We start from the raw sequence: 288,358 nt of genomic DNA, 5'->3' as shown, positions 1-288,358 counted from the left end.
ATCATGGGACTTCCAGAAGGAATCTGACCTGCGGGTTGAGAAACATTGCTCTAGGAGTCTATAATAATATGGTGTGTGTGTGTATTGTGAAATGAGTAAGATTGTACGTGCTCCGCTGTTCTGACTGATCATCAGACTTTGGTCTTAACTCTTGATGAGTCAGTTTCCAAGGAAAAGCAGAAGACTTGCTACATGAGGGTTTTAGAGGGACGTAAATATAGCAGCGAGATCTACACTTTGACCCAGTGACATTATAAGTGACTGACCCAGTGTGCAAGCCCTGATGAGTTTATGTGATTTAGAGTCACATACTCCACCGAGCTAATGCATCTTTATCCTCTAATGATGTGTGGGCTGCAGACTCGAAGATTGCAGCAGCATGTCAAGGCCAGTAGGTTGAACACTCAGCTATATGCTCTTTAAAATAATATTGTTCTAAGGTCCACACAGAGGATGGAAACTTTCCTAGGCTGGAGGAATATGCTGTAAAGGACCACACACCTAGCTCCAGGAGGTTTTCATCTAGCGTAACAAACTATTTCTGGTTTGTGTGGCAGGGTGTCCCTCAAATTCCTGTAGTGAAATACCTTTTCTCCATTTACTGTCTCACACTGACTAATCAGCCCTTTGTATTTTATAACTGAAGGTGAGAGACTTTACTGGTGGTTACAGGGACACTTTGCATGCCTGAGAAAGGATTGTGCTCGTCTTGACGTCACGCGAGGATCAGAGTGCTCAAGTGACACGAGAGGGTTTCCCTCGGTTGCCAGGCACCGGGCTTCCGTGTGTGGATAAACACGGGTTTCCTCGTGGCACACCTGTGTTTGAAGTTGACACTGCCACGCTGTCAGACCTCTACCTGTTGCTTCATCACTCTTGAGTAACCATAGTTATTTTCCATTGCATGTAACAGTAGGGTATTTGCCATAAAATCAGTGTCAATAGTGTGACGCTGGCATGGCAACCAAAAAACACTTGAGGGGAAAGGTGAAGTTTTATTTCAATCACATGTTGTTCTAATTATGCTATTATAGCAAGGCTTCATTTATGTGGTTTAGTCCCAGAGTTTTAAAAATGCCCTTATTTAAATAACAGGTGAACATTTATTCACCTGTTCAAGTAAAATCTCATTATCCAAAGTATCAAAGTCAGATATGATGAAAGAAGTTAAAGATCATGCAGAGTTTTGCTGGGTTTAGTTTGTCTGTTTGTTAGCAGGATTTGCATGACACATTTACACCAGCTGATTAAAGTCCCAACTTTGAAGTGATTAACTTCTGGAGACGATCCCGGAATTTTTTTTTTTTTATGATGCAACATTAAGGCTGGATGATTTGTCATGTCCTATCTTCACATATACATACATGTACTCAAGAAAACATCACAAACAAATCTGGATCCAGAGATCTTGTCCAGAGGACACTGTAAACCTTGTTGGAAACATGCAGTCTTGGACTGCTCTTGTTTTAATAAATGTTTTGAAATGGTTTAGATCTACCAAATAAAGTACCAGAAATAAACATCTGCCATCACTTATGATCGCTTACATGTGCTCACTAATGTGTTTGTGATGAAGCCTTCATGAGCGCAGTGTAAATCATCCTTAAGATCGATGGAAACCAGCTTAATCTGTAAATATAAACACTTTTTACATAAACTTTATTTTTAAAATTTATTTTTCTTTCTTTATCTTTTTTCTCTCAGCGGGTTTATAAATACTCACCTGAAAAACTCAGATCAGTCTATCTGACACCGACAACCATGATTCACTTAAATCACCTTAAATCTTCCCCATTCTGATACCGCTGCGTGATTGGCAGCAATTCAGTAATTCAGTGTTTGTGATATTTGCATTAATTAGCATTTGTATATAGAAGTTGTGATTAGATTCTCCTACGAACCGGCTCACTCAGTTTAGTTCTTGTGCTACATACTGCCCAATTTGACCTCAGCGAGTCAGACTAAAACTGCTGCAAAATAAAATAATACAATTCTAAACAAAATCTACATAATAATAAAAAGAAACACCTTCAAATTTTTCACCTTTCAGTGTCAAAAAATGAAGCCGGTGTCAAGACTTTAACACATTTAATTCCTAGGATCTTTCAAAATAAAAGCATGCCTCAGTGTTTCTACATAGTGAAAAATACTAAATCTGAGTAGAAATCTGTCAGCAAAACTTAAATTGTAAAAAATAAATGTGGAAAATTGTGGAAAAAGTTCTGGTAGCTCATTTCCCAGACTATAAAGCAGAAAGTTTTTGTTAACTTTAAAAGAAAATGTCCTTTTTAAACAACACAAAAAACTGACTATCAATTGCAAAAAACTAAACAAAACAAAAAATAATAATAATAATTAAAAAAAAACAACCCTGAATTGCGTTTGTTGGTAGCGAAAAAACAGGAACTTTTCTGAAAGTAAAACTCCAAAAAGTATGCCCTCAACATTTTCTTTTTTCTGTGTAATGGACCAGATTGAAGTCTCTGCAGGGCCATTTCTGGCCCCCGGGCCTTACGTTTGACATGTACATGTATTACAGTTTGCAGATTACAATTAATCCACAATACCGCAACACACCCTGACAGATGACTTTTGTACTAAATAAACTAGCAGTTTAATTGTCATTCACTTGCCTGCCATCACCACACCGGTGACAGCGATGCATTGTATTAAACAATTAAAAGTATTTATGAGTTTGCAAGCTGCACAATCAGTTATAATCTACCACTTGGCAGCTTGTTTGACACCCCTGAGTTTTCTTCTGTCTTTTTTTTATTTGTGAATGTATTTATTTTTAACATTTTACATGCATGTACTGAGTCTCAATATTTCACTTTCTACAAATTTGCTTTTTCAGAATTCCATGAAGTGACACATTTTTGAACATAAATGAGGAAGCTTTGAGTTTGAGGAACATATTTTTATAACTCTGCGGTCAAACTTAGAGAAGAGTGCATGTTTGCATTAAATGTTTGTGAACATGTGAGGGTATGCTTATTTTTTTTTATTTTTTGCAGCAACCAAACCTTCTGCAAGTAATCTTGCAACATGAGGTTATGTCAGGACTCCCTTCTCGTCTCAGGCTGAATTTGCCTAATGAATGTGCCCTTCTCATCATGTGCCAAACGCTACTTTCACATGCACTGCCAAGTATCGCAGAAACTGTTCCCCAGTGAGTGAGAGTCAACCGTGAGTGTACTTTACCAACGGCTGTGCTGCAGAGATGTCATGACCTGGACTAAGAGGTGCTTAAATTATTAAGAAAGTAAGTGCTGAAATAATTCCGGAACGAATAAACAGACCATCATGGAAAAATCTGTAGAACGCAGTTGTGAAACAACTCTAGACAGAGGTGGAGATAGCGAAGATAAAATGTATCTGATCTGAGAAGGTGTAATTACCAGTAACATACCTGCCATTCAGGTCAGTGCTGCTGTATTCAAATGCAGCTACATGCTTTCTGCAAAAATATCAAGTGAGCTGACAAAGAAAACACCTAAATAAAGATGTATATCAGACAAATATAAGGGTGTTACATACAGAAAACAAAGCTCAAAGTCGAGATGCATTTTAACATATAAGATGTTATCTTGTGTTCTTGCAACTAAACGTCTGGAGGATGGAAAAAAAACAGAGCGCTGGAGATAAGCTTGTATTTATAGTTTCACACGGGTGAACATTAAACTTCATCTTGATAATTTCTCTAAAAAATGAAAGTAAAAAAACATTTCTGTCGGTGGATAATGATTCAGGTTTGTTCCCAGACTGTGAACACCTGCTGCGTAGGTGTTTCTCAAAAACAGGTGCCTCGAAAGAAAAATAAAAACTGGAATCTAAATGATAAAATCAAGTCTGGCCATGTTGCAGGTAATGTGGTCACTGCAACCCTCAGCACCTGCTCAGAGTGACTCACATGAATTAGGAGTATCACAGTCCCCTTACAAGACAAACTTAAGCAGTGACCTCATGCCGCACCACTGCAGCTTGGCTTGGCGTGAACAATAAGTAGTCTGTGCCGGTCCATTCTACATTTCTCTTGAGCATGTCTGCGATCGCTGACCACAGTTTGAGTCACATCCTTTCCAGCTCTCCTGCTTGTTTACGGAGTGCTTGCACTGAGTTGCCTATGATATCATGGCAGCAGGGGTATTAAGAGGCGCACTGTTTGAAAAGATCTACAGGACCAGGGTGGAAAGAACCATCCAGAGTTAGCTACAACCACAGGTCTGATACAGGAAACCCCCTCGCCAAAGTTTTCCCTCAATTCAGCAATCCTCACTACTCTGCACGACAGGTGTTTGCATGTGACACTACGACAGCTCGCTGTGATGATCGCAGCGATGTTATATACAAAATGACGCAAGCACACCATGGAACATTTTTCTCTAAATAGACATTTAATGGTTTAAAAGCGTGTAGGTACAGACAGAGGAAAGAAAAACAGCTGCTGGGGTGGGACGTAGAGATTTCTAATTGTTTACCATGCAACCGAACCTTACCGCATTTAATTTTTTTTGGGGGGGAGGGAGTCAAACTGACCAACTAACAGCACAACAGCAAATCAGGAAATCAACACTCTGGCACATATCAATGGCATCACATGGAGAAGATGATACAAAACATGTTTGTTTTCAATTTACAGTTTGTTTCAACTAATAACACTGATCGTTAACATATAATGAAATATATACACATCGTCAACAAAAAGGAATTGTGGCAGAACAAAGCAGCTTCATACAAAAAACTTTCCAGGCTGACTGAGTGGGATGTTGACCTGTGTGTAGCTGATTACAGTAACGTTAAATTGGAAATGTAACACTTGGTTGTTGTTTTTTTTAACAAATCTGACCCACTGTGATAGATTGTGCACGACTCTTCGCTGCATCGGGTGATGTAAACACTCCTCCTGCTATACTTGACCTTCGTATCGGGAACCACACTGCAGTGAAACAATCAATTTCGAACCTTGCCTATCTGAAGGCTCCGTCTAAGATTTGCATTGACCATAAACAAATGTAACATCAACAAATACAAAACTAAACTAAAACGAGATACTGGCAATCCTCCGCTGTTACGACTGCCACCTGCCATTGATAGCACATTAGCGGCTCGACTCCACCCCGTCTGACTTCCACCTGCCCACTGCCGGCTGAGGCGCTGCCTACTGAGTCCGGAGCTGGTAATCTGGGAAGGAAATGAACAGGACTTAATCAAATGGGGGGGGAAAAAAAGAAGAGGGAATCTGAGCGAAATCAAGTGGAGGCAGCTGATGCTTTCCACCCAGAATGAATGGAATATGGAGGAAATGAGATGAGGATGTTTAGCAATTACTGGCAACATTAGCAAAAAGACCAACATGTGCAACCTTGGTAATCTCAGTGTGAAGATCGGGGAAGCTCGACAAAGAAAGTTCACTTTCTCACATTTTGCAGGACGTTGCCACATTGCCTCGTGTACTACAGCGTATCCCCTTTTCATAGAACTGCATCAGTGCAAGGTCAGTTCCCACCGCATTGCACTGCATTGCCTAACTGTTGCCTAATACCTGCACATATGGGCACTCAGTGTCTCATAACAGCACCAGTGTGAAGTGACCTACCTCCGTTTTGGGTGATGTAGCGCACCCACGGCAGGGCCTGATATCCACTCTTCTCAATGATCTTGAGGTAACGCACCTATGAGGAAGAAAAAAGAAAAAGCAGCTGATATAAACATGGTTGAAATTTTAAAAAAAATAATAATAAATAAATAAATAAATATGTGTATATGGCGGGGTCAATAAGTCATCTCTAACACAATCTCAGATACGGTGTTAAAGTTCTAGAGTAATGTGCTATTCTAGAGTATATTCAATGAATCATTTCCTGATAAAATTATTTGAGATATTAAAAAATACTTTTACGTTTATCATCTAACCTGCACTCGGGCATCTAACCACTGATGGCTATCATCCCAGTATGAACCTGGTAAGGACAAGCTACATATTTCATGCAGACAAAACAAAAATCACACCTACAGGAAACTGACAGCTGACACTTCACCTAAGATACAAGCCTGTGAACTCTACAAAGAACGATAGCACCCAGAGGAAGTGAGTGCATTGAAAAGAAAGAAAAAAAAAAACGACAAAACAACGTAAACTGCCTGCTTGATTTCTAACCGAGGTGCACCCTGGACAGGTTGCCGGTCGCAGGAGACCGACCCTGAGAGAAAGACACTCATTCACACTCGAGTTCACACCCAGAGTCAGTTCAATTCTAAGTGCTAACCGCTGCACCACCACACCGCCCTATTCTAAAGATGTGGTTTTATTTCCACCCAACATGCACTTATTGTTCCATTTGCTGTTTTTATAAAACTGCAACGTATGTTTATTTCTCGAATCTTGAGAAATAAGCAGTTATTTCTCATAACAGCTGCACTACTTTGTTGCTCACTGGGCTTCTTGAAGAAGCATATTTAAGAGTTTAATGGCAAAGCTAAAGGTCTCAGAAACATACAAAACATATACATGTATAATTCTTTTATTGAATGCATTTTTTTTTTTTTTACCCACAATGATAATTGGCATTTTCTCCAACTGCTTTCTGCATAATAGCAAGTTACCAAGCACCCGTTGCCTCTCTAAGCAGCAGGTTGATAAGCGCTCAGCAGTCGAGAGATATGCTTTTAAGGCCGTGGTGAGCTGTGAGTTGTAGTAAAAGTTTTGTTGTTGATGAGGAAGCTGTAGTATGAGTCACACAGAGAAGAGGGAAGCGACTACAGAACAGCTTTCAAGGGAGACACAAAAATAATTGACATAACTGTATTTTTGTAAGTCCTGGGAGCAAAAAGAAAAGAAAAAAAAAGGGGAAAAAAATTCCACATCAGCACTATTGAGATACAACTTTCACAAGTCATTAACTGATATTTCACCAACCCAGTGTTACCACAGAGTTGATTTTCGAGAAGAGAGGCTAAAAATATCACTTCGTCTTCACTATATGTCCATCTTTGATTGCACACATGTTTTTTCCCTGGACAGGTGTGGGAAATGACACTGGCACAGTGTGTGTGTGAAAAGTTTTTAAATGCTGAAATAGTTCACTTCACTTATCTGAATAATATCACAACAACATACCACAATGCAAGCAGAATTTTATGGTAATTACATGGTAAATACTGTGTAATTGGCACATCTAACACACAAAAAACAATATGTGGTGTCATAATTTGCAGGGATGAGGCGCAAAGCCATCTTAAAGCTGACATGACCCCCGCTCTGGGAGACGTCACCATGTCATGTCTCTATCATGCCAGTTCCCAGCTAGGAGCCGGATATACGGCGCAGGAATTTGCGGGTCAAGTGGTGGCAGGGCTCTGGTGAGGCCTCGGTACCGGCCGCCTTGTTATTACCTTCCAGTACACAGTGAGGTCAGAGCGAGAGAGCGCCGTGGTCACCAGAGACATGACGACAAGCGCATAGACGTGGGATCACCGAGTCTGCCGGCACAGCACTTCTCCTCGAACGCTGCAGCCAAACATGCAGTCGGCCTGACCGTGGGTACGCAGTCAGCAAAACGGCACCAAAAGCCATCCTCCGCAAAATATCATTATGGCTTGTAAGATGAGAAGGGGAAAGGAGGATGTTTGTTGTATCTAGTTTGGTAAGTACAGACTGCATGTGTGGTCTGCACTTATCAGGCTTTTGGTAGAAGTTATGGCTCAGAAACCATCTGCCAGCATGTTTGGGTTCCTTCGACTTCACCTAAAGAAGCACAATTTGAAAATATTACAGCAGCTCTGCTCTCACTGCCACTCAGCCAAAGTGTGGGGTTGCTCCATTTTCTAGTTAAGTTTATAAGGTGGAGTTACGTGCATCACACACACTTCACATGTGCGCTTCCCTACATTTAGTGGTAGAGTTAAGAGGAACTTTCTCATGCTTTGATATTTACATGTGTCTAATTAAGATTCACAGCCTCTTCTCACACGTAGAGAGTGGCGTTACTGGCAGCATTTGGGTCTGAGACCCAGTCTGCTGTTGCCCTGTAATAAGGGAAAGGTTACAGGCTTGAAACAAGAGTTTGATGGGAATATGGTTCTTAATAGGCTCCCTCTAAAATAGTGGGTGCACCACGGTGTCAATGCAAACGTTCTCAAGCTTCTGGTCTCCCAATCAAAGCTCTGTACTTTGAAGACCTTTCAATCACTGATTCTAACACTTTGTTTATATGTTCTAAACATGTGCAGAGCAGTTCATTGCATTACTAAATTTAAAACGAGTCTTTATAACTTCTCAAATTCGACTACAACTTCCTTTTTCTCTCAATATTACAAATCAACCAAAGTGTAAAGTACAAAATGTTTTTTGAGTGATCATCTGAACCGTCTGATAAAACGCTGCAAGCAGCCCCACCTTGCAGGCAAACTTAATGAATCGGTTGACGCTCAATGTGCAACCTGCAGCACTCAGCTGAAGTACGTTAGGTGTAAAAATCCCTGGGGTGCTTTGTGGCTTTCAGATTCAAACCTTTTCAGGTGGCTTCCTTCCAGGAAGTTACAAATTAAGCCGAGAAAGAAAAAAACGATCTTGTTCACGGTGGAGTTTCATAGATAATCATGTTTTTTGAGTTGTGGTTTAGCGCTACATAGTTTTGCGAACACAATTATGTAAAACGAACACCTCAGATGCCTTTGCAGGTTTTGCAAAATCCAAAGAGAAAAACTGAATACTGCCCTGCAATTAAACGTTTACTGATCACCATCAGCACGATCTTTTTAATTCCAGGATTATACCTGCAATATTTCAAAACATCCACCCCATCGCTCCAATGTCTGCCATTTATCTGGATCCAGCTATCTAAGCAGAGCCAACTCTCCCCAGCCACCCAGAGAGACATAATCTCTCCAGCATGTCATGCGGTCTCCTAGCAGTTAGGGAAGCCCCTAATACTTCAACTCAGAGGCCTCCAGATGGCATACCAGGCAGATGACTGGACCACCTTAACTGGCTCCTTTCGATGTGGATGATCAGTGTTTGACTCACACTCTCTCCCAATTATCAGACTTTCTCGCTCCATCTCCAAGCATGAGCACAGACACTCTACAGAGGAACCTCATTTCTGCTGTTTGTGTTTGTGATCTCATTCTTTTGGTCATTACCCAAACGTGTGGCCATACGTGAAGTTAGAAACATAAACTGATCAGTTCAGCCACGTCATATCGCTTTACTCCCCACAGATCCTGGATTAATCTCCTGCTCCACTCTCTCCGCACTAGCGATCGAGACCACGACATGCTTCAGCTCCTCCATCTGACTTACATGCAATAAACAAATGTAAAGAAAATAAGAGGCGGTGGATATGGACCACTTTATTCTCATCACTAGGCACAATTTCACTTCTGCAGGGTGTGTACAGATTAAAGTGATGAGAAAACACTTTTTTTCTGAGTGTGTTTCAGTCACCAAAGGTCACCAGTGTTTGAAGAAAACCACAAAAAAGAGGATTCATCTCCTACACTGATGCGCTATTCCACCGAAACAAAGAATATACAAACTGCAACTACAAATATCGTACTAAACATCACAGTTTAAATGTTGTTTGTGTGTGTGTGTGTGTGTGTGTGTGTGTGTGTGTGTGTGTGTGTGTGTTTTAAATAATTAATTACCATTCTTACAGATGATGTCAGTTTTTAATGTAGGAAAAACACTTCATCCCATCACTGTGCAAAGCCGCCTGTGTTACTGCACTAATTCATACATTAGCTCTTATTCCAGCATCTGTTTGTTTATGACCAAACAGTAATTTAAAGGAAGGAACGAATGGGGGATTATTTCTTTCAGCTACCTAATTGCCACAGAAAAAAGCATTCTTATACTGCCAAAAAGCAACCCAATTACAACTATCATGCATTTCAATTAAGTTGAGCTTCTCGTTTCCGAGTGGGCTGCATAATATCCGTAGAATTTAATAAAGTTTTATCGAGAACCATAGGAAATGTGGAGATGCTGGAAAATATGACCTTTTAGCTCTTTTAATGGGAGCCACAGAGAAAACAGTAATAAAAGTTCAGACGTAATTGAAATTGTGTTAGCAGCAGAGAGAGGAGTCTCCAGCAGTCTCAAAGAGTCAACTATAAGTTGATGACACAGCTTATTAGTAAGACTACACTTGTGGTTTTAAAGTATTTTCTGAAGAAGGACGTTTACATACGCGTCAGTGCTTTGAGTTATAACTGACGCTACAGATTTTGTGACAGCATTTCCTTGACCTACGTGTAACAAAAGACACACGCAGGGCTAATTATGTAACCGTCGTAGGTATATTACTTCCTTAATATACCTACGAGAGATTCGCCATGCCCTTCCCCACACAAGACTGTAAAAGCGATGAAACAGACACGTTCAGATGATTTCAGGTTCACGTGAAGGAGTGCATGTGTGAAGTGTCCAGACATGTACTGATGTCTGTGAAGGAATCAAGCCAGAGCGAGTAAGTGTGTTTGTGTTTGGCTGCCAGAGCTGGTTCTGGTGCAGCAGTGGCAGCAGACGAGTTCAGGTATGGATGTTCACACGCTTCACACGTGCTTTCCTTCCATCATTGTCCCACACTTCAGATTTGTAATACATTAAGTTTCGAAAACCGTAAAAATATATATACATTTCCGCCTTCAGTTCTCAGATCCTACATGGACACACCCCACCCTCACTGGGTGAGTTCAATATTCTTGTTAAAACTGAATATTAGTGAACAGGTGTTATTAGCTGCCTTCAGCTCATTTAAAAGTCACCTCAAGTGACGGCTAAGAGGAACCAGACCTGTGATTGTTAATTTTTTTGTGCATTATATTTGATTCTGTACGCTTTTATATTTATGTCCTGTGGGGGCTTGTTTTAATCTACTGTGGATTTACATGTTGTAATTTCATGTTTAATGGTACATTGTCTGATGTTGTGTTATTGTTTTTATCTGACCTGCTGTTAAATAAACACATTCAAAACAGATTTTTAACCCGGTGACAGTTTAGATCTTTATGCTCTCTTCGTGATACAGTGGTCCCTCGTTTATCGCGGGAGTTCAAACCTTCGTAGAAAAATAAGTCCAGTACTATAGAATGAAACCAAAGATCAAACCCTGTTTTCAGGTCCAGAACATGGGAACAGAGCAGCTGCGAGAGAATTCAACATTAATGAATCAATGGTACGGAAGTAGAGGAAGCAAGAAGAATGAGTTGAGTCAAGTTTGACTTATCTGACTGTTTTGTTTCGCTTAATGCGCCTTATAATCCGGTGCGCCTTATGGTCGGAAATATACGGTAACTTCTACCTTCCGCAGTTACCCCAGGCGTCTTTGATGGTGCAAAATGTTTCATCGACATTGTTGTGTTTGATGTAAATTTGACAAGCTGAACGCATTCTGTACTGTATAGGAGACACGGCACGAGATTGATTGACAATAGTCTACAGCCAATCAGGACGCAGAAAACAATGTGCTGTAAAAAGGCAAAAATGCGTTATAGTGAGGGACCACTGTATATGCCAATGACTAATGTACAGAATGACAGTCATAATGAAATGTTCAGGAAAGAGAAACGGACAGCCTGACAAACAACCTGAAAACAGCATAAAATAAGCAAAATGTGTGTGTGTTTTCTTTTCCTAAGACAGTTAGGCAGTGGCATTGATGTCTGGCCCAACATTGTTTAAAAAACAGCTTTTACAATGTCAAGTTTAAACATCTGACCCCTAAGAGTATCTCTAAGGATATTTCAGGAGCTCTTGCTTTAGATAAAAAGTACAACGCTAAATTACCTGTGGCTGGTGTAAAACTGAGGTATAATTGTGCAAATGTACCTGTGGAAACACTGTTATTTTCATTGGAGGCCATAATATGATATTTTCAAATGAAGTTTGTCAAGTCGCCATTGTTTCCTCACATCAAGACATGGGAAAACGCTACACATATAATCACAGGACAACTGTGATTATACAGTATGAGCAGAGTGCATGTGTGTAAGTCTGCGGCGAGCAAGAGATTTCATTTAAACATGGAGCAGAAATGAAGCCTAAACATTAGCTTCTGTCTCAAGTTTCAGGTCAAAGGCAATCAAAATCCAATGAATCTACTCACCTGCTAACACTGACATTTTATATCATTGTGATTAACAGAAAAGCAGAGGGCCAAGTTCAACTTGATGAGCAGTTGGCTCAATGCTAGAAATTTCTTAACCACACAGGGAAGCTGACTGTTTAGCAGTGCTCCCTTACTGCCCCCTCTGGCTAAAAACAGGGCCGACGTGGATTGTTTGAATTCCAGCTGTGGAAACGGGGACAGCTGTGTGATGTTGCTACATACCAAGAATTCTAAACCCAAAATAATAATCAAAACCGCAGGTGTAAATAAGCAGCATTTGGTTCAGCATGCTTACAGACAGTATGATACAAAGGGATGATGAATACATTTTTACTGTATGAACAGACAGTGTTTGTTTTTTGTTTAACAGCTTGTTGTTTGCTTAGGGTTGACAAGTTATTTGAGAAACCGCCGCTTGACGGAGATCATACCTGGATGCCTGAGGTAGTGAAGTATGGGATCTCAAACTTGACACTGATTGGTGGTTTCCCCTCCTTATCTTCAGCCTCTACGCTCGGGAGGCCGAAGTGGGCTCTCATCAAATACTCCTTTCCACCCTGTGAGAAGTTGCAACACAAGCTCTTTAATAAAAGACGAAAACAAACTATAAATCTACTGTGTTTCAGCTTGTAAAAGGAAAACCAGATTGTATAAAGGCCCACAGCTGCTCCGGGTTGTTTCGAAGAAGTATAATTACAATCTGCATGTTTTTATTAACAATAAAAACCAGAATTGTGTAGCTTTATAACATAAGCAAACTTCCATCCAAAATCCTAGGGTAATATTACACAATTTCTGCAACCGTATGTATGAAGCTCGTGAGTCAGTTTCTGCTCACAGGGAAAGACTTGATTGACCAGACGATCTCACTGTTCTCAGGCACCCACTTCACACTGCCCACTGTGGTCTTGAATTTGGGTGAGTCAGCGTCCGTTGGCACGGGAATGTGAATCTCCACGTTGTTGGCTGTGGAACGCCTCTTGAACTGACTCTTTGCCTAAGAACCAAAACAAGCAGGTCAAGTCTAACACGCTTCTCTGCCTAAACAGGGTATTAAAACAGGGCTTAATTTAATGCGCATTTAAAACCTTAATAGTCAGGGTTACCACGCATGACAACATGATACAGAACATAAACAGCCTGATCATAATTGCTGTACGCTTTGCCTGACTGCACATATAGAAGCTTAAGCCAGGCTGAGCTCCAATCATTTGTAACTCCACTTTAATTTTTCTTTAAAGGAATGACAGCAATAATAGTTCAGCTACACATGACGCGGGCAACTACGGTAAATGTACCCACTGAAAAAGCTTCCAACCTTAATCATGTACTCAATCCGACTGTGAGAGTGCTTCTCGATAACAGACTCAATCCAGATCAGGGGCTTCACCTGAAACAGAAAAACCACATCGATTTTAAGTGCACAAATGTCAAACGCACCACTTTAAATAACACATGACTTAGTCGCCACCCAGTGGGCAGCAGGTGTTACTACAGCAACCGAATATAAGTCATTTTGAGACTAGCTCGTACATTTATTTTATTTCTACAGCAACCAGCAAAAGATACTCATATACTCATGCTGCAGTGGTGTCGGCTGTATTGTGTGAAATCTTGTAAAGGAAAATTAGGGAGAAACAGAGATTGCTCAAAACTTTGGAGTGACTTTGCAATCTGCGTTATTATGTAACTGCTTCTTGGTATATCCTTTTAAAATAGACGGTTACATCATCAAGTTACAAGAGACTGAACTTTAATCATGTTTGATCAACTTTAATGTTTCCTTTGTATTTTTGTAGGGTCTTTACTTTACGACATAAAGCGCTTCGAGGCAACTGTTGTTGCGATTTGGCTCTATATAAATAATCTTTATTTATGAACGACGCCCAGCAAGCACAGATCTGGATTTAAAATGAACAGATTTGTAGTTTTTGTCCACACGCAGACAGCCTTCGTGCTTAATCTGAGGCACATGCTATGGTATAGAAGCAGGTATAATATGGAAAAACCAAAGTATAAAAGAAACCATCCTTCAAACAGTTTTTACACGTACACGGTAAAGGGCTTAAACGGCATAAAATAAAATACAGACAATTTAAAAAAGTATTCAAGTGCTTAGCTGAGTAATATAACCAAGAAAAAATGCTTCTTGGATTAACAATTTCAGTTCTGTGCGCTGCAGCTCCTTGTTAACTAAAACTGAAAGACTTCTGCTCAACTATACCACTTCCTTTCCGGCACGCTTACTGGCAAAACTGTTGTGAAACACTTATAGAAACCATGATCCCAGTTCAAACTGGCAGAACATTGTGAGTGTGCCTATAGATTACCATTTGACTCAACAAATGTAATTTATCAGTTCCTTTCATCAAGAAGGTTTTTTAAACGTTTTTTGAGAGTAGAGGATGATGTTTGAGATCTTATCTGCTCTCTTTTTGTTTTTTGAGTGTTTTTTTCCCCTTCAGAAAAAAAGCACAGTTAAACACTATTCATAACACACGCCTATGTGTGACAACCACAGACCAAGTACTAAACCGTGTGGTTGTGTTTCACCTGTTTTCTTCTGTGGTTATCAAAAACATTGATGAACAGATGAGGTACTAGTCTAAGCTGCTGGCTCATGAATACAGGCGTATTTCTGTATACAAATAATTCTGCCACAAACCCCCCACCGTCGCTACCGCCCCGAAACAGCCTTCTCCCAAAGGAGTTCTATTCAAAATATTTTAACCTGTTTTTTTATATTAGTTCTGGTTCAAATTCACTTTACTTAAAATTTTTATCAAACCAGAAATAACAGAAAAACGCAAAGGCTCGCATAAGTGTAAGATAAGAAGCATATGGGAAAATAAAGCAACACTTACTTAACTATAAGCAGACCAATTGCGTAGTTGCCCCCTACAGGCCCATTTTGGAAAGGAAAAGCCCAACATAAAACATTTTGAAATGGGGTTTTTTGTCCCTCAAAAAGAAGCAAGCAAACACTTTATCCTCTTAGGAATTAAAAACTCTCACTAAGGTGACATTAGGAGGCTTTATAGCAGAGGTTCTCATACATTTTCTGGAAAGCTTCCACTTCAGATGCAGAAAATGCTCCTTAATTTCTATCAAGCTGAATTTCAGTGCAATAATTGTCACAAAGCAGCATCAGCTGTAACAGTTTTTAGTTTACATAGAATCAAAAATCTGTTCATTCAAATTTAGTTTCACTACTTGGTCACCCACGCGCCACCTGCAGTGGCTCTACTGTCCACCTGTGGGGCCTGCCCCACGGTTTATGAACCACTGCTTTAAAGGGTAAATGTAATTTGATTGTTTCCACAAGTGGCTTCAGCTTAAATGATGAGATCAGATTTCAGTAGTGAATTCTATGCACGACCTCATTTGATTTGAAGCAGTAAGCAGATTCGCATGTTCACGTGTACACAGTCTTCATTCCAATCAGATTATCTGTCTGGATTCCTTTAATATACGCCCAGTTCTTTCACTGTTACAGCAGTATGTATGTATGTTCACTGCATGTCTGTTTGCAGGTGTGTCAGACCCTTTCAGAGCCTTCCTCTGGTTTGGACTCTAACTACTCGACTTGTTCAGCCACATATTACTCACGTGAGTGTTGAGGCGGTAGGACATGAGCTCAAACTCTCCGTCGGGAGGAATGAAGGAGATGGTGCGGTCGTTCTCAAAGCGAGACAGACGGACACACTGGTGAAACTTAACATCTTCCAGCTCTACTGATTTACTCTTCCCTCCTGCAAATACAAGCATCAGAGGCGATTTAACGCGATTAACCAAATTAGCACGAATCAGGCACAGACTAAATAGTTGTTCTAATTAAAATGCGATTTTCCACATGGTACGGCAGGCTGTCAACCAATCAGAATCTCAGTGGCTTGGCCCAGTTCCTTCTGTCAATATGTCAAAGTATCCTTGTGCAAGATACGGAACCCCGAGTTCCCTCCGATGCATCCATCAAAATGTGAGCGTGTGTGAACGTTAGATAAAAGCGCTTAGGTAAAGATACAAGAACTATGTGTGCTTAAATGACAGAAAAGCACTGTCATATGGTTATTATTACATCTATTATTACATCAACTATTCATTTATTGCTCGAAAGCTTCAGTGCTTTTTTTTTCTTAGCAGCAAAGAAACAACTCACGTCCAGTGTTTTCAAACAGAACTTTGTCGTTCAGACCGAGCCGTAGCTCGGGCATTCCAGAAAGGAAGACGCGCATCTTTATGGAACCAACAATCTCGCTACGGAGAACATTGCCGTTGGCACTAACCTGAAAGACAGTCAATGAGTAAAGACGGACAGATGAAAGCACATATTAGCGATCAAAGACTGTACACACAAAACAACAAGCTGGACAGTCGGAGTGCGCTGTGACGCACCGGGAGAGGAAGTTTACAAACACTCTGACCGGCATTCCTTATGCAACTCGGGCCTTCTAAAACAAGTTCCTACCAGGAGATTCACTGACTCAATGACGTCCAGGAAGACCTCATTTTTCCTGTACTTGATACCCTCTGACCTCCAGGAGACAGCGTTGGTGACTGTGGCGGGGGGTCGCGGGGCCCCAGTGTCTAGCTTGTGGCCCTCCTGAGTTATGTATCTGAGAGACAAAAAATGTAAACAGGAGGAAAACCTGAGAAAAGGGGAAATTAACTGTCTGAGATGGCGAGTTCCCAGAAAACATCAAAGAAGAACAGAGATTGTCGATTTTATGAGGGAGGATTGTCTGACTTATTACTGTACTCATGTGGGGGAAATCCAGAGTTGGTTTGCTGCACGTCTACATCACTCACTTTTGAAAGACTAAACGGTCATTTACAGTCGTTTATGGTGATGACAGTAAGCTCTTTTTGACTTGTAGGTATACTGAAATGACGGGACAATACCACAACAAGGGAAAACGCAAACTGTAAAAATCTGACATAAATAAATAAAACAATCAAATATGCTTTTCAGCACAGTGATTTGCACTGATTGAAAACCTGAGAAAATGTCATCGGGAAATTAGCAGTTAAAGCAGTAATGATTATAAATGACAGGAATTTGGCTGCATTCAGCCGCAGGTAAAACGATCTCTGTTTAAGATCTACTGTTTTTTTCTACTGAGGTTAGATGAACTTTATTGTTTGAGTGATTACAGTGTTTTTTATTCAGTAAACTTCGGGGTTGTTGGTTTTTTGTACTACAAAGGTCAATCACTTCTTAACAGGTTACATAGCCAGGCTAACTTGTGCTGCGAACCAAACCTGCCCCAAAACAGGTTATGTCTGAGATTAAAGACCAACACTTAAGAAATCCCCACCTACTGACCAAGCCGGCCTCTGGAAATTAGCGTCAGCATTCCTTAAAGACCCCTTAGATTTCTGTCCACGTATAGTAGGAGCATCAAAAGTCTTTTTTTTCCCTTACATGCCACTTTATTCCTTGATTTTTTTTTCACCCCCTATGATCCTAAAACTTGATACCCATTTGAAGGCATACATAGGTCTAAGGCTATGTTTGAATTTCATTTTGGATTTTATTCACTGCTCGTTCTCAGCCAGCAGCTGAAAGGATAAAACTGTCTGTTAAACATTAATTTAATGAAATACTCAATTATAATCCACCAGAGTCTCCTGCGTCATAATGACAAACATCCAGCTTTTAAATGGGATCAACTTTATTTATAAAGCAAATCTTGACCAAAGCGCTTAAAGGGCTCTAACGTTCGCACGGTGCTTTTGATACTAATCTACTGTACAGTGGTTTTCCTCTCTCACACACACACACACCCGCGGCTCTCGCTCAGTTAGCTTTGTAATAGCCTGCCGACGTGTCTGCAGCAGCTGTGTTACTTTCAGTTTGTATCATGTGCTTAACGTCTTTGCATTTTTCCCATAGTTACCTTTTATCTACCGTTATAGATTCCTCAGCCTCTCGTCACATGCTTCCAATAACGCCTGATTCATGTCAACACAAAGGGGAAAGTCTGGCTAACTGAGCAAGTTGATAACTGGCTTCACATGACTGCTTATCACGATTGCTAATGTTACGGTAAGTGAATCCAGATAAGGAAGAGATAGCCTGGCTTTGTTGAACTCATTGTGTTCGAGGCCCAGTTGTTTATCAGCTACAGCTGTCTTAGTATGGTTAGCTCAAAAAGCACCCTAAAGTTCATTTCCAATAATCTTGTCGTTTATTCAGGCAGCGCAGTGATTCAGCGATTAGCGCTGGTTCAGGCTAAACTGTGTGCATTCTGTGTATGTTTTCTCTGAGTGCTCCAGACGGTGCGGTATGATCTGGACAGGTCACCAGTCCATCACAGAGACATCCAACCATTCAAACTTACATTGACACCTTAAAGCCAATTCAGAATCACCAGTTAACCTAACAAGTTAACAACCTAACCTATGTCTTTTGGACTGTGGGAGGAAGGCTCCACACACGAGCCAGTCAGCAGGTGAACTGAAACCCAGAGCCTTCTTGTTAAACTGAAATAAACTGGTCTCAAAAGCATTTTATTTTTGATTAACTTTGCAGCTGTACAGATGTCAGACCTACACTGTAAAGTGCAGCATTATTTCATGGAGATTATTTTGTCTTTTATTACAAGCCCAATTCTAAAAGTTGGGATGCTGTGTAAAATACAAAAAAACCCAGAATGCAGCGATCTGCAAATCTCATAAACCCACATTTTATTCACAACACAATGTAGAAAACACAACCAAAGGTTTAGCTCTGAGTGAATTTGATGGCAGCAATAAGTCGAAAAATAAAGTTGGGATGAAGCAACAAAAGTGTGGAAATTAAGTGGCACTAAAAAGAAACGTCTGAAGGAAAATTTTGCAACTAATGAGGTTAACCGGCTACATGATCAGGTATTAAAAGAACATCATAAAAACACAGAGCTCGTCTGACATCATCAAACTCAAAATTTTAATTTCAACCTTTTTTTTCTTAAGATTTTCACAGATTAAAGATTTGGTAAGAACCCAGATTTTCCTGTGAATAAAATCTGGGTTCATGAGATTTGAAAAAAATCACTTCTTACTATCTTATTTCCATTTAACACAACATTTCAACTTTTGGTTAGCTCTCCCAGTTGTAGGATTCAGGGGTATTTACTGGTATCAATGAAAGACTATTAATAAGTTTTCAGTCTTGCATGAGTACCTCAACCTGCTCTGTATACCTCATTGAAAACAGACTAGGTTCACGTTTAGAGAGTCTGCCATGTTGTATGGTTTCTAAAGAACTTTTTCGTAGCCACCACAACCTCTCCTACACACATTTAAAGGGTGAGGCCAAGGGTATTCATATGGTTGCGATCTGCAGTTTCACCACTAGATGGGAGTAATTTGCTTCTTATAACTGTTACAGTATGCTAGTAGCCCCATGACTTTGCTTTCAGAATAACTAAAATGTTATTTTACACATTTGAGTTTCTTTGGTGTAAGAACAAAAATGGACCCATGACCCTGAAAATCCAGCACTTATGAACCCTCATGTTACCCGCAGTGAGACAGCAGCTAAGAGGATACTCACTCTTGGAGAATTTTGCTGTCAGTGGTCTGAGGATAGCCAAAGTCCATCAGCTCATCCATGAGCTCATATATGATAACAAAGTTGTCTCTAATGCTCTCCTCCTCCAATTCTTTGAAATACTCTGAAAAAACCTAAAACAACACAAATAAACATGTTGCACTTGTAGCAAAAGTATATGCATGTGTTATTGTTATTAACTAAAAGCTGGTGAATAATTCGATCATACCTGAACAATTTTGTACAAGAAAGAGAAAACCAGGGAGACGCTGGCATTTTTTTTGGATGTTGCAACCACTGATGTGACGTGTGTTAAGAAGAACTACAACAGGAGAGGGAGTAAGTACAACACGTGGACACCGTAAATGTTGATGTGTTTCAGGGATTAATAAGGATACAGTAGAGATTATTGTGTTTGATCCACATGAAACGGACGCCGCCATGAGCCAGAATTGGTGATAGTGTGCCCTCTTCCTCTTTGTCCATCAGAAGGGTCATGAAGTGCTCAATCTCTGACATGTCCACATCTCCCCGATAATTTCGGCACACCAAGACCTGAAAGAGAAAAACAGCACATGTGCAACTTTCATTAATATCAGTGAGTCACTGTAGGTTCACGTTAAAGCTCAGCTCTCATTTAAGCTAAAAAAAAATGTGTTACTTCCCAACAAAGAAAAGGAAAAAAAATTGCATGAGTATATTCAGTGTATCTTAGAATGTATGTAACGCCACTGTGGGCAGTATATAGCAACAATATCATCCTCTATTATAAACAGAACATTCCTCACACAACAGATATTTACATCTCCATAGGTGTAGGCAATCTCTTTTACACGAAACACTAAAAGTTTTTATTTAAAAGGGATTCATATGTTATTATTACACCTGCAAGGCTACAGCAGAGACGTGGGTGGAAACTAAATACAGGTAAATCTGATGCCTTGGGAATTTTTCATGCCCTTTATGTCTTTTTCACTTTTCCATTGATTCAGTCGGATTAAAAACCGACTGTTCGTGTAAATCACAAAGCATCATCACAAGACCTCGGGCTGTAAATTCAGTGTTCAACTCCCTGCTGCTAACAGCTGGTCCCCTAGCTGTTAGTCATCGGGTTACATTTTTTTCTCAACGCTTTCGCCTGACATCACTCCAGGTGACATCTGTCATATAAATTGAAAATTGCTGACTTTCGTTACAAGGTAAACCCTTTAAACGGCAGTATGAACCGCTGAAGATACGCTAGTTGGTCGCTGCAGACTGAGCCGCATTATAATCTGTCAAGCAAGAATGTGCTAGCTAGGCTAACCTTAGCTTAGCATCGCCCCTCCACTGTTACTTTACCTTTCCCTTCAAATCCAAGACGTACACGGCGCTCGCAGACATCTTGAACTTATTTACACGAGCCCAGCTAAGCTCGTTATCAGTTGATAATGTTGGCAAAAACTAGTTCAGTGCTAAAAATCAAAGAACAGACTTCCATTCATAATACTGAAAAGAAGAACACAACCCTTCCCCTTTTCTTAACACTCTACATTCGCAAGGAGCGCCCCCTGTGGAATAGGAGGGAGCACTACAAGTCTCTGGCATCCTTTTTTTTTTAAACAAAAAACATTTTATGGTTAAGTCAGTAAGACAGGAACTTAATTTAAATCATTATTAAATAATCTATATGGTAACAACAACAATAATAAAAAAAAATAATTTAGGTTCACTTTAAACCACACCAACTGTAAATTGTAAACTGTAAATTCCAATTGTAACTCTCAAGCGTATATTTATTTATTTTCTTCTCATTTGTATATCTATGTATTAGCTTGCTTTGCACTGATGTAACTGATGTAACTAAAATTTACTTTGACTTTGACTTGACTCATACCTTACTGTAGGGTGTAATCAGTGTTTACTATTTCTATGTGGATATTTGTCCATCTGACCATCTTCTGGAGCTTCTCAAAAGCTTATCTGTCTTGGTTGGCTGATCTAATTAAACTACTGTATTGGTAAATACTCGGGTAACTGAAGTTGAGCTTTTCATTCAAGTGATTTATTTCTGTGCAAATCTTCACAGACAGAAACTGATTTGAGCTGATCTTAACTCTAGTCCCCTTAATGCAAATGATAATCCCACTAAATACTGGTGTGCAAAATATAAATGGCATCCAAGCAACAAACTCTGACTTCCTCAGAGTCAAAACACAAGGAGAAGTCCTGCTGTTTAATATACAAAAAATATAATGCTTATTAGTGTGTCAGTGTGTCATAATTACACAAAGCTACTGCAGTGATATTGGAGGCATTACAGGCTGTTATCCTTACAGGTGTTAGGATAACAGAAGCCTGAGAGCTTGTTCAAGTGTGCTAACCCAAACAAACACACTTGGCTGAATTTGCATTCCCAGCTAATAGAGGTAGCTGAAGAGAGGACAATACAAAAATGCATTGTGGGTGAAAATAAAGCTGTACACAGTCCCACTTTCTACTGGTTTTGCACCTCTGCCTTTGGTATGAAAAGAATCTCAGCTGTGGGTTTGAGCAGCTGTTGACGACTGTCATCCTAATGCAAATGATCATCGTACTAATTACAACAGCTGATGTGAAAGGATGAAATGGCAGCCCAGCAACAAATACTGACATCATCAGAGGTTAAAACGCCCATGAAACCCAAATAGAAGTCCTGCTGTTTTGTATCATCTAAAAATATAATGCTTATTACTGTGTCGGTTTATAATGCACAAACCTACTGCAGTGATTAGGGAGTACTACAAGTTTATTATTAAATTAAACTAAATCCAGGATCCTGCTTTAGTGCATGACTCCAAACAGCTCGTGTTTGTTCTTCTTTTTTAATTGATTTTTAGCACCCAGTCTCAGAGTCTTGGAGTGACTCTTTCAGCTGTGGGCTTGCGTACGAACACTGCACCCTGTCACAGTGACAAATCTCTCATCCCTTGGCTGGAGCGATGGAGTCTACACATTGTCAGAAGTCACAGATACAATTGGACTGGACTGAGTTACACAGCCAAATATAACAGACTGCTGCTTCCCTCAACCACTTCCATACTTTCTACGTGCTGTTTGTGTCTCATTTATAGACATGTTTGTACAGAACCCTCATAGATCAAGAGAGCTGATATGTTTACTCTGGCTGACAAATCGGTTTGTCTCACTGAGTCAATGCATCACCCAGGTGTTACATTTGATTGTACAGGTATTCCCACCGTAAATCCTTTGAGTAGCATATGTTCTTTATTGTGTCATCAAACAGAGTACATAAAGTACAACTGCTTTTGTAAGTAAAATGAGTCCACCATTATGACAAATCCATGACATCAGCCATTTAAGACTACTAAAAGAGTGCTAGTTTGTGTCCTTTGTGGTACTGCTCATCTAAACACTAATCTGTTCCACCATTCCCATAGCTTTGTGATTTATACTTAGCAGGACTTTGACTCTACTCCCAAGGCGATACTGTGGCGTTTGGGGGAGTTTTTACCATACAAGGAGAAGAGGAGTTTAGCTGGGTTTCCTGTGGGAGGGTTCTGATTTCTCTCACTCCACTTCTGATTCTCTCTCTCTCTTTCTCTCTCTCTGATATCTCCTGTCCTATCTCTTTCTGTTCCCCTGCACAGGTTCTGCTCTAAACCTGCTTTCTCGTTACAAGAAAGCATGAACAGCGTCCTGAATATCATTTAGTGAAAGATCTTCCAAATTCCCAGATTGCAAACATGAATGCAATTGTGTAACCGTAACACTTTGTGCAACTGGCATTCTGACACACCAAATAAGGTGCACAGTCACTACCAACACTGAATGTAATGATGTAACCTTGTGTTAACTCCAGGAGTCCTCCTGGACTCCTTGAAGCTATCAAACTGCCACCACGTTTGTAAACCTCTGCCTAAAAAGGCTCCTGCGTGCTCATATCCTGCTGGTCTCTTACTCAGAACGCAAAGAAAAGATTGATATTCCTACAACCGTATTCCATCAACTTTCCTCAGCGTTATCCTGGAAAAGCCCAAAAGGCCAACTCAAAACTAAAAAAACAAACACAGCAGACAGTTTTTTGTTTGACAGATTTCTTTATCCAGTCTTAACCAGCTCTAACTTCAGCTTTGTGATCACACCTTTTTTTGGTTCATGTGGGCTCAAAATTACTGAACACACAAAGGAGCTCTGTTCCTTCAGCATACCTGCAATAATGTACATTCTGGTAACACACGGCTTTCCCCAGACAGCAATTCTCCTCAAACTCAGATGGCCTGAAACTCAGACTCTCATGTTTATACAGTGCTGTCTTTACCAGAGCTTGGCCAAAATAGTGTCTGTATAAAGACTAATAACAACCAAGATGATGCATGCTGCAGCTGCGTCAGTGCAACGTGAACAACAAGAGATGCATTAGCCCAAGTTTATCTTGAGATGTCACTTAAATGGCCACGGCAAGACGCACCGTTCTTCGAGTTTGTGTGTAATCTTTATTTTTAGCCAGGGCAGCTGGCACAGAAGGGCTGAAAGAAAGCAGACAGGCTTACATGCGCCTCCCAGTTACTAAAGCCATATACATGTTTTCTTTTTTTTTTCTTTGCCTTTCCTGGGGAGTTTTTAATTTTTCACTTAATAATCTACAAATAACGTGCAATTTAGTAAAAACAAAAACAAAACATGTCTTTAAAAGATCTCATAAGTGCATAAGTGCACCGAATTCCTGGAATCCGTCTTGAGTTATAGCTCCCAGTCAACTTTTTTATTTAGTGCGCCTTACAAATTGGAGAAAACAGATCTAAGTACAGATCTGTCAAACCAATAGTAATTAAGAGGATCTTAATTGCACTGGACCTGTGGTTTATGTCTGTGTATCCTGACTGCAATGCTGTGGCTGCCTGGCGTGGATCACATGCAGACAGCTCTTTCCCCCAAATTTTCTTTGGCTGGATCATTTTCCATACAGCCCTTTTTCATTCAGCGCTAGAATGAAAACTATGTCCCTTTCTAACCAACTCTGGTATTAACATCAATTTGAACATTCCTAAGTAAGAACACAGGCATATAGATAGGCCAAAGAGAGGCGAGAAGCCACATAAATTATCAATGTGAACAATTTCCCTTTTGAAGTTTGTGAGTTCTTGGTCATTCTCCTGCTTTTTATCTGCGTAAAAATCCAAACAAGGACATAGGCTGGTCAATGCTGAAACGGCTACACCATGCTGTCCCTCCAAAGAGCATTTGAGAGGTGAAGTTTAGATTAGGGATGGGGTGGGGGCAACAGTAAGTTCTAGAGGAGCCAAAGTGGGGAGTGGCGAAGGGGGTAACCGGTGGGAAAGGGCTGTCACTGGGGACTAGGGCTGTCTCCAAACCTCCTGTCAAGTTTAAATCACATACAGCTCCACCGACTCTCAGTCTGCATCCTCCTCTCCTGTGCTCGCTCGCTCCGAGCTCCCTCCTCTCTGCATCTGCCAGTTGCGCTCCCTGTCAACCTTGTGAGGGCTCCTGTGAGGCGTCTTCCTCTGAACATCTGCAGCAGCTTTTCCCCGTAGCGAACTACAAAACTTCATTTTCTAAAGATCTCAAGAGGCTCACACCCAACAGTCACCATGGAGGCCATCAAGAAGAAGATGCAGATGCTGAAGCTGGACAAGGAGAACGCCATCGACAGGGCGGAACAGGCCGAGACCGACAAGAAGGAGGCGGAAGATAAAAGCAAGCAGGTGACGCGTGGCTCATGAGTTTAATGTTTAATACAGGAATATTAAAATGTCACAGCATATTTACAACAAATGAAGTAAATGCATCACACATGCATAAATTAATTTTAATAATTACTTTTTTCCAAAATATGAGGAATCTTCTTTGTCGAAAAATGTGGACATTTTCAATATCAGGATTATATATCTAAATGTATCTGTGAAGTTACTCATACCAGTTGTATTACAACATCATTACGTTATTGCGTTGTTGTTTTTTCACTTTTTCTATAATAGTTTTTTTTTTAATAGTTTTTGATTTATTTTTGTTGCAAAAGTTCAATCATAATCTAAAATACTAAATAAGAACACCAAAGCACAATTTACAGATTGCTGATATATTTCTCAGCAGCACTAAATGCTGAATCACAGGGATCAGTTGATACTGAGCTCCTTGTTCTGCAGTAGGAGACGGTGGAGGATATCCACAGAGATGGCTGTGACAAGAGCTAGGCTTATTATCCGAACTGAATCAAAGGAAAAGCTGCCAGGTTAAAACAAACCTATAGAATATCACGGTCTGACTCTGGCAGCATCCTTATCAGAAGTGAAGTTTGTATAATATAAAACCTCATAAATTTCTGTGCCCCCATATTTGGCGCCGCAGCGTTCAAGCCACAGACAGGATGATGTGTCCCAGCCAAACTTAATGACAGTGTACTTTAATTTCATACAAACAAAATAGAATCTGGAGATGCAATAGGATATCTGAGGTTTCTAAATAGAGGCAATTATCACACAGTGGGAGATGGTGTCCTCATTAACGTGGTATTAAAGGAATGTTAGAGAGCAGCAAGTTAGAGAGACTCGGACAAAGCCAGGATGAAGGATCGAGCAAGTGGAAAGTGTAAATATCCATTCTCTGGTAGCTAATGCCATAACAACTCCCTCAGAGAGCACAGGGAGCATCAGTTGTCACTGGCACGGCACATATGGACCCTCAGCATGTCTTCAGGAGCAAAGAACAGTCAGGATGAAATTCTAGAAGATTACGCAGAGCTCTTTAGTTTGTTGGGATGGCTGCAGCTCAAATAGTGCTAAGAGATGCTTTCTTTGCTATTCTTGGCATGATGAGTAGACTTTCAGAGTGCAGTTAGGCTGACGAAAGGCACTGAAAATACGCAAAACTGCATGCAAAATTAATATCTATTGCACACAACATCAGGCACAGACTCCAGCAGCAATTAAAGGATTGGGCCACCCAGACTCTGCAGCTATGTGTCTTTTCAGAAGGAATGTCCTAGTTACCTCACATAATCTACAGGCTTCATGGTGAATGTCTGACTGTGGAGCTTTTTAAGTGGAAAGAATAACCCTGATTAAAAAAACAGCACACATGTATTTGTTGAGAGGATCTAGCTGTAGTCCAGAATCATGCACCCACTACGTATTTTCACCTCCTTATCTTCAAGTGAAATTCATCTTTCTGAAATACATCAGGATTATCCCAAAATAACATTTAAGTGATCTGTAAAAGATCTATCGCCCACTACTGCTTTCTGTCATATACCAGAATTTCATCATACTCACTTTAACTGAACAAAAATCTATATTTGATTCCTGACTTTCTCTCACATCTGCCTTTTCTCAGCTGGAGGATGAGCTGCTCGCTCTGCAGAAGAAACTGAAGGGAACAGAAGATGAACTGGACAAGTACTCCGAGGCCCTGAAGGATGCTCAGGAGAAACTGGAACTGTCGGAGAAGAAGGCCACAGACGTGAGTTCACCACCAAGACGCCATCGGAAAGGCATTATTACAGTGGAACCCCACAGCTTCTAAAATATCAGTATCAAATACTTCATATGGACTGAAATAGATATCACTCTATGAGCGGGAAAAAGGGGACCAGTAACATAGACACACATTCCTCTCTGTCAAAGCTGGTTTAAACAAAATCATTGGCTAAAGTGCTTGACTCAGATGAAGAGTTGCCTCTGCTGCTTACATAACCCAAAAAAGGAAATGTCTGGACTCGCCCAATAGTTTAGTGCAGCTCGGTTGTTTCCAAAGTGCAAAATATGAACATGAAGTGATTAAATCACTGACGGTCATACATAAAATAATACATATTGAAATAGGATAGAAATAAAAGAAGACATGAAAGGTTGTTACTTTAAAGAACTGCCTTCAGATTAAATGAAAAAAAAAATCCACCCCAATGTAAACTAATAACCCAGAAATCCTGAATTCATTATCTTGCATCTTCTAACCCAGACCGTGGAGATAATCACAGAGTTATTGGTGGTTCACTGAGCTATTTCTCAAGCACAGACACAACTTGGCCAGCCTGTTGCCGACCAAAGAATTTCAGGAATGCAGCCTAAGCAAACAGAAAACCCCGTACTGCAGTTTCTAATGAAATCAATGCTTTGGCCTTTTTTGGGGCTGAGACGTTATTCTCTCCTCAGTCTGGCCTTTACAGTAACATACCTAGGCAGTGTGCAATGCTGAATGACTGCCGACCTTTGGAGACCATCTACATTTATGTCATGTATTTATTGCTTAAACATATCCTTTCCAGGAAAATGATGGGAATCTAACTGGGGATTATGCCTTATCACAAACAAAATAAATCCAGACACAGACTTGGCTTAGTTTGCTTTTGGGAGTGAATCGTGACCAATATAACAATATTGATCTGACACTGGGAATGAAGAGAGTGGTTTTGAAAGTGGCTCGTGGAGATTCTATTCCCATCAAGTCTGTGAAGTTTTCAGGAGGATTTGGAAAGTGTTTCAGCTTCACAAAGCAGGTAAAAATCTGAGCTGAAGTAGGTGAGACGACCTCAAAGGTTTGAGGCGATAACAGATGATTTTATTCCTCTGATAGGTTATCAGGTGGCCACAAATACTTTTTAGCTTCTTTCACCTTCTAATGTATTTAGAGTAGGAGGCAAATGGGGGCGATGAAGAAATGTGTCGCCACCCGATGGCTGCAGGTCATGTCTGCAACCAAATCAATTTACATTCCACGCAGCTAGGTCAACAACCCCTAGTGAAAAGGATTATTACGGCCCCACCCCACCCTTGACCCTCCTCCTCCTCCACTAGAAGTAAATCTTTGGACTTTTGATTCCGCTCCTTTGATACAGTTTACAACCTGCTTCTCTCTCCTTCACCATCCCCCACTGACATTTACTTTCCTTCCTTTTCTCTCTCAGACAACCAAATCGAATCACACGATGATCCCTTAGACATGATTCACGCTTTATCTAACAGCAGACAAATAACTCTGACAGTGCACTTCCTCTGCCTTCAGTCCGAGCAGTTGCAACACCTTCACTTTGCCATATAAGTCCACAATAGAAAACCCTGGCCCCACAAAAAAGTGACTTTACACACCTCCTTTGTGGAGAAAAAAAGTCCCACATTCCCCTCCTAAATCCTGTGATGTCATCTGAGACAGGCTTCTTCACATGATTGGAGGATCTCGTCATAAATTTCCTGAAAACTCCCAGCCCTTTTTTTCCGCCGTCCCAGCACCGCACCTCCCTGATTTCCTGCCCGAGAAAAGATTTCCACAGAGCCTGCAACTTTGAGGCGAATTCATAACTTAAGTGTCTCGATTGCCGGTTCAGACGAATCCCCGTTTAAAGAAACCAAACAGTCGGAATTATGGAAGCCGTGAAGAAGAAAATCCAAGCCCTCCAGCAGCAAGTTGATGAGGCAGAAGATCGCGCACTGGCAGTACAAAAGGAGCTGGAAACTGAACGGGAACTGCGCGAAAAAGTGAGATCAGTTTGTATTTAGTCCAACTTGAAGTGAACTTCTTTTACTTTTTGTCTTGATCTGTAATCCCAGCAAACCGGTTGAGCATCTTCACTGTAATCTGGGACTGAAGCGTTTACGCACTCCTGAGAGCTGGACTTGCAAAGTAGCGGTAATAATAACGCACCTAACGCGCGAAATAAAAACCGAAACCTCTGTATACAGATTACAGTAAAAAAAAAAAAAAAAAATCTGTAGTTATTTTTTATACAGTCGTTACAGAGACAAGTTGAAACATCGCTGTGTCGACATTCCTCTGCAGACTTTTGTTCGGCTGTGTTATCTAACTCCAGCCCGCCCCACATATCTACCAAAACACCAAGAAATGCTGCAAGAGTCCCCGATGTTTCATTAACTGTCAATGTGGTTGTTTGACTGTAAAGAAAATGTTAAATTGACGGTTTTAAAGGGTACAATCTTACAGTTACGCTTCTTGTCAATCATTCAAAACGTATTCTTTTTTTCTCCCTCCCTTCGCCCTTTGAGCTTTTTGATTGAATAACAGCTGACACACCGTCCATCTGAAAAGGTGCCCGGAATCCTCCTTCCTGTTCCTCTTGAGCCTCTGCACAGGAAGGAGAGAGCAGGCATGGATATCTGCGCTATCAGTGCTGTGGGAAACAGGCTGAGGAGAAGAAAGCTGTTGTCCCCCCAAACATGCTTTGGTTTACACTACAAAAGTGAAGACAGCTGTAAAATATCAGATGCCAGCATGTTTATTTTAAAAAAAGCTGTCACTGCGTTATCCTGTGTCAGCATATTAGTAAAGCAGATAGCCAGGCTGCAAAGTCCACAACTCATCAAAGTCACTAAGGCTGAAAAAGAAAATGAAATGGAGACATGCAAGGACCTGATCTTGACATCTTCTTAATGCCGTGAATGAAAGGGGGGAATAATAGTGTAGCTTCAAAATGAATGAATGGATAAACAGTTTTCAGCATTGAGCATAAGTGGTAACCTTCCTGTTTTGGCTGCATTCGTGTTTCCTTCCTGGCCTCTGACCTGCGACCTCCCTATCTCTCTCAATCTGTGGCTACAGGCTGAGAGCGAAGTAGCATCGCTGAACCGGAGGATCCAGCTGGTGGAGGAGGAGTTGGACCGCGCTCAGGAGAGACTGGGCACAGCCCTGCAGAAGCTGGAGGAGGCCGAGAAGGCCGCAGATGAGAGCGAAAGGTGAAAATCAGCATAGATCTGTAGTTTCAGATGTATTTGTTACTGCTGTGAGTCACTGTGTGTTTTAATGTTAAGTGAAAGTTCTACACAGCCCACCGTCTTGAAGTTAACTATCACGGGCGTTTGGAATGTGTTGTTCATTCCCTCAGAGTGGAAATAAAGTTTGCTTGACTTTTTTTAAAAAAATAAAATAAATGAAAGCAATACTTTGTAAAACTTTGTAAAGTTTGAAGTTTTATTTTTCAAGGAAAAATCAAAAACAGCAATAGCACAAAAACTAGAGGCTTAAACAGAACAGTAAGGTAAATGGCCCATTGGAACTGAAGCAGGAAGGCTTGGTAACAGAACTGTATACAGAGCCATACAAGTCACAGTGTGATACAAAGATAGAGAATCCCATTAGTGCAGTGAATAGATGCCATTGCCTGTCAGTGAAATTTGACAGGTAAAAAATAACTGTTGGAAATGCAAAGTTGGTGGTTACTGAGTTAAGTCAGCTTTTAGAGAGACTCCCAGATTACCGCTGCAATGTCGAGTTTCTTTGTGGTTGTTGGATTAAATGTTTTGCATCGTTTCCATCTTTAGAGGCATGAAGGTGATTGAGAACAGAGCCATGAAAGACGAGGAGAAGATGGAGATCCAGGAGATGCAGCTCAAAGAAGCCAAACACATTGCCGAGGAAGCCGACCGCAAATACGAGGAGGTATGAACGGACGGATTGTGTTTATTTTTTTTGTGAGATGTCGCTTCAGCTGATGTTCAACTGTAATTTTGTTCCAGGTCGCCCGTAAACTGGTCATCCTCGAGGGTGAGCTGGAGAGGGCAGAAGAGAGGGCAGAAATTGCAGAACTGTAAGGAGAAATTCAGTGCAGTTATTCCTACCACAATATGTGAATTTTAAATATATTCTAAGCAAGTTATTGGGGAAAAAAAATCATCTTTTCTTTCTTTCAGTAAGTGCAGTGACCTGGAAGAAGAGCTTAAGAATGTTACCAACAACCTCAAGTCTCTAGAGGCTCAGTCTGAGAAGGTAAGCTCGCTATCATAAAACACCATCACACATCCACACTCACCACTGTCACCCAATACAGCCACTCAGCAGGATCGGCAGCACATTAAGTGCCTTTTTTTTCGTGCTCACATTCACAAACAAAGTTGTTGCTTTTCTTTGTCTGCATAGTACTCTGATAAAGAAGACAAATACGAGGAGGAGATTAAAGTCCTGAATGACAGACTTAAAGAGGTAAATTCATTCACTCTGCTTAAGCTGAACCTGTGTTTTCTGAGGTAAGCTTTGCATATATATTTCACTGTGTTTACTGTTTGAAAAAGGCGGAAACCCGTGCAGAATTCGCAGAAAGGACAGTGGCTAAGCTGGAAAAGACCATAGATGACTTAGAAGGTACGCTTTCTTTCAGCCCTCATATTCTACCCTACACTCCTTCTTGTAATAAATCTTTAACTTTCTGCTCTGTGATTTCTCTCTTTTTCTGATTTCCCCTTCATGGCCTGCACACTTTTTCCTCTCAACCTCCCGTGTCCCGCTTACTCTCCGCCTTTTGACCTGCAGATGAACTGTACACTCAGAAGCTGAAATTCAAGGCTATCAGCGAGGAGCTGGATCATGCCCTCAATGATATGAACACCTTGTAAACCCTGCACTCTGCCGACTTTGCATCTTTAGAAGCACTTTGTCTCTTTTATTCCTTTGCATTCAGAGTTCCCTTCTCCTTCTTTTTGCATTAAACTGAAGCTTAATAAAGACCTTTTTCTCTTTTACACTGCCTTCTGTCATTCACTGCAATCTGCTCTTCATCACTTTGCAGCTGTTTCTGCATTTTTCTCACTATGAGGCTAACAATTTTACCTCTTACCTGACAAACAGTTATATTATATATTTCCTGCTGCTTTTCATTACAGAGAACCTATCACACGCAAAAGAAGAAAACATAGGAATGCACCAAGTCCTGGACCAAACACTGCAGGAACTCAATAGCTTGTAAAATGCCAAGAAGAACATCAAATAAGTAAAAAAATAAATAAAAACAAACAACAACTTTGTAAAAGATATTTTCTACATGCCATCCATTTTTTTTTGCAATTTCACTCTTAATTTGTAAAACACATGTAGCCCTTTTATGTATTTATAGTCCTTTTTGTTCCTTTTCCTTTTTAAAAAAAATGGTTTTGGGTCCACATGATTTCAGTATTGGTGCTAGGAATTGTGTTGTAGACCAAACTCTGTGCACAAATAAAACCGATGATGACGACGGTGTTAATGCTGCTGCTGATCTTTTGTGTCATGTCTGCGAGTCGGTTTCAACACACATCTATAAACCATTCCAGGGAAAAGAGCTCACCCTTCAGTTTACATGTGCTGACATGCACACTGTCCTCTCTGTGCTAAGACAGCAGCTTTTTTTTTTTTTTGCAGATACTGAATCTCTTCTTTCACAACAGTAGTGCCACTGAGTGCTATGATCAAGAAATGGCACAACCGCATGAGGTTAATATTAAAGATGTTATCAGAGTATAAGTGCGTCCTCAAACTTCTTATCAAGCTTCTTATGACTGTGAGCTTTAAAATAAACAGTTCCAGTTGCTTTATGCTGTACAGTAAAGATCATTACTGAGCAATAAAAGAAAAGTTAAAGACTACGTCCTCAACAATAAACCAATTGCATATTGTGCAACAATTACTCACTATTAGAAACACGATCCAACTCTGCATCAACACTTATTGGCTTCAGCACAAAGTGTTGCAAAATCGTGTGGGTCTTGTTAACAGACCATGACAGAGGCCAGGCAGTAAAGAAGGCTGTGTGATCTGATGGAAAGTTTTGGAAACGACGGTTTTCGAGACGCTTCAAAATGCATTAACACAAAAAAGAAAAGTCCTACAATTCAGTTAGATTAAAAAAAGCAAAAAAAACCCCAAAAACGAGATTAGTGTTCACTATCAATCAATCAAATCCTTATTTCAAACACATCAAGTGTTAAGACACATAAAAACAAATGAAAATGAACTCAAATAAAACCATTATATTCATTCAAAAGAGTGGTCAATTCAAAAAATTGACCACTTCCCATTCAAAAAAGGAGTAGGAGGAAGCAAATGATTATTAATTCCTACCACTATAGCTCATCATTTATATCTGTTTTAATCATACAGTCTAATGTATACATATATGTTATAAATAAATATACCTATCTAATACACAGTCCCTTGTTACATGTATATATATCTTTTTAAATGGATCTATAATTATTTTTACTACACCTATCAAAAAAATTATAATATGTCATTGAATACAATTAGACCTTCTTAATGTACAATATAATATTTAACACCACTGTGCATCAACGTTATTAATATAAAAATAAGGCTCCTTAAGACATGGATGGACAAAAACACTTTTTCTCTCTCCTGGTTACTAAACTAAACCACAATTCCTGACTTATGCTATACGCCTATACCGTCTAAATAAACATGTTCACACAGAAACAGATGAATACGTAAAATGACTGTTCACTCTTTTTCACTTTTACTCTACTTTCCAACCTCATTAGAAGTCCTAATTGACCCTTTTTAGGCTGTGGTAATTTGTATTTAATTTTTTTTTCTTTAGTCGAATTGTAATTCAAATGGAAGTTACTTTTTTAATTAATGAACACAAATTTCCCTTGATTTCCAAGTATACCGAAATGTAAGAAACAATGTAATCCTGTAGTAGTAGTATTAATGTCAGTGAATGCTTTGAGTTGAAGCTGACAGCAACTCAAATAACCACTCATTGCAACCAAGGTATGCAGAGTAGCACCAGACATCAAGTCTTGAAGCAGATGGGCTACAGCAGCATAGGACCACAACAGGTGCTTCTCCTGTCAGCTAAGGATGGGAAACTGAGGATACAGTTTACACAGGCTCACCAAAACTGGACAACAGACAACTGGGAAAGTATTGCCTGCCATTGTTTGAATGCCAACCCTGCCTGTCTAGGTTGCTGGTGTTGCTGTCCGTGTCCATCCATTAATGCCGTGTCAGTCCCTTAATTTGTGTACCCAGCTGGATAATACATCATGTCACAAAGCTCAGATCATCTCAAACTGTTTTTTTGGATATGACAATAAGTTCACTGTATTCAAATGGCCTCCACAGTCCTCAGCTCTCAATCTGGGTAGAGCAATTTAGGTTGTAGTGGAACCCAAAGATGGAGATTCACGTCATGAATCTGTAGCTGACAAATCTGCAGCAACTTTGTGAATTTGAACCAAAATCTCTGGGGAATGTTTGGAGCACATTGCTAAATCTATGCCGCAAAAAAGAGACCCAAACTGGTCCTAGCAAGGTGTACATAATAAAATGGCAAGAACAAAACTTTATATTGAATTAAGGCTATAGTTATACAGTACAGTAACAAGTGCAGTAGATTTAAAAAAAAAAAAAAAAAAAAAGGGAAAAAAAAGGAAAAAAAAGCATAAAGTAGGACAAGTTGACTAAGTCACAATTATAACCTGGTCTACCTTACGTAAGCCAACAACCTAAAAGCCTCACGGTCACAGTCTGAAACGGTGTTGAATTCCGGGCCAGCAGGAGGCGTCATTCCAGCTCATTTACATTGCTTCTTTGCCGGGCGGGATTTCCGCAATAATATCAAGTATGGCGAAAACATACGACTATTTGTTTAAATTACTGTTAATCGGAGACTCTGGTGTCGGGAAGACCTGCGTCCTGTTCAGGTTTTCGGAAGACGCCTTCAATTCAACGTTTATCTCAACTATAGGTGAGTATCTGGGTGGGAAACAAAAACCGAGTCATTCTCTGTTTACAATACGTCAATGGGCTTCCTCGGTGAGGCCGTCTACTTGCTGGATTTCAGCAGAAGGAACTAGTTTCTCTTTTACATTCATATAGGCAGAATGTGTATTTGCTAAAGTAGCAGCAGTACGATTGACTAGTTAATTCAGTGTAGTGAAGTGAAGCACTGATAACCTTTGTTTGTGCGTGTGGCGCATGTTTAAGCAGAAATGTTTTGTTGTATAATAACCTGATGCCGGGTTGCTAACCAAGACTGTTAGCCGAGTAGCACATTAGCCGTTTGGCTCCGTCTACATTCTTGGAAGACATACAAAACCCGGATATTTGACGGTGTAATGGTTGTTTATTATCATATTCCTGTAGCTTATTGGCAGCCCGTAGGTGTTATTTTTCTTGCTGAAAAAGTAGACTTAGCCAATGTTGACAGCTAGAGCCGAGCTACTAAGCTATCGTTATGATTTGACATTCATAGTCAAAGGAGCCTTTGACATAGCCTTTGACTACGATGACCTGGATGACTGAGAACCTTCACAGACATTTGACATTCATGTTGGGTTTTTATTTTAATCGCAGGCATTGATTTCAAGATTAGGACAATAGAGCTTGACGGCAAGAAGATAAAGTTACAAATATGGTAAGTTTAATGCTGGACATGTGACATAATTTTGCCGACAATGTTTTGTATTTGTCATTGTTTTAATTTAGTTTAAATACACATTTAGTGTTGGTTGATTTTTTTTTTTTCCAAATAATTATTTTCAGTATTTTACACTATGTATATACACAAGCTCTAGTTTAATACTTGAGTTCACTGCTTATGTGCTTTTTATACATTATCAGTGATAAGAATCACAGATGTAATCATTTTTAAAATTAATGTGTTTTAACCACTACCACTTTTTCCATGAGTGGACATTACATTGCATGGTTTGCAATGGATAATATGCTTCCACCTCACCCTATCTCTAGCATCCTCATTTTCTGCTACACCAAACCCCTTTTATGACCTTCACTAGATCCATTAATCTTCTCTGAGGTCTTCCTCTTTTCCTCCTGACTAACAGCTCTATATTTAACATTCTTTACCCAATTTCAACTATTCCTCCAGTGCACATGGCCAAACCGTTTCCTTTTTGTCTTTGTAATAGTGTGTTCTAGTTAAAGTTGGCAGATGGAATTTACATCTGAACTGTTCCCTCAAGTCAGATTTTGAGCTCGGAAAGTTGGAGGAGCCTCAGAAAAACCAGGCTTAACAATTCAAGATGGCAACCATGAACAGTAGTAAAATTGTAATACTCATAGTCTGCACCGCCACTGTTGTGTATTTGTGACTCGCTAAATTAGAACACTGACCAGGTTGTATCCATGAACCTGCTAGAGCAGCAGCTCTACTTTGATAAGTAGCTAAACAAATCCTGTTGTTGCTCCAACTTGACTACTGGAGCATGCTCGGCTCAGGATTTACATCTCTCTTGATGCAAATGAAGTGCAGCATAACTTTGTCTCTAAACCGCTCAAATCTGAGCTGTCTCTCTGATGTAGTCATTTATAAACCTGTTCCTCAATATCACTTTCAGCTCTGCCACCTCCAGCTTTGCCTCCTGTGTTTTTGCTAGTGACATCATCCTCGAACCATTGTTCTTGTATAAACTTTCCCTTTCACTAATGCCACTATGCTTCTGTTACAAATCACCCCAACACTCATCTCCACCCACTCCACCTCGCCTAAACGCTCGTCTTCATCTCTCTCATCAACTGTCCAGTGTTTTGGATGGTTCACCCCAGGTGTTTCAACTTATCCAGCTTTACTACCTCTGCTCTTCACTGTTATGTTATGTCTTCCTCTCATTCACACATGTTTTCTATCTTGCTTCAGTGACTTGCAATCCTTTTCTCTTCACTGCATACCTTCACCTTTCCAAGTTCTCTTTGGCTTCCTCCCAACTCTCACTACAGATCACAGTGTTGTCTGTGAACATTATAGTCTACAGAGACTTCAGATAGGAGTGTATGTAGAATAAAAGAAATACATTTTAATGTCATTTACACAAAAAATAAAGCCACATAACTTCCAGACTTTAATAAACAGGGCTAAAGTCAGTTATTAGCAGACCACCTGTTAGGCTTTTTACTTCAATGTAGTGCCATATTTGGCTTCTACCGTTAATGTTACCTGGCTAGCTAGGAGTACCCAATTGTAATCCTAGCTAGCATAATTAAAATTTTACAGTTATTGTAAGGTTGCAAATATTAGTATTATAGCTTGTTTATGTTGAAGAAAGTTTTGTGTGCCGAGATGTTTTCCTTGAATTTATTATTTGTTACATTAATGCACTGTTGCAGACTTAATACGGTTACCCACAAGCACTACACAGTAGTAATATACTATATGCTGGTGTTTTACTCCTGTACCAATGAAGAGGTATTTAAAAAGCCCGTTACATGTATGTTGGATGTGTTTATACACTGCCAGCTCTATATCAGCCTGTTCAACTAGCGAGTTTAAGATAACTGTTTCATCAGTTTTAATATACATTTAGTGTATTAGCTGTCATGCTTGATATTAGTTAGAAATTTGTGTTAACTTTTCTAATAATTTCCACAAACATTCAATTTGATATTTTGTCCTTAAGCTTTCTGATAACTAATGATGTTTTTTCTTTAGGGATACAGCTGGTCAGGAACGCTTCCGAACAATCACAACAGCCTACTACAGAGGTGCAATGGTGGGTATCTTCACATGCTGACAGACAGATGTGATTTACATCCTCTTTCCTGTTGAAGGTGCAGCTTCACCTGCATTTATTTATGATTGTACTGCTCTTTACAGGGCATCATGCTCGTCTACGACATCACAAACGAAAAATCCTTTGAAAATATCAAGAACTGGATAAGGAATATAGAAGAGGTACATTCTGGTCCAAATATAAACTCATCCACTTATGTTCTACCCATCAAAAGTCTGTATGGTATCATGTACCGTTTTAAAATTCAAACTCTTCTAATCCAGCATGCGTCAGCGGACGTTGAGAAGATGGTCCTTGGCAACAAATGTGACATCAATGACAAACGGCAGGTGTCCAAAGAGATGGGGGAAAAGGTGAGAAGCTTGACAGATGCATGGTCTCACATAATCTTCTCCAAAGAGTTATTTTCATGTAGTCACACTGTGAGATCGCCCTGTGGGGAGGAATGGTTGGCTGTTCTTGCAGTTTCAGGTTCACCAGCACAAACACACAGTGAAACTGAGAGGAGAGAAGAGAAACTAGTGTTTCTGCCACTGTAAAGTTACATTAAGATCTAACCCTTCTTCCTTGTTTTTATTATTGCCTGGTTGGATTTAATGCACTTTTACTACCTGTAGGTGGCAGTAAAACATCTGCTAGGACAGGGTGCACTACTAAGTACCATGTGCCAGACTGAGGTTATATGTCGCTGTAATATGCAAAGCCAATCATTATTACAGCCATCAAAGGGTCTTTTATGGAACAAATTTATATAACAAATGGAAACAAGGTAAAGCTAGCATGGTGAAAAGTCTGACACAGCTGTTTATAGTCATTTAAAAGCAGTTTCCAACTTTTGAAAAATAGGCGACTTGTTCCTAGTGAATGTTAAATAGCGTGTTTGCTTGAAATGCCCATCCTTAATACACATGCATCTGAGTTAGTGTTGGTTACATGCAGGGGTTACTGTAAGTACATTTTATATAAATTTACTTCATTAATGGAAACCAACAAGTAGCTGGTGATACTCTGTGTCATTTCCACCTAGATCATCAGTCGAGGGGGAATCTTAGTCATTATTGCAATGTTAAAGTAATATGCTTTGAATAAAAGTGTCAGCAGAATTTTTTTTAAAGCTTTATTTATTTGTTTGTTTATTTCAGCTTGCACTAGAGTATGGAATAAAGTTCATGGAGACCAGCGCAAAGTCCAACATCAACGTGGAAAATGTAAGCACTTTGTCAGCTAGAACACATGGCACAGTTAATTTGATACGTCATGTAAACATTCAGTTCAGTTTTATTTATATGGCGCTAAATCACAACAGTATTTGCCTCCAGAAAAACCCCAAAACATGTCACCTGCTTGTGTCTAATATTGATGTCATCTTTCGTGGTTAGAAAGCGAAGCTCCCATATGCACAAAATTAAGAACCTTGTTGGTGATAACTGGACTTTTCGTCTCAAAGCCAGTTGCGCCAAATGGCTGCCCCTCGCTGACCTGTTTCTGCTGGAGGTTTCTTCCTGTTAGAAGGAAGTTTTCCTTCCCACTGTTACCAAGTGCTTGCTCAAAAGAGGTCGTTTGATTTTTTGGGGTTTCTCTCTATTATTTTGGGGTCTTTACCCTATAATATAAGCACCTTGAGGCGACTGTTGTTGTTACTGTTTGGCACTATATAAATAAAATTGAATCTAATTGAACCTTGTGACTATTAGGTCCAGCTGCCTTAAATTCTTGAGTTGAATTTACAGTAGATGAAGATTATAATTTTGAAAGCATGCTTTTCTGTTTCACAGGCGTTTTTGACGCTCGCCAGAGACATCAAATCAAAAATGGACACAAAATTGGTAAAAATGATCAGCAGCTCTTGTGGCTCTTTTTATGCAATGTTTTTGAGTTTTTCCAGCTTGTGGAAAACTGCAGCAGATGACAGTGTTTTGACTTGTCTTTTGTTTTTCTTTGTTGTTTTTGCTGCAGGAGGGCAACACACCGCAAGGAAGCAGTCAGGGCGTAAAGATCTCAGAGCCTCAGAAAAAGACCAGCTTCTTCCGCTGTAGCCTACTCTGAGGACTGAGGCCTTTCATACTGACTGGACATAAATAGACTGTTCTTGCTCTTAGCACTTCCTCCCCCTTTCTCTCCAGCTATGGTCAGTCCTAAAAGCCCACATAAGCCATTATATTGTCAGTAAATGGAGGACTTCCCCTCCTTGCTTCCTCTTCTGAAAGCTTCCAGAGTTTCATCTTTTCCATTTTAAGGATAAATGTTGACTTCATGAGTCACGGCGCTCTGCTGGTTGGAGGACTCAGCCAGGAGCATTATCCAGATGTTCCATTTAACACAAAGGAAGATGTTAGTCTCTTCATTATCCTCACTCACTCATTCACACAACCGGTAGCAGAACCAGGGATGAGAAGTCATTAATAGTTTGTGGACTGGATTACAAATGTGATATATTTAGATCTATTTTTAATAGCACTCTTTCCCTTTTTTTATGTGACAAATTTCAACCAGAGGCCGATGAGCTTGAAATGCTGTGAAACAGAGCTGTACAGGTTTCCTTTTCACTGTCAGTCAAGGATCAGACAGAATGAGCTGAGAGCACTGCTCTTGTTGTCCTTGACAATCATTTTTTTGTGACTGAAAATGATTACTCCACCATTGGTGCATTCTCCTCCTTTCAGTGAGTGATGAAGATGAATATATTATCTTAAACTACAGTTTAGGTTTTTGTCATTCTAATGATGAAAATGCAAATACTCTGTTTAGGAACATTTCTTGATGTAGCAAATGACCAGTCTTAAATTTGTAATAACAGGATTACTGTGACAATGAGTCCTTAATTTATAGTTTGAAATCACAGCCTGTTTGAAGCCACTAAAGATGTCCTAAAATAATCAGTTTATTGTCACATGAGGCAGAAAAGCAGCAATCTCATTTGTGAGACACTTTGTGTCTCAGTGTTTTAAGCTTTCAGATTGATGTCTGAATTTTTTCTGTCAGCTCTTAGTCACAGTTAAGCTGAATGACGTCTCTGGTTGTTTGATGAGCAGTTAAAATCACTTGAAGTTTCACACTGTAAGCCCCTTCTGCCCCTTCCCTGCTGTCATGCAGCTCTCCTTGCACTTTACCAGTAAATTGTGGTTTGTGTGTAGTCTGTGCCAAGTGATAGTTTTGCAATACAGTACAGCTATAAATTTCTTTGCTCCTTTTGAGTCTTGGTAATATAAAGGACATATATTACCAACATTTTACAACACCCAAAGGACTTGATCTCCTCTGGTAGTTCACAGCTAGCAGTCCACTGCCCTGTTATTAGTTCTCTTAAAAACGTTTCCTTACTCAGACTGTAAGTTATTTCAGCATATATCTGCGTTTAAAAGATAAAAGTCTTTCAACCTCTCTTTTTTATACTACTGTGCTTGCCAACCTATAGTTTAAAAGTAATATTTTATGAGTTTACATAGAGATGGCTTGAATTAAGCTAAAGATGGCCATGTTTGGGGTATTCTGCATTCTTTTACAGGTTTGTTTTTCCCCATTGTGGACATTAGATCTGACAGCTAGGTGGCGCCAGAAGCACACGGTGCATCTTAGGTAACTGCCAAACTTCAAATATGAATCAGTATTTTATTAGAGACAGCTAATCTGGGGAGTGTGATGCAATTATGTACACTCCACCTGTGTTGAGCTTAGATGTGGATTCTCAGTCTGTTTCTATGTTTATGTCAGTCTTAAAATCAAGTTCCTACATGCACAGTATTGAGGGACAATATGTTTCATGCACCTTTTGTAATATCAAATAATTTGGGACCTCATGAATACCATGGCCATTTGTCTTAACCACTAGTAATCTATTCTGTCATAGGTGAGCTATGCATTGTGAATCTCGGACCTGTGCGTGTGTGTAATGTACTTTTTTTTTCAGACATACCTACAGAGCTGTACGGTTGAATGTATGGGCTTTTTGATATTTTTGTTTTGTGTCATTCACTGAGCCAAAAAGAGAGGACACGCTCTGTTTATTTAAAGCTGCATTGGTGCATCAGTGCAGGTGAAATTTAGCACAGCGGGGTACTGTTGAGCGGGAAGAGAGCGGGTGTCGAACTGTGAAGACGGCACCGTTTTGTTCGAGCTTTAAGTCATAAACAGAAACATAGGGAGCAAACTTTTATGGGACTCGAGCTGTATAATTTTTTTTCTGAAATATGATACTTCCTCTTTGATTTTGTTTTTAAGTCATATCTTTTGTTTTCTTGAAATGTTTCCCTTTTTACAGCCATATTTTATTCCATCAGTGTGAAGTACACAGGGACAATAATACGAAAAATCAACAAAACATTGTAAATATCACTAAAAAGTAGGTCTGCTTAAATTGTACTGTACTTTCTAAACCCATATAAAATGTATCTACAATTTTGTAGATATGTGAACTTTTGATTTAATAAAATAAGGTTATAAAACTAACCTTGTGCGTTTCAATTCAGTGGCTTTATTGGCTGGATGTCACAGGAAACTATCAGTTTACCCACTGACTGCTTTCATGACAAATGGCTCTCCTATTATTGGCTCACTGGAATATTCTGGCGTGTTTATTGTTTATTGTCCAGTGTAACTGAACCCCTTTTGATACAAGACACAAATCCACTGTTGATAATCATAGCTAATGAGCCTTGTCTTGAGGGATTGGCCGATGCCTCCACCTGATGAAAGATCTGCAGTCACAGCATGACTGTTGGTGTTTCTGTAAGAGAAAAACTGGACGTGGACTCCTTAAAGAATGCCAGAACACTGATTTTGGTCATTTTATTTATTTTTACATAAAAAAAAAAAAAGATAAAGATGTGAAGATGACAGGATTTCATTCTGAAGTATTTCCAGTCCATCCTTTGGGGCTATTCCAGGTAGCAAATGTAGAGAATTGCTTCATTTGCTTATATCCTTATATGAAAAGTGCTGTGAACAGAAAACACTTCTCATTACGAAAGTCAGCAAAAGGACAATATTCTATATTAGAGTCAATAGTTATAACCAAATAACACATCTAGTCCTTGTTGATGGGTTTACATGTTATTGTAAATGTTTACTGCTGGTTTACCTGAGGAAGTCCGGAGCTCTAACGATCATGTGCTGAAAATCTTCGAGTGACAGACGGCCGTCATTGTCCAGGTCGGCCTCATCGATCACCTTCTCGCACACCATCCTCACCTCGTCTTCTGTCAGCTCGTTACGAGTCAGCTTGTTCAGCGTCTTCTCCAGGTCTGACTTGCAGATGAAGTCATCGTTGTTGAAATCTTACAGAAAAAAAATATATATATCAACAGGTCAAATTATTCAACTTAAGCCTTTTTGTGTCTTTGTTGGCTGTAAATTGAACATGTTTTAGACTAATCTGGTTGGACAAAAGATAGTTTTTAATATATTGTTTTGGACAAATGTGGAACTAAAGCTGACAACTTTTTTTTTCACCTTATATTTTGTTAATGTGGCTGAAATATTTAGTGTATGATTCATTTAATGAAGAAAAGCAGGCTGTGTTTTCTTATAATCCTTTTCATTATAGTGTAACTATGTCACCCTTGTTAGTCTGAATAAGGAATGAAAAGTTCTCGTGTGTAGTTTCACAAGTTGTCAGCTGTCTTGTTTTTTTAACCGAGGCTTTGACGAGCTGGCATATGATCCTAAACTTTCCATTCCCCATCTGCTGTGTTTACCGATCCATAACCCTTCAGGATGAATATATATTACTGTTGATGATTTCATCGTACATGTTTTGCACAATAATCAGTTCAGTTTTACTGACAAACCGCTTCTTTAAATGCTGCAAGTTTCAAGATGTGTTTAACGCCCACTCTGCTGTCTGGGATGTTGACAACCAAACATCCTCTTTCGCAACTCAAATCAGGTACAGAAAATCCAGCGGTATATCTGCATGGCTCTAACATTAAATTTGCCCTTATTCTAACTAATAATGAGCTTAAGTCAATGCTGTTTTCTGCAGTTTAACGTATAGCAATTTTGTTTCCATGATTGCCTTTTGCAAACAGATGTAAACGGTGCATTTAACTTGAAATATCTCCTTATTCGGTGTAAAATGTTAACATTTAAATGTATTTTTTCAGCTTGCAGTGGCAGTAGGAAGGGTTATTCACATACTTTGTTATGTACCGTGTGTAGTAAAGTATGCACAGTATGATTTGTGAAACTGCAAAAATGTAAAAATTGGTTGGAATTAACATTGGTTTTAAAGAAAAAAACAAAAACAATTACAAGAATCCTTGATTTATGAAGATTTTACCATAAATTTTGAAAGCATAGTAGGCCTTGAGGTCCCGTGGAGCCATCTCACTGAGGACAGAAAACATGTCCAAGAAGTCGTCCAGTGTCATGTTTCCCTCGCCATCCTCAGAGAAAACCTCAGCAATCCTCTGTCGAAATGGGTTGTCCTAAACAGACAGTCAAAGCATGAACACACAAATGTTCAACACAACTAACTTCTGCTTGTTCGATGTGATGGAGTTTAGTCCTGTTCTAACGAAACTGTGCTGTTTGTGATTTTACTTAAGTTTTGTTTTTCTATTTGAAATCTAATAAAGTCATAAAATTATCTTTAGAAATCACAACAGCTTGGAAAAAGTGGCAACCTCAGGCGTGACCCTGATCGTGACCAGCTCACTCTCCCTTTCTTGGGGCATGTCAGTGACCAGCTTGTTAACACACCTGTTTACCTTGCTGTCACTGAGTAAAGAGGCATATAATTGACCTATTTCCACCAAGTGTGTCCCCTGGGACCCACCAACATCCTTCAAGTTTAAAGGAGTCGGGTAACATATAACCGCTCAAAGACTTCTGTCGATTAATTGGTCATTAATTATGGATTGGGAACACAGGGAGAGAGCGCGGGTCCGCAGGGCGTGTGCGGACCAGTGCAGCGGGACTACCTTCAGCTCTGGCATGCTGCCAATCAGCTCATATGGTAACTTCACATCTGGGTGGTTGGTGTAGTCAAGAGGAACGAGCTGCGGTGCCAAATCCCGATAGCGGTAGAAGAGTCTAGGAAAGGTTTAAAAAATTTACTATCAATATTGAATTACAAGATATGTCCTATAATATGTAGAGTTGGACTTTAAAGGGACAAGGAAAAGTTAGAAAGGAAAAGTTAAGTTAAGAACTTGCTTTTCAGCTACGGACACTATTTTGAAAACAGAAAAACATTCAACTTATACACTTTCCAGCACAGTAGAAATAGCCTGTGATCTCAGTGGCAGTCTGCCCCACATCAAGACAGGTGTCCTGATAGTCTAGTTTAGAGTTACAGTATGGTATTGTGCAGAATAGAACAAAATTCAGCTCTGTCAAGCATGCTACATAAGCAATGACTCAGGAGATTAATGAGATCTAACACAATTTATCCTGAGTCCATGTTTAGTTCTCTAGGTTTGATCTTTTCTGCACTGGAGTGATGTCATAAAGCAGGAAGTATAAACAAAATAACTGAAGTAATGTAGGCTCACCTCAGAATTTCCTTTCTGGTGAAATATGTACAGTCCTGTAAATACAATTTAAATTCAATGTGAGCTGTTTGCATACAGTGATGTGTATAATCTTTACTCAGTAATAGCAATACATCAATAAAAAACACTTATTTTACACAATTTTATGCATTTTGTAATTATAACAGTTGAGCTGGTAGAGAAGTAAACATACAGTTTTTGGAAGCAAATTATGAATTGCTTACAAAACAGGCAAAATGATCTCTGTCTGTCTATTACGATTATTATTATCATGTATCAGCATGTTGTGGCGATGTTGTGGTGGATCAAAGCAGTGAAATTCAATACTTTTTTTTAAATGGCAATTATTTTTGTGTAAATATTAATGTTTCTCCAAAATTTCTCCAAAAAATCAAATGAAAAACTTTATTAATAAATAAATTACTTGCCATTTACCATTTATTTACCATATGACATCTCTAACTTTGCACCTCAAATTACTTCTGAGAGTTTTCTTTTCATTAAAATGATGCAAGTCAAAAGCAAATCCAGTCATCACACAATGTCAGGAAAACAGTGACTCTGAATGTCAGGAAGTGCTGCACCACATGGGACTGGATCCCTTTCTTTTTTGCTAATAAAAAGTATGAAGAGGTCTGATTAATCTTGTTCGTAGATGTTAAGCTAACACTGATAATGGTAGCTCCATTCATTCTGAGTGAGCCTTATCAATTAATTGATAAAGAAACATGAGTGATACCAACCTGATAGGCATCGAGCTGCTGTGCTGTAAAGATGGTTTGTTTATTTCCCATGTCTGAGTGCAGAAACACAGAGTCTCAGGTCCATCGCTGCTCCAGCATCAAGTCCTTTTTTAAAGTGGGTATGCTAGTTATGAAATACTCTGACAAAGAGAAGCCAGAGCCAAAGAGGAGATCAGGTGTCTGGCTGCACCGGGGCCCTTTGGTCCCCACTATAATGGAGGCATTTCATCGTTTTCTCCGTTGTGAATAGAAACCCCTTTGACAGTGAATAAGGGCTGTCGTCCAGCATCATGCCAAGTGGTATCAACCCCCTTTGGTGGCACACTATGGCCAACGCCTTGTTCGCCGCTCAGGTTACACTCTTTAGAGACAGGGTTTTGTAGTGGGCAAATAGAGTTTTTGATGTGAGACAAGTTTTGTTTCAGTTGAGAACTTAATTGTTGTGTGTGTATATCTATCTATCTATCTATCTATCTATCTATCTATCTATCTATCTATCTATCTATCTATCTATCTATCTATCTATCTATCTATCTATCTATCTATCTATTGTGGGATTATGATATTATTTTATGCCATGTTAGACCCTAACTAAAGATTGTGAATTATTATGTAGTTTTAGTTTGCATTATGCTCCTGAATTAGAAGAAGGTGATAACTATTACATTTGGTAAACTGATTTGCATTACATTAGACTGCTGATTTATTGTGAATGAATGATATTGTTTTATGATGCATTATACTGCTGAGTTATAAGAAAATACTGTTTGCAGAAAGTCATCGCCTTATTTGTCTGGTTAGAAGAGAACAGAGCATACTGCCCCATCTCAGCAGGAGCAGATAAACAGGGAGCCAAGGTTGTAGCTTAGGCGCTGTGTGAGAAAGAATGTGAATGTTTAGGCTTTTATGATGGGGTGGGGGCCACTAGAGGCTATAAGAGTTTGATCAAGGCTCCACCATTTTGAGATCTGATGCTGTCTGCTGTATGGTGTCCATCTCCCACGCGTGTGTTCATTAAATCATCGTTTGACTTGACCCGGCCGGACCAGTGTGGTTATTTTGGGTTTTTCCTCTTGTATCCATCCCCAATATTTGAATCCGTAACACTATCTATCTATCTATCTATCTATCTATCTATCTATCTATAGATATAGATATAGATATAGATATAGATATATAAGCATGTTTTGAAGTGTTTTAGGTTTTAGGTGTTCCAGAGCTCACTTAAAACTGAACTTGTGTTGACTTGTGTGCACACAAAGTGAGTGCAGAAACACCTTGAGGCACAGACATAAAACTTCCCTTTGATCCTGCAATTATGATTTATAATAGCAGGTGTACAGCATCAACTTTACCTCACTCTATTCCAGGTAGGATGAGTAATAAGGATGAAACTTACCAGAACAACCAGTGATTACAGTCATAAAAATAAAGGCTAAATAAAGGCTAAACCTTTTGGGTCATATATTTTATTTGGAAAAATCCACATCTATCTGCAACAACCTGAGATTCTTTTGTCCCGTTAAAGACCCCAAAGAACAATTTCAATGATGATTTCATTATAGAAAATATTGTGTTTTTTGCCTTCCATACCACATGATTCACCACATCATAATTTAGGTCAGACACCAATGCTTATGACGCACTGCATAAAACACCTATGAGCTGTTATAAGACATTAAATGAACAAAGACATTACATCAGTGTATTTCTTAGAAAGCTTCCTAACACTTTGACTTTAGCTTGTGTTGCATTTTATACGAGGTCACAGAGAGCTGTGCCATCTTACAGCTGAACACATACCTTACTGTACTGATGGGGCATCTTTAAAGGATTTTCTATTTATAGTCCAGCATATCCTGTCTTTTTTCTAATGCTCCTATTTCCTGAGCATCTTTTTCTCCAGCAGCAGAAGGCTCTGGTAGTTTTGTCTATCTGTCCAAAGGTATGCACGTTAGCTTAACTGGTGATACTAAATTAGCACTAGGTGTGGATGCAAGGTAGCTAAAGCAGAATAACGTCTGGTGTGAAAAAACTTGCTGTGGCTTTTAGTGGAAACTGTTTTGAGTGGTCAGTAAGCCTTAAAGAAAGCACCATATAATTGTCGATCCTTTCTGTTTGCCTTTGTTTCTCGCTCTAAGGATTCATATTCCTGGATTGATTCTTGCTGTATTCTATGGAGAGAGAGTTAACAAGATAAACCCGAGGGCTCAAAGCAATGAGAGGAACATCTAAGCTAGTGAAGAATAACTGGGTGGCAAGAGGAATTTATTTAAATCAACTGTCAATTTACTGACATTAACAACAAAAGTCAAGGACACTGCAACTCATGAGAATTATTGTTTTGCAGAGGAAAATGGTTTAACTGTAAATGTGTGAATACTTGATTTAAAATCATCATATAACAACATACAACATTGTGCTGTTACATCACATTTAATAAACTATTAATTTGTTTAGTCATATTATATTACCACTGCATTGTGTTCTATGTTTGCTGTTTAACTAAGATTTACTTTCACCCTTAAAAACTTAATCTTAACCATAACCAGTATAGTTATTAGAACCATTGTAAATATATAATTGATTCCAAAACAACAAACCAAACAACAGGGACTATCATAAACATTATAACCTTCCCAATAAGGGCTTTTATTACAAGGTTATGGAGAAGTGTGGTTAAATGTATGTTTTTCTTTTAGATTCACAAGGAAATTGAAACTACAAGTTACTCTTAAATACATACTCTTATTTTAGGAATGTCTTTTCTTAAGAGGATGGTTTGTAGGAGGATGGCCTTTTGCTACTACACTATAAACACTCATGATTGTGCTCACTGGACCCAAAGGGAAACCCCTTTGGACATCAGTGCCCTCTAGAGGTGAAAAGGAAGATGTCCAGTGGGCTAGTGGAAGCCTCTTGTTTATAAAGTTGGGATTCAAACAGCCTGAATATACTCAGTGCAGATGAATGACATAAGATAAGATGCCTTCACTGTCATTACATACAGTGATACAGTAATATTGCAAGTGGTGTAATAGTGACATAAAAAAATGTATTACATGCATCCATGTATACATCATAATGCAACCGTAGCATGAACTATTTAGAGATACTGAATTCTGATGAGCCTGATCTAGCACAACATTAGAGATTACTTAATGATTACACAGAAACACGTCTGAAAGGCAAAAGATGGGCTTTAATACAGATTTTTGAAAACATGGAAAACATGGGGGGCATTGTAATCATAGCAGGTCTACAAGTTAACTTTATACTTTACAAAAAGATTAAAAGCCTGTTTTGTTTTTCATATTTCGTTTGTTAGATTTTTTGTTTTTTGGTGGTTGGGTCTCAAAAGAATTGTGAAGCTTTGTAAAGCCTCACAAATGATGCAACAAACTGATGCAAGGCCCAATAAACAAGACTTTCATTTACAATATTTATTCAAATATATCCCAACACAAAACATAGAAAATACAGATTTACAAATTTATTTAACATTCCTTTGATTATTTAATATCATTTTAATTACTTTCATATATTATAATTTATCATTATTTACATATACTACAGTGTCACATGTAGGACTGGGCACATAATAGTTGCAGTCAAAGTTTCCAGGGTCAGCTGACCAAGCTCTATTTACAATGTTTACAATTTTTAATCTTCGCAGCCCGATACCAGTGACTAGTTAATGTTAGTGGCACCCACAGCTTCCAGCCACCATGTCATTATACTGTTTTAAAACCACATTCTCATCATCATCAAAGAAGAGCAAGTTGATGGAAAAGAGCTTGTCTGGCACACAGCACGGCATCTCAATGCCTTTCACCAGCTTCAAGGCATTGATGATGGACTGGACAGTGGCGTGGTTGGTTGGTTTCATGGTCTGACCCAGAGGAAAGGAGCAGGAGCCTTTGCAATAGTAAGCGTTGTAACCCTTTGGTGATACGATCCAGCCCGACCAGCCGATCTCCTCGAAGTCTACATTTAGGGGAAACCGCTGGCAGTGCGTGGCTGCACCATCTGCATCATGGCCCAGAGATCGAGCGCTACGGGAAGGTGGACCGGACATGGGAGTCTGGGGCAGGTTGGAAGTTTCTGCTGTATCATCTGAATCTGGAGAAAGAAATCCACCGTTTTAAAAATGCAATTTTTGAACTGTTACAAAGTACATTCCAAAAATAGAAGAGGAAGCAGTGACACACAAGCAGAAGTAGAAGTTTGAATGTAGAGTGCAGTGGGACACACAAAACACTGGGAGCTTCATTTTTCATCAAGTTGTTGAATTGTAAGCATACTCCCAGTCACAGGCCAGTCGTAGGTGAGTGTTTCCTTCATAAGCATGCTAAATAATGGTTGCACATGTGGATGGAAATATATTCAGCACTGACCTCAGTGGACATTTAGTTCAGTCTTCTATATATAACTACATATATATATATATATAACTATAAACTAAGGCTGTTGTGCTTATGAATATAGAGACTGGAGGCTGGTTTCCCTTTAACCACTGTAAATCTTATCCACACAGCTACTATCTTCACTTAATATTAATATCACTGGGAGTAACTGACATTAAAGTAGAAATCTCACCTTTGCTCTCAAGAGGATTAGAGTAGCGGCCATCATCAGTAAAGAGAACCAGCATGGGCTGTTTGCTGTGATGGTGGTGGCGCCCTGAGGCAAAGCGGATCAGTTTTTTATCCATTTGGCTCCCTCCCAGTGTCCGAACCACCACTTGAAGTCCCAGGTTGGTGCTCTCATCAACCATCCAGGAGCGCACCTTCAGGAAGAAGGTCATAAGTTTATTTCAGCACTCTACACTATCCAGTGTAGCTCAAAGCATATCTTTCTGGGCTTTAAAGAGGCGGTGATACTTACTGCGTGTGTGATTGTGAAGACTTCCCAACCAGAGGAGTGCACTGGGATAAGTCGAGAGGAAAGCAGCTTCTTCTGCGTAAAATTGGTTTTGCTGGAGTCAAACAGCTGATAAACACTGACCTGAAAGAGCCAAATTAATGTAGATAGAATTAGAAACAGCCATTCAGCCACTCGGGTTTAAATACTGGTCTAGAGCTGGTCTACATACCTGGCTGAAGTGATGTCTGTTGAACGTCAAGGGTGCCTGAGGTCTCAGCTTATAAAGATGGAGCTCTGCAGCGAGAATCTTCTCTGTTCTTGCGACCATTGACAAGTTGAAGCTGAACTCCACCTGATCACTGTACACTGCAAAAGAAATGAGAGGATTAGAGCTCAAATCAGAGTGTCTTCCAAAGCAGCCATCCTGGCACGCATGCGGGGACACATCAGATCTTACATTTATCAAAGAAGCTGCGCACGGTATTCCCCTCCAGAAGATGCGGATCCTTGGTCACACCATCCACGTCGGCTACCGCGTTGTACAAATCAAGCATGTACTGAGGGGGCTGTTTGTGTCCATGAATCACAGGGGGATCGTCCATCCCGAAAACCTCCAAAAGTCTCTTTATAGCAGCTGAGCGGGCTTCCTCGGACTCTGTCGCGGGAGTGAACGAGTTCTCCGGGTAGTGGAGCGACACGGCAGCCGCCGTGCACAGCAGTGCGGCGAAGCTGATGACAAACTTCAGCATATTTGTGGCCTGAGTAAATTCCCGGTGAGCCAAGTCTTCGATCTGCGAGCTGCGTGGAGTGACAGTGGGATCCGTGAAGGCCGACTTTTATATCAAATGCCCCCGTTTCCTCTCCAGTACCGCCAGGCCCTCAGTAAACAGCAGTAAAGATGCAAATGTAAATCAGCAATGAGCGAATGTAAACGCAGACTAATGGGGGCGTTAAAAGGTGTGAACTTTCCATTCAGCCTGCGTCTGGCAATAAAGGCTCGAATAAACTACCCTCAGCCTACGAAAAGTTTAAATTCTCACTGAAAATACAGTATATGTTTGAATATGTGGTATAATGCATATTTAATAACTAGCAGCCTGGATAATTTTATTAGAGGCAAAAATCTAAACTTGAAGGTGGAATACCTCGGAGGTGATGTCTTGAGGATATGCACTCACAGTGGGGGGTTAACTGCGCCTAAATGAATCAATTCATTTGGAATAGCGGGCGCATTGTGTTAGGTGAAAAAACCATTAGGTTGACAAAAAGGCAAGTATCACACTCACACTCTGTGAGATTTACATAAGCGCTGGTTCAGCTGGATGATCGCTACATTTGCGGTTATGTTTTGGAAAAAGCGCCACAGTATTTTTCTGGGCCAATCAGACCAATCGAAATCATTTTTACTGCACAAATGAGTTATTGTCTGCAACATGACTATGACTGTTATTTGTTCTTGAGCTCTCACTCCTCACTGCGAGGCAAGTGGAGCGGATTCTGCAGGTTTCTTCCGCATTAAGTCGAATAAATAAAATCAATTCAGTTCATTTTTCTGATTTTATATTCAGGAATAATCAACATCATCTTCTTCCACAAAGAAATATTACTTACATATTTCAACTGTAGATGGATTTAGGTCTAAATTATGCGTTAAACATATTATTTCAGAGTTTCTAGGAAACCATTTGCTCCCATTGATCTTTATGCACGATTAACCGCAAAACGCAAACTGAGGCCAAAAAGAGAAATTTGTTTCCCTCGCTGTAATAAACACGTAAAAGATCAAAGTTTTTCTGCATGACACCTTGCAGGCAGGTCATAAAACGTTTCTTTAGATGACAAAGTGGAGTGTTCACATGTTGGTATTAAAACAAAGCGCTACTTGCACGTGTTTTTTCAAAGGGACATTTGCAAAGTTGTTTTTCTTTTTTCTTTTTTTTTGCGCCTCTTTTCCAGACTTCACCAAAGCTTCTTATTGGAAAATAAAAAAAAAAAAAGTTTTATGATGCATCTGGAGAGGAACACAGACCCAAATATCTTTATATTACATCATGACATTATTAGAATTAGAATTTGTTCTTCATGATATTTCAGATTTAACTGACTCACAACTCATCTCAAAGACTATAGCACAATTATACACTTTTTTCTTAGCTTACATACTTTTTTATACAAATTCTACTAAATATACATGAATTAAAAAGAGGATCACACACTAATTTTTTCAGATTAGATCGTGGATCTTAGACTTAAATCTTTAACTTTTTCCAATCATGTTTCTTTTGCATTCTCAGTATTTGTACAATGCTTTAAGCACAAGTACTCGTTTATTGTTGTATTAAATTTATTTACAAATTTATCTTACATATATTACATATGATACAATAATAAAAATTCACTTTAATATTCACTATTCCGTGGGGTCATCAATGGGCTACAGTAAATATGGGGCCCAACTGTGGCAACCTCTTAAAGTCTTTCAAGTTTGTTTGTTTTTTCCAGCAGACGGGCCTGTGATTAGTTTCGACAATGGCAGGAAGTGATGGACAGGATTGTACGAATCTGCCCATACTGGTTCACAAAGCTGTGGCTCTCATATCCCTGAGGAACACAGGAACTGGACTGTCTCTCGGACCACAAGTGGCAGATTTCTGGATCGGATGGACTCCTGCAACAAAAACACAGAAAAAGACAAAAAGATTAAATCACTAATCACTTTATTGCTATAAGTAGGCAGCATTTCATTTATCTCTCAAAACATTTTTTTTTTTTATAGAAAAATGTACAGAAATAGAACTAAATATAATTTCTGTATCTAGTTTACCATTATTGCCAGTCTGACAATATGTAGAAGTATTTCGTCTCACACATGTTGTACCATTCTGTACAGTACAGTAAGAAAGTTACAATAGGATAATTGTGGATCTTGTTATGTCTATATATGCACAACGTCTTTTCCCTTCATGGAAGAAGAAAGAAGAAAAATATTTGACAAATTTGCCTAAAATTTGTTTCTAAGTAAAAATTAGATTGTTATTTTTTGGGCAAATAACAAACTGAAATCCAGTTTTTAAAATTTAAAATTTGAGCTGGCACACTTGAGTTTGTTAAGAAGAAATTGGTAAAGTAAAGTATTTAACACTGAAGCTGAATTGTCTGCTCAGGAAGGCAAGTTAATAACTGTAAGTCGGCACCTTAATCAAAAAATAATAATGTGCTAAATTTTCCTCCCTTTTTTTGTAAAACAGTAAACTAGAAAATTAATTGATAATATAAATTATTACATGTTATCAACAAAATATGATTTTTGATTAAATTAAATTAGTGAAAATTAGTGAAAATTAGTGAAAACATGAAAAATGCTGAAAAATTCTTAACTTAACCATAAACCTTGCATTGGGTGGTGGTTGAAAAAGTCTCTTAAATGCTGCACCTCTTTAGCATAATGAATTCTATCTATCGTTTACCTTACAAAGTGTAGGGTAAATTTAGATGGTGGATTTTGTATTATTTTGATTTGGTTAAGATAAAGCAGTAACACTGGTTGTCTGCAAACATCTCAAAATAAAGTAGAAGGTGTAAAAAGAACATTTGGTGTAGGAATTAACCCAACAGTCAACATGCTGAGAGCAGAAGGCGTCAGAGCTCACAAGTAATTGTTATGAGGTGTGCATGAGGCAGTGTGGAGCAGCTGTGTTCACACATACCTGAGAAGGCATCGGTTTCCTGTAGTGCAGCTTCCCAAACATCTGCCCACATCTATTTCCTGAAGAAAATTAGCAACAGAGAGAAAGAGGAATCAGCTCACAGCTGCTCGCAAATATTTACCCAGTTGAGTTGGGGTCCAGCTGCTGCTTAGCATGTTTAGCACTGCTTTGATTCACCACCTGCAGAGGCCATTTGTGTTGGTGCTCCACTCGCACCTTTGGTTCTTGGACATGGCAGACTACCCAAACCCAGTCCTCAACTTAAATCCTTACCGTCTATTATATAAATGTGATGTTAAAATCACAGATGCTGACTTACTTTGCAGTTGTACAGGTGGTGGAAAGCTTCTTTTTGTGAATTTGGTGTTTAATCTTTATTTGCTTCAGCATGGCATACAAATCTGTGTAATGGTGCTTTCAAATATTTTTTTTCTGATATCAGTAGGGCTGGGAATTAAATAAGTCGTTGTAAAGTGAAACGTTTTGTAAGTGCAAAGAAACAGTGAAGTGTTGTGGGAGTATTGACCTGGTTTCGCCTTCTTTATGCAGTTTAGAAGAAGTTAAAATTATGCCAGAGATTCCTGCTCTCCTACAACAATCAAAGCCTCAAGTCTGTGCTTGTGCATGAATACGCATGCAGGCCATGCTGATTTACTTCACACCCAGGATGCACGGAGCCAGCCAGTGTGTTGTTTTGATTAGGTGCTGTCTTCCACTTATCTGCGGTGAACAAAGATACTTAATTATTGTCTGGCACCTGGCTAGAGCCCCATTTCCTCTTGACCTCACTACAAAAGAGTGTGAAACTGCCACCAAGCGTGAATCCTTCTTGCAGTGTGAACTGTGGCAGGGGGGCTAATGAAAGAAGGAATTATGTTTATTGTGAAGGGCTGGGTTTGAAATTAAAATTGAAGGGTAGGGATTTTGTGGAAAATTACAGTTGTAGTAATAGCTTGTAGGTGACACTTACTTTGAGCTTCTCTTCTTTGACTCCCTCTGCATGGTGGACTGTTTCATAATAATACTCCACATATCGAACCCTGTAACAGCTTTCCTTCAGCTCACAGGCAGCCACAATCTGTATGAGATCCACTTCGTTAGGGGTTTCCACCAAGGCTGATTCAAACTTTGTGGGGACACAGGAGAATCCATCTGTGAATGATTGATAATAAAAGTAACAGGATTATGATCTGTGATGGGAAGCAGAAATATTAAATAGAAGGGATGATGTCGTCTGGTCCCTGAAGCAGAATTCTAATACTTTTTTTGATAAGGTGCATAAAGGGGAAACATCTCTTCATCAACCATGTGTGGGGCTTTTTTTTCAGACCTCTCTAACTCAAAATTACATAGGCAATGTCAATTAAACTGTAGCTATCAGGTTACCCATTAATATTATATGTGTGTTGAATCTATGTTCATTAATTTATTTCAGAATTATTACTGATTAACTTCCTGACTCTTAGTATGCACTAAATAGAAAAATACTTTTGCCCTACAAAGTGGGACAAAAGGTAAACTCACTGTTTCCAAATCAGTCATTTGGAATTTTACTGGCGGCTTCATGCTCGCTTAAACACGTCTTCCTCGTGTTTTTTTGTCTGTTGTTGTTTTAGGCATGTAATCCCCCACCACCACCACACACACACACCTGGGGATCCTTTCGACTGGGAACATCCTCCCACGTCAATGACTGTCTCATACGGTGTTTCAGAGAAGTATGTCCTCAGTCCGGGAACTCGGATGCACTGGGCCAGCTTGATCTCACAGTGACAGTCCTCGATGACCGCCACCTCTCGATGTCCCTCGAACAGAAGGAGCCGATCCACGCGCATCCCAGTCGGCTCACACACCTGAGTCACGCCGCATGAAGGCAGGTGGTTCAGCGGACCTGCGCTCTGTGAAGCAGCGGGTCCACGTGTCCTCGTCTTTATTGGGCCAAGGGAAATTATTGTTTGAATCAGACCGGTAGAAACATGTTCCCATGTACTCACCTGCGCGTTTATTGTAGTTTCAGACTTATGAGAGAATAAGGGAGTACTTTATAACAATGTGACACTATTAGGTATATTTAAGGGCTTAGTGAAAAATTAGCAAGCGCTTAATTCATCATTTATATAGCATTACTCCTCCTTAGTATCTCATTTAGAAATATAGATATATTATTATGATTGTGATGATGATTACGATTCTAACTAGCAGTGACGTAGTAACAGTGATAGCTGTACATGGTGTAACAGTAACAGATGTTATACTAAGTAGAAGTAATGATATATAAATGATGAATTAAGCACTTGCTAATACCTTGCTAATGCTAGTGTCGCATTATAAATAATATAAATGATAAGTTTGTGCAAAGTAACCCCACAGATGTTAGGCTAATGGTTTACAAAGCAGCACTTTTCCCCATATTGTTATTGCAGCTATTCTTATGATAATGCAGGTTTTCACTTACTTTTTTGCTCTTGAGGAAGTCCAGCATTGAAGAATATTTTGAGTATTGCTGCTTCCCTGCTTCATACGGTGGTGTTGTTGGGGCCCCACAATGTGATCTGCACATTCCTACATCTACACTGATGTGACTTCCTAAAATATCTGAAGAAAGAAAAACGAGGCCGATTTAAAGACAGACAGCAGACAATGTTCATCCTTTTAACTGCAGAAGTCTAAACTCATCATTTAGCTTCAAGGCCTGCTTTAACCTGTTTTAACACATCAGAGGAAACCTTGCTTTAGGTTTCTATAGAGGGTACAGTGGAAAGATGTGGGATTTTGAAACATGTGGAGGAATGTGTTTCCTTGCCTTGTCCAATGTACACAAAGTGGCTCTGCCTCTTGCAGCACACTCTTTGTGTAAACAGGTTCCTGTGGTCAACGTGTTTGCTCAGCACTCCCATCACTGGAAAACACAAGAAGCAGCACACAACATTTCCCCTGGTGATTCAACATGGAACTGCATTTCAGTTACAGATGAGCTGTACAGGATTCGGTTTTCTTCCAAGTCTTTTATTCATGAAAAAGATCATTCTATGGAGAAAACTTTAACAAAAAATATTACTTTTAATCTTTAAACCCATCCTTGATCTCAGCATCACACCTTCAGCTACTTACATTTAAAAGGCAATCATTTGTGTATCTGAGCGAATTTGTGTCAGTTGAGTCAGTGATTACCTTCTGCTCTACACATCACAGCTGCAGTGGAAAAGAAAATGCAAACAACACTTACAGGTCAAGTGGAGGACGCACAGAAAGAGTAAGAAAGGTTGCTGTATATCCATGGCTTTAGTCCAAATCTACTCCTCAGTTGCCAGATCCTGAGTGTCCTTCTGCCCTCCTCAGATATTTATAAGGGATTGAGCTTTAGCCCCAAATGTCACCTAAAATCCTCAAAGAGGGGCGGTGTCAAAAAAAGTGAGAGCTAATCAAATTTCCATGCTTCTCCAGGCAGAAGCCAACTTCAAAGGAAATCTCTACAGCTTTTCTGTTCCTGCTGTAAGGACACACTGGCTCGAGTGTGTCGACCGGGCCTCAGCTCAGGCTAATGAAGTGCTTAAGTATCCCTGAGTCATTAAAGTGTCGCTCATTCAAAGGCATTAATCATCTTTTATCTCAGGGGGAAGGTGTTTAGCACCTCTGACTTAAAACAAAATCTGTCCCAAACACATAAACACAATCAGCATGGGGGCTTGAGCCTCACCTTTAGAAAACTCCAGCACCTTTGTGTTTATTCAACATGACACCAAATGGCCAAACCCCTCAGAACTGCCCTCTGCTTTTAATCTTCACTGAAAGTAGAGAGATTAAGTACTTACAAGATAAACTTGTAGAGATACAAGTTTATGTCAATATTACTTCTGATAAAAGTGGATCTGGGTGCTTTGCCAGGTCAATAAGGCCTTCTCTCTCCTCTTCAGATATCTTGGCTTTAGCGTTCAGCTGTGTGGTAATCTTGACATTTTGCTCATTTTTAATTAGTATCTCAACGAGGTGTTAATCCTTCTTTGATGTGCTGATGTGATCCCCTCATTTTCACCAGGATCAGCGGATCAACGTGAAGACCATCAGCGCTCAGACACCTTTATTAAGGTGACAGCCCTACAGCAGTTTCAGCTGTTGATTCCTTTCTTTAATTTACTACACATCTCTTTGAAATTCTCTTATAATCTTGGTAATGTTACAATCCTAGTAGTTACTTGATTTGATTATATAGATCATTGGGTGTGTTGCTTTGCTTTTGGTTTTCAAAATAAGTTTCTGGCTTGTATTAATGCAATCTGGTCACATGGGTTATCAAGTTTGGGTCACACATAAAGAAGATTATGGGAGATTGTTTATAAAAGTCACATCCTGGTCAGCCACAACAAACCAGATGAGTTAAGCACATGCAGGGCTGAAGGATGTGGAGGATGCACCAGGGGTAACCAGGTGGATGCTATCTATCAAAATAATATTCATATTATTGCCAGGACCAAAGATTTTCCAGCAGATCTTTGCTTTCCAACAAGATACTCAGGGTTGTCCACTTTACCTGTCTGTGGTTTTAATGTTATGGCCGATCGGTGCAAAATATAGTGCAGCTTTTTGGCATGCTGTCTGATCACAATGTCCAGTATTAGGATCCCACCCTTTCCTCCACAGATGGAGGTTACCTGAGCTTGTTTCTTATGTTTAAACTTGTAAACAGCCAAATTAAAATCAGTTCAAAGGTGACTGTGACAGTAGAAAAACCTCCAGATGTTATTGGTGAGAATGACTTTCAGTTTGCGTCCATTTAAGAGTCTTTCAAAGCATTGTGCGTGCCTCTTTTTGACTCACATTGTGAAGTTCTTTTGAATATAAAATACACAGGTCATTGGAATACTTACAAACCTTTGGAGTAGTTGTTTTTAAATAGATCGTTTTATAATATTTGAAGAGGAAGCACAAACCATTTTTTTCTTTTCTTTCTTATAGTTTTTAAACTGCATTAGGTTCAAGTCTTGACATTGGCCCATTTGGATTACCATTAAAAAACCTTTCAATCACACAACTGTATTCAATTCATCTAATGTAACTTTAACCATATGCTGACAGATCACAAATTTCTTGTAACATCATCCTGATATTGTATCAGGAAATAGTCCCGTTGTAGTTAATTCACCTTCCCCGACAGATCTCTTCTTTATTAGAAGACTACAATACACGTGCTTGGATGATCACTGAGATTATGATTGGATTATAGAGACTCACTTGTGACACGAACAAGCAGCTTATGCACGGTGACTGTCAGACGGTCTCCGTGTCCAGCCTGGGTAGCAGAGGTTGACGGGACTGACTGATAACATACATCAGTGTGTCGGCTGTCTGGCCAAGTGTCTGTCTGGTGTCATGGTCAATGTCTGGGTCACTGCTTTGCTCTGTAGCCCAGTAACAAGGCAAAGAAGGCACGCTCTCACTGTTTTTAGTTTTTAGCTGACTGTAGGTGAGGGTAGGATTGCATTTTTTATTTGCAATTCTATTGGAAAATAATGAGTATTTTGAGTTATCAGTGCTGTTGTTCGGAATTTGACAAGTATGATAATTGTTTAGGTAAAATGTTTAATTGGTAATATCAAAATGTGATCCGTGCTTGTCTTCAATAAAGGCTACAATCTGAGGAATGCATGTCCAGCTGAGCCAGCTGAAGATGCAGTAATCACCCTGCCCCAGCTGGCTGACCCCTAAGAATGACATACAGAGGTTAGTTCATGTCTAGAGTTTAAAGAAGCCTCCAAATCCTGTCTATTGTCTGTCTGCGTGGGAGGAGTCCAACACGCTGGGATTACATGGCGTTATGTTGTATTTCCGGATTATATGCGAGGAGAGACACACTGCAGCGTAGGGCGAGAGCTGGTGCAGTAGCAGCATCTGGACAAGCGGTTCATCATCTAAGAAACTTCTTCTCTGAGCATTTTTCCTGATGCCTGCAGATGATTTTCATTTCCTATCATACTGCTCGTATTTGTTCAGACAATCTTTTTCCTCCGGTTGCTGTTTTGTGGAAATTTATTTTCTTGTTAATTTATCAACTTTTAATTTTCTAAAATATTCAACAAGACAGAAAACAAAGAAACTTGGAGGACTCTCTGGTGCCAGGCGAAAAGAATCATGTATTTAAACAACAAAAATAATGCAATAAACATAGAAAGGAGTAAAAAGAACATAAAAGGGAAAACATGTGAGTACAAAGATTTTTTTTTTTTGTTTGATTTGAACATTTTTAACTGCAAGATTGCATTTTATGTGTACATGTCAATTAGATCAAATCCAATACAGAAATAATCATTCAAAGTAACTCTTGTTGCATCTCACAGTATGATAACAGCTGGATTCCCTTCTTCTTCTCAGGGGCTCACTTGAAGACAATTCCTCGCCAGGAAGAGGTTTTTACCGTGATGTCTCCAAATTTGGGCAAAAAGGCGGGGACAAAAGAGAATGAGACAGGGGATGAGGCGGCGATGCAGCACACGGCATTTGGAAAGGCCTTGTATGATCTGACCCATTCAGAAAAGGTGATGAATGACCTGATATGTGGACGTCGAGTAGGGCTTTACGAGCTCAGAGGGGAGATTGGGTCTGGCAACTTCTCCCAGGTTAGATTGGGAATTCATGACCTGACCAAAGGTGAGATTTTTGATGCTTTGTCTTTTGTTACCTTCATTATCACATCTTGGGTCATCAGGTAGGAAATGACTATAAGTTGTAAATTTAAAATCATTGTTATTATATCACATATTTACATAAGAAATAATCCAGTTTACATCAAGCTTTACTTCCTGTTGTTATCATAAATAATATTATGTTATTTAAAGCAGAAAACAGTGTGTGATCCATATTCATTGAAGATAAAATATACAATTAAAGTGCAGGTGTAATGTTGAATTGCTCACAAAAAGCTACGTCTGCCATTTATCTCATACGTGAAGCAAACACGGGCAATAAACTGAGTTGTATTTGGCTATCAGCACTCAATACATAAATATGTGTTACACTGCATTCCCCAAAGAAAAGATGTACTACAAGTATGTGATAAAGATGTAAAATCAAACTTTTCAGGCATTTTATAAGGGACGTCTTTCTTAAGTATCTCTGTTATTTATATATGCTGCAAAGTATACAGAGGCTTTTGTGCCAAATGACCTCATTCACCTGTTAGATGTAAGCTATCAGTTGAATGCACAGACATCACTTCAGTCAGTCTGGGTCACTGCAGATGTCAGAAGACAGCTAATCTCAGCCAGCCACTAATCCATATTGTTTTGTGCTTAGCAGTCAGTGTACGTGGTGTAATATGACAATGATGCTGAAACTCGTTTTTATAGCAGATTATGCAGAGATAAAAAAGATTGAATACAGGAAAAAGGTAGAAAAGAAACTGGAAAACGTTGTTTTCTGGTTTCCTCACTGTTTTGTTTTTGTTTTGTTTTGTTTTTGCCTTTTTCTCTCATCTTACAGAAAGAGTAGCTGTAAAAGTCCTGGATAAGGCGCGTTTGGACAAACGCTCGCAGGGTCTTTTTGCCTCTGAAATCTCTTGCATGGAGAAGCTGGCCCACCCCAACATAGTACGCCTGTATGAGGTGGTGGAAACATTCAAGAGGCTCTACCTGGTGATGGAGTATGCCAGCGGAGGAGAGCTGTTCTCCCGCATCAGCACCAGGGGGCGCCTGTCAGACCTGGAGAGCAAGCTTGTCTTCTCACAGGTCCTGTCTGCAGTCAGATATATGGTAAGTTTAGAGAAACGTTCAGCTGATCATTGCTAAGGTTACGTTTTGCTAGAAAATAAAACAAGTGACACTTAAAAACTTTCATAAGTTTGTATTAAAGTTCTCATATCTTAAAAAAAGTACTACTGTCAGTTATTAAATTGTAAAATAACTTTAACAGTCTTTCTTTCTCTTTTTCCAGCATGATAATAATATCGTCCACAGGGACCTGAAGGCTGAGAATATCTTTTACACCAGCACATACTGCATTAAAGTGGGTGATTTTGGTTTTAGTACATCCTGCTGCCTCAGCAATGTCCTCTACACATCCTGTGGTTCTCCGCCTTATGCAGCCCCTGAGCTGTTTAAAGAGAAAGGCTACATTGGTCAGTACGTAGATATCTGGGCAATGGGTATTTTGCTTTACTTTATGGTGACTGCCACAATGCCATTTAAAGGCAGTAACACAGGCAGGCTTAAGTGCTGCATCCTGGAGGGCTCTTATACAATCCCCTCTTATGTACCCCAGTCATGCCAGGATATTATCAAGGGCCTCTTGAGGCAACTTCCACTGGATCGCCTAACTATGACACAGATCATGGAGAGTGACTGGATGAGAGGCATTGAATACCCTCAGGTCTATGCACCTTGTAGATCTACCCCCTTTCATCTGGCTGAACCCAACTACATCCTGACGTCAGATGATCTAAATTTAAAAGCAATGCTGGAGGATCTTGGCATCACCAAAGTTCATCTTCTCAACAACAACCTAAACTTGCAGAGCCCCATTACTGGTGCATATCGGATTTTGCTACATCGAATTCAGAAGAGGAGGTCTGTGGAAGCTGTGGGTTACATTCAAACATGCACCAGAGAGTCTCAGAACAGACTCAGATGGAGAGCAGGTTCAGATGGCTTGCTAAACAAGCGCTACTCTGTGGTCTGTGTCATCATGTAGTTTTTGTTTCTTAAAGAAATTAAAGAGTACAGCACCAGCTTTGGGAAACTTGGCTTAGTTTCCTGAAGAACAACCGTGAGATGAGAAGAGGGGTACAATTACTAGGAGCCTAGCTCAGCAATAAAGACCTGCAGACCAGTGAATGTGGCACCATAAATGTCTTTATTTTACATACTTTTTCATGTTATTTATCTTCTTTTATCTTTTTTGTTACTGCTCATTCTATCTATCCATTTATCTATCTATCCATCCATCCATCCATCCATCCATCCATCCATCCATCCATCCATCTATCTATCTATCTATCTATCTATCTATCTATCTATCTATCTATCTATCTATCTATCTATCTATCTATCTATCTATCTATCTGTTGTCATATGGAGCTGCTTAAGGGGTGAAATGGTTTCATTTTTGAGTTGTTTTTGGATAGGACGTTATTGTAAATGCCAGTGTACACACCGACACACTCTGTGACCATACTTGGCACTCTTTTGTAGCTTTAACGAAGTGAGCATTTAAGCCAAATGAGCCTGACAGAAATATTATGAGGGCTGACAATGACCCAGGTTCATCCATCGGTAATATAACAGGAATGTGGAAGTATCAAAACCCATAAATACATGTTCCTTTTTAAATGAGCAAAGTATTGATTGGTTTTAACAATACGTGCATGTTTCTGTGTTTTGTTTCACAAGATCATAATACTCCATATATCTGAATTTTAAATATGATTTTAATCTGTTTGTAGGGTTTTCATTCATCTTTTCCTGAAGCTTAGATTCTTTGTTTTATTAACTCTTGGACTTTGAAAAAAAATGAACTGGAAGTTAGTGCAACTGAAGAGGAGTTTGTGTGCTGAGTCACCTTTACCTGACTAATTGTACCTTACAAAACATAAGCAGTTGCAAAAGATTTTTGTAAAACATATGTCAGTTACTGACATCCTTTACCAGTATGACAGGAAATGACCTTCTTGACCCTCTTCTCTGTTTTGTCTTTTGTCCACTTTCCAGTTAGTGCTTTGACGCTTTGCTCATACCTAGGTTGCTAGATCTGTACTCTGGCCAGCTCTAGCTTTAGCCATTAGCTTTTTAAAAATGTTCATGTTTAGCTGTGTGAGGGTGATTTAAGCGTCGGATTAGGTTTGATGCTAAACCATATACTTGCACAGTTGTGTGCATGTTATGCTAGCATGAAATACACCGGCTCATATGCAGACTTACGGTAGGTCAGTCACCATTCTGGGCTGAGAATGCTGAGAAATTGATGGATTGCAGTTCCTGGGCAGCGCATTGGTGCAGCATGACTGAAAATTATTGACTTAGGCCAGCGGTGGGAAATTTTCCCAAGGGCCCATATGAAGCACCAATAAACTGAAGTCAGTTCAGATCAATATTAATTTTATTTTTTTATAAACCACTACTGGTAAGGGTAGATCTTACAATTTAGTAATGAAATTGTGAAATAGCATAGTAAAATACCAACATTTCTTCACTATTTAATCAACATTACCAAAACCAACTGTGAACAAATGGCCATGTTTTCTTTTGCAAAATTTCAAAAACTTTCTGTAGACTGTTACTGCACATAGTTTAGGTTTTTCATTTTTTCTTCTTCACTAAGAGACATCTGGTCTATTTTGGGCTTGAACAAATAGATTAAAGTCGCCTTGGATCACCCAGAGAGGTGATCATTACAGAGAGAGGCTTTGTATTTGGATTTGTTGAACTTTATCACTGAAATTGTTTGTTCGTATATAAAGGTAGATCAAAAGTTTATTTCAGTCACTTTATCATGGATCTGCTTCAAAAGTTTTCCCTGTCAGATTTGGACAGACAGTGGTTGTAACACATGTTGTAAAACAAGTTTGTCCCATTTCAGCCCGAGCCTATCAAAACTTACAAATCACTCCTTCTTGTAGTCCCTTTCACTGAGTGCATTGATGCCAGCTCATGCATGATCTTAAAGTCGGTCATTATCCAACATACAAAGATGTGCTGTGTCGTGAACATTGCAGCTCTGATCCAGAGCCAAGGAGAAAAAGTCAAATTATCTCCTTTGTTTATGAACTGAAGCTCCAGATTTCCCACAATATCCTCGATCTGTTTTATTTATTTATTTATGCATTTATTTTGGTTGCCTATGAAGCACTCTGGTTGTTTTAAATTCTTTTTTTCTTGGGCCATTTTAGTGCTGCAGAGTCCACCAAACTTTCTTTGATAAACACCTCAAGTTCTCCTTTTTCTCCACAAAATAAGCACAGCAAGTTTACTTTCAAGTTCAGTAAATAAATATGTAAAAGTCCATGTATTCTTAAAAACTCTGCATTTTGCCTCAGTCTTTCTTTTTTTAATGTGAACCAACATCTCTCAGAAATAGCATGCTCACACCTCTCATAAATAAAAGGTACAAAGTTGTGTTGTGATTTCCTTCCTTCAGGCCATTCTTTGATGGGAAATCTACCAAAGAGTGTTTGGTGGTTGAAACTGCACGTTTGTCCAGTCATTAAAGTTCTGTTACATATTTGTGTCACATATTAGACAAATATTTTTCATTCACTGCTTTCACTGGTCAGAGTGAAAGTAAGTAGCTGTGTTGACAAGCCTGGGAGTTTGATTAAAGTCTTAAATTATCACAGTAATAAATATAATGTCAATTTCAAATAACTTTTCCATGTGTAATCTTTTGCAACTTCTTTCATCTAGGTACTTGATTTGTTTCCCCTTTTTTTTTTTACATTTTCATAATAACCATGATTTATAGGCATCACTCATGTCTCTGGCACCAAATCTGTTTCACTTTGCAATTTTTGGAAACAAAATGAACCAAATGAGGAATGGGATTCACACATTTATGTTCCCGTTGTATTTTAATGACTTCACAAATAGATAAGTGCCGCTTACCAGCAGCAGTTAAAAAGTGAAGATGAACAGGGGGGGAAAAAGTCAAGTTTTTTTTAAACATAAATTCCTCTGCTTCTCTAATATGTGTTCAAACACCACTTTTCCTGTAATGCATCACTTTTGTTTCAGTGTAGGGTGATTTTCCACATGTTTTGATTTCATGTTTTTCCCCGTCCCCCCCTCTAAAACACAGATGCTAAAATTTCTGCTCAGGCTGCCAACTAGCCAGCTCTTTCTGCCTCAGCATGCACATTCATCAGCATTACTGTTGTATAAACACGAAGGAACAAAGCCTCAGCAACAAAAACCTTTTTAAGTTGCAACCCAATTCTCTGACCTCCGATGGTGGTACAACTACTAATCATACTCGATGCAATTTTGGATGTCCATCAATATTCTTTATGCCACTGATGTCTCAGTAATTATTTTGTATTTGTCAGACTATCCATCACTTTTGCCTTTCAGCTAAGTTGGCAACCTTTTCAAACAAATACTTCGACTGCATGCAAGGAAGATTCGTTTTTTAAAATCTCAATTGCCCTGTGCTAAAAAGTTTTTGTTCTTTTTCTTTTAGCAATACCAATTTTAGCAATACCAATCATTCTCACTTCTTTCTCACGTGCACATTAGCTGTCGGCAGTGTTCGTATTAATTCTTTAATCAACAAACACAAGAAAATTAGTACATGAGCCATACTTTACCAACTTGCTTCATCTTGTTGCATGCAAGAAAAAAAAGGTCTCTGCAGAGCAGCATTGTCTGAAAGCACCTACATTACTCACAGCGAGATTTTATCACTTGCAAGTCTCAGCAGTAGCACAGATCAATGAATGTGCCCAGCACTGTCAAATCAGATCATACTGCTGTTAATCATCATTCACAGATACTTCATTGAAGATTTGCCTGCGCCTGATTTCTTTCTCAAGAATTTCCTTTTTGTCTCTCTCCTTGTGTCAGAGGATTTAAATCTTGATATTACAGTCGCTTATTTTGATACTATTAAACTGAAGAATTTGTGCATTTTGTGCAAAGCAATTCAATTTGAAGCTCCACTAAAAGCTAAGGAAGGAAAAATAGAGAATGCAGCAATTTTATTTGTTGGAGGTGGACAAAGACTATCAGAGCATGCAAGGGCAAACCATGTGCATCCATCACTCTAACACAAACTTTAATAGTAATCTCTGTACTGCAGTCTTCTTTGTATTATTGAAGTAGTAGTTAAACGTCAAGGTCTTTTATGATTGGGGCTGTTTACTAAAACTGATGTTTAGGACTGCGCACCCAGGATTAGAAATGTTTTATTTGAATTAAGTAAGGGGGGAGCATTAAAACAGCCTCATGAAATCTCTTGAAGAGACCGCACATGTAGACATAAATACTGGCACGGATGGTACGCAGTATGAAAATAATATGATAATATTGCATTTACCAAAGGTTTTTAAGTCCAACTTGTTTATTTACTCAGACCTAAATTCATCCCATTCTGCATATACTGTGATTAACTGTGTGACAGCAAAAAAACATCAAAACCTCTGTGACCATGATACAAAAAGTTATGTTTATTTGAGTACATATACTGTAGTAAAACGTGCAAACTAAATACATGAAAATATATGAAAAGATTAACATTTAAAACATGGACAAAATTATGACTATTTTATTTTTGCTGATTTCAAAAAGTAATTAAAGACTTGTGTTTGAAAGACATCTGGACACATTACATAAGAGCCAGCTATTCTAAATAGTACAACATTTACACTCAATGACAATTTAGATTATTAAGCAGCTTGTTGAATATCTCATGTCTTAAAAGGCAAGAAACAGTAGCGAATATTTTCAGTGAATTCATTGAAATATTTCCAGCCATGCATTGATATTAATTCTTCTGTGGCCATTTAGCTCGAAGAGTCCAACCCAAAAAGAGCAAAGTGAAACTTTAAGCATTTGACCCTTATATTTGCACAGAGTGAAAGCAAAAGTAATGCTACAAGATTTCTTGGCAGGCTTCCACAACTGCCTCCCGTAAGACACCATAAAAACCACCATAAAACCACACGTTGCTCGTTTATAAGATAGCAGATGGCAGAAAGATGAACGGGGGCCAATGTTAGCTGGCAGCTGCCCTCAGCCTCTCCGTGAATGTCGTCGACGTCGCTGTTAAGAACAGAGACAACAGTGTGAACATCGGTTTTTCAAATGCGCAAGCAAATCCTCAGGCCGCAAAATGGTTTTAGTGATTACCATATCACTGAGCTTCTCTGGTCTCTCGTCAATTTTTTTCATCAGGTCATTTACCCACGTTTCTTTTGGGTCTGTGCAGAGGATACGGCCCCTCCTCATGGTGAAGCTGAAAGATAATTGGCACAGGTGAGGATTATTTTTAGCATGCAAATAAAACAGACATGGGTTAAAGAAAAAATCACTGCGAGTTCAGAGAGGCTGCTGTGTTAAAGTGCTAAAATGGAAGTTTTGTATGTACGTTCACTTTCCACTTAGATTTTTGCTAGTTTCACTGTAATTATCATTATTATTATATAACAATGAAGGGGGTATTCGTCAGAGGAACCCCTTAAAGACATCATGTCATAGGTGCTACAGTACAGACGCAACCAGAAAAGCATTTTTGTGACTGTTTATTTAACAATAATAACGTCACTATTTGTTGTACATCCACTTACATTACAGCTGGGATGTTGCAGCCTCCATCTGTCTTCTGATGTCTGTACTTTACTGCGTGTTTTTGAGCACCGGGGCTCATTGATCTCACATACTTTAGACAGCAGTTATCATAGGACACTGAAAACATAAAATCACCATTTAACAACATGATCAAATTTGCACAACAAAGATATGTTGTTTAAGACAAGTATGCAGTGAAGCAACATCTACCCACGCACACACTTCAGCAATAAAACAGCCACCTTTATCTCTGCTGTGTCTTCACGCCTCTTTATTGCATGCTGCATATATGACACTGTTTTCAGATTTCTTTCTTTAAAATTGCTGTACCTTGTGCCAATGCCAGACAGACGCAGGAAAGGATCAGCAGGAAGAACAGAGTGTTGAACCGCATGGCGAGGTCTGTTGTGGCAGCGCTGAAAAAAAAAAAAGGTTTATAAATATAAGAAATAGGTTTTAAGTTTTTCCCTGCAATCAACATTATAGGCCTTATCACTCTGTGGTTATGGTGCCTCAACCCCTCCCATGCGTTCATGATTTACATCTCAAACCTTGAACCTTGAACAAATATTGTACATTAAATGGACTTGTTACCGAAATGTATCATTAATCTTTTAAGCTCAGCAATTCTACCCGGTAAAGAAATGTTACCCTATTTGCAAAAGTAGGTCTACTTAGCTTTGGCCATTAGACTGAATTAATATGCATCCAATGCCCAGATGTGTTAAGGAAACAAGATTCAGAACAAATAAACATCAAATCAGTTTCTATTTGAATCTATTTTATTATCTATTTCAATGATCTTACAGCAAAATGTGTTATAAGATCATTACTTTCATTTAAGTACTCTTACAAATACTGCAAAACTTACTGAAACTAATCCGATGCAATAATAATATTACTATAGTAATAAAATTAAATGACAATAAATAAACCTATAATTAGTAAAGCATCCATGTGAAAACCGAGCGCAATGTCTGTTTGTAAAAACGAATATGATAACTCACCTCCCGTTCTCCAGGTGTAGACTGAAGCTCTAACGTTGTGTCTATCAACTTGTGCAGGCACAGCACTCTTATAAAGACACTCAGGGGCAGTATCATATTTCCATAACCTTTGTACCAAGACTTTTTTTTAACTCTTGTTTGATGAATGCCTTTAAGGCGTCAGCCTCAGGTTTCTTGATTGGCATTGCGATTTTATGTTTTGCTGATTTTATCAAAAAAAAAAGTAAAAACACTTGAATGAACTCGCACTGATAGAAACTTGACTTTTTGCATTTTCGTGCAAAGGCACGTGTCTGAGAGGGATCAAGCTGGTCAGGTGCAATGCACGCTGATTAAAAAGACAAGATTGGGCCAATATAACGATAAAAGGTGAAACAAAGAGTGACATGTCCCCTAATACTGATCAAACAAAGACAGCAGTTAGTTTCCAGTAACTAGGTGGATCCCAGTTTATTTCTCATGTTGTTGACATGCCCTACTTTGGTGCCTTTAAAAAAGTTCACGCATTAGATCGTATAATTTTTCAGTCAATCAGTCATTACCAGCAAAAAAAAATCCAAGTTAGAGCACGCTTAAATGAATGTTACCACAATAAATGCAGATGTTTGTGCTTATTCTCTTTTTAAAAAATCCTATTTGTTTCACTTAGTTTCATTTCATGTCTTTCACGTGGTTGTCAGTGCCACACCTGCCTCAGTTGCATTCAAACACACTGCCGGCGTGTGAAGGCGGAGGTTAAACAAATGTTTAGTGTCCATATTATGCTTTATTTATCTGAAATATACATCTCTAACTATAACATTTACTCCTATGTTGCTCGAGGCTTTGTAATTGGAGTGTGGCATACTGTACTCTAAAGGTTTTGTGACCTCGCACTGACAGTTACATATTGAGAAATACTGTTGAATGGCTGCTGAATGAAGGTGTTAAGTGAACTCTTACTTGCGTAACTTGTTCTCAATTCTTGTCCAAAACGTTCTGCTGGGGAAATCCTTGTACTTAACAGTATTTAATGGCATTAACAGAATAACAGACTTGAACATTGGAACTTTTTTGGTAAACTTTAGGTGAATATCTACAACAATAATCCCTGGGCTTGGGCTCCAATACTAATCTGTGGCTGTTGACAGTTACATGGGTAACATCTAAACTGTGAATCTTGACTGTTGCTGAGATATACGGGTGGTAAGGTTGAAATTTGGTCTTGACAACATGAAGACATGGACCCAACCTGCTAACTAAAAATTCATGATAGTAAAATTAGAAAAAGACTGAACTAGTAGGGCTTGTCTGGAAGGGTTGCCGTGAGAAAGTCTATTCTCTCTTAAAAGAACAACTTAGGTTGGTAAAGTTACACCTAAGCAAACCATAAAACATCTGGTGGAAGTGGAAATGTGTGGCTATAATGCACAGCATCACATTCGGAGAAAACCAGACACAGCGCAAACATCTCATTCCAACTGTCAAGCACGGTGGTAGAGGTTGGAGCTTGTCACAGGATCTCCAACATCTTGCAGTGACTGAGTTGACCATGAACTCATCTTTATATCAAAGTATTCTATAATCAATGTGAGGTCATCTGGCACGGTCAAAGGTTGGTCATGCGACAGGATGATCCTAAGCACAACTGCAAATCTACAACAGAATGGCTAAAAAAAGAAATAAATCAAGGTGTTGCAATGGCCCAGTCAAAGCCCCGACCTCAACCTGTTTGAAATGTAGCGGTGGTAGGAGAGAGAGAGCTGTGCATAAATGAATCCCTGCAAACCTCAATGAACTGAAGCAACACTGTAAGGAAGCGTGGGCCAAAATTCCCCTACAACCATAAGAGATTGATGAATCTTCCAGAAAACAGTTACTTCAATCTATTGCTGCCCAAATAATCAATCGTGGGTTTTACTTAGTTTTTCCTACACACTGCTTCTGATTTATTTTGATTTTGTTTCTGTTAAATAAATAATGGCACAGTGTAACATGTTGCGTTGTGTCATCTAAGGTTTTTTTTTTTAAATCATGAACTGATACATAAAACTTTAGAACTGAATGAAGGCATACTTTCTTTGGACCATCACTCTCAAATTTGGTAGATATTAAAATGATTATCAGTTATAACACTAAAAAATATGGTTATTATATATTATACAGCATGCAGACAGCACAGGCAGTTGATCTAAATTCACACACATTAGTATAAAAACACAATCATAGAAGCAAAACTGACATTTTTTAATATACGCACAGCACTGCTTATAGTATACCATATATATCATATTTTACATTTATTTTATTGATAAAATCCTATTTGTAGATATTTTTAAAAACCCACTATTGCCATCAAAAGAAAACAACAAAATCTACAAGTTGGCCACCACATGCAAGAGAAAATTAAATAGGTATAATTAAGTAATGAGGTTAAATAAACAAAGTATCCTACTCTCCACTGAGCAGGAGCAGACTATGACCACACAGCCATTACGGTGCAAAGGGCTTCTGCACTGGAGCATAAGTGCTCTTGCATAATTGCTGATTGTATCAAACTGCAAAATCAGAGCAGTGGCTGCCACAGCCATAACAGTCAAATATCCAACTAATAAGACATTTCTGTTTATGTCAAAATAAATAACCCTTTAAACAGCAAAATAAGGATTTAGTTGAATATTAAAATTCCAAAACAGAAAACCATTCCCATTTCTTGAGTCTTTTCTTTCTTTGGAAACTGGCAATTGTGTAACTTGATAAGATCTTTCTGACACGCTAAGAGCAGATTTACTACATACAAACATAAGATTTTCCTTTAGATCTCTTGATAAATTCATCTTAAAGCCTCATTTGACTGAATCACTCTCAAACACTGTAATCTTTTCATCTGATAACATAAATCTTCACACCCCCACCTATATTTTAAGAGCACACAGTAAATGTATGGTGTTTTTCTATAGAAAAAGAAACATTTTGATGTCTATCACAGAATAAAGACGAAAGGTTTGTTGTTGTTCACTTACTCTTAAATATGTGGAAATTCCCTGCAGGTGTTACGCAAAGTTTTATCGGACCATAAAGACTTTATACCAGCATAGTTCACAAGGCCTTCCGGAAATATGAGAACTCCATTTTGACCCTTGGAACTTACCAAAAAGGGGACATAAAAAAGAGACAACAAGTCTTTGTATTTTAAAGTCATAAGTGCAGGTTTATATAACATTAATGTTGCCCAACCTTACATGATAATAATAATTGCCTTTTAGGCTCAGATATATTGACTTCAGAACCAATATTAGTCTGATATGTGCGGTGTAGGGGATACATGTTAGCGCAACATTAAACGCTTGTTTACATTCTTCAGTATTCTCAGAAAACCTGACTTTAATGTGGGAAACTTGAGCTGTAAGAGTACATCAGGATGTACATGCATCTTCCCTACAGTCATATTAAGTTCTGACAAATGATAAACTTTGCATTAAAGATACTTGTCAGAATCCATCTATGCATATCCACCCGTGTTAATTCCTGACAAGAGGCTTTCAGCGGCACATTTAGAAGGATTCTTTTTGAACGCCCTGTGACAGGTACTAATGAGCCTCAAGCGGCTAAGTGGACATCTGATAGCACTCTTTGGTGTGAAGCGTGCCACTGACCTCTCCCTTTCTTTTTCTTTTGTGCCTGCAGGATACTTATGCTCACTTCAGTTATTTACTGCTCCCACATGCAACCTGCATGTGTCGTAAAGAAAGAATCTGCATTTGATGCCACCCAGGCTCTAAAGACGTTTACATACGTTCAGATTGCTCTGATTAAATTGTCTCTATTTTTTTTTTTTTTTTTGGAGGGGCAATTCTGGTCTTGCAGTGAATATTTCATGTTAGATGTGCGGGTTTGATCACAGTACAATTCAACTGAACATTCATTGGCAAACCAATGAGTAGCTTTCTAAGAAAAAAAAGGTTGTTGGCTGTGTCGAGCTCTGTTCCTGTATGTGACTGCATATTTGAAAAATCCTGATGGATTAATGGTATTGAGTATTTGTCAGAAGATGATGGTCTGCTGCCAAAGCTACTTGGACTCTGTCTGTGCAAAGATGCACAGTGTTGTCTTCAGCATTCCCGTCAGATAATGTGATATGTTGTTTTATCCCTTCATTATCGCTGTCATTTAACATCTCCAAGAATACATTTATCATTGTGTGAGAAACTTTACTTTGGCACGCAGTACAAAAAAAAAAAGAAGAAGCAGCAGTATAGATGAGGACAGGGCTTTTTACTCGCTGCAGACTGAATAATGATACTGATTTAACATTTACTTCTCTTGCAACGATCCATTTGTAAACTGCAGTGTACCAAAAAAAGGAAAAATGAAAGCAAACACATGGGAAAGCTATCCAAAACAAGTTAGCTTCTACTATTTCTTTTTCAGTTTTATTATTATTGCTTTATTTTGAAGCAAAGGTCAAGGAGTTGCAAATCCGTCCTTTCTTTCCTTCCTTCCGCTCTTCCTTTCTTTTGGAAGCATGCTTGTGAGGAAGCCTTCAAAATTCATTTGAGGTTTAAATTTTAACTGACTGCTTTCTGGAAGGAAAAATAACCGTGTCAACATGATCAAAAGGTTCTTTAATCTCAGGGGCATTGATTTGTGCCGCAAACGTCACTATGATTTGGCCTTTTTGCTTTTCATGTCATCATTAAATCAACCAGGAAATGAATACAACAAACAGGCGTAAGTTTACTATAATCTTACAGGCCTCTGCAATAACAAGTATTTTTTATTGTCTTTTGATGTTAGGTTAGGACATCAGACCTTCAGTAGCCAGTTGCAAGTGCAATAATGAGATTTTATATATTCATAAACATATATAAACATACACAAAGTCACCTCTAGAGATGCAACAATTTCCCAGAAGTTCCGGGAACCTTAATGGCCTACTTCACAGAACATTTATTGCAGTATCAAAATAAAACCTGATTGTGATGGCAGAACTGACACAGACCACAGTGGCAGACAAATCTATGTGTGCATGTTATGTAGTAATGTGAATAGTAAGATTAGGTGGATGCATATTCCTGTCCTGTCCCAGACCTGTAATTTATTCCATCCATATATCAGTGATATATTCGCTGAGTGTTGCGGGGGCTTGGATTCTGTTTGAGCTATGACTGTGAGACTGTGAGAGGCAAGACACGGGTCACCAGTCAATCACAAAGCTGACTCTAATGATAGATGAGTAATTTTACACCTGCAGGCACTTAGAGTTGTCTGTCAGAGTCTGGAAAAAATGTATTGCAGACTCAGGGAGAAAATAGGAACACTTGGAGAACACTTCAAACACATTTGGCACACTAGAAAACCCAAAACAAATTACCAAATATGCACATTTTTTGCGGGATTCGAGTTGAAATGAAAGACAACACTGCTAAACTTTATGGACCAAAGAGTATGGCACATTACAGCTGTAGACCATGGACCATGGAAAACCATAGGATGAAGCTCCCAGTGCACTGGATTTGTGCTGATGTTAACGCCAGAGGAGCTTTGAAATTTCTAAGCAATATATGCCTCATCACTCATCAAGCTCACTCTGTAACTTTACGGTGCTGTGGTTGCTAAACATTTCCACTTTGCAATAATATCACTGACAATCAATTGTCGAGTATCTTGGAGGGAATCATTACTATGGTTGAGCTGTTTAGAATGACTCATTCTTTTACAAATGTTAGTAAAGGCAGGCTGCATGGCTAGGATCTTTTATATGCATGTGCCAATGGGGCGGAAAACAGCTGAATTCAAAGACTAAGACATGTGGCCCAATACTTTTGTCCATATAATGTGGCTACGTTGAGCATTTTTGGAGTTTTTAATTTTCCCCTAGCAGTTTTATTTTATTCTAATGTATTATGCAATCAGTTCTGCCCTTCAAATGACAAGTTTCAGTAGATAAGATCCAACATTATACCACTGAACAAATAACATGGTTTTGGATTTTGTGGAAGAAAGTTACATAACCATAATTACCCCGTGTTTTTGTAGGGGACTCCCCTCAAGGGTTTCATCTTTAGGTATTAGTTACAAAACTCTGGAAAATGAGAAGCCTGTTATGTAAAAAGTATTGTGAATCTTGGACTACTTCAAAGTAGATGTTATCATTACACAGATATTACACATATCAGGAAGGCAGAAAGTCAAGTTTTGCACCACGCATGGATTCTGACTGAAAGACTACTTTTTACCCTCCTAATAATGCTACAGGATCTGCCATGATGGGTTTTGACTCATTATGATAGAAACACCATCGAGTGCATTAGAGTTTGGTAAGCGTTACAGAGCCAGTTTGCTATTCGTACGCGGGGGAGTGTGTTCCAACTTTTGAGTGAGGGGTGTTTGTTGCCCGTAGACGCAAACACAGTGATGCACAGTGGACATTCGCCACACCAGTGGATAAGTACAAAAGAGAAACTGATATGACCCAAAGCAGAAGCCAAGCTCGTCTGATGGATGACAGCCCTCAGCAGCAAAGAGTATAAACACATGCAGTGGCTTGTTTGAGGGGAGCCTGAGGGGAAATCTCAAGCACGATTATTTCGATTATTATTACCAACTTTTGGTCAACTCAGGCAAACTCTTATGAAATGTCCTCTTTTCAGTGTTCCTTAGCCACATTTGAGCAAAGAAGGCAAAGATCTGGTTTGTATTTATGTCTGTGTTGTATTTAATTATTATTAATTAAATAATTATTATTACTATTGTTTTATGCTGAACTTATATTTCTTAATCTAGTTCATAACTAAGCAGATGGCTGTGCCTGATATGCAGGGAAAGACCATTTATTGGAAGATGAAAAGCAGGGGTACTTACCATTATCACCAAATAATGAATCACATAATACCAATATTCCCACATTACAACATTTCTAATCGTAACAGGATGATTATCCTGTTATCTTCAGGAAGAATGTTGTATTACGATAAGAGATGGTCTGGAAAGTTTAACAAGTGCTATGGGAAATGCAATTTCAAGTTGGCTCAACTTACAAAAGGCTGATGAACATATAGCTGCTAACAAAGGCCTTTTAAGAGAAGGCTAAAATTATTAACATTTTATTATTAGAAAGAATTTCAAATCTTTTCAATTTAATTAAACATTCTCACCATAAAAACACATAGTGTCACAGCTTTGCCTTCACTGTCTGAGCATGCACTATCTGTATTTTATGATATTTTATGAACGTTTAAGCTCTAAGAGTGATTCTTGAGCCACTACAACCACATCAACACTTGTAGCCAAACTAAATGTGCACATGTACATTCTCAGCATTACACTTTTTTTAAAGAAAGTTTAACACAGTTGTCTGTTAAACATGCAAAGAAAAAAGAGAAAAGAAAACAACTCAGTGCTTTACATTTCACTTCAGGCACTTTCCAAACTGCCAAACTCAACACCACAAAGACTATGACCTGAAGGGTGTACTAGAAAGTGAGATTAATGGCCTACTAAGCTATGTTGGGTTTAAAGTTGTAGTTTCTGTGTCACAGAAGTGCTTGTGATAAATTACCGTGGTAACTTATGCCAAACACATCACCTGGTCAGGTGCAGGTTATGTTTCCCAGTCTTAATTTAAAATCTTATGGAAGCACCATAGTTTGAATGATTCTTTTATTTACAGCATGCAGTATAACGCAATATAGATTCTCTGCTGGAATATATTTTATATGTGCAAGAAAACCACACAATAAAGTGCAAACTGAAGGTTGCATACTTGAGTCTAATCTACAGCTACGTCTCTTTCACACTATTTGAATTGCAGCTAAAAGAACACAGAACACACACCAACAATACCGCTTCAGTCAGTGAAATTAATTTCCAATTGACTGGCCCACAAACCACAGCTCTTAACTGTCTAATGTGTAGCCACACCTTAATCACTTAACCACCATTTATCTTCATGATCCTCTGATAATGTCTCTGATTGGAATAGGGGTCACTCATAGGGATCATTTAGTGTAGAGGAGTCACGACCGCTGTGGTTTTATTGTTTTGAAACTCCTTCAGGAAACAAAGGAAATACCTTCCGCCCATATTTTTCATGATACTGTATCCAGAATAAACATATGTAGTTTACACATTTGGATATCTGCGTGAATGCTTGCTTACTATATGCACGCCAAAATTGCTTTGTACAAAGAATTTGCAAAAAGTACAAAATGCAAACAGCAAACCCCCACAAGTCAATAATTTTATTTATACTGTCACTGCAGAGTTGGTACTTCATGCACTTGTGCAGTTTATGGTTTGTGTTAACCTCATCCACTGGAGAAAATATATATTTTATATATTTATTTATTTATTGTTTTTTTACAAAAAAATATGAACTGCTTTTGTAGTTGGTGTTGTAAAGTTGCCTGGAGTTTCAAAGCTTGTCCCGAAGCCATCAGGAAAAAATGTAAACACTGCTTACCTGTAACAGATTTGCTCAGTTGCAGTAACAGTTCGCCCTCTAGTGGAAGCAAAGTGGAACTGCACTGACAGGACACTGGAAAAGGACATTGAACGTTATTACACATTTCTGTGCAAAACACATAGCTGTTAAAATCTCTTGACAGCTGAAAAAGTCCACACGTCTAGAAAACAAAAACAGAGAAAATGGGCAGAATTCAAATTCATCCTTAGGAAAGGATTTAATCATGACCTAATCACTCCTATAATAATGCACTTCATGTAAATAATGTGAGTCATGATCACACGGTGTTTTGGTTACAGGCCTGGTAAATTCCAAGTGCTACATCAGCACAGAGATTGCTTAAATGTTATTTATCTATTTGTTTGTCATCTTGGTATTGCTCATTTGAGTTATTCTTTACCACTCACGATTTTTTTTTTTATTTAGGCGTGACGTTTATGGCGTTATCTCTGTACTGCTCTAGCACTTGAAATTTCATTGCTGTAGGACTAATAACAGAGTCTGATCTTATACTTATGCTATCTTAAAGAATGCCGTTTTTGCGTGCACGTGTGTGTATGTGTGTGTGTGTCTATCAAAGCCACTGTAAATGTGGCCTTTACAAACAACACCAATGCGTAAACCCCAGGAGGGAAAAAAAAGGGCCAATAGGTTCAAACTAACAGGGCTTTTTACTATGAGGTGACCTTGCATAAACCATGTGTATAAATGTAAGCACAGTGATTACAGGACACACATCATTTGGAAACAGGAAATATGAACGACGCCTTGGTTGTTTACCTTTACTTTACCGGGAATCTGATTAAATCACCACTTAACACTGGCTGTGGTGATGCTTTTGTGATGTGCTCGGAGGCTGTATTTTTGTTTTTCCGCCAAACCACTGTTTTCTAGGTTAAGAAACCTGAGCCATTCATGTCATCATCTGGTGTTTGTGTGCAGCTTTATCGTAGTTAATAATACCTTTAAAGTCTGTGTTGGTACACAGGGGCCTGGGAAAGCTGTAATAGTGGGTTAAGCGACCCAGGCAACCTTCAAGCTCTTCCTTTGGGCCAGCTGAATTATAAATAACCACATAAACATATCGATAAGCATGGACATATACTAGAGTTTTGGTTTACTAAAAGAGTGGTGGCGAGGGCAGGGGTCGCTGGTTGCATTAGCAAACGGGAGTCTCTGAGCACATTGCTGCCTTGACTGGTGTTATCTGCGCGGTGGGTTGTGGGTGTGTGAGCGTCGAAGTAAAATGGCGGACTTGGCAAACGAAGGTGAGTAAGTGGCAGAATGAGAAAAACAATACAGCTACTGTGGCCATGTAAAGCGTGTCTCTTCGCGGTTTGCATATTTGATAGCTGAAATCAAGCAACTGTGGCACACGTAAATGGCGACTTCAGGTGGATTAATAACGTCGCGGCGTTTATAAGGTTACAACGTTAGCAAACAGGCTAACAATGCTAACGCTGGGCTTGGGGTAATACCTGGAATGTCTCGGAACGCCCTCCAGTTCTGCCTGTCAGTTAGCCGGTTTACCTCCTAACGCTAGCACCCGGCTATTTATAGTCGGTGTGTGTGTATTTGTTGCCATTTGTGGTGAGCTAAACGATCTAAGGTGATTATAAACACCAAACGTGGCTAAGCCATATTTGAAAAGCACAGCTTGTAACGAAGCTAATGTGTAAGAATAACAGTGATTGGAAACAGTGTCCGTGTTTATTTCATGTTGTTAGCTTTGCGTTTTAGGTTTGCTTGACGTTCATTTAGGCGCGTAGAGGAAAAATGTCAGCCAGTCAGACAATGCTTCGGTTTAGCCTCTGCTTGTTTGCGCGTTTTCTTATTCCATCAAAATCAGATTGTCATTATGTTGGGCTTCTAATATGGGAGAATGAAGTGAGGACCGTAGTGACATTGTTTGTCAGGCGACATGACTCATGCTGGTTGGAGCGCATTAGCAGGCTAACTAGCCATCGAGCTAAACCTCCCTCGGCTTTAAGGAACAACCATTGGCGCCGACTATTTACTGAAAAGGGTCAGATGGGTATATATGCTAACTGGTTAACATAAGCAAGGGACGCATTGGGGCTACTTGTATTTCAGATGTGAATAGAAGTGTTTCATGCCGGAAATCTTATATTCATTGGACAAGTTAGCTGATTGTGAGACAGACAGCAGATACAAAGGTGGGGGTAAAATGTAGGTCACACAACATTTTCTTTAGTTTCACACAAAAATGATCAGCTTAAACCATGCGGAGCGTGTGTCAAAGCGGTGATTGTCGCTTCAGGAAACAATCGTGGCTATGTGCTGCCGGCTTTTGGCTGATATCGCATGCATGCATGTTTTGCGCAGCTACAGCGATGCTACACCTGTTCAGTGTGCAGGCCTGACCCAGACAGAGGAAAACCTTTGTCTGCTAACGTTATAGGATTACACATCTTACACCAGGGTACAGTGTGAACATAGAGTCGTTAAGTGGCTTGAGCTGACATCATGTTATCGCCTAGCCTGGCTTTAGCTATTCTTGTTATGTTATGATCATAGATTATGGAGGCAAGAAAATACCGATGAAAAGCGTCATAATTTCTCATTTAGTTATTTATTTATTTAAAATTTCACAGTCTCTGTCTAGTTTGCCTATTCTGCAATACGTGTATTTGCATATCTTACGTTTGATCACGTTATTTAGTTTATTGTGGATTGTTCACTTTAGGTAAACTTAATGTGATTTAATTGTTCCAGGAACTTCTAATAGGATTGTATGGTTAAGTTTAGTGTACTCGGTTTGATGGCATGATTTCGCCTGGCTGGTTGACACAGATAGAAATCAGATTGTTGTTAAGCTGCATTTTTGCAGGTCATCTTTTTAAGTTTCTTACATTTAAATTAGTTGTGAACAGTTGTTTAACTCACTGGAATCTTTAGCACAGCAATTTTTTAAAAGTTAGACTTTTTATTTTTAATCAGCTGTACAGTCTATAAAATAGAAGATGTCCAAATACACTTACAATGTTCAGGTACACAGAAGAAGTAAGCCACAGCATAGGGTCTTTTGAGCATGAAGAATCAGACAGACAGTACTGCTGCACACCTTAAGTTAGTGTTTAGATGACTAGCCTACATCTTTTCTTAACAGACAAGCCTGCCATAGCGCCCCCTGTGTTTGTTTTCCATAAAGATAAACCACAGAAGGTAAGTTTCTGTTTTGTTTTCCTTTTCTTTATCTATAAGGGCTAACATTGCCTTTTTGAGTTTGTAGATGTTATTTATGCCAACATTTAGTCAAGCTCAGTTTCTGAAAAGCACACATCCTAGAAAAGTTCTTGGATTCAAGTTTGTCACTGTTAGCAGCATTTCCTGCAAAATCAGCACACATCTTTCTTGCTAGTTTGTTTCTAATTTAATTAAGTCAAATTTTCATGAATTTAAGAAAGCTACCTAGGATTTATATGAGTAATGGTGCTCCTTTGGTATAAATTAAAAAAAACCAAATGTTTTGCACTTCCTTGCAGAGATCTGCTGAGGGCTCAAGTGCAGAGGATGGAGAAGGTAAATGAAATATCCAAATTGGCCACTTTGTTTGTCCATGTTATCTTTCTGTTTAAACTGACATACAGTCATTATCATTTCACTTCATTCAGATTCAGATAAAGATGAGGGAAGCTATACTCCCCCTGTGAAAAGGGAAAGGACCTCATCATTCCCACCCCCACATTCTGGTAAGGGCACGTGATGACTAAGCAAAGCAGAGCGTTTACTTTATGTTGCTTCTTGCCTGTGGTGTACACATTGATTTGTATGCTGATTGCAGTGTCTGTCTGCTACTTTGCAGTTCCTAAGAACAATGTATTCATGCCCTCAAGTTTCTGCCAGTCTCCGACTGGGAACTCTGACTCCGAGCCAGGTGAGCAATCTAGACCACTATTAGTTTTCCTTTCACAGCTTAAAGGGCCCCTGTGGTAAGAATCTCAGTATTAAAAATCAAACACATCAACAATTTAAAGCAGTTGGCACAAGATGGTCACTAAAACTGGTAAATAGTAGCTTTTGCTGACTTAAAGATTTTAAGTCACAGATCATTTTGGTAATTCTAAAAGTGTCACAAACTCTTAACTCTCACCAAGTTGACTCTTAGTTCTAGTTGACTCTTATATAGCTATTTTACTCTGATTTTGTCCATTAAGTTTTGAGTGCTGTCCTTTCAGAGTCTTTACTGCATAAACATAAACTGAAAGCTAATTTTTATAAATGTAGTATTGGTATTTACTTTGCAACTTTTTAAATTCTTCAAAAGATTTCTGCATCTTGTTTTTGTTTGGTTTAAATGTAAGTCTTTGTATTTAGTCTGGTTTGAGATTTCACTTCTCCTTGCTCATTTCTCATTTGGCTCTCACTGCTCCAAAGATCTGTCAGTTTGTGTCATGTGTTGCACAAAGACCGTTCAGTATACCAAGCAGGGAGAAGTCTTTTTCTATATCTTGTAATTCGCCACCCTCTCAAAACCTTCAGTAATACAGAGAATTCGTTTTTCTTTTAAGTTATAAGAACAATATGGCCTTGAGTCGCTTGTGATCCTGCCTGCATATAATATAGCTCTGAACTGCCAGATTCAACTGGAAAACAAATGTATGATGCTTGAATTTGAAAAAGGCAGAGTTAAGGTTAACATTAGTAAATACATAGGGTTTGTTATTATGATTTCCTAGTGTCATGTGGTGATAGCTGACAGCAATTTTCGTAGTGCCACTGCTACAAAGGACTAGCTTATTGGGTATTAAAAGCTAGTTTATTTAGCGCCGTCTTAGGTGCAGGGCTCTAGACTAACTTTTTGACATGGGCGCACCGGTATGCCTAACTTTAAAAATTTAGGCGTACCGGCACAAAAGTTAGGCGCACTCAAATTTTTCAACCGCATTGCTTAACACCGCAGTTTTACATGTGCACTTTCTTTGGGTGGGAAGTCCATACAGACAATATTCATTTCTAAATTATTAACTAACAAACTTGTGCTTAAAGTGCTTTGTCAATATCGTAGAAAATGTTAAACTTAATCATCATCTTGGCCTCCTCTGACGACCTGTTTGCTGCTGTCTGTTGCTGAAAGGCAGTGGGGAGAGGGGACACTTGGGCAGTGCATTTATTGCAGCATGTAATATGTTTCCTGGATACACTGTGCTTTTTCAGCGTTCAAAGATTGATGGCACTGTGTCAGAGCACTGGCTATGAATTTCAGACAGATCAGGCCTTAACTTAACAAAAAAGTTATCAATCGTTCTTTTCATCTTTTCATATTACCCACAGCTACATCCACTTCTCTCAGGCCTAGGCTGCTCACTAGGGCTGGGTATCATCACTGATTTCTATGATCCATTCGATTCCGGTTCTCAAAGTCCTGATTTGGTACAATTTAGCCTCAGACAGTCAGAAATATTATAATTCTGATCATTTATCAGTACTGATACATGTGAGACTTTATCAAAATTGTGAACATCACAGCAGATGCCTTTGTGTGAAAAACATGAAGGAGATTTTCCTGGTCTGGTTTTTTATAGCAGATAACCTTAAAATATTCTGCAATATTCTGCAATTTCGCATAATTTTAAGAAGTTTAAATTTCTTCAGTATTGAACAGCAGAAATTAGGCTTTCTTGTCCGAGGTCATTTAAGTGAAAAAAGAAAAAGACAGCGCTGTAAACAACGGTAGACTGGTGGGTAATAAGCGAATGAATAATGCAGAAAACAGAGATTTGAGACGGGAAACTGTTCCTGAAGTACACACACACACACACACAGAGAGAGCTGTGCAGGAAGTATGATTTTTATCGTGGTGGAAGCAAAACAGCAGAAGTCAGAGGGAATTCATGACGACATTGATCAAATGTGAAGCGCAGTTTGCTGCTTCTTTTGCTGCTGGCTCGGCGAATTTTGGTTGGAGAGAGACAAAACCTGCAGCTCAGAATCAGCGCAAAAAAGACGTAAACACAGACCCGACGCATCAGAATTGCTAAGCTCCGACAGCGTGTCCGTGTTCGGGCCGTCGGGTGAGAAAGCCAGGAAAAACAAAGCTGATTCTGATGCGTCGGGTCCGCTCTGTGTTTACGTCTTTGTGTGGAATCCGTTAATGAATCGATATCGCTTTATTCAAGCTACTCACTTCTCTCTTCCACCTGCACTTTCAACTGCACCACGGCCAATCAGAGAGGTCCCGCCCCTGACTATCTCTGATTGGTTTAGTCCACGATAGGGGCATAATGTGTGTCTGCTATTGACCACACGGAGAGTTGCAGAGATTTTTTTTTTTTTTTTGTTACCCGAACAGTTGGTCGCACCTGTGCGACCAAATATTTATTTTTAGTCACACCACTGAAAAATTTGATCGCATTTGCGACCAACTGAAATGTCTTTCTATGAATACAGTATGACTTGGATATAATAGCTGTTCCCACACTAGATCCTTCTTTGTAACTGAAGTATTTCTTTCTTTGCAAATTTATAAAATATAACCTGAAATTCGAAATAAGCTGCAGCTGGTAGGTTAGGGTAAGTTGGGCTTTAAACTTTAAAGGTTTCCGCTTCATGACCTTGCTTGTGAAAGCTCCTTGCCAGGTTTAGAGGTGTGTTTGTGTCAAACTAAAATTTGTCATTTTTTTTATGTTGTTTATGCCCTTTTGTTAAGTTAAAAAGCCATGTAACCCCCCCCCAAAAAAAAAAAAACAATTTTCATTTGCAGTTTATGTATCTGTTGTTCATTTGCACAGGAAATCTACAGGGCCAAAAAAGTAGTTATATTAGTTGACATAAATTAGGCTAGTGGGAACAAAAACATATGCATATTTGTTAAATAAGAAATTAAACAGTAACTGTAAGGAGAGGAAGTTAGGGTGAAGCTGGATTAACAACATTGTTTATCAGTAGCATATCTCTAACACGAAGCTTGTAAATAATTATCTTGTGGTAACTTTGCTTTGAACTCAGCAGCACTCGTCTGTGTCTGGTTTTCCTGCCAAAGTATTATATTTATAGGACGTCTGACCAGTAAATTTGTTGTATCACTTTAGATGTTAAATGATTTTGTTAAATTTGTGAAGCTCAGCTTAATCAGTCATTTGCCGAGTAGCCGTTCATACTTTAATTTGTTGAATCACTTTCATCAAGGTCATATTACACTGGTAAGACGAGTCAAAATGGGGGAAAATATCATTATGAAAAATACTGACTAGTTAATAGGGATATGAAATTATTATTGCAGAAGCACTTTAAGGGAGAATAAGGAAGTGTGATTTTTATGGATTTTTTAAATCCCATCTCTTATCAAAGATAAAAGTGACCCAATCTTTTTCTTTTCTTTTCTTTTCTTTTTTTTGCTTTAATGGCTTGAGCTCAATTGAAAAGTGACGTAGAGGTTTGACTCACTAGTCAACAGATTTACGGAGAGGACTTCCACTTGAGCAAACAAACAGGCTGTAGTTAATAACTGCCTGAAGCATGTTACATAATGTGTGTATATGAAAGTAAAAATAATGATGAACAGACCCAAAAAATGTTGTTAATAGGGACGCAGAACTACACTATGTGCTGGAAGTTTGGTTATTTTAGTTGCATTTAAAATGTTTATAGTGCTTTTATTGCTTGTGTGGTTTTTTTCTTCATTGTTTGCATGCATGTCCTGAGAGTTGCTGGTTATTAAAAATGTTGAAAGATATTCACGTTCATTTATATTTAATTATCCAAATACTTCTTATAATTAGATTGAAAATGTTTTTCTTTAGCATATGTGCAATCTAAGCTTCACACATTTATGCACACTGGAAGGGTCTCCTAAACGCTGAGGACAAACAGGATGTGGCTTTTCGCATGTGCTTTTGGGTTTCTGTTCTAGTGCTAATTACTTGATGGTATCCCAATAAAGCCACTGAGATGAAGAGACGGAGGTAGAAATAGATCAAAGGCCCTAGAGCCCGCCATGTTACTGAGATTCCAACACAACTCTTAAGGCTGTACAAGGGTTGCTGTGGTAACTGGCTCTGTGGTTACAAAATTTGCAAAGACAGAAGAGCATGCTCACATTAGGTTGTTGTGCAATACCTGAATATGTTTTTTTGAACTTTTGCTTCTTTTTGTGGTTTGTTACACCAGAGGAGAAGCCCGTGGGGTTCCGTTTAAAACCACCGACTCTCATACATGGACAGGCACCAAGTTCAGGTAGATGTTTAAAATGTTTTTGTTATTTTTTTTCTATTTATACTATGGTTTTGTTAAATACCTGACCACAAAAATCTAGCAAGTAGCTTTTGCAGTTGGTTCAGTTTTTCTGTTTATTTGCAGTATAATACAAAAGCTATTGCTGGATTTGCATGAAATGTTTTTGCATTAGGTGTTACTTGGTCCACACATACAAAATATTTGGAAAAGGTTTCTACTGTTTTAGATGGAGCAAAATTGCATCATATCTTCACAACTACTTTAGATTTGTTACTGAAATAAGAAAAACTGGCAGATATCATCAGATATCGTCATGAGGCTCAAAAAAAACCCCATCTAGATATAAACTCATTGTTGATCCCGACACTCAGTTCATGCACAGGGTGGAGGGAACTTTCATCCTTGGCAGATGTTTACTCAGACCAATCCTGTTCATTATGCATTATCATTTATTATTCAGGCTTTATCTGATGAGGACATTTAATCTTAATTATCAGCACTGACATTGGTACAGTCCTCATGAACAATTGATATGATTATACAAGTTACAACTATGTTTGAAAGCTGTCACAAAAAGTCAAGCATTTGAATGCAGGTTATGGTCTGGAATAACATTAGATTGTGCAAATATGCCGCCCCCCCCCCCGCCCCCCCCCCCCCCCCCCCCCCCCCCCCCCCCCCCCCCCCCCCCCCCCCCCCTAAATGAAGGGATCCCAAATGACTACTAATGTCATATTGACCTACCCCTTACTTGTACTCTACTCCCAGGCAAAGCTTTGAATATTTGCAGATTATTTTTAGTGAATCCAAAAAATTATTTCTGAGCAGCCCACACATCGACATGTACATGTAAAAGATATAACTGTGTGTACAAAGCCTGAGAAAAACTGCCTCGGTTGCAGGTGTCCCTAGTCAGAAACCCAAGGAGCAGCAACGCAGTGTCCTCCGCCCTGCAGTTCTCCAGGCACCGCCCTCTAAATCACATTTAGAGTCCAGTGAGTAAAGCTCAGAGTCTTACACTCATTAGTTAATCACATGTAATTTAAGATATAATTGCAGTCGTTGTTCTCACTGTGCACTGTTTTGCTCATGAGGTGTGTCGCTTCAAATGCTATCAGGATAGGTGAAAAGTTGGAATAATTTCCCCTTTTTTCTGTCTGTAGATTCCAGTTGTGGAACCAATGGTGTGAAAAAGTCCTCAGATGGTGCACCTGTGACCCAGTCCCTCTTCCTGAACAACACAGAGCACTCAGCCACGCTGACTAAGACACCGGTGAGAAGTAGCGAAACCTAAACAATTTATAATTAGGAGACAAAAATCAAACATGACTGCATTTCCTGCAGTTTTTGTTTGTTGAGTTTTTTTTATTACAGTTTTTGCTTGTGTGTTTTATTTGTCCTGTTGACATATTTGTCTTTTTAGTGTGTTAATAGATACAAGTCAGAATGAAAAGCTACAGCATAGAAAATTCATGTTTTTTAAAAATGTTTTTTGTTTACATTTGATTAAATAATATAAACATATTTATTAAAACATACATGTGTAAACTGTTGTCACAAACATGTTACTACATTGCAACACTTGCTTTTCTGTCATTACCTCAGCTCTCCATCGTTACAGGGTTGTTGTTTTTTTGTTTGTTTGTTTTTTTAATGAATCCTTCAGCCACAGCTCAAAAAGGCAAACATAATTTGACTAACAAAGAGAAACCACACAGGTTGCGTGAGTTTGCTCCTCGTAGTGTTCAGAACAGCAGTCCAGCCAGTTTCAGTCATTTGTTTAGGCCAAATAAAAAATTTGTGCTGTGACTGTTTTTAATAATTCATTATGATTAGGCTTCAGTTTCAGCACCCAATAAAGTCCAAATGACTTCAAAGTGACTCATTCACATGCGTATCATTTGTACAAGTAAAGCAAACATTTTGGCTTCATTATTTCTTAAGTCACAAGTATGTTAGAAATTCTGATAATTGAAGAAATAATGAAGCACAGATGTTGCTTGGACACATTTCTTCAAACAGCATGAAAATGAACGAGACCGCCTTGGAGTCATTTGGCTGCACATAAATGTGCTTCAGCAGGGTTAGCATAGTTGTATTCAGTTTCCCACAATACTGGATATTACAACCGTTGATACTTTGTAAGGATGAATAAAGGAAATTGTAAGTTTTTATCCTGTGCATAGACCCCAAATCCACTGTCTTTGTCTGCAGCTGGCCCTTCACTAGCTCTTCAGAGTGTCATTACTAGCCACCATCTAAAGCTATGCAGCTGGATTTGCAGTGAGACCAGAAACTCGGGCAGCTTGCTGATTCTTATTCTTGATTATTTATGATGGGAACCTCCCACTACATTGCATGAATTAACTAGTAACTAAATGATGCTTTCTGCAATCAGTTTCATCCAGAAATATTAACTATATTGCTGTGCCACTAATAGGCTTGCTAAGTAAATGGATTTGCATTAGGAAAATTAGGCACGTCTTGCTGCTGTATGCCACTTTTCTAGTATTTTGGCTACATACTTGACAATGACCCAGACTGCTAAAAGTGCAATGTCCCTTTTTTCTAAGTGAGACTGGGTCCCGTTTGTTTTTATGCAACGTACAGTCAACTGCAAACACAGTTAAGGTGCAAGTTGCAGTCAGTGTGGTTTGTGGAAGATATTAATGAAACTTGTTGCATGCAGGGGAAGTTCGTGTTGGTAAAAGATCCTTCAAATCTGATAAAGGCTCAGTGAACACTAGTTATATTAGTTGACCCTGCTGCTCTGTTTCTTCCTGTTTCAGAAACATGAAAATGAGGAAGATGGCTCGAGTGGTAACAAGGACGGAGAAAGAAAAGAGAAGAAAGAGTCAAATGTAGCAATATCATTTGTGTTTGGTCAGAATATCAAAGACAGAGCAAAGGTGAGTTTTCCTTCTGCTGGCTGTGAGCAGGTGAATTCGAAGCAAAAATTTTTGTGTCAAGCAATAGTGTGTGTTTGGTGAAATTGGATTTAAAAAATAAAGTTTTCTAGAGCACGTGTAGCACCATCCTGTTTAGTACATAATGTGATGTCACTGGTTGATTGGTTGGTTGCTGCTAATAGCTAACATATGGTAATGTTAGTCTAACTGGTGACACAGTGCAAATGCAACTAAGTTTCTTACCAAAGTGCAATCAAGAAGCCTACCACCATCAGGATGTTCAGAGGGGAATAGATTAATGTGGGCGATGACCCAAAGGGGGTGGGGTGGGGGGGCACACAGGCGCTTCCAAGGAAGAGATGCCGTAGTTCTCGGAGCCCTTCTTTGTTTGTTTTAGTTTTGAAATTCTGTTGGGAAACTGCTGTGGAAAATTGTTTAGGTGAGCACATTATCTCACTGATTACTTTTACTCACTTCTAATATGAAGTAAATTAAAATAAGTGAAGGGGAGTGAGACGTGAAGAGTCCCACCTGCGAAGATGCTAATGGTTATCAAGATTCCTAATCTTGCTTTAATAAGAAACTTTGTTTGCAATGCATGTAGTAACCAGTTATCTTGTAGTTTCGCTGTGCTTGTGAAAGGAAAGATTTAACTTCGAAATAACTGGGGGTTAAACCTACTGATCCTATTTTCTGGGTATGCACTCTGTCGGCTGATTGGTCGCTCGGTCTGTACACCAACCTCATGAGATCAAATCAAATAGTGGGGAAGGTGCTTGACTCTAGCTAGTTGGTTCAGTGAACATCTGACTCAAACAGGCTCTCCCTCACACAGACCTATTTTACAAAGTCATATACAAACCTTAGCATTATGGCTAGTTTTGGTAAGTCCTGTTTCAGTGCAGCTAGCCAACAGTGAAGAACCACTTTCTGCCTATGAGACAGAGTGGACAAGATATTCTAGTTTTTGTGTTTAACATAAAACTCATTGCTGCAGTCAGGGGCACCATAAAAGTGAGCCTTTTAGCTGTCACAAGTTAGCTAGTATATGCTAATAACCAACCGACCTAATGACATCACATTCTTCACACAAGGTGGCACTTTTTTTTAAGAGTAAGGTTTCCTGGAGTAAATGAGCCTTAATACATGTAAGTGGACATATTTATTGTGAGATTTTAAAGTGGACATGAAACAAGTGCTTATTTATTGCTTGGACCAACATGATGCTTGAATTACATCATATTGGGTTGGTTAAGATTTGTCTGTAGAGATTTCTTAATCTACTTTCTGTCGTAAGATTTCCTTCCTGTGTATTTTCCATTTTTCTCTCTCTCTCTCTAGTTGGAGGAAAACAATAAAGAAGACAATTCAAAGGACGGCGTGCCGCTGGACTCTCAATCAGAGGGCACAAATTATTTCTTGCAGTACATCTCTACCACAAGGTAATTAAAATGTGTTCTACTTACATTTTTAAAATAGTATTTCTGCGTAATTCAGTATTAACTTTGATCAACGTGTTGATGCACACTTGCATTTCTGCCTTTTCAGTTCAAAAAATGCCACAAACAGTGCAGACAGTGGAGCAAAATTTGTTTTTGGGCAGAATATGTCTGAACGAGTTCTGGTGAGTTAATAGGGTGAATTCAATAGTCTGTTTACCTTCTGCAATACTGCAGAATTCCTAATGACTACAATTGAACGAGCTGCAATGATCAACTCTGTTGTGTTTTCAGAGTCCACCAAAGGGTGACTCTTCAAATGAGGAAAATAAAGACGTGTCAGCTGCCCCTGCTTCAGAGCCCTCATCGCAGGAAGCCACCCCAGAGAAAGGTAAAAAACCCATCCCTCCTATTATTTACAAAAATGGTTGGTATTTGGATTGATTACTAGTAGATGTAAGCACAAAACTTTACTCCACTCAAGACAAAAACAAGACCTGTGAGCTTATGACTGTATATTAGTTTTATATTGTCTTAAACTTGGATTGGTTTCATAATTGACTAATCATAGGCTTGTACTTTATAACCAGGGTTTGTGTCTTAACATACAAAAGGGGAATACTGAGTGAGAGAATATTTTACTTTGTTCGGTGACTTTGAAAAATAATTTATCATTTCATAGCTACTCAGTGCCCAGGCAATCATTAATGTGGGCGCAGAGCTCAAGTGCCTCTGCTCTGGAAATGATGCAGAGAACATTATCAAGCTTCTCTGTTCGGGGATGGAAGACAGGCCCCTTGATTACCCTGCAGTAGCACTGTTTCTGTGTTGCTAAAGGATCAGTTATGTTTGTGTTTTATGTCAGTGAACAACGTGTCAGAGTCTTTGGAGGAGTCTGCAGCAGCATACACCAAAGCCACAGCCAAGAAGTGCATCTTAGAGAAAGTCGATGTGAAAACTGGAGAGGAATCAGAAAGCAATGTTTTACAGGTAAAAGACAAGGCGGGGTATTTCGCTTGAAGACGTGCAGCGAATAACATGGTGAGAATGTTTTATAATCTTCTTTTTTCCCCCTCCTCTTTTACTTCAGATGCAGTGCAAGTTGTATGTTTTTGAGAAGACTGCTCAGTCGTGGATAGAGAGAGGTCGGGGTTTGCTGAGGCTCAATGACATGGCATCGACAGACGACGGCACGCTACAGTCCCGTCTAGGTAAAAGCACCTTCAAAAAGCCGCTGGAGAGAGGGGAAAAAAGGGGGGGAAAACCCTTCCTGTTATGAATGTGCACGGTTTGTTTTTACAATTCAGTCACCCAAATAGCTTTAGCGGACGAAAGCATCTGTGATTGTTTTTACTGTTATTCTACCGGGACAGGTAGGGGCGACTATTATCTCAGTAAACCAAAACATACCTTTTGTGACAAAACCTAACAGTGAACACAAGAGGGAGTCTGTTCCTACTATATGGCTCTGTTGACTGGCCACCGCAGTAGTATTGTGGTCATGTTTATATATGGTGGTTTCATTCAGACAAATCAAAATCTAAGTGGACAAGCACTCTGAAGTTTTGTTTTTAATGAATATTCAACTGTTTCAGAAGTTTTCTTTCACTGTATCCTGGTTAATATTTGACTAAACTGTAAAATCCTGGTACAAATCACTTTCTCAGTGACTGAACAGAGCAGTTTCTAGGACTATAGCTGTGTATTTACTGCAAATACTAGTTGTGCCTGTTTAGTGAAGAGATTTTACAGTCAGTGGACTGAAGAAATGGTAAACACCATGTGCATATTTGCATCTGTATGTCATTGCTGTCGTGTGTTGCAGTAATGAGGACCCAGGGCAGCCTCCGGTTGATCCTCAACACTAAACTTTGGCCCCAGATGCAAGTGGACAAGGCCAGCGAGAAGAGTGTACGAATCACTGCCATGGACACGGAGGACCAGGGTGTCAAGGTCTTCCTAATATCGGTATGTGTTACTAAACCTTTAACATTTGAACATTTCATTTTTCCAAACGGTGTTAGCTTTTAAGTGTTTTTCCCCTCCCTGTGTATACATCAAAAGTAAGAAAAACACAGAAAATTGTAAAAATAAAAAAATGTACAAGCATTGAACTGGTGAAACATATTCTGCCTTGGGTTCACGCTGTCCCATCCACTGTTAATGCGTCTTTATCATCTGTCTCATTCTGTTTTTGTGTGTTTTTCCTCTTTAGTAAAGGGTGAATACATTCCATGTTATTAATTTGATCAGCTCAGTATTGTCCTGTGATATTAAAACATTCAGTGCCTACAGTTGGTACAAGAATACTGCTTTCAAACATATTATTTTGAGGTAGTTAAAAACTGTTCTTAATAAAATGCATTACTTCCTCCCCCAGATGTTTAACATTCCAGCCGTTCTGTGGGTTTTGGAAAGCATTTAATCTGAAACATCTGCGTATCGAAGTGGCAATTTTATTATTCATATAACACATTTCATTAAATGTAAACTCAGTGTGCATAACCCAAAAATGAAAAACATAAAAACAAATGTAGGCTTACTTAAGTCAAAGCAATAAAAAACTAACTGTACAAGAAAGTTTAAAAAAAGAGGTTTTAAGCTTGTTTTGTAAAGTGTAAACAGTTGTAAATGACCTCAAGTCAGCAGACAGCTTGTTCCAAGGTTCAGTTTCCACAGTAACTGAAGCACCCTCAGCACACTTGGATCTAATTCTGAGAATAGTTAAAAGATCTAATTAGGTTATAGATACTGAGAAAGTCAGAGATGAACGGGGAGGGCAAACTACTGAGAGCTTTATAAGCTTGTAGAAGGACTTGTACAGGTAATTCTGTGTTGAACTGGTAGCCAGTGAAGTTACTTCAGTAGCTGGGTAATATGTTGAAATCTGTAAGGACTCTGGCTGCTGCATTCTCAACAAGATGAAGTCATCCTACTGATAATTTGGAAAATCCTGCAAATGGAGCGTTACAGTGTACCAATGCAATGTGCATGTGTCATGTCCATGTGGCTGAATTTTGTTTGCACTTTTGCATATTTAGGGTAGCTCTAAAGACATAGGTCAGCTGGCTGCAGCGTTACATCACCGTATCCTGGCCCTGAAGAGCAGGGTGGAACAGGAGTCTGAGACCCCGGCAACAACCATCCCCGATGCCGAGGTACCGCAGTCCAACGAGGATGACAGCGACGAGGAGGACAATGCCTCTGCCTCCGCTTCAGCCTCTACTCCTGCTACAAGTCAGTGATTTTTATTTCTTATTTTGATTTTTATAGTTTTTACTGCAGCAGCTCTTGTTTGTTTTTCAGTGATTCAACTAAGGCTACGTTCACACTGCAGGCGAAAGCGCATCAAATCCGATTTTTTTTTGACCCTATGAGACCCATATCCGATCATGGTATGACAGTGTGAACGGCATAAATCCGATATTTTCAAATCCGATCTGGGTCACTTTCGTATGTGGTACTGAATCAGATACATATCCGATGTTTCAGAAAGCGACTGCTGTGTGAATGGTCAAGTCGCATTAAATCCATCTTTTACGTCACTGACACAAGACAGACGCCAATTATCAGCGCTGGAGAAGCGCCTGATAAGACACCGCGAACGCTTCCTGGCCATCCAGTGTAGATGTCAGTGAAACTGTTGGGAAGACAACGTTGGAGAAACGTTAACATTTTATTTGTACTGTATAATCTGCAGATTCTGACAGAAATCTGCAACTATCCTTTGAAGCACCGCTCCTCTAAAACAGCAATAAGGATAATTATTAGGTTATCTACATTATTATGTAAATAACAAAATAACTTAAAGCAAAAATTGGGAAACGTGAAGTCCGAAGTCTTTATATTAAGGGCCATCAGTCAAACAATATTGTTTGCTCTGGGTCTAAACAGAGCGCGTTGTGTGTGACATCTTCTTTTGCGCATGCGGGGCGCTTTGAGCGTTCACACTAGAGCGCGTTTGCTGTCGCATTTTATTTGTAGTGTGAACAAGCAGACAAAAAAATCAGATTTGATCAAAAAATCGGAATTGAGCATTAAGACCTGCAGTGTGAACGTAGCCTAAAATACCTTTGCTGACACGTTGCCACTCTGCTCCTGCAGGTAATTCAGAGGGAGGAGAGAGCCAGGCAGCTGGAAGCACATAGCGTCACTCTTGGAAAGCCTGCTGAGATGCCGCTGTAGAAGCATTTTGCTGCAGGCATCTCCATGGACACCCCATGACCAACGTGGGTCCTCCAGACCAGTACTTTTGGATATTAGAAGTCTAGCTCCAGGAAATAACCCCCTGTGCCGGAGTGTCTCACCCAACTCGTGCAGTTCATCTTCTCTGCGTTCAGCGTAATATCTGGAGTCGTTTCTTCCCGCCCTCTCCTGTTTTTGTGTTTAATTTTTGTTCTCAAGTATTTTTTTTTTCTTCCTCTCCCCGATAGCAAAAATAAAGACTTCAAAGCTTTGGTTTGGGACTTCTCTGCTCATCATATTGATGAGTGTAAGGGTGTTTTCCTCTACATTTTAAAGTATGGCACATGTTAAGACTGCAGTTTCTACTTTGGGACCTTTATACTCACTCTACAGCCGTACCTCTGGACACCACACATCCAGAGGAGCTTCATTCACATTGTATTTGACTCGTCATCCAGTCGTTTGTTGTTTTTTCTTTTTTTTTTCTCTTACATCAAGTCCAGCCTTCCTCTTGCCCCCCTCATCCTGACCAGTCTGTGCGTTAAGTTTTGGCAAATGTAATTTATTTTGGGCTGTCATTTTCATGAGGCATCTCAACACATATGTGCTGTTTGTAATGGCTAGCCAAGACCACTCGAGTTGTCATTAATAGCAGTTTCTTATATTTCCTATTGACCTATATTATAGCGAATAAAAGACTGAAACAGTGCAGTTTCCGCTAATGTGAGTTAATGATTTGGGGACAAAAGGGCAGTTCACCACAATGTTTCGTCTAGATTTCTACGATGTGTTAGTCATTCAGCGTCTGGTTTTTCATTTTTCCAAAATTAGAAAAAACATGAACTCACCCGTCTACATTCTGCATGTAACTGTTACTTTTCTCCTTTTCCAGCATCCCAGGGGTTTATCGTGTTGATTCATATTTTTATGTTGAAGATTTTTTTTTTTTTTTTTTTATCCATTTACATTTGGAAAAAAGGTTTTGAATGAAAGAATTCATGTGTGGAAAATTTGAGTGACAACTGTAATACCCTTTGAATGTCATGTACATTTGAATATATCATCATTTAGTAGCGCACCATGTTTTCTCATCTCCAGCTGCCCCCTTTACAAAATAAACCATTTTGGACTGACCGCTATTGTTCCCTCTGAAACTGGGTTTTCTGCACTAGCAAGAGGGGTATCAGTATAGTATATGTAATACTTAGACATCGTCTCCTGTGATAAGTAGTACCTGTAAGCAACAGTACAATAATGAATAACTCTCTAAAGAGGGAACAAACTTTACCCTTGGACATAATTGAATACGTGGAATGAGAACAGCCTGTCTGTTTTGTATTCATGTGCTGGATCTGGCCTGCAGGTTGATGAATGCTGTGCTGACTGCACTGAGCAAGAATCGGACTAAATCTTGTTTATATACAGTATTCATCAGGCACAAGGTCATGAATATTTGATGCATGTACCTATCATAACAGCCCAGCCTAATCGTATACATCCAAACTAGAAACATAACTGCCACCGCTCACAAATTCTTAGCCTTATCTGCCTTTCTGTGGTGACTCGGCAGGAAAGCATTTTTCTGCAGCGTCTCCTGTAAATGATTGCAGTTGTGTGGTGAAAGTCAAAGCTAAACACTCCGAACTTAGATGCTGGACTAGTGTAACAAGTCAAGCACTACTAACTTTTTGGAGTTTTACTTGAGGCCTTGACGTGCGCTGCAGATTCTCTTTAATTCTCTTTAATTCTCATCAAATGTGATTCATCTTCATGCTTTTCTTTTAAAAATCGAAATACTGGTAACAACCAAGGGCACGCATCTTTATTGTGATGGTGTTTGTTTGAAAGATTGTTGACTTTGTGAACATGTCTTTAAAAGCAGGGTCGTCGTCAGCACAAAGGATCTTCGCCTCATTGAAATCCCAAACATTAAACTTCACACATAAACCATTTGGTTTTCACCTGAAAGATTGGGCCGCAAACAATAGAAATCTTCTTAACATTTTCTCAAAGTACTTTAAAGTAGTGGGGAAGAGGGTGAGATAAGATAAGCATCAGAGAGGAAAATGAATTGCACAACATGCATACCCCCAGTTCTAAAATCAGAAGAAAGCCACCAAAGGTGAATTAAATGGAAACACACTTGAATAGTTTTTTCACCTGGCTTTTGTCAGTAGTGAAGTCAAACTATGTAATGACTAAGCTATAACTGCAATGCGTTTTAAAGTTAGTTATACGAACAAAGTAGTTAGTCAGGTTTGTGATTCAGCTTGTTAGGTCAGAATAGAGAGATTGGGACATGGTCTCGACTTAAATGGAGCTTAAAACTGGGACTGTAATTATCAGGGTTTTCCACTAACACTCAGCTACTGTGACTAAAAGGGTTTTTCTCCCAGAACTTCTTGGCGATTGGTATCTATGCCAAGGTTTAAACTTACCATAACACCATCAAACTGACACGTGAAAAAATGGAGGAACTAATGAAACAATGTGAAGCATAAATTTATTACTAGCATAATTACGACAAGGTTAGAACAGTTTTTTCAAGGCAATTCTAAAGAAAGACAGAAAATCTTATTTCCTGTTGTCTGTTTTTGCAGAAATAAAATATTTCCTTAAATGCATACCTTGTGAATAGTTTGTTTTAGCCCTGCATCTGTTCTTCATAGAAAACTTGCTGGTCCTGCACAGATTTGGACCACATTTATGTTCCAGCTGATCAAATGGAGCACAAGCACTTTTTAAGGCTGAAGAAATATTAAGACCACAGTTTTCTACTAGAGTTGGCAAGCCACAGACATTCAAGAAGAAATTTAGAGCATAGTAAAACATAGGTGAAACATAAATGTGCTAACGTGGTTTCCACTACTCAGTCTGTCCTCTTATCTTTTGTAGTCACACTGGAGCTCTAGCTAGACTTTTCATTAGGCATCTCATCCTAGTTTCCATGTGTTATCTTGGGGATGTCTCCCAAATATAGTCACGAATTCTGCTTTGCAGTAAAAAAAAATTGAGCTCCAGTTCTTCATTTATCTTCACATATAATGAATAATGAAACTTGAGCATGTGGATCCAAAGCACTGGGTTTAAATGTATTTTGTAATGCTTTGTAATGCTGTTAGATTGGCATTAAATTAAGATTAATTTTTTCCCATCATAGGATGATGAGAAAAATCCTCTTCTCTGCAAGCCTGTGTTGATTTATGGGGTTTGTAGATAGCTTTTCTTGAAAAAAAAAATAAAGTATTAAATAAACAAACAGTAATCCCCTGGAAAAAGTGGACTTAATATTGACAAGTGGTAGGTTTTCAGCTAGCTCCAAAAAAAAAAAAAGCGTGTTAGAACATAACTGGTACTCTGAATCACATCTTTTATTGTTTGCCTTAGGCACTGGTGTCATAAAGAGGTAATAATAATCACAGTGTTTCCATAATCGCCATGTATTGTGGATACTACTAGGCAACACTTTAAGGTAAATATTTTTGATATTGCAGCAGATGATACATATAATTGAAGTGAAAATGGTCTGTTTTGCAAATGTTCAGTCTACCACATTGATCCAGATACAGCAGCTACAGAAATACACGGCTACCTGTAGACATACGGTGCCAATTTTGGGAGTCAGCATTTGACTCGAGGCTTCTCAGGAAAAATACTCCCATCAAGAATTTGTCTGTTCAGACTGTGGTTAACATTGGTAAGGTTGCTGTCATTTTGTCCAGCCTTATAGGTTTTTATTTTATCCATCCACTCTCACTTCTCTCACATATTGATGATGTTGCGATGATGAGTAGAACTGATAAATTCAAGAGAATTGCTAACTTGGTGTCTTTCTGCTCCCCTTTCTTGCCTTAATACATGAAATATATAAGAATTAAATACACATTAGTGCTTTCCACGCTCATAGGAAATGAAAATTACTATGCAAGGAGCTTAAACCCTCTTCTTACTTCTCTTAAACGTCACCATAGATTTCCTGACTCTTCATCTGATAATTTGTCATTTTTTTTTAAGGAACCTTTTGCAAGGAAATATTGTCACAGGTAACATGCTGAGATGGGCTCCACCCTGCACCGCAACCGCGATTTGAACAAACCGTTAGAATAAATGAATGAAATTTGTGTGTCATATTTGCATCAAACAAACGTTAATATTAGACAGCGATAACATGAATACACACAAAATGCAGTTGATGATTTTATTTATTAATACCCCGTCTTGTGTGGAAAAGTATTTGCCTCCTCTTGTTAAATCATACATTAACTGTGATTAACTAAAGTTTTTGGAAAGCAGTTTTACTAGCCACACCCAGGCCTGATTACTGCCAGACCTGTTGAATCAAGAAATCAGTTAGAGTATAACCTGTGTGGCAAAGGGAAGTAGGCTAAAAGATTTCAGAATGCTGCGTTCTAAAGAAACTAAAGAACAGATGAGAAGCAAAGTTCTAATTTCCAAGGTTTTGAAACCACATTGAGAGCCATTATCCACAACTCATCCGGGAGGTCACAAAAGAACCCAGAGCTTCATTTAAAGAACTGCAGACCTCACTCGTCTCAGTTATGACCAGTGTTGATGATTCAACAATAAAAAAAAAAGATGGAACCAAATGTTTTAAGCCAAAAAAGAACAAAGGCTCGTCTCACATTTACTAAAAAACATCTGATAATCCCAAAGACTTTTGGAAAAATATTCTGACAAGTCAAAAGTTGAAGTTTTTGGAAGTTTTCTGTCTCGTTACATCGGGCATAAAACTAACAGCATTTCATAAATGAACATTATATCAACAGACAAACACAGTCTGGGGCTGCTTTTCTGCTTCTTGGCTGAGACGACTTAATTGACGGAACCATCCTTTCTGCTCTTTACCAGAAAACCTTGAAAGAGATTGTCTTCTCAGGTCTCAAAACAACAAGGAGTTTGTTTTGAAGTGGCCTACTCAAAGTCCAGACTTAAAATCCAATTGTGAGGCTTTGGAACGACCTCAAACAGACCCGTCATACGTGAAAGCCCTCCAATCTGGCTGAATTAAAGACATCCTGTAAAGAAGAGTGGGCCAAAATTCCTCCACAGTGATGTGAAAGACTTATTGCCAGTCATCACAAATTGCATTTTTAGTTCTTGTTGCCAAAGTTGCCAAAGGGCATAACCTGCTATTAGTTTTACAGGGCAATTACTTTATCACTAAGTAGGTTTGGATAGTTTTTTTTCTTCCCAAATAAATGAAATAATCACTTAAAAAACAGATTTTGTATTTGCTCAATTTATCCTTGTCTAATATTATTGATCTGAGACATGCAAATGTGACAAATATGCAAACAAATAAGAAATCAGGGGAAAAATATTGTTTTTCCTCATCACTGTAAAAATAAAAATGTTCCCCTCAGTTTGCACCGTTTCAGGATCAAATGAACACTCAGACTGATGCTTTTCACCCAACAAATGCAAATGGCGCGCTGTAGAAACACATTACTTCAGACCAGGTGGAAGCTATTGCAAAGTGATACCGCACCTATTATGCATTGTTTAGGAAAGTAAAAGCTCAGGAATGAACTCTTATATCACAGCTGAAAGAGTTCCCTTTAAGAATTCCCTACAGAGGACAAATTACAATTGCTAACACAACACTCGCTGCTCTTCTTCATGGAGTCGGCGCTGGTGTTGTAATTCACATGGCACTAAAAGGGACGCCGTGTCTTAAGACCTGTTATCACCCGTGAGCTGAACCGTGTTTACAAAAGGCAGATCTGTAAATGAGTCATGTACTTCTAGCTGATCCGAGAAGTTTTGGCAATGCTTGAAGGACAATCTTGTCAGTGAGGATTAAGTTCTGAGGTAGAAGCTGATAAAAGATTGTGATGCAGGAGAAGGGGGAGTAGTATTTTAATGTCGGCGAAGAGAGGTGAGTATCTATCATAGTCGTATTATATCCTTCCTTCTGAGCAGATTAAGTGAACAGCAGGTGCCACATAAAAACAGCCATCAAAACCAGAGTAATATTTATATGATCTCCCATAAAGAGGCGCCGATGATTCTTTGTGTCATTTATTTCCTTAGAAGGAATTAAGCCATTCCTAGGAGGCCAGGGAAAATAAAAAATCACTTCAGCATTCCTATTTCAAGTATGAGACATTTACGAGCAGCATCCTCCTCCGGGATGGAAATGTTGTATAAATAAAGGAAAAATATCGGCCAGAATGAATGAGATGCAAAATGGTGTGGAATTTTAGCCAAATGCACAAACCCAACTTAATGATCTAGCATGGTTTTTTATTGTAAGTCTAGACACTAGACAAATGGCTTGTGTTTTTTCTCCGCGCTGATACCCAGGGAACGTTTGTCTGGTGACAAACACTTGTTTGTGTACTGCAGTGCTCAGACAACAGTACCGACAGCAGAAAGCATCACAGATGTCGAGGAATTGTTTCATTATGCATGAGCCGCATTCAATTTTGTCTCTTTTTCCTCCTAAATTGTAACTACATCTGACTCCTCCTCACTACATGAAGTTTAGATGTTCAAATTTCCATATTTCAGAGCAGTTTAAGGATTTCTTTTCAAAGCATTATAATTCTGGAAAACAGCAGAAGGACTAGAAGTTGTTTAAGAAAATGAAATATATATATCATCCCTATACTTTTTGATAACAGGTGTAAATTCAGCATGTCCTTAAAACAGTTGGACTTCCTGTTTTTTACATTTAGATATAAAATCACATCATATACTCTTTTTTTAAGCTGTCCTTCCTCTATATTCCACAAGGTGGGGCTGTGAAATGAGAAGGATGTCTCAAGTTCAGTGAAACGTTGAGGTGAAACCTCTATGGCAATAAGTAAATAAATAAATAAGACGCCACCTTGCCTCTGTAAATATTTAACAATAATAATATATGAATAACACACCTTTTTATTATTTAAATCTGACAATAAATTCATTTAAAAAGCTTATTCGTGTGAAAAATAACAGTCATTACTTTATTAGCAGATTAAATCTGCAGACTAAATATCTAGCAGCAACTTCCTGTATACAAGACAAACAAACTGCAGTTTAAAATTGGGATTCATCAGTGTAATTATGACCCTAAAAAAGAACATTAACATCTTGGAGCTGAAGTGTGCCGTAAGCTCATTGCTTCCTCTGGCCTTCCAGACCTACACCTTTCCTTTTTTTCTTCCTCCCCTCCCTTTAATCCTCCACTGTTCCATCAAATCCCACCACTCCCCAAAGCCCCTACAAACACTCATGCACACTACAAACACTCACACACCCAGCATTGAAAAATAAACATCCCTGCACGCACAGGCCTTTTAATATCTGACTCAAATCAAAAGCATTTTAACTTAAAACACCTCTCCCCTGCCTGTTTAGTGTGTGAACTGTGAGAGAGCCTATAGTTTACAGATTGCAAGGTGTGGAGCGTATCCTTATCCAGATGGGAACCAATGACTAAACGGAACACTAAATAAACAAATAAATAAGAGCACCACAGCAAGTAGCACAGAGAGCATAAAGGAAGAATGTGGAGGCTGAGAAAACACTGTCAGCTTTACTGCCGATGCCTGACATATCGCAGCATGCTATCGACACCGTTAATGTTCATTGCTGAAGCTCGCCCAGCTCTCAGTAGCATCTCTGCGGCTACATTCCTTCAACACGAACGAAACACTTCAATAGAACCTGGCTGAGAAAGTGAGGTAGGCTAACAGCCGAGTGTTCACTGCTTGCAGAGATTCACACCGGAGGACATCACAAGCAGAAAAAAGAACATCCCCAGTTCCATAAACTCACGCCAGCCTGCCCGCAGAATGGCCGTCATTATCTTCAACAGCAGAGGCAGCGCCATCTAAGATCTGTTTAGAGACAAACGTTGCCAAATCAAGCCACCATTTCCCCACTAGTGCTGTGGAATCAGCTCAATCCTGCAGCGGCCCAAGTGGATCTGGTTACGATATTCTGCCCCTCACTGTGATCATTTATGCCATATGCAACATAAACTAATCACCGACTAAGGTCTTTTCTGAAACACAAAGTGTGCACAAGTGTTTTTCAGTGATCCGCCATATGAATGTAATGAATTATTAATGATTATTTATGTTTTAAGCACTTAAATATTTATGGATGTGGAAGGCAAAATGAACATAAATTATGAATGAAGAAGGATGTACAACTGCATTTCTATGACTCATATACATCGATCTCTATGAGAAAACGATTTATCCATGATCTAAAGTACCCACCCCCCCAAAACAAATCCTATATAAATCAAGTAATTTAATTAAAAATATTAACGCCCAGTGTCTTAGAGGAAGCATACTGTTATACAGCCAAAAAGGGATTGTGCTAATTTGTCTTTGGAGAGTTCAGGGTTGCTCTGGAAGAGGAGAAACACCTGCGCGCTGCAGTTGTTCAGGCTGTTTGGGTTCTCCAGAGTCATCGCTGCATCCTCCGTGCCTCTATCTTCCTCTAAAACTGTCTGAATTCACCAACACGCTGCAGCTGGACATGGGAGGGGGGTTGTAAAACTTTGGCATGTTTATTGTAGATCTTGTCAGTGCCGTTAGCAGCAACAGATGTCTTACATGCACTAACACTATTATCCCCCAAAACACTAATGTTGACAGGAATATTCCGGGGTTTTTCCTTAAATCTGCAAACACAAACAATCGTCTGTGATGACTTTCTCCAGCATGCGGACAGCTTACAGTTTGCACAAGAAAGGTCCAAAAAGGCGACATTAAGGAGGGATTATTGCGGTTAAAATGGTTTAACTGAGCGTCGCTCAACATCTTCTTGGTTCGGTTTTACTTAGCTGTCGGCGGGAGGCTTCCCTTCTTTCAATTTGGACTTTAATTACCTCCCGCTGGCCCGAAGTCTAACCTTCTTTTAACGCTCCATGAAATCACACAAGGAAAAACAAATAGCTGTAATGATTATTTCTCTGAAAATGTCAAACCACGGTGCAGGAGTGTTACAGATTCCTCTAGATTAATCATACTTTGTGATCAAATGGGTGCCATGTGTCATTATGCAGTTTACATTTCTCACCAGTGTTGCTTTGATTAAGCAGCTATCAACATTTCTTTCCTGCAGGTCTTCCAGTTCTCTGCTGCGGATGCATGTGCAGGCGCTTTGGTTTGACGTCCATTTGCTGAAGTGGTAAGTAGCGGAAATATCTGTTTATGTCAGAGGAACAGATTCTTTTTCAGTGCAGCTATAAACATTTTTAAGCACATTTTTGAGGGTGCAGTGTATGAGAAGCGATCAGGAAATTGCAGATAGAAAACAATGTAAATACAACATGCATGAAGTTTTTCCTCTTCACTCTGGTGGTAACTGGAGTGAGGAGTTGTCAATTCAAGGGCAAAATTCTTTATATTTCAGATCTAATTGCATCCAAATGTTTGAGGGTACTATGTGTTTCATGCAACAGAGGCATGCACTTCTCTGCTATTCCTGAAGCTTGACTTTAAAATAAGAAATCTTTCAAAATACAAACTGTTGAAATCATTTCACCCCCACAGCTGTAGTAAACACGTTAAGTCCCACTCAAGCTCAAACATGTGCTTGCTTGGCCAAATAAAACCCAAAGGGTTTTGTTTTCTGTTGTTTTTTTAACTCACAAATATACAAAAGTTTTCACTGAGCGTAATCTCTAAGACGTGTCTCTGTTCAGCTCTAAACTCAGATAACTGAAGCCGACTCCTCGGTTAACTTCAAATACCTGCAATCCCGGTTTACGGATGAGCTCCAAGAGGCGGCGTTGCCTCATTTAAACCCAGCAGAAACTTGTAGAAGTTGTGGCGTCTGGAGTTTGCTGGGATTTGTGTCTCCTGGGTATAACAAGCACTTCATGCATGTATAACTCAGGAAGAGCTTTTCCTGCTTAATTTAGTGGGTAGTTGGAGGATGAATAATGGCGACAACACATTAAATTTTAGATATCTTGCAGCCACGGTGAAATCCAGAGTATAAATTTTAAGCAAAACAAGCACACCTGACATACATTACCATGATTTCTGTCCACTACAGCCTCACTGCGCTGTTCATCATAATAAGTCAGAGCTGGCATCTGCTCACCATGCAGATACCTCAAACAAATACAGCTCTTGAATTACCTTCCCATGAGAGGTGTATTTCCAAAATAATACAGTATATACTACACTCGTGTTGCCACATGAGAAACCCTCTGACTTTAAGTTAAAGCCTAAATGACAGCACAGATGCTCATTTAGAGTTTCAGGAACTGTTCTTAATTAGCTTCACTGATTTAACCACATTCCCTTCTCCGTCCTTTTTCCATGGCCATTTTTTACAGCAGTAAAAATCAGTAAACTGGAATAAAATAATGATGTTCCATTTCAGTATCCCAATAAGTCATAGCAGTGAACCCATCAAATAAAAATAGTAAACACAACTGTTCTTTACCTACAATAACATGAGACAATACCAATCAACCCTATATCCTACAAAGTTCCAGGACTCCACCATAGAAACCCAACGATGTAGGATTTTTACCCATATTTGCTGATTCAAAACTGAAAACTTTCAGGCAAATGAAAGATAAACAGATTTTCCTAACATTTGTTTTACGTATGTAGTTACTAGCCCTTACCAACGATTACTTGTTGATGCTCTAGTTGGTTGGTTGTTGTGTTTGTGGCTGTTGCTGCACAGTGTCCTCTGGTGGACAAACTATGCAACACCAACACTGACAACTTAGCTGAAGGGTGTTTCTCCCGTCTCTCCTTTACTTTTTAAATGTTCATTTATTGGCTATTATAAATGCAGGTACTGATATAGCAGTACATCAGTATAGAGGTATTATCAGCCTCAGTCGAGCTCTGCTTGGATAGCAGCAATGTTTTGAGTGTGATTGCTGTTTTTAGATTTACTATGCTGGCAGACACAGGAAACCTTCTTGGAAAGATACGTATGGATATGCTGTCCGGGAGGAGCTGGGCTGCATGTGCAACAAAGCTAAACTAGAGAAAAATCAATCAGGTAGGATATGGGGTGTCAAACTCAAATACACAGTGGGCCAAAATTCAAAACTGGAACAAAGTCACAGGCTAACGTTAATATTTATTGAAATATATTTATTCCTCCAGATATAAGAATGAATCTTTTCTTATGGACTCAAACACGTTTTGCTGAAAAACTGAATATGGAACAAGCAAAGCTTAATACTAAACAATATATATATTAGCTGTATAATACCAGTAGGCCAGCTCTAATAGTAATTTGGTATGGCTTTGCGGGCCAAATGTAATTAGGCTGCGGGTCAAATTTGGCCCGCGGGCCAGAGTTTGACACCTATGAGGTAGGATATGGGGTGCGCGGCAGTCTATGTCCATCACCTCCAGTTCTCCTATTGTGACTGTCTTCTGCACCAAAGCAGGTAAAATAGAGTCACAGTGGTTTATGCTTCCCATCAGGACAAATAGATACCGCTGAGGTTTAACTGATTTTGTGTTATACTGTGAAAATAAAGTGTTTGAGCAGTGTATTATATGGCCAAACATACTCAAATGCTCACACTTAAATAGGGTTGGATTAAAGTTTTCTATAACATCTTAACAAAGACAAAGTTCACTTTTTAAACACAGCCTCACTAGAGACTTATTTGCAATTACATCAGTTTGTTTGTAATTTCAAGTAAAAGCTCACTAAATGCAAACCATTACTTAGCCTATTGATGAAACAATCAAGCAATCAAGCTTAATGCTTTATTTAAAGTAACTACATTGGAGGGTATACCCCATGGCCTAGCCTACCTATCTTCCCAGCCATTCAACTACAACTTGTTGATAGTAATGTACAGTGCAAACACAGGATATTTGTATTACAAAGATGATACCTCAGTGAAACAAAATGGGTTCTAATTGTATCTAATAATAGATTTTGTCACTGTAGACAAATGCTGTTCAAATGCTCAGAGACAATTCTGAAGTCTTGTCAGTTTACTACATTTCAGCAGCTGTTCATGCAGTATTTAACTTGCAAGTTTAATTTTCCGTGGCAGAACATTGCAGGCACACCAGAGTGCAATTATAAATGCAAACAATGCTGCCCGCTAATACAGGGATTCAAGGTATACAAAAGACAACAAGCCCTACCTTTCTGGATTCTTCCACTGAATACTGATGTTTTGGTGTCTGAGTCACAGACGGGCACAGCTCTACTCAGCAGAGAAGAGCCTACTATACATGAAAATCCGGTACAGAATGGGGCTTCCAGGTCAACCTCCAAGAGACTAAATTTAAACTAAAGGTATAGTATTTAGGGTTAGCTAAGCTATATTGCTGCTGTTTTACATATGTGGTATAGGTTAACAAGATTGTCACTGACCAAATTTGACAAGCTAAGCTATTAGCTTAGCTAGTTAGCTATTTTTTTGCAGTGTAGTCTAGTTAGCTAACAGTTTTGCAGTGTTGTTTTTAGTCTTGTACTGGAAGTAAAACCAAACCTGCACTTAGTATCATTTTGTACTACTACTACTACTACTAATAATAATAATGCTTATTATGTTTCTTATTCTAAACAGAAAATGAGTAAACAAAGACATCAGTCAACATTTCGAAGTGAAAATGAAAATGTTAGGGGATTATTTATTTTACATCAGAAATCCTTAAGCTGTAAAATAAATAAAGGGCCCTTTATGTAAAAACCTTCCCATGAAAAAGGTTATGCCCATTCTGTAGATTATCCAGTATAACTGGACTGCTCTTTCTCGTGAATTCTCGTGTGCAATGTTTTCTGTTTGATTTTTCAATGCTACGAGCACAAACAAATTTATCTCCACCTACACTGTATTTAAGTGGAGGCAGATGTTGAGAAGCTGGATAAATCCAAACCTAAACTTTCTGCTTTTCTAAATACTATCGGGTACTGACAAAATTTGTTTTGTTTTAGTTATAGCACAGCGTTGAGATGAGCGTACTTTTTAAGGGTATTTCCCTGTAAGAAAATGCTCTTCAAGTGTTAAGAAAGCATTCTACTAAACCAAAAGCTGCATGGTGGTCAAAAAAAAAGTAAGGTTGTTTACTTCTACCTGAAAAAGTTTACTTCTTGAGACAATGTTCTGGGCTTGGAGGGATGCATTTATGCATCTTAGAGAACAACATTCCCTGAAGACTAGCTTGCTTATAAAGAATTGTGGGATTTCACTGAGAGGATTATTTGATAGTGTTTTAAATTCTCCCCACATCAAAATCTCCTCTTGACTACTGTTTCTGCAGCACTCTGCCCCCACTACTGAAAACTTTAAAACAGGTCTCAAATTTACAGTTTAGCTTATTTCTAGTTGGTTAAACGGTTTCTCAGACTGGAGTAAACAATAGATCTTGCCGGGGATTATGTTGTCCCTCAGATTAACACATGTCTGAATTATGATGTTGTTTTTTAATGGCAGGATGGTGTTTGATGCGTTTTTAATACTCTTTTGTTTAGTTTTTGTGAAGTGCTTTTGCAATGTTTTGACAAAAAACAACATTATAACTACAGTGTTTCATATTGAGATGAAGACTGGCCTTCCTTTGTTTATTTTCTAAATCTCAATAACTGAAAGTAAATACATTCACAGGCAGAACAATGTTTGGTGTTTTGTTACTCCCTGTCACTGTCTGGGTGAAAGCTCTGTGGGCTGCCTCGTTCCACAGAGCTGCTATAACAGATTACAGTGCTGTGAAAAAGTATCTGACTCCTTTAGATTTTGTAGTTCTTTTGCATATTTGTCACACTTACAGGTTTGAGATCATCAAACTAATTTTAATATTAGACGGAAGATAACATTCAAAAATTGTTTAATGATCTCAAACACGTCATCTCAAACATTGTAATAGTAGACTACACTAGTAGGATAATGTCTGTGCATTATTATGCCGGTACTCTGGCTTCCTCCCACAGTTTAAAGACATACAGTTAGTAGGGTTGGGTTAACTGGTGATTCTGAATTGCTCATAGGTGTGAATGTGCATGTGAATGATTGTCTGTCTTTTTGTGTTACCCTGCGAAAGGCTGGTGACTTGTACAGGGTCTACCCCACTTCTTGTTTTATGGTGGCTGGGATGGGCTCCAGCCTTCCCACAACCCTGGATTAGACACGTCTTACAGAATAAATGGATGGGCAAAGATAACCCGAGTACATACAAAATGCATAGAAAGGCTTACAAAGCCATTTCTAAGTCGTTGGGATTCCAAGGACCTGCGATGAGACCCATTATCCACAAATGGAGAAAACTTTAAGCATTGGTGAACCTTCCCCGGAGTTGCTGGCCAACCAAAATTACTCCTTAAGCACAAGACTTGGGGGGGGGGGGGGGGGGGGGGGGGGGGGGGGGACCTTTGTTCACTGACCAGACAAACGTGCTAGTTTTTGGAGGGTTTGTGTAAAACTAGCCAGCATTTTATAAAAAGTCATCATCCCTAAAACAAGGTGCTACTTGTGTAATGATCTAGGACTGCTTTGCCACTCGGGGCTTGGATGACTTGCTCCACAAAATCCTGAAGGTGAATGTCTAGCTGTCATTTCATAAAGCTCAAGCACATTCAGTTAGATACAGCAAGACAATAATCTGAACATATCAACAAGTTCACCTCTGAATGGCTCAAAAGAATAAAAGGAAGGTTTTGGAGTGGCCAAGTCAAAGTCCAGACCTAAATTTGATTGAGATGCTCTGGCACGACGTTAAACAGACCACAAAAACCCTCCAATGTGGCTGAATTAAAACAGTTAAACCAACAAGAAAAAAAAGTAGGCCAAAAATTCCTTCACAGTGATACGAAAAACTCATTGCCAGTTATCATAAATTCTTGATTGTAGTTCTTGCTGCCAAGGGTGGCACAACCACTCATTAGGTTTAGGGAGCAATTTACTTCAACATTGGGCAGGAAGGTTTGTATAGCTTTTTTTTCCCTTTAATAAATGAAATGATCATTTAAAAACAGAATTTTCTTTTTCCTTTCACTGAGCACTGTATACACTATCATGACAGTGGCGCTGCATATTTAATCTGCTAGTTTATTTCTTGTAATATGATCATAAGCCAATCCTGCCTTCACCAAAGACGTCACCTTCTGTTTGAAATTTCTGCAATTATCAAGAGGATGATACATTGAAAGTTTATCGTTTTATTTATTTTCTATTTTAAATACAATCTGAGTACAGAATATTTGACACCCCCAAAATCAGTGACTTGGGAGAAACGATGAACATCCATACGTCTGAAATTATATTTATTCAGCAGTCAGTATAGAATGTAAGATAAACATTTTTTGGCACAGTTTCTTAATGATGATAAGCTGTCCCATTTCTGTGTGGTAATCTAAATAAATATGCAAAACCATAATTTATTTCCCAAATAAATACAATAAGAACAACAAAAAAAAGATGCACCGCATCTCCATTTCACCTTCCCGGAAAAAAAAAAGTCAAAGAAAAAAACAGACAGACATAATGTGTTTTTACTTCAGGCAGTTGCTATGGGTTCAAACCAAATAAAAATCGGCGAAGGTGAAAAAGATGCTTAATGATTCATTTCAACACCTTTTTCTCCCCTAAAAGTCAACCAGGCAATACAACAAAGGAGGCATTTGAAGGGCCAGTGGAAGGCTGTACTGTGGGTTTTGGATTAGAAAGGTTACATGGTTTTATGGAGAAGTGTGAACATCACTTCAGATCCCAGCATCTACTTTGCCAAGTTTTTAGTTTTTCACTAAAACCATTTTTCTCTTTTACACCTGCTTCTCAAATTAGCTAATGACCGTGCAAGTGTAAACGTTCACAAATGACACCCAGAGACAAAAATGAAACGGGTTATATCACCGGCAACCTGATACGTGCGATGTTTATGAATGTAACTTTGTGGATTCCCGCGCGTGTTGATTTGACTTGGTGTGTTATGGCAATTATTTGGGGAAAATAATTCCTGAAAATTATGGGTAATTGCTTATTTTAGACTGGGGTGTTTTGAGAAAGTAGAACTCAAGAGAGCAGATGTGTGAAATGTTTAAATTGCTCTGTTGCTGTTATTCAACACAAATCGACATACACTGGAGTTTTTAACGTGGGCATGAAACCTGGAGCTATAGAAAAGGATTTTCTTCCATTAGCAAATTCTAATCAGTAACACTTTTTTCTTTTACCTGTGTAATAACACTGCAGTTAGTAACATTGCATAGAAGTAGGGAACCAAAGTCATGGCCTGTAATAACAACACGCTTTAAGCCAGATCACAAAACATTATAATCAGGCCACGAGGCTGAAGTGTCCTGTGATTAACACCGGTGGGAATGAAGTCCAGTTACAGCACTGATCTGGTCCCCTACAGCTTATAAATCATAATCTGTTTCCTTTACTACTACTGAAATATGACATCACAAACAAAACCTTGCTACATTGTTGTTACACCACAGTTTACAGTGTTACTACATGGATAGAAAAGATACAAACTTGTGATTTAAGCAGCCATTGTCTGCCTTTGTACATGTCAAGTCTTGCTGTCCACGTGACACTGTCTCAGCTTGTGAAGACTGATGGTCAAATGCCAGAGTCTATCTGTCCAACAACAAAAAATAAAATTATTATTTTTTTAAAAAGCTGCTTTGGAGCATCCAGGAACATATTCACAACTTCCTCTCATTGAGTTTATACTCCATAGATTTTCTGTTAACAGCAACCATGACTCTTCCATCAGAGAGTGAGAGCAGCATAAAGAAGTCCATATCTCTGGGTCATACACATCCGCAGTTCTTTGCCGATACGTTGTGTATGTTCCGATAGCGACTGGGGTGTACTGTTGTGTCCAGGACGGTAAAGTTCTCAAATGCAGTCGGTCGGCAGCAGGGCTGAATGCTAACTTTGTCCTTGCGGCCCTTCTCTCTGAAGCCCACTGTCATCATGTGCTTCATGACCATGTCATAGTTTTCCCGGTGTTTATCGCATTTGCCACTGCAGTAGCGCAGCAGCACCGTCTCTTCGCTCTTATATTCGAGACCCAGTTCATTAACTTTCACTTCGAGCTGCCTGACGGAGCACAGCTTGCGCTTTCGGGCCCTTTTAGTCCTGCGGCCCTGGGTCTCAGCAAGCCGCCGGCTCTTCCTTCGCTTACTTTCTAGCAAAGTTCCGACCACGTGCTGAAGCTCGCCCTCGGTGAAGCTCTGCAGCATCATGGTAACTGACAAAAAAAGGGGAATAAATCAACAGAAAGTGTTATTGGCAGGTCACGAGGGGGGATTATCTGGTTTCTGTGTCATTTTGTGTCTAACATTTTCAACAATCAGAAATGTCAACGGAACAGATGGCTCACACAGATAATGCACTGAAGTTGGCATGGAAATCAATCAGTCAGGTGCAAACAGAGGACCACAAAAATGTTATCTATCATAACAGCAACAAACTATCCTTATCAGCGCTAGCTAAACAGAAAGTGTTTAAGTTCCACAGAGCGAGGTTTGTTGATGAATGTCTTCATGGAGATGTTCTGTGGAGAACCGGTGAACTATGACCGGTGCTAACTGACATCAGTGTGCGAACAGTTAAACCTGCTCCGTAAGCAACAGAGTCAGGTGCTGAGTGTTTTGTCAGAACCCTTTCACAAGCTTGTGAAGATGAAAGCAACAGCTTATCTTACACTCTGAGAGGAAAGATTTCATGTCGTCTGTTGAGCGTTTCCTCCGATGCAGATAGCCCATCTGTTGGGGCACTGGCCTTGATTCTGAGGAGGGCGATGACGATGATGGCGGTGAGGTCTTGGATGCTGATTCTAATAATGCAGACGGTCTCGACGAGGGTGAAGATGGATATTTTGTGTTAAGCTTGAACTGTCTGATGGTGGCCATGTTTCTAATGAGGATGGTGGACAGGGCTGCAGCACAGAGCATGAAGGCAAAAGTAGCACCTTTCCATAACTTCATCTTAGAACGTGGAGGAGCATTGAAACTCTGCGGAGAGAGCGAGAGAGAGGCAAAGTGTGCAACATCAGACATGTTTAAACAGTCACGCCTTCAGCCATGTACTTTTGAACTTGTCACGTTAAAGCACAGACACATCAGTGTTGAAACTGCTATATCTACCACCATCACATTTCTGCGACCTTTCCACAAATCTACTTCCCTCGAGTGAGGCTTCTGCAGCGCGACTTTTAATTTACCACCGGTTTACTTTCTCTGATTCTGCTGCCAGCTCATTCTCGCTATAAGTGAGGTCACGATCTGTGAGCTCGAGATCACTCGCTGACACCCAAGAATGCAGATGTGTATTTAAAGTTGTATCACTGCAGCCTGGGAAAGTGAAAAAAGTAGAAAAAAGGAAAAAACAACACGGCTGCCATTCCTTATTCGAGCTGAAGACAAACGGGATGCAACCCCTGCAAACCTGCAGAAAATAATTATAAAATACCTGATGAGAATGAGCATCTGAGCCGCCTCCACCCCCGATTTCTAAAACCTCCCCAAAAAACTTTTGAAAAGAGGGAAAACACATTCCTTCCTTTACAATGTCTCAACCACACCTATTTGGAATTCTATGTATGATAGAACGTGCAAGCGTGTATACCCTTTTATCTTCCCTCCCTTCCAACAGATGCAGCAACACTGCAGCCACAAAACTCAATTTGGAGGACTTATGTGCCATGTTTTCCTTTTTCCCTTAATGTCAAACCACTGGTATATTTTTTTACAAGCCCACTGCTTTGTTCTCTTCGCATCATGTCAGCAATGAGCAAAGCATTCCTCCAGAGCCGGAAACAGTACACTGGCAGTGACTAACAGCAAATCCAGACCAGCTTTAGAAAGTGCTTTGCCAGACCGGATTCTGTAGGGGAATGTATGCAGGCAGTCGGATTGTTTACAATGAGAAAACATGTTGCATGGTTGCCCGATTTTTTTATAGAAACAAAACTCTAAAATAAGTGTTTACTCTAAAAGTCAGCAACTCCTATAGATCACACGGCAGAGACAAAAACAGTAGGAGCATTGCTGTTTTCTCATGGTGGTTGAAAATTCCCTGCACTCCTCTGCATCTGAGTGATTCGGACAACGCAGATGGAAAATAGAAAGGGACTGTGCGCATGAGCTGCAGTGGTGCAAACAGCATATAAACAGGTATAACCAGTCATATCAGCCAAAGCTTGAGTCATCACTCATAATTCCATATGTGTTTGACGTGGTAAGCGGCTTCTGCACAATGAAGGGGTACGACGACAATCATTTGAAAGTCAAACATTTCACCTAGCAACCTCAATTGACACACAGTCTAAGTAAATCAAACATGGAGGTGGCGTGGTAGCTGTGGCCGAATGTTACTCACTGACTGCCCATATGTCTGACGCTTGTTTCTCGCCTGCGAAGGCCTCAGAAGTTATATATGGAGGCCTAAATGGGAACTTTCATTTTGTTTCTATTGGTTTGACCCCAAACCCTAAGGGCAGAGAGCTCGGTCCACCAGGCATTAACTTGTGAAGTTCTCAGTTTAAATGAAGCCGTTTTCTACTCTACATAGCTAAGGATGAGAGCTTTGTTTTCCTATGCTATTAATAGGCCAATTTGGGGCAGTTATTAATCCATGGAGTTAGCGATTTCACATGGCAGAGATGCACCGGTGTCCTCAGCCTCCGTGGCTCATCCTGATAAAACAATTACCTCGTAAAGAACAGATAAGTCTTCCACTGTCTCTGCCACTGGATGGAGATTCATCATCAAGCACTGATCTCATGTCCCTGAAGACACTTTGATTGTCATAATTGCACCACTCAGAAACACATTAGTCACATCTGCAGTCAATTGGCGCCAATAAAAGTGCCAAGGATCACACTGCAGCTTGTTCAGATGTTCACAGATGATTAATCAGCGTAGACATTTAATATGTGTAACTGGCCCCCACCGCTGTGGACTTATATATACACTTACTGATAGAGAGAAGGGGCACCTGCGTTTTCTTGGGAGAGCAATGGATACGTAAAGGAGTAGCTGACTTCCTGAGGACAAATACTGCTTTTTTTTCGTTCCCTAGCAAACAGAGAAGAGCAGTAAATGCAGAGAGGATATAGTGGAAGCCCTTAGGACTCTGTAGCAGAAGGAAAACTCATCCTCAAACAGAGGTATAAAAGTGCAGATGACTCGCAAAAACAACTAAACCAGCTCCCACACAACATGTCTAGTCCTCACAAAGCATCATGATATGCCCATGCATGCTCCAGTGTGTGCATATGAAGGCCGGTTGATTGTGTGAGGCCCAAAACAAAGGGATAAAATCTTCTATTTACGACGAGAAAACAGTCTGAAGCCATGGAAACGGCCGGAAATGAGGATTTTGTGATTCTAGAGAGAGTGTGGGAGTGATAGCACACCTGACATTTGCTCTGGGCCATATGTCACCTGAAGAGCTACCAGCAGAGAGAAAACAGTCCCAGAAGGCTCTTAACGTGTCTGAGGCAAACCATGAAAGTGAACTGTTCATCCAGAAATGCTTAAGTCTGGCAAAGCCATTCCCGAGACATTATGTATTCTCTAATGCATGCATGCACGCATGGCGCAGTTGGAGGCCGATCTGCAGCGATCAACTGAGCTCTTGTTGATGATCTGAAAGATCGCATTCTTTCAAATGACACAATAAAATCGACGTTTTCGGGGAATAATTGGGTCAGTGGCCTTGGTGCTTCTAAGCTGGTGGTAATGTAATTATATAGCAGCATGGCACCCGTGTCAAACCCCTCCTTCTCTGGCCAGAAGGAGACACTCAACAGAATGCCACAGCCTACGGATGAAGTAGAGATCTGTCAAAATGGGGATAAGCGGCGTTTGTGGTTTTTACTTTTGAATGAAGACAGCAGATAGGGGGGCTTTCCTGTCAGCCAGTCTGGATCGAGACCAGTGAGACACGGTCATTGTGACAGAAGATCACAGAACAGCAAAAATGAAGAGCGTCTTTGTGCTGGAAAAAAAAGAAGCAGATACCAACTTCAATGTCTCACCATGCAGCAGCATTTGTTCCTATATATTCTCTAAATACAGCCTCTTCTGTTTCACCCTGTCTCCCTTTCTCTCTGTGACTCATACATACCATAAACACACACGTACAGCAGTTGCGTGGTTTCACTCTTTCCCAGTCATCTGACGCATGCTTGTCTAGAAATTTAGACAAAGTACAACCTTCAATTGTTGGCCAGACACCCACTTCACTTCTATGGTGTACGCATGCTAAAATCAGCAGCTCCATCACATAAGACTGGATTATCTTTCTTATATCATCTTGCTGTTTCTTGATATCAACAAATCTCTCCAGGTCTAACCACAGTGTGTTTGCCACTGCATAAACGTGAGGCCTGTACCTACAGAGCACTATTAATGCACCGTGAGTTGCGGCTTCACTGGAGCCATGTGACTGGCTGTCTCTGTATTACTCTGAACACACCCCGTAAATACCTGCACTCGTAAGATAGCAGTAGCAAACCAAAGAGTAGGAAAGGCACCTACTATGTTGCTGCAAAGAAACAACGTGCTTTTTGGAGTCCTAGAGAGGCTTTGTCTTGTCTTTTCCCTCTTAAGTGACCATCAGGAGACCCGGGGACAGCTAGAGAGTGCTTGGGGAGGTAATAGGGACATATTCCAAAGATCAGGGCGGGATTAGCACTAATGCCTGCCGGCTTTATCTGCAGTCACGTGGGTTAACACCTGGCTGCAGTGTTGGTGGCAGAGCACAGGTCTCGCTCTGTGTGTGTGTCCGTATTAATCCGTCACACACCTCTAGCTCAGAGGTTAGGCCAGCATGCAAGGTCCACAGAGAATGAGCACCTGCAGGCTCTTCCACCACTAAATCCCAACCTACCTACAAAATGCCAGAATAATGAAGAAGAAAAGTGACAAACTTGGTGAGTCAGCTTTGTTGTGGTGGCACCAGGGTGGGCTAAGAGGTTGTAAAATAAAGTGGGATTTCAGAGCCAGGATTGGCTGTTCTATATCCGGCCCCGGTTCTAATGCAACCAAAAAAAGCCTGTGGTGTAATTTTGCTGGTAGCCACATCGGTTGGCTCGTGCTCTGTCACTCAGAGACCATGGGATAATCAAAACAAGCCTGTTCCTTGTTAGCTAGAAAGCTGGTGTTCATTATTGAGCAAAAAGGGGAGCTATTTTGTGACAATTTTTCGTCACATTCTTTGAATTTTAAACACGATTCTGGTATCCTTTTTCGTCCACTGGATTTGGGTAAGTGGCTTAAAAAGTTTCAATTTTATTTTAGAAGGCCTACTATCAGGTCCCCAGGATTAGATACGGATTAATCCAGTGACCCAACGGCTTAGCACGGAATTGCACAACTCATACCTATTGCTGTTAAAGCAGGATTATTGAGGAGTGAGGTGAAGGTAGATTTAAAGATGCACATTTGACACCTGTCTCAGTATTTCTGGCCTGTGCTGTTATGGGAGGAGAGAGTCCAAGTGCAGTGCACACATTACATTTGAATCACCCTTTTGATGTGAAGCGATTGCATTATTCTTGGCAGAGAAACACAACGTTGCCTCATTATTTTTTTTATGTGCGTCTCAGCTACTTTCTAAAGAGTCTATCCTGGCTCTTAATCTGTCTCTGTCAGATCCTCTTTTAGCACAACAACATCACCTCTAAACCCATGTTAAACATGTTGATATTGCTTTTACAAAAGGCTGGCGGCCATCTGGCACACACTGAATACCACTTTCGAGTATGACCCACGCCAGCAAGCACAAGCAAGTACAAACATCCAAAATATGTTGAAATTTTGCATTTTTTGACCATATTTTCTTTAGGCTAGCAGTGTCTGCATTATATGCATGCAGCACGTATGTACTGAGGCAATGAGGAATATTACGTGTGTTCAGCTTCCCCATCAGTTTATACTAGTTATGAGCAGCTTTGGGAGGTTATGAAAGTTGAACAGCTCAACTGACTTTAGGCTTAGCCGCTATCCCTCCTCTCGGAGCACAGCCAGATACAGTGTAATCTCCATGTATGATATGGGCTTAGTGCAAAAGGGATCATCAGTTCAGTAAAAAATGCCAAGGATGAGTGTCATCAAGCGCCTCTATTGTGATCCTGATCTTCTTAATTATTTAAACTCTTAAAGGTAAATGAAATGATTAATACAAAAAAATAATTAGCCAAAATCCCAGTTTCTTATCAAGTCAAAGTAGGGAACTAAGTTTTGTTAAAGGAGCGTGTATTTGGAGTGCACTCATGCTTTAGAATGAGGCAAACCACCATGTTGGGCAAATGACAGGCAAAGAAAAATATTCCTCCCTCGCAAAATAAACTCTTCTGAGTGTTGAGAGGTTGCAAGAAACTCAGAGTGCTAATTTATTTTTCTTTTTGCTCTTCCAACAACACGGGATACCCCCTTTTGCGACCAGTGAGCGGTTACTGCTCTGCAAGCATTTTGTGACAGGCCGTAGTGCGCTATTGTCATGTGGCTCTACCGAGGAGCCACTTATTGACACGGATAACGTGTGTTTTCTGCCACCCCAGCACTTGGAGAGCCATCTCTGTCAGCAGCACCTAACGCCTTCCTCATAAGCTGCTGGCTTAGACTAACAAAAGAAGATGTGGTGTCCTTACCGTTCGGCCGGCTAATCCAGACTTAGCTGTGTGGCGTCGTCTTCAGCTGACCTCCACAGGCGAGTGCTGGCTGGGTAAGTCCATCATCATCACAGGCGAGGAGTGAGGACAGTACTCCTGCTTGTTTTCTAAAAATCATCACAACTCCCTGTGCCTGCAAGTAGGGGAGGTGTCCTGACTTGATTCAAGCCAAGGGTGTATTATTCTTCTATCATATTTGCACTTCCATAGAAATCTTTTAAGTTGCAAAGATCAGAATCAGCATTCCTCTGAATATAAGCATGCATTTCATGGCATTCAGCCTGATCCATCCAAAAAGAGGAGAGCTGGATGTTTAGAGAAGCCACTGAGTGGTCAGTTTTACTTCAGAAAACTCATGTCTTGATGCTTCCCCGTACAGAACTGGTGGTCTTCTTTGCAAACTTGAACCTTAAAATGGGAGAACAGAGCAGAACCAGGGTACGGTGGCATGTAATAAGCAGATCTTACAGATTGCTTTACTTTTATCACATCTGTTGTGAATATCTGTGAATTTCCATTGCCTTATGATTATTTTTTTCTCCAAGGAACAACACCGATGAAGGATAATGCACATTTCCTTACCCTTTTTTTTTTCCCAGCAGCAGGTCTCCTCTTCAGCTCAAGCAAGAACAACTCTGCGGGTCGTGAAGATGGGTTAGGGTGAGGAGGGAGAGTGTAGTTACCGTAAGTGGAGCACAGAGCTTCTCCGATGCCTCTGAGTGCCTTCCCCTTCAACTCATGCTCCTCCTCCTCCATAGTTGTGCTTGTGGGCCGAGTCGGATTACTCCTGACATGATAATCTCTCTCCAGAAGCACTAAAGGATGCTTTGGCCTGAGTAAAGGCTTACATTTACCTTCTGCCGCAAGAGAGCGTGCCATCTTAAGCAGGCAATTGGTAATAGCCTCAAATGGGCAGATCAGTGCAGTTTAGCGGGGTCTGCTAAAACGAGTGTCTTCCAATCTTTTAGTGGGAATTAAGAAAGTTCACAATTGGTTTAAAGGGGGCTAAGAGAACATAAACTCCGAGTAAACAGAATTATCACAGCAGAGGTATTTCATGATAACCCAATCTACAGCTGGCTGGAGATAAACCCATTGATGTTGTTGTTCAGGATCACATCCACATCCCCTCCAATACAGTATTTTAGCCTTGAGCGACAAATGAGGAGCAGATGGTTGTGTTTTTGGAAGGTATCAGGCGCTCCACACTGTAATCTAAATAAATACCCTATCCACAGGGGGAAATGCGTCAGGTGTGTGGGGTCAGCGATGTATAAACAAACTAAGGAGACAACTGAGGGGGATACGCGAAGCCTCGCAGGTGCTGTCGTGGAGCGGGTTGCATTAACCTACAGGTAAACAGAATGAATGATCCAGAATCGTTTCTGGAGATGGTGAAATAAAGCAGCGCAGTAATAAAGCCAGCACACCAACAGGAAACTAATTATTTGCTAACAAATATCTCATTCTCACAACATGAGTCATTCAGATTTCCTCGAGCCAAATTATACACAAATCAAAGCTCCACTAGAGGGGCGGAGATGTGGCCAAGTGTGAAATTTCTAAGACTTAAAATTCCTTCATCGTTGCGTGGGACAAACCAAAGGAATCTTTGCCCAAAGCTTTGTGTCGTTTGTGTATCAACAGATATTATTCTAAGGTTGTTATCACAGTGACCTGAAGGGGTAGATATTTCTTTTAGCCCAAAGGTTAAGGCAACGCGTTTTAACACAACCCTCAGCAACTTGGAGAAAAGCAATAGAACAAATGAAGAATGGAAAAAAGAAAACGTCTTTTCATTACAGGCGGCAGGTGCAAAATATTATTATTACACTAACTTATTTAACAGACATCTCAATAACTGGCCTGAACAGCCTATGTAAAGACATAATGACTTCCACCTAGCAGGGAATATTGTGCTTTTCCAGCCTCAAAAAGGAGCTATCGGCACACAGAGATTTCCTAACATCGGACAGAAACATGCCTACTCTGTACATATTGTTCACAGATGTGTAAAGTTTTCATAGACCTGCCTCAGCTGCAGTATAAACCCAACAGCTGTTAATTGCTAAATCAAGGCAGATACAGTACGAGTGAAAGGCTCGATCTGTATACACGAAAACGTCTCGCTCAAAAAGTTACGATTACATTAGTCACGAAGACAGTCTGACACATGAGAATACTCGAGGGGGGGGGGCAACATAGCATGTTTCCAATTTCAATATGATAGAATTCCATACACGTTGTGATTGAATCTTTTCCACTAGGCGTGGATAAGTGAAGAAACACATTTTGTTTAGTTTTGGGCAAGATTTTAAGGAAGCCCTCAATCAGTAACACTATAAACAGACCATTCCAGTTGAGGTGTCATTAGAAAGGCTGGAAATAAGGCACAAATGTTGCTACTACGCACATCTTGCACAAGACGTGGTTTGATGATTGGACAAGTAACCTTTCGCCAAATGTCATCTCGGCGAGTGGAAAACTGCTTTTTAGAGAACCAAAATCTAAACAGAAAACGATGCACTCAGACAATGAGGGCCTTTTATGAGTGTTTCATGTTGAAAGACAAGCCTTCTGTCTAAGGAAAGCGGTAAAAAGGTAAATCCATCCCTGCCAGAGAACAAATATACAATACAATTTGCAGTTGTGAGCAGACAGGCTGAGGCCCCAGAGGTGCAGAGGCCACTCAGGTTTCAAAAGAGGTGTGTACAGACTCGGAGACACTTTTATTCCAGCTCTTAAAATCCTGAGTTTGGGTTAAAATTTTAAACTTCCTGCTAAAATGTATTCAGTTCAATTTAGTTTTATTCATATAGCACCATATCACAATAACAAGGATTCAAGGTGCTTTGTATTGTAAGGTAAAGACCCTGAAATGTACTGATTTCAATGTATATGCTGCGTTTGCAGTGTGTGTGTGAACAAGTGTGAACGTGGCTAAATGCTGCCCCCATTTGTCAGTGGTTTATAACTACACACCACCCCGAATGAACCAGGTCTTAACAATCAAGATGCAAACATTTAAAGAGCGTGTGCTGTTTATTGCAAAGCAAATATTTTTGCTTCTCAGCTTTTAATTCAAACATTTTTTTTTAAATAAATCTGTTAATGTCACTTTTTCCAAGGGAGGTCGAGCTGTTCCCGGTGCCTCACTCTGAGCTGAAAACCACTGGTGCCATCAGGGCCAAAGGGCTGACGTATTACCCTCTGAATCGAGCTGGGTGCATTCGGGTGCCCGGTCTCTTTGCGGTTCAATTCAAGGGCCGCTAATTTACGCTTGAGCACCCACGGGCTCTGGGAAATTTCTTTATCGCAGTCTCCAGAGTTCCACGTCATCCTACTGTCACTATGATTCCAACCAGGGAAGGACTGGCCATTGCAGCTGCTGGAAATCGGGTCAACATTCTGCGGTGCAGGGTTATCCGTGGACGCGTTTGGCTGATGTGTTTCTGGAGGTCCGTCAAAAAACGCAGTGGGTGAAGAATTCTCCTGCTGGACTAAGTTCTCTGGGATTTCAGGTGGATTTTCCTCCTTCTCGGGAAGGATTTGGCTTGCTTCTTCTGGGGATTCGTCCTCAGTGAAGTGATGTATTGACTGGAATCCCATAGGTACAACACACATGCCCTTCCCATTAGACTTCTCCTCTTCTGCTTTCAGGGCACTGTAGGCCTTACGAACGGTCTCTAAACTGTCAAACTTGATCACCGCACATAAGTGCTGGCCAAGCTCCTTGTGACGTTTCCCGTAGCACTGCATGTCTGCGGGAAGCTCCCTTCCAGGTGGCACAATCTGGAATGAAGTAACTCTGCCGTATATGCTGAACTTTTGGAGCACATTCTCGGAGAGCGCAGCGGGCTCCGGGCCTCGGACTGCACCGTCGTCACTGCTTTGCTCCTTGGAAAAGTTCCAAGCGAGGAGGTGCTTGCTGGTGGGGGAACACATCAGCCATTTGGGAAGCGGCTCTATGCGCCTCACTTTGGTGGACTCATCATTCACCTCCAGAAGGTCTGAGTACAATGCTCCCACCAGAGTCATGTACCAGTTTTTGGTCAGGGTCCTTATCTGCGGCAAACACGGGCAACCTCAGCTTTGTTCGTATTTTACTGGATTGTTTTCATTCAAACTGCTGGAATGTAAACACCACAGAAAGCACACCAAAATGTTTTTTTGTCTTTTGTACCTTTTTCAAAGAAGTGAGAAGCTTGAGACTGACGAAACCCTGCTTGTTCTTCTGCACATGTTTGAGCAGGAAGCCGTCCTCTGCCAGGTGGCTGTCAGAGAAGAGCTCCTCCAAATGGGTTTTGATCTTCAAACACAGCATCTCACCTTCACAGTCATCTTCACTTTGGAAGCACAGTTGATCAAATCTGTGACAAATGATTCATAATCAGCAAGCAACTTCAAGAGAAACATTTGTCATTTTTAGATTTCCTTACCTAATCAGATCGCTCATGGTGTGTCGTAAGGATTATGATAGCAGAGCAATAAACTGTTGTCTTTGCTATTTCCTTGGAAATTAAAGGCAGCTGTAACTAACACGGAATCAAGCAACTGTTCATATGACCACAACAACCTCATTTGGTTTCTAAGGAATCCAAAAACAACATTTTGTAAAATGCTATAGCTGAAATTCCACATTACAAAATTAACTTCCACCAGCACCAACAACACATTTAAAAACAAAGAGAGCAAAAAAACTCAAACAAAACAAAATCCCAAAATGAAACAAAAAAAAAAAACCCATCGTGAGGACAAACTGTTTTTTGCTATAAAAAATATCACCAGGGCTACAATTAAGGGCCACTGTGCACAACAGAAAAACCAACAGTTAATCAGTATTACTATCAGCACTTAAACCATTAGAGATGTGAATTTAAAGCAGTTAAAAGTGCACAATCAAATCAAAAGGAAAATTATGATGCCGTCTGCCTTTCAAAAAACAAAACAGATACAGCAGCACATTACAAACAGCAACAAAAATGATCCTTTAAATCCATGCTCGTGTGCTTTTGTCTTAAGCTCATTCATCCTTTTTAGCGTGGGCCTGCTACTACACGCTGAAAGCAACAACAGATCCATCACTCGCACGAGATGGTTTATTTCCATGTTTTAGTCAACAAACTTGATTAATTATAAATATAAAACCCTTTGCAGGCTGTTCTTCAGCTCCACTCACCCCCCCGGCCCCCCGTCTTATTGTTATGAGGCATCAGCAGGTGGTGATTTAGCAGTCCGTGTGGGCTTCTAGTGAGGAGGGGAAAAGGAGATGTCGGGGTGTTCCGAGCACATCCGCTGACACGGATATAAACTGGATATACACACGTGTGTTAAGATTACAAAGTGTTAGCTTGAAATTGTCTGCACTGTGTAAAAGTTCGAAACTTCAACAACCGCTTCATCAAAACTCATCATTATTCAAATACGAGTGACAGCAGCATTTCCATGACAACAGGAGCAAACAACCACCAAACTGTTATTAGGTCTTGGGTAAAAAAAAAATCACTTCCTCAGTGACTCATTTCCTGTATCCCTCCAAGGTATGCAGCAAATTGAGCTTTCAGGCACCGATGAATCAATGTGATCTTGAATCATCACTGACACTCAGATGTGTTGCACCTCTGATTGCAAACAGAAGGACCTGTTCGTGACATGGACACTTGTGTTTTCCTCCACTACGAAGGAAAACAATACTTGTAAAGGTGGAAAGGGTAAATGCAGAGCTCTAGACGGAATAAATAGAGGGTTTTACCACACTGAAGCACAAGTAAACAATTGCTGATCATTCCCAATCAGACCGGTTAAGGTGGACAGAAACAGGCCAATAGAAAAATGTGACGATCCATTTGAACAGAGCACTCCAAACCAGTAAACAGCAGTTCCTCCACTGGCCGCCTGAGGCTCCCTCCAAAAGCCCCCAGGGAAATCAAACCCTCTTGACTGTCGTGCTGGGATGTCGAACTTCTGAGCAAAAGTAGTTTTAATTTCAACATGTTTTTCCATTTTTCTTCTGCTTATCCGATTCAGGGTTGCAGGGGTGCTGGAGCCCATCCCAGCTGTCAAGGGGTGAGATGCAGGTTACACCCTGGACAGGTCACCAGTCTGTCGCAGGGTTAATACAGAGAGATAGACAACTATTCACACACCTATGGGCAGTTTAGAACCACAGAGTAACCTAACCCCATGCATGTGTTTGGAATATGGGAGGAAGCTGCAGTACCCACGAGGAAGGTCATACGGACACAGGGAGAAAGGCTCCAGGCTGGATACAAACCCAGGACCTTGTTGCTGTAAGGGGACAGTGTCAAAAACCTAACAGTGTGTCTTCTCCTTAAAAACTCACGTTTACATTTTTTTAAAGATTGAAAGTTTTTATATTTATGCCAACAGAGACTGTAGCTGTGTGCTAGCCCTCTCCTCTGCTAATTTGACAGTGAAATGTGTTTGAGGCGTTGGTCCGTTTTCATGGAATTAAAACAACATGGCCTGCGCTATGTAGCTCATTTTACTAACAGCACGTCCAAGAAGTTTCTCAAATTTCTATGAGTAAAGTACTAGTATTTTACATTATTTGGCACTAATAACCAGCTTCTGTCTGTGAGTGAACCAAGGTGCTAAACAGGGTTACTAGTGGTCATGGCTAAAACGCTAGAGTTGAGGCTTCTCAAGGAGTTACTGGTCATGTCCTACTTTTATGAACAGTTTATGCTACAAATCAGACGAACAATACACAGTTAATGTGAAAATTTGCTAAACACTGAATGACTACTCTCATATAACATTTATTTACTAGTCGTCACCAGAGATGGTGACGACTAGTGTAATTTTTGCTTGATGCATAAAGTTAAAAGATTAAAACTAATAAAACAAGTTTTAAAAAGAGACTTTTCCATTTGATTACATTTTGTATGATGGATTATGTAGAAAAAGTAGAATTGGGATGAAAGATCTATCGCTTTATCACCTATTCAGGTTGTAAATCGTGTTTTTAAAAAGTAACTAAGTAATTAATTACTTTTGAAAATAAGTAATCAGTAAAGTAACGGGATTACTTTTTGGGGGAAGTAATCAGTAATTAGTTACTGATTACATTTTTTAAGTAACTTGACCAACACTGGTCGTCACTAAAATGGGCTTTGGACAGTTAATAATGATCATTTTGTCATTCGCACTTCACTGCAGCTGTTAAAGTCAGTAAAATGTGGCACATTGAAATGTAAAGCCAAATATACATACATAAAAAAATACATTTTACAAGAGGAAGATAAGACATTTTACGTATAAATGAAAAGTCTGAATTTGAGCTCATGTGCTTTTATACGGGTGGTGTTCACTCCACAGCAACAGAAGCAAGGATATCACAGCCCTGCCCACTTCAATCCAGCACCCTCCTCTGCTTCAAACCAAAGAAGAACAAATCAAGCGTTCTCTAATGTGAAATGAACCACATATTTAAACACTTATGGAAGCCTTGAGTTGTGCTTATTTTGCCTTAGACGGTGTACAAAGGTGTAATCAGAAGCTGATTAAGAAATTAAGAAAACTTTTCTTTCCAAAGGTGTGGGGGGAGATTAAAAACTAAAAAGTACTAAGGGGCTGGCATCTTTCAAAAGTCAGAGACTCTCCCCACCACTCCACAAACACACTTTTAGAAATACCTCAACACAAAGGAAACTCAATTAACTGCAACTATAGCAGCCATGCATCACAAAACAGTTGTGAGCGACCACATGCTCAGTGGGCGATAAGCAGGCACGGTCACAGGTGTCTCTTTGAGCGTGAGGTAAAGAGCATCTTGTAAGATGTAAACTTTCCACTTTTAGTAAGAAACAAAGGATCACAGGCCAGTCTTTGTACAAAAACCCAATTATGTAACTTTATTAACATCAATGGTTTTTTTTTTTATCATCAACAGTTTCTTTTGAAATTCCAGTTCTTTATCAACAAATAGAAAACAGACTGTGTACAACAGATCGAACCCCTACAGCACTAAGCATTCACAAGGTAAAAATGAACATTTGTTTTTTTTTGCCAGCGTTTTCAAGTCCCCCCACCCCACTCCCTCCCATTCCTCCCACCACCACCACCACACTTAGGCCTTCTGGATCTGAAGCTCCCCTCCTGCAGTTTGTGTGGGAGAAGCTGTGTGCTTGAGCAGTGCGATGCCCGTGGCGAGTGAGGAGTCGTCCATTTGATGGGGTCGGGGTGTGTGTTGGGGGGGTTTTGTGCTGTTTTTCCTCATTCGGGCGAACAACCGGCTGTCAAAGTTACTATGGTAGTACAGTAGATACAACGGGTGTTTCCATTAATACACACGCTAGGACAGCAGGCTCTCTGCGGTGTCTCTAGGTAGATCAGCAGAATTTATCCTTTTTAACAATATACTTTTGAAGCTGTGTATATATCTATGTGTAATTGTACATATATATAATCAATCATAATTATATATATATATATATATATATATATTTATAGTTCTATTTCTGTATAAAATAATATCAGTCCAAAGGGCTGAGTCTTTTTCCCTCTGGTAGGAATGGTTGATTCTGTACAGGTACCAACGCTGATGGCTCTGCTCCTCAGCCCATATGAACCACTTCCGCTCCCGTCCGGTCTGCGTGGTTCCACTCCAGCAAACCGAGGTTAATGGTGAGTGAGGAGATGGGAGGGACTTGAAGAGCATCTATGTTCAGAGAGCGGAAGTTTATATTCTGTTGCCTACCCTTTGGGTATAAAAGTTTGTCTTTCCTCAGGTAAGTTCTCCTCAGTGGAGTATGAAGGCCTCAATGCCATAGGCTTCTGATGAAAAAAAACAACAAAACAACCCAAAACAAAACAGGAAAAAAGAAAAAAAAAAAACAACCCAAAAACCGTACAAATAATGTGCTTTCCATTTCTGTACAACTCTGATTTAGTCTCTTGTTAGATATTTCACTTGTGTTTTTAGCTAGCTACCACGTTTACAAGACAACTACAGCAAGTCTGTGCTCTGAAATCAATTTTCTCAGTTGATTTTTTTTTTCCGTACACTTGAAACGGCAAGTGAAAAGGCAAAATTTGAGCTATTGAACTGAGTAAGACCAAAAACAACGTTTATGACACATAAAATGATAAAAACAACAATGTGATGTGACAAAAAAACATCTGAGAGCAGCTCAGAGAACAGTGGTCCTCCTGTATTAGTACCTAGGAACATGTTAAAAACACATGTCCCCTCTGCTAAAGTACCCTATAAATGATTATGAAAATAATGCATACCCGAGGCTGCTGGGCAGTTTAAGACAGAAGAAATGCATGATATTAAAACGATTATTAAAAACAACCCCCAAAAAATGTATACTAAACAATAACGTTTGACAAAATGAATCATAAAAACACAATAAAAACAACAACAAAAATGAAAATGCTCTCTTTGTGCTACCAGTAGCCTTTGACAATCAGGGAGGATTGGCTTCGGCGGAGCAGAGAGGCGAGCTGCCAGTCTGCGCCGTCGGGTCTGTACAAGAGTTGTCATAGTTGTCAATAGTCACTGTAATGTTTTATTTTTTTAAAGCAAAAAAATCTCAGGTGGTTGGTTAACTCGGCGTGTATCTCTGTGATTGGATAAAAACCGTCAACGGGTCAGCAAGCTCATCCCTTTCTCCGCCCCTCCGGTAGCTGCGAGGGGACAGGGTTTGTAGCGGGGTGGGGGCGGGGACTGGGGGGGATCAAGTGATTGGATGGCGGCTGAGATGGGACACTTGGCACACTCCTGAGAGGTCTGACCGGGGAAGGTGCTCGGTGGGAGTGGTTACGTTGCATAGTGGTCAAAGCTCCCCAGGTACTCCAGTGCTGCCCTGTAGCACAGCTGGTACTGGTCCTGTAGAGAAGAAGGAAGAAGACGGTGAGAAAGTTGTCATCGATCTTCCTGCTGTTAAATATAATGACTGGTCTCGTCCAGCCAACAAAATATTCATTAACTTGGTTTAAAGCAGCATTTCTTGTAATCTGCATTTATAAAGGTTTCTTCTAAACAAAGCTTTAAAAAGCAGGCCAGACGTATTCTCAAAACTAGCTGTAGTACTTTCAAGTATTTACACTAGAGGCGCTACAATGTTTTTCCTTTTCTTTTTATATCTTAAAAAGACATTTTTATATCAGAAACCTTAAAAGGTTTATGAACTCATTTGAATTCACACCATGTCTTTTTCCCTCTAATATCCTTTGTTATGTAACGTATTTATGATTTCTTCACTTGAAGAGAATGTGACGCAGGGCTGCTTTGATAGCATTAGTTGAATTTGCTGTGGGATTTCTTACCCCCCTCCCCTCCTCCCAACAACCTTTTTTTTTTTTGATTAAAGGAGGATTTGTCAGTAAGTCTTTGCTTTTATGGCACCAAAATGAAAAGGGACACTTCAGATTGCACAGAGTTTAAATCAGAGAAATATACAATGCTGACTTTCAAACGCTGTCCGGTCACTGCGGGAACAATCGCCTGATCAGTACATCGCCCTTACCTCTGTCTGCACCATGGCGGGCCGCTGGGTGCGAAGCGTCTTTACTGTCTGGAAGAGGTCAACCACACCTTCGTACCTCATCCTCTCTAGCACGATGCTGAGGGTGATGAAGACTCCGGTCCTGCCCACCCCGGCACTAGCAAACACACACACACACACACACAGACAGTGTTACTACAACTGCTGTCTAAATATTCTAAATATGCAGAAATTTCAATCGTGGTGGGAGCAGAGCCCAACGCACAGTCGTTCTCCTCACCTGCAGTGTACAGTGATTGGTCCGTCCTGTCCAAACTGTTCCTTGGTTTTGTGCACCTGTCCAATGAAATCTATGAAGCCTTCTCCAGTTTTTGGCACTCCTTGCTCTGGCCAGTCGGTGAACTGGAACTGGCGGATTGTTCTGGACTGGCCATCCTGAGGGGGGAGCAGATATGGAGCTTCAGAGAGAAGTTTCATTTAAAAGAGAGACCCAGCTCTCTGCTGTACTCTGGAGTGGGCGCTTCACAGATCTCGCTGTGCTTTGAACTCAAAAGGGGGGAAAAATAAACAACAACCCAGCAGAGGGTTTCATGTCGAGGTTTATGAGTATCCTGTTGGCTGTCACTGCAGCCATCTGATCATCAAATATCTACCTCAGACGCAGTATGAATAAAGCTGACCACCTGGATCACAGTGACAGATTTGTGGCAGCGTAGTGTCAGAATTATGCGGAGTAAATGAGCACATTTCTAAACATATAATTTGTTCAACCTTTGTTTATACAGGATCGCAGAAGGGACCATAAAATGTGGCTCACAAAGCGAAAACATACATATAGACAAATATTCAGGTCTGCAAACTGCAGAGAGGAACATATATTTATATACACACACACACACGCACACCCATATAAAAGAAAGAGTGGATGTGGGATTAGAGTGTTGCTGTGCTGGGAGCCTTCAGATGACAGTAAAGTATATTTATAGCTCATTGAAACTACTGCATCACAGGGAGTTGCAGTACTGGCCCTCAGGGATTGAAGGCTATGCTTTTCATGTATTTTCACAGCGATCGTGAAACACACATGCGCCGGCGTGCACGCGCACATACAACGCACGCTCACATCTAGAAGCACAAAAACCGCGCACGATTCACAGCACAAGCATGCTGCTGCTAAATCTGGGTGAAAATGTTTGATGGCGCATTCACTTGATGTCAGCCTGTCAGGAAAAATAACACAGAGCGCGTTCTGATCATCTCTACCTTGAAATTACAGTCGGTATAATTCTTAACACTTAGCGTGAATGTCAGCGTTCGGATGAAAACCTAAAATTAAGATGGATTTTTGGTTGGACGGCTGTATTTGTGGAAAATGCCAATGAACCTCCCCACCTCCACTGCCTTGAAGACATGTACGTAGACATATTCGAGTCCACACACACACACATGTGGGCACATCTGCAGCGTTTCACACACAGAGTGAACTCACCCTGGCATCTGTGACTTTGAACTCTCTGAGGATGTACTGAGGCATGTTGTACTCAGCCATCGGATCCACCACAAAGTACTGGTACCTGGCTGACCGCTCTGCTGGCCAGTACTGATGACACTTCTCCTACAAGAGAAAAAGAGAAGGAAGAAACTCTCAGCTCTTAAATTTAAACAACCTTTCTCCATTAGGGGAAAAATGACTGCTCCGATTTGTTATTGGTATGTTTTTAGGACAGGTTACTGTACGTCATTAATCATTTGGAGTCATGAGAACGGCTCTGCTTACAAAAGAAAATCCTGATAGACTAATCTGTGGTTCTGAAATACTACCTGATTCATCTTAGGTGGCAAAATATTTACATAATTTGTTTGTGTTCTTAACTACAGCGATGATTTGCATGAGAGCTTTTTTCATCAGCTGTGATTACGGCTGAGAGGGTGATAAAAGCTGTAAAATGCAGTTGAGTGCTGTCAGAATCACCTGCATAATCACAGAACCGCTCACAGTAAGATATTATGGATTTAATCAAATTGCTGCCAAGATGAGTGCCCCATTTTTTTTCCCTGTAAGGAATGTGACTGATGATCTGAGAGATTTATTCGCCATTTCGCTGAAAGTGAAGTTTAGACAATATGATTTTTATGCTGTACCCTTAAAATGTGGAGCCAACACTTGGTTATTTTAACTTGTCATTACAACTGAAAAGAACCAACTTTGCACTGTTTAAAGGTTAAGAAACAATAAAACCTGCAAAACAGTCTAACAGTACCTCTTTGAGGGGAAGGCTAACGAGCGGTATGCCATGATGGAGCCTGACTTGCGGTTTGCCCCCGTATCCAGCCTTTGTGTTACGCTAAGTGTTCCCTGAGTGCAGCTTTACAGTCTATACTTCGCAGGCATATAATTCAGAGAGAGGATGCGCATCCTAAAACTAAAATCTAAGTCTCAAAAGTAGTGACGGCGTTAGACAATTTGGAGTTCAACCCTTGAAAGAAGAAACGAGCTCACAATGCCCACGTATAGACACTGTCGTCTCATTTTTAGTCTGCGCTCGCGTCTTACCCGTCCCATCTCTCGTAGCTTGGTGAGCATGACAACAATGGTGGAGTTGTGCTCCCACAGCATCCTCCAGAAGTCTTCAGTGGTTTCAGCCAGCGGGCCCTGGGTGGCCAGGTAGGCTTTCTGCTGTCTGAAGATGCAAATTCACACAGAGGAGGCGAAGAGTAAAGATCACACATAATAATTATGAATTTTATGGTGCTTTTACAACTGGCATTAAGAAGCACATCCCAAAGCAATAACCAGAAAGGATTAAATGATTAAAGAAGAGCTGTGGCTGCAGAGTGGTTAGCAAAGGAATTATTCCCACTGTGCTTCCAGAAAATTACGTCTTACAAAGTCCTTGAATACTCAGACATAAACTTATTGAAATGAAACTTAAAGGGCAGAAAAACTAAAACCCAACACATTTGCATGACATTTACAGTATATACACATTTACAGTATATACACAATGTGATATTTAGTAAAGGTAAACAAAAGCAGCTTGAAGCTGTTTAGCTGGGTATTTCAGATCCTGTTTGCAGGCTTTGTATACGCTGAAAGTGTGACAATGTCAACAAGACATTTCCTGCATATTTACTGTACATGGTAAATAATTGATGGCAGCTATCCTCATTCTTGAGTAATCTAAGCCTGTAGATCCTCTGACCCCCTCTTTCCTCTTTGAAACACAGACTTAGAGAGAGAGAGAGGCAGCACTTGATATGCTCACAAAACGAGAGATGAGCTCATCCACTGAGGTGCCAGAGCTGTGCTGGTGTCCTACGTGACTTTGGTCCAGCTGAGCAGTTTGTTGTGTCAAACAGCAGGTGGCAGCAGTGCGCCGATCAACAGAGAGCAGTCTCTGAGTAATCCAACACACAAACCCAAGCAGAAGAATGCATGTGCGCACACACTCTCACATGTTTGCAACACATGCAAACTGGCATCCAGGTGTAGGCATTTTTGGGTGCAGAAGTTCTGCAAGTATATTCACATGCAGACACACGCACGCTGAGCCATGGCTGAACAGCTAATGAAGGTGCTGCAGGCAAAGCGCTAATGTGGAACTGGGAGATTAGAATGTACTCTGGGCCTCGCTCACACAAACACAGAAACAACAGATTGGGGGAGAAGAGATGACATACAGAGAGGGGGAGGCGAAAAGAGTGAGGAATCAAATTAAAAAGACGAAAACGGGGGGAAGAAAGCGCAAACTATACAGCAGAGATGTGCAAAGTACTGAGAGGATGTTGAGATGAGATGAAAGAGCGAACGCTGCTCTCTCCAGCTGGTCATCAGAGTGCAATGTAGGACTCGCTGCCGAGGACGAGGAGGGTGGAGGGAAGAGAACAGAAGAGAGGAGGCAGGGGGAGAGGAAAAGGAAGAAAATGAGAAAGCAGGAAAAGGGGATTTGAGAGCAGCAGAGGAAGAAAGGGAAGCAAAGAAAAAGCAGAGCTAAGCAGGGGATGAATACTAAAATTTAAATTGATAGGGTGGACCCCTCTAACCCTCCCATAAAATGGCCCCTAACCAAAACAAAAACAATTCAAAGTGTATCACACAATAACAACTTCGCTGCACAGTGTCCCAATGAGCGCACAGCCAAACAGCACAAAGCACTCTCTGCATCATCCCACATGACTGCAGTGCTTCAGGACATAGTGTTTCATTTCAACCTCATTACAATGCTAAAACTCCAGCCCGCATCGGAGCATATCCAGGGCTTGCGCCCCTGATAGCATAGCTGGAATCAATGGCTCGCCTCTCATTAGCTTAGCATATTATTGGCTTTTCTTGAAGGCGCTGGGGTGAAGGGCACTGGAGGCCCCTGTTTAGTTTTTATTTATGCCCGCGTTTAAAAGCAGCTTAATTACACAGTGCCGCTGGTGCACACAACAGGTCCCCACCCGGATGTCTGTCTCTGCCATGGTGTTTGGATGGAAAAATTAAGATGGCGAGTGGGAGAAAAGGGTGGGAGGAGATAGAGAGAGACAGGGAGAGGGGGGAAAGAAGTGCAAAGGAGACAGATTAGGGAGGAGAGCAGAGAGAGACACAGATAGAAAGGGGTAAAAATAAAGAAGGAAAAAGACAGAGACGGGCGGGGAAAATAGAAGAGAGAGAAGAAAAAGGCAGGGAGGGTTTTAGAAAACGCACTTCATTACAATACTCTCTTGCTGCAATTATGCCATTTACACAGCAACAATGGAGGGTCTGCCTCTGTGGAGCACCTTCTCATTAATAACAGGACTGAAGATGGGGGCGGGGGAGGGGGGTTTGGGAGGTGGGAGTTGACGTGTTGTCTCGGTCACGGCCCCCATATGGACTAAATGACATTTCATGCTACCTGACTCTATCCGCTTTACTTCCACCATAGAGGAGCCATCTCTGCCCATGCTTGTATAGATATAAAACAGAGAGGCACCTTTTCATCTTCCTTCCTCTAGGAAGCAATTTGGACTCACAGAGCTCACGGGGACAGCAGCAGAAGCCTCAATATAAAGGCAGCAGTGGCTTACTGAATGAAAGTCACATTGACATAGCCGGGAGTAATTCTTATAGCTGAAACTGCCCACTGCTGCCTCATCTTCCAATCCCCTCCCATACGTTTTATCCACTCCATTGTGCCTTCCTATGGTATTCTTTACACCTGTAACAATCGGTGATGCCAAAAAAAAGAGAAAGAAGGCTGCAGGCCTGCTACATGCAGTATAGTCAGAAAGGTATCAGCATAGCGATGCATTGCTTTGCTGTTTTAAGCCGAGACTCCAGGACGCTGAATTGGAGCATGGCTGCAGAAGAGTGTTTACATCCACGCTGGATGAATCATACAGGAATGAAAACCTCCAAGTCAGGAGACAGAGGCTAACTAGAAAGGTTAACAAAAAAGTAATTATTGTATTTAATATTTGCTTGCAAGTCCTGCTCTATCAATGTCTGCCTGAGTTCTAGTACTCATTAACATTGGCAGACACTTCCCTGGTGATGCTCTGCCAGCTCTGTACAGCATTCATCTTCATTTTCTGCCTTCAGTCTGACCCTGTGTATAAAAAGGGTCTAAAAGCCTTTTACTGTTACCACAAATTAGATGTGAACACCCTCAAACAACCACAAATGGTTTGCCTGGTGTTATTTTGTACTCTCTTAATGTTTATGAATCCACTGACAGAAACAAAACCAACAATTTCTCGATTGCACTAGTTTTGCATCTGTTGCCGAAGCCTGATACAGTTCATTTTTTTAATGCATTACATAATTTGTTTTTGTCTAAAAACTGTTAAAAACCCATCAACCTTTGAAATGTCTCTTAATTACGATTAGCATTCAAATTATAGTTTATTTAGAGCCAATCCCAAATACAGGCAGGGGCGCCAACAAGGGGGGCCGAGGGGGGGCACAAGAAAGAGGAAGACACCCTACAATAAGTTGATTAACTTGTTATTTATTCCAGCATATATAATTTCTGGCATTCCTATTGTGTCACTCTGTATGTCCCTCACGATTTCCCATCGTCACCCCCTCCCCTCTCACACACACAGACAGAAGGTTGGTGGCACACCGTGTGACACCCCAATATTCTTAGTGGCCCTAATATGCCTAACCCATACAGGGCTGTCCAAACTAGCAGTATGAACAAGCAGTGAAAGCCTACACACAGCCTGTCTACTACAGACAATAAACAGGGATGGTGATGCGCAGATGATGGTGGTGAATTTTGGGAAACACTCATAAGGACACTTCAAAGACAGCGTGGGAAACTCTTCTATTACTTGGTGCTGTTTGTATTTGGGGATACCAACAGTATCTGAATAAATTACCCCATAAATTCTCCACTTAATCCTGTTAGTTTTCCTTAAAGTAATGTTTGAAACAAGGCTTACATTTTGTTTTAATACAATTTGCTTTTTCAGTAGGAACAAACAGGCTTGGAAATGTGAGTCAAAGACACTGCAGTATTTGTAGTGAAGTTAGTGGATGAGTGGTGCTTAGCTGGTTTGGATTTGTTGACAGAAAAACACAATAACGCCACACTCGCCTTTTACAGCAAGCGCAAGATCAGCTGTTTAAATTCACAGCTGCTCAGATCTCGAAGATGAAGCCCTTTACTGACCTGTAGCCATCGATGCAGCTGGCGTTGATATAGTCTGAGCCCTCGACACCTCGGATGGGCTGCAGGCAGACACGCGTGGATTCGAAAGGCATGATGTTCACCAGGCGGTTCTTGAACTTGTTGCAGGGCAAGTTGGCGCTGATAAAGCGTGACGTGTGGGCTTTGGAGTTGGCCAGTCTCTGTTTAAGAAACGGTGGGAAGAAACCAGGCAGGGAAAGAGAAAGAGAGAAAGAAATCAGTCAAGTAAATAAACAAGGATGCCTCTCTATCCATAGTTTCTTTTGATTGGATACCCCTACCAAGTAAAAGGTTTAAAGAGCAGGTGGGCGGGGTTACATTGCTCGCAGCCAGAATTATGTGTTTAAGATGACCATAATAGGGATATCTGCTCTCTTTGACATTACAGAGTACCAAGAGTTAAAAAGAAAACTGTTTACAGGAGTCTGAAGCACAACTCGCCACATTTACTATGAGCATTAACCACTTTAAGGAAAAAGCATAACAGGTCCACTCAAAAGTTTACTCCTAACTAGAGATGGTCTGATTCAGAAATCTGCTGTCTGCAGTAGACTGTCTCCCATAGCGTCCCAGAGCTTGCTTGAAGGACTGTAGGCGTGACATGCTCAGTGCTGGCAGTGGACAGAGCACAGATGGACAGCACAGGAGCGTGTATGCCCAGTTATCGTACTCCAGGAGAATTTGTGCACGTGCGCGTGCGATGTGGCCAGACTGTGTGGGCATGGAGGCTGTGGCCCCCACGTACGCCACAATCATTCTCTCACTCTTTCATTCTCTGTTGTTGGCAGGAGTGTAGATGCTATTATCACTTCAAACAGAATGGATCATGGTCATAAGAGGGCTAATGGCAGAGCCGCGCTGGGAGGAGAGTGCGTAATAACATCACAGTCAATGGCTATTGACAGAAGGTGTGCGCGTGTGACTGCGACCTTGAGCACCAGCTGTGTGTATGTGCGAGTGTCAGTCATTTTGTAACTCTCCATGTGTATGTGTGCTCACGTGTTGGTGTTTATGGGTGCTTGTTCTTGTACATTTGTCCCTGAAACATGTGTTGGTCTGTATGCAGTGATGCTGCCGTGCAAACGGCTGTGATGTCTCAGCGCTGATGTCACTGGTTCAACAAAAAAAAAGAAAAGAAATTCTTGTGCAGTGGCCGATTGGGGGAATTAATTACTTGTAACACCGACACAGATTTTGCAGCTGCAATCTGTTGCACCTTTGACAAGATTCCACCATAAAAGTAGCAGGTTTCGTTAATGTGAGGAAAACTTTTGTTATTTATTACCACTTCCTGTGCAGCAATCCATTGACTTTTACACACTCTTGATCAGTGAAAGTTGTTCTTTAAGATTAAAGTTAAATATGCTTATGTAATTATGAAAGAAATTTCTTTGATGTGTGTGCGTCAATCACCTTGAACTCCAGCTCCATAGCAGTGACCGTCTCTCCAGGTGCGGGCTGGGTGAGTTTCTGGATGTGGGCGTAAAGGTTGCGGGCTGGCACCTCGGTGTTGCCGCAGGTAGCGGCCTCCAGTAGGGCTTCATGAATAAAGATGTACTGGTCCTCAGTCTGGACCATATAGTTCCTCTGGGCACGCATGCACGTCACATGGCCGTATATGTCTACAGATTTCTCATGTTTCATGCGCTCCAGCATGGCATCGATCACAATGAAGCAGCCAGTCCTGCCCACGCCAGCACTGATGGAGAGAAACGGAAAAATTAATATGTTTTCCTGTTTGTACAGACGATCATCATGCGGTGGAAAGACATCATTAACACAAAAAACAAACATGCAATCAGGAGGACTGTAGAGTCTAGTAAGATTCCCGGTTCTTTAATGTTTTCTCTACACTTGACAGCTGAAAACTCAGCATCTTATCATCTGGGGTTAGTTGTTTTACACCTGCTAACAGTAACAAATTACTGGGGCAAATTAATATATCATTACTCTATAATAATACCATCAGCAAATTAATATCAGTGTCCACAAGAACAACATTTTATCATCTCTGTTGCAAATGATGTCCTTTACAGAGCAGATTCATAACTCCTGTTGTTACAAGTACTTCCATTAAATATATTTTAATGGTATTTCAGTTTTTAGTATGTATCTATTATTCTGTTTGATTAATGCACTACTAAAAACACAGCTTGTTTCTTCATGTTCCCACCTGCAGTGGACCACCATGGGCCCTGCATCTGGAGGATTGCAGGCTTTTACCCGCCGAAGGAAGGCCAGGATCGGTGTGGGATACTCGGGCACCCCGTGGTCTGGCCAGGCCATGAACTGGAACTGTCTCACCTCCCTCTTTTCACTGGAGCCATTCTGTGGGTGAATCAGTTTAGTCAATAAAACAGGAAGCCTAGTGGGAGATCCTGGCATGGTAAAGTGTAACTGGCCCCTTTAAAGTAAGACATTGTCATCTTTAATAAGTAAAGGTCATGCTGTTTTTTTCATGTGATTCATCATTCTTCATCGTTCACGTAAAATCTGCAGTAAAATCTGAAAAGCACATGTGATTGACTATTTTAAGGTCTCAAGTTAACGCATAACTTTGATAGCAGTACATAGAGCGCTCTACTTTTAGGCCTGTGATCATGCTGCAAGTGTAGGTGTAGATAACATGTATAATTTTGGAACTGAGCCCCAGCGGTTTCTCTGAAGGGGTTTCTTGGCATTGTCACCATTTCTGATTGAAACCAATTAATCGTTCCAGCCAGAGACTTGCATTTAATTAGGAATTATAATAATGTTAGAAATTATAAGCAAGTGATGGAAAAAAAGAAATGGAAGAGGAGAAATAAAGGACAAACCATTAGTCACATCATCACTGCACTGAAGTATACGAATCAAAGTGAGAGAAAAAAAGTGCTTCTTAAAAGAAAAAGAGATGAATGTTGGAAGTTACAAAAACAATTACAATAATGGAAAAATTATTCATGTATAATAGCCTTTAACTGTCTGCAGAAAAATGAGGAATTGCATTTAGACTGCAAATGAAAAAAGGCTACTCTACCTTGTAGAGGGCGAAAGTACGGACGCTGTACGTTGCCAACTCTACAGTGTCCAACATGGTGACCTGGATCATCCCATAGGTCTCTGTTCCTCGCGATGGCCAATACTGGTCACACTTCACCTGGCGAAGCAAAAGAGAGGGCACGCTGTCAGGAGCGAACTGCTGCGAGTATGCACCACGAGGCTAGTGAGAGGCTTGTAGGATCACACTGATTAACAAGGAGGGAACATTAAAGAGGTCAGATCAAAGGCTTTGTCCACTGTCTAATTAAAAACTGAAGACTCGCCATCAGCTCGGGTATCCGCAACAGAAAAAAAAAAAAAAAAGAGCACCGCAGAAGCAAGCTTTTGCATGAGCGTTCATGTGTGTCCGCATTTGAAGCGGGCTTCAATAGAGCATAAAAAGTCCACTTTGTCTTTTACCAGCCTGTGATCATTTTCAATTAGCTAATTGTCGGGTGGTTCGCACTCCTTTGTCATGTATGCTTTTGGCGCATTTGTGCTGATTGGGTGCTGCATTGTGGAGGGAGATGTGTCTAAAAGCCTGTTCTGGCCAGCCGTGAATGGACAGCAGGTTCGGCCACCTGGCTCCATATGTGCTCCATATCTTTGGTCTCATCCACAAACTTCGCTGTGGATGAGACTAAAGATTCTCCAAACACTAGCACCGAGTGTCTGTGTATCTCTGAAATGACGACTGGCCTTCATTTTACTCCTTGTGGCTTAGCAACGTGTAGTTGTCACTACTTTAGAATAAAAAAGAAAATGTTTCTTTTCACAGCTATTCTTCACTCAGAAATAACTTTTCCTGACCAAACTGATGAATTTAATTGCTGAAGGTAACTTGGCAAAAACTGGACTTACAAAAAATGCAATCACATAATCAGTCATTTCATATTTAGAAATGCTTTCATCGCCTTCAACAACTATTGAACAAAGTTTAATGGTTAAGGTGATGAATCACCTTGATACCTAAACACTCGGAATAGCCAGCCTGGTCTTGCCCAAGTGGGAAATTCTCAGGCAGAAACATGAAGGTAGTTCATTCATCCCAAGGTTATAGGGGCATAAACATGGGATGGCTAAAGGTCAAGAAAGAAAGTCTGAAGCCCAGTCCTAAAAACAGAGAAGGTGTCTGTCTCTGAAATTCAAACTGGGAGTGGTTCCTATTCTACTTCTGGAAACTCTAGCAACCACAAGGGGTCTGCACTCAGAGTGATGTGCTCTTTTGAGATAAAATAATAGTTCCTGGCCTGTCTAAAAATGTCTTTGGAAGCACTTCATGTTCAGTATGACCCTTTCAAGGCTTTTTCCTAGTCAGTTACAGGCACGGAAACAACAACTACAGAATCAGCTTTAACGTCAGGAATCCTGAGACAAGAACTTGCTGATATTGATTTGGATAACATGAGAGGAAGAGATGTGGCACGGGTGAGCTAATCATATTGATACTGCAGTACAGAGCTGACATTTGGAAGCACTTTGGCTGTCTCAGAAAGCTGGTAAAAATTGACAAACAAAATGCACTAAAATTCACCCCCTCACATTTCACCTCCCCCGGTGACAGCTTCCATTCAGAGGCAGAGGCAGAGCTCGCAGGAGAAACTCAATTGAGTGATGGGGAACTGCTTCCCGTACAAACATATGGATTAGCAGTCACCACTGTAATGAATATCTTTGTGCTGCCTGAGGTTGGGTGGCATATTCTCCTACACAAAGAACTACAGAGGGACACACACACACACACACACACACACACACACACACACACACACAGGCTCCAGGTTTCACTATCATCTGCTTCTGCTTTGAACCTTGCTTTCTCACATGTCGTCACCTGGCCTTTTGCAGCTGGCATAGACCTCTTATCTACACAAACACACACACACACACACACACACACACACCCAAGTGAGTAATACCACTGGTCTCATTTCAAGTCCTGACCTTTTAGGGTTTTACTAACTAGTAATGCAAGAGGAAGCAGAAATTTTTCCTCCAGCCGGATCTCATCATTATATTTGTCAAGCAGCTGCTCTGTTTGGCATGAGACGTCAGTCTAACTGGGTGGTGGGAGGTTGACTCACGCACCATATGCGCCTGAGTGCATTTGCGAGAGAGACGCAGACAAATAAAGGTTGTGTATTTATATAAAAGGAGTGGACAAAAAAACAAAATTCCCTGAAACAGCGAAGTAAAACCACGTGTCTAATTAGAAGCACAGGCATTATTTTGGGATGATTTTGCAAATGTATCAATGCATTTCTCTTCATTATCACACTGCAAACACTGTTTGCTTGATACAGTTTGGAGCCTAAGTGTTCAATATTATTCCAAAATTAAATTAGGGAATCTAATCAGTTTAGTTGACTGTTGGCTGTCTGATACTGTCACATACATGCCGTTAATCATGATTAAGCTAAATGTTTAATCTTCTGTATAGAGAAAGACTGCTTTGATTTGTATGCACCACGTGTATCACAATATGTTTACAAAGTATTACTGCACAGCTCTTTGTGAGCGTTAAGCTATAAGCTATACTGAAAATAGAAGTTTGTGGAAGGTTCATGCAAAGTAAAAATGATTTTGGAGGGGTTAACACTGCACCGAGACACCACCTCCTGGTTCGGAAATGAAACTACACCCCTAAAGCTTCGTCCACCACTCTTGTGATGTCACACACAAAAAAAATAAAAAAATCCAATGTAGTCTGATATGATTTGGAAAAATACTTCCACCCCCAGCTGGTCGAAGGCGGGTTTGGTTCTTTGTGTCTCTCTCCATGGTGTTGGCAAACCAGCGGATTTCAAAATGTGTGTAGGAGGTGGGGATTGGCTCCGAGGCCTATTCGTTTTTCTTTAGGTTCCTCATGTCGTGGTGTTTCAGTTCTTTATATCCTTATGTATATGCACAGCCACCACTCTGGGCTCAAAGAAGGAGAGCCTGTTTATCTGTCACAGGGCTCTGAAATTGCCACTCAGACGCACTAAATATACCAAGAGGCGTTAGTGAATACAAGTATGTCCTCCCCATCAAGTGAATGTGCAATAAAACTCATCTAATCAAGCTGAATATATTCTCCGAGGAACAAATAAATGAGTTCTGTTCTGAGAAGACATATTGTGCTCACAATTTGCCTAAATGATTGATTGCACTGATAGCTTAAAATTAAAACAGATGATATGTTGTGAAGGATAGCAAGTAATTTAAAGCTTGACAAAACAATTGCGAAGAATCAGTATAGATGAACTCAGCTTCAGGTAATGATCTTCTCCCCCAAAACAGTTGAGTGTGGGATTTTGGAAACAAACTCTTATTTATACTTCTTCTCTTCTCCCGTTCTTTATCTGGAGACTGTCTTTTATTAGGGTACTGTATGCATACGCTAATAAAACAGCACATACTGGCAAGGCTCCATGCTGATATTTTTTTCCCCCCTCCAAGGAATTCATGAGCATGATTTTGTGATGGTAATTAAATAAACCCAGTCCAATTTTGAATCTCAAGTTGTCTGGTGCTCTTTCTCTTTTTTTCTCCTCTTCTTTTATTAGCATAGATTTATTTTAGGAGCCCACAACTGTTGTTAGATGACAATCCTTTTTCATTCCAACTTCAGAAATTTCATTATAGTGCTGTGGCTTTCGTGGTATTACTATATGTATGGAACCTTGATAAGGAAGTGCCAAAAATAAATACGCAGAAATCGAGTATTGAACAATTTTTAAATAACCAAAGAGAGTTTGCATTATCAGATTTGAATACATAAGCAGTGCACATGCATCACTTTCACGTGGGACTGTTCAATAGCAGGATTGCAAAGTTAGACGCAAAGTTGCCAGGATAACTTCATCGTAAGTGACAAGCAAACAACAGGAGGGGAAATCGGAAACCGTACCAAGGTTTGTGCTGTTACCTCACAAACATATTTAGACAGAGTTCACGCAGAAGTTTTTTAGAGATTGCCGAAGACTGCGGAGAAGAGCAGCAACATGAAGCGATACTGTCCGCAGACAAGCAAAATATCCTTTGAAGTCCTTGTGACTTTGATCAGGCTGACAAATCCAGCTTTAAAGCAGGACTGGGTGTCTATATGCCTTCAGGCTTTGTTGGGTGTAAAGTTCCTCAGTGTGAAGCTACATAAATATATATACACAGGCCATTTGTGTATCAGAAAACTCCATTTCTGTCCACTTTTTGACTTCCAAACGTCAGCTGATGGTTGGGTTTGTTTGCAGCATTGTCAGCCTCGGTGGCTTTAAGTTCTATACAAGAGTCCTTCGTTTTGCTCTCCTCTCTGCACCAATAACTAGGGGTGGGTTTTTATAATCGATTTATCGATTAAAATAGATTCTGGATTTATTAAAATCCTGAATCGATTTTTTAATATAAATTTATTTTTCCCGAAATGCCAGAATCTCAGGTGAAACCTCACAAAATTTCAACAACCACCAAACAGTTAAGACAGTAAATGAGAGCAGAAACACGGATTCTGCACAAAGACGTAAACACACAGCGCGGACCCGCGGATCAGAATCAGTGAGATGTCGCCTTTCTCACCCTATGGCACGGACACAGTCGGGGCTGAAAGCTGACAGCTCGCTGATTCTGATCTGTCGGCGGGTCCGCGCTTTGTGTTCACGCCCTTTTTGCGCTGATTCTAAAGCTGTTAGTTTTATCTCTCTCCAAACAATACTGACCGAACCAGCAGCAAAAGAAGATCCAAACTACGCTTCACATTAACATCGTAATGAATTTCCTCTGACTTTTGCTGTTTTGCTTCCACCTCGATAAAATCACACTTCATACACAGCTCTCTCTCTCTCTGTACTTCAAGAACAGTTTCCCGTCTAAAAATCTGTTTTCTGCATCATTCGCTTGCTTGTTACGCACAAGTCTACCGTTGTTTACAGTGCTGTCGGACGCTGTTTGTTTCCTTTCACTTACTTCCGAAAAGAAAGCCTCATTTCTGCCGTTCAATACTGAACAAATTTAAACTTTTTAAAATTATGCAAAATGCAAAACGCTTAGCCATGTTTCTAATAAAACCGCTGTAACTTCAGAGGTGATGTTCATAAGTTGATTAATGATTTTCTTTTGTTTTTGATGTACTGCAGAATATTTTTATAAAATCCCAGGCCAGGAAAAATCACCTTCATGTTTTTCTGTGTTTTATCTTCAGCTACTTTGACACAAAGGCATCTGCTGTGATGCTCACACCTTTGATAAAGTCTTGCGTGTGTCAGCTTCTTTTTTATAGATACAAAAATATGTAAATGTACTGATCTGAATTATAATATTTCTGACTGTCAAAATTTCCCAGATTCGAATCGAATCGAATCAAATCGAATCGAATCGAATCGATTCGGGACCTTGTGAATCGGAATCGAATCGATTCTAGAAATCAGTGACGATACCCAGCCCTACCAATAACAGCTACTGGTTTGTTGATTTGTCACTCAACAGTGAACAAAAAAGATAAACAATAATATTAAACAAAATATTTTACAACTAACATATTAACAAGCATTAAACATTATGTACCACTTAAAATTCATTATTATCATTGCAATTAATAATTTATTATAATCACTTTTATGGGGTTCATTATTAATAAATTACATAATGCACATTATGTCATTAAATCAATGCATGATTAATGCTTTGTGCAGGAATTGAATAATGAAGTTGCACATTACAATAATTTTAAGGCTTCTCCTTACCCTTGACTTTTCCTCCAGTCTGGTCATCATGACAATGGTGCTGGATCTCTGCTCCCACACCATCCTCCAGAAATCACTCAGTGTCTCTGGCAGAGGCCCCTGAGTAGCAATGTAGGCATTCTGCTTCCTGTAGCCGTCGATGTAATTGGCATTAATGTAGTCACTTCCTGGAACGGCTGTAAAAAAGACAAACAGTGTGCATAAAACTCCTATTAGTCAGTACGGTAACTTTAATAATATTTCACTGTTCAATGACAGAGTTATGGATATTTTGCCTTTGTACACTGTCTGCCAGAAGTCAAAGACAACCTGTCAGTCAATCACCTAGATTACACAGGTCTTTATGATTTACATGCTTAAATCAATACGGAACAAAAAAAGATACTTGGGTTATGTGTGCAAAATTTTCATCTTTTAAACCTGCACCTGCAGGCGTACAACATGTCCTTGGAAGTTTTGAAGGAGGCCTCAATCGATGGCGGTGTCAGTCAATAGCTATCTGAGGGGTTAAGTGGTTACGTGAGCTCTTACCATCAACGGAGGTGAGCACCACTCTGGAGTGATCATAGGCGATTACGTTTGCATAGCGGTTCTTTGGCTTGTTTACTTCCATGTTTGAGTTTTCCCAGGTAAACTGCTGGCCCGGATCAATGGACTGTGAGACAGGACAGAGGAAGGAGGGAACAACAAAATAAATGAATAAATGAAGTACGAATGATTATGAGAGAATGAACAGAAAGCCACCGAGCAAAACGAGAAGCTGTGCTGTGGATACCAGCTTACAAAGTGAATCCCTGATGCTCGCTGCTCTGCAGCTGCTTTTTGTGGATTAACAGTTTGGTTATCTGCGTGACATTTGCTGTCTTATGCTAATGAAGTACAAATATAAAGGGTCTCAATTTTTCATAGGCAAAGGCTTTAGTTTTAGTTGAGAAGTTAGAAAGGTTTTAAGTTTGCAGTCCACAATTTGACAATTCCACTGAATTACCTTATCCTGGGAGGTCATCTGCACAATTTGGTGCAGTAACCACAACTGTTCGTTCTTGTCTCTATCGTATCTTCCTAGCTTGTGTTTTTGTCCCATCCTCTCTCTTTCTGACCCTCTTACGTCATTTGTCTCTTGGGCTAACACGACAGCAGGCTGCATATATATCGATCCGGGGAGATATGTGATGGCCTCTTATCCCTTGCTAGATAATGTCACAGAATCTCTTGTTATGCCATATCGATCCCCCACAGCTCACGCCGGAACCATGTCCAGTAATTCCCTGGGCCTTGTGCCTCACAAATCCAGCAGGAGTTAAAATTACACATTCAAAATTAATTCTCTAACTTCATGCAACTACTTCAGTAATTTAATTATTACAGGTCATTTTACGTCAAAATGTTACAGCACAACTATCATGTAAAAATACTCGGATAATGGACGAAATCAATGGTGCAAGGTGAAGCCTTGAGAGGAGGAAAATAAAGATCCTGGGCCATTAAATGTTTCTGCAAAAAGTCCTTATACGAACAAAGCAAGTGTAGTTCTCCTTATTTGTAAATCAAACGTACAGCAAATTGCCATAAGCTGCTTTCTTACAAACACCATGAGCTGATAGCTCTCCTAAAGTGGCACCTACATTAGTATAAATATGGCATAAAATTGAAATTTAAGCTATTCTGGACTTTTGTTTCTGAACAGGACATAAAAATGTAAAATGCTCATATGCAACTACAGCTCCAATTTGCTCTGCGGTGAGAGTCACAGGGGCACAAGCCTATTGCTGCTGATGAGCTCAGCACTGCCAATTTTTCTGTCCGTGGCCGTCAGTGTGAAGAGAAAAATTTTATTTGCAGTCAAAACATGTCATATCGATTTGAGAGCTCAGTGAACACAGCAGGCACACTAGGCTGATGACAACTAGCAAACAAGTTAGAGGTAGAAGTGGCAGAAAGAGGTGAGAGGCAAATGCCCAAGGTACTCTCAATGACACAGTGGAAATATTTTAAAATAAACATAATGATATTGCTATGACGACGGCAGCATGATATTGCTTCCTGCGATAAAAAGACTGTCAGGGGAGCTGCAGCATGCCTGATTGACAAATTCTGCTCATTACCCAGTGTGCTCATTGCTCAGTGTGATGAGAGGAAGTGGCAAAGCCACTAGATATTCTGAGCCTTGGGGTAAGACGCGACGGGAGCAGCCGGCGAACGTGACTGTGACAAAGCGCCATGAGCTCTGCCACAGCGCCATGGCTGGCACAGAGATGGATGGCCATCTGCCGGGCGATGGAGGGGGTCTTCCCTGGCTTGGAATGACTGGTGCAGGAAGGGAATGGTGCTGGGCTGGTTGCCTGCAGTCATACAAGCCACTTCTCTGGCTTGATTCGTTTACACTAACTCAACAGGCCGGCAGGGTGATGTTGTAGAGAGGCACTGAGCAACACAAGAAGGAACTTAATTGAGAGCAGATTTTTACCAAGGCCTAATTATCTCCCCGGTTAGTTGTTAATTTCACAGCGAGTCAGAAAATGTCCTTTAGAAACATATTCTGTACGTTATAAAATGAAAAACTTTGCAGACAAATGTATGCATAATTTGTCGTGCACTGTTAACGGCTACTTCTCAGAGATATTTGATGTTTCAGTGAACTAAATGTCCATTTATCCATTTTTTTAAACTATTATCTAACTTAGGATCGTGGCTGGTTTGAGTCCAGCTGTCATTGGATGAAAGGCAGGCTACATCCTGCAGAGATCGGCGGTCTATCAAAACATTTCTCAGTAAACCAGGTCCTGTAAACTAGAACCTCCAAAATTCCAACACACATTTTCAGCTCCAACGTGTTGCAGCAAAACACTAACGCTTTCTAAAGAAAGGATTAATCACACAGCTGCTGTGTTAGTTTTAGCTGGCAGTATTCCAAAAAATGAAAACTGAATAAACAAGGCCTCTATCATTCATAAGGCAAAGTACACAAACACTACATTTTCAAGGAAGAATTTTTATAATTGTATTTATCTAGTTTGCTTTGTGGGTCAGCAAGTGTGTTAGAACAGTTATATAAAGCTATCAAATTGATGTCATTTTCCCCGTAATCACTGGACGTGGCAGATAGCCGAACAGCTCAAATAAAATGTTTGCTATATTTTGGGCTTATGATGTTGCGTGGGAAATGGTTATGAGGTTGGCAAAATTACTCTGCTGTTTCTCTCGGGGTGCAAAATTGCACAGAATAACATCTTGATGTACGGTCAGGAACAAACTGAAAGCGGCGAGAACATGACCTTCTAAATTGATGTAAAACAATCAGTCCAAAAAAAACCCCCAAAAAAGACTTGTTGGACCCATTGATGGAATAAAGTTAATTAAAGAAAACACATCAAACAAATCAGCAAATAAATAAAAGATGTCTCTTGTTTTTTCTGCATTCAAGGATGCCTCTCCACTTCATCTGGCCTTGCTTAGTACCCAGACGAACAATGTGCCACTTTAAATGCAAATTTGCTTTTGTTTTTGTGAGGAAGAACACTAGACTAGAGATAATCTCTCACCGAGGCTGCCTGTAAAATAACATTCCTCAGGAAAACATCAACACGCACACAGATTGCTTAAGCAACTTGCCACCTACTAGTTTTGTGAAAAGGCATCTCACAGCATTTAATGTAAGTGTTGCTTTCCTAGTGAGATTGGTAATAGAGTTGTAAAAATGACTGAGGAATGTCCGCGTAAGAAGGCTTCCGTAATCTATTAGAATACATGCATATGGGATCAAAGAGAAAAACTTCCCCCCAGATATCATAATAAAGAAACACATTTTCACGCTTGAAGGAGTGAAAATGTCTGATACAGCGTTAGTGCGCTGCTCTTACCTCGTACTCCTGGGAAAAGCGGAGGCCGTCATTGGCCTTGAGTCGCTCTATGTGGTCAGCCAGGTCAGCGACGGGAATGGGGGGGTGCTCCCTCATTCCTGGGAGAGAGGAAGAATAGGGGTGGGGGGGGAGAAAAGAGTGAGACCTGGCTGTTTTTGCGTCAAACACGCAGACTGACTTGCACAAACACTGGTAGGACCACAGGGTGAGTGAGGCTGCCGGTGGGACCATGGGGTGGCTGTGTAACAGTGAGGAGTGTGCACTTTGTTCAACAATGCATGAGGCGAGGGAGAGAAAAGAGAGAGAGAGAGAGAGAGAGAGAGAGAGAGTGCACAAGTTGAAACAGGCTTGTGACATTTGGTGACATTTGGTGATATCGTCATGCTAAGTGAGTAGGACAGAGGTGGGGCTGATACGGAGATGCACATGAGTGACTGGGTGAGCATGCTCCTTGAAGGAAGCAGGAGACAGACATCTCTCTGACTCCACAAAGCTCAATTGGTGGCAGAGGTGGGCCCAGAGCAAGAACCCGCAAGTCTCTACAAATCAGTCACACTGTCACTTCCTACTGAAGAAAAAAACTGACTGGTCACCAGCCAAAACTCATTTCTTTGAAAATCCCTTTCCCTACAATAGACTATCTTTCGGCCCAGCCTGGAGCGCTCGGGCTGGATTAATTTCAAACAACCCCCCTGCCGCTCTCTAGATTTCTCATCGCTGGGTTATTGGATGATTTATTGCTAATCTACCGACACAAATTCCCCCTGTGCCTCTGAACTTGGCAGGGCTATGTACTTAAAGGGATTGCTGGGAACTTGGCTCATGTGTTAAAAGTTAACTGTATGTAATGCATGAAGACACTTTAAAGTTATACACGGAGCATCATTAACCTTACACACAGCCTTGAAGTCACACAGATCAGACGCTTTAAAAATGCAGATATATTAACATTAGTGCCTTTGGCTGAGCACATCTACAGGGTCATGGGGTCATGCTTTCAGATGAGAGACCGCTCCAGCCCTAATAATGCTCTAACATTAATGGTTAATGGCTAGTAACTATGGCTGCTGTACATGATGAAACCTGGCCAATTACCCAAATTGAATTCTATCACACAGAGGAGCCTATGAACACATCGGTGCGCATGTGTTTGTGCGTTTTCACCAAGGTTTTTTTTTTCTACAGCAGTGTTGTTGGTTAAATGGAGAGTGAAGCCATAGATAACAAGGCTAATGTAGAGCATGTGTAACTGTCCGCACTGCTCAACTACCCATGAAACCATCTAATCCGCTGCTTGTATCATAAAGGTGTTGTGGGAAGTTCACAACCAAAAGAGGACATTGCAGCATCCTTGGAATGCCAGAAGCTATAAGCTTGTAGGCTCATGATGTCTGTCAGGATTGCAACGCGGGAATGGGTTTCGGGAGAGAGGGAAGAAAGACTGCATGTGTGGGAAATACACAGTAGGTGAGAAAGCAGACTAACTTGGAGTGTTGGGGCAGCGATGAGAGCTGGGACCTGTGGAGAGAGGAGAGTGAAGGAGGAAGGAAGAAGAACACTCAATCAATGGAGGTGGCTAAAGACCAGACTAGGGCCAAACAGTATCTGCAAATAACCTTTCAAGCTAGCTGGAGTGTGCAGCAAGTGCTGTTTGCCCTCTTGGGACAATTCAAGTAGTGCAGTTTACACTGTTAAACAAAAGTGCATACAAAGCTTGACTTTAAAGTACTCTCCTGTGGCAGGATGTGTAAACTCAGTGCACTGCATCACAGAGTAAAGGCCACTAGATGTTTCGGCTTAAGTGTCAAGAGGAAATGTTGACATCTGGTTGGTGAAAACTTTACTTGAAGGTAAAGGTTTTGCTAAAATCCCTTTCTGTACGTGAATCATTTGCATGCACAGGTACCCACCCAGTCAATCGGGAAGCCAAGCAACTGCGATGAACAACTTGACAGAGTGGGTAATAATTAGATTATTTCAGTTAAACTGGGGGCTGGTTTAAATTCCTAATAAGAGTGTTCTTTGCTTCATTAAACATCTTATTATTTTCTTTAATGACGTTACCACATTCCCAGCTATTAACTAGGTGAGCACAATATAGTTATTATTGATAGATGGCCTGGCCAAACTTAAAATGCAGGTTACGTAAACAAGTGATTTCCCTATTACTTCGGCAAACTGTCTCTAAGTGGTACTTGATGCTATATTTAAAGTGTTAGCAACAAATGATCTTAAGTAAATATTTGCAAATACCATCTGATCCACGTCTGTCAAGGATAAATCAGGTCAGTTACTCAGAGAACCACACGACTGCTGCTGGAGTGCCAAAAAAATGCACAGCCGAAAGCCTGTTGAACAAACCAACATGCCGGAGACGTGAGCTGCAATCGGCCGGACCGTTTTGACAACAATCAGTATCAGAGCAGGAATGTTCACCTGCTGGGGGCGAATCAAAGAGAGAAAAGAGCGACAGGACAGAGGAATGGGCCGTTCAATATTCTCTCAGCTCAGGCTTGGAGTCTTCTATGATTTCACAAGCTAGACGCAGCCTTGGTAATTTTTGATAATCACCACTCTTGAAGCAAAACAGCGAGGTGGAAAAGGAGAAAAAGAAGGAGATAATGTTGACGTAAAGGGAGAGAGAAAAGGGGGGGGTGTAAGGGGAGAAAAAGAAAGAGATTACCCTGCAGGGGGAAATGGAAGACAAAAGACGAAAGAGGTGGAGTGGGAGGATGGGAGAACAGGGCTCTTTCAGAGCGACAGCACTGCTTAATTCCTCTGCAGGGGTTCAAAGGGGCTCTGTGTGTGCGTGCGAGGGAGTGTATGGCAAATGGGATCTTTAATAACCCGTGAGAAGAGATACACACGCGCTCACACAATCACACACACACACAGGAAAAACACACAGAAACGTGCGCGTGCACTGAGGTTGACATTTTGTCTCAGCTCCATTGTTCCCTCCGCCTGGCTCACCTTGACATCAGAGGCAGCAGGACTCATTATCAGCTGGGGGGAATGAAAGGAGCTCATGGAGGAAGGAGGAGCAAGAGACCAGAGGAGGAGGAGGAAGAAGATCAGGGGGAAAAGGAAGAAGGAGGATGCCGAGGCGGGCACCCTTACACGACGCACACACAGACTTCAGCAGCGTGTGCGGCTGGAATTTGAATTCACTCAGCCTGACTTCACTGATACCGTCAGCTGGGTATGACGCGATCATAGTTTGTTGATTTCTGCTTGCTGCCCTTTTTTTTAAGAACTGGTGAAATTTTCTTCCTGACAACAAATCAAATAAGCCGTACGTGTGAATGTCATAAAGTAACACATGCTACAAAACACTAATAAACAAGAGATCCATCAAAGGAATGAGTAAGGAAGGCATTCACTGCAGAGCAAGATTGCTTCAGGGAAGGCTGTGCAGATTCGAGCTGGGGGGAAAAAAGCAATATCTACTATTTTTCAAAAAATCTTGAAAATAAAAGACATTAAAGAATACTATTAAAGATATGAGTGACCTTTATATATTCTTTCGGCACTGAAGATAAAATCTGTTTTTGAGTTACCGACTGATGAATTTTAGGAGCGCTTTCATTTTGGAAATGACGCTCTTTCAAATCCCTAGTCAAAAAGCAGAATATCCTTTTTTTTTTCATTTTGATATTAAAAAACTGAATTCTTTTCCTGCAAAGCACTGATTAAAAAATAAAACACACATGTACAAGTTTCTAGGTTTACCCTTAAACAGACCCATGAGAAGAAGTTGAGGCTGATGCCTTTTTCACGTCTTATCGAAGTTACCTCGACTTGTAAACATCAACCCTCAAGCTTTAAATGACAAAGAGAGCTTCGAATGCTTTATTAAAGCAGAACTCTGTAAGCTTGCAACTGTCTTAATAACACGGATAACTGTGTCACTACTGTCTTAAACCAGAAAGTTCAGAAAGTTCAGAGCAGTTCAGAGAAAAGTTTACATAAACTCTTTGTTGTTCCTTGTGTAGCTGTTTGTTACCTGGGGTCTGGTAGTTGAGTCTTCGCATTTCTACAGGGTCGGAAGAGTTGCCCAGCAGGGAGTCTTTCACCCCGCCCGAGTGCTCGTCTTTAGGTAAGGGTGATGCACGCTTCCTGTGGTGGTAGAAGCAGACAGTAAGGGCATTTCAAGCTGAGCTCTAAGCTCAAAGTTAGCCGTACGCTGAATAAAAGCATACAGGATGTATACAGAAAGATTCAAAATTACATCAGTGATTCCTCTATTTAGTTAGAAAAAGAACAAAAACAAACACAAAATGCACACATTTTCAAGCTGTTTCACACTTGATGAGGTTAATGACATAGTTGATGGTTTTCAAAGCTACTTTTGAGGACCACCAATTCAAGAGATAGTAGGCATCATCCTCATTAGTTTGAAAAACTGGAGTTTAATGTGTTTGAAGAAACACCGTAATTTTCCTGGAGTGGGCTAGGTTTGGCTTGTTTGCGGCTGGATAGGTGACAGCTGCAGTGTGGGAATGTGTACATGACTGCCTGTTTGTGTGTAGTAAAGACAGAAATGTGTGCTTTCCGCTGCTGTTTGTGTGCGCGAGTGCTAACAACACATTGTGTTTACTGGCTTCCAGATTGAGAGGAAAACAGGCGGAAGCTGTAATTAGCTCATCAGCTGGGTGGCACAACACAGGGTAATTAGACCAGTTCTGCAGCACCTGTGCTGCTGGGCCCGGCCTAGCTGAGTCTAGCATAGCACAGAACAGAGCAGCACAGCTCGGACTGGCTCAGCTCAGTCGACCGTGAAAAGGAAAAGAAAGCATGTTTTCAGACAGCCGGCATCTGTTGACATACACACACAAACAGGCACACAGATGTACGCTTTTCCATCTCTCCAACTTTTACAAGTACAAACACACAGAGACACTCATACAGATACAGCTGCACACTCACAAGCCTTCTGACTGCAAATGGAAATGGGCGGAGGGAAGCATCAGGGTGCCCTGTGGAAATTTCACATCTCATTGCACTCCATTTGCAAGTGGCGAGCGTGGGTTTTAGGAAAGAGCAGGGCCTTCTGTTGAAGCCCAGCGTGGTGAGAATACACAAAGCTGCTGGTGCACACACAGCCTTAACCCGGTCCACCTCAGCCACTGGGGCTGGGGGCCTCTCTGCCACCTGTTATCTTATGCTGCAGAGGCTTAAGTTAATGCTAGCTGCATGACGGTTAATCTATGACAAGCATCACTTCCTCTCCAGCCGAGAGCTGAGCCAGACCGTATCTGGTTTTCCCAGAGTTTGCTCTTGGGCTCGGCTAGACTGAGGGAGGGGATGAGAGAGATCTGTCCTCTGCACACCTCATCCATACCTCTGACCCACTCAGATGCCAATCAGAGCTACATAACACTTTAGTGCTGTCCGAAAGTAAACGTGGTTCATCTTGGGCTCAAAGTGACGGTTAAAATGTGAGAATGTAAAGTAGACGCACATGCACACTGTGAGAACATGAGTGTGTTTGCAGTACAGGGTGTGCTTAATGAGGCTAGAACAGGCCCCTTTGTTGCGACTCCTGCCAAGGGGAAGCAGGAAAAGAAGGAGGGGAAAAAAGGCTAAAAGTAGAGGAATGGGTCTCAGTGGAAAATGTCAGCTTAAAACATGGGAACATTTCTTTTTCAGCAGTTTCTCTGTCTGGCATTTACTTCACAATGGCCCATTCAGCAGCAGGTGATGCCTTGGCATATTCAGATGGGGCCAGTCTTGAAGGGGCACGCTGACACTGGCTGGATAATGAAACGCGGCTCGGAGACAAACCACAGCAGACAGAACGATCTGTGGGAGGAACACTGGGACTAGATGTGAAACATGCACCGGTACACAGACATGACCCTGGAGCTCCTCTGACCTCAGTTACCCAGGGCTGCAGAGTCTGCTCTTTCTCATGTATTGTACAATTTCTTAAAGTCGAACACATCAGACACAAAGATGATTCCTGAGATTCCTTTGAGATGATGCTTTTGGTGTGCAATGTCAATTAGAGATGAGAGACAGCTAACTCTGCAACCCCATAGAGATGATTAATACCACCAATTTCACAACACGGATGAAAACGACTTGGGCAGTGGGAGATGAAATTGTGATGGATGTTTCAGGGAAAGTACCCACCTTTCCTGTTTGCTGCATTCACAAAGGCAAGAAAGAAGTCGGGGTGTTAATGTGTAATAGTTATGCAGAAGTATTTTTTTAACACATATCTTGATCTAACTGGACTGTTTTCTAAAGACTAAAAAAAAGCGAAATATTGAAAGCAAATGATTTTAAAAAAGTTATCGTGAAAAAAATCTCTCGAGCCTTTTGAGAATAATCATGGCTTTGTTTGCCGCTAGTGTTGGTCTTGGCGACTCTGCAGGTAGCAATAACAACCAGAGCTACAGTGTGATTATTCCTTTGCACATTTACTGCCAGTCCGCAGTGAAAAGGGCACGCAGCCACCTCCCCACAGTCCCTCCTGTCAATCTGTGTCTACATGAAGAAAGGGCTTCCAGACAGAGGACGTGCTACTCAGCAGTGAGCTGTCTCAAGGCCTATTATTAACCAGTCCCTTTCTAAGTCTGCCGGAGACAGCAGCCACATAGCAAGGCTGCAAGGCTGAGGATGGCAGGTGAGGCACGTATGATGTCAAAATTAAGATCTTGTAATGGATCCATCAGGACAAGATAGTAGGTAGGACTTAATCATGAAGAAGTGAAGTGAGTGGAAAGAGTCCTGCAGCCAGTGAAATATTCTTTAAAATTAATGATGTACAAATAACTGTGCATTACTACGATGCCTAAAGAAAGGCTGGTTTTATAGAGCTGCATGAGCTACTTTTTGGTTATTTGGAAAAAAAGGTTAATTGTTAATTATAGCTCCATTATTTTGTTATTGAAAATCTATAATTGAAAGTCATGTCTGACAGCACAAAAGTCAAAGATGTTCAAAGTGCAAATATTCATTAGAATATAGCTGGAACTCTTCACAGCTTATAAGCAGAACTGAGCAAATGTTTGGCATTTTTGTTTAATAAATCACTTAAAATCATTAATTCTAATTGACTAGTCGTTTTAACATTAGCCATTAAACTTTCTCCAAAGCACCTCGTTGGTCTGTACATAGTCATGGTGTGCTGCACAGGGGCACCCGAAGTGCTTTAAAGAGATATTGACTAAGCGTTTACTTGAGCCCTCTGTTGCAGCCTTCTGTTTCTTATTTCAAATGACCAATGGTGTTGGCAAAAACACATTCCTCACTCCTAACTAAGAGATTTTGACAGCCAAGCTGTGCTTTTTATTAGGGAGGCAATGTCAGTTGCCATTTCTGCTGAGACTTCACATAGTACTGCTGAAAATAGCCAGCTGGGCCAAAATATTTTGTATAAAAAAACAAATCAACGTGTCTTTGGCTCTCCGCTCATTACCGTGTATATTATGCAAAGGAAAGTGGATGTTATAGTTTGGTGTGCGAGGAGCCTGGTGCAAGTGGCAGGAAGACGCACGTCTCATTACCATTCCTGATGCAACCATAAGAAACCTACAATCACAAGTGTCACCGCATTTCAACCTCAACCAACTAATAATCAGAAGCACGGCTTCTTACTTCTTAAAGATGAGGATGGCGATGACGATGCTGATGATGAGCAGCACAGCCAGCACTGGGCCCATGACCCACAGCATTTCAGACTGCTCCATCCCTTGAGGCATACTTGAAGTGACCTCGATTGGATCTGAGTAGGGACTAGCTGAATATGTCATCTGTAAGGAAACAGAAAAGAGAGTACAGGTACATCAGAGAGGCACTTCAGACTTTTTAGTATGTATGCAAGGTCTCCCTTCTTATTTAAGTGTAATCTGGATTCCCTAGGGTGTTTAAAACTGCCTAAAGTTAAAAAAAAAAGAAGCTCAAACATCAAAGGAAAAGGCACTGGACTCGGGGGAGAACGAGCATACTAGCATGTTGCTAACATGAATTTAAAATTCTACACAGGGTTCAACTGTAGATCAACCACTTATATACTTAAAGGACAATTAAAAAAGATACTGACACTTTGAATATGTAGCACTTTCTGTGACTGAAGTAACAAAACTGGAAGCAAAGTTTTCTGCATAAGAGATAAACCAAATATCTCACTTCCCATATCTTGTTTCTGGCACTCGGATAGTCAAGTTGTGTCAACTTAGTAATAGATGACAGTCCAGTGATGAAGGAGAGCAGGCCACGGAGCTATCGACCAAACTCAAATCAAGTTTATATATTTCTGTCTGAAAAAACTAAGACGGCTGATGACAGAGCGACTGTGACACCAGGGTGAGGGAGGTAGAGATGGAGAGGCAGGGATAAGTGTGCATGTCCCTTGGTCGCTGAGATAAATGGGGGCACAAGAGAGGACTCATCTCTTCTTCATTAGTGTTCACACCGTGACGGAAGAGGAGGAGGTGACGACGAGGGTGCATTTCCACCTTGGTTGTAAATGAGACATCTTTCCACTCCACGTCTCTGAATGATGGGGGAAAGGGAGGTGGGGAGGTATGCATCGGTGTGTATGTATCTGAGGAGGGGGTACCCGAGGGGATGCAGTATGGTGCGTGGTAAAAAAAAAGGTTTGAAGAAGAAGGAATCCAACTGCGAGAGAGCAAGCTGACAGATGAGAAAAAGGGAGGCGTGAGGCATCTGTCATTAGAACTCAGCGTGACACCTATTGAATGACGATAGGAGATGCAGGTTGGGATAGGGAGTACAGAGTGTGGAAGGATATGGGTGACAGATCGCAGACCTCTGAGGGAATTGGGCTCCCAGCATGCAGTGGGAATGGTGGGGCAGCAGGCAGCAGTAATCCGGATCATTAGCTGCACAGCAGCCTGCTCTTCAGTGCACAGGCAGATATTAATTGGAAAGATAAGCTGCGATGAGCTCAAAGAGTCCTGCGCTCTGTCATATAGTTCTGTTATCACTCATGCTCTTGGACAACTGCCATGAAAACTTACACTTTGGGTGTGTGTGACACGCCACGTCTCAGTGGCGTACGTGCAAACCACCATGCTCTCATAGTGGGCCCGGAAACATGATAACTCAAGCAGGAAAGTGAAAAAATTCACATTTTCATGACAGCAATAGTTTACAGCAGCAATGTTTCACATTTGTCTCACACACACGCACACATACCGACACAGCAGGGACATGAGACCAGCTTTCTACCATTCTGAGCGCCTTTGGGAGGAACCTATTATCCAAGAACAAAGAAAAACGGCACAGCAATGGGACGCTGCTGATGTGACGACACCACAAGGCTTCCTGTTCTTTTGGGAAGGCCCGAAAAAGGCTGTAGGATATGGCCCTGCAGGGATTCCTGGGAAAAACTTTTTTTTTAATGAGGTAACAAATAACTGCAGCTGTGCTTTCAGAGAAGGATAAGAGAGGAAGAGCAAGAGCAGAGGAGAGGGCTGAACAAAAAGAGAGGGCTTTTTGTCTGGTGGTCACGGTGAAGTAGTGGGATCATCCATTTGAACGGCCCTAATATCTGATAAAAGCTCAGTCACGCAGCTCCTAATGCTTCTGCCCTCGCACAGCGGTATCACAATGGAGCAATGGTGCAGTGAAGGAATGTGCGAATCTGAGAGTGAGTCAGAGACAGTGAAAGACATAAGTGCATCCCTTACAACTCTGGATCAGTGCGCGTCTCTCTGTAAAGTATGGGCATGCAGTGTGTTTGGATATGCGCGACGTACACACGGAGTGAATAACATTGATCATATTGTTACACTGCTGGGAAACACTGGAGCCTTGACGTTTATATGGATGGTATTTTGACATGTATCACCCACCTAAATGTTGAAACAGAACAAGGCCAAAGAGTTTACCATGTTTATTTAAATTGCATAATTTTTCTTTTTGTCCACAGAGATGTAGGAGGATCTACATCTACAGGAGGGGCTACAGACGTGGGTAAAAACACAGAGAGATGAAGCTAAACACATTTTGCAGTGCAATCGCATTTAGAAAGTGAATTAGATGCTGAAAACAGATTTGATAAAATTCTATTAAATCCCATCCCCACTAGAGAAGAGATGGAAGAAAATGACAAGTAGAAGAGAATAAACAATAAAAGAAATACTGTAGATAAAGATATATACAACTGTAAGAATTATCAGTGATGTATTTGATTGCGTATGTGTGTGCGACTGTGTGCAAGAACCGCAAACAAAAGCGTGTATGTTTTTGTGTGAGCACACCTGGAACATCAGTTTTTCTGAGCCTTTTCACAAACTCCTCTAAGCCTGCACAAGTGAAGGTATTTGTTTTGGTCACAGCCAGTAGCGAAGAGTGTGTGTGTGTGAGAGAAAAAGACTATATTTGTCTGAGACAAAGTAAGAGAGAGAGGGAGGGACAAGGGAGAGAGAGAGGGAGATAGTGGGTGATGTGAGATGGCAGAGAGAGGAGACAGAGGAAAAGGTGTTGTGGTAGTAGCAGTATATCGAGTCTGCTATCTGGCCCGTGAGCTACACAGCTTCCCCAGTCAGCCACTGCTCCTCCATCCCCTGAGCACAGAATCCGCTATGCACAGCGCAGGCAAATTTGTTTCTACTCGCCGTTGACCCCGCGAGCTCCTCAACTCTCCAAAAGTGGCTTAAATAAGCTGCGGGGTGCGCGCCAAACAAAAAACACAAACGCGCAAAGACGCCTATTATGAATCCGCCGCTCTCTCTGCCTCCCCGGGGAGGCTGAAAAACCCACACGCTTGTCACTGCATGACATAGGGGAGGAGAAATGAAGGCACAAAAACTTGAGAGGGAAAGACGATAGTATGTATGAATATGCCTTTATCCATGCAGAACAGAAGTGTGGCTGCTGGTCTCGTCTACTTCATACGATGACCTCACCTCACTATTTCATTATTACTTTCTTATCCATGCAACCATTCAGCACCAGAAACTACACGTATTACTCCTTTCTAACTGTCTGAATACCAAGCACTCAGATATCTGGAGGCATTGCTACAGGGGAATACCTCCAGGAGTGGATGGGACACAGTGCATTTGAATAGTGACTTTGCCTTTATTTAAACTCCACTCAGTGACAAGCTGGACTTGAATATGCTCGTGTTCCCATCTTATTTTCCTGTCGTAATTCTCCTTTTAATATTATCTGTCGAAGCCTTTTAAATTATGAAAAAACAACCCCGTCCTCCATGCTGAGGGGATTGTGAGTTCATAGCACCGGCAGATTTAGTGCAACAATATCAATTCTTTTTGGGAACGCAGAAAATGCTTGGGTAGCATTGCAAATAGCAAAACACCCCATTATGATTTTTTTTTCTCTCTCCCAGAACATCTAATAAAAGCGCACATTAAATACGAGCTCCTCCTCAAACATTAGTCCACTTCCTCTCATCTGGGCTTCACAGGCTGGACAGGACGCGAGACACAATTTTTGCTACCCTCTTTTCCTCTATCAAACACCACCCCTACTCTCTGTCTCACATCACACAATATTTCATGCCTCCTCCCTCCCTCACTCTCTTCTCGCATTAAATGATACTGTTTATACACACCCAGCATCTATCATCCCATTTCACACCTCCCCCGGCTTGTTTATCCGCCTTGGGTGCTGGGGAGACATGAAGGCACCCTCTCTTCTTCTGCCCCTCTCTCTTCCTCCTTTGCCTTCCTTCTCTTCTTCCCCCCAACCACTGCTGGCTGCTTGTGGCCGTTGATATACGAGGGCTTATTAAACCCTGGCGGTCTTGTTTGATCTACACTGGGGGAGTTTGGGTGGTTGCGAGAAAGTGCGGTAAAGACACAAGTCATTTATTCCACTACTTGTTGTCTTATTCTCTTGGGTCTGGTGAAGATCCTGCTCGAGGCAGCTTCTGCTAACTGCTCGATCCTCCAGCATGCTTTACCTTCTGTACCCGTGTGTTTAGTAATAAACGCTCGAAAGCGGCGCGTTGGGGGTGACAAAAACAAACACTGCCGTGTTTCCCAAGGAGTGCAGTTAGGGGATTTGTGCAGAAATCAATGACTGCAGTAGCCACCTCACCATTCAGTATGCTTAAAAGCACACGCAAAGCCAGGATAGGAGAAATGAGAAAATCAAGGTGTTTACATGCTCTATAATAATCCTGTTAGTGTAGATATTGTGCTTATTATATGGAGCAGGTCAGCTATTGGATTTTTTTTTTTATCCCTTATTGTATTTTTGAGCCATGGATGGCATATTTTAAGTGAATTTGTGAGCTGTAGCCTGAAGTGGTTTTTTTTTTCTGTCAGAGCATTTTGACAGTTCAGTTAGGGGACATGATATGTAGAAAAAACTGACTGCTTTCACGATCTGTATGCACACCTCTGTGAATGTTTTCACAAAAGCACCAACGTTCTGAAATGGTTGTCAGCTTATTTTGATTTAGCTTCAAAATGTGAGTTTTAGCCACATTTTGAAGCTAAATGTGGCTCACTTTAGGGCCAAGAATGCACTGCCACGTCTAATGATCTCTCCTTTAATCTTTGTCACGGCAGCACTTTCTCTCTCTAAAGTCTTTGTCATGTGGCGCCGTAAAATGTTTTTTTTAGAAAACCATTTGTGTTTATACATCAGAAGTACACTGCAGCATTACTATTCATGTTTGCCTTAATCTGCTATCCTAATTCAGGAAATTAAGTGTCCTATTTACATACATTTTAGGAAATGAGTTTGCTGCAGAAAGCTGAAGTGAAGGTAAACACACTGGCTGACTCACAGAGTGAGTGAATCTGATTGGTCCAAGTGATTAAGTTTAAAAGCAGGTGGGTACGACGCAGTTTAAGGAGGGGAAGTGCACAGAAGGAGAGAAATCTTGAGCCTTGCTGATCCAGCATGGTGTATCTTGCAGGTACGGTGAGAGTGTTGTGCAGTGATGGGATTTAAGCATCTGCTTTGAAGTAAAGTATACCGTGGTTGCCCGCTATAGCCTCCCCTGCATGTCCCTCCTCTTTCCTGAGTGAAAGAGTAGGGGATTACTGGAGTAGGGTGGTGGTGGTGGGGGGCTTTAGGGACATGTAAAGCAGCATTTCAAGGGAATCAGGCCTGCTTTACAGACTCCCGAGACCCTGAGACCAGGCCCTCATCTCCCTCTTAACTTCAGCTGCTCTAATCAATCTCCTCTGCTCTCTTCATGGTAGAGAAATGTGAAGAGGGCGAGAGAAGCAGAGAGAGGGGTAAAGGAAAAAAGCTCAGAGGAGGGAGTGAAGAGAAAGAAATAGGTGAAAAGTCTGGGATTGGGTTTCGGACTTGGAGCGTTCGCTCTCTTCCATTTAAAAAAAATAAAATAAAATCACTCAGGGCACAGCTAGTGAATATGCATGTCCCGGGTAGCAGTGAAGCTCCGAGCAATCACAGTCGCTCATTCTTTCTGCTGTGAAGTTTACTCCAGACCGTCCCACGGAGAACTGGGCCTCCATGTTGGAGCTGTTTGACGAGTGCATTGGGGCCCGGCTCAGAAAGCCGAGAGTCTAGTATTAGCATTGTAAAGAGATGTGCGCAGGGCCCTGCTGCTGCCGAAATGGCAAAGCTGGATCTCTGATGTCATTGTTAAGTGATAAGGGAGTTATCCGGACAAGCTACAATGACTTTTAGAGGCAGCAGTATTAAAGGATAATCGGCAATAAAAACAAAAACAATTAGACTTCCCACTGCTATTTTGGAGACGCTTTGAGGAGCAGAGTGATTAGAGTTTGAGGACGGGTGATAAACTTAAATAATCTGTCCGAGAAAAGAAACATTAACATGTACCAAAATACAGAAAAGCTTCAGTGTTTAAAAAACAAACGCAAGTTCTTTACTAAAAAGCAAAATAAAGAAGCAACTTACGCCATCAAGGCTGGATGTTTTACTTACATACTGAGCAGCGCTGTCAGTCCCTTCAGATTGAAGTTCAGCCAAGACAAAGCAGAGATACTGCTGTGAGCTCGTCAGGGGCTTGTTGAAGAATTCGTCGTACCTTTTCTCATCACCCAGCATGAAGGTGGTTGGAAGTGACGCAAGCTTGGCAGCAATGTAAGGCTTGGTGGAATCCAAGTGACGTCGGTGTCTTACGACAGAACTTCTACTTGATTTGAGCAGCTGGGGTAGAAAAAGAGAGATTTCTCAATAATAAACAACTTTGGCTCTTTGGTCAAAAATCTCTCTTCCATATACACAATGGCATCCAACTTCTCTAAATTTCATCAACTCCTCCTAAAGTCTAGAAAAAGCTTTCGCACTGACACTAGACATCCAGGTTTGGTTGCTAGCATGCCTCCAAATAAGAGATAATGATTCAGCACAGCTAAAATGGCCTTTGCACAGCGATATAACTGCAAACAATGCAGCCAATCTACGAAGTGAGCAATTAGCGCTTGCTCTAGCACACAAACTCAGCATGACTGCCAGCCCGGTTAATAAATGAGCAGGCGCATACAGCACTGCGGCATTGTGTTTTCAGCAGCATTTTGTTTTCTGTCAGTGATGTCTCATGCACTGCTCCAGATGTAGCTTTATTAAATCATTATGTCGGAGGGAGGAGACAATGGCCTGCTCGGTGTTTAATGACTCAGGGAGTCCCATCTCTCTCCCTCTCAGTCTCTTCTGTTATTTCTACAGGGAGCTTGAACAATAGCGATTCAGCCCAACGAGCCTTGCAGTTTACTTAAAAATTATGCTATTAATATTTAGGCATGTCATTTAGCTTAAATTCCCTCATGGACAAGGAAGACCTTTATTCAATGGAATAATAAGGCAGTCATAAATCCTCATTTGAATAACTCATGTAAAACTTTGTCTACAGGCGGCAAAGCCTGACTATAAACAATTTAAAGAAAAAATATAGAGGTAGAGCAGTAATTCTTTTGACTACAATTGTGAAAATGACCACACAGTTTGACTGCCTAACATCCACAACAATACAAATAATTAAACAAAGACCAAACTATTTTATATGCACGCACATTGCTATATTGGGCAGTGTCTGCAGACCTGGCATTCACTCAGGACACTCCCCACCTAGCCGAGTGAGTCATTGTTTAAAATATCTTTCTTCTGGCGCCCAGGAGGGTAAAGCTAATTAGTTTCCACTCGTGACTTTCTACCCAGTTGGACCAGAGAGTGCTATTTGGGACCCTGACTTGGCACATTAGCCAATCAGACATGGGCTGGCACTCACCTCATCCATGTCCATCTCGTCTGGATTCTTCCACTTGCGTGTCACCGGGGACATGGGCACCACAACGATGTAGTACCACCTGCCATGAAAAATAAAGCTTGTGTTAAGAAAGACCGGCCGATGCACGTACACGCTGAGAACAAAGTGGGCCAAGTGCATCAATAGCACAGTCAAAACAAGGAGGCGTACTTTGACGGTGATCCTTGTTGGGCTGAATTCAAAATTTAAGTAAAACACATGTGGTTCCAACCAAGGTCGAACACCAGCAGATTGGCAATGCATTCGCCAATTAATTGCTAATCACTAAGAACATCTGCCATGTAGACTGGAACAAACACAATCCCAGTGAGGGGAGCCTTCAGCTAGCATAGATCCCCATAGGATTCCTTAGGTTAATAGAAGCAGCTATGTGACTACTCGTGTGTGTTCTCCTGCTTTCATTAAGAAGACCAAAATAGAAGGAAAAGAAAGACATTAGTAAGACATTTAAGACTTTAGAAACAAGCTAAGAGGCTAGGTGATGAATAAAGGAGAATGCTTTGGAGAATGCATTAGGTTATATATGTTTCGTCTCTGCCCCGACTCTGTCTTGGGTACAAGTTTCCCCCCGATGCAGCATTTGACCACTTGTAAAATCAGGTGCTGCTGACAGCGAAAACAGCTGCTTCTCTCCAGACCTCAACTCTGTGATTCAACAGTCACTCAAGTCTAGTAGTGGGAGAGTAGACGTATAACATGACTCCTCACCCCCTCCCTCTTACCTACACATACACACCCCCTCAACCCTCCCATCCCCAATCACAGGCACTCCGTGGCTGTCAATCTGTGCTGGACCTTGGCCAGCCCTGACAGCCCTGTAATCTTTTTTACCAATCAACCCCGTGTACTCCCCCTTTACACAGACGTGTCGCTATGTGTGTGCGTTCGAAGGAAAAGGGTCAGGTGCAGTTCTCCTCTTAACAATTTGCGTCAAAAGATAACACAGCTCGACCTGATGTTAAGTCTCAATTCTCATCAGCTGCCGTGTCACAAAAATGGCTCAGAGTAAAAGTTGCCATCCTAAGTTCTCGAATAGTTTTAGTAGCGATCGGACACACGTGTGCCCTGAGTGTCGCATTAGGTCCCAAATTTACAGTTTCGTGGCTGTAAATTTTTGTATTAACATCAATTTTAAAATGATAAATGTATAACTTATATGCATCACAATCTGTGTACATAAAAAGCAAAACCTGTTTGTTATTCCTGACTAATAACAATCATTTTTTAGCCCAGAGCAAGCCCGTGTGGTTAGTCCCTATCAGTACGTACTTGACACGAGTGGTGGTCTGGATCTTTGGCAGGGTGATGTTCATCTTGCCACCTTGAGCATGATGTGTCCTGGGCTTGGTCTGGATCAGGTCGGGGGCAGTGCGGATGGACACCTGCTGCTGAAGACCTCCGGCAATGTTGCCCCTGCTTGTCAGTACAAAGGAGTAGTCTGTGTCTGGCTGCAGCTGCGTGATCAGCTTCCTCTTCAGGTTTCCCATCACTTCCACGCTTTGCTGGTTATACAAGATCTGTAAGCACACGGGGGGAAAACTTGGGAGTTGTGATTTACGGCAGCACAGATATACAGCCTGAATATCGTTTGCTCACACGCACCACTCTCTCTTCCCTGTCAAACGCATACATGTGGAAAAAAAAAAGAGAAAAGCAAAAACAGTATGGTCCTAAGGGAGGTGCCCATCTTATCTGACACCTCATCTCAAGTGCTTCAAGCGTCGCACTCGCCCACTGGCGCATATCCAATGTTCTTTTACACCTTAGATTGTCTTTGCTCCCCTATCATTTGGGTGGGAATTGATATATCACTTTGACAGATTATTACACCTCATAAACGAGCATGAATTGGGATTTTCATATTTTTTTGTGCAAATACAAAAAGTGACTCAATCATATTGCGATAAGTGTCAGCACCTAATATTGCTTTTTCATATTACAAATGGCTGTACAGCTTGTCAGACCATGTTATTGAAGTAGAATAAGAGTTGTTTTGTTTTTTTTAATCCAGCAATTTTAATTTAAATTGTACTGCAAGTATTTTGTCTGTGCAAACCGAGTTCATATTCAATCTTTTTTGCACCTCATGTCAGCAATGGCCGTCTACCTGGCTGGTACTTACCTTAAAAGGTGCTTGGGGTTTGTAGTTTGGCGGCAAATCCCAGGTGAGCAAGACGGACGTTTTCATGACAGCTTTGACACCAAAGTTCAGGGTGGGGAAAGCTAGGATGAGGAAAATCCACTCATTAATACCTCAAGTAAGACATCTTGTACACCACAAAAAGTAATCTCTGTGCATAATTTCATTTCACACTACTATAAAGCAGCACACGAGCAAGTCGCCCCTTCAGTAAACAACGCGAACATATTCTGCTGTAATTCCTTATGACCAAACCTGAAAAGCCACAGGAGTGTTCAGAGAACATTAACAATCGCATTCACGCTTGATTACCGATCATACAAAAATAGACTCCATCTCCCTGAGCCTGTCCCATTTATTGCCGCCCATTCACAAGACACACTCAACAGGCCGAGATCACCGCGATTACCAAGAAATGCATATGACATGAGGAGTGGCAACGTGTCTTAAAACAGGCATCGTGCATGGTTATAAATAAGAAATCTTTCATTTATAAGATTCTAAAATGCATGAGAAGCTACATGCTGGGTAACATTTAGATTTGTGTGTAATAGGAGGGAGGACGAGGAGGCATGGTAATGTGACTGTAGCGTGTAATGAGATTAGTACTCTATAAATCAATAAACACAGTCATGTACTACAGTATGCTGAGTGGAAGATGGGAAAGACTGCACCGATAAAGTTTAAAACAGAAGCGAGTGACATGTGTTTGTGGTGAGCAATGACACAACTGTGCGCGCCTAAGAGTGCCAATGTTTATGCAAGCACGTCATTATGTTTTCATATCAAATATCTCTGAAGTGTTTATGTATAAATGTTAGTCAGATGTCCTACCACTTATCCTACCATTCGACATGGTCCTGCTCTGGATGCTGGGGCTGAGGGGTCCGCCGCCCTTACTGGTGAACGCCTGCACCCGGATGTCGTAAGTGGTGTCAGGTTTAAGGTCCTGGATAGTCATGTGTGTTTCGGTGGTGCGGTTGGTGCTGTTTGTCTGACTGTTGATGTCCCTGTATACCACCAAGTAATGTGTGATCTTGCCATTCCTTTCCGCTAGCGGCGGGGGCTTCCAGGTCAGCTGGGTGCTGGACTGCGTCAGGCCCGTAACTTGGAGGTTGGACGGGAAGCCTGAGGGCACGTCTTCGGGTGTGCTGATCTCCTTAACGTGAGGTTCGCCGATGCCTGCACGGTTACGCGCGCTGAGGCGGAAGACGTAGGTGGCGCCTTTGTGCAGGCCAGTGACAGTATGGTGGTCGTCAGTCTTTCTCATCTCGCGCGAGGTGTAGGTGTCCTCGTCGGTGCGCTTGTACTGCAGCTGGTAGCCCATCAGCTCCCCCACCATATCCTTGGGGGGCTGCCATTGGAGCAGTGCTGTGTTGCCCATGGTGGTACTAATCATCATACTGGGTTTGCCTGGCACTGGTTGAAGTAGAGATTTAAATAGGAAAAAAATGACTTGCACTGTAATTGCTTTATAAGTGAAAGACATATTTTTCAATTCACATCAAATTTGAGTTAATGAGTAAAAACCTGTATTCTATCTAAAGGCCACAAGATGGCGATAGTTGTGATTGTGAAGTCTATGGAAAAAGACTTGACCTCTGTAATAACAACAAAAGACATTTTGTAATCTTTGATCGTACCATGTTTCAACTAGTTTGATTTTCTTTGATATTTTTCAGCCATTCATTGGCTAATGATTCGTGATTGACAAAGTCATTACTCAATGAGCAAATGATTTCCAAAGCAAGACTCCACACTAACAGATTCACATGAAAACCCCACTGACACTAATTCTGACCTGCTCCAGTTGTGGTGATGACTTTAGCTTTGCTACGAGCACCATCTCCCTTCAGGGTGTATGCTGCTACAGTTACAGAGTAGGTGGTTTCAGACTGCAGCCCACCAATTATGGCCTCCTGTAAAAGTGAAAAAGAAAAAAAAAAAAATCACAAGGTCAGATGTTAACAGGCGTCAGTGAGCCTGAGCGAAACCTCTTCAACCACCCTCTCACACAAGCTCCGATCCCCTGGCAAACACACAGCACCAAAGGAAACCGCAGTAAGATTAACCCCCCTTCTCCAACCACGTGTGGGTTCTTGAGCAATTAGCCTAAAAACAAAATATGTCAAACTTTTAATAGAGAAAGAAGGCACACAAACAGGCCCAGGAACTTTTCTTGGTACTGAAAAGCTCCTGTACCTAACTGTAAGGAACACGCTGAACCCATTAACTAACAAACCAACTAAATTAATCAGAACATCACCCGTGTGTCAGTTTTCATGCCTGCTGCATGGGTAAGCATGAGATAATACCCAGAGGAGCTTAAGTTCATTACTAAACAGACTATTAAAACCCACAAAATAGTACACCGACTGTGGGACTGCTGTTAAAACTCTTTGAAAATAATCCTTCAGATAAATAAACATCAGGATGATTAAAATTTTTTTTAAAGAATAAGATTATTGGGACTTATTCTCCTCTGGCTGATTGCCCAAACAGTCTCTACACAAAAACACAGACACACTACGGTGAATGAACAAATGAGTAACTCAGCAGTCAGGAATGAACAGACAGAAAAACAACTGAGGTAACACACTGTTACGGGTAACCTGCTGCAGTGCTGGCACTCACTTTACCACACTGCATCAGTCTGAATAAAAACACACCCACACGCTGGAATTAAATACTCTGAGCTTGAACAAAGCCCATATCCAAACAAACAAACAAACAGAAACACACACGCAGGAATACACATACTAATATACATAAATGAAGGATACACACAGTATACATGCACGTAAAATGTGCACATCAGCACGCACACATTGGTATACACACACATGCACACGCGCAACAACTTAATGCCTTCGGCTTGAGCGCACATGCTGGAGTTGTCCGGTTCTGACTGGGGCCGCTGAGAGGACGAACACACAGATGCCTACGAGCCTTCCTGCCGGAACTTCTCGCAAACTTCTCAGACGCTTGGAATATTATACGGCCTTGCCCTAACGCTGTTTCTCCAACTAATGAAGTTTTAATTTCCTAACCATAGAAGAACATTAAACAGTCTACATAACCCAGCGCTGTTTGACGGTGGTTTTTACTGCCTCTCTCTTTAAGGGACATTTGGTGCTCCCCTGCTAACCTTTAAGAGGGATGGGGGAAAAATGCTAAATTACTGTATCATAAAGCCATTTTCACTTTATGGAGGAAGTCTCATTACTTTAATCATGCAAAATGGCTTTAACAATCTCAGCAGTGGCAGCTGCACAGATCGGTCCTCTCTCCATTCTGACAAGGTTGATTCAGTTCTAGCAACACTTTTAAAACTCAGCAGAAAATAGAAAAACCCAGGCTTCAAAGTTCCCTTTAGAGCAAATGCTTAGAACAGCACCAAAGTGCATTATAGAGATTAACAAGTCGACTAGTTATAGAAATGGATTCTTCTCTTCAAGCCTCTCAACACCACTATCCTCACTAGAGTGGAAAAATACCAAGAGAAAAATGGGCTGCACTGTTAAAACAAATCCCTTCAGATAACTTTTTGCTCAAGATTAATATTTAATGTCCTCTATGTGCATCTTCTGCTTTTTAACGCCAGCCAAAATTTCCCGAAAGCTAAAAAAAACCTCCCTGAGAACAAAGCCATGGGTCAGTAACGCAGGCTTATGTTTTCAGTGTTGACATCTGCCTCATACTCTATTAGCTACCAAGCACAAAGTCTGCTGTGGCCTAAACATGGCTGCTGAAGAAATAATAAAGATGTGTGAACAGATGTCCTCCTCTGACAGCGTGTAGCTCGCTGTCTGTCAGGTGTTAATCAACGCATTAAGAGGAGAGGGAGAAGAGGCGAGCCTGACTCATGCCATGTGGGTGTAGCTTGAGGAATCCGTGTGCCAGCCAGGTTTCTGTTTAACTTGGTGCAAATAGCAAATAAATACGACAGCGTGCGCACTTCCCACTGGCTCGTATACGAAACTAACTGATATGATAAAGGAAGAACAAAAAGAGATCAGCCTCAGCCTCTACAGGTGGTTACTGATCCATTAAGTTTTCCATTTGAAATGTCGGCAGGTGAAAAAAAGGAGTGAAAATATCCCAAATGAATTCTTTTTTTTGGACTTTCTAAAAGCTGAAAACCTTTTTCTTAACATATCTTTGCCCTTGTTTATACACTGAAAATAGGATCCGTTAATCTGGCAGACTTCTATTGAATTTTTTGACTGGGTACAGTAAGTGGCTCTGCATTTATGCCAGTGCAATATGACGTCTAGGGGGTAGTAAGCCATAACAAAGAGCTGCTTGACAGCCACGTAGCAGCAAGCTGCAAACCAGGCACGTGAAAAGAACATGAAAGGCTGGTGGCAATTTCGGAGATGTGTGGAGCTGATAAAAGACACAGCTCCTCCCCTCAGATAGACATGTCATCTGAAACAGCGGGGAAGACAGCAGGTTAGGCGAGGCCGATTAATGTCGGCATCACACGGGGATAGTGACACAAAACCTTTGACTGCACTGTAAGCTCAATGGGGGGAAGATGCTTCAGAATTGCCTCAGTTCACCTGCAACTGCCCAGCTGTTTCTACAAGGTTCTTTCTTCTGGTAAAATAAGCCTGCATCAGATCTTGCTTTGAAGTTGTAGGAGCTCTTAGACTAAATCGCACTAACTCTCTCTCTCTCACACACACACGCGCGCAAACACAAACACACAAAAGAAAACATTTGGACACACGTTTCGTGCTGCGGTTATGATCTCTCCTGAGGGTTCACACAGACTAGATTAAAGTCACACACCTTGCACAGAAATGAACACACATCCACGCACAACTCATAATCCAAACACACAAGCACCCCCAAACTGCAAAAAGGAAAAGAGCTTGCCCTGCAAGAGAACCCAGCAGCACACATGTGGGTTACTCACATGCTCGGTGGATTCCTCAATATTCCACTGATGGAGAGAAGACACAGGACACAGGGTGGGGAGAGAAATGAGTCAGAAACAACACAACAGCCATGGAAAAAAAGCGCTCGTCTTTTTTTCGCCGACAGATGAATGTAGGTGTCAGCAGAGTCGTGTGGTGGAACAAAACAGTGGGATAGAGTGTGATGGAAGAGAAGGAGTAAAAAAAAAAAAAGACAAGTTGAGTGGCATACAACAAATTGCGTAACCATAATTGTAATTTTTTTTTTTTTATTGTTTAAATGCACTGCCTTGTTTTTGGTTTGCCTATGAATCCAACAAAAGCCCCCCTCTTTCTCAATCAGGAGACTTCTATTCGCTATGATGACTATTACACTATGGATAAGAACTGTAAACTCTGCACAGTCTGTGAAGCATTTCCTTTTTTCTTACAGAAATTGAGGGAAGGCCTTTTATTCATTATATTTCAATATGTATTCAAAATGTTCTCCTTGCTCGCTGTGCCTGGCCAAGTGATTCCTGGGGGAAGTGAAAGCCCATTTCGTGCCGCGGGGCTCCGTCAGTGCCGAGCATGAAATCCTATTACCAGTGCTGCTATGCTAGCCCTGTGACATCAAACCCCATCGATGCAGAACGCCACCGCTGGCGTTTACCAGCAACGTGCTCCACAGTTCAGTTCCTGCAGAGGGGTTCACTGAGGGGTGGCCCGGCTGACAAGGGGCAGGAGAGATGACACTGTTGACACTGATGAGGGACAAAGTGGAGAACAGAAAAAGGGGGGTGGGAGTGCGGGTGAGGACGGTGGAGTGAAGGAAAAAAATGTTATCATTAGGGTGCACGAGTATTGTCACAGCTGCTTGTGGACTGTACCACTGAGGCGAACACTCAAAGGGGAGAAGCAATTGACGTGGCTGGGACAAAAATCAATATTTAACCACCAAGAATTACTGTGAATGGGCCAGTGCCCCCAAATGTATTACATAATATTAACTCCAGTGGCGTTGTACTTGCTAACACTTGTGTCCATTAACTATACAAACAAGACCAACTTAATGTCATGCGTTGTCAAGCACTGAGAAAACACACGAAGAGCCGTCTTCATCTGCCCAGCATCAACACTTTGCAGGATCATTTTATTAACGTGACCAGAGTTTAACCGGGCAGGAGTCTGCAAAAAACACAAATACTTGGAAGTAAAGCCGGTCTTCCTGATCACCCATCACTCCCTCCTTGCTGTTCTAGGCTTTCACAAACAAAAGGAGCAAGCCTCACACGCTGCTGATTTATTGTGCGGTGGGGAGACGGTGTTCATCATCCTCTATTGACTGTTGGCATATGAAAAGACAAAAGACCCAACTTTTCCTCCTCCCTGTGGATGGTCTTTATTACCAAGCAGTTAAGTGAAGTATGAGCAAGGCCTCTGTAAGGTCTCAGTTGTGACTGGTTGAGGCACACGGCACATCAAAAACTGCTGCCTCATGCTCCCCAGACATAACGGGGCACTAAAGAGTACCATTAAAGAACAGCTGCTGCTTAACTCCATGAATAACAGTTTGCAATGTTCCTAATTGCTTAATTTGTTTACTGTCAACTTCACTCAGTATGTCAACAGAGCAAGCAACACATTAAGGTTCGCAAGAGTTCCTATCTCATCTCGGGCTTAATTCCTTCCTATCGGAACTGCTTTTGCTTCTTTCTTTCTTTTTTGTTGCTTAAATCCATGGGAGAATTATAAATTATCCTCCATTTATATTTCAAATGCCAACGCAAGCTGAAAACACATCATTGCTGATAAGCGTCGTTTGTGGAAACGGAGCGGTATAATTTGCAGGCGGGTGAATGCAAATGTGATGACATGGGCTGAGATGTGTGGCTATAAAAATGGGAACGAGGGGGGAACGAGTGATGTGGAAGAGAAGGAGCTGTCATGATTGATGGAGTGAAACGGGCTGAGGTGCTTCTTTTCTCTTTTTTTCCTCCCCCCCCGATTCCCATTCGACGCCAATCTGAGGCGGCGAAGGCCGTAGAGGCAGTGAAGCATTGCCTCGCTCACACAAACTACAAAAACGCATGAGTGGTCAAACAAAATGAACCTGGAAAGTAGTGCTGAATAAAGGCAAACTTGTGAAGGAAGGCAAACTTGTGCAGAAAATGTATGAAATCACAGACAGCGGCTAATGGCTTCAAACTCAATCACAGCACTTTCTGCACACTTTTATGGATGTGTATATGAAATACACTGCCACAGAGGTTGCTGCGAGTGCACCGTGATGGAGCAGACCGTGTGGTGTGGGAGCTGCCAACTCAGGTCCAGGCCACTTTTCCAACAGAAGTATTTGCAAAGGGGTCGATAACATCACACTGTTAACATGGCCTCTGGTTTAAATTTAGCAGGGAAATGAGGGCGCTGTGTGGGCTCCTGCTTGAAAAGAAAAGAGGCGCTTAAACCGCCCACGCACAGCCGAGCTCTCCTAGCTCTCCTCCCAGTATTTCAGCTAACCCTGAGAGAGGGCGAAAAGGAGAGGAGCCAGAAACACAGAGACAAAGAGAAGGGGAAAGGTGATAGCCATTTTGACAGGATCTGCAATTCAATCAGTCGGCTTAGAATCGTGATTGAAGGTGAGGCTCAGGTATGATGTGAGAGCCCTGGAAAATTTGGATTTTTCTTTTCCTCTTGGCAAGCTTACTGTGAATCCAATTCAGGTAAAAAGGGTGGATGTGGAACCGATTTCACAACACATTAGGGAAATTCATGAGAGAAACACTATGGGATGTGCCAGGATAGAAGGATATTGCTTTTTTTCCCCGTTTTATTCATCATCAATTACAGGTGTGCGTATGAGGGATTTGCATGTCTCTAGGATGAGTCATGAACACCTCTCGGCCAGCTGGAACACCTACTACAAGGTCGGTCTAACACGTGATCGTGTTTGCGCATGTTATCTTTGCTAGATTTTTTTTTCTAGTTGTTGTGGTGCGTGAATGGAAAGATGTGTGACAAAGAAGGGATTGTTCTAAAACCAGTTGGGCGAACAAGGATAAGGGACCGTTGGCTGACTGTGTGGTCTTTAATGACGTCTGGGCAGGTCCTTGCAGGTTGGTTACTCAGTGCTGTCTCATAGAAAACAATCTGTTGAGATGACTCAATCAAGGGTAACCAACCTGCACGCAAGCCTCTGGTAATTACTCAACCAGCTTTTTAAGCAGCAAGAGTGCAAAAGGAGGTCACGGCAGAAAAGGAAGAAAACCGAAGGGAAGGAGAAGAGGAAAATAATAGAAGGTGTGAGAAGAAATTTAGCCGTCTGCCAGGGAGGGGACAGTCTGTTTGAGAGGTGTCCTGGACACTAGACTGGAACATGAGAGCTATCCTGGGCGCCAAATTACAGTGCGTCTTTGTGTTTATTGTGTGAACATGGCACAAATGAGACATGGCAGGGAGAATTGTTTGCATAACAAGTAGGGTCATGTTCAGTTCAGTTTTTCCACAATGCAAAACAAAATCACGCCGAACATGTCGACGTGGAGAAAACACTTACAGGAAGACAAGCAGCCACCATGTTTTCTCCCTTTCCAGATCAAGCGATGCTGTCCTGTCTGTCAAGCACTCTTGTAGACAGTCTGATAACAATGAACTGTCAGTAGCAGCTGCCAAACACTACTGCTGTAAAATAAAGGCTGACTGTGCTCGGGAGTCAAGGCAGTTCTCTCCGTCCAGGTGCAGACATCGACGGGCTGTACTTTATCAGTCAATCACTTGCTGTGGAGACTTGTGTGAGTTTGACAGCCACATATAAATGATTTATGATGTTTTTCTGTGTTTTTTTTTAAATCACAGAATATGTCATTACACAACTGGAATCCACAAGCTCCTACTTCTCATCCCTTGGGATGTAACACACTGATTCATCACATTGTGACTCTAACAGTGTTTCCACTTGTGTAATGATGAGACACAGGACAGCAAACGAGGGTTAATAATTCTTCTCAAAGGGAAAGGCAGTTTGCACTGCTTGGGAACTGAACCAGCAACTTGTTGGTCTGCCACAGCTGCCATTTATCAGCAAACAGAGCTCAGATAATATATATATGTGGGTGGTTTTCTTGTGGCCAGGGAGCACTTCCTTGTTCAAATTAGATGCTTTTGTGGAAGACCACTGAGGGCGGGAGTGAATGCGTGCTCGTGCAAATGTTACTCGCGGCAAACAATCAGAAGGAGGTTCTTAAGCTGGTCTCTCCTCTCTCAAACACAGAGAGAAAAAAAGCAGTACGAGTGCGGTTTTAAGATATTCATGAATCTCTGAATCCCTCTTAAGGATTACAATCTCTCATCCATCTCATGGCGTTGCACAGCTTTGGGCCATTCCAAGCAGCTTGCATTAATGCGTAAAGGGCGGTGTCAGGAAAATAGCTCTAATTTATAAACATGGTAACAAGGCAGTGCATATGTATTACTGCTAAAACCGCAAAGAGAGGTGCATTGATTCCACTAAGCCACGTCCTGATGTAACACATATAAAATATTTAATAGCTATTACTGCAGAATTAAAGTGGATCTTATTAGGACAGCTAATCCAAAGCTGTAGGAGCAGGGTACCAATTTAGAGTCAAATGTCACATGTGGAGAAAGATGAAAAAGACGAAGAAGAAAAAAAAGAGGGGAGGATGGAAACTCCAGTTGACAAGATAGAAAATTCCATGTGTGTCACCCAGTATGGGGGAAATGAAGTGTGAACTCAGACAATGGAAGAGAATAGGGAGGCAGCGGGGAATGAAAATAATGGTAAATGAGCATAAAACAGATATAGACAGTGAGGAAGAAAAGCAGAAAGACCAGGCAAGAGTAAAACATCATGCAGTACCTGGGCCTCTGGCAAAAAAACATCCATGATGTTAGGCTGGCCTCGCGGTTCTCCGTTTTCGAGCCGGGAGAAGACGACCTGGTAGCCTCGGATTTGGCCGTGCTGCTTCCCCTGCAGGGGTGGCTTCCAGGTGACTCGGATAGCTGTGGAATTTATGGCCTCAACCTCCACTTTCCTGGGGGGTGCTCCCGGCACTGGAAATCAGACAAGGACGAAGGGCAGATTAAAAGAGTAATACAGAAACACAGACAGATGGAGGGACAGTGGAAAGGATGAGAAGAGAGTAAAGAGAAAGAGACGAGGTCGTGACTTATCTTATTTTACTTCGTTTTGTAAACAAATCGAAATTCTGGGGTGCTGTGTATAATGAAGTGATGCATGTACTGGCCATGAATTAATAATTTCTAGTCACTTTAGACCTTCTAAGACTACTGCGTCCCAAAAACACCCCATGTGGGACAGCATGTGGTCTAGCAATGTCTGTAATGCTCTTAATTCCAGAATGAAATAAGCCGTGTTGCAGCAAACTTCAAACACGTTAATTATAGTCGACACTCTCTTAGGAGAAGCCGCCCTCTATCACACTGCAAACAAAATGAGTGAGAAAAAGGGGAAAGAGAGACAGAGTGAAAAAGAGGGAGATTTGGTCCACTTTCATTCCTCAGAACAGTAAAAGAAGACAAGAAGCCAGTGAAACCAGAGTGGTGGAGAACTGAGGCCTGGGAGTGATCAGTCTTAACCCACAAAAGGTGTAAAGGCCATAGACAACAAGCTGGAAAGAGGAGGAAACAAAGAAAAGGTGAACCCTGCTGCCACGACCACCACCTCATTATCTCAAAATTCATCAGCAGGACGAAGGAAATTGTGGTGTAACATCTGAAGAGGGTGAAAGACAATCGTCAAAGGCTGCCGCAAGCAACAGAGAGGAAAACAGTTTGAGAGCACTCTGCTTCAAGGGAAGTATCAACCTACCATCCTCTTTGGTTCTCATCCTCACTGGGGCACTCTCAGGACCTGGGCCCACATCAGTGTGTGCCCTCACCCACACTTGATACTCAGTCCACTTCTCCAGGCCCTCCAGCACATGGCTGGTAGCGTCTGCACCGATCCCAGTGACCTCGTGCTTGTCCGTGTCCTCTCCAGCCAGGGCCTGGTAGCTGACTGTGTAACGCACTATGGCACCATGGCGGCTAGCGGCAGGTGGTGCCACCCAACTCACCTTGAGGCTGGTGGAGCTCAGGCTGACCAGTTGTACGTCCTGAGGAGGGGCGGACGGGGCTGTAGGGGGAGGGGAGTAAAACCACACGAAGGAAGGGCACGGATCAAGCAAACAAAAAATAAAGTACAGCACAAGCAAAAAAATAAGGGAAAATCTATGGAAGCTTTTTGTATAACAGTCAATATCAAAATTTGAAATGTCATATTCAGAATCACAAGATATTTTTTATATTTCAAATTTGTCATTATACTGTATGAATACAGCACAGCTCTATTCATACCGGGGACCTCGTGCGATGAAAATTTATCCTTCGCTGTCTGTTTCCTGTGGCCCATTTACACAAGATAAATATTCTGTTTTTAACTCGAATGTACTAAAATCTGAGGTCAGCGTGTGTGTTTCTATTTCATCATCCTTTGAGATTTCCCTGAGCAGGAGCCCTCCATGAATGGGTCTTCACGCTGTGTAGAGATGTAAGCCTTAATGAAAATACTGGTAGGTAATTCGCAGTGGGATTTCTTTTTACTTTACATATTCACATGAGATTAAGATCATGTGACACCTCCACAATTACTCCAAACTGCTAGAGGTCCACAGTTTACGGCAGTGCAGATGTTAATTAGGAAATTCAAATCTTTGTGAACATAGGCACTGAATTTGATATATGGTATAGGTTGTTGCTTTGTCCCATCTCCCTTTTATTCTTATTTCTCCCCTTAACTCCCAGTCGGTCACAGCAGATAGCTGCAACTCTCTAACCTGGTTCTGTCGGAAGTTTTTTCCTCTCAAACGGGAGTTTATCCTTCCCACTGTCGCCATGTGCTTTGTTCTGATTTTCTCTCCTACGTCTCTTACATCTTGAGGTACTTTATACTGATGTAGTGATTTGGCACTATATAAAGAAAACTGAACTCAAAATCGTCTATGTTCATGTTAAAGTACTAACGTACACGCTTATGTATTTCCCCTGCAATTAAACAAGCGAGTTTAATGTAAGAATGTAAAAAGTATAACAGGATTGGATGCACAACACACATTTGTATAAATTGTAACCAAACTGCTGTTTTTCCAAAGTAGTAAAGGCTCATTTAGAGTCCCTTTGTGCATGGGCAATATATTTATCAATATATCATTGCACGTCTGAATATGAAATTTAAATTTTTAAATTGTGACCACAAAAAGCTTCCATACTGCACAGGATGCTGCCTCCAGACTGAGAGATTGGATGCAAAAACACATTAGCGGACCGTTGCTGAAGCTGTGTTTGGCACTGCATTTATGCAAGAGGCCATGAGAGTGCAGGGTGAGGTGAACAGAATATAAAGTACACCAAAATTCTACAGGGCAACGTTTTTATAAAAGCGTAATTTGTCCCTAACTGCCCTCTGTGTCGCCTCTTGCAGGAAACAGAGGTAGAAACAAACTGCCACAGATTTGTAAGTGGTGAACAAGTGCCTGATAGTGTTGACTGGTGTTTGCACATTCATGCAGAAGCTCTGGGCCTGATTACGGCACTTGGCTGCAGCTGAGCTACACTACATATTTAGTTATAGATAAAGCTATAATTTTATAATCAATAACCGTTAGAAACATTACAGGCACTGTCCACGTCTGGTTCATACTCACTGCCAAGAAAAGCTGATTTTTTTATTTCTATCAGATGGAATAAATTCCACTCCTCGCTAGAATCACAGCAGGAACGTACCAGTCCACCTCACCCTGTAATGCCTTATAATGTAATGGGAAAATGGAGTCTAATAACATTCCTCAAATAAATAGTTATTGCGTTAAATTTAATTATGGACAACAGCTTCAGCTTAAATACAAAAAACTCTCAGGTCAGGAGGTAAAAATAGAAAACCAATGACATACAAAATGAAGAACAAAAAGGGAAACTGAAAAGAAACGATTGCATTCAGACACTTCATGCAACTAGCTAAATCTAGAATTTCTTTATTCTACGAAAAACAACCTTCAAATCAAAAGAGAAAATTCAAAGCAAGATGTTTCTGTAAAAGCATGCCTGTGAAATGTATTCTTTAATAAGCAGAGAAATGAACAGTGAGCTCAAATATTATTCCAATAAACTAATGCCCGAATATAAAACTCCACCTTTACAAAACAGCACTTGACAAAAGAGGAGTGAGTCTCACCAGGTGGCCCCTGATCCAACAGAGAGTAGACAGAAAACCACAAAACCTTGACAACACCACATGTATTAAAAAATTAAAAAGCTACAGACTGAATCAATTCTCATAAGAGATTGCAGTGGTAAAATTGGACGGCTCAAGGACACCACCACAAGAAAATGTCTCAGAGGGAAAAAAATAGGGAACCAAAGAGTCGGCTTAAGAAGGAGATACAATTATTGAAGTGACAGAGCCCAAAATCCCGTCTCTATGACATTATTATGACCCCGTTTCTGTCAAATGTGAGAAAAACAGAGACACATGAAATGTTGAAACTGGTTACTTGTTACTTTGGCTCTGTATTCCACCACAACAGAAATGGATGACGTCACATCCATTTTTATACAGCGAGCTCTTCCTCCATGAGCTGATTTTTAGTATTATTAATGCATCATAGTGTTTGATGTGTTGAACCCACTGCAGGGTTCCTACCACCTTTTTTACAAGTAGAGCAATGCACAGCAAAAATATTTAAAAACAAAAACATGAATAGAGCTCAATACTGTTCATTTCTCTGAGTCTTAAAAAAATGATACTAAATATTTAAATGGAGCACTAGAAAATGTCACACTTTCCCACCGCCTGCTTGCCTCAGAACCTTCCCAAAGCTGTTGCTTATTTCATGCACACGATCCTACCAGTGCCTGAAATCCAAATTATTTCTGCCAAATTCTGTGTCTACTGACAGCAGAAGGCACAAGGACCATCAGCACTCATGGTCTCTGCTTACAGTCATGTGCAGCTGACAGAGGTTAGGTTTTCATTCGTTTTCTCTGTTCTATGGGAGAAATGCAACTGCATATAGTACATACCCAACTGCAATTCCACAGGGGTGACAGGAATGTTGCTGTTCATCTGATTTTTAATTTTTTTTTACATTTTTCTTGAAATTTCCGATGATCTGTGTCTGTTTGTATGTATAACGTACAGAAAATCTAAATCTGATTCTTACTTCATTGTCCCACTTTCCCCTCCTGCTGCAGCACTGCTTGACAGGCAGGTTTATGTGGCAGATATGTGTAAACGTTAGTGTTTGACACCTGATAATTGTTCATTTACACCAGTGTTCACATTCACTATTTATGTTAATTTTTTGATCAGCCTTAATCTTGAACCTTTGATCATTTTCCATCGTTAAACGTGTCTCTTATCAGCCTTATATCCACTCTGTAAGCTGGCGTCGGTACTCCGCTAAAGAGCTTTTGTGAAGGAACAAACTCATGATGTAACACCTTTGTAAAACTCTGTGCCTTTTGTTCCAAATCCAGCAGAGTGATAAATCTCCTCTCTAGTCGTCTGTAGCGCATCAGTCAGTTTTAGGAGTCACTTTCTCAGGAGTTAAACTTTTATTCACATAATCGCTACAATTAAAAGTTAAAAGTGACATTTGTTCTGTTCTCAGTTTTATGTGTGAGGCACACACGCACCGTGGGACAAGCGCCGTGCCACATCAGCACAAAAATGAAATAAATAAATAAAAGAAAGAATCAGTCAGCTGGCAGAGAGTGACATTTTGAGTGCTGGCACTGTAAAAGCACATAATGATATGAGACAAAACAACAGCACAGCTCGCAAATGTGGGAACCAGACACATTAAACGTACCTTTGACACAGGGCCTGCCCTCAGATAGATGGACATGAGGGTTAGTGTTGGTGACAGAGGGGAGGTGGTGGAAGCATGAAGCTGACCGGGATAGCTGCACTGTCAGCATTTTATGTGGCGCTGAAATTGACTTGACATTCAAGTTGCCCACGCTCTTTGATTTAAGCGCTATAAAACTCTACTTTTGTCTCACTCGCTCAGTCACTCGCTCACACTGAACAGAACAACCTAAACCTGCAGCAGCCGGCTGAGGGTGGCTCTGAAATCACTGGTTAGTGCAATAAAAAGTGGAAAGAAAGAGGACAGGGACAGCTTCAAGACAGACGAATGGGTACTTACTGGACTGGGCAGTGCGGGCCTCGATGGGCTGGGTGTAGACACCCAAACCCATTTCAGAACGGGCGGCCAGGGAGAAATAGTACAAAGTGTCTGGCTTTAAGTTCTCTACAGCATAGGAGCCTGCAGGGTTGAAGGTCACGTGAATCTGGAGGGTGTAACAGTGGAAGGAAAAATGTCAGAAGAACTCATCAGAAGCAAAGACATTCACACAAACCTACTCACGGATTGAGCTGTTTTGCTTTAACAAACTGGAGTTACTCTGCCACTGAAGAGCACAAGTTGCTGTCTCTTATTCATATATGCGTTCATATTTGAGAATACAGTCAAATTTGAGAGCCATGTGATTCAAAAACGATTTGCCCTCAACTGGTCCAGTTGAATGAGAGGACAAAAAAGAGACTCTACATCATCAACAGCAACATTCATATATCTGCAGACTCCCTACAGATATAAGAAAAGACGGACAGACACATGCACGCATAGATTTTTATCCTAACCTTATTGTCTGAGCCAGCTTCCCAGTACTGCAGCTCATACTTGGTGATGGGGTCCTGTACGGGCCACAGCCACGTCAATACGATGCGCGTGTCCAGCTCGGCTTCAGCCTCAAAGCTGGATGGCTGGGCAGGGACTGGTAAAGAGTAGGTGAGAGGGCGAATGTTAAAGAACAAAAAGAATCAAAGAAAGGATGTTACTAAAGCTCCTGCAAAGATCACCTCCATAACTTTCACTGCATGGCAGATGAACCTGTGCATAAATCACCTAAAGAGCAGTTTCCCAGACACTCAGTATGCATAATGAACACAAAAGCAAGAAAAACTACAGACCTTCAACTCATTGTATATGCTTAATCACACCTTTAACCTTGTATGTGCATGAATAGAGATGTAAAAACACTGAAATCCAGACACAGTGGTTGGTTGCTCACCTCCCTGCTGGGTCTTGACTTGCAGGATGTCAGATGGTGGCCCATCACCAACAGAGGTGAAACCCAGCACTCTGAGGCTATAGGTGATATCGGGAGTCAGTCCTGAGATGGTAGTTAGGCTGCTATCGTCTGTGTTGTGTTTATGCCAGGCGCTGAGTGGCGCTGTCATGTCAGAGCTGTAGTAGACTCTGTAGCCCCTGATTTGCCCATTGGGTTCCTCGGGTGGTTCCCATTGAACTAACATTGTGCTGGCGCTCAACATCCGCGCTTGGACGTGTAGAGGCGGTGAGGAAGGGGCCTGTTCACCTGTGCGTGTCTCCACAAGGTCGCTGGGAGGCCCGTGGCCAATGTTATTAACAGCCATGACGCGAAACTCATATTCAGAGTACGGACTAAGCCCGCCGATGCTGTAACGGTTGGTAGCCACACCTTCGACTTCCTGGAAGCCGTTGTCGGAGGATTTGGCTCTGTACTGGATCATGTAGTAGGACACAGGTTCTGGGTTTCCAGACTCCCATAAGAGAGTTACACTGGTAGCTGTGGTTTCAGTCACCCTGAGCGAGGTGGGGGGTTTTGGTAAGGCTGAGGAGGGAGAAGCAAAATATTAGCTTTAAAGAACTGAAATGAATTACTTAAAAATAACAATTCTTGTTACCTTGTGGGGAAAATACATGGTACAGTGCTACATTAGGTAACTCCTAGAAAATAGCTGTGTTTCGTGGCCTAATTTTTATAACAGTCACCACCATTATTCCCCAAAATAAAGGAAATAGACTGAAGTCGTTTAGTCCAGCCTGTCTATCTATCTCTCAAAACACAAGCAAACTGTTCTGTGGTGACAAATGCAAACAAAACAAAGGGTCTGCATCATAGCTTCCTTAAAGGAGTTGGCCTGGATTGCCGCAGTCCCTCTAATGACTGTGGCATTTTGTGTATTGACCAGTAGACTGGAAAGTAAATCAATGCAGACAAAAACTGATAAGAAAGGCTGCAACAAGTAAACAACACAGTCACAATGTTGTAAACACAAAGACGGTTGGAGACGCATTCATGTCGACAGATAGATACTGAAAAAGGACAGAAAAAAAAAGTCTGCTTCAAACTAAAGGAAAGAAGCAAAAGTGAAAATGGCCGACCTTCGGGTTGAACTGTAGACGGATGAAGTGCTTTGACGGGGGTGAGTGATGGAATGAAAAGACACAAAGTGAAGAGGAAGACAACAGAGTGAAACAGAAAGGTGTTTCAGTTGAACCAGCAGAGGTTAGAAACATGAAACAGAGATCCAACGTAATGCACCAGGGAGACTTAGACTCAAGCTTAACATCCCGGTTATTATAACAGTGTGATACTGTCAATTTGATCTCATTACCCCACCCCACTTCTACACAGGGGATGCAAGATATGCTCCAGTGCCTTTGTAAAAGTCTTCATTAAGTGACCTGAATTGATTAGCATTGCTCCTAGACACACAAATATACACAAATAGAGCAACATAAGGACACTTTGGTGAAAGAAAAGTTGTGCATTGTGCAAAGTTGCGCTGCATTTTTACGGAAAATGACCTGAGAATGCAGAGAGAAACATAGATTATTATATTTGCTTCAGTGCTGCAAAAAAACAAGACTAAAAGCGATCAACTTTTATTTCTCAGTATCAACAAAGGGTCCTCGACGAATAAACCTTGGATTGAGCACATTCATGTAGATGTGGCTTATAAGTGCCATGCAACCTCAGAAATAAACGGGCACTAACTGGTCTGAAAACAGCGCTCACCTTTGACAGTAACTTGAGCAGTGGCTTCAATCATGCCCAGAGAAGAAATGGCCACGCATGTGTAGTTAGTCGATTTGCGAATGTTAGTGACCTCCAGCACATTGCGTCCCAGTGGCATGTCTTCTTCCTTGGTTAGCTCCTCGTCAGGCGTGGTCCACTTGACGTAGGGCATCGGTGAGCCCACTGCCACGCACGTCAGGTTGACGCTGCCGCCCGGCATCACTTCCTGATTGGTGGGTGGAATGGAGAATCTGGGTGGGACTCTTCGCACTGAGGCAATGAAGAGAAGAAGAAAGCGACAGGAGTCAATAGGTAGGAGATGTAAGGTGAGTATTATTCTTTTTGTTAGTGAGAATGATCGTGCCCTAAACAACACCACAAGGCTAAAAGCTAACTGAGAAAAGCTAACAGAATGCAGGGATGATCGCTTTTGTCCAAATGTGCAGGCGAGCACAATGGGAATAATAGGACTGTCACAAAATGCCTCTGGAAATTCAGAAGAAATCTTTGAGGGGGTGTTTTATCCTCTTGCCTACAAAAGGGAATATAATCAAAATAGCCCAGTTTTTGCTGGAGACTGTGTCTGGCCCTCTTTTGTTAGAGTGTCAAGCGGTGGCGAGAGTTGCATCATTGAGAAACCCTGTGGAGATGCTATTGTTTGATTTCTCCTCTCGCTGCCTCTCTCCGGCTCCTTATGCTCAGCCCGTCTTGCTCTCGCTCTCTCTCGCTCCCTCTCTTTGTGCGGTTCTGATATGCAGATAGGCTGACATTAAAAAGGGGTTCCCATGGAGACAAGAAGGGCCCGTTGACGTCGCTAGGGACAAGGCAAACACCAGTGCAGAGGCTCCATACAATACTGAAAAGCTAGCCTAGAATAAACAGGCAACCAGGATTTACATACGACTTGTTTTCTATTTAAATGAAGATGCGCGAGAATGCATCCCATATTTAAACATTTTAGATCTTTTTTTGGTAACTTTTGGCAACTACAACAAAGTTTTTCACTTCACATGAATGCCTGACAGCGCTACGTGAACATCCATCAGTGTCAGACCTGTTACATTTATGACATGCAAGAATATCAATATAGTGCGTGCTAAGAGTAAGGAGGGAGAGCTCTGACTTCTTTAACCGTCAATACAGCGAAGGCGAAGCCTGGCCAAATATTTAGCTCACCGCAACGGATGCATTATTACTGTCCCATTACAGCTGGATGTATGTTTTTAAAGACAACAGCATGAAACTATCCCTGCAGAATTCATACTGCATGTTTCCCCCTAATACACTACAATATCGCTGTCTCTCTCTGGAAAAAAAAAAGCCCTTGACTGTAATTGCTCTTTTGCACCGGTCTACATGAAAATGGATTTTCAAATATGAGTCTCCCTCCACCTCCCCCACCCCCCCACCCCTCCCTCACCCCTTCCTCCCCGATCTAATTTGAACCGGAACGTCGTTACAGCCATGCTTGTTATTCCCCTCATTATGTGGCGAAATGGAAAAACACAAAAGCACCTTTTGAGATTCCAGTCAGGAAAAAGGCTTGTTCTCTGGACTGCACCATAATAAGGGGGACCTGGTTCATATTCATCTGAATTTTCCCATAATAATTGAGGTGCTGTATTTAGACCTTCTGCTGTTTTAATCAACAGAATCGTCTGGGGCTAAACTACTTTGCTCAACACCACAAAAATATTAATATTCCTGGTCTGAGGCACAAAAAGAAAAGAAATCACGGATGTGTTTTCCTGATAACACCGGGAAGACTAAAGAGGTCATTTAAGTTTCGGCACAATATACAATCAAATATTAGATGACAGTTTAATATTCGTAAAGTTAGCGAAGGATATTGGACAACTTTACAGAGTTAATACATTTTTGGAGGAGGAAGAAATTAGCTTAAAAACTTCCACAAATGAGTACATCTGATATCAGGGGATATTGGGAATATGACTGATGACATGCAGAGACTGGACAGGCGGAGTGTTGCCAGGGTGGGAACTGGATGGGTACGACATTCTCAAGCAAAGCAAGCATGGGAGCTGAGGAGAGATATGGAATAGGATAGCGAGTCTGAGTATGCTGGAGGGAAGAGGATAAAGGAGGAACTTTGCACCATTTTCTCACGTTAATGACCGAAGATCTGATTTCCAGCATCGCTAATTTGCAACACCTTTTGAGAAAGAAGTGTCAGCATCCCGTTCATGCTGGTGGCCACCTGTGGTGTCTTCCCACACAACTGCAACGCCCTCGAAGTGCAGCAATTTTTTTTCTTCATATGCTTATGAAAAAGAGAAACCTGAGAGGAGCATGCCTAATGTAAAACCATTAAGCTCAAAGTATCTGTTATTCTTTCATCACTCCATAGACTAAACAGTGCTAAGAGCAGTCTGTCAATGGGGTCTGCGTATATTGAACACTTAATGTTGTGAATAATTCATGGCGTGCGGTTAAGTTTGGAGAGGTGCTGTGGAACAAAATGACTAGAGGGCAGGTAATTGTTATCGATTCCCCCGAAGCCTCTCTCCTGTTGAGAGCGGTTTTGGAGAGATGGGCTCCGGGACTCTATCAAAACCACAAAATAAGCGCCGTCTCCACTCCTGCCTGCCTGCTTGCTGGATACCTATAAATTTAACTGCCTTGACAAAGTGCCCAAGGATAGCAGAACCTGTTCAGTCAATCAATATCTGGCACACACTGGCACAGATTCAGCAGGCTCTCTGGGCTTCCTGGCAGCAGCACCGGGCTACCATGATGGCTGATCATCCCCCCTGTCAGCACACTGCCAGCTCATTCTTATATATCCTACAGGTCAGCTCTTTGCACATCAGCGTTTTGCAAATATTGCACGAGGAGAGACCATTTCCAAAATATTACCTGGGTTGTGGACAAAGCAAATATAATCATTCATTGACTTTTAATGATTTTTTTCAGCCTGTAAACATGGGACCGAAAGTCATAAAATCATTTTCATACCGAGTTATAGATATATATATAACACGTTAAGCATATAGGGCTTTCTGCGAGAGTAAACATACTGTATTTCTTGCAGTTACACATCATTTCCTTTTTCCAAACACATGTGTTCTGGGGAAATGTCTCATTACGCTAACACGTGTCTGTCAAATCTGTCAGTCTCTGGGTGGAGGATGCCCATGGTAGTAAAACAGACATAATCCCCTGAGAATGGCTTTGTCAGTTCTGATACCCATGTCCCTCAGTGGGAGAGCAGAGGGGTTTCTGCCTAAATACCTGACAAATCCGGTTGCCACCTGAATACCGGAGTAATCCATCACACACCACTGATGGGCCTACAGAGGCGGATGGAAAGGCTGAGGGTTAAAGCAGCTATAGCTTTTAGTGGAAGCATTGGACAGGGACAATATGGGTGTGGAGGGGAGAGTGAATAGCAACGTAACACAACACAACAGACATTTAATAATGAGTTAAGCTAGCTGCTCAGGACTCCTTTGTATGTTTTGGCAAGACTAATCGAAACAAGGTTTTGGGGAGCGGCAAGGGAAGGCATGCAAGAACTATACACAGATACATGCAAACAACTCGACAACACACGTTTGGAGTTCAGGGGATTAGGGGAAGCTATTTTTAAATGAGGTTTTTTTTTGAGTGTATTCACAGAGGGGTTGGGGTTGACCTCACCTAAAGCCTGCTTCAAACTAAAGGGAAGGGACAAAAGTGAAAATGACCAACCTTCACGCTGATCTGTATGCGGATGAAGTGATTTGATGAAGGTGAGCGATGGAATGAAAAGACACAAAGTGAAGAGGAAGACAACAGAGTGAAACAGGCCAGTGTTTCAGTTGACACAGCGGAGGTTAGGAACAAGAAACAGAGATCCAACATAAAGCGCCAGGGAGAGAAACTCGCTTTTAAAACTCACTAAATGTTTTTTCTACTGTGTAGAGACCTATTTGACTATTTTAGACTCTAGTTTAACATCCCAGTCATCATAACAGTGTGATATTGTTAAATTTATCTCATTAGCCATCCCTCCTTTACACAAGGGATGCTAGATATGCTCCAGTGCCTTTGTAAAAGTCTTCATAAAGTGACCTGAATTAATTAGTTTGCAAGTTTCCCTCCTTGACACACAAATATACACATACATAGAGCAGCATGAAGATACTTTGGTGAAAGAAAAGACCTGCTGCAGCACTTTATCCTCTGTGACATATTGATATGTCACATGGATATATGAAGGAGTGCCAGCAGACAGAAGCTGACATCCCTCCTCCGTTGTGGGATAAGCGCTTGACAAATGAGCGCTCATGCACAATCACAGCACGCTCTCGATTCTGCCCACATTGATGGAGTCCTCCTTGGGAGGAGGGTCACCAAAAAAAAAAGGGGCGCACACGCACTCGCACACCTCCAACCACGCACAAAGTCCTAATGGATGAGAAGTGAAAGGACATAAATAGATATGAAGACATGAAGGGGAAAAACAATCCACGAGCAGACCTCATCCACAAAACCACCTTCTCCTTCAGTCTCACAGTCCCCACCCACACACAAATATGAGGGCATCACTCTCTGTTGGCTGTAAAATGTCAAGACAAGGGTGGTGACGGCAGCATGTTGTGTACCTGCAGACAGGAATCGGATCGGGCGGCGACGATGAGTGGAAAAAGCACAAACACATTTGTAGACAAACCCACAACAAGCACATTTAATGCGAGTCTGACAGCAGAGAGTGTGCGCTTGTGGGAGGGTGTTGGAAGGGTGTTGATAGAGAATAATAGCATTCTTCCTCTTACAGCAGTCCTTTTATATTTCACGTCCGAGCAGCACTAACTTTATTGGCATTTCAAGATTACAAATGATCTTGCGATGCACGGCAGATAAAATTTTGAGGAGCTAAATTTGATCAAGTGACAGATTCCTATTTTCTAATTAACTTACTGACAAGTCAGAGTGAACACATATCTCAGCACTTAATTTCCATTTATTTACTCATACTAGTGAAGGCTGAGAATAACAGTTTTATAGCTTTGTAAAGCGTTTGGCTGACAGCAAACCTCAAAACAGCCAAAATCTCTGAGAATTATAGAAACTAGAACAACAGGAAAGGAGGAGAGGCAGGTCAAAGTGCACTCGTCTGAAGTCCCATATGTTTTAAACTCAATCTAGCAGCCCGGTGATAGCATAGCCCCAGGTCTCATCTCCTCGTTCTTGCAGCGGTAACAAAGATGGTGAAAACATGGCTTGAGCCTTTGTTCTCTATCCCAGACGAGCACACTTTTAAAAGGTTACGGTTGGTTTGATTTCTATCTCTCCACCGGTGTGGTGAGGCTGGCGGAAAAAGTTGGTGTTAAGGCCAAAGGGTTGACAGCTACCTGGGTGGTGTTACAGAGTAGCTGGGCCTGGGGGTCTTGCTGGCGCCACAGCACACAACTACTGTAATTACCTCTGAGGGGGGAAAAAAGGCAGCGTCTGCACCTGTGACAGACAAGTCCTGATTAATAGACAAGACTTACATCCCTTCCTCGCCTTTGCTGTTTGGCTGACTACCTCTCCCTGTCAGGCTTTAAGATCTAAACCTTGTGTTCAGTGTTCAGTCTGTAAATTTGATTCCTCTCTTATCCTTGAGGAGAATTTTACCGATTCCTCTGATCCAGCGGGATGTTTCTGCTGCTGCAAAAACCGTTATCTTGGAAAAATCTGTGCTAAATATTTGTAGAGTATATCTGAGTGACAATGAAATTTGTTTAAAAGTTCATTTCCACTCCCCAAACTGGTTTGATTATGTTGTTTTGGTGTGGATTAGATGGAAAACAGTGGACACTTATTCACTTATTTTATCCCAGTGGATAAAAGGGAGACAGTGGAATCACTCATCCGTAAATGAGCCTCCATGATACACTACTGTGTGCTTTTAACAAAATTATGAAATGAGAGCCAAGGGTGTCTTTTTCTTACCATAACACTTTCACTCCCTCCCTCCCTCCCTCCCTCCTCCACCAGCTTTTCTGTTCCATGTACATCAGACATGGTGGTGATATCTGCAGGGGCTGACCCGCACTACTCTCTCCCCTATACCCGCTTTTTCCAGTATGGGTGCAACGTTGCCCTCGCCTTGCATTAGTCTGCTCACAGAGACACCGCAACAAAAACAAACCCTGAAACTCCAGACTCATCCATGCCTTTAAGAGCTCTGGGTTATGCGGGGGGGAATAATGGAGCCTTTCGATACAGTCAAAATAAAAAAGAAAGGAGGCCTGGCATCAGTGCCAGCAGAGGAAATGGCTTCAATGCAGCTGTTTTCACAGAGGCTGCACCTGGTGGAGTTTGCAGCCAAACAGGAGGTTGAGGTTAGTGCAGCTCATTGGTAAGGAAGGAATGGCATGGCGAGGATAATGCTGAGAGAATTGCTTAAAGGAGATACACAGGCAGAGAGAGTGGGCATAAATGTGGTAAATGAGAATTACACAACAGTTAAAAGGTACTGGAAGCGTTTTTGCTCATCTTGGCTGATTGGAAATCTCTTCCTGTTGAAGGTCAACTGAGCTAAGTTGGAAATTGCTCAATTCATTAATAAGAATCTAACAATCAATAATGAGATGTAATTTGTCCCATTTTGTCAGAGGCAACCAAGGTTGGATGAGAGGAAGGAAGCTGTCAATAAAACACACTCTGCACATTCCCACACAGCAGGGCTTAAATCATATCGTGGCTCGACGAGGCACTTTAAAGGCTTGCGTGGTTTCTTGAGATAACGGAATGATTTTAATGATTGATTAACTCCACGATTGAGAGAGACATTTGACTTTACCTCGCACGTAGAGATTGGCAGGAGCAGAGTAACGGGTCCCGGCACTGTTCATGGCGACACATTCATATTTCCCCTGGTCCGACTCCTCGCTGTTCTCAATTTGCAGGGCTCCTGCATAGAGGATTAGCAAATTTAGCTGTCTTGACAGTTGTGGAATAGGACACATTACTTGGCATGAAACCACAGCAGATATCTGTACAGTGACTTGCTAGAAACTCTGCAGACAACTAGTTTAAGCCAGTTCATGCTCAGACACGGACACAGATCAGTCAAGAAAATACTTACGGCAACACAAGTACAGAGCAGATCTGGCAAGTTTATGACAAAAGATGCTCTTTCTCTTCGTTGTGTTAAAAACGGGGCTCTGGGTCAATATTTGTTTGAATAACATGTCAAAAGCATCACGGTCTAATTAGGTTTTCTGCTTTGGGTAATAACTGACAAACCAAAGAGATTACATGATAAAGGATTATTCTCAGCCAAGTTATGCCGAATGGACTCAACATGTACATGCACAGTCACGCTGCTGTTAGGACATTATATAAACAATGTAACTTTAATTTTAAGTTGAATGTAAATAATGTTTTGTGACATTCTGTCAAAATACATAAATAAGCATATTTCTCCAGAAAGAAGGCTTCTTTTCGTCACTCATTGTTGAGTACACATTAAGCAGTGACCTCATTACTGACCATGTCCCACTGAAAGGAGAAGCTTCAGCTGCCAGATGGCTTAGATTAGTATTCATAATCCTGAGTAGCTCTATTTATCAAAGAGATGACTAACATCTTGTTCCTAACAAAGCATAAAATCCCAGGAGACCGGTCTTACTTAGGTCCTTCTGACACTCCGTGCCGGAGCTCTTATCTGAGAAGTTGAGAAAGAGCAACGGCACACTTACCTGACCCACCTGATTTCAAATACACTACAAACAAAGCTAATTCTTTCACAGGTATACAGTGAGTGATAAAACTTGATCACATCTCCAAGCAGCATGGCAGTAGGACGAACGGCGGCCAACCACCATGCAGTTTGAAAGTGACAAAGATACTCAGCATAAGATGACGTCAGGATACATTTTTCACATCATGCAGTATGAGATGAATGTAGCAAACAGGTTCACCACCAACCATGGAGGACTCGACTCCAGACAAGACCCCAAAAACAAAAGAAAAAAAACTGGAGTGGGACAGGGACATGTGACAATATCACCTCAGATCTCATGACAACACATCCCTCCGAGGTGTTTACTCTGCTTGCTGAGCTCATCGCTGTCTGATTCAGCACTGACATGTACCTGCATACTAATGCAGATGTCACAAATGTGTCAATCTGCCTGTTCTACCACGGGGGAAAACAGTCTGAGTACAGAAATGTAGAAGGTTACTGCTATCACAGCTGTCAAACTGCAACACTAAACCCCATTCAATAACCAAGCGCTGGAACACTTGTGGATTTCCTACAAGGTCATCTCACTGTTTTATAGGGTACAAACTAAGGGGCAGCATGGCTGTAATAACATAACACCAGCTCCTAAATAGTTAAACATCTAATTAAATATGGGTTTTATTAGGACAAACAGACACACAGAGACTCTAAAACATATTCAGCTTGCCCCACAATATCCACTATTGCTTTCATGCTTTCAGTTGGAAGATTTCCATAAAAAGGGGTTCAAACTTCCACCTTAATAATCTCAAGCAGGTATTTTGCACCTATGCTAGCGTGTGTGTGTGAGTGTGTGTGTGGGGGGGGGGGGGGGGGGGGGGGGGGGGCATAGGCTGTATGTAAATGCAGCCGTTTCACTTCACATTGAGTCTGCACAGCCTCTTGTGGTGCTGGTGGCCTTTAGTTGAAAATGCGACTCCTCACCCTTTTTTTGCTAAAAAGCCATGAGAGAGGCAGAAGCCAAGAGACGTTTGTTTCTCTGAAATAATGCTTGTGTGTGTTTCCTCACGTGTTGTTCATTCTTTACAGTATGGGAAGGGCCTTCAAAAGGCTCATTTACAAGATAACACATTGGACTTCATTTCTATTCTCATGGCATCCGGGTTGGTGATCATTTGTTTGTCAAGGAGCAGACAACAGACAGAACATTTTGGGAAGAGATGAGGGCAGAAGTGGGTGGGCGACAACAGCACTGATGAAGTCGGTGATGTCGGTGGCGTAGGGGAGAAAACAGAGATCTGATGTGGGCGTGAGGGAATGGCGTGGATGTGATATTTTCCAACACACTTTCCATCATTCTTACCTCTAATTGGTGTACCACCTAGGTGGGAGTAATTTCGATGCAAACAAGGTTGAGAGATTAGTTAGTAATCCACTTACAACAGTGGCAGAAAAAAAACATGGCTTCTGACAGGCCACATATAAAAAGATAAAACAACCTGATAAAGAGTAGAAGCCACTTAAAAGTAATGCTGTAATGCTTAATGCTGTGAGGCAAGGGTAAATTTTGGACTGGCCAATGAAAGAAAAAACTGCAGTTTTTCAGAAGGATCCCGTCTCTTAAGCAAATATTTTGAAATGCTCCTACAAAAGCTACAACCACATTTACCCTTGCTTTACAGCAGGATTATAAAAGGATGAATTTGAAGGTGATATATTAATTAAGCTTTCAGATTTAAGATGGCTCCCACTCTGCAGACAGCAGTTAGTAAAAAATGGGCAAGAGCAATTAATGAAAGTCATAGACAGTAAACAGAATGGCAGATAGCAAGAAGTATCGAGATCAGAGGTATTAAACTGAAAGGAAGTTAGTATCTCTATAGAGTGAATGAATTGGATGGTGTGAAAGAGATAAAGAATAAATGTGGCTGCGCGCTCAATTAAAAAAAAAAAAAAATCGAGCTTGTGTGATGCAATAGAAGTGGGTCTTTCTTTTCTGTTAAAGTGCGAAAGCAAATTAATGCACTTTTTTCCCGCTATTGCAAAATTGGCCTCATTTCTGGTCACAGGCAGTAATGTAAATCCTGATAGAGCAGCAGATGTCAAGAACAGGCTAGCGAATAAAAAGGATTGTTAGTCCGAGGGCATTACACATCAGCACATTTTCAGGCACTTTCAATATACGCGAGGAAGAAAACTAATTAAAAAGTTTGCTATTAGAAGTAGAATTTTTTTTAAAAAGGTTTGTGCACAATTTAAACGTTGCACTAAAATGTTATGAAACAATTAAGGAGTTTTGTTAGTATCTAATTTGTAGGCATTCGTATTTAATTTGGGTTATTTTGATGCAGCGCGGCCAAGAGCCAGCGTGGGTAAGTGAACATGCATGAGTGCCCCTGGCTTCTGCTGTGCAGCTCTAATGCCAGTCTTTTTCTGGAGTAGCTCTCATATTTAATCCCTGGGTCTCAGACCTACAGCCAGGTCTCATGGCTCATAACCTGCTTTTAGACATGCGCTCCCTTTCTGTTAATGCAGTGGTTTATGAACATATAGGCTTCTATATGAATGGATGTCCTGTCCTGGTGCAGTGTGTAAGTCTGAGCTGCATGCGGGAGATTACAGCCTGCACTTGAGGGGCAGGGACATCTCTCTCATGTTACTGTGCTAACTAAATCTCCAAAAGTGTAATTAGACTTAAGTAGGCTCTATGTTGACTAAGTAACAAGTCTTATGTACGTGTGGAAAATACTGGGGCTCTTTTGTTGTTCTTGTGAGGAGCAACATACTATATATCTGGATGACAGACAGATACTTTTGATCGAGAGATGATTTTACAGGTCACCTGGTTGGACGCAACCTGTCTCGGTTCGACTCAGACTGCAATCACTCTCAAACAGGCTGGAGAGGATTTGCAATTAATCACCATTTAATCTATGAATGCGGGCAGACTGCCAACACGCTGCAATCAGTCATAGTCAGTCTGCACTGATGAGTGCAACTCGTCTGTTCCATCAAATTATGAAACTTCAAATTGAGCTAAGTTTTACAGCAAAAAGCACGTCTTACGCTGTGATGTGTGTGCAATAGCTGCCACTAAGAGTGTTTATTTATTATTTATTTTAAAGGTAGAGAGATTGTGAGTTGATTGCACAGTGATTTTGGTCTAAAACTACTGTTTTTCCTGGTTTAAATGTGGCCCTAATAAAGGCATCTAGTATGCAGATTGGTGCAAAACCTTTGCCATCTGGCCCAGGCCAGGGAACATGTCTTCAGTGATTAACAGAGCAACTGCAGTGAGTGAAGAGCATTCACAAAGTCAAATCCTAGAAAATGCACCACTGGTTGGCCGTACTGTGACCCAGCTGCATGTTTAACAAATAATTAAGGAATGTTTAATGTGATGAAAATAATTTTTCTGTATTTTAAAAAGGTTACAGGAGCATTCATCGCTGTCGAGCATCCCAGATTAAGATGAGAACACCATTCCAACTCCTGAGGTACTTTTAAAGTGACTGCTGTGCTGTTGTGAGGAATAAAATTCTGTAAGAACTCAGCCAAGTAATCAAGGTGACAATGACAAGTTCAATAACACTTTCATGTCCTTTGTGATGAAAGTGAATACATGAAATCATATCAGAACAAAGGCTGTTTGGGTTTTTGTTTGTATTTTTCAAAATCTCCTCATGTCTAACATGATTTATGTGTGTTCGTATGCAGAGCTGCCATTGCAACATTATCGGTATGCCATAAAGTTAAACTTTAAAGGTAATAAATCAGATCAAATAAAACCGTACCTGAGCGAAGTTGTTTGATGCGCCCGTTACTGCTGCTGATATCCACAGGAAGCATGTCCTTGAACCATGAGATCTCTGGGTCTGGGTTTCCACTGGCAGCACACAACATTGTGGCAGTTCTGGTCTTTTCGACCACCTTTAGCTGGGGGCCCATATCGATGGTGGGAAAACCATGAGGAACCTGGTTCTCTGAAAAGGAGCAAAAAGGCAAATTTTAATTTTAGACACTAGACAGAGAAAAAAGATGTTGAGAAAAATATTCGGAGAAAATATATTTCCAGCTGTTGCAAGAGGAGTTGAGTGCAACAAAGCTGTTGAGCTGGCAAGGCCAGAGAGGAGGTTGAAATCGAGCAAATAAATTTCAAGTGCTGCAGGCCTCAGAGTAATCAGACCACACGCACGCAAAAAAACATTGTGCAAGAGCAGGCGATACTACTGGGTAACACTAGATCTGGTACTGATTTGGATTAGGTTGGAAATAAGAATGCTGTTTGCGACTGATTATCATGGCGACTTATTACCCAACACAAGGAGTCTGAGGTTTAGACAGAAGGAAGATAGCTGCAATCTGCCTCTGGGTACCCATGCATAGATGAGCTGCCTTAGGCTTTGCAAACTAAACAAACCCATTTGAATAATCCAACTCATCATAATGGATGTAAGAGCATGACAACAAGTAAAATATAATCCCTAAACTAAAATTTGGGATCCATAAAAAAAAGGCTTTTTTCCCAGTATATAGCGGCAGTCTTGACACGTGGGATTCAAATGTCACAAAGCATACAGTCCCTACCATCCTGTTCCGTTTATGCCTATTAGAGTAGCGAGGGGGTGGGGGGTGGAGCCTATCTGCGCTACCATAGGGCGAGAGGCGGTGTACACCCTGGACAGGTCACCAATCGGATGCAGGGCTAACACATAGACAACTTTTCACACTCACATTCACACCTCTCTACCACTGCTAATTAAAACTTGCAGTATGCATATGTGGCATTCTAGTCATGTGAGTCAATAGCCATTTTTTCCCCTAGCGACCACTTGTTCGCCATCGCAGTCTTTAATAAAAAATGTGTTCTAGCTCAGATGCTTTCAACCTCATAATAAATCCAAATTTAACCTCAGGACAGCAACAGTCAAGAAGAAACATGATAGCCCTTGAGAGATCTTATTATCAGCTTGCACTTGAACCGGTAATTTAGTTTATCTGTCTCCCCATATGTAAATGTGTCGTGGGGCCATAGTGTTGAGTTGAAGTAAGTGCTAATGACTGTAACTTACCTTTGGTTCACCATGAAAAGATTTTAAACTGCAGGCTGTGTAACAATAAGCAAAAAGGTTGCTTTATGGGGAAACAAACATTAATACAAGAAGCTGGGAAATATATTGTCCGGACAGGAACCTCGGCTCATGTATTCATTCTCTCTGCAATTATCTGTGCACATGGTCATTCCAGCTCACCTCGGGTTAGAGGCAGGTGAACCCTCTGCACAAGGTCGTGCTGACTGAATATTTTACAACACCTGTGGATTTTTTTTTGTTGTTGTTTTATTTTAAAGAATGACAGAAAATCTCAAGGCTGTCCATCATTCTAACAGATCAGAACACAGACAGTGGCTTGACTGTAACATTGAATAATTCACTTGTAACACTACAGTGCTGGCAGCGTTGGCGGCTTGTCTCTTTCGTAAAATTACAATAAACACGCACTGCAGAAACCTCCATGAAGATTTCTTGGCAGCTCCTTCTGCATGAGGTTTACCTCCTTGTGCAGAAGAAGCTGTAAAGTCAATGAAGTCCCACATTCAGAGACTTCTGACTGTAAAACTGACTTAAATACTCGGGAAATTTCAGGAGGGGGTTCAGCCTTCAGGATAAAATACAAGTTGGAAAACAAAAACTTGTGTGTCAAGGATAGAGACGCAAAGTGGAAAAAAAGATTGCTTCTTTAACAACCAACATTCATGAGTTTCATTATGCCCAAGGAAGCAGCCAGATTATGTCCACTTAGCTCATAATTTGTCTGTGTAGGTACGATAAATGGTGATGGTGATACTTTTTTGTGTATTAGTAATTGTGAGTTATTCTTAACAACATGATGCCATTAAATCTCTCTCATGATCACTAATCCAGGGTGACCCAGCCTTGGATAAGTGGAAGAAAATGGATAGATGGATAAAAATCACATTATTGTGGATTTGTCTTTGACCCTGTAACTCAAAAAGACAGGAAATGAGAACGTTTTAATGGAAAAAACAGAATGATCAGCTACAAAATCATTAGATCCAGGGTGTCTGGGATAAACATATTTAATCCTTAACCACTGGAATAGTCACATATGTAAGACTGTGACAGTAAATACACACACGCATCAATAAAAAAGCCTGACTTCTTTCCAAACTTGTGATTAATGGATCATCAAAGAAAAACACATTTTATTTAGCTCCTCTAAGGACTATGTATCACTGATCAAATGCAAGGATTTGTATGAGAAATGATGTCACAAACAAAATAAAAGCCATTTTAATATATAGAACCCGTGAAACCCCATTAAGTAGGCTGCATAAGCCCCTACTTGCCTCGTCTGAGTTAAAGTCCATATGTAAACCTATATGACGAGCATTAACACGACCACAGGTTTTTTTTTTTAAATCTATTCCCGAGCAGAGCAGTTGTTCCTTCTTTCACCCTTGTTTTTGGCCTGTAGCCCAAATTGTCTCATATTCAGATGTAGTTGACAGATCTCTGCAAGGCCTCTTATCATTGTGGCAAGGCTTACTTCCTGTCTAACGATTTAGAATCAGTTTTCAGACATCCCAACGGAAACCTCTACAAAAGAGGATACCTCTATGAAACACACAAATACAGCACAATGAAACACCACTGCACCGTTTGTCACTGTATGAATAATGGTAAGAGTGTTGTTGTGCCCCGTGTTCCTTTGTGGTTTGTTCTCACTAACCTTCAAAGAGAAAGAAAAGGAGCCAAAGATAGGAAGTGAAACCGAAAAATGCCTGGTAGAAAAAAAACCCTACATAATGTTGAAGCTGCAGTAATTTTTGATATAAGTAAGGAATCCATTCAGTAGAGTTAAAAGTTGATAACTAACCCCAACCCCCATTACTCAGAGAAAACCACTAATTAAGTTAAATGTGCAGGACTCTGAACTCCAGTCTGACCTTAGAATACGTTCATAATGGATCATCTGAGAGGAAATCCCTTTGTGCCTGCTCCCCTGGGTGCACTCACTAGCCAGTGGGTGTGGGTTGTGGTGGTTGTGTTCAGGACAGCAGGTTGTACTTAAGGACTACATTAGAGGCAATGCTTGGGCAGTGATGGAGCAACACTTTTCCACAATGAATTTTCTCAAAAGTCTGGACCCTCGTAAAAACATTTCATAGATTTAATGGAACTGAATAACACCGTCGGTTGGTTGCTAACAATTAATCATTACACACAATCACACAAGGTGGGATACGCCCCAAAAAATAAAATAAAAAACAGAAGAAGAAAAATCAATATGCGGCCTGTCCATCATCCACCCCTGATTTCCAGTGTTCATGAATCATGCAGTGCCAGCTGTTTGTGCATGTAGCACATGCTCAGACCCCCTGGTGTCACTCAGCCTCAGCCAGAAAATTGGGGCTTCTCTCTCCACATTGAAAACCAACTGATCCACTGAGACATGACACTGCAGTTACATTTAAAGATTCTTAGAAAATTATATTAAAATTGATGCATTTCTTCGACATATTTCTTAAAAGACATTCATACAGCCACATTAAAGTGGCTACCTGACTTGGAGAAAATTTATCTCTGTTATTATACACACGTAACTACAGAACTATGCCTTTCACATGAGAAACTGGCATAATAAATGACAGTGCCCACCCACCCAACTCTGTGGAATTGCTGCCTATAGAATATTTATGATTAACACTATTGGCAAACGTTACTGGACTGTGAAAAATAAACACCATTGGCAAAACTGGTCGAAAGATCCCAAAGGAGTTCTTACATGATTCAGCGACTCTGTCGTTTCAGGAAGCACAAACGGGGAATAATTTTAAAAGCTTCTGCAAAGCCTAAAGATTAATGTGTCTCTGATTTAAGCTTAATGTTTGCATTGTAAGGGCAAGTGCACTGATGTGGAAATTTCTACACGGTAAACTATTAAATGCTACACTGTTCAGAGTGCACATATAGAATATGCTTTAAATATGAAGCACCGCTCCGCTTTTGTGTTGCTTTCGTAATGTGTCCTAAATGGGAGCGGGAAATATCCCAGGTTAGTTAGAAGACAGTAACACGGCTCTTCTTAATGACCAACCAAAGCAGGCTTTGCTTGCTACATAAATTGTGCTCATAGGAGCACGAAGGACAACTGAATGGTTTTAAAAGCAACATCGATAAAGGTGATGCAAAATTCTAAGCCACATGTGCAACGTTTTTCCTAAGAAAGGAGGCGAAACATCTGATCTCTTTTGATAAATTTAAACTGCATGTCCCACATGTTATTGGACTACTGGACAAAAACTGATGACTGTCTTTCCTTTTAACTTCTGCAGGAGCACAAGCTTAAGATCACAGAGAATTGATTATTTAAAAAAAAAAATCACTATCATTTATGCATAGTACATCTGCGTAAGAATAAATATCAAAAGACTTTAAAGCACAGTTAAGCTGATTAAAGTTGTTCGCTGTAAAATCCCCATAACTTTAGAAAATGCCTTGTAAAAGCTAATAACAGCTAGTTATTTCAACTTACTTTAAACATAATGCTCACTGTGAAAAGGTGAAATTTCTCCAGCGGCTCTAAAAGCATTCAGCCTACATTTTACATAAAAAGCTGGCTATGTCCTTGCCTTTTGGCAAAAAGGAATAATTGAAACTCCTTTCTATGCGCTCATCAAAGATCATATCAAGCTATTGGATAAGATTTGAGCCCTGTCTGTCTATTTCTATTATTGCAACTCCTGCAGCTGGCCTTGTCTGCCAACTTGTCATCCTGAGAAGACAAAGACATGCCTTTGTTCAGTCCTCTTTAATTTGGAGGAAAAAGAAAAGAGATGGGGAAATTTGGAGAGAAACCAATGAAACAGTGCAGTCGTTGCAGGTTGATGTTTGTAAAGATAGAGGGAATTTTTAATAAAAAGCCTCTCTTATGCCGAAGTGTTATTCCTCAAGAAAAGCTCGATTCTCTTGTCTAGTCTGTGCAAGAAAATATGAGCAAGGCAAAAATCCTGTGATAATGTCATACAGGCGTTCAGTACTGCAGCAAAAAAAAATGAAAATAAAAAAAAAGAATACTAAGATCATGAGCTCCACTTGTAAGGAGATTAATGTGTTCTACTTTTTTAATCTAACTACTGCGTTGGTAATTTATTCAGTTTGCATGCAGACTTAACAATCTGCAATCACGCATGCTGGGTACAAACCTTTATTCTACCACTGATCTAATATTGTGCTGCATACTGAAGAGCTTTAAAACCAGTGGTATTTACTGGAACTTTTGTTTCACTTGCAAAGTGTTTCTGTGCCAGAGTTAACAACAAAAACCAGTAGAAACGCCCTGGATTTGCAATGAGTAAGACCAGAGGCGGTGTCAGGCGGGCACAAGATGCAAATCTAGGTACGCGTGAACAGGTTCTTCCATGTTGTGATAATAAATAGGACCATTGTTCTCTCAACAGCAGTTTATCAGGCACAGAGTCATACTGCAATGTGAGCAGCTTAGCGCATGAACATAGTCCGCAGTGGTTATCGCAGCGCAGTAAAAAACTGAATGGGCAGAAGGGGAACACTTAATGTGGTTTTGTGATCGTACTGCTCAATTAGAATAGCAGTGGGAGCTTTGATTATACACAAAAGGCAAGGAGAAACGCTGGAAAAATAATTTATTAAGAGAAGAGGCACTGCTACTATGTTAATTAGTCAAATTAAGAAAACTGTAATCATAAACCCTTGTGTCGAGGAGGAATGCTTGTGCGACAACCATAGGCAGGTGAAGTAAGATTTAGACGAGAGATGAGGAGGAAAAAAACTCAAAAGGGACTGGGGAAAGGAGGAGAAGAGGAGGGAGCAGGGGAGGGTTGCATGCCAACCTCCTGCCAGCTCCAATTACCAGTGCGAGCGGAGCGTGGCAGCTAGGGCGATGGGTCTAATCAGAGCCCTGCTGAAAGAGACCCATCCCTGTCCTCTTGTCCCACTGGGAGGCTGCTGGAGCTCAATCCCGCACTAACGTCAGCCAGCGTTTTTCCCACAACCAAAACATACTAATCTCAATGGGGGAAAACACTCCAGACACCCCACTTCCTTTGTAAGAGGGGAGCCCTGACATAGTGGCACAAGATACAAGACTTGAATGCCTGCCTCATTTCCATCTCTTTCCCCCCCCTTTATCTTCCCCCGTACAGCGCTAAGGACACAATGGTGGAGCTGCTATTAATATTTTGAAGATTACATAAGAGAGAGGCCCATTTGGAAAGAATATACAGTTATGAAAAACGTGATCGGGGATTACGTCAGCGTGCAGCGTATGAATAGTTAATCAAGTTCAGCGTAATTGTTCGCCTTAAGAAAGTAAGGTTAAAAAGTGCGCCTTTCCAAAGGTGCTCGTTTGATATATCTGAGCCCGTCTCGTCTCAAAAAAGAAATCTAAGGCTTTATGATCTCCACATGTGCCTGTTTGCCAAGTGATGGATGACAACAATTAAAGGTGATGTCTGCTTTGATAGTGTGAACAAAAAGACCACAGTGGCAGCCACACAGCCACTTGCCTCATGAAATATTACTGCTCTAAAATCTACCCTTTCTGAGCATACATCACTGCTCTGTCTTTACAGAGAACACAAAGGCCATTTTAGCTTTTTCATTTTCAGTGTTGAAATTTGTAGCTTTTAACACTTAAGTGACGGCTAAATGTCTGACAAATGAATCTATTTTAATATATTATTTGTTTGACATGAGCACTAGAACCATTATCATCTCAATGTTTCCACTTCTTTTCTTAATTGTTCACCTTTCTGGCAGCCCAACCTGTGGGTGAAACTCAATATAGTGCGGAGACCGTTGTCGATGTCTCAACTAGTCTTGAGTCAATTTGGCACCGAAAGGCAGATGAGCAGTCGGCAGAAACAAAGCACATGGCCTCCAGCTGTTTTCAGCCGAGAACATCAACAGACACGAGACAGACATTTGCATCTGCCTCAGACATGGAAGTGTGAGAGAGGTGTCAGCGCCAGCAGAAGGTACAAACAGAAAGCCAAACAAGCACAAGTTCAGCCGAAAGAGCTTTGTGGGTAGCAGGATGCAGATAACGTTTTTAAGTCCACCGTGAAAACATAAAACTGCAAACGTAATGGCGGTCACACACTCTGCTGGAAAGTAGTAATGGGCAGAAATCTGGAGATAGCAGCATTTTAAGTTTACAGTAAAACACACTCCCACAGCTGTTGCTTATTAACATCGCCTGCTGTTTAGTAGACTTTGACCTTGTATGTGATAGGAATGGGAGTGTGAAATATGGTGACAAACAGGGAGTGACTAATTTGTAGCTACTCTTGTTCTTTTGACTTGTAAAATGACACAATGTCAGGGTACAGGTTTTTCTCACATGTTGTGCCACGAAGGGCATGTGAGCAGGCCTTTCCTGCTCTTCAGAGGAATACTAGCTGGCAGAGCTCCCACTATAGAGGTCTCCTCGGTATGGATGGTACGGCACACCCCAACATCAAAGGAGGCCATTGATGTAATACTGTTGTAATGACATGAAAATGGTGAAAATCTCAATGGAACAGAACAAAACAAAGAAAACAGGATGCAAAGTACAACCAAACAATTTTTTTAAAGATGGATGATGTGACTAGTGACGCTGTGGTTCATTACATGACAACTAGACTGACAGATAAGTCAGTTTACTAGATTTGCTACTATAGTTGTACTCTGAGGGGTGGGAAATCCATACAAAGTGCACTGAAATATCCATTGAAATCCACATGTTGTCAAGCCAGTTGGCTCCAGTAAGCTATCTCTTACACCAGGTGTTATGGCAGTTGCTATGGAGATAGCAGCGCATCAAACAAACAGTCCCTTAGGACACGTGAGCTGCATGACAGACACACCTGCATTCAACGGACCATCACAAAAATACAGCCATAACAAAAACACCGCATGCCTGGTTGCTAATGCACGCTAATGCACGACATGCTAGTAGTAGTACATCACTGCGCAGTTATTCTCTTGTTTATCCAACTGTACTCGAAGTAAAGAGACGGTAATGCATGCCATGACCTTTGAAATAATACACTTTTTTGTCTGGCTGAGCAGAACATTTGGCCTTACTTCCTCGCCTACAGGCAGATAATCAATAACAGTCATCTAATTCCCCCCAAACTCCTTCCACTCCTTCCTTCCCTCCCTCTCTTCTTATCATCTCTCTCTCCACTTCCCTATTTATCTCTACTTCTCCCTCTTTCTCCCATCTGATATCATACTTCCACTGTCGTCAGTATGATCTACGGCCCTGCCAGATGCCCCGTGCCTGTTATTTATGCTGCGGCGCACCAGTTAGTACATCACCCTGGCCTCTGACCCATTACTGCAACCCAAGGGTGGTCTTCTGATTTCAAATGGTTATGCTGACCGAGTCACCTTCTGGGACAAGCACTGCTGCACAGAATCACATCCTCCATTAACTGTGCTATACGAGTAGCACAGCTGTAGGCTTTCATTTTGATATTACAGCTCCTCTTGCCTTGTGGTCCTACTAACAGGAGTTTGATTGAAGACCCTTGAGATTATGGTATTACAGACTACACGGTTTGTGGTTTACTACTTATTTTAATGTAACTGCCTCTAAGATGGAAAAACCTGAGGGCTCGTGGTAAATGTCTGCAGTAATGCGATGCGGCTAATAAGACAGGCTATTCCTCCAGGTGTCACGGGAAAGAAAAACAAGGACAGGATCAAAAATCAGAAAGCGTGACGGTTAATGAAATCGCTGTACAAAAAGAAGCCGTGCAACGGTTCGCAAATAAATGAATTAATTGATCCTCTCCACTCCTCAAATTAATCATCGGCAGAGCTTTATTGTGGCATGTTTAGTGTAATTATCGCAGATAGGAATGGCTTTTATGAGTTCTGAGAAAGGCAGTGGATGTAGTGGAATGTGGCAGGTTCTGTTAATTAAATCCTCACTGACTGGGCTCCTGTGACAGACTTTACTTATTCTCTCACTCAGAGATAATGAATAATACACAGAGTCTGTGAGTCGATGTCGACAGCTTCAACATTGATTATGTAGAGGTTTGCAGAAGTGCTCAAAAATGAGGTGCCACTATAGTTCACCTGGTTGAGCAGGCGACCCATATGCCGTAAGCCTCGGTTCGAGTCCGATACCATCTGTGCGTCATTCTCCTCCACCCTCTCCCCGCTTTCCTGTCAGTTCTCTACATCATCCCATCTCATAAACGTTAAAAGGGCAAAAATGTATTTTTTAAAGCGCTTAAAAACATCACTCTGCGCCACAACCCGTTAACCGTTAACCACAGCAGATGAAAAACTGCAGTAATTTTAATCGTCAACAGCAGAGAAGAACCAAGACAAACATGACCTTCCGCTGCAAACGGTTTGATAGCTGGTAACAGTTCTGCAGATGCCCAGTTTTCCTGAAGATAGCAGCGTTTTAAAGCCAATTAGATTCACACATTTTCATGGCTAGACCATTCCTTGTAGCTGGTTTAAACACCAGCCTCGACATCATCAGGAAATACCAAGTCAACGATAAGGTAAAAACATAAGTTTACCTCAGGAATCATTAAATAACATGTTAAGCTTATTACTTGCCGTGAACATGCCCTAACACTGAGTGCTACGGCAGGCACACCTATAACTGCGCACGCATGTTCAGTGATCCGTTTCTTGCAAAACAGGTTAAAAATATAGACAGAGATGTAATGCATGCAAAACCAATGGAGCCTTTGACAGCAGCAAGCAGACCAATAAACTACAACCTTGAAAAACACAGCTTAGAAGCATAGAGGGAAATGGGACTATTCCTCTTAAACATGGGGAAAACGTGGAGCTTAAAGCCGGCCTATAAGGCTGATAGTGAGTCAAGCCCTTCGCCTCTGCCTTGTGTGGCCCAGTGGATAAGCCAAGAGGGCTCGGTGTGTAAATGTGTGAGGAAAGGGGGTCAGGGTGAAAGGACTCCCATTAGCCAGCTCATTGAGTCTAGGTATTAGACCCCCTGACAAGCAGTCAGCCCATCCATCCATAGCCAGTCAGGGCCTGGGGAGATGTTGACTCATTGGCTTACAGAGCTACACGGTGGGCTTGGCTCTTGGTACATGCAGTGGTAGAGAACCAGGATGGTGTTAGTAAGTTAAAGGAAAGAAAAACATCAGGTTAGTCTTTAAACATTTTTTTGTAACTTTTTTGTTGGACTGTATTGTTTCATTGTTATTTCGACAGAGAATACAGAAACACACATTAGGACAAAATGCAGTTCTTGCAAAAGAAATAAAAAAGTTACATTATATTTTCTTTAAACTATGTTTCTTTAAAATTATTTTTAAGATACACTGTACTAAATAAATAAGAAGGCAAAACATTTAGACCCACTGCTGAAAATGGATGTACTTCAACGCAACACTCCCAACAATTGTGGGCTAAAATAGACCATAAAAGTAAATCAATTTTCAAGGTTTTTATATTCGATTGTTACTTGCTTCCCATTCTAGAAGGATTTTCCTTTTTCCCCCTGGTGTCTGTTTATTGTCTAATCATTGGTTTTGCATGACTCACAGACAGACAAAGACAGACACAAGCAGCTTTCACTGTCACCAACATCAAAGCATTTGGATGACACCATTTATACTAAACCAATCAACAAAATATACAATTATGAAGTAGGAATTGTTATATGAAATATTTGTCTGAAATCGAAGAAATCAAAAGCAATTCTGCTCCAAGGTCGACACAATCTCAATAAACCATATGTAATCATTTGGGCCTATATCTAATTTACAATTTATAGAGCTACGCTTTCTCCCTGACAAGGAGAGGATATTAAATACAGCAGAGATCTTTATTAACTTTATAAGAAAAAAACCAACACAGAATGCCAACAAGCCTGGCTGAGATTTTGAACTTCTGCCAAGCATAAAACACTTTTTTTACTAAAGCACAAAGATCAGCATAAAGCAATGAGTAAATTGATTTGATGCAAAATTACGTTATAGGTGTTTGCACGGCTCAGAGCTCTTGGGTATAAGTACCTATTAACTTGAATTTGACCCTTCAAATATCAATTTGATACAGGGGCACATTTGTGAGTGACAGTTTTCATCAGCCTGTGTTTATATTCAGAGAGACTCCCTATATTTCCAGATAAATGTTAGTCTCACATTTTTGATGTGTGACTTTTTCTCCCTACATTTTCTTTAAACTGGTTTAGCTTGAGATATGACAGCACAATAAAAAAAAATGCTTATACTTACATTCTAGTAATCCAGTAAAGGAAGCAGGCTGAATGTATGCATTGGGGTGGGAAATTACCCAATTCACTAAGGCTGTGGTCCCACAAACAAGTTTTCAGTAAAGTCTGTAATTGAATGATAAAGGCCAGCTGCAGCTGTTTGTGGCAGATATTTAATAACAGATGACAATTCACAGATATCCCTGTCTGTTCTTGACAATACCCAGACGTAAACGGATGTTCATGTCTTGTCACATCTCCAATATCTTCTGAAATCCAGGGGAAAATGTCCAGATGAGAAGTGCAATCCGTCCTGACAATCATGAAAGGCCATAACTTCATGTTTAATACAGTGACAGATTACAGCTGTGGTCTCATGGCAGCAGCCAGATGCAACAAAGTTTCAATGTACAAGCTATGACACAAGAAAATGGAACCCAGTGTGGCAGCAGTGGAACAAATACTGGGAAATTAACGATATTTTATGACTTTTGTTTCCCGTCTGGTGTATATACACATATCATACTATGAGATGGTCCTGTTTTTTTTCTCAGTGTCATCTCTAGAGTAGTATTTATTGCAGGGCAGTGTCATGATTACCGTGTCCACCTTGTATAGTTATCTACACAAGAGACAAGAAAAATCATTATATCGGTCATTTCGGCTTTAAGCCAAGAGAAACAGCGCTTTGATGCCTGCATTTGTTTAGCCGATTTCTTTTTCCTGCTTTCTTGAGCTTAGAAGCTTAGAAACTGCAAAGCTCACATGTACTGAAACACGCTTTGAAATGAGATAAATTCATCCATCATTAGCCTTTTCTTAACATCTTTCACAATGTCAAAGTTTTTTAGCTGCGCGCTTGAAGTTGTGAAGTAAATTAGAGAAATGTAAATTCGCTCTAAAGTCATTAGGCCAGTCTGCAGCTGTGTTTTGGGGATTTAATACAAATTGATATGCTTTCCATGCTGAAGAAAGTGGTGGGAAGCAGACAAACGCTGTAATGAAGCAGGTAACTTTTAAAGACCAGGTGAAATTCACTTAACTGCACAACAAAAAAAACCCACACAAAAATGGTGCAAAAACAACATCGTTTTGGTAGTAATAAATGCCTGACTTGTCTGGTTCTCCATGCTATCCTCTGCCACCTTTCTCTCGCTCTATCCCCTAAGGACATAGACAAGATCAGTAATGATGGTGCAGACATACCAGACACTGCAGATACAGCTTGCCAAAAGCACAGAGCAATTGATGGACAAGTACAGATGATTAAAGGCTGCCTCAAAGCAAAAATGACTCCATCCAGATGTCTTGCATGTAACATAAAATATTGAGTCCAGCATCAAATAAATTTCATGGAATAGAGCGCTTAATCAATGTCGATTTAATTGGTACATCCAATGTATATACAACAAGACTGAAGATAACGACTTGTTTGGGGCGGGATTTTTAGAAATCTGCAATGATTGATCACACAAACAGATGGTAATTCTTAAAAGTTTTTGACTTGCACACCTATAAATTCGTGCCAGTTCATCAGCTGTATTCTTGTACACCGGACAAACAAGGCTGGCTAAGGAAAATGGGAATGTGGTAGTAGATGTGTCGGTTTTCTTAATTTTCTTCCTAAACAACAAGCAGCATAAACATGTTTATGTCTAAAAATCGACTTGTCCTACTTATAATCTCCAAGTCCTTGGAAGCAAGGGTGCAAGGATGCAAATTGGGTGGCCAGGAGAGTGACTCCACCCCGCCATATTGTGCAAGTCCTTGGGAGAAGCATGCATAGACAGATGCAGTTTGTTTCTGTCAGACTGGATATGATCTATGATGCTGGGCCTCCAGCCAGCAGATGGTAGGAGAAATTAAATCTGTGACACAGACTGCCACAGTGGACCACAAGAATACATCGGACGCATGTGTGTGTGCTGAGTGTGTGTGCATGTATGCATGGGTAGGTGACAATGGGAGACACCTGTAGATCAGTGTGAGTGGGAGCATGTCCCTGGACGGTTTTGTGTGCATGCAGGTCTGTGCTACTGTCTTTTTTCATCCTATGATATGCAATATTAAATATGAACTGACTACTCACCCTGTTGAACAAGGCAGGTAGATAACACTTTAAATGGTAGGAGAAACCTACCAGTAATGATAAAAAGAGAATCGCAGAGAGTGGAGAAGTAATGTGGGAAATAGCAGTTACACAAAACTGCTTTATTTTGGTCATTGTGGGTGATCTGAATAGCGAAGGAAAGGAAAGTATTAAGTTGTTGGAGGAGCAGGGTTCGGTATTAAAATCATTCCGATATAGCTTCTGTATGCATTTATCTTGCCCGGGAAGAGGCGCAATGAGATTTCTATGCTGTTTATCCAGTCAGGTTTGTTGTCCGCACTTGCCTGGCTCCTGAGATATTTATTACTGGCATTGTGTCGCAGTCATTTTCTGCCTCTGCACAAGGGACTATAATGCATGGCAAGCAAATAAAGCTCTTTCTAACCAGTGAGTCCGTAATTTGTTTACTGCCACCAAACACAGAAGCACTAAATGCAGTCAACGCAGTAAACCTGGGACACTGTACTGAATTATACTTTCTAAACTCTGTGTACAAAAAACAGATGAGTTTTCAACACTGCTGTATAATTATGGTCTCCTTTCTCCATCTTAAGATTAGAGAGGCATAAAATTGACTCAAAGGGCAAAACTCTATTAATATTACACAGAACTACATGACTCCAAAGTTTGATGTTTGGCATGTTTTCACCAAGGAAGGAACTACTTTTTTCTTTATCAACTACAGAAACTCCAAGTCCTTGCATATTACTCGCTTGACCTTTCCAAAAATTACATTTTTTCTTGATATTGCATGTTCAGAGTAAACCAGGGAACTTCAAAAAACTTGTGGTTTGAAAGGGACCCTTTCTAATTCACACTCTGACAGTGGAAGATTCTGGTAATGACAGGGCTTTTGATATGGTACCATTTAATAACGTTCCTCCTTTCCTTTAAGACCTGTCTGCTCTCTCCCAAAGGACAGGAAAATGTTCTCCAGCACAGCACAGAAAAAAAAGCAGTTTCAGCTCATGCAGTCATGGGAAGAACTACAGATATCAGTTTGACATTTTAGTTAGTTTTAGGGTTTTTATGCTGGAGAGGTATTGCTTAAACTACCGTATTTTTCACTCTATAAGGCGCACTTAAAATTCTTTCATTTTCTCAATCGACAGTGCGCCTTATAATCCGGTGCACCTTATGTAGGAATTCTGGTTGTGCTTACTGACCTCGAACCAATTTTATGTGGTACACGGCCCTCAAAAATCGGTCAAAATTTTTTTTAGTATGACTATGGTAAGCTACGAAGCCGCACCCCTTGATGGATTTAATAAAATCATCAGCGTTGCTGCTTTACCAGGTGTAACAATTAAGTTTAACATCCAGGCATCCATGAAAACAAAATTGATTAAATTTAATGGAGTTAGACATTAGCAGGAAGTTAGCTCGCTAATTTCCACCTAAACATGATATAGCATGTTCTGACAGAGATTTCTGAAAAAAAATTAAAACGTACAGCTCTGCTATCATTTCCAACATCAATGAAGACAAAAACTAAACAGCAGTGACTTTTGTAGGGTTACTGAAGTTGGACTAGCTGGTATATAACAATGCACTATTTGATCGCTAGCGACACAGCTATGTAAGCATAACATAAACACAGTGAAGCTGGAGGATGAATGCTAATTTTTTTTCCACTTGATAAAAGTTAACGGGAGAGTTCAGGATGGTTAGGGACAAATGCAATTGCATGGCAGGATGCTGTAAATGGACCAAACTTCAGTCAGGAGAACAACTGAGATAATAGCAGAGATAAGAGCAGCTGCCAGAGAATTCAGCATTAATGAATCAATGACACGGAAGTGGAGGAAGCGAGAAGAATGAGTTGAGTAAAGTTTGACTTATCTGTTTTGTTTTGCTTAATGTGCCTTATAATCCGGAGCACCTTATGGTCCGAAAAATACAGTAATGCCAGGGAAACTCATTGTTTGTGAGTCAAAGCAGAAAGGCATTATTCTCCACTTACTTTGGTTTGATACAGTTTTTGATTAATACAAATAACTACAAACAGTTTTCTTCATGCTTAAAAATGAATTACTATGTTCATACATAGAAACTGTCTGCACTTCTATATGCCATAAAAGGAAACAAAAGGCAGCATTAGGATCTATGGACTCTTATTTCACTGTGATAACTGATCTCTAATTAAATGTTACTGTAAAATCTCTGAGCTAAGAATCTTTAGACTGAAAATGAGACCACTGCTATAGGCCTTTCCCAGAACTTGGCAATTTTGCACTTCCCTGGTAGCTAATGGAAACCAATTAAAGTAAAGCACTTTTAAGGCTTTTGCTCAAGGCGATTTGATCAAAATTTGGTGTTGATTTTGGACAAACCTTGTCAACATGCAGTTGCAAAGACTCTATCAACTGGACCAAAGAGACAAATTTGTTTTTATCAATTTTGTCATGACGTGATTCTGACACTGCCTTAGTCCTTTCTTGATCTGAGTCATTGCATTTTAAATTTCATCTAATGTTAGCGGTGATAAATATGAATTATTGCCTTGACATGGAGAAGTGGCATTTAAGACTGATGTTGTCAGCCGAGATGTCTTTTCCGGACGGCAGTAGTTTATTTCATACATCACAGAGACAAGCACCATTTACCTGGACATTTACTGAGGCAGTTCAATTCAAGGGAGGGGGGGAGGTGGCGCTCAAGGTCAGACCATTGGCATCGTTACCCATGTAATGAGTCATTGTTCCTCTTGGTCATCTACTACCTCACTACAACTTCAATTTGCCACTGCACTGTCCACGGCAGTGACGCAGAGCAGGCAGCGAGACAGAAGTGGGTAGGGACAGAAAAACCATTATGAATGCAAACAGATGAAGGAAATATAAATAAATAAGAGTTTGAGAGAAAAGAGGAACGAAAGGCTGAAACAGTATTTCTCAATCACAGCTCTCCTAGCAATGCCTGCATCATCATTTAGCCACATAGGTCGGAGCTGCAGACAGGCAACCAATTCTCTCTCTCCCACACACACACACACACACACACACACACACACACACACACACACACACACACACGTGTACCCATAAAAATGACATTTTAGATGTAAGGCAATTGTTCAAAACACTGCAGTTAAAAAAAGAAGAGTTGTAGTAAAGGATCCTCACAAGCTGACTTATGAAAGTCTGGCAGTTTTGTACTTATTATTACGCACCCGTGTGTGTGTGTTTGTCTCTTGCACACACAAAATGAAGAATGGCTAAGCTGACTTTGGGCCCGTATGTAAGTCTCAGTGGTGTGACCCCTCGAGCAGGGGCGTGAGAACTGCGACGAACAAAGAGCGGGGCTGTTACAGCGTGACAGAATTACAGAGCGACTCGAGACTCATGACTGCAAAAGTGCTAAAGCCCGACTTGGCTAGCGTGAAAACGTGCCTTTGCAACTCCCCGCAGGTGAGTATCCGATTACATAACATCTGTAGGTAGGTCTCCAACAACAAGTCAGACATAAAGTGAAATAACTCTCATGAAGTCTTGATTTTTTTATACAAAGTTGAGTAACTCAACCACAGAGTCACAATAAGTGACTGCCAGTGACGTCAAGCCAAAATAAAGTGTAAGGCAATGATTTATCAGGCCATTTTTAAAGAGCCCGAGTCCTTCTGTTACCAGTGCTCCACGTCTTGACCAAGTTTCTTTGCATTTTGCTTGATAGTTTCTGTTAAATCTTGCACACAAACAGCAAGACTAACAGAAGGTACTGCTCACCTGCTTCCACAGTCACATTGTTACGTTTTTCTACTCAAAAATAAAAAATACAAGAAATAAAAAAAAATCCTTCAAGGAACTTGTTGAAGTATCATGTGGTGCCACAGGACACTGTTACTACTGACACAAAATAAACACGAACCCCAAAAATCCCAGCAAGTGATCCAGACAATAATGAACTGCTGAACCTAGGTGCATACGCAGCATGGTGTTCCTCTGCCAACACAGAAAGCAGGTGTAAAGCTGCTCTGGCATGACTGTCATAATCCATATTTTGCACGACTGGCATAACAAAATAAAGAGCCAGTATATGAAATAATCGTAATTAATGCTCGACCTTCCTTTGCTCTGCTAAAACCTATAATCCAGATCGACTTATAGCTATAATGACTTCACCGTTCTCGCTGCGTCTCTGAATGGGGGTGCTCACAGCACTACTGCGGCTTCGTGGGGATGCAAAGTCACATGCACTTGAATTCATGCAGAGAGTGTGAGCTTCCTCGTAGTGGAAAGCAAAAACAGGACTGTTTTGCTTATGAAGACATTCTTTCGACCGTGGTGTCTTTTTCCAGTGAGGACAGACAAACCCGACATGTTTGCAACAGCACATTTACCGAGTAGCTCTGCTGGTTTTGTGCCTTGCTCAACGACACCACAAAGATTTCTGGCTCCAGACGCCTTCACTGTTACTTTCCCCAGACTTTATGATTTGTTCTCGATGTGAAAAGGCTATGTATATTCTGATGTGACACCCACGTTTCAAACCTTCAGGCTACTCCTGGCCCATTAAAAGCGAGGGTCATTAGTCTCCATCTGTTTGGTGCTGCCCCAGTGTTTTCTTGTGCTGCTGATATGAACTTGATATATCACTAGGCTACAAACAATAGTCTAAAAATAGAGTGGAGCTGACGTCATTGCTCTGTAAGGGAATGCGTGTTTGTTCTGAGTGTGTGTTTGACAGTGAATATCTGTGCATGTGTGTTTGTATGAACAGTCAGCTCATCGTAAGGCTTCAGGCGGAGTCGAGTTCTTTATTTAAACACGATGTGTCGTTCTGGTCTTTGACAGGTTTTGTGAGAAAGCGTAGAGAACGACTTTTACGAGATGGCTTGTTCACAAATCAATCATGCTAAACATCAGTGGTGACTAGATGGCATCCAATAAATTGTTTAACTAATAAATACAAATTCTAACAATGTTACTGTTTTGTTTTGTTTTTTTATTGAGAATTAGGGCTGCACGATTAATTGTTAGAAAATCGCGATCTCAATTCATACTTATGTGCGATCTCATTTCCAAATGACAACGATTTAAAAAAAAAAAAAAAAAAAAAAAAAAAAAAAAAAAAAAAAGACGGCGACGATTGTACCGCATTTTGATCCGGGATGTAATCTGCATGAAAACAAGCGCTCACTCTTCCTGCTCAACAAATGACAAGGGCGGAGCCTTATACCACGTGATACAGAAGCTGGCTGCTAAAATTGGCAGGGGAAAAACAACTGAGAGCACGTCAGGGATTACGAAAAAGTAAACAAAGAAAATCTGTCCCGGTCAACCACCCAAACATCAATAACGGGAACCTTATACAGCACTTCCCTATACCTGTCGAACTCCCGCAGGCACAAAGAAATTACGGAGGCTATTACTTATCACCTGACCAAAGATATGGCTCCCATCAACACTGTGCAAAACGAGGGATTTAGGAAAATGATCAACACCCTAGACAAACACTACACAGTGCCGTCCCGCAACTATTTTTCTATTGTTGCACTACCTGCTCTATACACGCAGTGTCGAGCAACGGTGGAGACGGAATTTCAAGCAGTACAACATTTTGCGGCAACAACAAAATGTGAGACATTTGTTGTTTTTATGTTCAGTCTCAACTGTTACGAAGTTGATGTGCAGTTAATAAGCGCAATAAATATTTATATTGGAAAAGAAAATCGTGAGAGAATCGTGATCTCAATTCTAAGCAAAAAAAATCGTGATTCTCATTTTATGCAAAATCGTGCAGCCCTATTGAGAATGGACAGAAAAGTTCAAAAACAATATTACATCACTGTTATTTACACTTGAACAGCTGTTCTCGTACGTTTGGCAGAGGTTGCTCAGCTCCAACACAAACAAACCAACTTGTGATAGTCCTGCTGGAGTACACGTTCCAAAATACAAAAGGTATTTGTGTCTGCGCTGACAAAGACTTCTTTACTTTGGCTGTCCGCCATCTCACCTTGGACAGGTAAGTAGACGGGGCTTGCATCAGTCTGTAGACCGACAGGACCTGTTTTTATGATCCTGTATTGTTTTGCTTTGTGCAACTAAAACAATGAGCCAAAACTGCTCCAACCATGCAGAGAGGCGACAACTCAGGTATTGCTATTTCACTGATATGATGACCATAGCACTTCCAAACACTTTCCCTCAGTTTAATATAACAATATATATTAATGCATGTACACATAAGTATAAATTGTCAATTTCAAAAACTGAGGAGTGTATAAAATAAATGTTTCATTTCATTGTGATTTGAAAATCAGAAGACTGTGTTGCAAAGACTTTTCCTGAAACCTTCGATTACACAGAACTATGAGGGAAGTAGTCTTTGGAAAAATAGCAGTAATTAGAAAAATACTTGGCAACTGACTGGATCTGAATTACAAAAGAACCTAAAGTGGTGAAGAGGAAAAAGAAGATGCAGTTTGAGTCTATAAAAGCTACCAAGCAGTCAGTCTAGTATGAAGTTAGCATGTCATTAGACAATGCTTGCCATCCTTGTAACACAAAATTGCAGTTGAGAGGAATTTAAAAAAAACAACAACAACAACTTGGCAGGTGATCAGATGAAATATCTATATTTTCACAACTGAAACACCTCAGCTGTGACTGTTGGCCATTACATTTTTATAGGACAGTGTGTGGTTTGGCTTCACGTTCACAGCTTGAAGCCTGGCACAATATATTCCCTCTTGATTTTGATATTGCCAGTCTCACGAGTATCAAGCTCCCTCACAGGGTAACACGGTCATAGTTTAAGGTCTGGCTACTACTCCATGGTGAAAATGTGTGCAGTAAATATGTATCAGTACAGCCTAATAGATAAAAGCATCAAATGGCATGAACCACAGATGAAAGAAAGAAGACTGATAGAAGATGCTTTCATGTAAAGTAAGTCTGCTGGTATAAACAGCTGCTCACTGTCGAGTAAGATCATTTTCCGTATTTCACTGAGTGAGGGACTCCAAACTTGCCCCGTACACAAAGACTATGATTAAGCTAATCTCATTCATATGAGTTTTATGTCATATTGCCCGCATAAACCTATTTGTTTATGAAACAGCATTCTTCGTGATATAGTGCAAAAGAGGGGTAAAAAGAAAATCTTTCTTTGTACTGAAGAAAAGCACCTACGGGAAGATTATGCAAGCCCAGCCGATGATATCACCAAATCAGCGTGGACAGAGAAAAAAAGGAAGGGTGGGTGTAAGGAAGATGGGATTCAAACTGGGGATGGAAAGGCTGATTTTGAATGAGAGGGGATCTGCTTTAATGCCGGTGTAATGGCTATAGACGGCCTTAATCCTCCCTCTGGCTAGCTCTGGAGCTTTTTTTTCGTTTCCTTTAAAGTTTGTAATGAAATCAACTCCTGTGGTGACTAGCTGCCACATGACAAAATTACAATCAATTAAAGAAGAAATTCGCACCTCTAGGCCCATATTCTTTGCACATACACATACATTAACTCTATAGGCAAAAAAAGGAAAAGAGGTCCATGAAGGTCAAACTAGCCTGCAGGCACTGAGGGTGCTAGTACATGTAGAAACCACTCAAACATCCAAACATTATTCATATGCCTATAAAGAATTTTTTCTTGAAGTTATGTGGATAGGCAGAGAATTATTGATTTATAAACGTTTATATAAGTCATACATGTTAGCATCAGGCAGTATTTACAGCTGCTTTATTAGATGATTGTGGCTTTGTTTTTAAAAAGTACTCAAATCCAAGTGACCAGCTGAAAGATCTCGCATTATACCCAAAAACTATATATGCTATAATACTAACAAAATTGTCAAAATATATAAAAACATAAGCTAAAGATTGCAGCTCACACATTTGCTGAGCCGCTAGCTTATTTAAAAAATGTTTAACCTTGCGAATTAAGATACCGCTGTTCCTCCTTGGCAAGGGCAATACCAGGAATTCCACCAATTTCATATGTATGAATTATTAAAGCAAACACTTCTATTTCCTTATATATTGACATAAAGGATTTGAAAACCACCAGCAACAGGGAAAAAAGGACCACTGTGAAAGCAAGTGTGGAGAGAGAAACCAAGTGGAAAAAGCAGGAGACTTATCTTACCTTCAAGCACTGTAAGCTTGGCACTGGTGTTGATCTCGCCGGCGCTGTTAGTGGCCGTGCACTCGTAAATGGCTTCGTCTCTGTGCGTGCGCAGAGGCTGGATCCGCAGCACGGAGCCCGAACCGTCGTCAAATTCAATCACCTGAAGAAAAAAAACCACAGGAAAGTAAAGATGTAGGAAGTCCATTTTTAGTGGCCTCGATATTACACTACCTTTATTATGCGATATAAACAACATACATTCCTACATGCAGATTACTTGATTTTTTTCTAATGTGGGAGGTAAAGCATTTTTTATTTGTCATTGGTGCTCTTTTACTAGTTTCTATGTATCCCTTCAATCCCCTCTTAATCAAAAGGAAAAATCAGCTGAGGTCATGTCTAAAAACACTGACACAGAACAGAAGAAGTACAAACCAATAGCTCCTCAGGTACCACAGTTATGTAATGTCACAGAGGTAGGAGTGGCCAGAAACGGCGAGAACCCCCAGCTAAAGTATCCCCTCCTCTTCAAAGGGGAGCACAAGTGGGAGGGGAAATACATCACATACATTACAGTGGTGCGTGCCCAGATATGGTGTAGCCGGGGGACACGGGGAAAAGGATGAGCGAGTGAAAAAACAAACAGAGATGAAACAGACTACATAAATCAAGATGGAGGGAGATTAAAGAGAAAGGAAGATTGTCTAGGTTCCCTTGGAGAACTGAAGAGTCGGTGTGATGCTCAATAACAGGGGCAAGCCATTGTGCGTCCTGTGTGAATGTGTCATTTGTGTGAATGCTGCCAGTCCGCACGCATGTGTGGATGCGTCTGGTCTCAATGAGAGGTTATAAAAGCAGTCTAACGTGCTGCGTTTGCTCCTGCCTGCATTATGTTTGTACATGCAAAGGTGCTCAGAGATGTGAAAGTCACGCATGAGTGCCCACCTCGAAGCGCTGGGAGCTGACTTTCTTGCCTTTCTTCATCCAGGTGATTCTTGGTTTCGGCTCCCCTGTGGCTTGGCACACAAACGATGCAACTCCGCCCGAGATGCCCGTCTGATCCTCAGGGGATTTGACGAAACTTGGCAAGCCTGAGGAAGACGAGGTGAAAGGGATAGAGTAAGGGAAATAAGTTATTGACAGGGAAAGAGGCTGAGACTAGAGGGAGAACGTATCTATCGGTGTCACTTTTCTCCACACAAAGGCAACCCTGAGAAAACCCACACAGGCATTGTTGCTGTGCACACCTGCAGCTCAGTCATGAGAGACACGTCTAGTCTTTGTGTGCTTGTCACTGTATCATGTTCTCACCTTTAACCTGACACATGGTTTAAAACACGACGAAGTTTCTCACTAGAAAAAAAAATACACTTCTGTTAATTGGGCTGTTTGATGAGATTTGATACTGTACTGCCGTGGAAAACACCTCCAACTGTGATTTCGCCTGTTTGCCTTTAGGGTTCTACAGGGCAACACACTCAGCACCATTGTACATATGACAATGGAGTGTTTCAACAGCCTGTCAAGGGTGACGTGATGCTACAATGTGCATACCTTAGCTCTACGTAACAACTGCAATGCTTTATGCTTTATCTACAGCCTCAGATATGCATAATCTTGTCTTCAGCACCATGACACAATGTCCCTATTGCAGCTCTGTCAGCTCGTGTTTCATCTCCAGAGTCATTAAAAAAAGGGAGGTAGGGAACACCTAGACCACAGATGAGCAGACTGCCCCATGGAGACATGCAAAAGGGGGTAAATCATTATGCCGTGTACACACAGGGGACGCCAGCTTCCCATCTCTGAGTACACGCTGGGGAGAAATCCAGCAATGGCTTCCACCACTGTTTCTTGTTATAGCATAACATTTGTAATTTTTTTGGAAAAGAAGCATGTGGGGAGGTTCACTATCTGGTTAGCACAACGCTGTAATTTTTTTCAGAAAAAGAAGCTCCACCTGCTACATCATCACACTCTGCACTCACTTGGCTAGAGAGAGAGAGACAGAGGTGGTGTTGGCTGTCCTTGCTTGAGGACATATCCACAGAGGCGCTTCCTTCAATGCAATGCAGCAGTTTTGCAATAAAAGGATACGGCAAGCCTGCAGGCAGTTGCGTGTGCATGCATACATACCATATGTTACACATATTTAAATTCAACTAGTTGGAGGAAGAAAGGCACTACGACGGTGTGAAACACCACAGAATAATTGATCGACATGCAGATGTCAATATTTTCTAGTGACCTTTATGAAAATATGCAAATTCTATTGATTCAAGGTTATTTCTGCTAAAATATCTTTGTTTTCAAACCACTGCAGAAGATTCAAAATGAAATCTTTTGACATTACATTTAAAAATTTCATGAAATTTAATATTAATTTCAAGTCTTGACATGATATCGTGACTTTTTTAGTTTAAAATGAAATGAACATTTCTTTCAAAGGTGAGACAACGTTGCCAGTACTTGGGATAAAAAATATTATATTATAATATATAATATAATATAACGGCAGTGTAGGTCAAATAAAAGCTAACACACTCATAAGAGGTAAACATGTTTGTCTCTTGTGATGATGCCATGTTCTTTAAATGCCATGTAATAGCACATAACAGTCATATAACTGTCTAAAAAGTGTGACACCTTAAAAAAAACTAAACAAATCAAATGTACTACAGCACAGTCAAGTGTTAATGGGAAGTCAACCTGATGTTGATCTTGTCCCCAAACTCACCTGACATTTGAATTCGATTTTTGATTATTTTTTTTTGTCCTGGTTATTTTCAGGAACAAGTTTTAGAAAAAAGATTCAGCAACTGCGAAAGCACAATAATCTATAGCATCAGAATGTGGCTGTGACACACATGCATGTGGCGGCAAGACACCTGAGTTAACAAGTCCACCCTGATAAGCATTAAGAGTGTATGCCTGAGCATGCCTGAGGATGCCTGAGCCTGCGCTTGGGTGGTGCTTTGGAATGCTCAAACCCTGATTATCAGCCATCAGTCTTAGAAGAGTTGCTGCCAACATCTGTCTGTTGCAGCAGCGTTCAGACTGATGTCAGGGTTTTCACTTTGTTGCACGGATGAAGGATCAGACAGTATTAAAATAGTTCAGCACACATGATTCAAATTAAAGGACATAAGCTTGTGTATTGCCACACTCATTTAAGATAGAAACTGGTGGATCTTAGAAATCTTTAGGATTTTAAGGATAAACAGAAAAACAGTGGAAACTGGACTCGTGGAGCTTTTCCCGTATTAATCCTCTTAAACAAGCTTCCCCTGAATTTCGATAGTTGACCTGTGACTCGCGGGCTAAACTGTGGCAAATTCAGAGCTCTCCATCGTTAATCCAGATCTCACCGAGCATCAATCACAAAATCACAAGTCACTGCGGTGACCCTGAACCACAGACTTATACATGGGGTTAATGGTGGCCCTACCACACTCCACTGAAAGGACAGAGGCATTTACTTTTGATCTGCGAGAGTTGGTGTTCCTCTGTCAGCACAGCCACCACTGAAGGGTGATATCAAACTGTTGGGTTTGTCAGTTCTTTTCTTAGACGAACAAAATCCAGACTCAACCTTTTTTCTTTGCCTGTGTCCCATTTTCCTGGCTGTCAGACAGTTGTCACATGAAAACAATGGCAGGGACGAGGTGGAAAACACATAAGCCTACCTATGCAAATCCTTCTCTCAGCCACTGACTACGAGTTTTGGGCTGCACTCTCTTTATGCTTTGATACAACACATTCAAAACTCATATCTTGACAAGGCTTTAACGCATGCTCTCTTCTCTCTGGCAATGTGTGGAAAGTGCTGCCATAACTGTCAGGCATAGTGCTTTGCTGCAAGCTGCCAGAATCGTAGGGTTGGGGTTACTGGCTCACAAGTAGTGCTTATTTACCAGAATTTGGCCATAATACAACAATGCGTTAATTAGTATCACTAAACTGGGTTATCAAAATCAAAATCACTCAAATGACTGTTTTAATTACCAAATAAATAAACCAGAAAGATCCTACATGCAAAACAGTGCTGCTGTACACAAACAGCAGCCTGGTTGGTGGTACTGAAAAAAATGTTACTAGAGCAAAAAGCCTTTCATGTTAGAACTAATGAATGGAATAAATGAATTAATCAAAGCTTGAAACAATACATGCCAGTGAAAAACACTCGGTTTTGGACTAATAGGTGTTTCTGGTGTACCCCCACAAATACAGAAAGGCATTAACCTCATTATCAAACAAATTGAAGGGTTATTAGGGAAACAAATGCTAGGCCTTTGTGTTCAAAAACGTCATATAAAGTGCCAGCTTAATCAAGTAACAATATTTAGCATTTATGATTAGTGTGGTGATTGAGTGTATTGAGTGTAAGGTGCATTTTTCTGCACTACTAATGTGAAATTTAAATATGACCTCGGGCGCGGGGTATTGACAAATCTGCATAGATCCTGCTTTTAGAAAACACCAAAGGAGCCTAAAGGCTATGTATGGAGGGGGATTAAAAAGCTTCTCTCATTTAACCCAAAGCCTGCAGCAGCATTTGTGAGGTCTGAGGTCATTAGACAGATAAAAGGTATTGGGGTTTCTGAACTGCAGGAGGGCAACAGATCTGGGTTTGTCCTGGCTCAGAAATAATCTCAGTGACATGTCAGTTTGTATGATCAGTATGCACAGTAAAAGCAATGAGCTGTGCTTTGTGTCTCATGCTTGAGCTTATAAAACTGAAAAACTGTTACAACCTTCATTCATTTACTAGTGATATTTTCTTTTGTTGACTCTGGCTAACACCTTTTGTATGCATCATACTTTCCTAACAGCCAGTTTGCCTTTTTCCTAGTCGGGGGCCTCAGAGCAAAGCTTGTAATAAAAGCAGAGACAGCGGGGAGAGTTGCGTAAATGGCACTTGTGTGGCTTACAATTAGTCTATTCCCAAGCTTGCCAGAGTGCCCAATGAGAGCTACTCTGTAGTGTAGAGTATCAGGGATCGATACGCACATGGCACAGTGAAAACCATTAATTCTTATTAATAATGGATTAGCAAGTTATCATTTTCATGAGGCAACACTTAGTGTAAATTTGTCTGATGGCATCAGCACTGGTTGTTTTAATGGAACACTTCCATTAAGGCCTTTTCAGCCCATTAGCAGCCAACTTGTTTGCAATTAATGCCATATAAAGCTGCCTCCCCTGCAAGTTATTTACCCCGATAAAGTCAACTGCACTTCAGGCTGTTTGTTTAAACCAATAAACATCATGTGTGCTATCTGCACTATGGTTTTTACAGCTGAATGCCAAGCATTGTGTTGTACATAGCACATTTTACAATTATCGCGGAAGAGCCATAGGAGTGGAAGTATGACGACGCTTTACTATCAGGGCTTTTAAAAGCCGTAAACATCGATATAAGGAGACAGAAGTGCAACTGTCTCTGTGCAAACAGTGCAGCAGTTCAACAGCTATTTAATTTCATGCAGTGTAAATTACGGCTGCAGCTCATATTTTTCATCAATTAATCTGCATTATTTCTTCTTTTTTTTTCATTAGAAAATGTCAAAATGCCTATTCTAGTCCCACAACCAAATGCTGCAGTTAATATGGTGAACAGTGCAAAACCCAAATACATAGTTTTAACTACTATTACTACATGATATCTCATGCAAAACACAGAAAAGCATGAAATCTTCAAATTTAAGGAGCAGAAACCAATAAAAGCTTTGGCCTTTTTTCCTACCAAACAAAGAAACAAACATATAATATATTATATGGACTGGTTCTTTCTATGTTCTACTTTACATTATTTATACAACATGCCTCACTCACATATCTAATAGTCGCAGTCTGAAGAAATACATCAGAGATCAACTTGTGGTTCATGCAGACTGGAGCAGCCAAGGATCGAACCACCAACCATCTGATTAGTAGATCGTTTGCTACTAACTACAGCCACCGCCGTAATCTCAAAACAGTAACCAATTTATTTTTGCCTGTAAGTTCACCGTCTAGTATTGTCACCTTACTTGGTTTCAGACCCAAGAAACGCTTTTGTGGATGGTGCACTATCATCTCCAGCTCATTAATAGTCAGTTCACGCTGCAGTCCCTTATGATAACACAGACACCAAAGGAACTTACTTTCTTAGAATGGTAGCATAGTGGCTGAAGATTGATGGAGCTTTATATGTGTTATCAGAACGTAAGTGAAATCTCAAGAGTAATGCGATTCATCACGACCGAGATACTGTACTTAAGACAAAATGTCAAAACCTATAGCAGAGACAAGAGAAAAGAAAAACATCAAACTTTCAGTGCCCCCGTGGACCACAAAGACAGGCTTTCTATCAGGCCTTCCAGCCTTCCCTGAATTATTCAAGGCAGTGGAGAAGAAAAAGAACTCTAAGTGCAATTATCCTTCATTCCTTTCTTCCCAGTGTGAGCAACATTAATGTAATAGCTTTCATCTTCTCGGGCCGATTAGGAACGAGGGAGGTATCTCTCAACCCTGTGCATCTCTTCATGACTGTCAGTCAAATTATGACATTTGAAGAAAAAAAAACAACCATGTGCTGTGGTGACTTCTGCTTCGAGTGGGCATTTATAGGAACTGTTTAAAAATATGGAAGGATAAATGTTTCATTGTGTACTTTTTGATGGTGAGAATGTGGGTGTTCCTGATATCACACGATTGGGAGTCTGAGGTGTTTTATTACCTGTGGCATTTAAACTGGCGCCTAACCTAGATCTAGTCAAAGATGATTCACTACCTGCAACTTCTTTCAACCCACATGAGTCCTTAAGGTAAAGATTTCACAGAGATTAGATAAAGGCAGAAACTCCACTATGATTTCTTTGTTGCGCTCTCTGAAGATAAAAATATTTTTGTTGCAGATGCTGTTTTCCCTTTTTTTTTGAATTATCATTACAAAATGAGGGCAAACCATAATATGTATTTTACAGTTTCCCTTCCTCAGAGCTAACACTCATAATTGCTTGCTGGTGGGAGACTCATTACGTTATTTTCTGAAAATAACTGGCACAAAGTCTATCACATAATGTGAATGATGTAAATGTGAAATTCAAAAAAAAAAAGGTCCCCATCTTCAGCGAGTACGTTTTCCATCTCGGTGCCGCTATCCCACCTACTAGAAAAAACATGCTACGGTAAGGTGTCAAACTCCAAAGCTCATCTGCATAACCCTGGGGCAACATCAACTCCCATGTTTGTTTAGTTCGCTTGCTGAAATGTTCTCATTTGCACTGTCACTTAAGTGTCTTTCCCCTCTTTTTGAAACTAAGAAGGATAACTCACTGTTGCATTTGAAGGCATGTGTGGGTGGTAACCTGGGAATACTCAGTAAAACAAAATATGAAGCTGGAGAAGGACATTCTGAATGCACTGTGAATATATAATAAAGCATATTGAAATCCAAAGTTTCCACCAGCACAAAGTGCAACTCATTGACTATTGGGGGGCTTTGTTAATGATGCTAGTTAAAAGTCTATCCTTGGCTCGGACCCTGACATTAATAGAATAACGTGCAGAAGATCTTAAGTGTGTTAAGCGATCCCGGGAGACGGTGTGTTTGGGGCTCAGCTGCTGAGATGGCTCCTAGCTTCTTCAGTGATTCCATTTTGGGGTTAGCTCATCATCCATCACCGCACACCCCCTTGCGACCCAACTAACCTCATTAATTTGCCTCCCCTAGATTAGCCTTCCCTCTGAGACCACAAGAGCCCCAACCATTGTTTCCGTCTTCACACCCACATGGCCTGGAGGTCTTAAGTAATTCAACTCTCCACTAATCAAAACTGAGGGGGAAATTAAATTATGTTACAGGAGGAACATAAAACACAACAACATGTGGTTTTAAACGGGCGTGCATGTTCTCTGGTGCCCCCCCTTATGATTTATAGTCTTAGGTGATCATTTGCACACAAAATATATCCCACTTGACATATATCCAGGCCATTAGGGTTGAGATAAATGCCTGTAAACGCAGGACACTCTGAAAGCAAACAATACGTAGGTGTGCGCCTTTAAGTTGTCTAATTGTGTCTAATTTAGAGCCAGCTACCATGAATTTCAATTTAACACGTAAAGGGCCTGTAAGAGCTACTGTGGTGCATTAAGGGAACTAATGTTTCTTTTGGCAATAAGAATATGACGATGATCAGAGAACTGAAATGTCTTTTTCTCATGTGCCCTTCTCTGGAAGGACACTAGACACTAGGAAACGCCTGTCGTCCTGTGGCAATTCTGAAACCAGGACACAGCATAAGGTTTGGGTGACTGCCTGTGGCTCTGCTGTTGAGCTCCCTAATTAAACTATTAATCTCACATCATTAACCTCTGATGCCCCTTTCCTCCCTCTATTCTGACATTGCTGCGCTGGCTTATGAAAACAACTTCCGATAATTCTCTCCAACCTCTAAGATTTGTTCCTCGGGCACTTTATCTTATACATGTTGTCCTCTAACCCTATATGATGCTTTTCGCCGCTGCTTCCTCAGAGTACATTTTGTATTGTTTGCCTCCTCTCTCATTGTGCCTGCCTGTATGATGTGTGTGGACCCCAGCTGTGCGCTAACTGCATTACTCTCCAAGTGGCTCTCCAAGGTGGATATGGTTACTTTTAATTAAAAAAGAATCAATTTCTATCCCTGTCAGTTTCTGAACTGGGTGACCATATGGACACTTAAAAACACAATCCAATTTTTGGCCCCCCAGCCCCCCATCTGGTCACCCATCTCCAAACCACTTTGGCATCAGTCCATTGTAGCAAATTTAGAAATCACTCTGTTAAGAGTATTTCATAGGTTTCCTGAGCACATTACATGGATTTAAAGGCTGTTTTAAAGAATAATAAAAAATTCTGCGCCTTGTTAAAGGGAAAGCCTTTGTTTAAAGCCAAAAAGAACAAAAAACTACTGTTTAAATATATAGCATAGATTGCACATGGGATACCTTTCATTTATGGTCGAGCCATTGTTCAGTAACAATGAAACAATAGTTAAAAGCACTGGTAATCTGCAATTACTCTATTTGCAGTGCAAGGATCATAAATAAGAATCTCGGAGATGCATTGTGGGACAGAGAAAAGTTATTTTAAACTTGTTAATTATGATACAGCTGAAGTAGAGTGACAAGAAAAGGCCTGGACACAAAAGAAGACTCAGCAGTCTTGCCGCACCTCACATGAAAAGCAACCCAAGATTATAACATGAGAAGAGCGAGAGGAGACACATACATCAAAAGCTTATTAAAGCCAATGAAATAACTCACAATGACAGCGCTACAAAAAGATAACCATTACATTTAAGTGCTGGGTATGTGACTTTGAGGCTGACCTTGTGGGCCAGAGGCCTATTGTGTAGAAGGAGGCTGTATAGAGAGCTAGTTGATTAGGCAGAGCTCCCTGGGGATCGATGGGACGTCTGTGATCAGCACTCAGAGTAATCACTCTGTATTGTACGCCTATTCAATGATGCTGTAAGACGAATGATGTCAGAAGGCTATAACACTGATAGGGCTTGTGGAGAGTTTCCTGTACCCGTGCTGCTAAATCATGATGAATTGTGCCATCTTTAAGTGTCACGCCAAACAAATAGTATGGAAACAAATTTTGAAATGTATCAGATAATAAACTATATATATATATTTATATAGATAAAGACTAATGTATGGTTTCTATCCAAGGGTGTGTTCTGACACTGCTGACACATGTTTGCTACGTGTGGTTTCTCTGCCTGCCTAACTTGTTCAAGGGGGAGAGAAAAAAGCATCAGACTGAATCCATGTAATCAGAAACTTGCCATACTCCGCCCATAATATCTGTCTGGTGTCTGCTCTGTAATACAGGAAATCCAAACCCAAAACATCAGGCTCACATAACTGAGTTACATACAAATTATAGGCACAGAAATGCACACAAACCTGCCATTAGTGGGAGGTGTTATTTTTACACCCCCCTCTCACCCCCCAGTGTCTTATTTTAATTCTATGTCTGTTTGCTTTACAGTCTGGATAATAGTAGTCTGGGCCTTTTTCCCATATGTGCTTACACTAAACTACATGCGTATTTAACCCCAGACCACAGTCAGGCTTTTCTGTAAGTTGCTTTATGATGTGTCCCTTATTTGTCTATGAATATATGCACATGTGCCAGCTTGTCACATCAGACTATATATGTACTTTAAATTAAATGTTTCACACTAAATAAAACTAAGACAGAGACAGGGGTGGGGTAAAAAAAAATAATCAAGATTTAGGTTAAACATTAACGCTTTGTTTGAACAGATTAAACACTATTCTGGTTAGCTGTGTATATCTCTGGCCCGTAGAACCATCCAGACTGGTGCGTGAAAGAATCAGCACATTTATATACCATCTTAATTTCTTCTATGCCCATGACGTTGCATTTTTTAACTTGATGATCTCTAAAAAGCACATGCTTTTACTTGTGGCATAAACAGCACAAGTATACAACATAATATCACAGTTAACAAGGTGCACGCACGCAAATAGACGTCTGACATTGCACGTCTTTGTCCCTTTTTATAGAAGAGCACTCTGCCAGGTATTCAAAGACCAAATATGAATTTTCTTACAGTTATATATCTTCCAGCAACTCATACTTTTTTAAAATTTGGATCAATTGTCAATGATTTTTTTATTTTGTAGAAGGATACAGTAGTTTTATTTTGGATTGAGCACAACAGCTTCACTCAAGATTCAATTCCATCCAATCAAACTAGAAGCAGAGCAGAGAGAGACGTGCCAGACCCCAAGAAAAACAAAAGGCCTGTAAAACTTTTCTGCAAGGTCAAGTTCAGAGCGATGCTGGTCAAATGTAGACACGCCACAAGAGACAAGGATGATAGTACAGAGCCGAGAGGGAAAAGACAAAGGGTACAGAAAAACAAATCCTATTCGAAACATGTTTGAAAGGACAGGGCAGTGGCTGCATTCGGGTGGGGGAACAGGAGGGGTTGGGGTATAATTGAATTACAGTGACCCTATGACAGCACTGTAGGTGAGGTCATGTGTTGAATTAATTTCGTCCCTGACCCCGTCTTTGGCAGGGCGGTGCTTCTTGGCTGCGCCCGAGACCCAAAGGTACAGCTGAGGGGACGTATCTCTTGAAGCGCTTTCTTTGAGCCAAAACTGTCACTCGGATTGACAACCGGGCACAGAGGCCGATGGATCTCCGCTGCCTGCATTGTGTGCTTATTTTTAGTTGAGATGTTAAAGCTCTTTATACTTGGGGACACGCATTAGACAAGCAGCTATTTCTGTTTGCTGGAATCCACTGAAGGCATGAAATGTAAATGGAATCTATATTCTATTTTAAACAAAGCTCTACTCTGCACAGCGTGAGAGCTTGCTCTCCTGATGTATTCAGTTAAAGTGCACCTTTGTTATGTGTTAAATTCCACTTATAGCTACGGCAGTCCTTTTAAATCAAGAGAACGCCTCTAAATGAAGCTCAATGTGTTATTAGACGGTGGGAAAGCCAGGGCAGAACTTCACAGGTACATGAGCATACTTACTGTCTGCTAGAGAAGAGAAGACTATGCAGCTGAGTAAAAGCAGGAACAGCAACGCCCCTCTGGGGAGAAGGGGCCCTGCCAGGTGAATATTAGGCACCATGTTCCAAGTTGGCACTGCTCCCTCCTCGGTCCCCTGCTAGACGCGTCCCACTCTGACAGGATCAAAGACTAACACCTGGGAGAGCAAACACATGCAGAACAGGAGTACAGAACCATTAGTATTCAAACTCACGCTATATTTGCATATATTTGAATGAGCATAATAACACAGTAATGCAGAAATATCAAAAGCAAGTCGCAGAGCAGAACCAAAGACACAGAATCTTTGTAAACTTGTAAGAAAACAACAGCAAACGTTGCTGGAGATCTTTGCTCGCGATCAACAAGGCATCTAATACCCACAACAAATCCTGCTCGGGGCAGGGGGAAGTAAGCAAAGTGAATGTAACACAAAAAGTACATCAGCAACGGAGTCGGGGGGAACAAATGCTGCACAGTTTTACAGAGAAATTATTGGGAAAAAATAAAAAGAACAAAGGGGAGGTGGAGGCGAGCTTAAGCCTCTCAGCGCACCTCTTACAAAGGGGATCAGTTAAAACCCCAGTGGACCAACTAAACACAACTCCCCAAGGACCACCTTAATGTTCCCCCATTAGGAAATTGAAACGGTGACCAGATGGGTTCGAATCACACAAAGTGCAGTGATCTCATAGAGTGACATGTATGCATACATAAACACTTAACATATAACACACCCCAAGGGGGACATGGCTGACCAACAAGCCTGCGGCAGGTGTACCACAAATGAACAACAATTAAACGAGACAGAGAGCATTTCTCCTTTGTGTTAAGTGGAAACAGAAAAATCAAAAGCTGTCCCTCAAAGGGAATGGCACAAGAACCGATGCTTTGTCTTTTCAGGAATTAGATTTAGTGAAGGAAGATTACAAAGCCAACTGATTAAGAATTTAGATATATGACCTTAAGTTTGTTACAGCCTCCAGTTTCGATGCCTAATGCTATTATAAACAAAGTAACTGCGTATCTCCATTAATGAGCTAACTAAATTTCTTATCCCTACTCTCTTGCCCATGGCTATCTGCGATGAGTAATCATAATGCTGTAAAAGAGAGCACAATATGGTATAGATAGATATCTCTCTTTTGATGGAATTAAAGCAGAATCTCCAGAGGACTTAAAAAAAACTGAATTTAAATGAGAAAAGTTCTGAAAGTTTGACTAAATCGACTTTTGTCTTAAAGAGAGCAGCCTGATGATGATTCTGTACAAAGCTTCTACAAGAAGAACCGAACAGAAAACCCAAAAATCTAAGTCGGTCTTGTTCAGTCTCACTGCTCAGTTCACTGCGGTCGCTACACAGTGCCGTTTGCTGATATGTGTTAAAAGACAAAGAGCTCACAAAGTGGAATATCCAGAGGCTTGCTGGGTGGCCAGTCAGCTCCAGTCTATTCAGTTTAGCTAAATACGTTAGAGCATCAGGAACACAATGCCTCCAGTATCTCGTGGAGGAAAAAAACTCTTAATGCTGTGGGCTCTAATCCTGTGGAGGTGTTGAGCAGCCCATTACTCATGTGGCTGTTTCAATGCGGGTAGAAACAAATTTAAAAAAAAAAAAAATGCACACAACGGGCAACTCTTTGACCGCCCTCTTTGTTAAACAAGGCAGCTGAAAACAGTCTATACAATAGCTATTAGATAAAGTTATTTTTCTTTATCTGAGATCTGCTTTCACCTCCTTTGACATGTCACTGGGCAAACAAAAAAGCAGGCACGACCGAGTTAAAGCTATGTGAAGGAATGCACGCGAGTCCCCGCTCATGCCTCACCTGGCCACAGTAGCAGACAGCCATCACTGACAGCTAGCTCTTTATCACCGTTTGTCACTTAAAGGAATGTTCCTCTAGGCTTTTATGTCTACAAAGCCAATCTTTTTTTTTTTTTATTCTTAACAAACTTGGCGTCTAAGGAATTTCCAAACACCGTGTACAGTCGACATCATCTATCGTCAGTGAAAGTTCAAGCTGTGATCGTATCAAACTGTATTATACTCCTCCCTGCACGCAGAGTTTTGGAGAATGCCCACAAGTGCAGCGGAAATCATTTAAAACCCCTGTGGCAAAATAATTTCAAAAAGAAGCCTCCCTCTGCGCCTTTCACCTTAACTGGTAATGAGAAAGCGGTTTATTGTCGCTGTGTTGTCGCTGTGTGTTGCAGTGTGGGGAAGAAAAAGATACACAAACACTCGGCTCGGGGTGCCAAAGAACTGGATCGCACCACCACTCTGTAACTGGTATTAAAGACATTTAGAACCCGTTTTTATTTCAAGTTAATACCTCAAGTTAGCTTTGCAAAAAGAAAAAAGTTTGTTGGCCGACAAATTTGTTTTGACGTTCGTTTCTGTGTACACCAGTGCTGCGCTGGTTTACGTTGGTGGGTAGAGAAAGAGCGAGGCTGATAGAGCTGGCTACTTGCCGTGCTCCAAACCCTTAGCGGTGGAGGGATATCTTTCGCAGCAGATGCCAGAGAGAGGCAGATGCTTTTCATCTTCAATGAGACAAATTCCTAGAGCGAGGTTTATTCTTTATTTATTTACCTACTTATTTATCCCAGTGTAGCCCGGTCCCTCCCTGCTGCACACGAATACTACGGGACAACACTTGCCACTGTGTCCCATTTGTGTTCTGGCAGTAGTGCAAACGAGAGGAGGACAGAGCACCAAAGTGGAAAGGGTGCAGTGTGATTCGAAATCTGAGCAAGTGGCTCGGCACACAAGGGGGCATTGTTTGCGAGGACGTGGGAGAGCGCGAGAAAAACAGTAGAAACATTTAGGGGTGGCTGTCTGCCCCCGTGCAACTGGATATGAATCCTTCTGTCTCGCTAATGATTTCACCCCAAAGCCTGATTTGTGTGCGCGAAAGAGTGACAAAGTAACCAGTGCATATTTACTGCTTAACTGATCGTCCAGATCATTTCAGCAGAAAGACGATAATTAATGTTCACAATAATTAGTCGGCTAAATTGAGGAGATAAACCGTTTTACAGCAACAACAATTAATCCAGTTTGAAAAGGAAGTGCACAAACAAAGCTGATTCTTCATGAATTACAATGTGAAAACATGCATCGCAGTTCTGCATATTTTAGATCTGTCAAGATTCATTTTCTAGCTAACAATATTTGGTTTGACATGTCCTACTTATATACATATATATATATTGGTTTAAACCAAACATGCGCCGCTGTCGAGTTAAAGAAGTTTATAATGAACAGAATTTCTACTGTAGGCAAGTTTATGGAAACACAATTAGCAAACCACCCATGACAAGGTGTCCAGATTCAGGGAAATAATAAATGCGGCAAAGCCATAGATTTGTTTGTGTCCTCCACCTCATTATCACTTCTAACACACACACACACATTTTTTTAATAAACTAATGGGAGGCCAGGATTAATAAATTCCAGTCTCAAATTTCCTAGACTGGTAAACTGCTGTTAAAGTGCAGACATTCTCAACAAACCCAGAGTTTTTCTTTCTTTCTTTTTTTTAATTTACTCCACATAGTTTGAGATGTAAGTAATGATTCGGAGGCCCGCAGCTAGGCGAAACACAATTTATGGTGCGACTGTGGTTCTCTCCAATTTGTCAAAATGCCAAGACCACGCATCCTATAGGGAGGTGATTCTGCAAGAATGGCAGTTTGTTGAAACACAAAGGGAACATGAAAGAGAAGAATCAGTTATTGAACTGATGAAGCAGAAATGAGCCTAAATATAATGCTCCCATTCAACAGGGCATACAGTGACTTACTTCTTACGGAAGAAGCTTTTTGAGCCAAAGTGTCTGTGGAGCTACCACAGAGCTATATACGATACAATAGGCAGAAGAGTAAGCGGTTTAGTGATGCAATTAACAAAGAAACAATGGCAGGGTAATATCTAAAATAGTAAACTGTAGAGGACAAAAGAGCTTTGAGTGAGCTCAAAAGGAAGGGGAATATAGACACTTAACAGACACCTATCCCGGTTGCCTTGTTTGTCGTCCACGCAAGTTGCTTGTCATTTAGGTTATTAGTCCCTGTGAATGTGTGTGGCAAGGGTGTGGCCACCCATACAGAAATGTCAGTTGGCAGACAGACAATGCAGCTGCACACAGAGAGAGCGCGCAGCCTGAGTAAACACTACTATTACGCTAACTACAGGTAGCATTTCTGCTCTCCAATGTCTCTTACCCTCCTACTCATGTTCTCTATTTCTCCGTCTCTATTTAATGGGTCATCCTGAACGCTGGGAGGTGGGACAGCTGAGATATATGGCTAGCAGCGTGGGGAGCTAATCACGGCCGTCTCTGGGGCTGATAAACCCAGACCAAAGAGGTTTGTGTTGGCGTAGCCTGCAAAGGCTCCATAAACACAGTTACAAGCTGAATTTCAACAGCGGTGTTTTGGCCGTTGATTAGTTTTCCATGCACTAGAAGGCTCGCACTCTCCCCCCCCCTTTTTTTTTTTAAACCTCAGCAGTGAACACAATATCACAACACCTGTGAGAATTACTCCAAGATGGTGAGCACCATATTGTAAAATGAAAGTGCAAAGTAACCAAATTAGGTTTTCCCTCCGACTCGAAAAGCCTTGCTGCGTCTACGGACTTGATGGTGCACGTCCTTTTTACAGAGCTGCAACAAGACTGCAGTGAAATTCCCCCTAACAAAGGGTAATGTCCTGTGACCTATCGAATTTTACAGCCATTCTGTTTACAAGCTGATACCACAAAGTTAATTGTTAACACATTATTGCCGAGCTCAAGATTGCAAGACTAAAAGACACCTACAACAGACTTGTGCACTTAAGTTGAGCAATAGAAACGATGGCGCACTGATTATGCTGACCTACAATGAAAGCATGTGTAATAAATCACATGATAAAGGTGTCTTTCTGTCTATAAGTTCATTTAGCACTGTTTAATAATGAGGCAATATAGGAGATGTGTCAATTTTAAGTCGACATTTACGCACAGTCTCCATGATGCGTTTTGGCGTCATTTGTGACGCATGAGGGGCGGACGTGATGCATCACGCTACTGTTATTGTCTAACGCAAGCGCCAACTTGCCTCTCAGCAGAATACAAACACCACTGCATATTGGCTTTTCCCATATGATTCACTATCATCTGCAATTTGGCCTGATTATATGAACATTTAACAAAAATTCAGACACTTCCATAAATTTCCGGGTGTGGATTTACAATCAGCTCTGTTGGGCTACCAATCTTTTCAACTGCAAATCAATCTGGGAATGAATTACAATGATATGTACTACACATAGTAGAGGAGACATACCAAAGTGTCACTTCCATTTGAATTTATTGAACAAGGATTATTGCCGTTGTGGAGCAGCACAGCAAAGAGAAAATGGCTTACACAACAAAGTGCTTGCTGGCCAAAGGGGTCTGCAATAAATCAAAAGGCAGGCTCAATGTAAAACATACATTCATCAAATAAAAGAAATGCTGCATGTACATGAACCAATCAAGTGCATTAAATAGCATTTTTTAAAGATTTTCCTTCCTTAGCACCCATTTAAACCAGCTCGCTTTAAAAACTACAGTCCAACATTCAAGTAAGAAGGTGAATTACAAAAAAATTTGTCACTCTGTCATCTAAAGGCCGTTTCTGAACTCTACAAGCCTTGTATGGAAAATTCAATGTGAATTTTTGAGATTCTCTCATAGTAAGCTACAGTTTTTGGAGAAAACTACTATAAGCAGAAGGTTTTTCCAACAATTTCAGCCAGATTTTTCTCGGTTTTAAGCTTCCTTCAGATGCTCCCTTATTCGCAAGGGCTCGTCGCAGCGGATGAATCGGCATGTTCTGATTTGGCACAGATTTGAACTGGAGCTCTTTCACATGTTAGGCAAACGTACTAACCCCTACATTAAATTGACTGAATCTGATGCACAACTTTGGATGGTTAGAAGTTTAGAAAAAGTATTGGGAAAAACTAAAACTAAAGTTATGTGTTCCAAAGCTTCTGACAAAATTAAATACACAAGACCAAAAAGGGAAAAAAAAATCAAACTAAAAAGGCACAAAGTTCATGTGTACAAACAGCATGCAAGTATAAAATCCATGGGGCCAGGCTGCCTCTTCTTTCTCTTAGAAAGTAGAGGTGCTGAAGTCCAACATAGATTTGTGGATAACGCTTCAAAAGTGTGTGCAAACAAGAGGCCTACAAACCTCGCTGGTCTATATCAGCTATGTTAGGAGGAATGAGGCAAAATTCCAGAGTTATTTGTGAAAAGCTTGTTGCAGAATAACCAAAACATTTGACCCATGTTAAATAATTTAAAGACAATGCTACCAAATAAGCATAAGATGTATGTTAACTTCTGACACCCGAGGAATGCAATTTATTAAATAAAAGGTGACATAAATAATTCTAACGCTATTTATCTGACATATCATATTCTTAGAATAAAGTCAAGATTTTAAATAACCCAAGGCATGGGTTAAATGTCAACCAATGTTAAATATTGAGTTTAAATGTAATTGGCCAAGGGAATAAGCTTCCAACTTCAACTGAACATAAAATCTTAATGTTATTTAGGCCAAGCTAGAATTGCTCAAAGTGGGGGCCTAAAACCTGAGGATGGTAAAAGCAAAGCTTTCTATTTACTTCAGGGTCTGTAATAGTGTATAAAGAACATAGCCTTGCCCTAGTTGAGAGATTTAAAGAGGTTTTAAGATTTCTTTTTGTTTAGTATTTATTTTAGTGATGTCTAGAAATGAATTAGTGAATAATTAATTGCTTCTGTGCAAATAGCCAAACATTAAATTAGCAATATAAACTGAGACACATTCTCAACAGCAGATGTGCACATATATATCAAAAGAAAATTCGCACTGTCGGGCAAGAAAGATGAGCTAAGACGTCACTACTTGACAGTTAGCTTGTGGACAGATGGTGCCATAAAATGACTAGGCAGGCAGCACAGAAGGCATGGACTCCCCCACTCCTCCACCCCTTCGCACCACGCAGAGGACTTCAATCCCCCTAAACCCCCCACCCCCCCACCCCCTGGGCAGAAAGCCTCGTCTCCGTCAGCAAAAGACAAACAGAGTGAAGGCATGTGCACCCAAAGACTGGTAAATATAGAGCTCCATAGATCAATAACTGGCCAAACAAGAGGCAGTTGTTCAGGTTCAGCTCATCCATGGATATAATGTGGACAGACCGCAGTGTCCAGAAACAGCAGAAATTTTCCAAAAAGGAAATATTGTAAGAAGTTTAGTTTTAAATGCATATATTTTTCCTGTTTTTACATTTGGCACTAAGGTGGGAATATGGGAGCAAGCTTTGTATAGAGTGTATGAGGAGGCTGTTGAGGATTTCATACTATTCAGCGGGTGTCTGCACTGTTCTAAATCAATTACCTCTAGTCAGTCACTGTTTGGGGTAGGGGGTATTGTAAATCAGCTTGGTGTCAGCCCAGATTAGTAACTGTAAAGCGCTGGGAGTGAAGTTCTTTGGCTGGCATGGACCCTCCAGAGGCCGACATGAGAAAGAAGCTGTGGCCTTAGTGTTCGATGACAGCACAGCAACTCTGGTTATTGTTTGCCACAATGCTTAGTAAGGTTGGGGTGTATAAGGATGTACATAATGAGACTGGCAGATAATTTACGAAGCTTCTTCCCTTACTTTAGTGTATCCTATAAAAGAAAATAATGCAGGACTTCAGAGACTATTGGATTTGCAATTTTTCATAAAATTAATAAAATTCTTTGACGTGTCTAGAACTTAATTCCACATAGTTTTTTTTATTGAGAGGCATATCTATATTGCACACCCTAACTTTTGATTGCACATATTCACCAGACTTCTACCGATGACTATGAAGAAAAAGTGGTCATTCATGAATGAAGGAGTGAATGTTTATCTTGTTGCGATCTTGCAAGCTGCTCCTTATCTCACTACATCTGTTTATGCAGATCTACCTCGAAGGAACTGCTAAGTCAGCCACAATAACACCTTTGAAAATCAACCGCTAAACACAGACGTGAGGGTGCGCAGCTGTAGACTGTATTTACTTTATGACACAGAATGTCCTTTTTTATACAATAGCCTACTGAATGGGCTTTTGTGTTCTCAAAGGTTAAAACTCACAGATGAAACTGTGCATTGACATAACTTATTATCTATCCCTACATTAGGGCATGTGAGAGTTAAAGGGAAAACAATCCACTGCGGTCTGAGGTACAGAAGAACAAACCCTGTGCTGACACAAAGAATGGTTAGACTAACTCGAGGCATAGTGGTAAAAGCACCTTGTATACAATCAGGCATTTATACCAGGTGCACAAACAAGAACACAAACCAATGCTATTCTGAGCTCTACCCTGAAACAAAACTCCAGGTGTTACACAAAGGAAAGCTAAGACTCATGGCCAACCTGAAACAGTTAAGACTGGGCAGATTTAACATGGGTTAGCTGCAATTGCAAATGTGGAAAAAACAAAATCCCTCAAGGTCCTGGTCCAACTTGTGTCCTGCCTTGGATTCCAGACGGCTATCCTCTCAGCTACTGTCTAACGAGTGAAAAGAGGCAGATTCTAATAAGCTGTTCTGTCTTTCTGTCAGTCTCCGTTTCTCCATCCCCCTGCTTCCTCCTCTCTCTCCCTGACCATGCCCTCTTCTCTGTCTCTTTCTTTCTGTCTGAGCCACGAGCCAGTCTGCTGGAGCAGATGGAACCATATATCCCCATCGCTCTCCAGAGGCCGGAGGATTTAAAATGTAAAAGAGATGAGTGTGGAATAGGCAGAGGCCCTTCGATAAAGGGCAAGAGAAGCAGGGACTCTCAGCTTGGACAATGTTCATCAAATGAGGATAATGCTAGCAGGAAGTAACTATGCTCTAGAGCTATCAATTAGGAAGATGTAGGCTCTAAACTAACTCGGCATGTCTGCCAATAAGTTTCTAATCTAACATATTCTCCTACATGATATGAACATGAGATATCGACAAGTATCAGGGTACACAAAACCAATTTTTACAATACCAGAAAGTTATTAATATCAAATATAAACATCAGTTAAATGCTGTACGTGCTTTAACAAGAAACAACAAATATTAACTTGATTTAGCTCATAAAATTAGAACAATGCCTCAGGTTCTTTGCTGGGCTTTTTTTTTTTTTAATAATAATAATAAAAGTAGATGGTTTGGGACTACAACTAATCAACTGGATTCTGATTGGTGCTTACTAGCCACAGGCAAAAAATAAATGAATTACAATAGTAATAATTAATTAAAATAGTACTTGGCTATCTGCTCAGATTGTGTTAGATGGAAATTTGGAGGTAGACCTGCCTTCCTCTCCTCAGGCCACCTTTCAGGTAATGAGAAAGTATCTGGACACGGCATCTGTCGTCTGGGAAAAGATTCTGCTTCGTCCTCCATCTCTGGGTGGCAGGTTGACAGACAGGAAGAGTGAAGAACAACAGGCGGCCGAGGTCGTGAGCAGTACAATCGATTGCCAGCTGACTAGTAAGGTCCATTATACTGACAGGCCAGAGCCACAACACGACGACCTGCACTTCACCAACGTCCTCATTACTACCTATGAATCTCTCTCTGGGACCAATCTCTCTGGCCCTCGGCCCCTTCTTGCTCTATCTTGCTTTCTCTCTACGGTCCATCTCTCTGGGTAAAGCACAAAAATCATTTTCACTGCCAGTCTGATGGAAGCGTTTCAAAGGAGGAAAAAGCCACACTTAAGCACATGCACTTTGTTTTTATGCACTAGTTTAAGGAACAAATGCAAAAGAAAGACAACATGGGGTATTACATATTGTGAAACACGGGAAAATAAAGCTGAAATGGAAATTCAAGCCTGTGCTATCCTGGAAAGAATTTTAAGTGTCTGCAAAGGAAAACCTCTACTATATTAAACACTTCTTCAACCATCACCCTTTGCCTCTAGTTATACTGAAATCCTTAGTCCTTGGAAGACTTATTTATACTCTCTCCTCTACCCCACCCCCTTCCACACAGATAGGATTTACCTGCAGCTGAGACAGCCCGTAGACTATCAATTACCGCCAGTGTAGAGTCACTGTTCTGTAGCTTCACTAACAAGACGTTGACACAAAACACACACACAGTACACACGGTGTGATTACAGACCTCATCGACGCATCCAGTTAGAGAAAATCCAGGCTGACTATGAGTCAGACGATTTGAATGACTAATCAAATTGTTCGGTAAGAATCCACTTCATAAAAAAAAATAATAATTAGACAAGGGCTTCTTCAGAGATTCAGTGCAAACTTACAAATACATCCAATGCAGTAAACTGTTCTAAAGTTGACATAGACATAGACTTTCATTTGTGGTTTCACATGTTACAGCAGCACAAAGCATGGTCTAACCAATCTTTATAGTCACTAATACACATACATGCTGCTCAAAGACATCTTGGGTTAGTAAAAAACAAAAAAGACATGCAATGTGGGACCTTTACTGAAGTCACTCTGTTTAGATGTGATTTCAGACTGTTTGCAAAGTGCTCAAAACAGAGATCTCACCAAATTTCTGCTGACATGTCATCTCACTCTGTGACAACGATTAAACCGAACACCAGGACGTTCCGCGTACAAGAAGACGTGCGGGGACAGGTCCTGTCAGTCATCTCAACAGATCCACCCTGACGCCTTAAGTGCTTCTGTCAGGTCAGCAAATGAAAAGCCATCACAGCCAATGTTGCAGTCGCCATGATGAGGTCATCCCATAGACTAGTTAAATGCTATCTTGCCAAGTCCTGTTAAACTTGGCTGAGCATGTTTAGGCTGAAGGCGTCAGCTTTGATTCCCAGGCTTAGCGTTTTGTTGATGCACCATCACAGGAGATAAACAGTGAGCCGGGAACCAGAAATGATGCAGGGGATGTAGGCTAAAACCAAATGAAACACTTGAGTCTGCAATCAGTAATGCTCGGTCACGTACCAGCGTAATACTGTGAAGATCTGAGAAAGCGAATTCCTTTTAAGTGAGCCATCGTGTCTAGTCGTGGCAGTAGCATTGGAATAACATATTCGGGTCAAAAAGCTAATGAATGTGCATTAACAATGACTTTTATGGAATCGCTCTATAAAGCACAACATTTTCACAGCTCCCTGTCAAACCATTAAAACCACAAAGCTCAAGAGATACTGAACCAGAGGGATCATTTTTATAAGACTTTGACCAACAAGTACAAAAATGTGTTATGCATTATTTACCTCATGCAAGAAACAGATTGCTCTAACAGCAAGTTTAAAGTCCTTTCTCTGGTATAAACAGTCAACTTGGCATATATTTGAATTTAATTTCATCGCACAAAATGCAAAGGGGCTTTCCTCACTGGTTATCCATATACTTCCCCCTTCCTCAACCAGTCCTCTTGTCTAACAGTCAGCCAAAGCGGCCAAGTCTCCCATGTTTACTAATGTAGAGGCAACCCCTTTATCAGGGAAGAGATTTGTAGGGAGGAGGCAGGGGATTAGCCATCAAATTACCAGGCAGACAGCATCCCTGCTCCAGGGTTGTGAAGCAGTAATCTCTAAGGCTAAAGGGGGAGATCCAGATAAAGGTTTTGGGATTGGTGCTGTGGAACTCTAAACTGTGCATAAGCGGAATATATAAGTGTGTTTTAGGGGTTCAATATTTTTAAGCAAGCTTTCCCTTCACTTGTTTGTTATGGAAACTACCTTCACAGAACAAGACAAGACCACATCGCATTCTTTCATGATGTTGGGCTTTGTGGCATCACAACCAAGCCCAACACCCCACAGCGCGAGTCTAGAGGAAAAGCTTTTAAGTAGGAATGTTGTAGCTAGGCAGGGCTGCTGGAATTAGATTTCAGTGGCATTGCCCATGGTTCTTGTATTATCACCCTCCCTTAAACAAGCAGTGCTCTCCTCAGAGAATACCCCCTGGACACAGGAATGTTTCATCAATGCGGCAGCCTCCAGCATCCTTACCGGGCCACAGTGGGCCAAGAGGCGCTGCGCAGGCAGGCTATAAATAAGTCAGGCGTTATAATGAAGCCAAATGAATCTCCATCCATCTTCCCAAAACAAGCCTGGGACCCAAGAGTTCTGCAGGAGGAAGAGTTATTACCTGTGTTTGAGGATTGAGCCACAAGATGAACAAAAACTAAATGTTTGATCTTGAACGCAATCCCACCACAAAACACACATTCTGTGCTCTCCAATGCAAGCATGTCCAAATCCGTGTATGAGTAGCCAAGAGTGTGAAGACTCGTTATTTCATTAGAAGTGACACGCGTGGGCTGATAAAAGAAGTGACAGGAGGGCTGATAAAGTAATGAAGCAGAATGTCGGGTTTAAGCACAGGCAAGGCATTAGAAGAAATTGGGAGGCTGAGCAAACAAGGGTGCTGGTGGAGGCCCAGGGATAAATCAGCCACATGATTATACTTCCTGAACCAAGCACAGAATAAATTAAGCCTACATTTTTTCCTTTTTTTTTGTTTGTGCAGTTAAGCATCACAGTTATCCCGTCGTAATGAAGAGGAAGGTAAAGCTGCAAAGTTCATTTACCTTTAATGGTCGTCCAAGAGCAAGAAATCTGACCTTGTTTTACTCCAGTGAAAGACACTACCTCAGCAATAAGATCAGTATCAGTGTACCATGGGATAACTGAGTGACATAACAGTTTAGTGCATGAATACTATCATGCAACAGAGACAACAGTGATCTCTAGCTTTCTCCACGTTCAGAAAATAGTTTAATGCATTACAGAATTTCTATTCGCCATGGTCACCGGACGTTTCGGACCTGCGCCGTCGCATAGTGCACATATACAAGCGTAAGCTTTGGCCTTGTCATACATGCAGACTACAGAAAAATGCAGCCACCCCTGGAAATGGAGGCTGTTTCAATCAATGTGGAGGCGTAATGGGATGATGTGGAATTGAAATGAGTTTTGTGCAAGGGGGAAAATGTCCTCTCTGACAAAGCGGATTTGTGTTCCCGTTGAGAAACCCATGGCTGTAATGCAAAAAGCCACGGTTTAAATGAAAGGTGCAAGGCTATGAGCACAAAACAGACCTCTGATGGTAAGCTGTAACAGGCCATAAAATATACATTTAAAATGCAGAATAAAATATATAATGTAAACAGGAGCGCGGAAAAGGAATGAAGGGGAGGAAAGACAAGAATGTAATCTACGCTCCGAGCGCCCAGATTCGCTTCAGTTCACTTTTAACAATGACCGAAAGCTACTCTTTAACGGATGTAGTGTTTGTTTGTTTGTTTTAAACAGGACGATTTCCATTCGTCGCTTACTTACTTACAACAAAAATAACAATGCCATCCCTAAAATAAACCTGTCTCGGATATGATCTCGTGTCAAAACCTCAACGTGTGCGCGGATGTCAAAGGATACGCAAAGACCTACTTCGATCAAATGAGCTCTCTGCTTGGGGCAGCTGAGAAAAGCATTCTTGTCAAAACACTGGTGATTTTAGTGGTAAAGAAGGGCCTCTTTTTTCGAAACCTTCTCCTCAGCACCTGTCACAACGAATAAGTGGCTGTCTGCAAGAAGGAAGTGTCACAAATAAAACCACAAAGTGACTATCAGCACAGCTAGCACATCACACAGGCAGAGGCCGCTGATTGACATCGCGCGTTACGCGGGATGTATCTGTCACACTCATAAACATGTTAACTGTGTAAACATGTTTATTTAGTATTGAGAATTGGGCCTCGTCAACATAAAACAACTACCTATGACCTTGTCAGCGTCGGGCAACAATTGCTGACACACAGCGAATGAACGCCCCCCCTCGCCTCTGCCAAGATTTTAAAGTCTGAGACCAAAGAATTTGTTTAAGCATCAGCATCAAAGCTTTGAACTTTAACAACCCAACAAACCCTTCTGTGTTTTCTATTTACAGTATGTGTCGCGGCAAATGTCTTGCTCCGCTGACACAGCCGCCTTCACGGAGATTGATCTGTGATTGTAAGCAACTTCTTTCTTGTCCCAACAGGCATGAGAGTGATTAAGCAAATCTGTCATGCGTTAACAGGCCATTACACATCACCCAATCCACCAATGATGAGAAATCAAGTTCTATGGAAAAATCCATATGCTCAGCCCATAATTACTTTTGAGGAATCCGTTAGGGAGAGAGATTGAGTGACTGACTGTTCCTCACAGGGTAATTTATTCAGAAAGAAAGACTTCAACCAAGACAGCCTTTTGAGCAAAGCATATTATATAGGCCATGTTTGTTCTGGGAATTTAATAAAAGAGCAGTGGTACACAAATGGCTGCAGTTATTTCCTCAGGACATCACTTAATGTTTCTCTGGAACGTTAGTGCTGATGAGGTGACTGAGGCACAGTCGCAAAAGAGGACGGGCTGCCTGGTGGAGGTGAAGGACATACAGATCACCCAAGAGGTGGACAAGGGTCGCTCTGTTTCAACAAATGACCACAGTTGACCGTTTTTGTCATTTTTGTGACACTACAGAGCTGCTGAGTGGACATTTTGAACCAAACTGAACCATCTTTTTTTTCAAGTAAGTCTAAGGGAACAACTTGAGATCAGCACTAACAGAGGTAGATTCCACACTGAACAAAAAAAGAAAAAAAACAACCAACAACCGATTTTTGGTACAAAATAGCACAAAGTTCCCATTACAGCAAAGCATATTTATGGGGACGTCTGGCCCTTTCAAAGGCCAAACAAAACGAAACAAACATGCTGTCCTCGCTGTGTTTTTTGAAAGCTTAAGACAGCTTTGATGGAAAAGGTCAAAGTAAAAGATTTTCCCACTGACATCAACCCTCCTTTTGTGCTCCAGAGTTACTGAGTAACAACTGCCACATTTTCTGTGGCCAAGATTAAAAAACTCGGTGAAAAACTTTCTCAGTTGAAAGATTTATCACACAACTGCATCTGAAGGGAACATTTAGAGCTGGTTAAACATGAACAAAAAGGGTCCTGCAGATTTACTCATAACGGTGTACTTCATAATTATAGTAAAAGCAAAACTTGAAGACACACAAAGAAACACCCATTACAGCATATGCTTTGTGGCAACCAAGACTCAAGCATTTTCCACAAATCACATTTTGTGACTTCCAGAAGTTCTCCTCTGCAATTATCTGGGATTTCAAAGCCTTTCGTAGCCAACTTCTAACTGAAATTCTTGTTCCTGAAATTTTACCCTCGAGATTGCCAAGGGAGATATAGACAACTGAAAAAAACAGGTTGTTTAGCCTCAGCGTAGGCCTAATGCAGTGGAGCTGCAGGGTGTCTAACCTTAGCAGCGGTAGCTAAGGGACATTCTATGGCCCTTCTTTTCAAAGTCCTCTGAATACGTAGGGGAGGGCTTGCACCAGACAGGGCAATTTGCCAGAGAGCCAGCCAATAGAGCTAAGCCAACACGAGGTTAAACTATTGTTTTGGCTTCACAAGCAAGAGTGAGCAAGGACAAAAGTAAGGGAGACAAAAGAGTAGTAAGAAAATACCTGACCACTGAAGTGTAACACATCAACTTATATTGTTACTTTTATTACACCAAGCAAGTTGCAAGAAGTTAGATCCCAAAACAAAAACCAGGGTACTGGGAGAGGGATACACAGGCAAATGAAGTTCACACCATCTTACACAGTTCACCCACTTTCAAAAAATGCACCTGTGCCTCTTTACTCGTTTTAGGAACTAAAACCTTCTGTTTTTCTCATGTCAGGCTGATTATGTGGCAAAAAATTCAAACTTACCCATGTATCTCAAGTAGGTCCACTTAAATAAAGAAATATTTTAAAGAAATACTTTTTATTCCTCTTTATTGCAAGGCACTTATTCCAGAAAGCAAGTTTCCAAATCCTACAAAAGAAAATCCAGCAGTATCGGCAAAAGATTATTCCTGAAAGAGACCCTGTGTGAGAGAAAGTCGTCTTCAGTTCCTGCTTAGTTATTCCATTCACAGCATTTCATTAAACCAGAAGAACTGTCTTTTTGCTCTCCAGTAATAAGTTTCCAGCTGTGGCTATATCGCAGAGTAGCTTGGAAAGAGATCCTTCAGAGTCACAGCTTGTTCACACACTGAGGGGCAGTCTGGGACTGCCTGGGAGAAGCCAAACCCACCGTGTGATGTCATGGTGTCAAATTTCAGTATGAAAAGGGAGGAGGCTTTACCTTTTTGAACTCTGACCAATGATCATCTTGTGGTTTACCTGCACGTAGAAGGGAAGGAGTACACGTGATTGTGATGCACTCCCGCTGCTTAGAGACTGTTTCTGGCTCTTATCTATTGATCACCTTCCAGGGAAAAGACTGTCCCAGTGTAAGCTCACACGGGCTAATGAGCCCTCACTCTTGCTTTGAAATGAAACTCAAGCATCTGCCCTGCCATTATTAGTGAAACTTAAGCGGTTAACTAAGTTTGACCTTGAGACTTAAACAAGTATTCCCCAGGGACTGTGATAATACATGCCCGCCAACGTGTTTTGTGGATAACGTAACAGTTACAAGAATATTTTTTCCTTCTCTCTATATATTGAAAAAAAGGAGAAGATGTGTCAGGGGGGATAAATATGCAAAACCCTCATTCTTAAAACTGCAAGGCATCGCGTACACACATACACGACTCGCAAACACACTGGTTCTCGCTCCCTCTGGTCAAACTCTGCTAGCCATGGAGCTAATCATCCACAACAGATGTTCAGAAATGTTCAGTCGGATTTATGACGGAGCTCAGAGGAACAGCCAAGTCAGCCTCTGGTGCTGTTTTCTCTTCTGTCCTACAAGGACAAGGGATTGCACCGAGAGAGGATGTCAGCACAACCATTCTCTTCCCCAAAAACATTCCCTCGCTCTCTGAGCTTCGCCATGCGAGACGCCCGTGCCTTAATAGCTCACAGAGCCTCCGGACCTTGGGGAGAGGTTTGCTCATTTATCCCAATGATACTGTGTGGACTGTAACTTGACTCATTGAACAGCGCTTCAACAATGTTTCGCCCTCCACATAATGATGTTTTTTAAAAAAATTAATAAATATAAATATACATATATATATATATATATATATATATATATACAAACATCAGGCGAAACATTGTGGAAATGCTGTTCAATGACTCAATGAATTCAAAGAAAGGATAGGATTTTAAAGACAGGCCATCATTTTGCAATAATATTTAAATTATACATTAAAATCTAAGTAATATGAAAGTGGAACTAAGTTTTAAGAATTGGCCTGCTGTTGGCTAGTTTCATTCTGGAAAGTGCCAGTATAGTAACTTTAATAAACTAACATAACAAAAGACAATCACAATGAGATTCTATAAAGGACAAATAAAGCTTTTTACCAAGAGTAAGAATGTTGAATCTCTTCCAGGCTTAAACTTTACTGGAGGAAATGGCAAACTGCAACGTGCTCTACATTTCTCTTTGTTGTTAACAATGGAAGACAGTCTGATTTTACTGGAGGCTGCAGATCTGAGAACACAACAGACATTTCTGCAAGAGAAAGAATTGTTTTATCTTTAACATTCTTTCTAGCTTATAACAATTGGGATGTGGGTCATCTGATTAAAAAGTGATTCAATTTGAAGGGACTAAAATATAAATATATTCCAGCTGCATGGGCTTTTAAAAAAATCAGAACCGAAAGACCAATGGGGATATCCTGCATGCACCATGGATAGAAACTTACTGAAATCTACATCACAACTATCTGCAAAAAGGAGAAGAGAACAATCTGGATGTTTTGGAAGCCTCGTATTTTCTTAGACTCTCTTGAGAGTTTGAGAGAACCTTCTGGAAAATAATTATTACACCCACACATCCCCGGGGAGAGGAGAAAAAGTATATCTGTGGGTGTAAACAGCTTGTGCCACATCAAATGTCAAATGAATCTGGGATGAAACTGTTGAACAAATCACACTTAAGTAAAAGGCAGGAGTAAAGATCACTGGTCGGTGGTCCCAACAGCAGTGTGGGAGAGAAAATTAATTGTAAGCTACAGTCATGTTTGCCACTGTATTGTGTCAGCTGCACAGCGTGAACTGTTTCAAATGTAATCTCATTTTAATGCAATGTAAAACTCAAAACACAGATGGAACCTGAGCAGTAAGAACCCCCCCGCCCCGATGCAAGATTAAAACTGTTGCCTCGACTGAGGTTTTGAGGCTCAGGCTGTTTTAGGACTTATCTTTGGCCCCACCCCCCACCCCCTTCAAAGAGCTCGGATTGAGTTGGAAGCACCCCCACCGAGAGAATTTATAACATTGTGACAACCACCCATCCCCCGCTCATTTCATTAGACTGAAAAAAAAGGGGTTGACAACCTCTTCAATCTGAAGGAGCCAGCCTCTCCTTGATTTAGGGCAGTCTGCAAGCCTCATTTAATACATTTTAGTGTAAATTAGATTTTTTTTTTTTAAGATACCTTTTTTTCTGGCTTTATTTTAAATGCATGCATAAAATCTGTTGTGCAACTCCAGGATTATTTGCAGGTGAAGAGCCAATGAATCAAGATATCTTAACTCAGCTTCTCTGTGGTACCTTCATTCATCTGATGGGCTGCTGCACTGGCTGCTGCAGGAAGGGATGAATCACACTGGCCCTGGGCTTTATCAATATATCTGTCTGCACCATCTAACAAGTCTCCCAAAACATTTTAAGAGGGTTCTGCTTCGAGGTAAGTTTCTTGGTATAGATCCAGCAGAGTACCAAGCAAATGAATGACCACGGCATTACAAAAATGAGACATATTTGTTGAAACACTGCAGTCTAAAATGATGTATAGCCGTATGTAAACATAATTTCTCCACAAAAATTAAAAATCCTTAAAAAGCACTCCAAACAGATGTGGTTTATTTTCCCATTCAGTGGAATAGTTGATGGACAGAACTGTGGCTGCATGCCAGTGAAAAAATGCTGACCTGTGTCGTAAACACTGAGCTGTGAAAGTCAGTGTGCTGCTGCTGCTGATGGGCTCTTAAGACTAGCACTATGTCATCGTGCCCAAAAGCACAGCTGGGTAACACCTGTTAGTTTAGAATTCCCAGTCCAGTTCACAATTTAGTGAGGCTTGGTTACTGCCATTAGTCTGTGAGCTAATTCACCCCCAGATAGTGCGCTGTGGTATTTACATTACATACATGGTTCATATCATAACTGACAAATATGCAGGCAGCACGTAGCAGCAATATATACAAACATACACATATACACTAATATATACATGAGGTCACCCAGGGGATTATAAAAACCAGCTCTTGCACAGAGTAAGTAAACCACAAAATGGCTAGCTTTAAAAAGCAGCACAAATGTATCTTTTGCGACTTCTGCCTAACAGTCGAACCACCAAGGACGCACTTTTGGCCCTGATTTTTTTTCTCGAGACTGTCTGCAGATAACACTGGCTCCAACACTGAGAGGTGGTGATGGTACATGGCAACAGGAGGTGTAAAAAAGACAAGGACACAGAGCACATAAAAACACAGATAAGATTGGTCTCATGGAGCTGACCTTCAGTGGGTACTGGCGTGTGTATGTGCTTGTACAACTATAGGACCATGTTATGTAGTTCATGTGAATTTGCGCATATGTCTCTGTGCCTCTTTGCCCTATAATGTCTCCACAGCGCTGGGTGTATATGCTTGCTGTTACTGAGTGACAGAATCAAAGTACGGAGAGAGAAAAAAAAAGGTGGAACTTCTACAGAAAAGCACCTCTCGTCTAATACTACTACTACTGGTTGAAAAACAACTAGCGCTCTCCATTACACTGTGCTGCTGACAACTAGCAGGGCAAGCTCTCTAAGGGGAACAGCAGAGCATGCCGCCGAATACATGAGACAAATCATTTTTATCTGGGACCCCGGCGGGTATTGACAAACCGGGGATGCATTTAGATAGCCCAATTAAAATGGGGAAATGAAGCGACATTGAGGCACTTTACAGAGCTGCGGCCCTCTCTACCCTCTAGCCTTTTGTGCTCCTTGAGCCCTCCAGAGTATGACTTCCTTGCATATGGCACTCGGTGAGGGGGTATGGGGGTGGCAGGCAAAGCAAAGAAGCGGGTGGCTCGGAGAAGTTGCTTTCGGGTGAAATATGCAATATGAGAAGCAATACTGAGCCAGAGTGACATTGCATCATTTATACTGTTTCATCTTGCATGCCTAATTCTTGCACAGTGCTGCTCCCGAGGAGTTGTACTGGCTGTTCTAGCACTAAGATGATCTCCAGTGGGTGAAGGGGCATATAAACAGGGTCACCCACAGCATGCAAGACAGGGAAGTCAGTGCATCTCTGCAACTTCAAAGGGTAAATTGGCAATCAATGCTATAGATACTGGCTTCACTGATCCAAACGTATCACAGCAGGTGACCTTCAGTGTCATCCACTCAAGCATACATGGCCGTTTCATGTCTCTTCTCACCTTTATATGACTCCCTCTGGTCTAATTTTCCGACCTCTTTTTGTCTTTTTGATCAATGTTCATTCCACAGAGATTACCGTCACATGCATTTCTTTTTCTTTTTTTTTTTTTTAGAAAAGCTAGTCATCTCATTACTGGCACACACCCACACACCCACACACCCAAACAAACATCCATCACATTCTTGCAAGTATAGTGAAAGGTTACAAGACCAGGATGTCGTTAGATGTTTCACCTTCTGTGTAGGTGGAGAGAGTGATAGCAAAAGCAGCCTAGTTTGTTTTCCAATAAAGAAAAAGTCAGCGTGGAGAAAGCAATGCTGTGGTGTGCTGCGACCAGCTGTTCCGCAGTGTTACATTTCACAGGCTGTCCGCAAAGATGCAAGCTGTTTCTGCGATGCATCCAATTTTGTGAAGATGTTGTCAATGGAGAAATAGATATCTGTCCCTGAATGTTCTCTTGTTTTCACTCCACAATTTACTCAAAATGCAACAAACTGCCATTATTTCTGGACAGCAGTTTTTCAGATTAATCGTGTAATCGTGTTTTTTTCCAAGAGAACATTTCTGTATATATGTAAGCCGGCATCCAAACGGGTAATAGAAACTCAAACACAAACATGTACTAAAGAATAGTCTCTGCAATAGCTCAGATGCAGCAGGTATGGCCTGCGCTGAGGAGACTTTGATAAATCTGAAAAGCTTTCAGTGAGAAGCTCCTAATAAAAGCCCCACAGAGTCGTCTCTCCCAACCAGAGAAGGCTACACTTTGTCTCTGACAGGAACGCCTTCCAGATGCTTTCCTTCAATAAATTTCCACCTCAAACAGAGCACACTGTGCTAGCACTCAAGAAAATGATTATCCTGACTGGCTACGAAGAGAAGTGTCAACTGCCTTTCTAATACACTCTAGGCTTTGTGCGTGTCCAGCGTCAATATGCATTGGACTTCAGCCACACGAAAAACAGAACGAAATGTGCTTCTCGCATTTCTAAGGAATTTTCCAGAGAACAAACCCAATTTTGTTCAAATAAAGCATTTCATTGTCCTAATAATTTGCTAATAGCATTTAGAAAAAAAAAACAACTTGAACACAACAGGATGCATTCAAAACCACAAATCAACGTCAACGTGGTTAATAGCTCTCATTAGTGAAATCTCCCGAAGCTTGCTTTGCACCACAGTACATCCCGTTGCTGGAGTAAAAAGAAAGGGGACGTGAAATTATTCCCTCTGTTAGAGGAGGCTGTGTTCACTTATGAAAGAAAACAAACCACAAATTAAATAGAAAAAAACCCAAACAAACACCAACATGTCCTAGTAAGGCGCAGAGTCACAATGTGCCCCCAGAAGAGGTTTGATAAGCCTTTATATTGATTTCACACGTCTCTTAAACACATCTGGAGAGATCAAACACCATTTCTGAGAACTCCAAGGAGGATTTTAGCCAGAGCTGAAAGGAAAATCAACAGTACAGTAATAACATTTATTTTTTTTAACCTCTTTGGTTGAATAGGGTTTCATTTACTCAAGTATAACAAACATGAACAGATTTCTATAAAAATAAGCCTCGTATACGCAGACCATTGTTCCCTGCTTATATAGTCACTGCCTAAAGGTCTGTTTTGAGCCACGATAACCCTGATAAGATATGATTTGCATCACTTTCATGCTCGTCAAACCAATCAGTGACCCCTCGTGTCCTTTTGTAGGGAGAGACTGTCATCCTGGAAAAGACTGCTTCCATCAGGATAGAAATGCTTCACCGCAGATAAAAGCGATCACGCAGGACAACTATGTTTTCATTTGCAGTGATCCAGCCGTCAAGCAAGCCAAATTCCCTGCGGAACATAATAACCCTTTCATTTGTCACCCATCTTCTTGTTGCATGAATAGCTGATGCTGCGCTGACTGCTTATAGCTTTCGTAGTGTTAATGGTAGTTAGTTAATGAAATTGCCACAATGCAATTCAAATATGTTTAAATAAGTATCCCAATGTAGATGACAACACAACACATTTTGCTTAATAATAGCTTAAATGTACCCATTTTGTTCAATTTGGAATATTAGCAAATGACAACATGTAATTCAAATTCTGCACGTCAGCCTTAGACCAAGCATGTATGGACCCCTTAGCAAACGCACACACATACTTTCAGCAGAAGAAAAGCCTGTCAAATAAAAGAGTAATCCATCACTGGGCCATTTTGCATTATGCAGGGTTGCTCTCTCCAGCAATGGTTGACTGACAAGGAAAATAAAATGGGCCCTCTGTTGACCAAAATGGGAAAAAATGACATCATCATCACTCCGCAACTTAAAGAAGCAAAAATAATTTGTATTTAGTATAAAATAGTATCATTTTTAAATGCATCTTTCTTTTACTGCAGCAGTGTTAGATTACTCAATAGGTATCTTTATCTGTTTAACTACAATTTATCTAGATTTAAAGGAGACCTCAAAGTAAGACGGATTAATATTTTACAAATATTAAATGATAAGCATGAGAAGATGATGGCCCTATAAGTTAATGCCTAGTGCTATTAAATATACCCAACAGTATAACTAAATAACTGGCCAAAGATAAACACTAATCTAAGCCTTCCACAACTTACTGGAAATCTCAGTGCTTTTCTCCTCAATTAACAATTCATAGCACGGAGTAACAAATGGACTTCAACTGACTAGAAAGCTATCCCAAAATAATTAAGGAAATGAAATATTCAATACAAAACTTCTTATTATAGCATCAGTACCTCATAAATTTAAAGGGAATAAATGAGTGGAATAATCTGTGTGCTAATGGAGAAAAAAGCCAGTCATTTCGCTTTCTTCCAATTCAACTCCATTTAGCCTTTTAAGAGTTACACCTTCTATTACTTATCTCTGGGATTTCTAGCGCATGGCAGATCAGGCAAAATGGGTTTGAGGCATTGTTCTCCATCGTTATATAAAGAGGACTCCGTGGCTAAAGAAGCCAGCTAATAACGACAAAGATCTGAGCTTAAGTGCCCCAGGGGGAAACTGTTTTCCCCCCCTCTCTCTTCAAAATGTTCAGAGCTCTCTGTGCTGCTTTTACCTTTTGAAGGGGGAGTTTTACTAAATGTAGAAGTGCTAAGTGCAGGGCTGAGGCAGGCACAGAAATAAAAAAAATGTCCTAAGAAAGAGTTTTTCCTCAAGACCGAGAGGGAAATACCTGCACATCTAATCCGAAATTCACAGAGAATTTGTCAAATCCAAGCATATCCAATTACTAATGTTTAACTGGTTTTTACATATTTCATTGGAAAATTTGTACAGGTACCAACCATACAGCTGAAAAAACAATCCCCAGAAAAAGTCTTACTTATATTTGTGCCATCAGCCCAACGTCTAAGCTTACAAAGACTTTGACAGTCAAGTCAGGGCAACTGCCGGCTCTCTCAGACTCCAGTGGATCATATGAGGGAAAAACCCAGGCACTTCAAGGACGTGATCAGCAACACAAAACAGAAATTAAAAGGTACTGAAACCTTTCTGAGTTTAACTTAAACAGCAGAAGACTCGGACGTTCTATTCTTGAGATAATTTGTTACGTTATATCCAAGTCCCTTTTAATTTTGAAAATCCCATTTCAGGTTGGTTACCCTTAAAAAATATATTAGTTGCAATGAACATAATCCACTTGATACTAGCCTTAATGACTGAGATATCATCTAACTGCATACCAAATGTCGGTATTTTGGAGGTTTTCTTGAGAACCCTCATAGATCACATCGAAAATTAAATTAGATTTATTCTTATTATGGGCTTTCTGCATTAGAGTGTTCACACTGGGCGCGGCAAAGAGATCAGCATTCCTGGAGTTACTAAATTCCATCAAGGCTCCCCACTGTCTGAGGCACCAACATGGCATAAAGTGGGACACCACGCTGGTAACACTGAAGCAACGTTGTACTAGCATACCTCCCCAGGCTGAATTCAAATATTTTAGGCAGAGGTCAAAGCCATAGCAGAGGTCACATGGTGGGTATTACTACGTGGCAAACACAGCATGCCACCGTGATCACAGATCACACTTTTAAGATTCGCAGCATAGTTTAGAGTCAGACTGTAAAGGTACAGCCACTGCGTCCACTATTTGATCAGTTTGCTCTGAGCCTTGCGGCTGATCCCATCGGACAGCCCCAAACTGAAATGTTAGGTGAACCGTGATGCAATATCCTCCAGCATTTCCTGATGCATCCTCGCCTATAAAACGGCTTCCTGCTCAGAAAATGTTCAGATCTCTTCTGAGCTCTTTAATGAGTTTTGCCCCTCCAGTTATATTCCTACTAATATTAAGAACAGCATCACAGTGGACAAATGCCACCTCTCATCATGGTGCGACAACGAACCAGGCTACACTTGTCTTTTCAGCGTGACCTTTGAGTCTAAATGTGTCAAATGTGAAAACGTGCCACCCTGCTCATGAATCCACATTTGACTTTTAAATGTAAACTGTATGTATGGATCTGTAATAAGATTTGCATTTTAATATATTTCTAATAAAATCAGGTGCAACACGCTATGTAAACTGCAGTCAAAAATATGTCCAACTGATAATCAACCCCGACAGGAAGGTTACTGCAGTTCAGACCTGATCTCATATTTCAGGTATATACAGCAGACATATGTAACCACAACAGAGGCGTGGCCACAATGAGGCTGCTGTCTGCATCAGCCTAAACAATTCTAGAATAAAAGGTGCATTACAAACAAAGAAGATCAGAAAGAGAACTCTCTATAAATGCATTTATTTGTGTTGCATTTCTCATTCTGATTTATGCTATTCAATTATTCAATTATCTGCACATCTAGGCTAGGTTTATGCTTGAGGGCTCAGTTGGCAAAACAACAGCTACAAAGAGGGAAGAGCTTAGTTTCTAAAAGTCTTCCTTTGTTTTTAATAATAATCGAATAATCGGATCTTTATGACCATGCAAACCGTTCGTACTTGAATGGTACACTGGGGCGATTCTGGGGATGAGTGTCCCAAGAACAGTTCAACACCACACTAGGAAATCTAAAGATTAAAACCAAGAGTTTTAATGGATGACCCGGTCTATCGCCACAGTCATGCTGGTGAATATTATTACAGATGGCAGTAAATGTTAAGAAAATATAATAAAATATATTTTGCGTTTCATGCAAGTCTTGAGCAATTGTTGTCTAATCTTTCTGAAGGCCTCCCAATTCAATTCAAATTAATTCAATTCAATTAAATTTTATTTATATAGCGCCAAATCACAACAAAATTCGCCTCAAGGCGCTTCATAGATACAGAGAAAAACCCAACAATCATATGACCCCCTATGAGCAAGCACTTTAGCGACAGTGGGAAGGAAAAACTCCCTTTTAACAACCAGGCTCAGGGAGGGGCGGCCATCTGCTGCGACCGGTTGGGGTGAGAGAAGGAAGACAGGATAAAGTCCCAAAGTCTTTCTTTGGACGTTGGCTACTTTTTCACTCATTTTCAATCCAGTCCTTGTACTTGACCATTTTCAGAGGAATTCTTTGTTTGTTAAGCTACTTAACGTTGACCCACAAATAATGTTGTTGTGGCTACAAAAAACCATTCCCATTTTCTTTTTTGCACAGTGCTGAATACACTGTTAAAACAAAACATAATAGCTGTCACGTTCCTGGGTCTGTTGACCCAGCGTTTTAGTTTTAGTTTATTTTGATGTTTATGTTTAAGTTCATTAAGTTATCGAACTTCATTTGTTTATTAGATTCCCCTTGTGTTTTTGTCCCCTGTATTTAAGTTTCTCTCACCCTTTGTGTTTCATGCTACGTGTCTTATGTTATCAAGTTTGTATTGTCATGTCTGCGTCTCATGTTTCCTGTTTTATTTTGAAGGTCTGTGTCTTATGTCAGTATAGTCAGCTTTGCTTCCTTTGTCTCGTTATGTCAGATTAGTGTCAGCTGTTTCCCCATGTGTTTCCACTTCCCCTCATTACCCTTGTGTGTATTTAGTCTGTGTGTTTCTGTTCATTCGTTGTCAGGTCGTCTGTTGTTCCATGTCATGTTTCCAGGATTTTTCCATGTTCAAGGTTTTGTTCTTCGTTCAGCATTTAATTTTCCCAGTTTAGCTCTAGTTAGGTTCTCTCCTGTGTGCATCTGCCTTTTGTTTTTGTACCTTTTTATCAGCCATATTAAACGGCTCGCTTTTTGTTAACATTCAAGTTTTGTTCCCTGTTCCTTGGTGTCTGCATTTTGGGTTTTCTTCGCAACTTCATACACAGTGCTGCCACACACTGTGACAAATACCCATCCAGTTGACTTGGGGAAAAAAATCTCATCATCACTTATTTCAAGTCAGCTGTATCAAATTTCATTAAACTGTACAGGTGTATATATTAACTCAGACATATAAAAATGCATTCTTGAGGGAAGTAAGTCTTCTGGAAACCCCGTGACTAATTTTCAAGGGGAGAGATTTTGAAATTCTGTCACCAGATGGCCAATACAAGCCACCATGGCAGAAAAATATGTTCACTGCTGAATTAAACTAACCCCGTGTCCCTTAAGTGACTATGCAAATTAGTCTAAATGTCAAATACCTAAACTAAATTGGCAATTTAAATAAAGTAGCTAAACAGTAACTGAATAATACAAGTGGAGAAATAGGAATGGTCTCTGGGGCAAAATATGACTCAAATTTAAACAGCAAGTTGGTCTGCCACATAAAATCTAAATCATTACTGAGGGTTTATTGTTATCTAAATATTGCATATTATGTATCGCCCAGTTAGGCGTGCCATTTGATATACAGTATTTGCATAGGTTTCTCCTTCTGTAAATATTACACATACACTAACAGTGAAATCTGCTCAAACTCTTGCAGCTTCTTTTGGACACAAAAACACACAGGCTTTGATTTGCAAGTGCAAACACGTGGGTAAAATCCAATCAATACACATTATTGGCTTAGTGAGAGTAAGGTTTAAAGAAAACAACGATCCCATCTAAGGGAAAATACTCTGAAATCATTGAAATCCAAAATTAACATTTCCTGTTAACTCTACTGCAAACCTTTTATTCCTAATTTAGGTCAAGTGGAGATTGCACCACAGTTCTCACGTTTAAAGGCTAAATGACACCAGCTTACCACAGGCGCAGCACCGTTGTTAAGATGAAAATAATCAAAGCGGACAAGTATTTCTAAAAACAAGCTACGACCTTTCAAATTTGAAGGGGAAAGGCTGTGTGTATATTTACAAAACGCGAGGGGGAAACGAAAAAAATCCTATCACAGAAATTGGGGTGTGACTAATAGGCAGTGAAAGAGCTGGTCTGTAACCTGAACTCCAAAATAATCTTGCTCAAGTCTCCATGGCCACTTTGGGGGAGCAGTGGGGGGTTTGACAAGGGGAATGGAGGACCACCTGCACACCCAGCGGAGCCAACACTTTACTGGCACCACCATTTGTTACGCTCTAGATTCCCATTACTTGAGAGCTAGGTTGGCTGGGAAATCCATCTCCTGGTGTAAGGTTTATCAAACGTCTATGCAAACTGCGAAAGTGGAAAAGGGAGGCTGAAAGATCACAGACGTGCAAGGAGGCACCGAAAAATAGAGATGTCTTCACTTAAGCTGCGAGAAATCCCGTACATCAGTATTCTGGCTCGCCTCACTCTTACCCTGTGTTTCTACTAATAACATGAAATATTAAATATCATAATATGATTTTAGGACACTGTAGCCAAAGATACAAGCCTCCGCATTAAAGTTATAAGTAGCGGTATAATATGCATGCAAACCAGCCTTAGCAAGCTTACTGTCAGCCCTAAATTTAATAGGCACTTGACAAAGTGAAAGCTGCTAACAGAGGTAATATATGCTGTTTATTAGAGGACAGCAACAGCCAAGTCTTGTAGGAATGCCAGCAGTCAGAGTCTGTGGTAACAACTTAAATCTCCATTAGTTTCACTTGAACTAATAACTGAAAACCTACACTGCATTAGACCTGAGGGGCTTGTGATGTGCTTTCCACAGTTTACTGCTTTTAATCTGAAGTCAAAAATGATTAGTTAATGAATGAATTGATAATAAAAGAAAATTAATAAGTCAGTGATTGTGAAAGTAGCTGTTGTGGTAATTGGAGTTCTGATTTACTGTCTTAGTAACACAATGAGTTAAAAGAATGATCCTATTCATTTTGAAGTCTACATACAAGATCCCCTGCCTCGAGTATACGTGTAAATGTTGGTGACCTGACACTATGGCATACAGATTTAAAATTTGGGCCCAGTAAATCGTTGTTGGGTTCAGAAGGTTAGAATTTGGGGCCAACAGAGGCTTTCCTCCATACATAGAGACAGACATCCTTGAGGGCTATCCTTTCTACATGGTTCTCTGCATCAATAATACAGACTGACATACACAAGATACTCTCGAGGAGAGCCAGTCGGTTTGCGTCGCCAGAGTGCTTGCTGTGAAATAAACAAATGAGAACTGACAATCCTTGTGATAGTCCATACATCCTCATGAACACGATACATCCTCGTGTGCTTTATCCAACCCCGATGGAGTTTACACAGAATCCAGGTGGCTTTGTTTTCCACAACAAAAGACATTACGGAGACAAAAGGATCACCTCCCCAAAGATATAAAAACAGTTCAAACCTAATTGAAGGTTCTTGGCAAATATATATAAAAAAAGAACATCAAGTGACAGTGAGCGCATTCTGTAAACGACTATGAAATACACATCAGACGTACCGAGCATCTGGGAGAAGCAGCGCGGAGAACGTGAACTGGGAAGATGTCTGTCAGGAGTTGAAACAGACCTTGAAGAGCGTAGAAATTCTATTAGTTACAACAATGTATGGCTCCCAGTGGGATTTTGCAAAATGTGCGGGAAAGAGCAAAGATGTGCTAAAATGTGTTCAACCGTAACAAAGAAAATATTTGTAAGAGATTTTCCACAACAACGTTTAAACAAAAGACTGGTATCTTAGCAGATTACCAAAAATGAAAGGAACACACGACATCATTAGATCTAAAAGGCTATACCATAAACTTGGCAAAGCATTTAAAAAATGTCTCCAATACATGCAGTTTACTGCTTCTCTTCAGTTCCAGCAAATCTGTTGAGATTCCAGAATTTTTCTGTATAAACTCCATCATTTCTGAAGAACACCGTACACTCCCGATAATTACGACGGATGTCTGTGACTCCAATTAAAGACATTTTCCATATCAAGTCTCCTGCCAAAGCTGTTCTGCTCGGTACACTAGTGTCTAGTTGTTTGATTTCAGTGTGAAAATATAGCTAAAAGATAGAAAAAGAAAAGAGGAGAAAAAAAAGGAAAGTTTCGTCATGATGCACTACTACAGCTTCGCTCTAAAGTCCCTAATTAGTTGAGACATTTTGCTTAGTGGCTTGGCATTTTAGCCACAGGGGGGATGATACAGTAGATTGTATTGGACATGCTAGCAGAGGGACACAACCTAAAAGGCTGAATCAGGAGTCTAATTCCTTTGCTCTACTACAATTGTGTTTAAAAAAAATAAAAATCAAAAGTCAACCAACCAAGTACATGGAACACTAAAGTAGAAGCGCATGCTAAATATGATAAATATGATGGTGTAATTCGTTGTCCTTTGTGCAAAGTGCACGTTATTTTAGAGAAGGTGTGGAAAATAAGCATTGCACTTACTAATATACAGACATAAGCAATTTGCAGAAACAAGCAATTACCCTTTTTAAATTTCATGCAACTCTATCCTGCATAAACTTGCTATCACAGAAGTCATTCGGCAGCGGCGAGGCTCAGATAGAGATGTTCATTAGCCTATTGCTGAGACAAACACATTTGATGGATTAAACAGTCAAATATAACAAGATGCTTGAACTGCTGTCCTGGTTGTTAAGTGAGATCAAAGTGGGGCCTGGGGGTCTGGTAAGTATGGGGAGCAGGATTGGTTCAGCAAAGCTCCAAAAGAACAAGTGCTGGACCAAGGAGATATGACATCAGACGTGTGCACTGCATTCCCCGGGGCCTGTTCTTTGGAAACTGTCAGACTGCCCTGCACCAAATGAGCTGTATAAGAGGAGGGTGCAAACATTACTTCAGAAAGCACTTCTAATCTAACAATGAGTTTCATTTGGTCATGTACCATCTAAGTAAAGGAGTTAAATATGGAATAAATCAATTTAGGGTTTTTTTTAAGACACCTTGTGTTAACTCTCACTCCACTAATAAAAATGTGACACATTTCAGGGGAAATAAGATTCACAGGGGTAAATCGCAATTAATTATCCCATTTATGTCTAAAGTACATGTACATACAGCATACCAGCGCACGCAATAATGGCAAAATGTTTGCAGTTTGAAAAAAGCTTTTAGCAAAATTACATGTTTTGCTTTAACGGAGACCAACAGTTTTGAATTTCAAGCCAAGGACACCAGACATCATGGACATTAGACATATGGATGTGTGTGGCACTCACACTCTGCTGGGGCACTTTTCTCAGTGACACACACTATATTTGCTGGCTGATAGATTGCCTGTCCGGCTGTGCTAGTGCACATAAAGTAAGGAGACAGAAGTGCTGATAAAATGCTTAGCTTTCAAGCACATCATAACATACAGGCCTGGGTTGGCAGTTTCCATAACATCTGAGCAACACAGTTTAGTACTTTTTCTAATACAGGTTCTGACTCTCTAAATTAATTTGGCAGGACTGTGTATATTTTTCCTCTCCTCTGCCGAAGGCCAGAACACACTCACTGGTCAAACAGAGTCCTAGATGGCTCTCTATCACAAACACAGTTACTTAGTTTAATGGCACAACGCATGGGAGTAAATGTCATATTGGATTGGTTCTGAAACAAATGGTCAATTAATTGACAGCGATCCCAACAGAATAGAATACCTATAATCGTGAGGATCAGTGAGAAATAATTTACCAGGCAAGCCTGCCTGACATTTATTTATTGATTCCAGTGTCATAAATATAAAGATTTACAACTCTGAATCATCATTATAAATTAATTATTTTTGCTGTCTGTGCAGCTGGTTAAAAAAAAAAAACAGTTGCACAAACAATTCATCAACTAATAAAGGAAAAAAACTCAGTTAACAATAGGGCTGTGCGATATGACCATCTCATATCTATATCTCATATCCCGATATAAGACATCTATCGTCCCGATAACAATATAAATCACAAAAATGTAACATTTTCTGTAAATTCTGTGAATCTCGGGCAGCTCGTCTAGCGGGAAGTGTTTCCAGCTGCGCGTCATGTACCTGGAGTTGAGTGTTTTAACCGATGCATGAAACTATACATTTTTGGACAAGTTGTAACAGCCGCCGTTTTCTTTGTGAGTATTTATTACACAGCCTGCTGCGGGGAAAAGCCTGTTCTAACGTTTGAGTCTAAGGTTTATTTTTTAGCACCTGGCGGCTCTTTTTTACTTCTCATCCGTAAATAATCTGCTCTATCACGTGATTCAGTTTATTTTGAAAAGTTTCAACAGGATCTTGAGCTTTATTGTGAAAGGTTTATGTGGAACATAAACAAGCGGACACACGATGCTGTTACCGTCGTTGTTGCTAACCACAACGCATAAAAACAGGCGCTTGTCCGTCCGTAGTGTGGTTATATAAAATATAAGAGAAAGAGAGAACTTTAAGAAATTAATATAGCCACTACAGTGACCATCAAAACGATGAAAAATTTTTGCCGTAAACAGTTTATTTTGCGACACCACGAAACAAACGATAGCGTAAAATGAAACGATAGACGTTTTTATATCGTCATCCGATATATATCGTTATATCGAACAGCCCTAGTTAACAATAAATATAATCTACTAAGTTTATACACTGAATTGAATCTAGGAAGGGGTTTAGAAACTTCCAGCTAAATGTAGACCAAACCCCTGTTTATTAACAGATTTTCATCACATCTTTAACTGCAGGTAATTCCAAAAGCATAAAACACTTAGTATATTAATGAAAACAAAAGACTAAGAGAAGCCATGCAGCAAAGGAGTGAAGGATGTTCTGAGAAAATCAGCTGCGGAGCTTGTGCTGGTGCATTAACTTGACCCACCAAATAATTTTCCTAATGTGCCTAAATCCTCGCAGGAATGTATGAAGATATGTCTGAGGAAAATGGCATGCAGTACAGCATTGTTATCACATGAGGACCTATTACTGCCATCCTTATGCAAAGTGTGACCAATCAATTTTACTTCCTCTTGAAAAATAACACTCTGAGTGGGGAAAATCAGCATCTGCTCTGTCCCACCCCTCCATTATATCGGTGGATCATTCAAAGAAGTATGATATCATACATGCTCCGTTTCTGAGAGACGTATACAAGGGAGCAAGAAAGAAGAGGAAACTGTGAGAAAATGGAGGAGATGGAGGCTTTTGTCTCCACATTTCTCACGGTGGGTATCGGAAACAGCCAGATGCTGTCAATCACAACTGAAGGCCAGAGAATAGACTGGCCTATTTATCTAATGAAGAGGTCAAGGGGCGGAGGTGGGGGGTAAGTGGAGCAAAGCCAAGACTGTCACAATAGGCCGTTTTTTTTTTTTTTTTCCATCGCAGGAACTAGTGGGCCGTTTAAGGGCGGTACGCATCTTTGTCCATGTTTTGACCGCACGAACTGTCACGTTAAACTTTGGCGCCGTTTCCAAGGGAGGAAAAAAAAAGGACCTTCTCTGACGTAGACCTGTGAGTGCCTCCGAAGGACTATAGAGCAGGATTCAGAACAGTATGTGCAAACTAAATAAAAAACAACAATTCAGAGGAACCGCAAGAAACTGCCCAACCCTTGTACTGAAGTATTAAAAAAAAGACTCATTCTGGCTGAACTCATTCTTAAGTAGCAGGACTACATCTTACACAGTACAGTAACTACTGTAGGGGAAAAAATCATGATAAAGGACTGAAAAACTAAGTATTTCTAAGCAAAGCTCTCCCGTTAATTAGCCATTTAGTTATACAGTTTGTATTGTAGCGTTAAAAGCTGACTAAAACGTATTTTATTTCTTCAACTAAAGAGAATCATCCAATGTCTTGTAGCCAGTTCCACTGATTGCTATGGTACTCAACCAGTATGATATAAATATTGATTCTCTGTCCACTTCTCAATGAGTACTTCCTCTCTAACTGGCAAGATGGCCTGTCCCAATGAATGGTGAGAGCCCCAACGACAACTTGCAAGACGTTCAACTGCTTGTTAATGCAAATATGGGATAATCCAATTACATTGCAGCAACTCAATATATTTAGGCAGATCGAGTTACTTGATTTATGTTAGTTGAAGATGGTGTGGTGGTTCTTGGTGCCAGATGGGCTGGTCCAAGTATTACAGAAACTGACAATCTACTGAGATTTTCCCATCCATTTACAGGAAGTTGTCACAAAAAGAGGACAAAGTTCAGTAAAATTTGGATGGTAGGGTCAGAATTTGGTGTAAACGCCATGAAAGCATGGATCTATCCTGTTTGGTATTAATGGTTCAGGATGGTGGTGGCATAATGGTGTGGGAATTTTTTCTCGGCACACTTTTGGCCCCTTAGTACCAACTGATCATCGTTTAAATACCACAGCCTACCCGAGTACTGTTGCTGACTCCATCCGTTTATGAACACAGTGGGATTATAGGCCATGTCTGCAAAGTGTACCTAATAGTACCTAAAAGTGGTGAGTGCACACTGTGAGTGTACACAGTGTGCACTACACCTTCGCAATGAAAAACGGTGGTGAAATTTCCAAAATGAGTCAACAAGCTCCAGCATCACCACCACAGGTTAAACTTCTGTTAGGCGTGTGCAATATTTCACAACACCATCACACAGGAAGCTGAAACTGTGCCTACATAGAGATGATGAATTTGAGTTTCCCATTTTGGCTTTTGGGGGATACTGGTGTGATATGACTCAATAAATCCTATATTTAGCAATACAGAGTTTTCCATAAATCCCTTTTCTAAATTGTTTTCAGTAGTTTTTTTCCCTAATCATAACATTTTTCATGTTCGTTTTGAGATTATTGCTTTATAGATTTTTGTCAGAGAAAATGTACAAAAACAAAAAAAACATACATGTAGATTTACTGTGGTTTATTGGCCATAAAGTGTGCCAGTCAAAGTGTGGGCAATTTATGAGAGAAATTGAGACAGTTCAAATAAAGCACTTTTGAGACAAAGTTAGAGAGGAAAGGCTGGGGTGGTTTGGACTTGTTATAGATGAAGCTCGCAGGCAGGAGGAAAAGAGGAAGACCACAGCGAAGGTTCACAGATGTAGTGCGTGGTGTGACAGAGGAGGATGCTAAGTATAGGGTGAAGGTGGAGGTACATGATCTGCTGTAGTGACCGTTAAAGGAAAAGAGGAAGAAATAGCCTTAACTTCCACATCAAGCGCAGCCCATATGGCTATGACTAATTAATGACAAATTACAAACTTTGATTAAATCAAGTAGAGGCCAGAAGTGATCAAGTCTGAATGCTATCATTAGCTCAGCCTACAGTTCTTCCTGCTTCACAGGTGGATTCTGTACACTGTGTATCATAAATTACAAGGCAGGCTTGGGTCAGCAACACGCAGCCAAATGCACTGGAAAAACTTGGCCGAAACAAGGCCTATTCAAAAAAAGACAGGAAGCTAAAATAAATCGTGTTTAAAAGAAAAACAAGCTACAAGAGATAATGCCGTTACAACAACCTGGCAGTTAGTTTTTATAGCAACTCATTTTCCACTAACAGAGGTGATGGGGGAATGTGGGACAGGTGTGTAAGTGGGTGCAGGGAATTGGATGACTAAACTGCCAGGAAAGGGGGTTGTGGGTTAGGAGTAAGAAGGGAATGAAAAGATTAGAGAGTAAATAAAGAGGCAAGAGCAGGAAGTGAAAAAGCATAACTGTAACAATTAAGTTTAACAACCACCTCTTTTATTAATTCCTCACTTATGTTTATGAGGGTTGCCTTTTAGGGCACTTCTAGGAATAGTTACTGCTGTAACCACATGTTTGGTTTCAAAGAACGAAACTAACCAGGACAGAAGTACCCTGAACAGACCATACTATGAATCAGCAATGTCTACAAAAACATTACAATAACATTTCTCAGATCTCTCCAAATAGCATGTTGACTGACACTCTTACCTTTCTTAGCTGTAGGCTCCACGTCTGAATGAAAACCTCTTGAAGGACACATTTTCTGGTTTTCCAGGAGAGACCCACGGGCCCTTGTCATCCCCATTGTCACCATAAGGTCAATACCATACAGTGCTTAAAGCTTAATGGCCACTAACAGCAAAAGGGCCAACTCGTCTGCACCACCCCTTAGCCTGCCCGACAGGATAAACGCAAAATGTCTTTTGAATTGCCATGTTCCATTTTATGCAGCTTCAAGGCCAGAATAGGCAGCGGAGGTTTAGATAAAAACTTTCAAACAACTCAAGAGGAGAAAAAAAGATAGAGTCCAAGGTTTAAGCAGCTCTGATTGAAATAGCTTGGCCCTTCTACAAAAAAACAGATGATTGAATTTCTTATGATTGCTCCGCAGGCCGAGTAAATTTTCATAAAACGAATCTCAAGCATGGATTTGGGGAGGGGGGAAGCAGACAGTTTTGAGACCTCATTTCAATAAAACTATAAATAGCATCCATAGAAAGATGAACATTTACAGAATTTCATAACCACTCATTTTTTTCTTCATAAAACTCATAAAACGCGATTTCCTCAGGTAGTAGAAGCTGTATACGGTCCTTGTGCTACCTCGCAAGGTGTTACATTTATTTGACTACAACATCTGCATAATGGCTATTACTGTAACCATAGAAACACCTGTGATTGATGGCTTTGTTAAAAGGAATAGTTACACACCATTACACTGGTGTAATAGTGCATGGCAGTCATCTTAATAACCTGGGACAAAGCAATTACCAAGTCATTAAAAAAGGAATAGACTAATACAACATGGTGCACACAAGTGACATGCCTTGAGATCAGCCAGTGTGAATGTTTTCTTTAAATAAAAATGAAATGTGTGTGTACAGGCTACGTGTTTTGTGTAATCTCTTGAGATTATATTTTTGTGCAATCTAAACTCATTACCTTTGCAGAGATGCTTTATTTTTTGTTCAAATCAGTCTTTGTTTCATGAGATTTAAGGAAAGTTTATCTGCTATTTCACGTCTTGTCTAGCTTCCTCATTTTACACTACACGTGCTCTAATAGTGTCGCCGTGCATGCTAATTTCCATAGGGAATAGATTCAGTTGTATTTTGATAACAATTTGATGGCTACATCAGGAGCACTTGTTCACGGGAAAATCATCCTCCTCTGTACCTAGCAAGAGAATGAGCACAGCAGCACTGGCAGAGACTGAGACAATTCAAATGAGAGAGAGAGAGGAGATGGAGTGAAACAGATGCACTGTTGCTCAGAGAGAGCAGCATACAGACAGGGTAAAAACCCACACCACGCACAAAGCTAAAAACACGTGCGCAGAGTGCAGGGCCACTCGATCGTCCTGGTCGAAGACCAATCAATCTATTGCTGGTTGACTGAGATCCAATCACCATTCCCAACAGGGCCACAATGAAAGAATGGCAGACAGGCCGTGAAGACGCTCACTCTCTTGTAGTAGATTGATGGGAGAAATCTCGGAGAGGTTCATGAGGCATCAAGACGAACATGCCAATAAAAACCTTGATGCCATTCAGCACTTACTGTCCGACACAAAATCTTTTCTCGTAGCTATAGTGAAACAACTTGAAATGCAGCTTTGAACCTGACAAGTACACAAAATGAGAAAATCTACTTCTTCGGTGAGTTTGCCAGCTATCAAGTCAGTTTCATGAGGGTATCTTACTGCTAGACAATATAGGTGAGTCTAAGTTCTTCAGACATGCTGTCAGACCAAATTGGAAATCAAATGTGTTTAGTGTCGTTTCTAATGGTCACACTGGGAGGTGGAGCGAAAAGCCAGACGTCATAGAAACAGGATATCACTTATAATCAGCACAAACTGACAGAAGTTAACTTTATGTCCATTAAAGGCACAGAACAAGCAGAAGCATTTGTGTGGCATTTTCAAGACTACAAAGGTCTAAAAATGAAGAAAGGCTTTCAGCTGAAGCTGAAGATTTTGTTTTCACTCTCGCACAAGCAACCAAACGAATTAATGACTTTGAACTTGTCAGATTAATCCTTTCATTAATTAATATGCGGCGTTATACTGGCTGTTTTACAGGGCAAGACAAAGCCTTTGGGGAAAGTCCTTGGGAAAATCCGTCCGTGTTGCTCTAACTGACTGTGAATAATTTAAAATATATTATTTTCAACAACTCCATAATATTAATTGGTCCTTGCTGCAAATTTTGTATTAATGAGTAAGCCTAACAGAAGCCTTTCTGTAAATATAATCAGCAGTAACATGGAAAATCACAGAGAATGGCTATTCATACGGATTCATTTTGCCAGAACATTACTGGGACCTGATGTGGGGGCGTGAGGAAGCAGCAATGCCAGCATACAAACAAGGTGCTGCTGGCTCAAGTTACAGTATGGCCATTTAGTCTGTGTTTGCAGTCATTTTCCTTAAAAATCAGCCAAATACATCTGCTGCGCGCAGTAATTGCCGGAACATGTAAACTATAGATCGTTTTGAACCATACACAATAAAACCACTATCTTGATTGCTTGATAGCACACTGTCATATATGCCCCAAAGTGCCACTCTGACTAACAGCGAGGCTGCCAGAACAAATTTCAATATTCAAATTTGTGAATCCAAGATGAAAATCAAGCTCAAATGAACACATTTCGCAAAAATACTTAAAACTCTTGTTTGTTTCACGTGCACGTGACTCTAAGTGCTTTCTGTTTCATTCTTGCAGGCAGTTTCAACAAGAATGACTGATTCCTTTATCTGGAAGGGAAAAATGTGCATTTAAATCTATTTATGTTCTTCCATTTATCTAATTCAGGGTGGCGGGGCCTGTATCCCAGCTGTGATACAGTGACAGGCAGGGTATCCTCTCAAACCCTTTAAGAAAATCAACACTGTTTTGGATCCATTTGTATCATGTTAAACAATTGATTGTATCGTGCTTGAATGCATCACTAATTAAGGGGCACAAAGTCCAAAGCAGCTTGCACAGGTCCATCCACAAAATTACATTTCAGTTCAGACTGAGCTTTCTGATGATACAGGAAGTACTTAAAAAAAGCATATAAAAAGAATTCTCACACCTCATGTTTCTGTTACTTTTCCTACCCTTTAGATTTTTGTAAATAGAGACATTCAATACCCATTTAAAAAAATCAGTATTCTTATATTAATACCACATTAAACTCTGACGAACAGCAGAAGAATAAAAGAAAGAGCAGCTTGAATAGCTACCTCTGAGCAGCTTGAATACTAGCGACCTGTCTGAACTTGATGTTTTTATCTGGGGAAAGAAATGGGGGTGAAAGGCTTTTGGAGATTTGCATTAGGCGCCAAGAGGATCCAAGTCAAGCATTTAAATGTGGTAATAATAAACCAGCAACAAAATAAGATCATATAATCATCTAAAATTACCAACACTAGTTTGTACAGTAAATGAAGTGTTGTTTCTGTATTTTGTGCCTCATACCAGGTGTTTTATTTTTAAAAAAAAACTTCAATTAAGCACAAAAGACTTTTGAGAAAAATGTAAGTGGCTTTAGAGTCAAATTAGGTTTTTAAGACGCTTTAATGCTGATGGAGCTGGTTGGAAGAGGGATCAGACAAGTGAAGCATGGCAGGCCAAGGCAAGCGCAGCAGATTGGGTAAATATTGAATTGAAGCCATAAAGTTTTGGGTGGTTTTTTAGAGTAACTGGCCTCGAGTGACAGGTCGATTGTTTTTGTCAAAGCCTGCTGGTGGGTCTAATCCTTATTATGAAGATTAATAACATACACAGCAGCCAAGATACTATATTATTGGGTACTACCCTGAGGCAAAACTGTCATTTACTTTTCCTGACTTTCTAGATTGACAGAAGCAATATAATCCTCATCTTCCCTGGCTGTTTACTGACGTGTCCAAGAGGATCCAGCCGTGTGCGTACACTCTCACTGCTCCTATTGTGTCAGCATTGGACACAAACATGGCACTGACTTGTTAACAGCTTGGTCAAATGGAAGCATCACTGCTGCTAATGCAAAGAAGCACAAGCTCACATTAGAGAAGTGCACCACAGCGAACGAGGGCCTCAGGATAGACACCTACTGAGCTCTGGACCTGTGGCTGCCGCAGCACTCTTCAGGCTCTGGCATGAACCCTGAAGTGTCTGTCTCCTCCATCGTTTAATGACGGAGATAACCTTGAAATCTATCACACGGGTGAGAACTGTTTAATTTCACAGCTTTTTGTGTCTAATTCAGAGTTGGGCAATTTTTCAAGTGCTCGTCGTGCTTTGCAGTGCTTCTATTCTGCTCATTTTGGACACAGTCACTTAAATCGCTCCCCAAACAAGGCAAAAATGCTTGTGAGGTATTATGATTACTGTATTACAGAACAATAGCCCTGTGTGTGTGCATTTGGTCAACTTCTTGCCAATTTTATTTGACTGTAAAAATATATTATTATAAAAGCACCCTAAAGCTTGTACTCTATGACTTTTGCACAGAAACTAGAGTGATTGATGAGGCTTTTTTTTTTTAAATAAAAAAGATTAACCTGATACAAATCTACTGCTACTGCTTGACAATAGCTGAAATGCATCCACGCTTCATAAAGAATTAGGATTGTAAAGACGGCTTATTTCACAGTCAATATAAACACAAGCTGCAGCTGAGGAGAGAAAAAAAAAACCCTTTTCTTACTTCACGTTCATCATTTTGGCTTTCTAGTGTTGGACTTTCCCGAGAGTACACGAACACCCCACATGCCATTGCAAGTGCCAGCACACACAGAAAGCAAAGCCCAGCTGCTATAGAGCTGCTACATCAAGCATCACGAGCACATATTGGGTGGGCTAAAACATGCAAAAATGCCAGAGAGGTCTTTAAACATAGTTACAGAAGATGCACCAGTGCAGAAGAAGCAACAATGAATTCATCATTCTTTTGCCTAGGGTGCTTGCAGCAACACAGAGGAAAGAACACATACACAAATATGTAAAGCACCATATTCACATCTGCATATCCCCGTGAAAAATACAGTGCATTTCTGCCACCACAAATTTTGCTCAAAATATGTAAACAACTACAATATGTCACTGATAAGTCTAATGTTTTCTTTTGCTGGCTGTTTCACCTAAAAAAATTCATATTTATTTTAAACCCAAGAGGCTCAAATAATATATTCATTGGTTGCATTAATATAGGTCTTCAACATCTGCGTTTCCCCCGCAGGTTTACTGCTTTTCTTCTATCAGATGGAGAGAACATCTTCTGCTGCACTTCCAGGAGGCTTATTAGTTGTCATCAATTGAAGTAAAGCTATTTTCTCTCTTTTTGTCTCCTGGATGGTTAACTGCTAGGCAGACTGTATGTATGCAGGCAGTCCCATCCAGCAGGGACTCTTAAATCGAGGCACATAAATTGGGTAAATAAAGTAAATAAAATGGCTTATTTGGGGGCGGATCTGCCTGTTAAGGTTTGTTTTTTGATGATTCAAGTACAGCACAGAAGAATTCAGCTCATCAGTTTTTGTGAAAGTCACACTTTTCTTTTAACTGGCTAAAAATCAAGAATGATGTGATTTCATCAACAAATCATTGCGCATTTGACATTTCATAACATCCACACTTGTTGCTCATATTTAGGTTGTCACACATCCAACGCAAGACATATTTATCAGCCCAGATGGACTGACATATTATTGACAAACATTTACTTGCAATTAACATCTGTGACAAAAGAGTCCTGCAGATAAAAGCTAGAGGGAGAGAGAAAATTGGCAAGCATCTTCCTTCCTTACTACTTCATGGTAAAATACATCCATTGATCTTGCTAATCTGTGATTAAGTTATTAATGCATATTCAGAAACAATTACAAAATACATGCTAATGTTTTTGTTGCCTTAATTTAGTTTGAACAAGGTCAATCACTGCAATGCTTTAGATTTAGAACTGAGTGACTACTCATCTGCTCCCAACACAGGTCAATTTGTCTCTAATCAATAGGCCCATCTCTTTCCTCAAAGAGTAAACTCATTGCAATGCTCCAGAGGTTCACAGGAGGAAGAACACACAGTCCTTGACCATGATATGCTGCTTAAAATGTAAATGAGTCTCTGAATAATGGGACAAGTCAGCAATGAATATGCAGACGACCACAAATAATTTTTGCTTATCTTATAAATCATTTTTGTTTGTTGGCATTTTGGAGGACTTCACATTATTGATTCTGAACCAAAACCAGGGACTGGAATACATTTCACTGCGAGCTATGGAAAGTCTCTGGGTCTGTGACCTTGTTGCTACCTATGTTTTCCTTGGGTGATCAGATCACAAACGTGCAGCTACAAATCTGTACAATTTGTAAAACCATTATGGTCGACTCCCTCCAGACAAATTACGACAAAGTTACAATTTCCTGTGTAGTCAGGACCAGGTCCTGGATCGCTTCCAACGCAACCTTTTTTCACCGCAGTGGAACATTGTAAGCAGTACATAATACTATCCAGCCCACTACCTGTCAGAAAGGTTCAGTTATTCACAGTTAAACCTCTACAAATATTACCTCAAGTACAATGACAAAAGCCAGAAACTTGCACTTACTAAGACTAATGGTTACCGGCATTCAATGGTTTATTTGTTCGTGGGTTTATTTAAGCAATGCAGAAAGTCAAATGTACCACCATTTCTTTAAGCAGCCAACTGATCAGTAAGAGATTCTTATTTTTCAGTAGCTACCTGGCACAAGGCAAAGCTTCATGAAAAAAGCTGGCAACATACTACAGGAGCAAACATTTCAACATTCCTGCTACCTATATACAACAAACACTATCCAGACACTTGTTAATATTTCATTTGCAAATTAATTATTAAAAGGTAATGATAATCATAGCTCATTAAAACAAAACTATAGAGCCATCAAATACATCTAAAACAAACACTGATCTTAATTTACACCCACCTGAAGCTGCCCGTGAACTTTGTAGCATTATATAAGAGACCTGACATATCTGATTGGAATAATCCCAACGCCAGAGGGCTGGTGCACGGATAATAAAGTAACAGGCACAAGGACTAACATGGGCTAATATGGTTCATTAAAAATTTCCATCTCCGGCTGTAAAGAACATTATCACTTTGACCAGTGAAAATGGCAGCACTAACATGTGGATTCATTTTATTTTACATGATGCAAAAAAAATAACCTTACCAAGACATTTACCAACAATGCGACACTGTCCAAAATATAAGTCAAAACAATTCTAAAAGTTGTGCGTCATTTCAGAGAACCTAATTATGATAACTTTGACCAAACTGTGGCTACCATATTTGCTGCTTTCTATCAATATCATGCAATGCTTTTCTCCTGAAAGAGTCATTTAGAACTCCAATTATTTTTTCAATTAAAATAATCTTACTCATTTCCCAACTTTCTACTTTGATGTTTGTTTGTTTGGTTGTGGTACCTCAGCAGATAAAGTATGCCTGAACATTACTTTCAGATTAGATCAAAGTGGCTCAGCTTTGTGCAGGTACAAAAGCGTAGATAAGACCTGAAACAAGCAAATGTGAGAAATACCTTTTTTCTGGGTTATGAAGCTTCATAATAGTGAATGTCTTGTTATTCAGTACTTGCCTTAGCCTCATTTTTGATCATTTTTAGAACAAAGATTTAAAGCATGGTGTCATGCTAGTAACTACGCTCTGTGAAAAGGCAAGAATAAAATATTGGGGAAAAAAAGGTTGTAAAGACTGTTGAAATATTGCATCGGGCTTTCTTAAATCAAACATTTATGATTTTCTCAATCGTTGAGAAGAAAAGATAACAAAAACTTTAACAGCTTTTCTTTATTTTCATTGAGTCAGACTCGCAGCATGTCTCATGCTTTTCACTTCAAACCCCATCTCGTAAGCTTTGTATGGGTGGGCAATGACGCTTGCCTCTATCACTTCAGAGCTTCATACATGAAAAGCAATCACAAACAGCACTATCAATCTACTTTCCCATTTACTTTGAAAATACTCAGTGAAGACATAGCAGAGTGATATCCATGGGGAAAAATGCACTTTTCAGCTAAACATTACCTTTGCCTTTCTTTATCCGAAAGCACCACTCTCAGTGATGGGGCCCAACAACAGTAAGCTAATCAAAGAGTTAGAAAGTGGTTGGAATACTTATTTGTCTGAAATAGCCTGCCTGACAACTATATATTTAAAACAAAACAAACAAACAAAAAACGTATCAGATGTGTAGAAAATGGACTCTACTGGTCTGTGCCGAAAAGGCAAATTAATGTCTGTTTTCCCAACAGACACACTTTCAGGTTAAAGAAGAAAATCAACACTAAAATAATAAGAACTGAGGAAAAAAATGCTTGTATGGAGAGAATTTACTTTAAGAGTATTTCATCAAACAAGTGGTTAACAAACAAATATGACAAAATTTGATGTCAAGCACTCAACTTCCTTCATCCACTGTCCTTTATTTTACACTTGAGGCCAGCCACTCATAAGCTTCAGTGCTTTAATGGGGCTCTCAATGGTCTGTTGTAACGCTAACGATCTTCACACAGTCAAGATACACTGAACTCTGTCTTTCTATCTAAGGGTAGTATTTAATCACAGTTTTATTGTTCCGAGTCAGGGGGCTTAGCTCAATGGGCCCAAACAAGCATTCTCAACATTCAGCATCACCAGGTAGCTAGAACTACAGTTGGTAGTTTCTCATGTCTTTAGTTTCCTTTTACATAAATAATGAACTCGGTTAATATAATAACGTAGTCTTATCTTATCAGTTGATGATGTTTTCTTAAAAATATATTTCTACTGGAAAATAAGTTAAAAAGTTCCCTAGCTTGCCCCATATTACATGGCACGAGCTAGCTCAGAAACCTACACACCAAAGCCAGGGAAGGGCAGAAAAACAAGCTAATCAACATGCAGACACAGGAAGCCAAGTGAGCCAGAGTCAAGCTGCCAAGCCGCCAGATAAAGATCTGTCTGACACGGGGACCTTTTAAATAATCCACTTGTAAGTACACCATTTACAAACTTTAACAACCTGCTTGGAAAAGCTGGTTTTCTGATGAGGGGCTGGGGGTGCAGGAGAAGATACATAATAGCTTGGACAAACATCATGTGGAGACTTCTAACACAGAGAGACTTTAAATGTCACTCATTAAAATCCAGAGTTACTGCTGCTGATCCTCCACTGAATTCCAGTGGCTCATCTGAGAGACAAGATTTGAGCTCACATTTTGCCTTCCCTTGGATCTTACGTAAGAATGGTGAGACAGAGCTAGAATCTTCTAAAAGGGGTTTGCTGCAACGCTACAAGCAGGTGATGTTGGCTAAAACATTCACTGTCAGTTTGCATTTTAGACGTTTCACAAACTAAGTCATATCTAGTTTGTAATATTTCTGGTTCTGCCGGTCCCTACAATTCTATACGAAAAGGCTAAATGCAATCACAAGAAAGGACATGTTTGATGTCGTTATGATCTTCAAATACAATCCGCCTGTTCATACGCAGTCCTTGTTTACCTGACAATGTGACTAATGCCCCTTTGCGTGTGAAGCATGAGACCATTTCTAGATGTTGCATAGGAAACAGCATGGGAATCAGAGAGGGGAGTGCCTGACTTAATAGAGACTAGAGAATCCTGAGCTCTTCCGAGAGGCACGGTGATGTTGTTTGCCACATTAATTGCTTTGTGACAATTGAAGGCTTTAAATAAATGGGCACCATTTCAAGGAACTCAAGCTTTTCCAAACATTTTCAGATTATGCCGTCTTATCTCAAGCTCTGTATGCAATATTACCTGGCTGGAACAAATTCAGAGCTGCCAAGAGGATCCAAAGATCAGACATGGAAATACAACTTATTAGGATGGGAAACACTCAAAAGAAAATTCTTAAGACTAAGCTGTCCAGAGAAGCTTAACTGCACTGTTTCACACTATTTCTGAAAGAGGAGCTCTATCTTCGATTCAAGATAAAAAGGAATAATTTTTTTTCGGAGGCAATTTCTATTTCTTTGACAGTGGTTCCAACTTCAACTCAAGGATAAGGTTCGTATCTGTATATACGCTTTGACAAAGAAAGATAAAGGTGGAAAACTGCTTATCCTTGGGCTGACATTAAGAACTACAGACTACTTATTCTGCTCTGATGTCATAAATTTACTTCTGTTTCTTTTTTCGTCTGCTGAAAACTTCACAACTGCAGATTGAACGCAGTGAACTGGGCGAGGTGTAAGTATACTTGCATTTCTGTGCGCATGTTTAGGCATGCGGTGGTAGTAGGGGCTCATACTTATGCTGGGAATGAGAGCCAAGCCATTCAGCGCATCTTGAGCTATAAATCAGCCTTGGTCAACCTGGCCAAGAGCATTTTCAAACCCATTTGCAGAAGATAATGCCAGCTATTCCTCCCAGCCCCAGGGACAGAAGAGCTAGCCTCATGAATCATTGCCCTTTTAGTGGAGCTGTAACATGGATCTCACCTTGCTGAGTCCATAGGGTCCTCTTGACTCTTCCTGGTAGGCACAAACAAAGGGTGTCAGTAAAGTAAAATGTTTGAGCTATGACTAAAAAAAATCCAAAAAATGAAGTTATAAATCATAACGACTCAGAGCTGACGAAAACCAGGTTAAAAGAAAGAACAGACCCTCCAGCGCAAATTAGTATGCAGGACAGGAATACAATACTACAGAATACCAAAAAGAATTAAAAAAAACCCAACAAATAATGATAATAGGTAAGATAGTCAACAGTAAAAGTAAGACAAACATTCTAATTGTCCATAACTATTACCATCAGTGAATCTGTATGTTTTTCTCTGTTATTACAATGAGACACCATCGACTGAGTGATGCCACAATAACAGGATATTGGATTTTGAAAGTTGTGAAAGTGAAAGGTGTACTCTGCTGTAGTTGTTTCTTGGCACTGGCACTGGCTTACTAATATAAGCCTAAAAGGGATGTCTAACAAAGGTCTTGTTCAACAGCACACAGGTATTTTTTTTTCTTCCAAAACACTGCTTGTTCTATGTCTGTCATCCACATGCAAATGCAGTTTTAGGTCATAGACCTTTGGGAAAACTCCTTCCAGGTCAAATATGTTCAGAAACTCGTACTAGAAACTTGTAGCGTTGACATGAAAACATAAAACTTTTTTCTAGGCTGCTAATCATCAAGAGACATTCAAAAAAAAAAAGGGGGGGGGGGGGGGAAGGAAAAACACAGAACATGTAAATGTGGACAAAGATATAACTATTCCTGTGAAATAGACATATACTGTTTACGTATACGTCACTTTTTCCTGAGGGAAACTTTGCAACTTGCTCTAAATCTGTTCAAGTTAATTTAATCAAAATCATTTTTGTAGTAGTAAAAGAATTGTTTCCAAAAAGATTGTGGATTAGCTTAAATAAACAATTTGACTACACTATTATTTTATAACACTTTTTAAAATTTGCAACTGGCAATATCTCATTAAAGTCAGGTTCAAATAAATTATATATGCCAAGTTTTAATGCCATCATTAAATCATTAAATGCAAACTAGCTCACTTCTCAGGTGTATCTATGAAGACTAAGGATGTCCTTTACTATTTTATTCTTGCAAGAATCCAAAATTTCCAAGAATTAAAACCAAGATTGAAAATAAAGTCACATTTGTTGATCCAGTGCACGTAGTCATCAGTGATCAGGGACTTTACATCCCTCTAGGGAACAGTTTGGTTTTTTTAAATATTTTTGTAGTTTGTCTTGTATAATAGCGTATATGTTGTGTACGATATTAAATACAGTTCTAAGTTAAAGCAAAAATCTATCTAGCAATAAAAGCTGAAAATTAGCTCCAGCTTTAATACTATGATATGCTGTATTTTGCATTTTATGCTTGTGTATTTGCCACTATAAAAAGAAACATAAAAAAAATGAGTAAATAAATATTTATTTATTTGGAAGATCTACCACACCCATGAATGTGCGGTAATGGAAAATAACCTTTAGACCTTGTTGAAATGGAAAGCAGTGTTTTATCCAATGTCCATAGACATTAAATCTACAATAAATTCCATTTAGTACCAACAGAGCCAAATGAGTTCCCCTCCCTCCACCACCTAAACCACTCTGTAACCTCATGCTGTGATATTCCATTACTTTCTGACTACAGTTAGGAAAATTCGACAAGATTTCAGCTGTGCACTGCAGTGTGTAACCTTGAAATGTACTTATTGTGAGTCTGATGAATGTTGGTTATGTGCACCTACACACGGGGCTATTTATATTATCATAGCCCATATTTATATATAAATGGGGTCCAGGAAACAACTTATCATGTTGGTCACTGCAAAGATATTCCATTAAAAGCAAGTTCAAAAGTCTCAGTGCTTCTCCATTCCCTCTTATTTTACTTCACTGCAGAGAGATGGGAGTGAAACACTAAAACAAATCCCTCAAGGAAAGTATCAGACACTACAGCTTTATCTGTTGGCAATTTTTAAAATGCAATTTAAAAATTTAATGTTTAAAAAAATATATATATCAGAGAAGGTGGACTTACAATAAAGAAAAGCATATGGTTATTTACTATTAATGTTAAGGTCGATGGGAATGCGTCCCATTTCATCTGGACTAGGCATTTTGAAGCCTAATGTTCATTACCATTTTGGACACTGCCAAGTTAATATTTTGGAGTTAGTGCTAAGTTACAGACTGATAAAATACTAGAATTTCCTTTATTAAAACTGGAGCACACTCCTAGGACAGTCTGTACCACACAGCAAAGGTATTACAAATATTGGTCCATCGAAATGCTCCACAAGAACCAACAACACAGACTCCAGTTGAGTGACTTGTAAAGTGATATCTGAAGGGGGGAAAACCAAAAAGGTTTTTCAGACCAAAACATAACCCCCCCCCCAAAAAAAACCCTATGCTATGTAGAGTTGGGCATTTTAACATAAGAGTCTTTGGTGAGTACTTTACGATTGATGATTTTAGAGCCAGCTTCAAGTGGCCACTGAAGGAACTTCATTTCCACATTGGCTTTACAGCAGATTTTGTTGTTTAGTGTAAAACTACCTCCACACGTACATGAGTATTTTTGAAAATGCAGCTTTTTCTATGTGTTTGGGCCTTTCATTCACATGTCAATGGCATTTTGGATAAGTGAAAACTAAGACTTCTAAGGTTTTGCGAGGGCACAAAACCCTGCTTACTCTAGATTTCTGATTGGCCAACATTTCTACGCGGTTAGGATTTGGCACGTTCTTAACAGCGTTTGACTTCGTTTTTTGCATTTACATATGGACAGAGATCTTTTTTTTTTTTTAAATCTGCGTGTGTGGACTGGATTTTTTTTTAAAAACAAAAACGGTAAAATCTCTGTTTTCAAAAATACCCGTGTACGTGATGCCTAAATGTACAAAATTTTGCAGGTTCGTCCCCCTGTTGTGATTGTTGTGGCCATCTTGTTATCTTACTCAAATAACATCCTAAAGGAATCAAACTATCATAAAAGTATATAAATTTAAAAAAAAGAAGAATATACATTCACATATGTTGTGATTGTTATCACCTGTTTAACGCCAGAGACCCTAAAGACATAGATGCTATCCTTTATACTCTGAATATATAAAATACTTTACACATTTCAGTATTTCACAAGTACAAGTTAGAGACCTGATGGCACATTATTGACAGCCTCATATTATTAGGTTTTTTGGGGGGTTTGTGCAATGCACGACTAGCCGTGGGAAAAGTCCTCGTTTAAGCATTGCTCAGTCCTTAATTCATTTACTGAATTATTTCATTACATGGCTTTATTGGAGTCACTTGTCTTCACTTGTGTCACAACACTAGCTGTCCCAACCGTCTCACTCGAAGGAAAGGCCAAAAGTCAAGATGAGATTTAGACAGCACATAATTTAGTCTCTTTGTTGTAGCTTGATTGCTTTTGTATTCTTTGTGATTTATTTGAAGTGGATATTTCTATTTCAAATGAAGTGTTGGGTCTGTTCAGCTTTTATAAACTCTGACAAGCCTTCCCGCAAAACGTAGGAGACAAAAATCTTCAGACTCACATTACAAAATCCAGTTTATTTCTCAGTGTGTCATTTTTATTTGCTGCTCTTAGTTATTCACTGCTTCACCGTGAGCTGCAGTGTGACACGATGACATGCTGTCAACACTAATGGTCGTTGATGGCATCAAGGCTCTGTCAGGAGGACACAATAGGTGCTCAGAGCCAAGGCCCTTGGTAGCCCTCCACAGACGAAGAGCTGTCATCTCTGTCCCTCACTGCCAAAGAGCCCCACCCCCACTCCCTAAAATCCTATCCATCTGCCATATCAGCGGGCAGACTGAGTGCAAGGCATGCACTTTTCTTCCATTAACTGTTGTGTTTTAGCATGACCAGTTAGTGCCAACGAGGGCTCATGTGTCACAATTCACTTGCCACAACCATCTCAAGGTCAGTTACTCAGTTTGTGTGTGAAAAAAATGTTTGTCTTGTCTTGACACAATTTCCATATTGCCAAGCCTCTAAAAACCAAACCAACTGCGAGACTTCAACTGCTTTTACAGCGTCTGTACGCTAAAAGGAATTTGACGAGTGTCCTCTCGTCATACTGATTTCTTACTCTTTTTCGGAAGATTTTTGCACCTTAAAGAGCGCCCAGAATCCGTGTCCTCGTATAACCATATTCTCACCAAAGCTGGTAATGGACTGGACAGTTATTCCCTTGAGCAAAGGAGCTTTTGGGGGGGGAAAAGAAAGGTGGAGTGTACTAACATCCATCTAAAGAAAGAACGCATGCGCGATAAAACTTGCAAAGTCATGATTCTTAACATAACTGGAAAATTGCATTATGACTGTCAAATGTTTCCCATTATCACTTAGGCAACTATGCTGCAACATGTCAATGGAGAACAGTAAAGCACTAAATGAAAGATGGGCATGTTCCCTATTTTTCTAAGGATAATTTACCCAGTGTTAGTGTAAGGCAATATTTCTGAAAATCGAGAAGTCAAACCGTGTTTAGGGTGAAAAACTAGCTCGTTGTGAACTGCACTCGGTGCTTAATCTATGTATGTGACATTTAAATCGGCTTGAAAAGACAGCTGACTGTTTGACCTTCATGTAATGTTCTGCATCAATTCAGGTACCAATCTGTGTGTTTGTGAGACTATGTGAGTCAGTGTGCCCTAATTAGACGAGAAGCTGAAAAGAATAGGTAGTCAATGACAAGCGCAACGAATGACACCAGCCGCTGAACCGCTGCTCCATCCATTTGTCCCCATCCAGCATTTGTCTAAAATGAAAGAGTGCGTCATCTGCAGACTTCTGCTGACTGGGCAGATGAACGGCCAAGGCACTGAGGCCTTAGACGTGCGTTGCATGTTCCTGTCAACGCCCCGGTACGTTTACCAGTACACAGGATGGGATAATACCGTCTACAGTGGCAAGGCCCGAGCCTGAGCATCCACATAACTGATGTTAACGTCTCCTTCGAAAGAAGTAATAACCCACGAGCGGCAAGTGTAGAGGACATGAAGCTATTTGGACTCTAATTCATAATTCATAAAATTCACAGTTGGATTTGATGCATTACAGTGGCATTATAATTTCATATGTTTTCAACACTGCAAAAATAAGGTCTGCCTGAGGACGAGTCTCATGTTTCCATTTTCAATTTACTATGATACCATCTTTATGAAGGCATAAAACAACGGTATTCGAGAGCACAAAGTGTAACAATGGAGTTTAGTCTCTGCGAGAGGTCTCTCAGTGGGATGATACAAAAACAAAAGCCGCCACATACAATGCAACAAAAACATTCTCACGTAGTGCCAAACCACGAGACATCGCTTCAGATGAACAACCATATCACTGCTGTTGAACAGATACTGAGTAAATTGCATGGTCAACAGCCTGATTTATCACATGTACCAGAGCACTGGTACATGCCGCACTGAGTTATGCTACATTGTACAACGTGTTGCTACAACAGGATTTATACGCTATAATTTAGCAAGCAGACAAGCAGAAAATATTTTTTTCTTTTGAGAACACAGAGGCAGTGATATTCAGTGTATTTCAGTTAGTCATTTCTAAGCCACTTTTCCATGGATATATTATCGTAACTTAACTTATTGTATAAGTACTTACGACATTGTACTGTATATTTTTTTCCAAGCCATCAGCAGCATCGTCATCAGTAGGCCCCAAACTCATTATTATTGATAATTCTCTACTAAGAATCACATTCCTCTTAATAAAAGGCAAAAATAAACACAATGCCATCATTAAGAACAAATCCTATGATCCTGATCTTTCTTTTTTGCTTAATTGAAAAGAAAATATACAAAATAGCAGGAATGCTGACAAAAAAAAAATAAAACAGTTACTAAACTCAAGACACCCCACTTCTGTGTGTTTTGGTGGTTACGGGTTTTAATTAGATGGCCTTTTGAGAATGCAGAGCCATCTGGGACTGTCTGAGATCACAGGGACAGCAGATGAATAGCAACAGTTTCTACATCTCACTGTAGACTTTGTTATGCATACCAATGGGCAGCTAACTGCACATTGTGTGTATGATGTTCCACAGATGTCCAGAGTTTCCGTTTCTCACGTCAGAAAATTTGTTAACAGGGAAAAAAAGAGGCGGTGATGTTCTGGGCTCTCGGGATTTTAAATCTTCAAAAGTTCTTCAAAAGTTGCATCAAAAACCCTTTTAAAGACAGTATTTAATTATAATGCAGCAAATGCCAACTGTTTTCACTGATGGTGGCATCTTTGCTTTAACATATGTTAAAATATCCAGCTTTTATTATATATTTTTAAACAAAAGTAAGATACAGCAACACTAACCCAACTTATAAAGCAACAATAAAGCCCTACTCCACCAGAGTCATTGGCCTCAGCTGACAGGTTTGTGAAATTACTGCAGCTTTTCTTGAGTTCTTGTCATAAATAGAGGCAATAACAGATCACTGATATCCTCAAGGCTGAGCCATCAAATTCCAGCATTCTTCACTCATTAGTCTTGGAACTTTTCTCTGAAAACTCGCTTTTTCTTGCTCTTCAGTGACACTTTAACTGTGGAACGAGTCGATTTGTGCTTCAAAGTAAAAACTCAATCGACGCCGCTTGGTCCATTTAAGTAATAGCGATGTTTTATGTATACACAAGTGCAAGTCAAGGTGCATACATGTCCATAGGTCTCCACAAACAAATTGGACCATGGCTCTAATTCACTCTCAGCAGCTGGAGAGAAAAGCTTTACCACTTAGGGAAAAGGCTGTCTAATCAAAAGCAGATGGACCCCCTATATCTCCGACTGCCTAAATGAAAACAGACAGAACTGATTAACCTAACATATGACCTTTCAATGTCATCTGTATTCACTACTTCACTCAGTAGCACTCACATAGTTTGAAGTAAAAAACAACAAACCACACAAGGAATGGATAAAAAAAAAAGGGGGGCATATGGTAGAGCAGGCCATTTTTAGCCCCTGTGTCTGTTTCCACTTTTCCAAATGCAGAGGTGCCCTGTAAAACATTGGTGTAAATGGTTTATAATGCCACCAGTGGACTCTGAAATGGTAGACCTGGTTTCAATCAGCAGTCAAATTGCTCCTACATTACCCTTGCAGACAGAGTAGTAAATCATTCTTTGCCTCTATGCTGCTGACGTTAAGGAACAGGCATTGTTAAAAATCCACCATGCGTGCTACTAAGAGCACCCTGTCTCTATGTGGGGATGAGATGCTAAAAAGGACAATAGCTGCTGCTTGCAGCATCCCCATAGATGCAACGGCAACATATCCTGATCCCCTAGGCGGAAAAATCAGCACACCTCATATGTGCATGTGAATCTGAACCCTTATACCTACAGTTACTGGCCTGATTTGCAGCTCTGATTGTAAACTTTAGCTTACAGACAAACAAATTCTGTGCCAGAAACACATCACAACCAGTTTGAACCAGTTTGAGTGGTTAAAAAAAAAAAGAGTTTTGGTTTTTCTGTGCCAACGCCCTGACAGTGGGCCAGTGAGGCATCTCAGAACACTTATAATCCCTATAAACCTGAGAAATGCTGATCCCGCCCACCACAGACCAACGCACTATGGGCAAAACCTCTCATTAGAACTTCAGGGCCCTGAAATTACCAAGATTTTACCCATACTGAAAGCATGAGAAAGCATCGGCGGGGAGAGGGCTGTGCCGAGTGGTTTTTCAGTGTGTGGCCACAGAGGAGCTGGAGCTCCTTAACGGTGCCATTCAGCCCAGCCCCTGCCAGGGAGTACCGGCATATGAGGGAGCTGAGGCAGATGCTCTGGCTACTAGCCCCAAACCAGGCCTGCTAGGAAATACCCTACACGAGAATACACAGATCCCCACAAAGGCCAAAGATATACTGAGGCCAACAAACATAACAAATCAACAACATGAAAAGGAAAGTAAATCCTCAGTGAAAAACCTCATTTTTCACTCAAATATTTTAAAAGCAGGTTAGAGTATCGTTACTTTTATTTTGTGTGTGTCCTTGCTAAATTAATTGTGACATCTTTCCACCATTTAAAGGAATACCTAAAACCTGAAACTATCATGTTGATAATGATTGCCTACAGGCCTGCTTTAGATGTATAGAAATACCATGCTTTAATAAAATAACTTTTATTTGATGTGATTTATTTGTAAAATTAATTTTTTTGGTTTTTTCCTGGCTGTGTGTGTGTGTGTGTGTGTGTGTGTGGAGGAGGGGGTAAATCCAATCACTCCCTTATCTTTTTCAACTTAAATCTTTGCATTTTCCTGTTTTGTGTTGTTTATTTGCTTGTTTTCGATTAATACAAATGCCTGAGTATCACACCTGAGGAAGTGACATCCTAGGTATTCCAATCTTTAAAAGGAAAGTGGATTTTTCTTCAGACCTGGATGAAACCTCCTTGGGTGGGCACCAAAACTTCCTCTGCAGTATAAACCTAAATTCCCTTGCTAGAAAAGAAAGTGAGTGTCAGCTTAAATCAGCAGCAAGCCAGCCGATTCAGATTACCAGCACATCGATCGATTATCGCTACCACTGAATGCAAGATGTCCCCCTCATCACAAAAGCCCATTCTCATCAGCAATGCGAGCTTCAAGTTTCTGGACAACACTGTATATTTCCCAGTGGACAAGGATTATCTTCCAAACTCGATGCGATGTCACAAATCCTGTTCTCAGAATTTGGGTTTAAAATGGCTTACTAAAGTGTATCTAAAAACACACACTTAGGCAAGCTGTGCAGGTATATTAATGACTGTCCAAGTATTGCAATATTTTGTAAATAAAATTTTTATTCATTTATTTATAGATACTCTTATTTTGAAAGCTCAGTTGCTACTAGCCATTTAGCCCTGGCCCTTCCTGTCTAATGTGTTCCCTCTGAGAGATCGCTGTTGTGGTGGTCCTCAATGTCATTCAGCAACCTTCCACCATCTCTGACTGCATCTGCCAACTGTAGCTCTTGTTCTGCTCTGAAGCTAAACGGTCATTCTGAAGTAGAACCTGCAGCAGGTGGGAAACACCTGTTGGTGCTGCTACGCTGAACTTGCTGACGCTGGAGAGCAGGACAGAAGTCATTGTTTCTACCTGCAGTTCCAAACAATTAAGATGAAGTCAGTTCAAATGATGTGAGAACGACTGGAGGAGAACCAGCAAAGTAATGATCTCTTATCCTTTACATACCTCAAACCCCGTCTAATTCTGTGGGAAACACTGCAGAACACATCTTTGTCTACAGTGCAGTTCAAGCTGACCAAAAGTATCTTAACCAAAGCAGTTTTCTTGGCTGATGTTTTTTGATCTTTTTAATATCTGCTCTGAAAACTGTAGAATAAAACAATGAATTTTAGTCAGCAAAGCAATTAGCAAAGTGCTGATTGACCTCAGTAATAAGAACTACTTAATTTCAGTGTGCACAATGACGTCACCTCCAAAGGGCCTAGGATATTTTCCTGCACAGGCTCCTGACACACACACACAGAAAAAATCCAAAACAAAACAAGCAAGCAATGGTGGCCCAGACTATAATCCTACGGCAATCACAGTCAAATAAGTCACGTCTTTTCTTGATGGGGGGGGGGGTTAAATTAAGCCTAATGGCTTGTGGGAGTGTGTCAGCATTCAAACAAACATATACCATGGTCGAAAATACAAACACACTTCACTGAAAGCATTAAAAAGATATAGATTCATTCTGCAATAGCTTTCACAGCTCGCAAAAAAAAAAAATAGAGTAAACAGGAAAATGAGCCAATATAAACACAGCAAAAACCACTCTAACTTCCTTACAATCCATCCAAAGCTATTTGAAGAAAATCTTAACGCTCCAGCTCTGTCAACACACGCTTAATTGATAAGATGTCTGTCCACCAGAATAATTCAGAAACATGGAGCCAAACAGAAGCACCATCAGGATCACCTACTTTGGGAAAGCAATGACATCCAAGTTTGACAAATCCGTATGTTTGCTGGTAAAATAATCTATATGCATAAGCCACACACCATCTATAGGACAGCTCACTACAAATGTGGAATAGAAATACACCGTGTCACTTTTTTTTTCAGCTGGCAGTTAGAAACCCAAACATGCAGCACGGCCCAGGATTTGGTTGCAGAGAGCCTCTGATGCAATTCCAAGAAACTAACTCACCCTGTATCATCCTGTTACAGTGTGGCTCATGGTTAGCTCTCCTCATTGTGTCTGTGACAGCTTTAAACGGATTCGTGTATTGATAAAGCACGGCCATGAGCCCACTTCAGCATATAACCAACCCTGCAAAATTGCTTCCAATCCTTTCTTTAAATAAACCCAACCGGGGCGAGGGATTGATGCAATGCTGAGGAATCTTTCTGTATATCCACCCAGTGAGAAACCAATTAACATCTGTTCACGATCTGAACTGGCCTCTAGGTTATCAGATGATGTGGCGCACCTGCAAATTGTAAATGCTGTCATAAAAATTGCTCCACAATTAAAGTCTGTCATGAAGGGCTGGTGATGAAATCTATTCTTTTTCTTGCCAGAGCTGCAAGGAGCAGTTTCTTGACATGAAACCTTCCTCTGCAGCCAGTGCTGCAGCAAGTGTGACGGATGAGACACACATGACAGGAGCCTCTGCAACTGATGGGCATACAAGGACTCACCGACCTGTCTGATAATGATAAATAAAGACAGAGCAAAGATTTCATATGCCAGAGGGGGGGTGAGGTCTCACCGACGTGCCCGCGCACTCATGCACGCTCGTGCGAAGTGAAAAAGCCAGGTCTGGAGACAGCTAGGACCTCCGGGCAAATCGTTCTTTAATGTAATGATCAAAATGGGATCAAAATCACCGCATCGCAATTACACACCCTGCGAAAAACAAGGAATGAAAGAAGAAAGAAAAACAGGGTGACGATGGGCTCGCACCCCAAAGACCACCACTGCTCCCCCCGTTTATTCTTTCATTAGTAATTGTCGACAGATTTTCAGCATGGTTGAAGATTTCGGTCCTGCGAATACTCCTGCTCACTGAAAAGTGCATGCAATCTATGAAATGCGCAGGTTTGCGCTTACAAAAAAAGAAAAGGAAAAAATGAGATTAATATTCCACCTCATCTTTTCCCTTTTACCTACATCTGAGTGGGTAGCTTTCTTTATGAACTGAGAGGCAGGATATTTCTTGGACCGTCTCTCAAGCGGACCACATATTAGTCGCTCTCATTCGGCACTGAAATAAAAGTTGCTGTTAGCTATACATTTAGAGTTAGCATGTATAAAACAGCAACAAACTGTGTGCGTGGCTGTCCGAGGTTAGTCGGAGCCCCATTTTTTCCCCCAGACGGAACGACAGCAGTTCACGTTGTGCACCTTTAATGTTATTTTTTCTAAGTGTTTCCACTTTTAACAAACAAATTCGTGCGCGTTTGAACAATAAAAAAATCCGCAAGTTATGCAACTTAACGGCACTGCTAAAAGCCGCGTCTCAAGTTCAATGGGGGACATTTAGACAGAGATAACGGTGCACTTACTGAATCTCCTCTTTGTCACCGCCGTTGGCATTTCTCTCCGTCTCTCTACCACAACGTTTAGTCCCGGTTTGAGTTTGTAGCGAGCACAACAATCCACTTCATGTAATTAACAGCCACAAAACGGGAGTTAGAACCAGCCCAAGGAGTAAAAGAAGAGAAGGAGGGGGGGAAAGATACGAGTCCAGTGCGAGAGGAACACGAGGTCCTATCCCGGTCAGCCGACCGGGGTCGTGGATACTGGATCTATTCGTGGCAGCTCCTGCGTCTCGCCGCTAACGGGTTAACGTCAGCTTTAAGTGCTCAGTGTCGCTGCATGCATGTGAGGAAAAAAACCCCGAGACGATAAGAAATGAGACTTCTTCTCTTTTGTGTGAATTTTCTTCTCTGGCAAGTTAATTAGTAAGCACAAGTCTGCGCACAGTCTCCCCCCCACAGAAGGAGCTGTGGAAGGTAGGGAGTTGTTACGTCTCTCCCTTCACAGTCACGCTTCTTTCTGCCCCCGTGGAGAAAACACATACAGGTCGGTCAGCAGGATTTTCGGATTCACTCGGCTGCACTCGCTTCTGTGTCCATTCATCTCTGTTCCTGAAGTCCTGTAGCCTCTGAAGGCACGCACTAGACACAGGGGGCTCTCAAAACAGTCATTTTGATTTCTCTATTTACACTATAAGCAACTGCTGTGGAAGACAAGGCATTTTTCTGCAACGAATACGCGAATTCGGAAGTTAATTATGGTTCATGAGGCAAACACAGAGTCCTTACATTAAACTGTCTACTAACTGCTGCAACGAGCAAAGTCGTGAATTACCACCGAGAATAGAAAATTTACTATTAAGTACTGCCCTACTCTTCAGCTAATAAAATGCATCTGCATCCTCAAACCTCATCCTTGATCTCACCTTGTGAAGGCTTTGTACAAAGGTACAATATATATATGAATATAATTTATAAGTGCTAAGCAACTTTGTAGCTCTTTCACCACTAGCTGAAATGGTTTGTTTTTTTTAAAAGGCAACCTTGGAAGATGGTGGCAAGAAAAATTCCCCACTGTGCAGTGACACCCAAGCATGTTAACAAGTTTTCTTTGACAACAAATGCTGCACTGATTTTAAAGCAATCCACAATTATTTTTAAGAAAGATTTGCAGACTGACTTTGTGCTCTGCAATCCTTGTATATTACGCTATACTTTTTATTTCTGATGGTGATCACTTTAAATCTGGACTTGGAATCCAGTTTAATTGTAACCCACTGGCAATCTGTTGGGACCAACAGAATTCACGGGGACAGAGAATGGCTCTGCTTACAGTGCAGCCTGGCTGTTAGTGCATGAGCACTCAAGCGACACAGCTGAACGTGCAGGTCATGGATACTGTCACCCCCAGTAATGAGGACCTGAATATCTTCGGGGTTCTGACAACCCATCTACTCCGCCTTCTAACCTTACCATGATCAATCGTTTGCTTGGCAGAACCCCTGCTGTACTGCAGCTCCAAGCTATCTGCCACACCTTCCTAATAACTGGTGCAAATGACGTTTACACAAGGTTTTACCCTGCCATAAATGTCTCTTGCAATTGGGCAATCAAGCAGGTCCTGAGTTCACCACACACACAGAGGCTCACGTATATATTCACCTCTACTTCAACAAAATGACTTGCTACCTGACCTCTGAGTGATTGAAAGGGAATTCTGTTCCTTTTGGCTGACAAATGATAATCACGGTCTAATGCATTGTTCCAGGAATAGAATCTTGTTGCACAAATAAGAGGCCGAGCCAGCTTTATTACACTCTAAAGGAGGCCATTGTTTTGACACAACAACCTTCAGTATGTAGGTGCCACAGAGAGAAAGTGGTGCATGTGTCCAATAACGCCATTACATATCTCTGGTGGCCAAAACCAGGTCTGTTTTTCAGTTTTAGACATCTCTCGTGGACAGTGTTAGAGACCTATAAACAATCTTTGTTTGTCAAGGTCAAAGAACATGTCTAGTGGTGTGTGTGTGTGTGTGTGTTTGTTTTTTCAGCAGTACTGCTAAAGAGTTCTAAAAGAGCAACTATACTTTGTCCTTCCAAACATTTGCTTAGCAGTACAGTTTTGTACTGTGATGCTCTTACCATATAAATACATTTTAACTCAAACAGGTTTGAGTAGAATATCGTCCATGCACATGTGTGCAAATGTTATAATTATTAAGGACTAATGTACATCACAGAACCTTAAAACCATTTTTTTCAGTCAACTGAACAATTACTTTCATCCTAGTACTGG

General features: G+C 40.7%; 12 protein-coding genes across 32 annotated transcripts; 4 read left to right on the top strand and 8 right to left on the bottom strand.

Annotated features, from left to right (window-relative positions):
- Positions 1-4,378: 4,378 nt before the first annotated feature.
- ap1m1 (adaptor related protein complex 1 subunit mu 1) lies at positions 4,379-21,191 on the bottom strand. The gene is made up of 12 exons (XM_006792234.3): positions 20,995-21,191; positions 20,052-20,208; positions 19,883-19,950; positions 19,657-19,787; positions 16,585-16,732; positions 16,276-16,402; positions 15,726-15,868; positions 13,435-13,506; positions 12,955-13,113; positions 12,548-12,673; positions 5,600-5,675; positions 4,379-5,184 (listed from the first exon to the last, which is right to left on the bottom strand). The coding sequence occupies exons 1-12, from the start codon at positions 21,034-21,036 to the stop codon at positions 5,162-5,164; spliced, it is 1,272 nt and encodes a 423-aa protein (XP_006792297.1). The 5' UTR covers positions 21,037-21,191; the 3' UTR covers positions 4,379-5,161.
- A 3,792-nt stretch (positions 21,192-24,983) lies between these two features.
- LOC102789012 (tropomyosin alpha-4 chain) lies at positions 24,984-32,871 on the top strand. 3 transcript variants are annotated; one of them, XM_006792237.3, is made up of 9 exons: positions 24,984-25,358; positions 26,986-27,111; positions 30,202-30,335; positions 30,921-31,038; positions 31,116-31,186; positions 31,290-31,365; positions 31,516-31,578; positions 31,668-31,737; positions 31,906-32,193. In XM_006792237.3, exons 1-9 carry the CDS (start codon positions 25,245-25,247, stop codon positions 31,986-31,988), a joined length of 855 nt encoding a protein of 284 aa, XP_006792300.1. In that variant the 5' UTR covers positions 24,984-25,244; the 3' UTR covers positions 31,989-32,193. The 3 variants fall into 3 exon arrangements, with proteins under 3 accessions (XP_006792300.1, XP_006792298.1, XP_006792299.1); XM_006792235.3 differs by lacking the exon at positions 31,906-32,193 and adding an exon at positions 32,256-32,871 and having other exon boundaries at positions 25,009-25,358; XM_006792236.3 differs by lacking the exons at positions 24,984-25,358; positions 26,986-27,111; positions 31,906-32,193 and adding exons at positions 28,831-29,123; positions 32,256-32,871.
- A 2,068-nt stretch (positions 32,872-34,939) lies between these two features.
- On the top strand, positions 34,940-42,347 carry LOC102789893 (ras-related protein Rab-8A-like). The gene is made up of 8 exons (XM_006792239.2): positions 34,940-35,119; positions 35,728-35,788; positions 37,820-37,880; positions 37,985-38,062; positions 38,165-38,254; positions 39,044-39,109; positions 39,677-39,727; positions 39,858-42,347. Exons 1-8 carry the CDS (start codon positions 34,996-34,998, stop codon positions 39,945-39,947), a joined length of 621 nt encoding a protein of 206 aa, XP_006792302.1. The 5' UTR covers positions 34,940-34,995; the 3' UTR covers positions 39,948-42,347.
- Positions 42,348-42,710: 363 nt separating this feature from the next.
- cib3 (calcium and integrin binding family member 3) lies at positions 42,711-46,240 on the bottom strand. Its single transcript, XM_006792240.3, has 6 exons — positions 46,138-46,240; positions 45,395-45,429; positions 44,822-44,933; positions 44,179-44,326; positions 42,979-43,174; positions 42,711-42,836 (listed from the first exon to the last, which is right to left on the bottom strand). The coding sequence occupies exons 1-6, from the start codon at positions 46,186-46,188 to the stop codon at positions 42,815-42,817; spliced, it is 564 nt and encodes a 187-aa protein (XP_006792303.1). The 5' UTR covers positions 46,189-46,240; the 3' UTR covers positions 42,711-42,814.
- A 3,597-nt stretch (positions 46,241-49,837) lies between these two features.
- admp (anti-dorsalizing morphogenic protein) lies at positions 49,838-51,752 on the bottom strand. Of its 2 annotated transcripts, none has more exons than XM_087832179.1 (5): positions 51,461-51,752; positions 51,233-51,369; positions 51,025-51,144; positions 50,737-50,926; positions 49,838-50,259 (listed from the first exon to the last, which is right to left on the bottom strand). In XM_087832179.1, the coding sequence occupies exons 1-5, from the start codon at positions 51,750-51,752 to the stop codon at positions 49,838-49,840; spliced, it is 1,161 nt and encodes a 386-aa protein (XP_087688305.1). The 2 variants fall into 2 exon arrangements, with proteins under 2 accessions (XP_087688305.1, XP_035764290.2); XM_035908397.2 differs by having other exon boundaries at positions 49,838-50,253.
- Positions 51,753-53,431: 1,679 nt separating this feature from the next.
- Positions 53,432-57,988, bottom strand: pnhd (pinhead). Its single transcript, XM_035908351.2, has 7 exons — positions 57,937-57,988; positions 57,514-57,609; positions 57,166-57,305; positions 56,362-56,638; positions 55,681-55,862; positions 54,711-54,769; positions 53,432-53,671 (listed from the first exon to the last, which is right to left on the bottom strand). The coding sequence occupies exons 1-7, from the start codon at positions 57,986-57,988 to the stop codon at positions 53,521-53,523; spliced, it is 957 nt and encodes a 318-aa protein (XP_035764244.1). The 3' UTR covers positions 53,432-53,520.
- Positions 57,989-60,836: 2,848 nt separating this feature from the next.
- LOC102790668 (serine/threonine-protein kinase NIM1-like) lies at positions 60,837-63,389 on the top strand. The gene is made up of 4 exons (XM_006792242.2): positions 60,837-60,906; positions 61,077-61,352; positions 62,184-62,452; positions 62,634-63,389. The coding sequence occupies exons 1-4, from the start codon at positions 60,837-60,839 to the stop codon at positions 63,387-63,389; spliced, it is 1,371 nt and encodes a 456-aa protein (XP_006792305.2).
- A 4,441-nt stretch (positions 63,390-67,830) lies between these two features.
- On the bottom strand, positions 67,831-70,033 carry ccl25a (chemokine (C-C motif) ligand 25a). The gene is made up of 5 exons (XM_006792244.3): positions 69,982-70,033; positions 69,305-69,390; positions 68,974-69,091; positions 68,537-68,642; positions 67,831-68,449 (listed from the first exon to the last, which is right to left on the bottom strand). The coding sequence occupies exons 2-5, from the start codon at positions 69,366-69,368 to the stop codon at positions 68,420-68,422; spliced, it is 318 nt and encodes a 105-aa protein (XP_006792307.1). The 5' UTR covers positions 69,369-69,390; positions 69,982-70,033; the 3' UTR covers positions 67,831-68,419.
- A 9,597-nt stretch (positions 70,034-79,630) lies between these two features.
- Positions 79,631-97,780, top strand: ranbp3b (RAN binding protein 3b). 3 transcript variants are annotated; one of them, XM_087831579.1, is made up of 17 exons: positions 79,631-79,695; positions 81,558-81,613; positions 81,934-81,970; positions 82,063-82,140; positions 82,254-82,325; positions 86,558-86,623; positions 87,526-87,618; positions 87,787-87,896; positions 89,413-89,532; positions 90,874-90,974; positions 91,081-91,156; positions 91,266-91,362; positions 91,837-91,961; positions 92,062-92,182; positions 92,797-92,939; positions 94,013-94,208; positions 95,076-97,780. In XM_087831579.1, exons 1-17 carry the CDS (start codon positions 79,674-79,676, stop codon positions 95,117-95,119), a joined length of 1,557 nt encoding a protein of 518 aa, XP_087687705.1. In that variant the 5' UTR covers positions 79,631-79,673; the 3' UTR covers positions 95,120-97,780. The 3 variants fall into 3 exon arrangements, with proteins under 3 accessions (XP_087687705.1, XP_087687706.1, XP_087687704.1); XM_087831580.1 differs by lacking the exon at positions 87,526-87,618; XM_087831578.1 differs by lacking the exon at positions 79,631-79,695 and having other exon boundaries at positions 81,515-81,613.
- Positions 97,781-110,281: 12,501 nt separating this feature from the next.
- LOC102791520 (uncharacterized) lies at positions 110,282-118,906 on the bottom strand. 2 transcript variants are annotated; one of them, XM_035908357.2, is made up of 3 exons: positions 118,739-118,906; positions 112,784-113,093; positions 110,282-112,327 (listed from the first exon to the last, which is right to left on the bottom strand). In XM_035908357.2, exons 2-3 carry the CDS (start codon positions 113,064-113,066, stop codon positions 111,885-111,887), a joined length of 726 nt encoding a protein of 241 aa, XP_035764250.2. In that variant the 5' UTR covers positions 113,067-113,093; positions 118,739-118,906; the 3' UTR covers positions 110,282-111,884. The 2 variants fall into 2 exon arrangements, with proteins under 2 accessions (XP_035764250.2, XP_006792308.2); XM_006792245.3 differs by lacking the exon at positions 118,739-118,906 and having other exon boundaries at positions 112,784-113,149.
- A 2,876-nt stretch (positions 118,907-121,782) lies between these two features.
- larp6b (La ribonucleoprotein 6, translational regulator b) lies at positions 121,783-124,179 on the bottom strand. Its single transcript, XM_006792246.2, has 3 exons — positions 123,199-124,179; positions 122,943-123,129; positions 121,783-122,824 (listed from the first exon to the last, which is right to left on the bottom strand). The coding sequence occupies exons 1-3, from the start codon at positions 123,213-123,215 to the stop codon at positions 121,874-121,876; spliced, it is 1,155 nt and encodes a 384-aa protein (XP_006792309.2). The 5' UTR covers positions 123,216-124,179; the 3' UTR covers positions 121,783-121,873.
- A 2,430-nt stretch (positions 124,180-126,609) lies between these two features.
- Positions 126,610-286,600, bottom strand: LOC102792271 (receptor-type tyrosine-protein phosphatase F). Of its 15 annotated transcripts, none has more exons than XM_087832577.1 (35): positions 286,088-286,600; positions 228,387-228,561; positions 217,771-217,916; positions 216,844-216,985; positions 195,167-195,355; positions 192,736-192,753; positions 190,485-190,595; positions 183,692-183,961; positions 181,919-182,500; positions 181,488-181,621; positions 180,991-181,135; positions 176,613-176,918; positions 175,641-175,834; positions 170,782-170,808; positions 167,659-167,776; positions 166,692-167,276; positions 165,840-165,940; positions 164,987-165,234; positions 163,679-163,757; positions 162,376-162,600; positions 156,106-156,260; positions 152,504-152,616; positions 149,983-150,015; positions 148,498-148,595; positions 145,169-145,292; positions 144,638-144,813; positions 138,919-139,038; positions 138,073-138,227; positions 137,313-137,598; positions 135,882-136,060; positions 131,792-131,918; positions 130,727-130,852; positions 129,518-129,672; positions 129,259-129,394; positions 126,610-128,618 (listed from the first exon to the last, which is right to left on the bottom strand). In XM_087832577.1, exons 2-35 carry the CDS (start codon positions 228,484-228,486, stop codon positions 128,550-128,552), a joined length of 5,772 nt encoding a protein of 1,923 aa, XP_087688703.1. In that variant the 5' UTR covers positions 228,487-228,561; positions 286,088-286,600; the 3' UTR covers positions 126,610-128,549. The 15 variants fall into 15 exon arrangements, with proteins under 15 accessions (XP_087688703.1, XP_035764198.1, XP_087688704.1 ...); XM_035908305.2 differs by lacking the exon at positions 286,088-286,600 and adding an exon at positions 244,191-244,504; XM_087832578.1 differs by lacking the exon at positions 286,088-286,600 and adding an exon at positions 244,191-244,504 and having other exon boundaries at positions 166,704-167,276.
- Positions 286,601-288,358: the final 1,758 nt, after the last annotated feature.

The sequence above is a fragment of the Neolamprologus brichardi genome, chromosome 18 (assembly GCF_056152115.1).
Source record: "Neolamprologus brichardi isolate AB-2024 chromosome 18, ASM5615211v1, whole genome shotgun sequence".
Lineage (NCBI taxonomy): Eukaryota > Metazoa > Chordata > Actinopteri > Cichliformes > Cichlidae > Neolamprologus > Neolamprologus brichardi.
Note: the sequence above shows the minus strand (reverse complement) of the source record. Positions and strands in the feature narration are given on the sequence as shown.

What these genes read in the sequence shown, in the direction of transcription:
- ap1m1 (XM_006792234.3), bottom strand. Translation starts at nt 21,036, where the DNA reads ATGTCTGCGAGCGCCGTGTACGTCTTGGATTTGAAGGGAAAG. An exon ending in TCTTGGATTTGAAGGGAAAG is followed by an intron (nt 20,209 to 20,994) that starts GTAAAGTAACAG and finishes TTTCTCTTTCAG; the next exon opens with GTCTTGGTGTGCCGAAATTA. An exon ending in GGTCAATCAAGTCTTTCCCT is followed by an intron (nt 12,674 to 12,954) that starts GTGAGCAGAAAC and finishes AACTTCTCACAG; the next exon opens with GGTGGAAAGGAGTATTTGAT.
- LOC102789012 (XM_006792235.3), top strand. Translation starts at nt 25,245, where the DNA reads ATGGAGGCCATCAAGAAGAAGATGCAGATGCTGAAGCTGGACAAGGAG. An exon ending in AGGGCAGAAATTGCAGAACT is followed by an intron (nt 31,187 to 31,289) that starts GTAAGGAGAAAT and finishes TCTTTCTTTCAG; the next exon opens with TAAGTGCAGTGACCTGGAAG. An exon ending in TAGAGGCTCAGTCTGAGAAG is followed by an intron (nt 31,366 to 31,515) that starts GTAAGCTCGCTA and finishes TTGTCTGCATAG; the next exon opens with TACTCTGATAAAGAAGACAA.
- LOC102789893 (XM_006792239.2), top strand. Translation starts at nt 34,996, where the DNA reads ATGGCGAAAACATACGACTATTTGTTTAAATTACTGTTAATCGGAGAC. An exon ending in CCAAAGAGATGGGGGAAAAG is followed by an intron (nt 38,255 to 39,043) that starts GTGAGAAGCTTG and finishes TGTTTATTTCAG; the next exon opens with CTTGCACTAGAGTATGGAAT. An exon ending in CAAAAATGGACACAAAATTG is followed by an intron (nt 39,728 to 39,857) that starts GTAAAAATGATC and finishes TTTTTGCTGCAG; the next exon opens with GAGGGCAACACACCGCAAGG.
- cib3 (XM_006792240.3), bottom strand. Translation starts at nt 46,188, where the DNA reads ATGGGAAATAAACAAACCATCTTTACAGCACAGCAGCTCGATGCCTAT. An exon ending in ACCAGAAAGGAAATTCTGAG is followed by an intron (nt 44,934 to 45,394) that starts GTGAGCCTACAT and finishes AACCTTTCCTAG; the next exon opens with ACTCTTCTACCGCTATCGGG. An exon ending in GCAGCATGCCAGAGCTGAAG is followed by an intron (nt 44,327 to 44,821) that starts GTAGTCCCGCTG and finishes CTGTCTGTTTAG; the next exon opens with GACAACCCATTTCGACAGAG.
- admp (XM_087832179.1), bottom strand. Translation starts at nt 51,752, where the DNA reads ATGCTGAAGTTTGTCATCAGCTTCGCCGCACTGCTGTGCACGGCGGCT. An exon ending in ACAGACATCACTTCAGCCAG is followed by an intron (nt 51,145 to 51,232) that starts GTATGTAGACCA and finishes TGGCTCTTTCAG; the next exon opens with GTCAGTGTTTATCAGCTGTT. An exon ending in TAATCCTCTTGAGAGCAAAG is followed by an intron (nt 50,260 to 50,736) that starts GTGAGATTTCTA and finishes TTCTTTCTCCAG; the next exon opens with ATTCAGATGATACAGCAGAA.
- pnhd (XM_035908351.2), bottom strand. Translation starts at nt 57,988, where the DNA reads ATGGATATACAGCAACCTTTCTTACTCTTTCTGTGCGTCCTCCACTTG. An exon ending in CTTTGTGTACATTGGACAAG is followed by an intron (nt 57,306 to 57,513) that starts GCAAGGAAACAC and finishes TTCTTTCTTCAG; the next exon opens with ATATTTTAGGAAGTCACATC. An exon ending in TCAAAGAAGAGAAGCTCAAA is followed by an intron (nt 54,770 to 55,680) that starts GTAAGTGTCACC and finishes AATTTTCTTCAG; the next exon opens with GAAATAGATGTGGGCAGATG.
- LOC102790668 (XM_006792242.2), top strand. Translation starts at nt 60,837, where the DNA reads ATGTATTTAAACAACAAAAATAATGCAATAAACATAGAAAGGAGTAAA. An exon ending in GAACATAAAAGGGAAAACAT is followed by an intron (nt 60,907 to 61,076) that starts GTGAGTACAAAG and finishes TCTTCTTCTCAG; the next exon opens with GGGCTCACTTGAAGACAATT. An exon ending in TGTCTGCAGTCAGATATATG is followed by an intron (nt 62,453 to 62,633) that starts GTAAGTTTAGAG and finishes CTCTTTTTCCAG; the next exon opens with CATGATAATAATATCGTCCA.
- ccl25a (XM_006792244.3), bottom strand. Translation starts at nt 69,368, where the DNA reads ATGCGGTTCAACACTCTGTTCTTCCTGCTGATCCTTTCCTGCGTCTGT. An exon ending in TGCAACATCCCAGCTGTAAT is followed by an intron (nt 68,643 to 68,973) that starts GTAAGTGGATGT and finishes ATTATCTTTCAG; the next exon opens with CTTCACCATGAGGAGGGGCC. An exon ending in CAGAGAAGCTCAGTGATATG is followed by an intron (nt 68,450 to 68,536) that starts GTAATCACTAAA and finishes TGTTCTTAACAG; the next exon opens with CGACGTCGACGACATTCACG.
- ranbp3b (XM_087831578.1), top strand. Translation starts at nt 81,530, where the DNA reads ATGACTAGCCTACATCTTTTCTTAACAGACAAGCCTGCCATAGCGCCC. An exon ending in CAGTACATCTCTACCACAAG is followed by an intron (nt 90,975 to 91,080) that starts GTAATTAAAATG and finishes CTGCCTTTTCAG; the next exon opens with TTCAAAAAATGCCACAAACA. An exon ending in AGCCTCTACTCCTGCTACAA is followed by an intron (nt 94,209 to 95,075) that starts GTCAGTGATTTT and finishes CTGCTCCTGCAG; the next exon opens with GTAATTCAGAGGGAGGAGAG.
- LOC102791520 (XM_006792245.3), bottom strand. Translation starts at nt 113,138, where the DNA reads ATGTCTGATGTTGCACACTTTGCCTCTCTCTCGCTCTCTCCGCAGAGT. An exon ending in GAAATCTTTCCTCTCAGAGT is followed by an intron (nt 112,328 to 112,783) that starts GTAAGATAAGCT and finishes TTTTTTTGTCAG; the next exon opens with TTACCATGATGCTGCAGAGC.
- larp6b (XM_006792246.2), bottom strand. An exon ending in TTCTCACTTCTTTGAAAAAG is followed by an intron (nt 122,825 to 122,942) that starts GTACAAAAGACA and finishes TGTTTGCCGCAG; the next exon opens with ATAAGGACCCTGACCAAAAA.
- LOC102792271 (XM_087832577.1), bottom strand. Translation starts at nt 228,486, where the DNA reads ATGGTGCCTAATATTCACCTGGCAGGGCCCCTTCTCCCCAGAGGGGCG. An exon ending in GGCCCGCACTGCCCAGTCCA is followed by an intron (nt 176,919 to 180,990) that starts GTAAGTACCCAT and finishes CTCCCCCTACAG; the next exon opens with CCCCGTCCGCCCCTCCTCAG. An exon ending in ACGAGATGGACATGGATGAG is followed by an intron (nt 162,601 to 163,678) that starts GTGAGTGCCAGC and finishes TTTCTACCCCAG; the next exon opens with CTGCTCAAATCAAGTAGAAG.